This window comes from Myodes glareolus, chromosome 7 (assembly GCF_982192425.1).
Source record: "Myodes glareolus chromosome 7, mMyoGla1.1, whole genome shotgun sequence".
NCBI lineage: Eukaryota > Metazoa > Chordata > Mammalia > Rodentia > Cricetidae > Myodes > Myodes glareolus.
The window spans coordinates 5,725,936-6,014,293 of NC_142032.1; the positions used below are offsets into that span (position 1 = coordinate 5,725,936).

The 288,358-nt window shown below is 47.4% G+C and overlaps 1 protein-coding gene and 1 long non-coding RNA gene across 48 annotated transcripts; one reads left to right on the plus strand and one right to left on the minus strand.

The window, feature by feature from the left end:
* Positions 1-26,763: 26,763 nt before the first annotated feature.
* Tcf7l2 (transcription factor 7 like 2) lies at positions 26,764-217,076 on the minus strand. 47 transcript variants are annotated; one of them, XM_087907782.1, is made up of 17 exons: positions 216,888-217,076; positions 216,575-216,641; positions 216,218-216,342; positions 204,316-204,384; positions 141,332-141,433; positions 95,683-95,826; positions 51,398-51,530; positions 49,204-49,306; positions 47,218-47,304; positions 41,803-41,943; positions 41,084-41,243; positions 40,611-40,718; positions 36,281-36,329; positions 35,659-35,709; positions 34,318-34,390; positions 33,586-33,658; positions 28,807-28,945 (listed from the first exon to the last, which is right to left on the minus strand). In XM_087907782.1, exons 1-16 carry the CDS (start codon positions 217,074-217,076, stop codon positions 33,616-33,618), a joined length of 1,644 nt encoding a protein of 547 aa, XP_087763908.1. In that variant the 3' UTR covers positions 28,807-28,945; positions 33,586-33,615. The 47 variants fall into 47 exon arrangements, with proteins under 47 accessions (XP_087763881.1, XP_087763884.1, XP_087763882.1 ...); XM_087907755.1 differs by lacking the exon at positions 33,586-33,658 and having other exon boundaries at positions 26,764-28,945; positions 95,683-95,823; XM_087907758.1 differs by lacking the exon at positions 33,586-33,658 and having other exon boundaries at positions 26,764-28,945; positions 41,803-41,928; positions 49,216-49,306.
* LOC148121285 (uncharacterized) lies at positions 216,338-217,544 on the plus strand. Its single transcript, XR_015738324.1, has 2 exons — positions 216,338-216,474; positions 216,825-217,544. It is a non-coding gene; the product is annotated as an uncharacterized LOC148121285 (long non-coding RNA).
* The last annotated feature ends 70,814 nt before the right edge of the window (positions 217,545-288,358 follow it).

Here is a 288,358-nt window from a genome sequence, read left to right on the forward strand (position 1 = left end):
AATTTCCCAGTGGTATGGGTTGCTCCATCTGTCTTTTGTTGATCTACATTCATTGAACCAATGTTGGCCTTTGCCACATCTCCTGCATATACCAGATTGAGATTGTCTATTTTTGCATTCCCAGAGGAGACATTATTTCTAGGAATTTCTTGCCTATAATCCCTTTTCAGATGCCCTATTCTACCACAATTAAAACATTTGGCATTTTAGTGTCTCCTCATACCAATGGAAATAGATTCTCCTACTTAAGCCTCGGTGTTATAGTCAAATGTCTCAACAATCATTGTCTGCAGGATCCATTCATCCATTGGTGCTGATATGAACTTTAAAAGCCCAAGTATCTTTTTGCATTCTATGTTGTCATTTTCAAAAGCTAGAGATTCAATAAGTACTCATCTAGCTTCTGGATCTGTTACTCCTGTTTGTACAGCCTTAGTTAATCTTTGTAAAAAGTTAATAAAGGGTTCTCTCTGACCTTGTTTAACCCTGGTATATGATTCAATTATTTTTCCTAGTTCTTGAATCCTGTCCCAAGCATTTAAAACTGCTGTGTGGCACAGGGACAGGATGTGTTCATCATATAGAGCTTGATCTTGTAGGTCTGATTAATAGCCCTTGCCAAGAATTTGAACTTGGGAAGCCTTAAATCCTTTTTGCTTTTCCCTGTTGTTCTAAAATTTTTGCCTCTTCTCACTACTAGCACTTCCATAGCAGCTGTGGTTCATCTTTGAGAACAGCTGAAACTAATTGAAGTGAATTGTGTGGGCTAGTCTAATTACTTGAAGCCCACATTTTAACCATTTCCCAAACAAATGGTGAATACAAGCCATAAGATACTATTGCTTGCTTAATTTCCTTTAGATTGCTCATACCTATAGGTTGCCATTTACTCTCTTTGAATACTTTAGGGTATTTAGAACCAGGTGACTTTTCAGAGGAAATGACTGGACAAGCAGCTAAAACTCTGGGTAAGTCACCCCAGACTCTGGCATGTACTGACAATGCTAAATCCTGTTCTTGTACCTTCTCTCCCTGCTCATCAGTTTCAATAATTTTCTCAGTTGTTTCAAATCTTTTTTTATCACTGCCTTTTGTAAAGTCTGAATCTCCTGTTCAGCATCCATTTCCAGCACCCTCATTGATTCATTTAGCTTCTGGTCCTTATTCTGCACATATAATTCCAGGGCATGAAATTTGTCCAGTAAAGAGAACATCTCATCCTTGAACATTATTTGGATGGTGTGCATATTGCCTTCCTGGAGAGATACCCTATCCATTAACCTATCATAATTTGGTAACGGATTTCAATTGTTAAATTCAACAGTAAGAATTTTTTCAGATAATTTATCAGCACCCTTTGACATGGATTGAATTTTGTTTGTCAAATTAACGTTATCCTTTTCAATGATATTAAATTTTCAGCTGTCTGTTCATTATTAATCTGTAAAAACTGTATCATTTCTAAAAGTACCTCATTCTTGGTTCTGTTATCAAACCATTTTCTTAAGGATGAAAAACAAAGCTAATCCCCAAAATCAAATAAATGGATATATAAGAAAAATCACATAAGACTTGCAGAATAACATCTGTAGTGTAAGCAAAATGGTTATTAAATTTCTGAATGGTAATATTGTCAGTCATTACATAACTTTCAAATTTATCAGCTCACTTGCCTCCTTTAGGATTTCAGTGAATAAATGCAATAATCTTTATTGCAGCTGCGTGGCAGAGATGTACAGGAGAGAGATGAGCAGTCGCAAACAGTCCAGTTTGGTATCGTGTGTTGTTGCCTACTTACATACTGACAAATATGTTTTATTATTTAACAAATTAAGAGTAGTTATTATGGACAATTAAAGCAATTATGTACAGGGAGAAAGCTTTTTGGTGGCCAGAATAAGAAAGACACTCAAAGCTTCCCTCAGTCACCAGATGTGATGTGCAAAATGGTGGGCTGTGGTGAGGAAAGTTGGGGTCCTAGGCAGTGGCAGGAGGGCCGCAGGTGGGTGAGAAATGTACCTGGACTGGCGAACCAGGAATGTGGCGGGGGTGAGGGGTGTCCCAGTAAGCATGGACTCATTCCCACACTGGGCGGCAGATGAAGAAGAATGTGTCAGAGGGGGAGAACACGAATAAAGGAATCCCACACTAGCTCCAAATAGTATATGATAATGGGTAATTTATTAAAGGGGAACTCACAGATCACAATGGGAAAGGAAGGGAATAGGACAGAAAAGAACCCATCATCTAGGCGTGGCCAGAGGGGAGAGAGAGCATGGATGAACCCATGTGCTTTCTGGTACCCAAGGTCACGCCCAACCTGGTCCAGCCTCTCAAAGGTCATTGGCTGAAGGAGGTTCCCAATCAAAGGTAGGACAGTCCTTCAAAATTCCTGCCTCACAGAAAAGTCTGTTGGATACTCTAGGCCTGTAGGCCGAAGATAGATGCCCCAGATTTACAGAGGAACCTTGGGGAGTGTCCAGGCAGCCAGCTGTTTCTGTCATTTGTCATGGTTTTGGAAGTTGCTTGCTCTGTACTTCCTGTTTTCTCAGGCAATATTATATCCTCCTTGGGTCTTTGATGTCATTGAAGACTACATAGCTATAGTTAGAGTTTTCTTTGTTACCAAATTCAAAAAAGAAACTTACAAAAGAGGTATAAAGTGTATAAGGTTGAGAGACATAAAAGCTTAAATTGTTTATTTAAAAAATGTTTTGAGGTCTAAACGTATAGTTTTGGGTTGGTAATACAAGTTATGACAAAAATAATTTAGGTATAAAACTTTGAACTCATAGAATAGAAAATAGGGTATTTTCTCCAAAACTGCCAAATACAAATGGACTGGACATTGTAAATGTAATTATTACCTGATAAATGTTCTTACTGTATATAATTTTACTATGTTAGAGTTAAAACCATTTCCTTTTTATTTAGACAAAAAGGTGTAAATACTGTGAGATATTTGATTACTGTAAAGATATGTTACTGCGATTGATTTAGTAAAAAACTAAATGGTCGATAGCTAGGCAAGAGGTATAGGAGAGATTTTCAGACAGAGAGAGCTCTGGGAAGAAGAAAGGGGGATTTGCTAGAAAACACAGAGAGGAAACAAGAGGTGAACAATGGAAGAGAGGTAAAAAGCCATAAGGCAAAACATAGATTAATATAAATGGATTAATTTATGTAGTAAGGATTAGTAGGACAAGCCTAAACTATAGGTCAAGCTTTTATAATTAATAGTTTCTTTACGATGTTTCTTTATGAGTTGGAGTCCCAAGGAAAAATCTGTCTTCAGGAGTTCTATTGGGATCAAGCAGAATAGAAGTCCATCAGAGGGTACAATTATTAATGTGGTCAAGCTGACACAATATGGAATCTCCCAGGAGTAAAGCTTCCTGGTACACCCATGAAGGACTGTCTCCATGAAGGTTAGCCTCTAAGAATATCTGTAAGGGATTTTCTTGCTTATATTAATTGATGTTGAAGATTCATCTTAACTATGGATGGAACCATTCCATAGGATGGAGAATCTTAGGCTGCATGCAGTAGAGAAAGTCAACTGTGCATCAGTAAGCATGCATGCACTCCCCTTTCTTGACTGCTGATGCATTGTAGCCAACTCCCTCAAGCTCTTCATGTTTTGCATTGACTTTCCCACCATGATGGGGTGTCACCTGGATCTGTGAGCTGAAGTGAACCCTCTCTCCTTTACGTTGTTTGGTCAATGTATTTCATCACAGCAACAAGAAAAGAAGCCAAGACAGGTCTATTGGCTATCAGGGATGTGATATGATTTGTTCTTCTAAGTTTAGACATTATATCATGTAGAAATAGAATGGAGGGGCAAACACAAGAGCAAGAGTAGAAAGACCAGCTAGGAAGCTCGTCTGCCAGTCCAAGCAGAAGGTGATGTTGGCTTAAGATAGTGTAGATGTTGTAATGATATAGAGAAGTGAGTGGATCCACATTGGAAGGAACCCATGTTGTTTGGATTTGTTAATGTTTCAGAGCAGAACTGATAGAAAATACTCCTAAATTAGATATAGGGAGGTGTCTTACTTAGGGTTTCTATTGCTGTGAAGAGACACCATGACCATGGCAACTCCCATAAAGGAAAACATTTATTTGGAATTGACTTACAGTCCAGAGGTTCAGTCTATTATCATCATGGTGGGACATGGCAGCATACAGGCAGACATGGTGCTGGATAAGGAGCTGAGAGTTCACATATTGATCTCCAGGCAACAGGAAGTAAACTGAGTGTCACACTGAGTATAGCTTGAACAAAGGAGACCTCAAAGTCCACTCCACAGTGACACACTTCCTCCAACAAACAAGACACACCCCCTAATCATACCAATTTCTTCGGGGACCATTTTCTTTCAAACCACCACAGGAGGTATGATGGAGAAGAGAAACTGGAATGTCCTTTAACATGAAAGGGAAATGAAGAACAGAGAAATCCTAAGACAGGTGGCCATAATTTATGCCAATTTCTAGATGCCCTTCAGGTCTGTAAAGGAAATGTACTGTCAGGGTTGGCCATAAAGCTTGAGATTCTATGGGAGAGCAAGTTATAACATATGTATTTGAGGAGCAGCTATCTTGGGTAATATTAACAGTGTGGATCTAAGTCAGTTTACCAGGGTAAAGAATGTATAGATAGAATATTCTGGAGTGAATCGTCATGTCTCCCCTTCCACTCTCTGTCTCTAGATTCATATGTTGGGGCCCTGTCCCTCAGTGTGAGGGTTTAAAGAGCCTGACTGAATTGCAGTCTTATAAGAATGGAACCTCAAGAACAGGATGAACACACTCATAAAAGACACAAGAGCCTGCTTCCCCTCTCTTCCTGCTATGCCATGAAGAACACCGCCAGCTGTAAACCAAGACTGGACTCTCCCTGCACACCAAATATTGCCAGGGTTCTGATTGTGGATTTAGCCATTTCAGGCCTCCAACCTATAGCACTTTGCTACAGCACCCTAAACAGTGATATTTCACATTATGGCTCTAGCTGAGCTTAGTTGGAGAGGAAAGGCTAAGTTCCAGAAGCTGAGCAAGGGAGGGTCAAGTTACTTTCCTTTTATAATTTTGTTTCCCTGACATCTGTCTCCAGATCCTCTGAAGTCCACCCCATACCCTCTGCTGAATTGCAAAGCTCCCTTCCTGGCCCCTGGCCCCTGGCCCCAATGCCCTTTGGTGGTACCACACCCACCCAGCTAGCCAATGGCAGAGAGCAGTGCCTTTGGTCTCCTCAGAATCCTGGCACCAAATGGCTGACTAGCCCTTGCCAACGTCTTGCCCTGCTGGGTTCTCACCTCTTCCTGGAACAAATGAGGAGGCCATAGATGGCAATCTCTTGTTGACAGCTCTCCCTGTGCCAATGTGACTCCAGGCTCGGCCTCTTCCCACCCATGGCAAATGCTCCTCAACTCTGGCCTCTACATAGGTATGGCTCACAAACACAAAGATTAGTCCTTCTTCTTGCTAGGCCTTCCTGCCCCAGGGCAGTGGTGGCCTAGGACAACAACCCAGTGACCCCCAGGGGAACGCTCAGAGCAGAGCCCATAGGTGGGAGCACATCTCATGGCCTTGCAAAGTCAAGTGGAAGGAAATCCAGAGGAGTGAAGGGGATCGTACCGGCCCAGGATCACTGGTGGACTGTTAACATTATGCTATGCTTGTGGTAACAAGGCACCCTGAGAGAGATGCTTGCCCAGAAAGAGCAGTAGCATGAGACACGATTTGAGGCCTGTCCCTGCCATGTCTTGTTTCTGGCAATATACCCTGAGCTCACTTCTCATTTCTTTGTGTGTGTGCAATGAGGTTCATGTTCTTGTGGGTGCTAGAGGTCACCCCCAGGCGCTCTCCTTAGGAGCCACTGGCTTTGTTTTGGAGACAGGGCTTCTCCACAGCTTTCCTGGAGCCCAACACATGGGGTAGGCTGGCTGAGCAGAGAGCTGTGGCGTCCACCTCGCCCAACCTCTCTGGCAATAGGATTACAAACTAGCACCTGGATCTTTTTTATATGGTTTCTGGGGATTGAACTCGGAGCCTCACGCTTGCTTGGTGTGGTGGACTAAGCTGCCACTCAGTCCCACTGCCTGGTTTCTTTCGGCCTGCTGCCTGGCACCTTTGAGCCTGCCAGTCTTTATCTCCAAGCCTCTCATTTGCATGGTTTAGACACATGGCTCAATGCCTGGATTCTGATGGCTGCTGATGGCTTTGGGTCCACCCCATACTTTTCTGGCTTTGCATTCTGGATTATTTAAACCAGGCGTGTCATATCTTTGGGCCTGCTGCCAAACTACCCAAAGCTCTAGGAGCTTGGGCTGCTGCTGACTGTCAGGCTACCAGGAGCGGGAGCCCCAGGGGCTGCTGTCAGGGGAGGGCTGGATGTTCCTACATCAGGCCTCCAGGGGTGACCATTGTGACTAGGCCAAGGGTTCCTGCTTTGAAAGGATGTCTGTATGGCTTTTTTCACTAGGTGAGACCTCCAAGGCCACATCCCCCAAAGACAGACCCATTTAGCCATGTGATTTTTTTTCCACTTTCGTTTTGATAATCCAAGTTTAATAGGGAACCATGAGTAAGGCCCCTGTGCTTCTGTGCAGAAGCTTAGACCTGGCAAGCCAGGCCTGCCAGGAAGCCCGGCAGTGGGGTGGGAACAGGCCAAGAAAAACCCCCCGGGCCTCAGGCTACACAGGAGGGTTCATGCCCATGGCCCACTCACCAAAGCCTGGCCTCAGAGTTCTCTGGGACTGGCCTGGACCGTTGCCAGCAGCCACTGCTCAGTCCCTTTGCGGAGCCAAGGAGACAAAACAGAGCCTGATTTAAAACAGGAACACAAAGTGGTCTCTTCTCTGAGCTCTACCACAACTGGGACACATACAGGCTGATGGCTACACACAGACAAGGGGCCTCAGGAGACAGAATGCACAAGATTCATCACATGCAAGAGTCAGGCTGGGACAGAATAATAAATAAAGCCACTCGTGTTATTAGCAAACTCTCTCTGGAAGCCAGGAACCACGCTAAGTATTTTGCATAGACCCCATCAGCTCGCTTGGATCAGACTGGCACATTGAGAAGTCAAAGTTCACACACTTAGGAGAACAGCTCAAATTGTAGACGTGGGTGCCAACCGCTACAGAGGACCCAAAGCGACCAGAGCACCAGTGGTACTGCAAAATGGTGCAATCGCCGTAGAAAGCAAGGTGACAGTTTCGTTCTTTTCAGGGTGGTGGTGGGGATGTTCATTTCTTCCCTCCAAACCCCTCCCTCCAACCCCTCACCATACCCTTCAAATCTATATGGCCTCTTTTTTCATTCATTGTTATCGTATGCATGCTCGTATATACATATATATTCCTAAATACAACCTGTTGAGCCCACACACAGCTAACTGTGTGTCTGTTTTCAGTGCTGACTCTTGGCACTGGACAATCAATTGGTGTGCTCTCCCCTGGGAAGGACCACCTCCCCACTGCCGGCTTTGCTTAGCTGCCTCTAGTTTTCTGTGTAGGGTTGAGGCCTCGTGGGCTTTACTCCATCCATTTGGCATGTTCACTGGTGCTCATGTTGGGTAGTCACGTTGGTAAGACTACAGATGTAACTTCTGATGTCACCCCAAGACAAAATCTCACAGCAGGCTACCCCCACCCCTTCTTCAATAGGGCAGCTTCTTACGTAGATAAACATCCACTGATTGCACAACCCAGGCAGCACTCCTAGGCATTCATCCGTCGAAATGAATCATGTCCCAACACACTTTACACAGTTTGTGATTACCCCAAATTGGAAACAACCCAGCATCCCTCTACTGATCAACATATAAACAAATTGGTTCTTTAGTACCCCGGAATACAACTTAACAATAAAAAAGGAATATACTACTGACACCTGAAAAATATAGCCAAATCTCAAATGTATTATGTTAAATGGGAAGTTTTCATAATTAAAAGACCATACACCGATAGGAAGTCCTCATATCTGGGAAACCATAGGAAGAGAAAAGTTTGACGGTTGCATGGGGATTGGGTATGGACAGAACATAGGGACTATATAACTGGACTTGAAAAGGTTCTGCATATATTTTGATTGGGGGAGTGATCCCACACTGTATACATTAGTCAAATTTACAGACATAGATCCAAGGAAGGATAAATATTACAAGGTACAAATTAAGCCATAGTTATATTTAAACAGAGAGAAGGAGAAGAGGAGGAGGAGGAAGAGGAAGAAGAGAAAAAAAACAGAGATGCACAGAGACAACCAGCCAGGAAGTGGCAGAGGCAAGCCCAGCTGTTGCACCATGGAGCTAAACTGGCCCTGCTCTGGACACCATCTGGCCCAAGTCTCATTTGCCAAGAGACATGGCCTTGCCAGGACGCTAAGGGAATGGTAGATTATAGAGAGGCTCTTTTTCAAATTAACTAAAAGATCATTTTCTTTCACCTCCCTTGTTAAGGATCTGAGGTTGTCTGAAGACATTGCCGTGTCTTACCTCAGGTTATGGTATGTTTGTTACTGTTGTGGTCAAGTTAGAGTCGTAGCCCTTGTGTGTGTGGAGGGGGCACTTTTTCGCACCCCTCCGCCTGGCACCTAGAATATGCCACTCTTTCCCAGCCATGGTACCTTAACCACGGGAAGGGGGCTGCTGCATCAATCTCTATATGAAGTGAGAAGCTCACATGAGACTGCGGGGGCTAGCAAGATGGCTCAGTGGGGAAACATGCTTCTGCCAGGCACGGTGACCTGAGTACCGGCGTGGGGGGAGAAGAAAACTGACTCCCATAAATTGTCCTCTGACCTCCACATGTATGTCGTGCCATGCAAATCACACACACACACACACACACACACCACACACACAAATATTTTTTAAATGGAACCTACAGCTTTAGCTTCACTATCTAACTGCTTTCTCTAGTCTTAGAACGGGAACATAAGCCCAAAGATTGTATCAACAGCAAAGGGCAAGAATCTCAAGTATTCACCGTGAGCTGTGCCACTGAGAGAAACTTCACCTGGCTGTGGAGCTGGACATGTGGACCCCCCGGCCTGGCAGCAGGGGAGAAAGCATCTGGAAGTTGTCTACAGTACCACAACTCGAGGTCAGGGTACGGGAACTCAAGTCAGAGGGGCTGATCTCAGAACTCAGGTCCTTCTATTTATTAGCCACCTCTTCAGCCGCCTGCCGAGATTGTGCCCTGCCACTGCCCCCAGGCCAAGGGTGTGGGAGGGCAGAGGTAAGCAGCTGGAGGTCCCGGTCCCTGGGAAGGGGCGAGAGGCGAATCCAGTCTTACAGAAGGCATCAAGTCTCACCGCTCTCACTCCTCGGTCCGGCGGCTTCATTCTGGCTCATTGTTCCTCATTATCAGAGCTAACTATGTTCAGGCGAAGGGCGAACATGATCCTAAATTTATGTCTCTGTGTGTGACCACGACAATCTGTGTTTTGTGTTCTTCTCCTGAAAAACTCCTCTTGTGACACGGCGACCCAGCTTGGACTTGGTCTTTCATGTGTGTTACCCACTCCGACTGGCACCCGCTGGTAGATTTTTCTTAAAGTCTGAAATGAGGGGCTAACCTTCTCTTCTCAGCTTTTTCTTCTCTGCTACCTATAATCTTGATGTGAGTCACACAAAAGCAGCTCAGTGGGAAACCCACTCAAGAAGGCTTTGACGAGGAACAATGGACGGGCACCTCTCAGAGGCCGGCCCGCCGCGTCGAGGGAAGGAGAATGGATTAAAGTTTAAAGATGTCATGTATGTTAACCGGTCAGTATGGGTTTTATGTATTTTGTCAAAGAGACAGCAGCAGTGAGGCTGGGCCCGTAAGGGCGAAGGGGTGCAAGGAGAGAGAGGCCGCCCCCACACACTTTGGCCAAAAGGCCTCACTGGCAATAACAAGCCCAAGGAACTGGCGTGTTTGAAGCACAATCATAGCCATCGCAAAGAAGAAAGGGCTGAGAGAAGATTGTCATGGGATTGGATGTATGTCAGCTTTGTCCTCTCCACAATGGCGCAGGCCCGGGAGCCAGGCGGCCACGGGGCAGAAAAGTGCTCCTTCAGAAAACAGATGCTGCCCATTCAGCCCAGGTGCCCTTCTTCCGGGATAATGCACCAGCCCACTCCCAGAGTGAGAAGAAGCCCAGGGGATCATGGGTGAGACATGGAGACAAGAAACTGAAGGCAACTGGCTCCCCGCCCCTGCCGATCACCTCTTCTGTCCAGTCCCAGCACAGTGCCCAGGACGCAGGGTGGTCAACAGCCTGCATGGGGCTTCAGTTCTGACCTTGCTCCTTGTGGTGCAGGTTACTCACAATGCCCTGCTCTTCTGGCAAGATGCCAAAGCACAGCAAAGAATAGACACACACACACACACACACACACACACACACACATTTTCCCCAAAGGAAAGTGGAATTCCCCATTCTGGCTTCCCTGAACCTCTAAGTACTTTTCCTTTAGCAGGAAATTCCCTTTGCAAAAGTTGCTAGAATGTTCTCAAGCAGTAAATATGCTTCTTTCTGGAGCTGTCCAGACTGAGAGACGACAAACACAAACATCTTTGGAAGATGGTGGACAAGGCAAAGAATGCACGTACAAGGTCAGTCAGTGCCCAGGCACACTCTGGCAACCATGGAAGTCAAACGCTAGGGGCAGAACATACAAGGTGGAAGGCTCTAATTGGTGGGGAGAGTTCCTGGACTTGGTCCTGATAGATCTGACTCAGGGCGGATGGTTACACTTGCAGTCAACACAGGATTCAGAATCAAGCAATTCCTGGCCAAGAAACAAGAGCAAAACCATCCCATTCCCCCAATGAATTTGAAAGAAAACTGGTAACTGTCAGGGAAGCCGCTGGAGGAGAACCTAGCTGGGTCGTCAAGAATCCACTCATGATGGCCTCCCCGATGCTGCTGAGTCATGGCCGTCAGCGGACAAACAGCCCTACCAGATGGAGCTGGAAGTTCTTAACCTCTGGAGATTTGGTCATGTTTAAATTGGGAATCTGGTTTGCTTTTCATCTGCTCTGCAGGAGAGAGCGTGTTGGCTCAGTAACAAATTATGTAAAGCCTCTCGAACAAAAACAAAAATGCTATCTCACAGGCCAGTTTTAAAAATTAAATGATACAAACTTACATGTACAGAAATGCGACAAAGGTAAGAACAGCCCAGATTCACCACTTCCTCCCTCTTTACTGTCATTCTAAGGCAGCGGTTCTCAACCTCTGGGTTGTGACCCCTTTGTGGCCAAATGACCCTTCAGAGGGGTTGCTTAAGATCACCAGGAAACACAGATATTTACATTATGATTCATAATAGCAAAATTGCAGCTATGACGTAGCAACAACAATAATTTTATGGCTGGGGTCCCCAGAACATGAGGGGGTGAATTTAAGGGTGGCAGAGTTAGGAAGGTAGGGAACTGCTGTCCTAAGGTCTTGGGGTTATGCCTGCTCACTGCGTTTATATGGCAGGAATACATGATGACATGATTCTCAGTGTCTCTTCCCAGTCCACGCACAAGGACAGCTGCACACAGGCCACAGTGGAGTGGTCAGGGTCTTCTCTCAGCTCAGCTCACCGTCTAGGGAATAGTCTGGCCTGGACACTTGGTCGCCAAAACCACGGTCGATGAAAGAAGTCAGTTTCTCTCTGACAGAAGACAGATGAGGAAAGGAAGGAAATGGAATGAGAAATCATTTGGAAGAAAACCAGCCTGAGAATACAAGCGCTAACCGCTTCTGAGCATCTCGGCCCCACCCTCACTCACGCAACTTCTGTACTCTCTCTCTAAAAGAATCTGTCAGGAGGAAAGCTTCCTTCCGCTTCCAAGACCACACGGTGTGTGTGTGTGTATGTGTGTGCATGTGCCGTGTGTGTATGTGTGTGTATATGTGTGTGTGCATCTGTGCGAGTGTATGAGTGTGTGCATGTGTGTATATGCGTGTATGTGCATGCGTTATCTGTGTGCATGTGTTGTGTGTGTGCATCTGTGTGTATGTGTGTGTACATGTGTGTGCATGTGTGTATGTGTGTGTACACGTGCGTATGTGCATGTGTGCGTGTGTGTATGTGCCGTGTGTGTGTTTGTATATGTGTGCATGTATGTGTGTGTACATGTGTGTGCATATGTGTATGTGTGTGTATGTGTGTGTGCCTCTTGCGTGTGCATGCATGTGTGCATGTGTGTATGCATGTGTGTGCATGTGTTGTGTGTGTGCATCTGTGTGTATGTGTGTGCGTGTGTGTGCGTGTGTGTGTGTGTAAAGCCAAAGGCTTATACAAACTTCAGAAGTTTTTCCTTAGTACTGTTCATTTATTTTGGGGGACAGCATCTCTCATAGAACCTGGAAGTCACCAGTTGGCTAGTTGGCTAACCAAGATTACACAGAACTGTTCTGTCTTCAGGGTCCAGGTTATAGGCACATGCTGCCATGCCCGGCTTTTTATGCAGGTGATGGCAATCCTACCTCAGTGCCTCAAGCTTGAACGGCAGGCACCTCACTGGCTGAGCCACCTGCTTGGTTCCCCACTGTCTGCTTTTAATGAGAGTATCCTGAGGTCACATACTTGATTCTGAGGGCTGTCCTGGGTTCAGACGTAGACACTCAGACAGACAAAGATTGGCTCTGAGTATCTCATCCTTTTCGGCCCATTTGTGTTGTCCAGTGACCTCTCTCTGTGGACCTCTGCTGTCAGCTCTGCAAAGATGAATCTACAGAGATTAAGTCGCCTTTAAGGCCATACAACTTGATCCTCTGGGAAGGTCAGCATTGGGAGGGGCTCTGCATATCCAAATCTAGCGGCCATCTACAACCACATCTTATAGGCAACTGCTAGACCCTTCTTCAAAGGCTCCTCGCTCAGGGCTCTTCTTGTTCCTTCTTGAAAGAGTGCAAGGCAACAGACACTAGGTTAATAGCCGGCATTTTACAGACCAGGCCTTACGTGCTGACATGTGGCATAGGTGACTGACTCTCATCTGAGCCTCCTAGTGACAAGTGGTGACTTGGTCCCAGCTTCTGTTTAGAGACTTAGAGAAGACCCTGAGTGTGGCTCACACTGCTCAGTGGGGACACAGACTCATTCAGTCTACCTTTAGAGTTCTCGCTTAAGAGTGACCTCAGCTGGTTCTTAGGAGGCTGACAGGCTTGGCCTAGTGGTCCTAAAAGGCCTGCTGACTTCCTCTTAGGCCCTATGCATGGAAACAGGGAAAGAACAAAGAAGGTGGAGGGAGCTGCAGAGAGAGTGGCTAGCTGGCCTGGTGGGTGTCACTCACAGAGGGACCAGAAGATGCAGCCCAGGAGCAGAGCAATTGCTTTGAATGTGCAACCTTCCTTCTCTTCCATCCCCACCCCTGGTTCAATCCCTGGGGAAAAAAATCAACAGGCAGAAGAGAGACAGTGTGTTTAAGAAGACTGAGCCCTGTCTCTCCTGTCTGGTTTGGCATTCCTTGACTCTCAGAGTTCACAGGATGTCTGCTCTCTTTATGGTTCTCAAATTTGCTTACTCCCTGGACAAAATACCTACTTTCCATGGTTTTGGATTGTAAGGGGAGAAAAAAAAACTATATTCTGAGATTCTAGGCATGTGGTGGGCACTGGCTTTTGTTTTGATTTGTGTTTTTTGAGAAAGGGTTTTAATATGTGGCCTACACTGGTCTTGGACTTCAGATCCCCCTACCCTAGCCTCACAGTGCTGGCATCACAGATACGTGTCACCGCAGCTAGCACACAGCAGGCACTAGGAGGTGTCCCTGGGAAAATACCACGCAACAGGGCATAATAGCATCATTTATTTCCTGAGAGCAGGTCTTCCCTCTGCAAAGCACTTTCAAGCCCACTTCTCATTCACCCTTGATTGTTGTGAAGTCAGCACGTGTAATGAGGATGTCTTTCACTGGAAGGATTAACCCAAGACCCCTCTGGGACGAAGCCCACTTGCTCAGCACAGCTCAGCTCCAGGCCTGGGCCCAGGGCTCTCTTTCCAGTGCTCTTTCTAGTTCAGCATTCAGCACACCACCATGCTTTGTGAGGAGCCATGTCGTTAGCAGCAGATGAAATCAATTGAACCCTGGAAAGGTGTCAACTGCTGAGACCAGAAGACAAGCGCCAAGGGGAAGAAATACTTGAGATTCCTACTAAGGAACAATGTTGGGCTTGACCTGAATAACAGCAGAGAAACAAAAGAACGCCAGACATTACATAATCCATGGAGACATAGGTGGAAGAGGGGCTGGAGCCCAGTGGGGCAAATCTCAAAGCAGGCAGTAAGCCATGGAGAGGCAGAGGGTAGCGAGAGCCATGGATATATGCTGAGTCAACACATAAGGCAGACAGAGTCTCAGAAAACCGCCACGGCAGCAATGCTACATAGGAGCATGGCTTGTAAGCTGAAGAAGAGGAAACTGAGGCACTGAGGATGAGTCCGTAATCTCGAAGCAGAGTTCACATGTCTGTGGGGTTCTTTCTCAAGTGGGGACTGGGCAGCATAACAGGGTGTTTAAAGGAACGCAGGAAAGCTGAGGAAGTAGAGAGCCCACCCTGCAAATAAGAGGACTTGAGTTGATCCACAAAACACATGTTTAAAAAGGTTGTAAAAGCCAGCCATGATAGTGTGTGCTTGTAATCCCAGCCCTGGGCAAGCAGAGACAGATGGGTCCCTGTGGCTTGACAATCAACCTAGTCAATCAGTGACCTCCAGGCAATGAGAGATTTTTGTCTTGAAAAAGGGGGCTGGCTTCTAAGGAATGACATCTGAAGTCATCCTCTAGCTTAGACACACACAGACACAACCACACAGAAAGGAGAGAGAGAGAGAGAGAGAGAGAGAGAGAGAGAGGGAGAGAGAGAGAGAGAAGAGAGCCTAAAGATAATGCTTAAAGGATGTATCCAATGGGATGGTACACCACAACACAGGGAAAGGAACATTACTGATCCAAACTTCAGCATGGACACATCTCAAAAATATTCTCAACTACCATGATCTAATCCCCGAGGAGAGAGAAAATTCTGTCATGGAGACACCCCACCACCACCACACGCTCACACGCGCATACGCACCCCTCTACCTATCTTTAACTACTGCAATGTCTTAGACCCTCTAAAGCTCAACTCTAACCAACAAAGCTGTGGTTACTTCCTTTAACTCATATGTTTAAGGAGATGTTAAATTGAAAGTTTTTCCTTGGGAGAGGCGTGGATGGTAATTAAAGAAAGATTGAGAAACCATGCTCCTTGAAAGAAGCCCGGCCAGAGACCACACAGATATGAAGAGGTCTGAGGAGTCAGATGCACAGAGAGAGAAAGCAGATGAATGGCCGGAGGGGGGGCTGGGGTGGGAAGAGGGAGTGAGCGCGATCCCGGGGTGATGGGAATATCCTCAACTCAAACTGCGGTAACAGCTGTGCAATTTCGACATTTCCCTAAAACTCACCAAGTCTGCACTTAAATGAAGCAAGTTGTCTGGTGTCTTCTAAACTGACTCCAGTAAAGCTCTGTTTGTTTGTTTTTAAGGAAGAGAGCAGACGTGTGGATCTAAAGGCCCCAGCTCCAATTGCCTCATTTTCACGCTCCAGGTGAGTTGAGGCAGGCCTTGGTGTCAGCATTGTAGAGTGTCCCCTTTAACCACATCTTAAGGAGACTGTGAGGGTTTGTATGAGACACACTACTGCTGTATCAGAAAAGTCGTGGTTAGAAAATGGATAAGGAGATGAAGGTGACGAGGAGGATGGGGAAGATGTGGGAGGAATTTGGGAGTAGAAATAGGAGCCGGATATACTCAAGATACAGTGTGTGAAATCCTCAATGAAATAATTAAAATGTTACCTGAAAAGAAGAGGTTTATCTAGAGATGAAGGTGACTGGAAAGTCTGAACAGCAGATCGTGGGGTCTAGCGAGGGAATCCTAACTGCACCACATGAAGAAAAGGTGACGGCAACGCGCAGAAGTTCCAAGCACACGAGACAGCCTGACTTTGAACGACTAATGCGGTCCTGAAACACCTACTACTAGGAAAGTGAGCAGCAGTCTCCATTGGGGGCCGAACCCCAGTGACCTGGTGACCTATGCTCCACCAGCTCATTTCCTTCCAGGTGGAGTCAGCCTTACGGCACATGAACCCTTGGGGACACTAAGCCCTCGGCACCGGAATGTGAGGGTCTGTGGGTAATGGCCTCAGAACACTCAATCTGAGCAGACGTGATCACCTTTCATCTTCAGCCCTGAAGCAAATCTCCTCGAGGGGCTGTCTTGGACCCATGGTGGCTGTTACCCAACATCTGTATGTCTCTGTGGGCTGGCTAAAATCCTAAGTGGTCCTTGAACCGGCTTGCCATTTGTCTGTCTCCCCAGGCAGAAGGCAACCTCATCTCCTGCACTCATCTTTACTATAAGGGGACTCCCCACCGACACAAAAGAGGGACATGCAAATGATAGTTATTAATGTCACTGTTCAAACAACAAATGAATTAAAGATATGAACTGTTTGCTAGCATAAACTTTCAAATTTATGGACACTTCTTCACCTCAGAAAGGCTTCTGTGTGGGTTGCAGAAAAAGCCCCCGAACGCCGGGTCTGGCCGTGGAAATAGAATAGAGACTGCAAAAAGCTACATTAGGATTAGCAGGTAAGAGGGTCTAGCTGCCAAAGACAGACTCAAAGCCCTTCCCAACCCAGGTGTCACAAAATAAACAGAGTATGCTCGAGAATAATTCCCAGTGTGCAAAGGTGAGAGAGACAGGCCCTATGTGAATATCCTGTACAGGGTCCCGTGGCTTGTGGCCCAACATTTTTTATTCAGCTTTTCCCCCAGCTAACTAGACCATTCTCAGAAGTGTTTCCTCTCTTTAAACAAGCCGTCTCTATTCTCATTTCTAGCCACATGTCCTCCTTCCGGCCCTTGGCCTTCAGACACAAGGCCCTGAGTAGTTGGGTAGATGCCCCTGGACTCAGCCACATTCCTAATACGAACCACCACGGTCATCCACCCTCCCCCTACCTGGCCTCAAGGGCTGTTGCAGCCTGAGCTAGCAAGAGCTAGCGTGAGCTAGCCTGAACTAACCTGAGCTGTGCTGCTAACCCATGGGCCACCTTAGGTGGGCTGCGATTTAGGCTGAGGCTCCTGCCACCAAAGGCAGAGGCAGAAGTGGCTAGAATACAGAGAGACCGAGACATCGGCCCCTGTGAACAAAGAAAGCTGCAAAGAGACCAGTCCTCCTGCCCCATCGCCTATCCACCCAGAGCAAACAGAAGGAAGAAAAGTCCGGAAGAGTGGAGCTGGTCAAGTGAGAGCAGGGCATTCTGGGTAGAATGCTAAGACTGATAACAGACTGCTTCTATTGAGTTACCAGGGAGTGTATGTTGTGCGTGTATGTGCATGTATACATGCATGCTTGTGAGAGGGCAGGGGGGCAGGGGTGCTCAGTTATCCACTATGTACAAACTTAGCTCAGACATTCCTCATCTACAGCCCTCCACTCTACCAACTAAACTATGGAAGGGAGTCCGATTCACGCTTAACACAAGGTGCCAGCCTGGGACCCAGGAGAGCAGCTTCAATTCTCTGAACACAGTGGCCCCTAAAGAGTAAAATCAAGAAGGGGAGAGGCCTGGGAGTGGGCTAATTACACCTACCAAGCGACAAATCACTCGGAAAACATAAATACGTTTTCAAGGACACTCGTTCACTAACGATGCTAAAGTGTTTTTCTTTCAAACCCCAGCAAGAAAATTCAAGGGATGAAACAAACTTCGCTTATTTTAGTTTCTACTCAATTACCTGTTAATGGAAAAAACCTGGCACCGGCCATAATGAGGCCAGCATGAGCTCACTGGCGTGGCGGGGGAGGGGGTGTCAGGGAGGGCCGCAACAAACCCAGCCTTTATCAGCCTCTCTATAACCCCTTTCAAGCTGCTGTCACAGAGCCCACCCGGAGCAGGAGGGAAAGAAGGAACTTGGAACCCGCTCCAGGCCTCCAAGGCCCTCTGGGAAAAGGAAAATTGTTGTTGGCAAGTCAGCCTGGCTCCAGAAATTGATCCAGTGCCCCCCACTTGTCCATGCAGCAGCAGACAGAGCTAAGAATTTTGTTATAATTAAATAACAGGGTGCTGATTGGTTGCTGGAGGTGGTCTAGAAACCGGTGTTTAAAGAGAGAGAACAAGGGTTACTATTCATAGGAAAATCCCAGCGTCTTAAAAATCCATCTGTTTCATTCCCAAATTTAGGCCAAAAAAATGCTCACTTGCTGTCTTTAAAAATACCACCTGCTTGGCGATGTTGTATAATGTACCATTATGTAAGGGGGAAGGGAGACATAGGCTGCACGGGAGGATGCTGTATGGTTGGGCAAGGGCCCCTCCCTCCAAAAACAGACACAGCCTTGCCCAGGCCAAACTCACCAAAGGCTGAGTCCTAGGCATAGAGTCCTGCCAGTACCACGTCGGTGAACTGCAGCCGTTAGCCCCCAGAGGCCTGAGCCCGGTATCTACAGGGGTCCCCCTTACCCTCACCTGTCCTTACCTGGTCTCAACTCGCTGCTCCCAGCTATTGTAATCTGCCTTGGCCTTGGCTGTGAAATGAAGCCCCAGCTGGGCTGCCAGGTGAGAGGCTGAGGCTCCTGGAACCAAACAGGGAAGACCTCTGGGCTCTGCTCGCCTGACGGCTACACCACCCACCCATGCTAGAGATAGTAGTGGTGGAACGCAGGAACCATATGGGACAGCCCCATTTCTCCTGAGTGAACCTATGTCCTGGGTTGGCCTCACTGTGACAGTATTCCTCAGAGCTCCGAAAAACGTTGGGACTCTGTTTCATCATAGGATTCTTAGTCACAGCTGAGTGGAGACCAGTGACTCTAAACCAAATGCGGCAGGAGGTGGGAGAGAAGGAAGGTAGGTACCAGGGAGAGGGGCTCAGATGCTCAAAGTATGCTAGACAATCCATGAATGTGGCTTTCTGTAATCCTACCAAAGATTGATAATAATAACAACAAAGATAATAAGTGTCCCCAGAGACCAAAGCCTAATAATCTCAGCAAAACCACCATAAGCTTTTTAGCGACATGGAGCATGGATGGCCGAAGAGAAGGAAGGCTCTGGGCACTGGATGAAAATGGCCCCTCAGTTTCATATTAACTGCAATCTACTTACCTACTCTATGGTAGATGCACAGTCGGCTTGTATCAGCTTGGGCCATTTATGAATGATGCTGCAATGGTCATGTATTAATGTATTCCACACGCCTTTTGGACAGTCCTTTATTTGTGAATTACTGAGTCTCAAGTTTGAGGTTTTGCTTTCCTTTGAGGTAATGCACCACGTAAGTCCTTTGTGGTGTCATGCTGCAGACACCTGCTGCACTGCGGCGTGTCTTTTGTCTCTCCAAGAGACTCTGCGATAAATGCTCTTAGCAAACTAAGAGAGGAATTTTCTTAACTTGATAACACATAGCTACAAAAGCATGCAGCAGCCACCGCACGTGTGGTGAACTAGGGCTTGTTCTTCTGTGAGTTCAGAGGAAAGAGAAGGAAGCCGGCATTCTCAGCGCTGTTATTCACCCGGCCAGAACAGAACTTGGATCTCTAAGCCTCAGTTTCCATGTGCGTAGACCAGGGACAGGAACTACAGTTACCTCAGGTAACTGCTGGAAGGATTAAATAAGATGTGAAAGGTGATTGATTCCATGCTTACATGATAGCATTTGTTTGTAGTTATCCCTGCTTTATAGAATTATACTGCCGTGCCCTGTGACATTTGAACTTTGTGTTCTGTCATCCATGGGAAGTTTTGTGCCCTCGTGGTGTATGAGTGACCTTAGCTTTTGACAAAGGACTGTGGTCAGAATTAAGGATGTTACCACTTCAAACAGTCTTAAGATGAGTCATTTCTGCTGTAACTTTAGGGGATGAGTTGACTCTCCACAGCCTCGGATAAAGAGATGCATCAAGCACGAAGTCCAGTTCAGCCATCGGAGCCACAGCCCACACAGATCAAAGCAAGAAAAGCTTGTTCTAGTAGACTTCGGATCTCGGGGCTCGTGTGTTGTGTAGTGTGTTATGTGTGTTATGTAGTGTTATGTGTGTTATGTAGTGTTATGTGTGTTATGTAGTATGTTGTGTAGTGTTATGTGTGTTACGTAGTATGTTATGTAGTGTTATGTGTGTTATGTAGTGTTATGTGTATTATGTAGTAGTGTTGCAGAACTAGCTGGCAAGTACACTTGGCACATAAGTGGAGCTTGGTATACAGGCCCCATTTTACTTAAGTCTGTTTCTTCACCGGAGGATGCTATATACTACTTTAATACAAAACTACTGAAAGGTGAGGGGGCTAACACACATACACACACACACACACACACAACAAAGGTTATATATCTGAAGACACATGTCAGTGAATATGCATTCATGAAGAAGTCAACAAGCATTTTCCTCTACAAAAATCTTCTATGGTCAGTCACAGTTGGGGAATATAGGCAAAGTGAAAGAGGAGTCTAAAGCAGAGAGAGAGAGAGAGAGAGAGAGAGAGAGAGAGAGAGAGAGAGAGAGAGAGAGAGAGGCATGCGAGTCCATGTGCACTCATGTAGAGGTTAGAGCAGAATGTTAGCTATCTTTCCTTTAAAGAACCCCCCCACTACCCCTGAGACAGGATCTCCTACTGAACCTGAGGCAGGATCTCCCAGTGAACCTATAACCCACCATCTGAGCTAGGGTGGCTGACCATAGAGCTTCTGAGGCTCACTAAACTCCACAGTGCTGGGGTTACAGATGGGGGCTCAGATTTTAATGTGGGTCTTTGGGATTCAAATTCAGGTCTTCATGTGTACAGAGTGAGGGTTCTTACCCACTAAGCCATCTCCACAGCCTAGGCATAATTAGTGAACACTTTGAAGCGGCAAGAGGAAACAGAGTATGAAATGTTCCAATAGTTTGGCCAAGTAGAATCCATAGGACCAGAACCACAACCAACCCATTTGGGAGAATACTAGTATAACAAGTGAATAATATGTCCATCACCAGAAAGTGAAAAGATCTTCCATGCTCTTGGGAAGGTAGAATTAACATACTAAGAATGGCAATCTTACCAGAAGCAATCTACATATTTAATGCAATGTCCATCAAAATCCCAGCAACATTCTCCACAGACCTTGAAAGTACTCAACTTCATATGGAAAAGCAAAAAACCCAGGATAGCCAAAACAAGCCTGTACAATAAAAGAACTTCTGGAGGCATCACAATCCCTGACTTCAAACTCTACTACAGAGCTACAGTACTGAAAACAGCCTGGTATTGGCATAAGAACAGGCAGGACCAATGGAACTGAATCAAAGATCCAGATATTAATCCACATACTTTTAAACACCTGATTTTGACAAACAAGCAAAAAAATATCAAATGGAAAAAAGAAAAACATATTTACCAAATGGTGCTGGCATAACTGGATATCAACATGTAGAAGAATGAAAATAGATTCGTATCTATCTCCATGCACAAAACTCAAGTAAAATGGATCAAAGACCTCAACATAAAGCCAATCACACTGAACCTCATAGAAGAGAAAGTGGGAAGTACACTTGAACGCATTGGCACAGGAGACCACTTCCTAAATATAACCCCAGTAGCATAGACACTGAGAGAAGTAATAAATGGGACCACCTGAAACTGAAAAGCTTCTGTAAAGCAAAGGACACGGTCAACAAGACAAAACAACAGCCTATAAAATGGGAAAAGATCTTCACCAACCCCCCATCAGACAGAGGTCTGATCTCCAAAATATACAAAGAACTCAAGAAATTGATCATCAAAAGAATAAATAATCCAATAAAAATGGAGTGCACACCTAAACAGAGAACTCTCAACAGAGAAATCTAAAATGGCTGAGAGACACTTAAGAAAATGTTCAACATCCTTAGCCATCAGAGAAATGCAAATCAAAACAACTCTGAGATTCCATATTACACCTGTAAAAAACATCAATGACAACTTATGCTGGAGAGGATGTGGAGTAAGGGGAACACTCTTCCATTGCTGTTGGTACTTTCGATATCAGTAAGGCAATTTCTTAGAAAATTAGGAAACAACCTTCCTCAAGACCCAGCAATACCACTTTTGGGTATATACCCAAAGGATACTCAACTGTGCCACAAGGACATGGCTCAGCTAAGTTCATAACAGCATGGTTTGTCACAGCCAGAACCTGGAAACAACCTAAATGCCCCTTGACTGAAGAATGAATAAGGAAAATGTGGTACATTTACACAATGGAGTACTACACAGTAGAAAAAAATAATGACATCTTGAAATTTGCAGGCAAATGGGTGAAGCCAGAAAACATCATTTTGAGTAAGGTAACCTAGACCCAGAAAGTCAATTATCATATGTATTCACTCATAAGTGGTTTTTAAACATAAAACAAAAGAAAACAAGCCTACAAATCACAACCCCAGAGAACCTAGACAACAATGAGGAACCTAAGAGAGACATACATGGATTTAATCTACATGGGAAAAAGAAAAAGACAAGATCTCCTGAGTAAATTGGGAGCATGGGGACCTTGGGAGAGGGTTGAAGGGGAGGGGAGAGGCAGGGAGGGGAGCAGAGAAAAATGGAGAGCTCAATAAAAATCAATAAAAAAACCACAAAAATCTGTCCATCAATAAACTTCTCTTAACTACATTTCCTACATGTGAATATTGCATTTAATATATTAAAATTATTATCTTAATGTATTGCAGCCATTTCTATTGTTCAGACTTGGCTTTTGTTTTACTCTCACCATAGTAAGGAAGGCTTTAGATAATGTAGCAAACACGTATGACAAAGAGTCTATTTTCTTTCTCATTCAGTCTTGCTCTTTAAAATGCTAACCTTGACGCATTACATTGATCTCCTGACCTTCAATGGCTTACAGCCCATAATGTGGAAAACACTATATGGTATGAACAGACAATACTGAAAAATATACATAGTGACATACACTTGATTTTCATGCAGTCTTTCTAAGATTCTTTTCCTTCTAGTACTGCATCCAAAAACGTCTCAACCCATGCAACTGTCATCTGCCTTTATTGTCATCCTCTTCCTCCCTCCCCCTCCTCCTTCCTCTTCTTCACTCAGAAGCCAAGGATGAGGAGAGACAGTAAAAAGAAAATGTTCTTGCATATGTACTTGCATATACACAGGGCCCATCTCTGGGGGGCTCAGAAAAATCCTTTCTCAAGGGTGTGGCTCAAGTCTGCCCTGCGGCCTATCTACCCAGCTGTCTGTGCCTGTATCACAAGTGATCTCATATGGCGTTTAACTCCGAGGCTCAGGTCTAACTTCAAACTTACTGTTTCCACACAGGTCCTTTAAGGGAACCCACCAAGCCTAAACCTGGCTGTCTATCTTCATAAAATGAACACCCAGGCAGCAGCTCTGCTGTTGCAGATTAGATGAGAGAGGTGAGCCTAGATTTTAGCCCGCCCTCTTGTGTTACCCTATATCCAAAGTGTGTACTGCAAGATGACACATGAGGAAACTTAGAGAGGAAGAAGGAAGAGCAAGCTGGCTTAATTCATACACGTGCCATGGCCTGGAATCCCCCTCCCCACACCGGTGCAGATAAGTGTCCAAGAGACAGCCATTGGAGGCATGAATGAATGAACGAACGAACGAACGAACGAACAATGAACCCAATCACAGCACAGACGAAGCATACTCACAAGAAGCCAGCTCTAAAAAGTCCCAGCTGGACCTCTGCGGTGCTCCTGCCAGACACATATCATCTCGGGTCTAGTCTTTATCACTATTCTGGGTGTGGGGATGCTCACCTAGCCCTTGGGTGGGAAACGAAGAGGGTCACCTCAACTGGGAACACTACAGGAAATCCAGTTTCCTCCAAGTTCCTCAGTGATCCCAGTTCTGGTCTGAAGTGGAGTCCTCAAACTACCCAAGGGTCTTTCCAGAGGGCTTTAATTAAAACCTCATTTATACTGCAAAATGCACACCAGCTAGGGATGGAGCCTTCTAAACAGGGGTGTTACTCTTAGAGGGCCACTGAGTTCCAGGTTAAATGAATGGTACGAGTGAGCCTGTTACCCCTGGGTGACATGCATGCACCTTCCATGTCTTGATTTCTGAGGTTTTCTACCTGGGCTGGTGAAGAACTGGGCTCACAGAATCCCAAAGAGAGATAAAGAAGGCATATGAAAGACTGGCTTTGGGCTTCGGTGATCACAATACACTGGGGCTGGTCATTCCAATTAAGACTACGGAAATGAACATGACTGTCACCTCTGGACGGAAGAGACATGGACAGAGAAGGATGAGGGAATACATGACGTATATGCAGGATGCTCTGAGTTCAGATTCATTCCTCTGCCTCCTCTCTTGAGGTACCAAATTTGGAGGAAGAACCCTCTAACCTATGTACATCCGAGCCATCAGACTCAAAAGTAAACCTTCTAGCATCTGCAATAGAAAAGCGCCCACTACAGTTGTCCAAGACCACACTAACAGAGGAAGTGCATCCAGAACCAAGAGTTACCCTAGGATCAGCAAAGTGGGCTGAGTGGTGGTCTCTCCTGATACACATCATGTGGCCGGGCACTGTGGTGCACAACTCTGATCCTAATACGGGGGAGGATGAGGCAGGAGGAGTGCCGTGGGGCGTGGTGCATGGGGCACATTAGAACAAGTGCAGTCACATAGCCAAGGCCTGTATTAATCAATCCAAATGACACCAACAACACCTCCCCCACACATGCACACACACACACATAAGAACACACACACAGATGCACGCACACATGCACAAACACACGCACACATATGAAACATTTGCACACACATGAACACATGCACACACACGAACACATGCACACACTTATGCACATACACACACAAGCTAGAGCTTGTATCAGTATTACTTTTACACAGCAAATGATACAGCTAAGCATCTAAAGACAGCATATCGATATCTAAATGAACCTGAAATGAAAGCGTATGTATCCTTACAAAAGTGATGAGAAGCAACTCTGGGGACAGATACGCAATGGAAGGTGACATGATGGTGCAGAATCATGAAAATAAACTTGAGGAAGGGAGACTTCAAGTTGCTGCAGTAGGAATGGTCGAAGGCCAGGACTTAGATTCCTGATCTTACTACAGGTCAAACAGTGCAGGGCACACAAGCAAGTAGCAAGGTGACCCCCACTCTGGATTTAACAAGAGACCTTCAAGAGCACAGAGAAAAAGGCCCCATCATCACAGGATTAGGGCCATGAGAAAGTGCTGTCTGCACAGGGGCCAGAGGCTCGAGGGGGAGCCCCCAGTGAAAGCATCAATGCTTCTTTCTCTTGTGAGTTGGGTTTCCTGAGAGTGAACTCGTAGGTGAGGTAGAGGTAGGCGTAAGTCAAGCAAGGGAGATTTGTCCTATATTATCTGCCAGGGAGAAGGGACATCTCTAGCACGCGAAGGTTTAACTCGGTGTTGAGAACATGGCATGAAGCCAGGTCTCCACTGAAGTTCCTCCAATTCCCCCCTCTACCAACTGTTGCCTTGGACAAGATATATTGTATTTCTCAATTCATTGTTAGAAATAAGGCAGAGGCCAGCAGGGGAGTCTTCCACTGGTGGTGGTAGGATTAATGAGAAACGGGCAGGGACAACTCGGCACACTGCCATCAGTAGCACACAGTGTTCTTATTTCTGTTCTCAAAGGTCAGTCAGGCCCTGCATAGAGAATACAGTAGGGAAGGGTGGTCAGAAATTCCCTTACCAGACTACAAAGCAGGGCAGAAACAAAATACAGAAAATTCACACACAGATAGCTCATGCAGAGCAGGCTTTCTCAAAGTTCTTGACCCAACATCCCGGTGTTCTTAAGAGCGAGCCACATGAAGGACTTCTGGGGTAGCTGAAACTGCCACCCTCAGAAGGCACAGAGATGCTAGACACGCGAACAACAAATAACCCAGCCACTCAACAGCGAGAAGAGACACCTAGGGAACCACAGAAAGATCTTCTCTGCAACCCTCCTCAGTGATGGTGGCCAACTTGAAGTCATTCTAGGAGTTAACCCAGAACATGGGTCCCCTGAACAGGAAGACCCCTTCCGTGCAGAGCTGGGCAAATCATCTACCTCCCTCCAGCACAGCTGTGTGAGTGGGATGCCAATTTTCAAAAAAGATGTTTTGCTTAAGGATTCCTTGCCTCCCTCTGTCAGGCAGTGAAGAGCAAATCAGGCGACTCTCACACTCAGCACCCTCAGGTGGGACACACTTAGTTCCTTAAGTCCACTCTGAGGGAAGGAAAGCACCTTTTCCAGAATCGAACTTCGTTTCACACTGTGCCATGAACAGGGCATGACAAAGTGAGGGCCAAACCAGCATCTGTGCCTTTATCGTGACTCAGTGTCATACAGAAACGATACCCTAGAGTCCCTTTGTATACAGGCATCTTCACTGCAAACGGGACATACCATAAACCGGGTACACAGGGCACACCATTCACTAAAGGTGGGGTAGTCGAGACACCTTGAAGAGCATTTAGGCGCCCCGCCAGCACACCCTACACCACCTATACCATATACCACCTACACCACACACCACCTACACCACCTACACCACACACCACCTACACCACATACCACCTACACCACATACCATCTATACCAGCTCAAGCCCTAGCCTGACCTGCCGCTCCACAGGAAGTTCAGTTTCCGGAAGAGACACCGCCATCCCAAATCACAGAAGCAAGAGAAGCCTTTCTCTGCACATACTAAGTTGCTTTTATTAATCCAGAACAGCATGCTACAGATACTGTACAGCATGGACATTTATTCATTACAAAAATGGCTTCCAAACCATTCAAAATGAACTCGGAATAAGCATAAAACAGAACAATAACATCACAACTGTTAGGAAACATTCAAAGTATTCACAAAAAAATGTTATAGTTAGCATTTTAATAAACCAGAGAAAACCGGAGACAGTTTTACAATCGCTTCATGTCAACTACGATGGCACTGGAGGAACAGGTCTCAGCTTTATACAGGATTTGACAACATCAGCATGCCTAGGTTCTCCTGTGTTAAGGTCACCGCCTACTCGTATGTAATATGCGTACATAAAAGCGGCAGCTGGTTTTTTTTCTTTTTTTTCTATTTTTTTTCATTTAAGAGTAATCTAATATACAGAATTTTTGGCCCTTAAGGGTTTAGACCTCTTCATTTAAAATGCTTTCTGGACAGTCTGCTACCAAACACATTTTGTTATAGGTGACATTAAAACTACATACAAATCTATCTATGTAACATCACAGCAAAACATGGCGAACAGAAAGTACAGCATCAGAAAAGAGGGAGAAAGCTAAAGTCACTGAGAGTTTTGGCACATAAAAGTTTTGCACGCGGTCAGTCCATGTTCTAAGAGCACAGGGCAATTGACTAGGAGGTGGGGGGGAAACAGGGCGGTTCCCACGGCTGCTCAGACAGCTGCTCAGATTCTCTCACTACTGTTCAAGTCTTGGTTTACATAATGGCTTTTAAAGCAACTTTTGTTAATGCTACTGATCTTTAATGCAACTATTAATGTCCATTTGGTGGCATCTGGGTTTTATACAGAAACAAACAAAAACAAACAAACAAACAAAAGTCAAAAAAAAAAGGAAACAAAAAAATATATACACATTTTATATATAAACTTAAAAACCTTGTACAAATGAGTTGTTATATATAAGATGCTTATGCTAAGGGGGGGTGGGCTTTATACAGTTTCAAAAAAAAGTAAAACATATTTTAAAGGGACGGACGTACAGGTACAAGCAATCTCTAAAGCAATAAATACTACTGGTCCAACAGCGCTGATTCCATTCATTGTTGAGTAGCGTCCCCCTCCCCCCAAAAGAACAACACCATGGAACAAGGTATATTAACACATTTTAACCCTTTGTTTCTGTACATTTAAACAATAACAAGTAACATCACAATAAAAGTTGTTTCACACAGGAAAAAAAAAAAAGAAAGAAAGAAAAGGAAAGAAATGGCACTGCATTCATTGTGCCCTCGTGGTTTAAAAACCGAGATGTAAAGTGATTGGTTCGCAAGCTCGTATTTAATACAAATAATACAGAACCAACTCCTTCTGGAGGGTGCTTCGAAACGGCTTCTCTCTCTTTTTTTCTTCTTTTTGCTTTTTAATCAGTCTTTTCAAACTAAGCTATCCAAACTACATAACAGTTATGTATATATATATATATTTTAAACGCTACAAAGACTTTAAACAGCTGTTGATAAAAATTTTGGTAGAATCATGAGGTTTCTCTCATCTACATATTTAAAAGGAGAAATTGAAATAAGAATGGGTCAAATATTGACCAATGAACTCGATAAACATCAACTCATGTAAGCCACAGAGGCACAAAATTAAAAGTACAAAACAAAAGCTTTCCAATATGGGGAAGGGCAAACCAAGAACCAGGAGGACACACGTCAATCAAGCAGGGGACAGTGGACGAGGTGTAGCTACTCTAAAGACTTGGTCACCAGAGACAGAGGCTGGGGCTGGGTCCCAGCCAGAGAGTTGTGGGAATGTAAGGAAGATGTTGACGGCTGTGTGAGCGATGAAGAGGGGACCATGGGTGGCTGCAGGGCAGCGGGTGGCAGGTCCAGGGCTCCGTTGGGACAGAGGGTGGAGGCCTTGCCGTGGGCAGCTTCAGCCAGCAGGAGCGCAGGTGGCGGTGGCATCATGGACAGGTGGGCCAGAGGGTCAGGCTTCAGTGACAGCGAGAGTGGCTGTGTCTGCTCAGTCTGTGACTTGGCGTCTTGGGGAGGGGAGCCTAGCAGATGCGGGGATGGGGGAGGCGAGTCTAGTAAGCTTCCATCTGAAGAGGGTGGGCTGACGCAGCTGCCTTCACCTTGTATGTAGCGAACGCACTTTTTTTTTCTCCTAGAAACAGGGGAGAGAGTTACCTGTGAATGAAGGGCAAGGACGCCAAGGTCGAGAGCTAGCTAATGCTCACAAGAAGCTGATGTCACTCAAGGGACGCCCCCTACAGGTCATGCCAGGCAGCACGGAGCAATTAAAGCCGCTACTTCAAGGGGCTCAGGGGGCGGTGTGGCTCCCATGTCTACATCCGCTCTGGCAAAGGAGTTGTCCTACCCATGTTCTACCCTCACAGGACACCCAGGGCCCCACTCCTTCCAAAACATATGTGAGCAGACTAACGGAAGTCAGTGCAGAGGGGCGGCACGGATTCCTTAGGAAGGGTTTTTATCTACATGAAGACTAACACACTTTATTTCTCTTTGGGCTTAGAATTACCTTCCCTTTCCCATTACATCTTCTTGCCTGCCCTCCCGGTTCTTTCCCACCCTCCCCACCCCCAATCTCCAGTGATGCCTGAGTGTATTCAAAAGAGAAAGAAAGGTTCCTCCCCTGTGGCCTCTTATCAATATGAAACTCTCAGAATGCTGACTGCTGAGCCCACATAGCTGAAGGCAGAGCAGGCAAGGGGCTTAAAGGTTTTAACACACCACCACCGTGAGGCAGCAGGTCCCAGAGAGCTTTTGGGCTTGTCTGTTCCGAACCACACCAAATCGAGAGGTCAGAATCAGGTGAGAAGGGAGGGGAGTGGAGGGAGAACAAAACCAAAACAAAACAAACTAAAAAAACAAAACCAACCAAAAAGTAAGTAAATTAAAAAAAAAATAAAGAATAAGAAGAACCACCAAAAAACAGGTAGAAGAGGGTAAACAAAGTAAGGGAAAGGGGAGAGTAAGAAAAACAGAAAATGATTCAAAAGTACGAGAATAACTGGTTGACATGGCCTGCAGGTTGTGGATAAAATTAAGATTCATAGTTTTTTTTTTGATTTTTTTTGATTTTTTTTTTATTCTCCCCCCTTAAAGATTTGGGACTTCCCTACCCCTTCATGAGAAGGTCGCACGAAGTGAGAATGGTACGCGGGGAGCCTTGTCCTTGTCCTATGCTGAGGTCAGGAAATGGAGTACATAACACAAGCCAGTCACAGAGAAATGGCCACCAAGAAAGGCCGGGAGGGACCTTGGATCAGGGTCTGAACCAGAAAGACTATATCTGTCCTATGCCAAAACCATAGTCTCCCCTCTTCACAACCCATTTGTATAGGAAGGAGGAATGAGAATTTCAGAGCCTTTCTGACTTTATCAAAGGATAAGGTGGGGAAAACCCAATCAAGAACTCAGGCATGTGACTTCAAAGCCTGGCCCACCATTGATTGCTGGCTGATGGGAATCTACTTAGTAGGAAAAGGGACCCTGGAGATCAACCCACTATTGCTATAAAGACAATTCAGACTTGGGAAAGTGCTCATCCAAAGACTCAGAACAATGGTAGGTGGGTCCCGTTCCATCTAAAACCAAGTGTGTGAGCACTGGTCAGTCACTGGTCACTGAAGAACCTCCAAGATGCTGCCTATTTGAAGGCAACCCCCATGGGACACTGTCCCTGGCATTTACAAGGATGGGACGGGACTGTATGAGTCCTTCCTGTGGTCTAGGCCCAGAGCATGGGGCACGGGGCATGGACTCTGTAGGGTGGCAGGAGGGGAGGAAAAGAGGGAAGGGCAAAAAGGGGCATGCTTAGTTCTCCCTGTCTCCCTGAGGCTCAGGCCTTGGGGCTGGGGTTGTCTAGGCCAGAAGGAACTCTAGAGGAACAAGGAGAGTCCCCTCTTACCCTGCCTAGCAGGCTCCCTTTCTCTCTCTGGATAGGACTGGCACAGACTGTGGGTTCTGCTCCCATCCCAGAAATGAAATAAACAATTTAACCTCTCCATTTTAAACCACCTTAGCCTGCAGATCGAAGCATGCTCACAAACTAGGGTCTCCATGCATTTTAAAAACAGGAAGAAAAAAAGAAGGGGAGGGTGGGGAGGGTGTAAGCAAAACAGAGGCAGCAACGGGCAGAAAGGAGGTGGAGGAGAGAAGGGGGAGAGGGAGTGAGGAACAGTCAGAGGAGAGCATGAAGCAGCATGCCAGGCTCTGTTAGGATGGGGCAAGAAGATGGGGAAGCAACTTGGTGGGCTCAAAACAGGGTCTGGTTAAAATGTCCTCAAATGCCAAATAAAATTAGAACCTAGAGTCCTGATTGGCTAGGAGCATTCCTAAGGCTCTCCTCGCCCCTCCCACCCTCCTTTCCAGGTCATTCGAAAATGCTGTGTGGGGAGCATTTGAACAAAGGACAGGGGGACTATGGTGGTGGTGGACTGCCGCGCCCCTAGTGGGGCAGCTGGAATACGCACATCTGGATGGGTCAGAAAATGCCTCCATTCACAAGCCTCTCTCTCTCTCTCTCTCTTTCTCGTTGATTTTTGTTTTACTTGTTTACTAAATGTCTTATTGAGTTTAGCACCCAGCTCAATGTGGTTTGGCAGTGTATAATGGAACAGCTGGAAAAGGGGAATGGGTAACTCCTAGTTCAAGCTCCATACTGTGACCCACCCCATTGTAGAGGCATCTCATAAGCACCCATGTGTAGCTTTCTAAGTATGCTTCCTGGTCCTATTTTGGAAGGTCCTCCTCAAATGGACAGCAGAAGTCAGCTTGCTAACACATCTAGAGCACCCCCCCCCCCGCCGCCGCCAAAAAAAACCCTCAAACTCAGAAAAATGGCAGCTAGAACTTTCTAGGGGCCGAGGTCAGGAGGCTGGGGAGTGACAGGGGCCTGCTGGACTTCATGACCTCTGTCCAGGGATGTCTCAGTCTCTTTGACAATAGAAAAAGTGGTGCATTGTGGATAGTCAGCCCCCAATGTGTGTTTTAGAGAACCAAGGCGCTGAAGGACAAAGAGACTACAAGGGTTTAAAACTGGCAAAACAAGATAAAAACCCAATTTAAAAAGTTATTGTTGTTGGTGGTAAAAGTATCAAGAAATTTCTGGTGAGAGGATGGAACCCACCACGGATTTACGCGAAGATGGGTTGTATTTGAGGACCGGGGGAGGGGTGGGTGCTCTATCCTTGTTAACGTCAGTAACAGTTTCTAAAGATGAAGACCAGGCTAAGTTTGTAGCAACTGATCTGAAACCAAAAAAGGTTCGTAAATAAACCATTCAGGAATAAAATTATGAGGTCCAGTCTCACTGCAGGGCACAGGCAATGGTGTCTATTGGGACTTGCTATGACAGGGTATTCCGCTGTCTTACCCTGGGCATTCATAAAGTGTTAACCAACTTATTACCTGCAGAGGGTAAGCAGGTCCCTGACCTCCCTGGCTCACCCTAATTTAATACCTAACATCCCCATGCTTCTCAGGAAGTCCCTGGGGCTGCTCTGTAAGACCTGCCGTCTTTGAAGGTTGTCCACTCACAGGAAGCCGCTCTCCTGCTGGGTGCCTGTCTAGGGCCCAATTCCCTTACTCTGGAGCACAGAGAATCTGTGTAGCTGTCTGTCAGTGATGATCCCTCTCTCCCCTGGGGTCTTGTGTGGTCAGCCATCTCTCATACTGGCACCAGAGAAGACACAGCAGACTCGTGGGCATGCACGTGATGGGATGAACATCTGATCTAACGTCTAGACACGGAGCACGGCAAAAGGGGATGGAGAAGAGGGACACGTGACGCAGGAGGCACTACAAACAGGGATGTGTGTTTGGGGTGTTGAGATACCTACCATCATAATATTCCAAATTCAAAGACTGCTTGTATCAGAACAAAGAAATAACAAATTTAACCAAAGGTGGTCATTAAAAGGAAAGGAAAGGAGATGGGTACGAGAGCGCATTCCCTCCACCAAGAAGGAAGTACCTACACCTTCTCTGCCAGTGCCATGACTGGGGAAACCTGCAGGCAGATCATGGGGCTCAATTTGGACTCTTCTGGACTGATTGGATGCGTGTGGGAACCCACGCTACACCTGCACATCGTAACGCTCGACTGTGTGCTCTGCAGGCCTGGCAGCGCTGCAGGGTCTGGCTGCAGCCCTTGCTGCGCACAGGCTCTTAGCTGGTGCACGCCATTCAATGCCACGCTTCTTTTTCAGCACTGTAAAACAATGTCCGCTAACGAGCTCCTCCATACAGATACGTGTTTTAAACATAAAACAACTAAAGAGGGGCGGGGGAGAGAGAGAGTGAGAGAGAGAGAAAGAAAAAAAAGGGATTTCAAAAAAGCAGCCTGCCCCAATGCACTTCTCTCAGCGTCTTTAACAGAATGCTACCTGGGAATGCTACCATTGCCAAATTCCAGTTCTGACTCTTTAACACCTGTGAGAAGGGTGGGGGACGGCACGGTGGCTCAGAACGGGGCACCGAGTCATTCACCAGCTGGCCAGTTCCAGGACACCAGCTTTCAAAGCCAGATCCTCAGTGTCTGTCCTCATGGCTGTCAGCCCTTGCTACCAGGGACACATTCTTCGCAAGAACAGGGAGGAAAAGGGGGTGGGGAGGAAACAGTATGAAATTAGCAAGGAAAATCTGAAGAAGGAGAGTTTATTAGTCATTGATGCCAGTGGGGGAAAGGAAACGTGAATGAGGGCAAAATAAATCGACCCACTAAGTAGCGGAAGGACAGAAGGCTCTGATTGTCCCCAAGGCCTCGGAATGGTCATGTACCTGCAGGGTTTGCACCATAAAGTCTGTCGGTCAAGCCCGAACAGTGCCCGACACTTCTTTGGAGTATTTGCATCTGTTAGCATAAGGTAAACACAAAAAAACACAACACAATGGTGGGTCGTGCTTGGTTGGCTGAGTCTTCCACTAACTGCTCTCTGCACCATCTTGACTCTACCTGACAATCGGCCCTCATCAAGGGTTTGAAAGAAAGGGGCTTCTCTGAGCCAAACCAAAAAAAAAAATAAAACAAACAAAACAATAAAACACACACACACACACTACACACACACGCACAAAGGAAAACAACAACCAGAAACAAAAACAAAAATGAAAAAACAAAACAAAAAAAAAACCAACAATGAAAAATAAATAAAAAGAGAGAGAGAGAAGAGGAAGGGAGAGGGTGACGTCATTGGCTTCTACCTAGACCAGGATGAGCACATCCTGGGCTATCACAAGGAAGGGGGTTGGCAGGCAACATTCCCCAGTCGAGGGCACGCTGGAATCTGAGTCTCGGCCCTGAGGAGGCACACACACTGTTTTACAGTGGCATTTTGGCTAGCAGCAGCTGGCAGACAAGCACATCCCTGGTGGAGCCCACACACTGGCAGTGTCCCGCTCCCTGGTATTTCCTACAATCCACACACAAAGCTACAAAGCAACAGGCCAGAGGGGGAAGAACAGGAGAGACAGCGGCAAACCAGCACAGCGGATCTGGGAGACTATACACACCTGCAGGGGCCGCACCAGTTATTCTGTTGATCAAGGCCAAAGCGCGCTCGGCATTTCTTAGGAGCGCTCAGGTCTGAATGAGTTCAAGAAAGGAGCGAGCAGAGGAGGACATGGGAGGCAGGGAGAGAGGAGGAGAGAGAGAGGAGTAAGAGAGAGAGAGAAGGGAAAGGGAGGGGGGAGAGAGATACAAACAAGAAAAAAATAAAAATAAAAAGGGAATAAATCAATGACCGGGTTACTAATAGCAAAATATTGACTTTTCTTTCTTTTTTTAAAAACTTTCTTTAATTAAAAAAAATGTAAAAATCACACTTATTCAACTTGTGAAATTAGCTGTGGCAAATAAAGCTGCAGTATCCCTTATCAAGGACGGTCAGATCCGGTTCCAGCTGCCCGCAGGACGGCAGGAGCCAAGAACTTTCTCTTTCCATTATTTCTCCTCTTTTACTTTAGTTCTGTTTTTTGTTTTTTTTCTTTTTTTTAATTCTCTCAATTTTCCTTTTTCTCAAAGAAGAAAACAAAGCAAAGGAAGGAATTAGGTTTGTAACATGCTTTTTTCTTCTGAGTACCACAGTTTTGGAAAGAAAACAAACAAACAAACAAAAAAACTACAAATGAACACAGAACGAAATGAAATGAAACAGAAAGAAAAAGAAAGAAAAGGGTTGTGGGTATTGGGATATTGCAGCTTTTGGGCATTCTCTTTTTTTAAAAAAATCTATTTTCATTGTTATTAAGAGGAAAGAAAGGGTAAAGAGGCCATGAGATGAGTTGTTAGGTGTTAGATGCTCCTAACGGGCATGGAAGCAGGCATGGTCAGGAAGCACTAGCAGGTTTGCAAATGATGAAGTCAAAAAGCAAAAGGAAGAGCAAGCAAACAAACAAACAAATGAAAAAAATAAATAATAAAGCAAAGGAAAAAATAATCATACTGCGATTGCATGCTGGCGTGAGAAAACTTAGTGGGGCAACGGAAAAAGCCATTAGATTAAGGAGGTTTATTACTGAATTTTTTTCCATTTTTTTCTTTACCAGTCTCTTTTAAAGAAATACTGCATATTCAATTTGCACAGTTAGTTCAGCTCTAAGCCACTGTCATCGCTGCTTAAACAACGGTTATGGGAACAGTCAATAAATGAGACAGAAGTTAAAATAAAAAATAAATAAAACCAACAAAGCAACTGGAAAAAAATCTACTGAAACATAATGAAACCGTGTAGATGATCATTTTAAAGGATGTTCAAATGTCATACGTGTTTAATGTTAATAAAACTACAAATGGCAGGAAAAATGAAAAAACAGTTTATCAACTATTTTAATGACTCAAAAGGACATTAGCACCTGTGATCGGAGGAAGTGAAAGGCAAGGATTTAGGAAACATTCGCTGTGTTCTGAAAAAAAAGAACAAATTACACAAAGTCTTCAAAATTTTTGTTTGTCTGTAAAGCCTGGCCTTCTCCAAGGGCCCTTCATTGCCTATGCAGTATTTCTAGTTTCTGTCGCTGAATGGCAAACCTCCTTAATTTAAAATGGGCACGATTACCACTGTAAAGGCATGCATTGGAACACTCAGGAACAGCCAGTTACCCCAACACTCACACACGCCCCTCCTGGTCCCCTAGGCCCCTCCTCATCCCTTCTCAGGCACATACATAAGCAGGCTGTCCAAAGCCCGGCAGAGGCATGCCTACCGTGGACTCTCTAGTTACAGGCTTGGCAGTTACTTAAAAACACATTCCGCCAGGATTACAACGGGCTTTTCATGCAACAATGGATGTTACTAGCTTTAAAAGGGCAGTCATGAAGCAATTAATTAAAACACATAAACAAAAAAGGCTCCCTAAGATGGGTTCCCCACAATGTCCTGGCCTTGGATTCCTCCTGCCTCCCCCAGACGGAAGCTGACGTAAGAGTGGCCCCCCAACTAGTGTTTCTTCCATCACCCTGACCATTGTCACTCACCATTGGTCTCACCCGGCTGCTTGTCCCTTTTCCTCTTCTTCTTCTTCCCCTAGATGAACAGAAGAAACGCAGGAAATTAGGTCAAGGAGGGAGGTGTCTGGATTCGCATGTCAGGAGAGCCGAGAGGGACAAGCTTGCAATCTCCACTAATCTCCCAAGTCTATTCAATCTGTCAGTCATGAATTCAGCCCTTGAACTCTGCCTACCTCGGAGGACACACATTTCTTGGGGAAAAGAGAAGGCCAGAGGGTCGATGTGGAAAGACCTCATGGCCTTCTCCCTTCTTCAGCCTGATCCAGGATGTCTGACTCCATAAAGGGAGGTGAAAGGAGCAAGGGAGATTCCGGGAGGAATGGAGAGCAGGGTGGGCAGCAGGATGGACACACTCCCAAGGGGCACAGAGAAACCTTGAAGCCCATAGTGGTTCCCAGCTGCCCTACCTGCCTCACAGCCTCTCATTATGAAAGACAAACCATCCCCGCTTCCATGTCCTGGGTTGAGAGAGGAACGGCCCTAGCTTCTCTGTAGTAGCGGTTCCTTTCAGAAACGTAACGCAGTCCTTCCTCTCAAAGGAGCATAAGGAGTGGGAATGAAGAGAGGGCCAAGTGCTACCTGGGCTTCTGTCTAAATTACAGGGTGGCCATGCATAGGCAAGGGAAAGTGTTCCCCCATGCTCTTACCCCAACAAATACATCACTGGTCACAGAGACCATAACTCAAGTGCGTGTGCTATGCCCAGCTCTCAGGTCACCACAGCCTAGCCAGACCACTTCAAACACACACAGGGTAGCCTACAGGTGGGCAAAGTCATCCACCATGGAGCCTGCCTTCTCGAAAGGTGTTGAATGGCTTGTGCCAATGACTGCACACTTTCTTACACATGGAAAGTAGACCGGTTGTATGGCATGCTTCCATGACACCATGAAGTTGAGAAAGTGCAAGTCAAACCCCGGCAAACCAGGAGCCATTAGAATGGCTGGCTCCTAACCGGTATTAAAGTTTCACAGTATTAACCTGTTATAAGGTTAGCTTGTCATGACACTCACTCCTAACATTAACCATGGCCAGCATCTGCCAAGTACACATTAGGAGCCAGGCATGACTCAACTGGCAAGAGCTCTACACAGTACATGTGTCTTCACACTCCGGAGTCACGAATGAGGAAACAGGTACAAAGAGGCTGGGCAACGGCCTTGAGTTGGCACAGCTACGATGAGGAGGAGCCAGAGAGCCAACCCAAGTGGCCTGAAAGCATTGCCCTCGGCTGTGGACCATGCCTTCTACCGAGTACTGTCTGTCACCCTCCGTAGCAGCCCTTCTTTGAAACAAGGGTGAGGAGACGGCCTTAAGTCATTACCACCTGACAGCCTGACCCTCTCAAGTGAGCGAGCAAGACTCTGGGGCACCCTGCCCTATTGCTGGGCTCTAGGGAGGCTCTCTGGCCCAGGTGAGGCAGCTGCGGTCTTACAAATCAATCTGTGTGCTTCAGAATACGTAAATGTTGTCACCTTTGCTTAAAGGTTTCATGGAACAGTGACCTCGACACCAAAAAAAAAAAAAAAAAAAAGGGCAAGGATGTTATGTGTAACAGCCCCAAGGCTGTCAGGCTTGGGTGACTCCAGCTATCCCAGAGAGGGCTGCTCTATCCTCTGAGGGTACGGGGTCTGGGTCACTGGGAACATTAGCCCTCTATGCAGCTATACACCAGATCCTTTTATGTTTCTTGGCACAAAAGAAAAAACAATGAAAGCAGGTCATGTGACACTCTCAGAGTGGGCAGGATGAGCCGGAAGAAAGACTCAGGAGAAGTAGTCTAACCTGAAGGTGCCTGTGTTGCCCCCCGACACACTCTAGGGCCATCTGATGGTCCCTACAGAATCCTCTGTGTGCACTGACACCTGGAATGCAGGTCACGTCATGGCCAAGCAAGGAACCATGCAGACAGACTACTAGATCCTGGTGGACAGGGATGATGTTTAATGGGAAGAAGACATAAAGAGACAAGGGGAGACCACTTCCTCTTTAAAGGTAACAAGAAAAAGAAAAGGCATAAGACATGAGAGTGAGGGAAAAAAGTCAAGTGACAGAGACGACCTTTAATAAGAGAAGGAAGGAACGGTCTACTATGACACCAGGTCAACTAGCTGTTACTATGGTACCCAGCTAGCTTCTCCTGGGTCCCAAAGAACAGGTCAAGTCTGAGCAGCCAGACGGGTTTCCCTCCAATACACTTCCCTAAGATGGTGACATAAAGGCTCCAAGCCCCACTTGGCTAGAAAGGCAGGAAGGGATGGTTCAGAACACATCTCCCAAGAGAATCTTCTGGGCTTTGCAGCAGCCAGAGCTATCTACAGAACCTCCACTGTCAAGTTGATTAAAAAGGATTGCTAAGAAATTCCCACCAAGGTCAAACTCACAAAAGCTGCAGGTGTGAGATCCCTGGCCCCAGTGTATTCTCTGGAGTGTGGAAGGAAGGAATGAGCATGCATTTCCACACGTGTGTAAGGAAACATTGAAACAGGAACCTGAGAGCCTGTGCCCAAGAGGCTAAGTTCCTGCAGTCTGACATCCAATCCGCCCCTAAGCCAGCCCCTCACCTACTCAGTGGCTCCTTATTGGCCAAGCTACCTCCTAACGCAGAGTGGAAGTCAGGGCAAGTGGCATGCGGACCATGAAAATTCTAGAAAGTACATCACAGAATGCCTAGAACGGTGTCTAAATGACTCCCGGCAAGTCAAACATAGAATGTTTCTGACTCTGCCATCAAGTCTGCTGTGCTTTTGTGTTCCTCCTGTGCAACCCCAAAGGGCACCATCTGTCCTGTGGCCCATGGTCCACAAATTGGGCAGTTTTTATGTGAAGGCCCTGTGAAGGCAGGTGCCTAGGAGGCCTTGGGATATGGTAGCTATTGGAGAAACTGGATCCTGTCCTGGGATACCTTCTCGACGACTCCAGGATGGCAAGTGTAACAAGCCAGAGCTCCCAGGCGTCAAGGGCACAGCTGTCCTGAGGTGATGTGGTTGAATATGTACAGGAGGGTGCCTAGCCCTGGAGTGTCACCTGGGAATGGGTTGGGGACACAGAGAGCCCGTGGGAGAGCCCAGCTGCTCATCTCTTCCCTTCAGTCTCAGAAGAAAGGTGTCCTAGCTGCACACACAAAGACAAGCAGCAAAGTCTCACATAGCTAAGAGTTCATGATACTTGTCTGCTAGTGACAATGGCTGCTCTCAAGAGCGGAAGTGCTGTCTAGGCCTGAAGGGCCATGCATGGATAGGAGCATTGCTATGAAGCCCAGGCCAGGCTCTTTGTCTACCTGATGGATAGCGGGCGAGCCAGCTCCACTCTTACAGGTATGAGGCAAAAGAGTGAAGGAAATCCAAAGAGCTAGCCCTTGGAAAGATGATACTAATGGACTGGAGACATCCTCCCAGCTTCTCCACTGGCACCACCAGGAAAATACCCTCCTGGCTCCAAGAGAGAAGAGGAAAAGAAGCCTGTGCTGGCAGCAAGGCAGGTTTGATTTTGACATCAGAGTGGTTGGAAGAGACATTCCCTGAGACCAAACGTGATGCAACAAAGAGACTAAGCAAGAGACATGCTACCTATCCGGACAGGGAAGAGGCCCAGAACTCAGAGCTGCTGTGTAAAACACAGGATCAGGACTAATGGGAGAGACACCAGGGCTCCAGAACTGGAAATCTGCTGTGTGCCATCAGCGCAGGTAGTAACAACAACAGTCCTACTAAGAGGAAGTTTAAGAAGCAAGGCAGAAAATTGAGCAAATCTGGATTTGCCAATAGAACCCAGAAGCACACACATCATGTGATAGATGTGTCTTGAGACACACATCCTTCCCCACCTCTGTGGGACCCAGACTCATTTCATCTTCCCTACCAAAAGATGGCTACTTTCATGCCATTCTCCCATCATGCCGTTCTCAGGGCGAAACAGGCCCCCATGACAGCCTGGCCACAAATAGCTACCCCACCAATGGCAGGGGCTTAATTTGGAATGCAGTACTTTTGAATGTGTTTTGGAGCTCTACTTTTCCTAACAGGTGGGTGGAAAGACACAGACACCCCAAATCAGTCTCCAGGATCCTGTGTTCTGGGAACACAGGTGCCAGCTTCCTGCCTGTCTCCTGCTAATATAATAGAGTCACAATGAAAGCCAAGCTCGCTGACCGGAGGTCAGGGACAGGTCCTAGAAGTAGACAGAATGAATGGTCTGGAAGCCCGGTTCAAGCAGGCAATAACCCATCCTTCAGGTTCTTGCAGACATACAATATATATCCACAAAAACTGAATTCTCCAGAAAGTGGGCCACGTACATAGTTATCCCGCGCAGACCAGCCAGGGTACAGCTGCATGTGAAGCTGTCGTTCCTTCCGGGCCAGCTCGTAGTACTTCGCTTGCTCTTCCCTGGACAGGGCGTGCCACTGCAGAGAACACGGGGCAGGGAGAGAAAGACAGGCAGAAACATCACAAACGGAAGCACGGCGATAAACGAGACACGATGCTACCAGGGCTTGAGTCTATCCAGACGCGGTAGAGCGTGCAGATAGTGATGCTTGCTGGGGCCTCACACTAACAATGGTACCCAGAGAAACCACGTCTGTCCTCACAGGAAGATGAGGGATGTGGCTATCCTAAATGCTGCTCAAAAGCTCAATGATCTTGATCAGTGGAAGCCAGACAAGGACTCAAAGAGGCAGGGTTGGGGCCATGCTTGACAGAGCAAGGTCAAACAAAACCTGTCACTGTTTCTGGTCCACTCCGGTTCTTCCCATGGACGGCCACCTACCCTGCGCCCGAGGATCTGGTTAATAGCTGCACTTTCCTTCAGTGTGCACTCGGCCACCACCTTCGCTCTCATTTCCTTCATATACAACATGAACGCGTTGAGGGGCTTCTTTATGTGGGGCTTTTTCTTTTCTTCTTCCTTTTTGGAGTCCTGATGCTTTCTGGATAGAGACAGAAGGAGATGGGCAGACGCCATCCAGTAAGCGACTGTGCAGGCAGCGTCCCCCAAAGCAGAGCCTGTGCTCCTTTCTCTTCCCACCCAAGCCCAGCAGTTTCAAGTAAAAAAAAAAAAAAGTTCATTTCCACCCCAGAGCACGGTCCAGGAGCAGTTGGAGGAGGCCTGGCTGGTGAGAGATTCTGAGATCGCTTCCTCTCCATTTGCAAACAGACATTTTCCCAGGGAAGAGGGGGAAAGCACAGGGTGGCCAACCCCACTTCCCAGGGTTCTGTTCTGTTTGCTGAACAAAGCTCCAAATGCAATCCCCTGTCTCTTCAAACACACACCATGGAGATCTCTGTTCCGGGAAGCAGTGTGACAATCAGTGTGACCTGCTAGAGAGCATGTTCTCCTTTATAGGAAGCCAGAGGCCATAGGGACGGGGTGCTGCCGAGGGTCCAGCAGGAGATGCTGACCGTGGCCAGAAAGCCACCAAGCAGCGGCCACCATGGCAACGCATCACCCAGGCCACAGAGCGTGGAAACAGCAACTGTAACACTTACGAGCTATGAAGCGAGCCGACGTCACTCTGTGAGGATTCCTGCTTGACTGTTGGTGTGACGATGGCCGGATGGGGGATGCCGGTCGTGTGAAGAGTGTGATGGGGAGGGACCATGTGGGGAGGGAACCTAGAAGACAGAAAGCTGTGTAAATCGTCAGAATCAAATGAATGAACGAGGAGGGATGTGTACACACAATTAAAAAAAAAAAAGCGCAGTAGCATCCACATGAAAGCAACCCAAGGCATATGAAACCTGTCAGCATTAATTAGTGATAAATTAAACATAATGATTCTCATAATGTCATTAAAGTCGATCTGCCCCTTCATTATTGCTACTGACATGAGACATTATGATTTTTAACATCTTTAGCAAAAGACAAATTCTACTGATGTACTTGGGCAGGAAAGTGGGCTTGGACGGCCGGCCAGAAATTGCACGTCCACTTGGTTTCTGAGGCATGAGCTGCGGCCTCTCAGAAGGTAATTTCCTACGCCCTGCTCAGCTCCAGAAGGACAGGTGATAACGTCTGTGTGTACTGACAGCTAAATAAAATATTAACGCGGCTGAAACGGATGTACATGTCTTGACAATGCGCTGCATGCCTCGTTAGGCCTCATTCTGGTGATGGAGAGCAATCAAATTTTCATTTTCTCTTTTGTTGCTGTGCCCACTATTTGAGAGTAATAGGAGAGAGTGAGGCAGAGAGAGAGAGATTCCGAGAGTTCCTGCTCACCCTAAGTCACGGCATTTTGAATACATTTTTGAAAGAAAAATGGGGAAATACACACACACACACACACACACACACACACACACACACCAAAGCACTGAATTCTGATTTGTATGCCTTTCTCCACTAAGATTCTTATTTTTACTTAATATGTTATCTGTGCATCATCCAGAATCCTTGTAAATGACAGACACTGTAATCACAGATAAGACATTAACGGTCCTTGCTTCTGGGAAAGTCCCCAGAATACACTTCAGTTCTTCAACCGGTGTTTCCCGACATAAGAGTTTGCCAGTATAATACAAACGCTAATTTCAGCTACATAAGACAAATGGCTGCCAAATGACATGTTTTGTTTGTGCTGGTGGGAAAACACCTCCTCGACTGAAGTCACACACAGTGATTAGAGAAAGGGCAAAGGAGGAAAGAACAGACTGCTCAAATGGGGTGAAGGAGAAGTTGGACACAGGCAATGGCTGCCCTTCTGATAAGGCCAAACCAGAAGAGGACAAGTGCCACCCAGGGACCAGCGTGGGCCAGCATCCTGCTCTTGAGAAAGTGAGTTCTGGCAGAGAGGGGTCTTGCTGAGGCTACATCGTGACAATTATTTCAAAGGGGTCTTGTATTTGTTTACAGAGTTCCTTTCATAAGTGGATCGGAAAAATAAATTATAACAAATGGGATTAAAAAATAGAGAACGAACAGGCTCAGTACATCTTAACAGAGATGAAAATACCCAATGAAGGATGTTGATCTTTTCAGAGGTCCCAGAGCCATTGTAGTTACCTGGCTGAGAAACCCCGCCCTCTACTGTGACAGCCTTTGCAAACTAAGGCAATGCTGGCTTTCGGAAACAATGAGATGCTTTAACAGTAGTCAGAGTGACTGTGTGTGTGTGTGTGTGTGTGTGTATGTGCGCACGCGGGGGGGGGGAGCGGGGGACTAACAACCAGCACCATTCCTGTGCCCTTAAAAACAAAACAAAACAAAAAGGAGAGGGGAGGGAGGGAGGGAGGGAGGGAGGAAGAGGAGGAGGAGGAGGAGGGAGGGAGGGAGGGAGGGAGGGAGGGAGGGAGGAAGGAAGGAAGGAAGGAAGGAAGGAAGGAAGGAAGGAAGGAAGGAAAAGCAAACCCTTGAGTTCTCAAGTTCCTCAGGCTACCCCAGGCCACAGAGCAAAAGCAAGTTAAGATGTGTTCCTGGAAGTCCCTCAGTGCAGGGCAGGTGGGCTGGCAGTTCTTCCTATGAATGTCTCAAGCACATGTTACTTTCCTGTGACATGTGACTACGTGTACACACACACGAGGGAGAGAAAGAAAACCGGTGTGTGACTGTGGCCTCCCGGTGTGCAGGGGCACATACAAATATCAGGCAAAGGCATCAAGACGAGCACATTCTAGGGTTGGAGGATCTGGGTGGCGCTTGCGAGTTCCCTGACCTCTGCACACGTTGGTACCTGCGAAAACTGCACACCAGCAGAAAGACTGCACATGAGTAAGTGTGTGGCCCACGAGGGACACACACCTTCACCCTGTTCTGCAGACAACCGCTTTCTGAAGAAATGCAATAAACACCCTCAAAAAATTCTAAGCAGCTCATTATATACCCCCGTCTGCTTTCATGGCTCCAAGCCAGAATATAATGATGAACCTTAACTTGTTAAGGACAACTAATTTTTGTTTCTGGCTGTCTCAGGGGCCTCTCTCATACTCACTCTCGCTTTGCTTCAGTGCTGACACATTTCTGTTAGCCGCATGTCATCCGCCGGCCTTGATTTTATGCACAAGCAGTAGGATGCATTTTCCCGTGCAACAATCCCGCTTTGAGTTGCATTAGGATTGTCATTATTCTCTCATTTTCCCCCTTGCACTTGTAACATTTCATCTCTTCCTGCCTTATTTTTTGTGAGCCACGGTGCACCCACATTATGGTTTATACATGATCTCGCTCCCTTTGAAGCCGGCAGATTTCAGGGCCCGCTCTCGTCATGAGAGGAGCCTTGCCCAATTTAGCAGGCTGAGGGCCCGGAGCTCCAACATCTCAATCTAAAGGGGGTCACAGGGTGGCACAAGTGAGTGTCAGCAAGAGCTGTTTAATTGCCAATCTAGGCTTCTCCATGGTGTTTAAAGTATAATGACCCATCACTTAATTCCGAGAAGTCCTGGCCCCGCTGCTGAATAGAATAAATATCAAAGGGTGTTCTGGAACAGGGCAAGCTGCCTACATTCGCTATAACTGCCATACATATAATAGACCTATACTTCTGTCGCCCCATTACCACAATAATGCATTTAATTTGCTGTATACGCTTTTTTAACTAGCTACCTTTCATTTGGCCTACCTGGGGAATTGGCCACCTCCCCCCCGTCACGTACCGCCAGCCCCTAACCTTTCTTCTCGCCACCCCCTTCCTTTCCTCCATCCTCTGCGACCTATAAATCATCAGCTGGCCTCCTAATGATAATTCAATCAATAAGCTTAACCCCCAATCCCGATCCTGCGATTACTTTGTTGCTTTCAACCTCTGGATGCAATGAACAAACAAGCAGGAGGAAGGGTTGGGAGCAGCATGTGAACGCTGGGACCGAGTCAGGATCATAAGCAGCCCCCTCCCCTCTCCTCCCAGGAGGTTTCCCATTCGTTCCCACGCTTTACAGGGACTGGTGACGACATCATTTAATGAGTATAACCTTTCTACTTTCTCCAGCCGAGAGGATATAGAAAGTCATCTTCCTGCCTAGCTTACATGGGCATGGATTCAGAGATTGAGATGATATATCACATGTAGGGCCCAGATCTTTCGAGCTGCATGATATTTGTGGATAATTATAAAGTCTAGCCTGCCTTTCTCGGGGGGGGGGGGGTGTTTCACTCTATCCAAAACAACAGTTGCTGTCCTGCAAGCAGGAGAAGAAGGCATTCCAGGCAACCTTCAGTCCTTGGCCACAGAGCATGGAGGCAGAGGCAGGGGGACAGCAGCCTTGCCATGTACTGCATGCTAATTGAATCACGTGGCATCATCAAAATGGATTGGTTGCTTCAGCCCATCAGGAAAGTCTAAACCTCCACCGATTTAATTAACTCAACCGAAAATCAGATGAACAGAAAATAAAACTATCATTAGGGGCAATTAGTGACTACTTAAACATACTGCTGCCAACCAGTTTGTAAATAAACTAGCAGTCACTGAAAAATTAGCTGGAATTAATTAGAGAGAGGAAAATGAGTCCTGGGGATACATGTATATGCAGTATATATGTTTTAAATATGAGTCTATGGGAATGGATGCACACATAATTTCTTTCCAACTTTCAAAGATTTAGCAGCACTGGGGAGGACAATAGTATGGCCACCAGGCATGTGCCCTTAAGTTCCTCAAATGTGCCCAGTCCAACTTGATAAGTGCTATAAAGTGTAAATGCATGTAACATGTAAAAGTTAAGAAAAACAGAAAATCAGAATGGCAGCTGTGGCATGGCCGCAGTGTATAGAAACGAGAATACTGCAGTCACACTGTATGACTGATAAATATAACGTGGGGGTCGTAGTGGGCAGAGGGAAATCTTCTTAAAGTGATAGACATGAAAGGTTGAGGGGGGGATGTAAACATAATGTTAAATGCAATCTGGATCCCAAGAAATTTCTACTGGACACTGCTGCCTTAAGAGACCAGGATACAGCTTATTACAGACTCTGAACTGAAATCTGAGCTTTCTAAAGACCCATCTATTTTTTTTCTCAAATCTCTGAATAATAATCATTAAGTTCTCCTCTCCTCACTTCCTTCTTTCTTTCCAGCAGAGGACAACAGAGAACCAATGACTTAAGAAGCACCCTTTCTAGCAGCTTACCCCTGAGGCACCACTCTCTCTCTAGCCACTTTCCCCTTAAGCCCTGCCCGCCCGCTCTGGCACCTTTCCCTCTGAAGCCCCGCCCACTCTAGCCACGTTCCCCTTAAGCCCCGCCCACTATAGCACCTTTCCCTCTGAAGCCCCGCCTACTCTAGCCGCTTTCCCTTAAGCCCCGCCCTCTCTAGCACTTTTCCTTCTGAAGCCCTTCCCACTTTAGCTACTTTCCCCTTAAGCCTGTCCGCTCTAGCAGCTTTTTTCTTGAAGCACCGCCCACTCTAGCCACTTCTCCTGAAGCACCGCCCACTCTGGCTACTTCGCCCCAGAAGCACCGCCCACTCTAGCCACTTCCCCCTGAAGCCCCAGCCACTCTAGACATCCTTCCCACGCACACTTCGCTGTTGTTTTTAAGGTTTATTTATTTTTATGTGTATGAGTGTCTGCTCCTGTATCAATGAGCCTGCCTGTCTCTAGAGGAGGCCAGAAGAGGGTTCTGGATTCCCGGAACTGGGGCTATAGATGGTTGTGAACTGCCACGTGGGTGCTGGGAACTGAAGCCAGGCCTTCTTCATGAGCAGCAAGTGCTCTTAACTGCCAAGCTTCTCCCAGCCCCACAACTGCCTTTTTAATCTGTGACACTATGTTGCTCTACATCCAGATAGGCTACTAATGTCTTAGACAGGCAATCACTTACCTTGAAAGGTCAAGGCAACTTTCTGGGATTTTGTAGAGGGAAGCCAAGTGAATGTTGGTCTATATTATTATACCCACACATGTTCATGGGCCCTGGTGGCCTGGCAGCTGTCTAGAGGACCTTTCTGAATGGTCACTGCAACTCACCTAGACATAGAAGCGTTGACTGTCAGCGCTGTGGGGTAGGGGTGTCTGAACCCTCCTGTCGTGATTGGGTACACAGGCTGACCTTGCCTACAAAGAAGGGGGTACAAAAAGTGAGAGACTAGAAATAAGGCCGGGATGGGAACGAGGAAACGAAGAAGAGGGGAAGTTCTCTCTGTACAGTAAGCTTTATTCTCATTTGATCAGAACAAAAATCTTGGGGATTGTACAGGCAGGATCAAAGGGAAGAAACACAGAACAATTTGAATGCCATAAATCTGATAGGAATGGCTAATTAAATTTTATAACCTCTGCTTATGTCAATAGAGACCCTCTCCCCAAGCTGAGACTAGGTGTTTTGTTGTAATAATTAAAGGCGAAGTCTCGCTTGCTTTAATGGAGCCATCACACTAATTGAGGGCTACACATCCAAAGGAAAACAATAATGAATGTAAATTTATACCAAAATAAAGTACAGCGAATCAAAGGACTTCAGTTGCGCTTTGGGCCTCTTTCGGTATTTAGATCTCGGTGAGAAAACATTAAATTAACAGAGCTTAATTTGTAGCCTTTTGTCAAATTAACAAGTGTTGACAAGAGTTACCGGGGGGGGGGGAGAGTCCCCAAGAAGAATTGTGGGTAACCAATAGACAATCACACCTCATTACAATAATTAAAAAATACAGCAACATGCAGAATAGCATCCTCATGAAAGACACACAACTTCTCCTGACAGAGGGCTGTCTGAGTTGGCTATTCCTTTTTATCTAGCCTTCGGCATCTCCCCATCTGATGACTGGACTACTGAGGCTCGGCCTCATCCAGTGGAGAAGCCGCCGAAGAAGCAGGTCCAACCCTCATATCTACCTCAGCAAACAAAAATAAGACAAAAAAACAGAAACTGTATCCACAATTAGTACTTAGCGTAGCTATTGCCCAACACAACCTGTTGTTTTTAGATGGACAAACAGCGCAGGCTCTGCTCAACCGGAGGAGAAAGAAAAGTTGGAATGGGGATACTATTCCAAAATTGTATCGCCTTGAGGACTATAAAAGTCTGTTTTCCATAAGACCCAGATTGGACAGTTTCACCAGGATTTCTTCCCTGTGCTTTCTAAAGCTAGAAGTCACTGATAAAATGGAGAAAGAGGTGCATAAAAATATATAATCTCAAACATTACGTGCACTTCCATGCATGGCACAAAGTATGCTTAATCACGAAAGGCCTTTCTGCTCTGGTGTCTAAACCTATCATTCTTTTGAGTTGTAAGCGGCAGTCAAATTATTCGGGCACTGCCAGGACTAGAGTCAACCAGGCAGCCCAGGCCCTGAATGCCAACAGGAGGGCTCTCCTTGTCCCTCTGTAACCCCATAGTAGGCTAAAGCATTAGCCATGTCAAGAATCTCAGAGATGCTGGAGAGATGACATGAGCTCCCTCCCATTGTTGCTATCCGCCTTCAGGGTGAAGGGTTAAATGATAGCTGGGGTGCATGGGATGAAGGGGGAAAGACCTCCACTCCCTCTCCAAGATTTCCCCTAGATCTCACCCTGAGATCTTGCCATTAAGTTGCTCCTATTTCCAGCCCCTTGTTGCCACAGAAGCAACACCTAAAACAGAGCGCTCAACCCAACAACACGAGTCCAGTTTGGGTTGCTACTGCAGGGAGAGCCAAAACAAGCTTCACTAGCTTACTGCAGGACATCTTTGGGTCCCATGGGTTCAGAGTGCCAATGACCACTGACCCTTTTCAACACAGATCATTGAAATGGTGTGATTTCTGCACATCCACAGGACACCTCGACCGCATCTCCCCTGTGTTATCCCGTCAGCTAGCTGTCCGCCAACACAGACTCACCCGTGCTCAGACACACAGACATACCAGACATACACAAAGACAGACAGACACACACACATACACACAATAATAATAATAATAAGCATGCTCATGCAAGAAACAAAAACAGAAATAAAAACTGGAGCTGCTTACTGTGGTACTAACCATCCTAGCGGATGGGGGATTTGTCCTACGGTGCCGGGCGACAGCGGGTAATATGGAGAGATATCTGGAGGGTGCGGAGGCCGTGGGATTCCTGAGAAAAGAAGGAGTGGGTTTTAGGTATGCAGGAAGAGCGAAAAGCAAGAGGGACTGTGGAGGGAGGGGAGCAGGGAAGGAATAAGGAAAGGGGCTGTCTCTCCTCAAATCGCAGCTGGAGGCCAAGGCTGACTCTGGGGGAGAGGGCTGTTCCCAGCTTTCTTCTCCTACGGCGCCAGTTTGCACAGTGAGTTAGCTCATTCTGGAGGGACTGGTGTGGCTGAGTGAATGTGAGCAGGAAGATGCCACCTTGGCTATTTTTGCTCTGTGTGATTACTTCAAGTTTTTTTTAAAAAAAAAAATCTAAAAAGCATGGCACACTGCAGGTGAGCGAGTCATAATCATTAATGCCTTTTGCTTTGTTACTTGGTCCATTACCCTTTATTTTGAGTGACTTGCCTATATGAGAGTTATACTTTTGATTTGTAAAACTTAATGAATTTATTTTAGTGTTTTGAGTCAGAGCTAACTACACAGCCCATGGTGACTTTGAATGCACAACCTCTTGCCAAGTGCTGTGATTATAGACATATCTTGCAGTTCATTCTAAGTTAGTGCTCAAAGAGGTGACCCTGACTTCTTTCAAAAGACTCAGCTCCCATAGCTGGCCAATTCCTCCCTGAAGAGAAACCACCAAATGCCAGCTGGTGTCTTTGCCCCAGGAGTCAAACCTGAATGGATAGGGAGAAGGTGGGCCTGGGGTGCTCAGCTCTGGCCTGGTTCCCTGAATGGCAGATTCACCTGTGGGCACCAGGGTACTCGATGGGTCAGAGGGGCCGTGAGCCTTGTTGAGGCCCGCAGCAGTAGACGTAGAAAGTCAGCCCCACAGCTCACTTCTTCACGGCACAGGCTGCACATCTGGCCGTCCATCCTCAGGAAGTGGAGTCCTGAGAGCAATTTGGCTTGAGAAAAATGGCTCTGCCTAGCTGCCCAGTCCAAGTGGGAGGCGACATGTGCAGAATGTGCCAGAATTAACCCAGAATCGAAGGGACAGGACAGCAACGTTCATGAATTAAAAACTATCTCATTTTTCAAGAAATTCATTCAGGAAGCTTTTAATCTGTAAATTAAGTCTCCCTGGGTGATATTTTAATGCAGACATTGCTTTCTCTCTATTACAAAAAGCAAACAGATTAGCCGGGCTTGGACCCTACACCGAGCCGTTTGCACACTTGAAAGAATGTTCGCAGAGGAAAAATAAACAGTCCTTAGACGTTAATCATATGGTTTACGATAACCATTTAAAAGCTATTCCCTGGCCTACCATTATTCAAATGAGACAGACGCTGCCTGCTGCAAGTGGAGCCCTGTACTTTGTAGAGCCTGGGGCAGGCTGGTCGCCTCCTCCAGCCAATCAAACTGCCAGGCTGCATCTAGCATCCACACAGAGGGCTCAGAGGGCCCCGGCTGTGAGCAGTGGCTGCCTGCCATACAGCATCTTGCTGTAGGGGGCGCTATAAACAGCCCTGCATTTTACCATTTTCCCTTTGGGGGAAACAGAAAGAAGGGATAGATCAAGAGGTTGAGAACAGTGTGGTTGCCTCTGCTCAAGAAACTGTTGGATGAAATGAGAAAACTTTCTAGGCTTCAGTTTCTTCATCTGTAAAATGGGTTTAACAGCAACAACAAAAACATCCAAGATACTAAAATGGAAGAAAAGTGCAAAGAAATCTACAAGAAATATGAAACCCTGGGTAATGTGGCCCCTTAAGGATGCACCAACAAGTCACTCTTAAGTGACTAGGTCCCTTCAAAGCCATGATGATATTGGTTTCAGGAAGCTCAAAGTGCCCAGGAGACACCTCCAATCCATTACTACTTAGTTTCTTTGGGGGGGGGGGTGTGTGCCCAGAAATGGATTTCCCAAGCAACCCTCTCCAAAAATCTTGTTATAAATCTTATCCCTGTAAGTGGATCTCTTCAAAGAAGAGGGAGAAACTGGTCCCCAGCACACAAACTGTGCTCTGGACACCCTTCCCCCACCCAAGAGCATCCTTTTCCGCTTCCAGGCGAGGCTTTGAGATTCCCCCACTCCCATTCCTTCCACTGTCCCACTGACAGAGACCTTTATTCAAGTTCCCCCACTTACCTGTCTTGGGGTCTACATCAGCTGGTAAGTGTGGAGGTGGATTTCCCGGGGTGAAGTGTTCGTTGCTGTAGGTGATGAGAGGCGTGAGTGGGTGGACATGGTGGGGGTGCTGCACCACCGGTACTTTGTTCGACTGTGGGGGAGGGAGAACAGAGGAGGACACGGTGAGCTGGGTCACCATAGCCTACAACTTCAGAACAAGGGTGTGTGTCCCCTCCAACACCCTCCAAGCTGCCATCCCAACCCCCACCTCCCTAATCCATTTAAAGACAGGAGACAGTGTGCTCTCTGCACTGGCTTGCTTCAGGTTCACCTACGCGCACCCTCAACATCACCACTGGAACCCAAGTTTCTGCACCTTTCCCATGAGCAGGGGGGACAAAAGTTGAAGCTTTACTCTGTTAGGCTTAGGAGGGTTAAGCACACAGTGGGGTGGAATGGTCTACCCCAACCACCTCTAGGAGGCAGACTGGCTTCACAGGTAAGGCAGGGAAAAAGAAATCATTTACAAGAAACCTGGAGACCCAGCCTTGCAGCCAGCCTCCTGACTCACCCCCTAGCTGCACAGGCTCTTACGCAGGAGGCTCCCACCCTTTATGCTCAGCCTGGATGGCAGACTGAACTTTTCCAGCTCTGGCCCAGCCAGCACCTGCATATCTTATGCAGATCACTGCAGCCCTGATTCATTAGGAAGCCATCAGGGACCGCTAATAAATTAACTGGATGATGATGAATTGGGCTAATAAACAGTATGAATTTGAGAAATGGGCAGTTCCAACCAATAAAGTACAAGTGTTTGTTGTGCTGGGGCAGGGTAGGTGGTGAGGAGAGGCAGAAAACGAGGAAAATAAGAACATCTCAGACCTTCCTCACTGTCCTCTCCCCGGCCTTCCGGGGCACTCACCTCTCTCCACCCCTGGCTCTGGCCCCTCCCCCTCTATGCTGGGCTATAACTCAGCCCAGCAAGATCACAAAGGAAAAAAAAATTAAGCTGAAACAAGCGAACTACTGGGCCATTTACTGAGAGTAATCCAATTGCAAAAAACCCTATTCCCAATAGGGGATTTTCACTAAAATCCTACAACAGGGACATTTAACCAGATTAGGTACCAGAGAAGATAAAGAGGCTAGTATTAGATGATGAATGGATTAGAGTCAAGTTTCATTTCAGAATGTGTCTTCATTTCCTTTTATTACTTCTAGGAAGGGCACAAGTTGCATTAACATCAAGGAAAAGGAATTGCATTAAAAGCAAAGAAGGCAGGTTCCAGCACTGCCCACCAGCGCCTCGAGTTCAGGGACCACTGAGCAGCTAGCTCTCTTCCCATGTTCCCTCCTGGTTCCCTTTTTGGCTTTTTAAATAGATGAGGAAGGCATAAAACACAGGAAGAGCAGCTTCCTAGCACAGTTAAGGCATCGTCAAAAGGCGTAACTTTCCCATGGCATGTCAGCAAAGAAAAACACAGTCTTTCTAGAAGATCCCAAAAGAGCATCTCCAGTCACTTGGTTTACAGCTTCCTACGCAACTATAACTCTTCCAGAGAAAAACGGCTAGCCAATTGCTCAGGGGACCCGGCTACCCTTCTGTAGATGAAAATGATTAAGGTTTGAAAAGAGTGACCTCAGAATCAGCAAGCAGGGTGGTGGCCAGGCGAGGTGTATGGATGCAAAGGGTTGCTGTGCCCAAGCCTGCGGCCGGACCTCCTGGAAGTGTACTAAGAGCCCTACAAGAGGAGACTCCCAGAAAAGTCTTCTGTCAAGAATGACTGAGGAGGAGGAAGGGGTTAGTTCCCATGGCAGAAAGTAAGAAGAGTGGGGGAAAGAAAGAGACAGGCAGGGATGGGCTGGGAAATACTTGGAAGGAAGGGCATTTTCAACTTGACAGCACACGGGGAAGGTACGCACAGACCAAACACATGGTGTATTTATCAGCTGTACGCATTCACGGTCATTGTCCTGATTAGCAAAGAGTTGACAGGGGACACGGTGGGCCTGTCACCAATTCCAGACTATCTTCCAAGCAGGATTACTAGGGAGCATGGGGAACCTTCTTTCCCTCTGGGTACAGGGAGAGACGACAACGTTTGGTAACAGTAAGACGGGTGAAGAACTTGGTTCTCCAGGTAATTTTAACAAAGCCCGAGCTCAGTGACTGCTGCCAATGCTCCTGTATCATTCGAAAGCCTAGCCCAGATTACACCCCCCAGTAGAGCTATGGAGTAGGAGGTAGAGAGAGCGGGAGACAAATGGAAACTTGAGGTGCTACCTGACTTTAGCAGTAGCATGGGAGTCTACTAGGCTACAACCTTGACGATATAACCAGCAGGTCCCCAGAAACTGCATGGCCCGCTGTCTATCCAGGCTGATCTGCTCTCAGGGGAGGAAGGACACCATGGTCCAATATGCCCAAAAGCACACACAGCCTGCCAGTACCTGGATCCCTTACAACAAAGAGCTTGCTTCCTGTAGACACCTGAGTCTCTCTAGCCTCGGACCAAGGTCCTTTCTCTTCACATTACATTCTTTCCATTACAGGAGTGGAGCGCCCACCTCTCTTGGCCCACACAACACTTATCCTGAGAGACTTTGAATCCTGGCAATGTCCAGCCCGTTCTAGCAAGTAGGTACCATCTCAAAGGCCACATGAAAGCCACCAAACTGAAGCACATGTGGTAGAACACGACAGAGCCAATCAACCAGAGGACCCGGTTTCTGGAAGGGGTGGACTCCGTCAATGCTGTCCACTCAGAATCAGAGATGAGTGCCGGATGGTTGGCACACGTGGTCCAAAGCTCTTGCAGACACCATCTCAGTTACAGCGTGTCTTTAAGATGGATTTTAGGCCGGCTTCTCAGACACTGAGAATGAGAGCCGTGAATTTTAGGAGGGCTGAGATGGAGATTCTGCTTCACTGGCCTGGCCGAGTGGTGTCTCCCCTCCCTACCCTCTTCTTCCTTCCACCCCCTCAGTAGCCTTCATTTCTGCCTCCAGGGACATACTGTGCCTGTGTGCCTGTCCTGCAGGGTTATGAAGATTGAGTAAGATTGTGCGTGCACAGTGCCCCACACAAAGGCAGATACACAATAAATACAAAGGAACTTGGCAAATGCAATCTAGATAAGATACACGGCACTGGTTAACCACTAAGCTAATATCTCCCAATTCAACTCACAGAGGAAAAAATGCAGCCTCAGAACACGTCCTTTGTTGCACAGGAAAGAAATGACCACCTAGACATTGAGCACGGATGACCTGGGACCTCCCTACCCAAGTCACACATCCTTCTTAAAAATGCAGTGTTTAACACGGTGGGGCGGGGGGGGGGGGGAGAATCACTTTACTGTACCAGTGATAAGACTGCCATGGAGGATCTTACAATAAAAAAAAAAATAACAAAACATACGAAAATCCTGGAGATAAACAGGTCCTCTAGAGTCAGGATGAGAACATTTAAAATGGACTGGCAGAAGTGAAGAAGATATTCAAATCCATTCCCCTCCCATCGCCCTGAACAACTCTCATTGCTTTAAGGAGATCTTCAGCATCATGCTTACTCTAGACACTGGGAGAAAAGTAACTTCACTGGGGGGTGGGGGGGAGTCACAGTCAAGGTCCCAGAAATGCATCATGGGGGCTGAAAGGGAAGGCAACATTTCTACATCCTTTCCTCATAGACAAAAGTCCAGATTTTAAGACAGCCACCTGTAACGGAAAACCTGTTCATTGGCTTTACTGTGGCGTATCTGTAAAAGGACCTGGGTCAAAAAATCTGTGACAGCCAGCTCATGTTCAAGGTCATGGTCGTGATGGTCAGGGATGACTCAGTGAGGAGCCTACTACCAGTAACCCCTTCAGAACATCACAAAGCTCTGCATGGCTGTGCCACCAGAGAAACCAAATATCCATAAGATACTCCAATTCTCCATAGCATTTCAAAGCTAGGCTACCACAGCTCCCCACACATTCTGCTCACTACCAGGAATTCACCCATGTGGCCATTTTAAGGACCTTGTCTTGCTGGTCCCAGAACAAGAAAGGAACCAACCAATGGCTACACCAAAGCCCTGTCACCATCCTAGAGCAGCTTCTTCGCGCCCAGATGTGCACTCCTGCCCACCAGTCACATTGACTCAGTGTGGCCACGGCATGCATAATGAACAACTGGCCTCTGTTATTTGTTCCAGATACCAGTGAACACGTATTTCTTGAACACCTTGGTAAAGTGGTGTTTCCGAACCTAGCAGCGCCCCCAATTCCTCCACCATTCTAATGCCTGTAGACCAGAATGGCTGGGGGCAGGAACTGCCGTGTCGATGGAGCAAGCGAGAGGCAGCCTGTGTCAATCTTCTCCAAACACAGATGCTTCGGGACCGAGAGGAAATCAGTCACCCAATGCAAAATCAGGTTGTCTCCGGGTCCCCTGCCCCTCCCGGACCCCTGACTCCACCAGGCAAGCCCTTGCACTGGCTTCATTCAGAGGGGCTTTTCCAGCATGGGGCTGATGAGTGGAGATGGGAACAACCAGGGCTTTGAACAGGCTGCCTCAGCTCCCCAAATACAGCCAGGCCCCGGCAGAGTTTTGGTGACAAAGTGCTGCATGTGGTTAGCTCCGGGCTTACAAGAAACCAAAGAAAATAAACAAGCTATCTAAAACCCTGAACTCAGCAAAGGAGGCAAACACTGTGTGCACAAAGGGACCAGAACTCTTCATCTGAGTTTCAGTCACTGGTGCTCTGTGCTTTCTACCTGGACAGACTCCCAACCCCCAGGTGAGGCTCTCCTTGTTCCCTTCATTAAACTCCATGTGCGCCCTGAATAGTGAAGAAGAGATTCTTCAATGGCCCTCAGAATACACAAAGCCTTTCCACCCACGCGAGTATTCATCCAGCTATGGGGGGAGGGGGGGAGGAGGTGGGGGGAGTGACCCTGTGGGTGCCCTTTGACCTCTCAAGAGCCCTTAGGTTCAGTGTTCAGCAACTTGACCATTGTCAGGCACCCATTCACCCTCCAAACCCTGCTCAGAAATCGGGACCTTCTGTCCCTCCAACAACCACCCTCTGACCCCAACCCCTCAACCTCCTAGAAGCGGGAGCTCGCCATTCACCTCTGCCGCCTATTAATCAAAGACAGTGGAAACAAATGGCGCCTCCTCTTCACTCCTCCCCACTGCCCCTTCTTGTGCAGAAGAAAAATGGGGCCAGAAAGCGCCTTGAAGGAGCTCAGCACAGAAAACAAAAGAGATGGCCATGAGCATTCTTCAGCCTTCCCCACCCTCGGTGTGGATACCAGAGCTGCGCAGTGGATCCATGACCCCATCTGCCCCAGGGCACTAGGTTTCCGTGCAAACGGGGTTCACTAGTGTAGCCACCCGTTTTCCTGTCTACTATGGTTACGTTGAACCCAGTAGACTGGTTAAGCCTTCACGCTGTGGCAACAGAGAGTGCTGGTGAGGAGGGCTGGGCTTAACTGTTTCTAGTCATGGACAACTCTGGCAGTTCTGCTAATGCCGTTTTTCTCGGGCCTTGCGTTAGAAGGTGGCAGAACAGTCAGCCAGTGGAACCCTACTGCCCCAGCAACTGGCACCCCAAACACCAAGCAATACCATCTGTAAGATGTCCTTCCGTAAGGAAGGCTACTGGGAGATGCACCGGCTGCCTCATCCCAACTCGGCTGGCCAGCATCTTGCACCTTCAAACCTCATATCTGACATGGAAAGCTTGGTCTTCCTCAGACCCTTCCACACTTCCCTCAGCCAGGACGACCCAGCACTGTGGCCAGAGTGTTAGCACAAGCTGCGTGTGAGTGCTGTTTTTTTTTTTCCGGTTGAGGGGTTTTGCCCCTGGCTAAACGTGTGTCGCATTGTGTACAAGGTGACTGTGCGTGGCTATAACGCCGCTTATCGAAGGGCATAAATGAAAGGGGGAAGGAAGGTTTCTCCGAGTTTGAGTTTTACAAAGAGAAACAAGGTGAGAAAGGATCTGCCTGTGAGAGGAGGAAGAGAAATAAATGGCCACCAGCCTCGACCACGCACAGTCTGGATGTCTGACCGGTGCTACGCCAAGTACCTACCCACCAGGAGGCCAAGTTTCATCTACAACTGAGAGCCGAAGTGATGGCTGGTGTTTCTTATTCATTCCGTAAATCATCAATCTCTCTGTCTCTGTGTGTTGCGCTCTCGCTCTCTCTCTCTCTCTCTCTCTCTCTCTCTCTCTCTCTCTCTCTCTCATCCATTTAGACAGAAACCATCCAGATATCCCCCCTGCTGCCCCTGCTGTCTATAAAATTTCTGCCGACTCATCATTTCTCATGGGCTCACGGACATTAACATTCTCCTTACAAGGAGATGACGGGGCAGGAAAGGCAGAGAGTGGGCAGAGGTGCAGTCTGCTTCCGTGAAAGTCTCACACAGATGCACATACACTGTGCTGGCCCCTGTTGGAAGGAGGGGGGTGCTTCCCATAATCACCCAACTGCTCACACTCCAAACAGACAGGCAGTCTCAATGGCTGAGAGCCTAGACAGTTAAATTCAGCAGTTTCTGGTGACCCTTTTGTAATGCCTAGAAAGGAGATGGGGAGAAGTGCTGTTGGGGTGCACAAGCAAAGGAGGGCTTCAAACCTAGAAAACAGAGCCGTACTCCAGGTGTTTGGCTTTGTGCAGAACTGTAGCCCAGGTCCACTCAGCATAGCTGCGCTCTCGTAGATAGGCTCAACAATTCCTCCCAGTTCAGTTCATTAAACATAATTTATAGCCACTCATTCTCTTTATTTTCCAATAAAGAAGGAAACATCCCCATGCCTCCCCCAGCTAACCTTTAAAACATTTGCACACTTAAGTTTTGGCCCACTGGTACAGGCTAGATTTCCAGGGCTTTCCTCCTGCCTGCTTCTCTCCAGCACCTTCACTTCTTAACAGGGTCTGCGGGCTGTTCTAGTCCTTCGCAGGTCTCAAAACTAAAGGCGCAGCCACTTCACCCCTAAGTAATTTCCCAGGAATTTGCGACCTCCACCCTCCCGCCCAATATTTCTCCACTACTTGGGCATTAAATGATTAGCGTTAGCATAATCAATCTTGTTGGCCGTCTGGGTGTGTGGAGAATGTTTGGGAACTGCGTAAGAGGATACAGCTGTTTCGAGAAGAGCCAGGAATAAATCTAACCTATTCCAAGTGAAGTCCTCCAAATGTTCCAATGGCAAACAACTTTAAAATACAATAACGACTTCCAGGCCACCATCCCCCGAACACAACAGTCCCAAAACCTGGGGTCCCTAAACGCAATAGAAAGGAAATCGCCCATTTCAGCTGGAAGTCAATTTTAAGTGCATAATGGTTATTATATCCTGGGAAGTTTAAGGAAAGTAAGGAACAAAATCTGACACCACCTTCTGAGTTTACTTACAAGGGACAGCTGCCTGAAAATGCCTTTTGCCGCATACAGCTCCCTCACCAGGGACTACCTTAGGAATTTAGATCTGTGTTGGAAAAAAATCATGCTTGTTTCATAGAGCTCAATAGCAGTTATTTTCCTCAGAGAGAAGTATATTTTCTCCCTGGAAAACAGCAAGTGGGCAAGCCTAGAGAAGGAAGGCCTGCTCATATGGTCCAGCACACACAAACCCAGACTCCCAGAGACAGGAAGAGTCACACACACATGCAGAAAGAGACAAATGGAGGTGCCGGCTGCTCCATTGTGCCCTGCTAATATCCCAAACTTCAGCATCCTTTCTTTTAAAGGACATATAAGAATGAAAAAATGAACTCCTGGAAATGACCTGGAGTCACTATGGGCCAAGCAGAAGCAGACGTGGTGGCTGCCCGTGATTAGTGGCTGATACTGGGATGAGCAATGCTCAACTTTTTGAGTCCTCCAATGTGGGTAGAAGTCCACACTGGATAGCATAACAAGACTCCACCACATTCCACAGCATTACAGAAAGAATTCCAGAGCACAGCCCAGTGGAGCTCCTCACCAACTCCAAAGCACCAAGGGAGGTTTCCCCGAGAAAGCAAGGTTGCCATCTCGGCTACTTCCAGAAAATGCCGGCAGAGCAGCCTACTAAGACAGCACAAGGGTTGTCTATCATGGGAGCTGAGAATCCACCTCTGAAGAGCAAGTCCCTTCTCTCAGAATGGAAGTTTAACCCTTCCCTAAGCCAGAGGACAACAAAGTTCTAAGTCATTTGTGCAAACAAGGGACAGAGATGTCTTGGGAATCTGGCGATCTCACACAGCATCAGCCAGCACCCTGTCCCTGCAATTCCCATCAGTCTTCATGGCTAGGTTGTACTAGGAAGCAGCAGAAGGACGGTCACACGTGTTATTGCCTCGTGCTCCACATCACAGACCCATTTACCAAGTGGGCCTTTAATGTGACAATCAGTGGGGTTTTAACAGCTGTTCTCATAGTCCTCATAATGCTTCATTTCTTTCCGGGAACAAACAAACAAACAAAACAAAACAAACAAACGCATTCTTTTTTTTGATCAATCTGACCTGGTCAATCACTCAAGTATTTTTATTTGGCCATTCAACAACAGAAAAAAAAATTGTAGCAGTTATAAAGATAATGAAAGAATTGCCTGCAGATTCGAGAAAATATCCTCACTGCCTATGACAAAAGGTCCGGACCACAGCTGGAGTGGATCACAGTGTACCCCAGCACCACATTGTCAAGAGGAACTGTCCTGGGTCCCACCTTCAACCTTCCAAAACAATTTTCTTAATTAAATTTTGAAAATACAAATACCAGCAGCAATACCAGGGCCTGGGAAGGCCAACGTCTGAATCTGGAAAGCGAAAGCAAACACACCCAAGACGGACACAGAAAGTTATCAGTGAGTGTGCGATGAGACGCTCCGTGCCCAGCAGCCCCGCTCCTGCCGGGGACAAGGCTACCTCCTCTCTCTGCCGGTGGTAGTAGCCCTCTAGGGCAGCTGAAACTACAGTTCACTTGCTATGAGCTGTAAGAACTGGGATGAAAGTCAGACTCTCTCTCCTCCCCATCTTCTTTTAACCCTTTCTCCTCTCCCCCAAAAGGATGCTGCAAAATCCCATAGGGATAGGGCACAGCCTGTGCGGATCATTCATTCCTGCTTGTTTCGTCCCGCTTCCCATTGTCTGAGGTTTTTTTGTTTTGTTTTAAGTCTTTTAAAGTGGAAAAGGTAGCACTGGTCTCATGATCAAGACCATAAGTGTGGACATGGACACACACACACACACACACACACCACTACTCACCCAGCAATTCAAATTGAGGTGCCAAGCGCCCAACTGCTGCAAGAGAGAGACCCCGGGGGCCACTGCTCCTCCCTTCCCACTTAAATCCTCCATTCCCACTAACACTGAATCCCTGGGGTACATAATAGCTCTGCCTTACCCTCTCTCCACTCTAAAAAGAAAAAGAAAAAAACTTTCTCTGTACCTTCAAGATGGGACTGGAGCAGCTTTCTTCCTCCCTCCCAGCTTCTCTCACTCTCCTTCTTCCTCCCAGCCCCCCTCCCTTTACACAGCTCACTTAGAGAGCCGGAAAACCGCATCTCAAAAGCCAGAGATGGCTTCTGGACACACTCGCTTCTTCTGCATATGACGGCTTTGCGGTTCCTTCTCCCTGAACACCCTCCTTGAAGAAAAAATACTTAAAAAAAATTAAGAACGCTTAGTTATCTAATTCAGCTGGCTGTGGCGTCAATTTAATTTTGTTTTTTAATGTAAAACTCCCTCAACTTCCTAATCTTTACTACTCCAGGATCCATGAAGGCAGGCGGGGAAGGCCCATTCTCCTGGACCAGCTCAGGACACCTAAGAAAAGTCCCCCTCCCTCACCTTGGGTGGCAGGGACAAAGCTAAGAGTAGCAAAGAAATTACGGTCAGCCATGAGGGAAAAATGATCAACCAGGGCAGCAGGCAGGCACTTTACCTGCAAGATTGTCAAATCCCTCAAAACAAATTTCTTAGGGACAGGGCTACAGTGGGAGAGAGGGAGGGGGAAGAAAGAATATTTTCTTGTCACAGTGACAGGGAAGTGACACCCCATAAGGCCCTGCCTGCCACTTGCGCACATCCTCTCCTCCTTCCCGGAGTAAGAGGCTGCCTGATTTTCAGGTAACCTCCTTGAAAGCACAGGAAAGTAGACATCCAGCACCAGCGGCCTTGCAAGCCAGACCTCTGGCTGGCAGGCTGTGTTAGCTGGTGGGTACGGGAGCTTTCTCCCAGGAAGAGGGAAGAGAAAGAGAGCCAACAGAAGCAAAGGAAAAGGGCTGCCCCTAACTTACTTTTCCTGGGGCCTTCAAAGGATCCAGGTTCAGGTGCATTTATGTGAGTTTAACCTAATTTGAGTTCAGAGCCTCAGATAGAACAGGCCTAAAATGATCCCCCTTTGCATAGGGAGAAGAGGGAGATGCAGAGGTGTGTTGCCCAGGGTAGTGCTGAGTCACACAACAGAATATCTAACGGACCGAACTCCAGACTTATCTCATGCTCTTCGAAAGCAAACACACAGCTCTAGTCCGCAAGCAGGTAGGAAACCATCCTCGGTTTGTCTGGCTAAAAGCAAGACGAGTGGCCAAGATTTGGTTTCCTGAACTCAGGACACCTGACTTTAATGAAGGAGCTGGTTTCCCTTCACTGCACGGACTGCCTGACTGGTCAGCTGTTTATCTCCAAGGCCACAGAACTGTAGGTCTTTAAGTGATCTGTTAATACATGGGGCAAGTTAATCCCCCTTCCCCCCCACAAAAGGAATCAACCAAAACAAGGACTGGAAGGGTTTAAGGAAAAAAAAAAAAAAAAAAAAAAAAAAAAAAAAAAAAAAAGCAGGACTTCTTCATTTCCTATTCTCTTGTTTAAAAAAAAAAAAAACAAAAAACAAAAAACCACCACTCTGTGGGCTCTTTCTGGACTTCTCTAGCCTTCTAGCGAAAGTGTGGAGCCGCAATCTTTAAGGCCCTTAATACCAAAACAAAACCCTGCCATTTCCCTTTACAGGGCAGTAACAAAAGCAACGAGGTTCCAGTTTGACAAGTAAAAAGCCCCAACCGCAAGTCCCCTAATTGCCTTCCCTCCCTCTATTCACCAAGACCACCACACTCCCGGCAGCTGCTTCTGTGGCCCCCGCAATTTCTTAAGTAAACTGCGAGTTCTCTATCTGCTGATGGACAGGCTCGGATCACCCAGCAAGGATCACCTCAAAAGTGCTGCCGACAGCATGGTAACGCGGGCTAGGAATTTACTTCCCGGGTTTCTCAAAGGTCAAGGGAAAAGGAAATTGGGAAAGAGCCAAACCGATTCCAGTTTCTTCCCCCTTAAAGAGAGAAGGGGTCCCTCAGTTCTCTGCAAACTGAGAGCTTCTCCGAAGAAAACTCCTTCCGGGTGGTTGGCTGCCCCGGGGCACTGTCCAGAACTAATGCTCAAAGCACTTTGGCTTGTCACATACACACCCATGCTTAGACCATTCCATTAAAGAAAAAAAAAAAAAAGGTAAAACTTTCTCAAACCAAAAGCAGAGAACAGTCATTTTTAGCAGGGCATTTACGTAAAATCCTGTGGAGGAGAAAGAAGCAGGGGCCAGAGATGGTCCATCCACGTCCCGTGATCCCCATCTCCAGGCAAAGTTTGTTTTGCTGATTTAAATAAAGAAATCTGAGATGCCAGAGCAGGGAAGTTTCAAGGACAGAAAACCAACTTTAGAGGATTCGACAGACGTGTCTAGATAGGAAACATTTACCTACAGGAAAGATGTGTCTATCCATGACTCCCAGACCTGCATATCCACACAGGACAAGGTGAAAGTGCATGCACTCTATGAGGATACTTACGGCTGGGAAGGAGGGGGGCTCAGGAGGGTGGAGGCTGTCGCTAAACTCCGGTGAGTGAAGGGATGGATACCTTCTAAGTGCAGACACTTCCAAATGGAACAATAATAGGAGGAATGAAGACACCCTCCCTCCCTCCCTCCCTTCCTTCCTTCCTCCCTCTTTTCTCTTTTTAATCTTTGTTGTTATTATTTTAAACAAGACTAAAACTAAACAACTCCATCCACCTGGACCTTACCAGTCAAAGTACACCAATCTTAAAGTTACTGCTCAGTGAAAGCGGGTATGGCCTGGGCAGGGCACAGACATGCAAGGTTGGGCACTCGGGGCCCATGGCTTACCATCTAGGGGTCACCACGCTGTCCTTGCCACCACCGGCTCGCGGGCATGCTGCCGCACGGATGGCCCGGGCCCGCTGGAGGGCAGCACCCGCCCTGCAGCCGGCGCAGCACCGGCAGCTCCCAGGAGCAGCCCGCAGCAGCCTTGCCGCTCAGGATGCTCAGGCTCAGTTCCATTCACGGAGAAGCGCACAATAACCGGGATCTCCCCCGGTTCCACAACAATCCACCCCCAAAAGAGGGAGGGGGCGTTATATATATATAAAAAAAGGCAGGGCTTTTTCCCTCTTCTCTTTTTCCCCCCAACCCAGCATTCAATCAAAAGAACAAAGCCTGATATTTTGTTTGCCGACTTGGCAAGCATAAAAGCAATTTCAATAATCCAAGCGAGTTCACCTAAGTTAGGAAAGTAGCGCTCTGCAGATCTGCGGTGAAATTAAGCTTTAATGGTTATCTAATGCCATTCGGAAAAGGAAGGAGAGGAAGCTAGCTGAATTTAGATAAAGTTGGAGTACCACTTCACTCCCAAGGTCCCCCCACCTGAGAGAATCCTATAAAATTCTTGACAACATTCAGATCTTAATTATCTCACTGAATTCTACTTTTTGTGGGGGAGGGAGTACCAAAACCAAATTACATTATTAAAAACACTCCTATGTACGAGAAGTCACAAGGAAATGCTGTAGAACAGTTTTCATGACTAACTTTAAAAAAAGAAAGAAAGGAAGAAAAAAAAACACTACCAAAACTTGTGGACGCGTTTCTTTAAAGCAAATGGTCCTAACACATATTAAACCACGGCTGTGCATCTTCTAAGCATAGTAGGAAAAAATGACTATTGATCTTCAAATAGCGATAATTGAAAAGATCAAAAAGATTAAACAAAATCAAGAATGTGCTGACTTACCATGCTATGCTTTTTTTGTTGCAACTTTGTAGAAATTTCACTCAAAGAAACTGCATCAGAGGTGTCAAATTTTTTAGCGGACTGTGATCGTATTATTTCCGCAGCCCTGCCTTCCAATGCTTCAGAACTTTTCCCCCTTTCTCTTTTTTGTTTGTGGTACCTAGCTTTTCGCTATAGACTTTAAAAGCCTTCAGCTCAGCAAACCAGCACAAATTATCTTGCCACCTTGCGCAGCTCTGATGCTTTGGCCGCTAACTTTGGAAGGCCCTTTACTACTGCATCAAAATTAGCATTGTCAAAGCAGTTAATGAATATTAATACTGTATTTGTCATTGGAGCCGGTCCGTTGCTGAACTCCAAGTCACCCATCAGGGACAAGATTAAGAACACAATTATTTCTGACTGACAGGGACCAAATCTGCTAGAATTTTTTTTTAAACAATTCGGGGGGAAAAAACCCACAATATCATCATCTTAAGGTGTCTCCCAGGGGACTGGGAACCAGATTAATACGCTTTTAATGAAGTAGAGATCATTATGTATGAAGGGGAAAAAAGAGAAAAGATGTACTATTCAAGCTATTTAGTTATGGTGGAAGCTAAATTTTAAAGAAAAAAAATGCAGACTGCGTATCTTTCTCGACAGCTGTCCAGAGTTCATTCATACTGTTCTAAAGAAAAAGATGAGTTTTTCTCCCCGAAATCTTTTCCCTTTTTAAAAAAAGAACAGAGAATGAGCAGTTCGTCCCATCTGGGATCATTTTCCACGTCTTCACTTCTACTGCGGCGGCTCAGGAAAGACAGCACAGTAAATAATTCTACACAAATCTGACAAGAGACGCCTTCATCAGCGAGACTCCTTCGCCCCGTATTCCCCAGATTCCGAGCCCTGTCTCTCTCACTTTATTCAGGATGAACCATTACATTTACCAAAACTCTGAAGTTCCCTTTCACAGTGACATCCTCCTGCCGCCAACACCCAGGAAACAGCCCAAGTCGGAGACAGCCCCTGGTACCCACCGCGCATCCCGAAACACCATTAGAATCGGTTCTCTCCCTGCTCCTAGCAGCCAAGCCTGCCTGATTTGGGGTACACAAGAACAGTGGAAATGAAAGTTTGGCCAGAAACAACTAACAGCAACTTAATGAACCGCACAGCCAGCTAGCCCAACAGCAACTGGCTCAGGAGATCACAACCACACAGCACTTTCTCCACGAACAGGCAACAGACTGGCGAAAGGGAATTAAGGGAAAAACTTGTAGCTTACCTGGTATAACCAACTTATTTTAATTCACCCAAATCATTTCAACATCTATGTCTCTCTGCCACACGGACTGGCGGGGCGCATAAAGAAATCACACATATAGACGGACACACATAGAGCAATTTCTTAGCGTTTCAGGCAGAGTGTGCCTCACGGGTTTGCTCGACATAAATTGTCTTCGAGACGATATTTCCACCCCCCTTTTCTTTTTTAAATGTGGTAAAAGGGATAAAATGACAGATGTGATGGCTAATCTACCCAGTGAATCACGGGGGTCTAGGTAAAGCCACCCTGGCCACAGAGCTAATCTTCAACACCCACTGACCACCCCACCGGCCCTCTAATGCCATTATCAACCCTTAGATGAACATTCTAAATTAGAGTTTTGTTCGAAAAGGGTGTGAATCTGACCTTCGATGCTGGGAGGCCTGTGCTGAACGTCAGATGGCAAAGTTCTTATTGCACAATTTTTTTTTTTAAAAAAAAAAGGTTTTACTTTCTTATGATTCCCATCTTTGAACTCTGTCTTTACAGCCTTCCATTTCACCAAAAAAAAAAAAAAAAAAAAAAAAAAAAAAAAAAAAGAACTCTACAGCCCCTACTCCTGCAGTGGCCACTAATGTCACCTCCACCGCATACTCCACAATTGTTTACGCTTATCCCATCAAAAACAAAGAGAACTACCAAACACACATACAAACATGCCACTTTGCCCCAACTTCTCGTCTTCTCGCTTTCAATTTACCAGAGCTTTATCTACCGGTTTCTTTATGTCTGACAAGTCTTTAGAATGGATCATCAAAATGTATCACCTTCCTAGTGGGGGGAACTGAGACAAAATGTGTGTGTGTGTGGGGAGGGGGGGTGACACGGTCCGTAATGAGGCCCATAGTTCGAATGCACATGGAGTCAGGCTATAACGAAGGAACAGGACTGGAGGTCCAGACTTATTTTGAACAATTCTTCTTGGGAGGGGGTAAATTTGGTCTTGTATCAAATCATGAACATGAATCTATTGCATCCAAGAAATATTTCCAATGCTACTACAAAAACAGATAAATATTATATCATTCTTGTGATGTAAGTATACTTCAAAGTGCCTTTCAAAAACCATAAATAGATCATTCCATTCTCTTCCCCACACTGTCCCATAAAATCTATGAATTGGGCTTTATGCAATAAAATGTGAGGCCCTGAAACCCCTACTTAGAAAGGCCTGGGCGTGCACTGCTCACAATTACCAAACGGAGACCTACGCAAACAAATGCATGCGCGAATCTCACTACAGATTTTTATCAACACAGACTGGCTTTCCAAACAATCCGAGATGTCTAAATTAAGGACCCCTTGCTTTATCAATCCTCAGCTTCCCCATTTGTGACCCGAGCCTGCCTTTTCGTGGGCATGCACACGTCCTTAATCTGCATCTTGTGTGCTCTGCACCGGAGTTGCTAATAGGCAGCCTTCTCTGCCTCTCCCGGCTTCCCCAGCACGACCGCATCAGCACTAGTATCAAATTAACTCTCCGACTTTGAAACTTATTGATCTGCTATTAAGACACCAGTGAACTTGATGAAATGAGTGCTGTAGGTGCAGCCGTGACTTCAAAGTGCAGCACAGCCACATAAAGCAAGCGCCTTTGATCCTAACTCCGATCTACTGAGGGTTTAAAGCCCAATTCTCCCTAAGCTGCCCTTCACTCTCATCATGTCTGATGTCTCACCAACCAGTGACTTGATAATGTTAATAATGCAAATTTTACAAATGATTTTTACAATGGCAAAATTAATTATGTGAACTGCTGCTTTGTGCATTCGGGCTCTCCGCTCTCCTCTCTCCTGTAGCAGAACAACTGGGTGATTATGGTCACTCAGGGAGTCCCAGGTCTGGGTAATTCTGAACAACACTTCACTGCGTCCCCTCACCTTTCCTGTTTGCACAGCAGCCTAATTTACTAAAAATGTCCCTAACAATCCCGGCGACGCCTTTTCCTGTAACTCCCATCGCCTTGTCAGTCCCTGCCTCAGAGCAGAAGCAGCCTTCTGAAGGTGGTTACCACGTACCTATGATGGTGAATACAACAACAACAAAAAATCTTTTATTTTTATGTAGGACATTTTGGGGGGAAGGGGGGTCACAAATCCACAAAGTTTCAGGATTTCACACTCTTCGCTACTGTTTTCCAATTACGAATTACCTGATGTGACAGTAGCACACAGACTCTGAAACGGCACCTCCAATACCTCCTCATGTGAGCCATCTCAACGGCTTTGAATCTAAAAGTGATTTTTTTGTTGTTGCCAGGGAATATATACTTAAGCACGGCTTATTTTTACAACTTCCTAGCAAATATTTTTGAATCACAGAAAATAAAAATAGGGCCTGCACTTCAAGATGCATTAATATGAATCCTGCTTCAGTGTGGTTTATAAAACATAAAATGGGTTATTTATTATATTACAGGCTGAAAATATCCTGATATACAGCGAGAACAGAAAGCCTAAGCTTCCTGATATCTGAGCAAAGAATCAGACAACAAATCCTTTGCCAAGAGAGTAGTCTTTGTGTGCTGATTTTGGACAGAAGAACATGGGTAGTTTCTAGTAAAACATACTCTACAATCAGGAGTCCTGTGTGACCCTTTGACTAATAGCATACTCTATAGCATTTGGGTTCTGGTTGTTCTGAATCTAATAATTATAGGAAGAAAATAATGGATGCATTTTCTTCAATCAATATGGCAACATGGGCTCCCCATTCCCAACAGCAGGACTGTCCCCACCCCATGGTAAAAGATAAAGTGAGTTTAAAAGGGCCATGATCTTAATACTTGCCTTCAGTCGTGCGCGCACGCGTGCACACGCATGTTGGGGGTGTAAATCCAATTAGCTGATTTTACAATGCAACTCAAATCATGAAATGGGGGTGGTGGAGTGACTGCATTGGTGCCCCCCCATGTTGATAGCCACTTAATCTACTTGCAATTCTAAAGAAGTCAACACTTGATTGTGACAACGTTCAAAAGAATTTCCTCTGCCACTAGCACAGTAAAAAAAAAAACTTTCACCAATTAGTGCAGGAAAAAAGGAGGGAAAGCCACAGTGCCGGCGCACAAAGAGCCAGGCCTTGCGGCAAACCTGTCACGACGAGAGGACTGATCAACGGGACGGCAATTTCTAATGGCATGCTGTCATGAAAAGTCAGCCACAGGGAGCCACCTGCTTTGCCCCTCACAGACAGCCAGGAAAGGAAGGAAGAAGGAAGGGAGGAAGGAAGAAGAGGGCAGGAGGGGAGGAAGAGGGGACAGGCCTTCTGTCCTGATCTCTGCCAGTTCCCTTTTGCTAATGATTCAGGCAAAGGAGTCATGATTTTTCATTCAGAGGAAATCTGTCAGGTCTTGGGTAATACTACCAGGACTGGCAATGACAATGGTCCCAAGGCTAATGCCTTCCGTTACTTCTGCCCTCCCACCCCACCTTCACCCCCACATTCTGCAGAGAGATGGAGCATCCTTTATTGTAACCACCACCACCGTCGCCTCAACCCATTGTCAAACACTACTGCGGACGCCAGAAGACATCTACGATGGTTTGAAATCAACGAGGAGCCTCCCAACTTTATAAAAAATACTTATTTGTAAGAGTTAGGAGATGAAAAAGATACCCTGGAAGACATAGTCAGATGTCAATGAACGCTGCTCTTGGCTGCATACTTCCCACATTCCTGAAGCTAGGGCCCTGTGGGTTATGGTCTCGTCTGTAGCACCATGGGCATCCTCCAGTGACCATGTGCTCAGTTTGTTGGGCATCTTCATGGGCTGGATATAACCCGCTGTCTACAACTACCTCCACATACCCTTGGAAACAGGATGTTCTGCCTCTGAGGGGCCTCCTGGTGCCCAACTGCTTACCAACCACTCCAAAGCAAAGGACATCTCTCACTTCTCCAGACGTCCTGAGTGCTCAATGGCTCCCTAGTCATCTCAAATGCCATTGTATGTGTTACAAGGTAGTCTTCCCACTACCACCCCAAAATGTCAAACTGCTGAAGGGGTCTAGCGGGACTCATGCCAGCTTGTGACATTCACAAGACTTCTTTCTGTTGACTTGATCTTGAGGTTGCTCTGCTTGTTCTCCATGAAAGCTAATAAATAACACAAAGGCCTTCTTCGTACCCATACTATGGTCCATAATATCGCTGTGGCCTACGGTCCCTGGTAATTTTCATATTTTCAATAATCACAAATACGCTACCCCCTCAATCTACTTTGAACAAAAGAAAAAAAAAGTCAAATAAAAGTTAAAGAACTTTTAAGTTCATGAAACCAAACCCCACTTGGCATGCAAATCACGTACTGTAACCTTTTATTGGCGGAGCCTCTGGTCTCATCAGTCGATGAAATTCTCAGCCCGCGGCAACAGCTTAGCCGAGGGACACAGACCAATGAGAAAATATTCATTGTGTTAGCATTTCAAATGGCGAGAAAGGAGGAAGGAGCGCTAACTGATCACTGCCCGTGGAATTAATTGGATATTCCAAGAATAATGTCTCTCACTGAAGATCCTTGGAGGCCGAGCGCTGGTCGAGACCACATTTTGTGCGGCGCCTTCAAAAAGAGACCGCTTGGGGGTACTGGACATATTAGGGTTTTAGCGCATTTCCCTGAAGGCCAGAAGATAATCAGATGCACTGAACCAAACTCAACTAATCCAATCCATAATTATACATACAGCTCCAATAAACTTTGCCACTCTCCTAGAAAATGAAACTATTATATTGAAACCTTGATAAATAATAATAAAATTAAAACCTTAAGGGCATCATGGCCAAAATGCTCCCCACCCCAGGGCAGAGACATGTGGCTCAGAACTTTATTCTTTTTCTGCCTTCTGTTATGTTCAAGGACTGATCTTACTACCAACAGATCTTTTTATTCAGGGGAGGATTTGCGTTTGGGCTTTTCTTGCGCATAACCCGAGCATCTACAATGACCCTGACCGATATTAGTATATCCTTCCCTAAGACACATCTTAATCTAACCTTTCTAAGACTCCTTTGCTTTCAAACTCAAAACAGCATAAGAAATAAGCATTGTTGGGGGCACCAGGAGCCTGAACCGAGGGCCTGGCGTGGTCGGCAGCAACAGCCCCCTGGAAAAGCAGCTGCTGGAGAAACTACAAAACCATCAGAGACCAAAAGGTAAGAGGGGAAAAATGAGATTAGGAACTTTCCCAAATGTTCCATCTCTCCTATCGACCACTGGCCTAGCGTGAGGTGTCAATTTTGACTCCAAAGAGAGCACACGAATTCGCAGTGGTCCCATTATGCGGTCTCTGCTCTCATTGTACAGTCTGTCAACGAAGTCAATCTTATTAACTTCCGCACTGGTTCACACATGACATTTTCTTCAATTTTCTTGCTGACATCAAAAACATCAATTAGCAGCCCGAAAATAGGAAGGAACGAATGACAGAGTCTGATAACGTCGACTATTTGAAGCCAACGGGAAATCTATTCTCCAGTCCTGAATGCGTTCATTACAATTGCATTTTCAAAGAAGACCTCCAAATAGCAAAGAAAATTAAATTTATCATCTAGAAATGCCTAGAAATTGTTTTTTTAATCCTATGTCTATCTCTCCATCCCAGAGCGTAATACAAAGTATCACAATTGAGTTTTATGATAACATGCCACAACTCTAATAGAAAGTTTATAAAATATGTAGCCTGGACCACCCTTTCTATCAAATAGCAACTACAAGGCTTAGCAACAAACTTCCCTGGCAGAGTGCAATCTCTCTGGAACGGATGATCCCTTGTCTTGGTCTCTCATTATGCTTAAGGAAAATGTGTCAGGGAACACACACACACCACCCCAGATAACCAACTAGTTGAAAAGTTTTCTGAATTAAAATGGTAACTTCTGTCTATAGCCACAAATTCAAGAGAGTTTTTGTGGAATTAATTGGCAATGCATCTTCCATACAAGACTAACAAGGCCCGTCTACCTGCCTATTTCCTTAAGAAACAGATATTCAAATCGTATCTCAACTGTCCCCACTGACTCCCTCAATATGTAACAAGTTCAAACTGACCAAGGTAGAGACAAAACGTTCTTCATCCCGTACACACAATCTACCAAATGATCACCAATTTCATTCCTACTGACCTCCTCCTTCTAAGATCAAACAAATAAATGGCCACGGGTTCACCCCTGACCAGAAAACTAAAATACTATTAGTCAATCTTTTAACAAGCTGCTGGGCAGAACTAAAGACAATCAGGGAGTGGTTGGGAGTAAAAACAGTACAGCATCAAAAAAACAAAACAAAACAAAAAAACAAACAAACAAACAAACAAACTAAATCCCTAGCTTTGTAGATATAGACTTAGGAGACAATCCTATAGTTATTTTATTATTTCCGGAGAGGTGGGGGCAGGTGGTGTGCGAGCCGTCTAATGTGCCCACTTTGTGTGCCGTGTGGCATCTCCCAGGGAGGGAGCTGGCTGGACTTTGGTGGCTGCCCCGGACACCGCCTCAGACGGACTCGTGGCAGAAGAGAAAGAGCAGCTACGCCCTGGTACACAGATCACATTCCTGCCGCCCATTGATTTTTTGATCTTTTGACATTTTTTAGTTGTTCCTATCCCCTTCCTTGTTTATCCTCCAGTGTCACAAAAGACAGAAATGTCTGAACAATGGAGGCAGAGATATCAGCTGTCACGACGAGGTTTTCCCAGCGCTGACTAAGCGCATACCACAAAGAATGCCGAAAACTGGTAAGATGAAACATTATATCATTTTTTTTCCTGAAATAGGGATAATCATATTCTAATATTCTTACCCTCTCTTAACTGACAAAACATACTGAGAGAAAGGGGGAAATACATTGTATCCATTCTATAATTTGTTACATTAGCTGCATTTGTTGGGAGGAGAAAGAGGGAGAAAGGAAAGGGAGAGGGAGAGAGACGATGAACCCCTTTAAGGATGTACTAGCGTATTTTAGGCTGCAACATCCTCCTGATGTACATTCTCCTGATGGCATGTTCCCCTCAGAATCACTGCCACAATGCAAGAACTGAATTATAATTATCAAGTATCAATAATTTGTGATACTTAGGGATGAAAGATTGGAAAAGAAGGAATTGATGTCCCTCAAATTATTGGCTTCCCCTCAAGACAAGCCTTTTTCCCTGCAGAGCAGTTACATAGGATCTACAGTATGGCCAATCTCCCCTTCTGTACAAACTGAAATCTAAAAGCCATTCCATTAAGTAATGTTCTGACAGGAACACTTTAGACACTGTGTCAGAGGGGCTGTCTACGCTTCTGGTAGGACTGCATGAACCCCTGGTGCATCCAGAATTTCAGAGTTAAAAATCAAGCCACACCCATTCTGCACTCTTTCCTTTAAAATCAAATAATCAGTGATTTGGAGAACAAGAAGGGTAAGCTGAAGGAACTTTACACTTAGGTGTGAGAAGACGCACGCTTTTCTTCTACGCGGTCAGGAGCAACAGCGACCTACACAGAGTTTTGTTTGTAATAAACACATTTGGTTTAAAAATCTGTTTATTTAGACCTCTGCTTATTTGGAAACTTATTTTAGGAAATTACTTTTTACCCCTTAATAATTGGGGTGGGCACTCAAATGAATGGAGTTCACTTAGTTACCTAAAAAGAGTCGGCTCAATTTAGAGTCACTAACAGCCTCCTGAGGAACAATTGAAGGCCATCTGTTGTTGCTTCCGTTTTCCTTACACGGGTTCTCACTCGACAACCACATTTTGCGTTTACTTTTCTATCTCACTCTGAACAGGCTAAACATTTAAGATATCAAAATGCATGTGTACTCACATATGTGGTAAATATTAATTATGCATCATATTTTGATGGTGGGAAAGGGTGTCTTCGTATCCAGGGGACACAAAGCTTTGTGATGCCTTTAGCAGTTCTGTGCAGTAGCCACTGACAGGGTATTAAACAGGGAATTTTCACAGTAGCAAACACAAGAACAGATCCATGAACTCCAAAAACAGAGAAGAAAATGACACAGTAAAAATGATCATTGAATTGTCAAGATACAGAATATTGGAGAATGTAACCAACCCAATTTTTCTGCCCCTTTGCCAAAGTGATTTCTGCATTCACTTCGGCTCCCTCCAGCCACCCTTTCTTGGTGAAGCTCTCCACAGCCAAACAGACTCTGCTAAACATTTCAGTGAGGCAGACCTGGCTAATATAAACCCATTCCACAAGGGTGGAATTTCAGAAGGCAGTTGATAGCAAGGGACTAGATAAATATATCGAAGTCACTTTACTACTACTATTTGAGGTGTGTTGCTTTTTAGGTTTACGAAATAAAATGTGATATCTGAACAAACCATTCAAGTACACACACACAGACACATACAAACAAACACACACACACACACACACACACACACACACACACACACAGAGGCTCAAAACTGACCACAGGTTGCAAACTGGATGGCCGGTAGTTGCAGTTTCTAAAACCGCGCACTGTCCTTGAAACCGAGGCCGCACACAGCTCCATTAGATACACATCCAGTGTTCTTGATCTATTATTTACAAAGAAAAACCCTTCACTGCTTAAGTGCCCCCTTCTACTTCAGCCTTCCATTTCAACAGCATCAAACAACTTCGCGGGGGACACACAAGACAACAACTTGTGTTCATCCCAGCGTTCTGAGCAAGTCAAAATTCTACTTGGATGGAGAAAAATGAAGAAAAACCCGAACGGAGATGTTGAATAACTGACAAACGAGAGGTTTGTGCTGAAAATCTGATTGTCGGGTTTTAAAAAGACACACAAGTGGCTTTGTTGTTTTGTTTTCTTTTTTAATCCTCTGTAAGAAAAAATTCCTGTTTGTGAAAAACGGGGGAGATTAAAAAAAAAAAAACCTAAAGGATGAGAAAAGGAATGTTTTCAAAATGCACATTTGATGCGGAATTCTTTAATTATAGAGTCTGCTCCTTAAGTCAAACTGCATTCGATCTAATTAGTAAGCTCAGATCTCACCTTCGGACTGAACTTTAAACTCGCTGAAGCCAATTAAGAACTATTTAAATGAATATTAAAAGGATTCCTGTGATCATTTCTGACATAAGAGAAAACATGCTTTTTGGCAAAAAAAAAAAAGAAAGAAAAAAAAAAGAAAAGAAAGAAAGAAAAGGGTTTACACAGCATGCCCACATCTCAACAAAATATTTGAATTGAGCCTGTGTCCCGAGTCCTGCGGCTCTGCCTTTCGCATAGCTCCTAAGCTCCTGGACCCTTCCTCGGTCCCGTCTGCCGAGGGCACCGGTTCAGTCGCGCTCAGAGTCCTCTGCTGTGTTCAGTAACTTACTGAGATTTACTGGATGGCACCTATCTCTGCCTCCATTTTGAGAGACCACTGATTTAAGCAACTGTAGCTACAAATCCATATAACCTGGAATTAACCGGGGAAACTCTCAGCTATTCCCATCTTGATAAACTGAAGCAAACTGAGCCAGTTAAACGTGTATTCTTTTTAAATCCATGCCTTGTCATAGATTTTTTTTTTATGTTTGACAATTAATAACTTACTCTGTTTGCTTATGAAATCAAATGTTCCCATGAAAGGCTGTTACAATTAACACCACTAAACCTGTGAGGTCACACTCAAGACATTGTCACAGTTTAATCATACCAATGAGTCATTTAACTCACGTTTACTCATTCAATTTGTCTTCATTTCGAGCTGTGTGGACTGATGGATTGTCACCATTAGAAATGACAAAACTCAGTGCTGGAGGAAAACACGGACCTGCTAACACTGTGACTTCTCCCAAGACCACACACCACTGCCTTCATGAGGAGCGCCTGCACGGCACCCAGTGAGGGGCTTCCTGCTCGTCCCTGTGCAAAGGACCACAGAGGCAAGGCCTCCGATGCAAAAGGTTTCAAGTAGACAAGACGGAATCTACAAAGAAAAATTTTCTATAGAAATTACAACACTAAGGACCAGTACATGTGGGGCATTCTGTGAGATTCTCCAGATTATTTTGGAAAATATAAAACAAAATTTATGTTCTCTAAATGCGCAACTCATTGATAAGCATTTCTAATATAGATAGACAGACAGATGATAGATAGATAGATAGATAGATAGATAGATAGATAGATAGATAGATAGCAATCTCAGAACAAACACACTAACCAAAAACTTAGCTAGTCACACTGCCAACAAGTAAGATGTTAGCAGCCGCAATCCCTGACTGTTCATCAGGGGTTCCTTTGCAGAACTCAGAATTAAAGACGGCATCATCAGGATTTTAACAACCATAAGACCGTATTTGACCTAAACAACTGAGTCACACTGCACCTATGTGATAGGTTCTGAAAAGTCGAATCATCCTTGGAAACCTTAAAGGGAGTGACTGCCTATGCATCCAAATTTTAAAAAAACTGTTTACATCCGTGTCCAACTTAATGATTTAGCTACCTCCCAGTCTTTATTTAAAAAAAAATAAATAAATGTGGTCAGCTAACAGAAATCCTTGCGTTTATAGTGCCCACAATGTCATCAATCTATAATAAGGAATAAAAAGAATTATTTCTCTAAATGATGGTGGGAAAAAAGAGAAACCACGGGTTGCTCTGAGACCAGGAGAGGTGTGAGCTAAGACTAATAGGAACAAAGAATCATAATTTCTCAAGAGGCAAACGGCTGTCCTTGCAGACCCCCCTTAGAAGACCCCACCAGCCAGCTCTCCTCCTGTCCTAGGTAATAACACACCCTACTCGTGAGACACAAATCTTCACAGCCACTGTCCACTTGATGAAGTATGGGGTGGGGAAGAGTTACATAACGACAGCAAGTTGCTTGGGAGTTAGGCTTGTGGGGATTTCTGCACCAATTTGCTTGACCAGAATCATTTTTGTACGTAAGGACAGGTGATGCTTAAAACCCTACATGCCTTTAATCCCAGCACTTGGGAGGCAGAGACAGGCGGATCTCTGGGAGTTCAAGGCCAGCCTGGTCTACAAGAGCTAGTTCCAGGACAGGCACCAAAGTTACAGAGAAGCCCTGTCTCAAAAAAACCAAAACAAAACAAAACAAAAAACCTGCACGGCCATGGCATGGGGTTGGGTTTTGATTACTGACCCAAAAGATTTCTGTCATTCATGGGGCATCCAACTAAGAATTATTATAGCTATATGACAAAAATCGGAGAATTGGCCCTTTAACTCAGTGTAACTTGTCAAGGGAAGCAAGAGTCAAAACTAACAAGTTATTTGGGGGCGGGCATTATTTAAAGCCAGTAATGACAGAAACACCTGCAATGCTTTAAAATGGAAAAGATGCTTCTTCATTTTTTTTTTCAAATAAGGAGGGGAATCTAAATATGTGGTCCCTGGCCAAATTCACCTCCCTGTCGGATGCTGGAAATACACCACTGCTTATCTCTGCAGAAAGATCACAAGTCATCACAGCAGGGGCCAACGGAGAGCGGGAAGACATGATGCCATTCTGAAAGTCCCCAGTTTTCATTAAGGGACAAATGATGATTTTTGTACACTTTGAACTTTTGTGTGTCATATGAAGTTCAGGAAGGCTGCCAAAGAGTGTCCAAAGTTTTATGTCATATGAAGTCAGGAAGGCTGCCAAAGAGCATCCCCAAGATGATTGATACTTTACTTGAGGAAGCATGGGGACCCGTTCATAGCAGATGTGTTATTTGAGAAATTAGGAACACACATGCCTAAGCCCAAGCTGCCTCAGGGGAATTCTCCAGGCTGAAGGAAGGGGACTTGTGAAGGAAGGTCTTTCTGAGCCACTGGCTAACGCGGGAAGTCTCCCCAGCCCCCAAATTAGTGCTGGATAACAAGGAAGAAAGGCATGTGTATGTGCGTACAAGCACATGCGCGAACTCACCCACCATACAGTGTCAAAGCAGACAACAGATGTGACATCCTCTGCTTCCCTAAGTGTCTTGTAAACACGCCCAGAGGGTGACACCCAATGGGCACATCTAGTGAATAATAAAGTAAAATGAAATCATGGCATGTCTCCACCACAGCAACAACGCCCATTGGCTCTCCCAGGTGAAGCCCTGCCAGGGTTCCTGCCGCAGTGTGGAGTTAAGAATGCACTTACATTAGGCCCAGATGGAAGGCATGTTGCAATTGCCTGCCTGAAGCAGACTGGGAAACTGGTTTTGAACGCAACCAAGCGTCTTGGAACAGTCTGAACTGTGGGTTGTTTGTTTCAAACCCATCTTGTTTTTGCCTAGCACATCGCTTCAAGGAAGCTGAGGGGAGACTATTTCTCATACCCAAATAAAGCCACACACTACAGCAACCCTGTTTTGCAGACAAAAAAGCAAACAAGCTCAGAGAATATGGAAGAACTGATCTAATGATAGCTGGTTAGTAATTTTAACAAATGAAGAAGAGGAAAGGGAGGAGGAGAAAGAGGAGAAGGGAGAAAAACAAGAGGAGGAGAAGATGAGAAGAGAAAGAAGAGGAGGAAGAGGGGAAAGATTAGGAGGGAGAGGAGAAAGGAAACGCTCTGCTGCTGGGGAGAGCTCACAGATCTCTTGCATCCTGCCCTTAAGGGCATCGGGTCTGTCCATCCCTCCCTTAAGGGCATCGGGTCTGTCCATCCCTCCCTTAAGGGCATCGAGTCTGTCCATCCCTCCCTTAAGGGCATCTGGTCCCATCCTTCCCTTAAGGGCATCTGGTTTGTCCATCCCTCCCTTAAGGGCATCAAGTCTGTTCATCCCGCCCTTAAGGGCAGCAGGTTGTCCACACATTCAGTAAATATCACCCAGCCAGACTCCCATACTAAAGCTAAATCAGTAAATTAACTGAGGGCAAGTACTGGGCTCAGGCTGGTGAAAGTCAGCACTGGCACAATTGACTAACAGTAAACAGAACCAGAAGCCAAAGCTCGGCTCCCCTCAATTATGGTTCCCTGAAAAACATGAATGAAAAGCTTGCTTTGCCTACACGTCGTGGGGGGGGGGGGGGGACACAAGTTTTAAATAACTTTTTAAAAGTAAAGAAAAAATATCTAACTGCTACACTATGCTGTCAAATTATCTAACCATGGGTTGCCATGGAACTCAGTGTCAACAATCAGACTCCCTATGTTCTCCAAGTCTACCTTAAACCCAGAGAGCCTTTGTGTCCTCCACTCACTTGGCAAAATTAGTCTACAATGGGGACAGAAATATCAGCACGCAGGCAGTATTCATAAATATCAATATAAATTTGGACCTTGTCTCTTTCAAAAATTTATTTTAGATTTTTAAATTTTTATAAGTACAAGTGTTCTATGAGGGTGGCTGGTACCTGCAGAGGTCACAAAAACGTCAGATTCCTGGACCTGGAGTTACGAGTGGTTGTGAGTCCCATGTGGGTGCCAGGGCCTCTGGAGCCACTGAGCCATCTGTGCAGTCCCCTGGATTTTTGTCTCCTTGACCCAGGACTTAGTGTGGCCTGTGCAGCATTTGTGCATTTGGTTCCAGGCTTTATAAACTACAATTTAAATGCCGGGCATAGACACACAACATTTTTAGCTGTTTTTCCAACTCTAAATTAGGTAAAATATATAGAGGCTCAGGGGTCAAGAGCCAGCAATTAGAATCTACTTTGCCTTCACTGTAATTTTGAGGCAGCCAAGTCTGTCAGAAAAAGCACTTGTAAAGCCAATGAGGTATGTAAGTTTAAAACATGCTTCCTGCCATGCCAAGTATAAATACATAGAACCAATTAAACACTGATTAAATGCTCGATAAATGCAAAATGCAAGAATTTATACCTAAAAACATTACTACTAGAATATGGGATCTTAAAAGAAGGAAGGGAAGAGAAGGAGACATCGGAGGGGGGTGGACAACAAAAGGCGTCATCTCGGTATTGAAATTAAATTCTTTAAATACAGCTCCCAAACCCCACTTCTTTAAACGCCAACATTTCTAGAGTGACGGGCTGACGAAACAGGCATTAGAACCTGAGCAACTGAACAAGAGCAACTGAAAGGTCATGATTGTCTAAAGATGCCTAGACGCGGACACTGTAGAGATCCAGAAGAACTGACATTTCTAATAGCAGGGCTTCTCAGAGTTAGAGGAAGAAGGCAAGAATTACCATGCTTGTTAAAAACAGGGGCAAAGCAAATGTGTTTAGTGTTTCCTGACATCTCAGCATAAGCACCACAAGGCCAGCTTCTACGATGGTTTGTCAACATCTTCAAGCGAGGACCATTTGGAAAAGACCTTCTTTCCTATACATTCAGCCTGAACTATGGTTTAGTTATGTTAAAACAATCAGTGACTCAGGCAGAAGAACACAAAGAGTGGCCCTGCAATAAGTTTCTTACTCAGGAGCTGAAACAGGAGTTCCAGCTGACAGTCCTTAAGCCCTATGTGACCCTCCGCAAGGAAAGTAAAATACAGGATCACCTTTCCTAAGCACGTAGTTGAAATCTTATAGCACCCCCAGGACGTTAACCCCACTACTGTCCCTACTTTACAGAAAGCAATATCGAGGTGGCCAAGAATATACCCCCAAGCTTGTAAGGTAACCCAGTAAGTGAAGGCTTGGGGTTTGAACTCAAGGACTTCCTGGCTGCTTGCGCTCCCTAACCCTTATGTCTACCTCCCTGGGAGTCATCGCTATGTAACAGAGGGTCGCAGTGGAAAACGTCCATGTGGCAATTCTAAAGCTACACAATATTCCTGCCTCTACTGAACACACCGTGTTAGTGATGTGTGCACACGCAGGAGCTGTTGGCAGGGATTGCAGCGGTTTCCTTCACTAACCGAAGGGACAGTTGGCAGGTATGGCGCTGCAATTAATACAGATAAACCATCAATAGCCTATCCGCCTTTTGATTTTTAAATAAACAAAGGCCGAATGCTGCAATTAAGATCAGAAGTGCCTCAGAAGGCCATATGGCCAGAGGAATACCGAACGAAACTGCCGCCAGCAAGAACAGGGGAGTTTAGTTATTCCTAAGGTGGAAGAATGATTTTTAACAAACGTTTCCCCCTTGATGCCTGAAGGATAAGTGATCTCCCTGCAGAAAGGATGGCTGAGAATCAAAGAAAAAAAGAAGAAGAACCTGTGACCCAGGGTCAGGAGCAGCCTGAGAAGCCAATGAGTGTAAGAAATACCACATGCAACCTGTAGGGGGCGCAGCGCGGCATGTCCTGTCTAAGAAGACCTTGCGCAGCCTTTCTGATGGGGGGTGGAGCTAGAGGACAATTCAAATCTACAAATGCTGGGCAGTCAGCACAGTGGCTGGGCACACTGATGCCTGGGGGTCCCCAGAGTCTACTCCTTAATACGTGGAAAACAATGACATCTCTATACCCACAATGGCTTCAGTGTGAGCCCCTCCACCCACAATGGCCCCATTCAATCCCCCACCATGAGCAATTGCCCCAAGTTTAACAGGCTGTGTTAGGGGGGCACCGGGCACAAAAGGAGGTGTTTCCAGGTTCAGTGAACATTTTACATCCATTCATCAGGGAAGGGACAAAAGCGATTCCCCACTTCACCTCAGTCAGGGCATCTATCCCGCCAAAGAGCAACCTTTTCGTGATGGGGGCAGGGAACGCGCTGTTTAAGGATGGCTGTGCAAACATGCTTCTGGATTATTTTTGCCTCCAACTAAAGACATCTGCATAAAAATGGGAATCTTTTGTCCCATAAGAAGGACCAAGAGGGACCTTTTGGGGGAGAAGGGAGAAAAGGAGTAAAAGGCGCCCAAATAAAGACGGAGAAGGTCGGAGACTGGAGGCTAAATTACTCTCTGGAACCTTTTATTAGGAAAGTGGGCCACATTTTTTTTTTTACTTTACATTTTTATTGGGGTTCGCTGCGACTTTTATTACGGAATCTGGTGTTGACTTTGTATGCCGGTTTAATTACTGAGGACCCTGCCAGTCACACTTGGCCAACACAGGCTCCTAGAGGAAGCATTTCCCAGGACCTGAAAGCCCAACTCTCCTTCCTAATCGCAAACGGAATACCTTGGTGTCTTGACTCCATCAGTCAACAACAGTCAGCCTTGTACTCTTTGATTAATGAGGCCTCAACTTAGTTAGCCGGCTACTTAAGTCACTTTGGGGACAGCCGGAGTGCTACAAAGTGCTAATATTTGAAACAGCAGAAGCCATCCTCCGCTCTCAGAGCGACACCCACCCACCCCTTTAGCCTGCCGAGCTGGATGGCTCACAGGACACAGTCTGCTCCCAACCGACTCTTCAAGCTCTGGCAAGCAGGGCCCAGCTGACATTCTGGGCCCAGGGAACATTACGTAATGAGGGCTTCACTCTCTTCACGGGCCACCAGTCAAAACAAACTTTCTGAACTCAAACCAGGGCATCAGCTTGCTTCCTGGTTACACGACACGAGACTCGAACAGCAGAATGGAATTCTTAGCAAAGCTGGAAACATCGCACTTGGTCTACAGCATCACGGTTACCTTGGTGCTCTCCATCCTACTTCCTATACGTAATGCAGGGATGAAAGCTGTTTTCAGAGGGTCTCTTTTCCACATTCCTGAGCTGGTAATAAAATCCCAGAAAGCAACACCCTAGAAGAATTCCCGAGCACCAGGCCTTGGGGAAAGAAGGTTACACAAACACACAAATATACATCTCTCTGATAAATGGTTAGGATGTGGTCTGTAGCCTCAAAGTCAGAGCAATGCTCCTGCCTCAGCCTCCGGAATGCTGGTGGGAGACACTATGTGTGACTTGTCTTGCTAAGTGTTGCTAAAAGGCTTGTCACTGCTTGCAGGACTCCTAGTGTTCTTTCTGCGGAAGTTCTAGGCCCCTGCTTCCTAGCTGTCTCTCAGCAGAGACGACTGCATCCATCCCTCGTCACCACTGCGAGCCTCCTGACGAGCCCAGCAGCACCCAGGGAACGAGAAAAGTCACGATTTCAAGAGGGAAATAAGTGAACTCCTGGCGGACACTCTGGGTCCCACACACTCGTCCAAGGAGCTTCAACTTTGGCACAGGACATCAATGCTGCTGAACAGGGTACAACTCTGCCATCAGTCAGGAGGGGCAGGATGCGAAGGGAAAACCATGAGGGCCGATTTCTGTCCCGGGCTCCTTTATCGCCTGGCAATGTGGCTTTGGAGTCTTACAGCGGTCTTCTGTACCTGGGCCTCAGTTTCCAAAGTTCAGGGAGTGGCGAGACAGAGTAGGCGGGTATTGTTAATCTCCTCTGAACAATTCGGGGTTCTGCAACAGACTTCTTCTAACCCACCTACTGTGAACAAATTCAAACTACTCTGGCTGGGGTTAGCTACTCAAGAGCCTGTGCTGTGTGCTTTTGTATTTTTAGGCCACTCTGTTAAGACCATTTCCTTGTCTGAGTTATTTTATTGCCTTTCCCTAGGAGTCCAGGCCCGACAAACCTCGAAGCCCATTGGACACAAACCTAACCTGTCAGGTGACATTCAACTGACCGTCATCTCGCTGCCATCTGTGTACGCGCAGGACAGACAGGCCCATCATGTCCCTGAAGGATCTTTAGTCCTGGAGACAACGTTTTTAAGGGAATGAGGACGGCCATCACCAAACCTATGACTGAAATCTCAGGGAGCTCACCCTCATCTGAACAGGTCCTTCTTACATCACTTCGGCTTTCTAAGAGTGTCTCAGGCCCGACTGTCAGACGCCTAGGCCCGTCACCACCCAGTGGGTCTGTTTCTGACAGGCAGGTATGCACCCTGGATCAGTGTGGGCTAAGAGGGGAGGAGCAAAGGCTTGGTGCTAAAGAGGCAAGAATAGAAATGCAGCCCAAAACTGAGAGACTGAGGGGGAGGCTCAGCAAGACTTGGGCGAAAAGAGCCACAGTCGTTGCAGGAGTGTAGAGTTGGAGAAGCCGAGAAACGGGTCTCACAGCATCCAGGCTCAGTTCAGAACCACAGCTCTGACAATTCCAGAAGCTTCGAAGGTGAATATGTCCACTCATTTCAATGCAACTTTCCCTGACAGCTTCACAAGCGAGGCTGTTCACACTGAGTCTATTCACACTGAGGAGACCATTCACACAGGTAAAGGCTCTGACTGCAGATAGAGTTCAAGACTCCTAGAAGCTGATGGAGAATTTGCTCTGGTGATTACCTCTGAGAGGAACAGGCCTCAGTGTGAGCTGAGGCTCCATGGGAAACAAGGAAGAACAAACTCCTCAGCCCATGACTTTGAGCTGGAAGTAGAAAGGTCCTTTCTGCTCTCATCCCTTCTCTTCAGGATGGACCGGTACAGCACTGGAGGACCTCCCGTGACCTGGAGTCCAGTTCTCCTGGGGCTACAATCCCTGTCACATACACATGCCCGCACTGGGGAGGAGGTCCAGTCTAGGCAAGCAGGAATTGAAGATCTGTGGGTGCCCTTTGTCCCCATGTGCCCCATACCTTCCAGTGTGTCTTTACTCCTCATCTACCAAGCTCAAACAGTACTGTTCTGTGTGCCTAAGAATCTGGTCAGGGAACCAGGCCCCCAGTCAGCCGGAAGGGTAGAATAGGGTCACTCGAGGTTACAAACCATATAGCTGGATGCCTAAACTCTGGCAGCAGCCAGGAAAGAAGCCAGGTATTGCCAAGACACTCCAGACCAACTTTAATAGGGACTTTGGCATGTGTGTTTGTAAACCATCTGCAAGACCATTAGGGAGCTTTGGCCTTTGACCTACAATTGTAGGGTCAGTATGTAACACCAAGGAACACAACACCCTCTGAGGGGGGGAAATCATTCCTAATACAGTGACCTAAAAGGAAACAGTTAGAACCGAGAGGCTGGGAGATGGAGTGAATGGTGTCTAAGACCCCCCACCACTCTACCACCACACCCCTGTTTCTTGATACCCTCCCTAGTATCCAGATGAAAACTATTAAGTTCAGGCATTGCTCCACAAGGGACCTTGGCCTCTGGCTATGAGCAGAATAGCATCAAAAAATTGCTTGCCAACAAAGCATAAACTTAAACAAGTCAGGATGGCATGAGGAGGCCACCCCACAGGAGTCGTCCCAGACGGAAATCAAAGCAATGTGGCTCAGAGTGCCACAGGGGCCCAGCGCCCTCAAGTGGGATGTCCCTCCACTCCCTGCAGCAAGTCCTCCAGCCCCCAGGAGGATGAGGAAGTCAGTCATCCCTCTGCCCATGTGACCACTTAGAGGAACAGAAGGAAGTATGGGCAAAGGGTGTCCGGTGGACGGCATGTCTGGCTTGCTGCCCGTTGATGGCACATCTGACTTGGCAGAGAGACTCAGCTCAGACTGTGGCCACTGTCAGCCCTAAGAAGGGTGGGCGAATGGAGCCGTAAATTTTCCCAGACCCTGGGCTGCTTTACGAGCAACAGTGGTGACTGGCCAGGCAAGCACAACCTAAGGAACCTGCCTCAGTGATTCGGTCCATACAGTGGGACAAGGTGTGGCTGTGCCAAGACGACCTCCTCCTCCTCTTCCCTCTCCTCACGGGCCACCACCGTGAGGACTGGAGCACAGCCCGACGAGGACCACACACTGTGCAAATATGAGCTTTGCGCTCTCGATGCTCACACCCACAGAGAGGACATGCCATTAATAAGTACAGAACAATGTGGGTTTCCTCCCAGAGTCAGCTTGGGCATTAGACTCCCTTCCTTCACAAGCCATGGACCTCAACAGGTAACAAAGGACCCCCACCCCCACTCCTGGCAGTCAAGTATCCAATGCTCGCTCTCAAAAACACTTTCAGCCTTCCACCAAGTGGCCTTATTTTTTTTCCCCTTTCTCTCTTAATTTGTGGGGAGCTAAGCAATTTTTTTACTGTGGGTGGTAACAAGAGTCAAACTGTTTCTAATTATTTAAAAAACAAAACCACACACACAAAACAAAACACAACTCTATGCTGCCAATTGCTGAGAGACTCGGAACAACTTCCGGCTCAGAGACAGTTCTCCCAACCTCCTGTCCCAACCATCCTGGATGATGGTTGCATGTCTGGAGAGCATGTGTGGCTCAGCTCACAGCTTCCATGTCGCAGGGCAGAAGGGTCCTGGCAGTGGGGAGGTGGGCACCCTGTCTTGGAAAGCATCTGAAGCCCCAGGCTTTGAATCCCCAGGTCCCAATTACTCTCAGCAGAACCGGGGATGAATCATTAAAAAAAATAAAATAAAAACTGTGTTAGTTTCCTTCTTGTTAAAGTAAACAGTTGCTACTGGCTGGGAGGACTGAGTGAGAATTATACAGAAACAGACTTTAAACAAAGACTGGGATATAGAATAAGCAAGCAGTAAATGTTAGTCATTACTTTATTTATACACAAAGTTAGAAGAGAATATTCTAGTGCCCTGGGGGAGCTAGAAAGGGGAAGCAAGAACATGTGTGAATAGAGCAATGTCTACAGGGCGGCTGTTCGCAGATTTTTAAGAGGTGGGATCTTGTTATGCCCCCCGTGCTGGCTTTGAACTCTGCTAGTTCAAGCGGTCCTTCCAATCTGAACCTCCAAGTAGCTGGGACTACAGTCACATGCCACCCATCTCAAGATGGAAGATGTCCAAAGGAGAACAGGGAGTATTGATATCACACCCTACCAGGGCCTACACGGGATGGGGACCAATCGAAGGATGCAGACTTATGTCAGTTTCCACACACATCACCTAACTCAGTCCTCTTGACAAATGAAGGAAATTCCCCAGGTTCTTTAAGGTAAACTTGGTCACTCCGCTAGTTCCTGGCGAGGTCAAGGTTAACTCAGAATCATGAGCCAGGGACCAAGACCACATAAGGCTCTCTTATTAAGGGAGCTCTTTCACAAGAGCCTGCATGAATTATAACCTTACTGGAGTAGGCGAGGTGGCACACACCTGTGCTCCCAGCATACAGGCGCTGAGGCAGGGGGATCTTAAATGTGAAGCCAACCTAACCAACATAATTTGCATAAAACGTCAGGTCTTTATTATTAAATTCAAATAACATACAGTTGTTTTTAGTGGGAAGAAAATCCACTGAGAAAATATCCACCTCAGAGTCAAGAGGAAGAAAGGAAGGCGAGAAGGCAGGGCTCTCTTTCTTCGCTATGGCCGACCTGGAGCTGGGGTTCCTATTACACATTCCCCAGAAATCCAGTAGAGCCTCCACTGACCACGTCCACTTGTGGCTCACTTGTCAATCACGGCCAGAGGGTGGCAGCGGTTTCAGCTGCGGCCGGTCATTCTTGTTAACGGAATTCGAGTCCATCAGCTTGTAGCTGGTAGGATGAGAGGACCTTTGCTGTGTTTTTCTAAAGCAAATATTTAGTGATTTTATCTTTTCATGCCATGACATGTGACCTGTCATCCAAATGGAGGGGCAGGTGGCACTTCTGTGGGTGTTTATAGAAATGACATCACATTTCCAAAACCCTGACGTCAATCAGACAAATGGCAACGTCTCTCAGAGCACATCAGGTTACTTTGTGCTCCGCTTTCCACAGACAGGTGAGCACCAAGACAGAGCAGAATGCCACACCTGGTTCCTTACAGTGTCCGCATCAACCCGGGCTGCTGCGTTCGGCCCTTGCCAGGCAACCATTTGTTTTGTTTTGCGAGGTTTTTAAAAATGGTGTTCATTCTCCCTTCTGAAAGGCTCCCCACCCCCAGCAACCTGCTGCCTTTCTTTGCTCATCAGTCCCCATCCTTCGCTGTGACTAGAACTCACGGGCTTTGAGACCTTCGCACGCTCTGGGAGACCGCAGGCTGGCATGCAAAAGCCGAGTGGCATGTACGGAAGATGATTACTGCGCCTTTCCCTGCTTCTAAAGGGGTTTTTAGAGACGGGAAAGCCACAACTTGTTCTGGACTCTCTCCTTCTCCTCCCCTCCTGCTTCCTGCCTGGGTCACCGCTCACACTTCTCATTTGGCTGCGATGGCGGCTCTCCAAGTAATTACAAAGCAGGAATTAGATTGCACAAGCATGCACATGTGTGCGGCCGCTCTCTCTCACCTTCCCTAGCCAAATGCAGCGTCTTCAGTCCACTCAAGTGTGACACCCCAAGCCGATGACTTTTCAGGTCACCTCTCATCATTTCCCAAGAGGACAGACAGGGCAGGGATAAGCTCCCCTCCTTCTGCTTCTCCCTTAGAAAGCACAGCCTCGAAACAGTTGGGGAAACAACAGTTAAGTCTCCCCAGGCATGGACTGTTTTGTTGGAGAACCTGGGGCCCCCAACTCTTCCCTTCATCCAGCTAATGTGACAAGTGAGAAAGCCTGAGAGAAGCAGGTTTAGGTCAAGAGCTCCGCAGGTCATGCTTTGTCTCCATTGAAGACACCATGCCTAAATCCTGGCCATCTATCCCGGCATGGGCAAATCACAGATGATTCAACAGAAAATATCCCAAAGACCCTTTCATTTCACCCTGCTGCCTCTTGCGGATAGTGAAAACATGTCGCTGCCACTAATCCCACCATCAGCATCAGCCTGAGTTCTCTCAAGTCCATAAGGTGGCCTAAGGCACTCTAGTGTGCAGGCCAGAGCATCTCCCAGGGAAAAGCAGGAACGGCCAGTGGGGATAAGCTGATCACTAAGAATCCACAAGGCAAAGCAAGTGATCCCTCTGTGTGGCCAAGAGGGCCAAGAGGTGAGGAGGAGAAAAAACCGACATCAAGAGTTAAAAATAAATCAAGTCAGCGCCCCTTCAAAACAAAAGCATGGAGTGGGGTACAGCTCAGCAGGAAAAGCCCTGCAAGCACTAAGACCCAGGCTTGAGCCCCAGAACCTACACAGAGAAGCCAAGCATGAGGGTGTGCAGTTGTGATCCCAATGAAGGGAAGCACAGGAGAGTCCTGGGAATTGCTGGCCAGTCCCATTCAGTAGGTCCGGGCCAGAAAGTGATGATGTCTTAAAAAGAAAAGGGGGAGGAGAGTGACACCCAATATTGTCCTGTGGACTCCACATGCATGAGAACACACACACACACACACACACAAACACACACACACACACACATGGAACATCTTAACAGCAAAGCCCACATGTGCCCATAAAGAACTGTCTAAAAAGAATAAAAGGTCACTGTCTGTATTATACTGGTCATGTTCTGGGAGCAGTAATAGGAACATACGTGAGAACTCATAGCTGGAGACTGAAAGGGAGGGAGGGAAGAGGGGAGGGAGGGAAGAGGGAAGGGAGGGAAGGAGGGAGGGAGGGAGGGAGGGAGGGGGGAGGGAGGGAAGGGGGAAGGGAGGGAAGGGGGGAGGAAAAAGAAGAAAAATTTATTGTGGTATATGTAAATATATGTAATAATTTCCTAATCCTATATCTCAAAAGACACTTTGTCTTTCAACTTTAAATCAAGTGTGCACAGAGAGGGGAAACAGGAAGAAGACAGCTGCAGGAGGTCCAATCAAGTCAGTCCACAGAGAGGGAGACCCAGGTGAACCTGATTTGAGAATATTTCACAGTCCAAACAGGGCAGGACCCTAGGGGTCAGGTCCCCATTCTTCTTGGGTGCAAGCATATCCCACATCCTAAGGACCACAAGCCAACCACAGGCACTGCTCCCCTCCTTAGAGGAAGAACAGGAAATGACTCCTTTAGAGTCACCATGCTTCTTAAGTCATCCTCCCAAAGGACACCCACCTTTCCCAGGGGTCCTCAGGAAAGTGACATGAACACTGTCCAAGGGACAGTCATACAACTGGACCTCCCTACAGATGGTTACAGGCAGGGGCTTTCTCGTTTCTCTGGGGACAAGAAGACTTCTCACCTCTTACACAAAAGCCCAGCTCAACACAGGCCTTCCAGGGTCCTGGAGGACAGAAGGCAGACCGGAAACACCATGACTGGGGGCCTCCAGGAACCCCCCAACCCCGCCTGACAGAACACATGTACTGTCAAGTCGTCTCCCACCAAACCCGATTCTCTCAACACAAGACACTAGCACCAAGGACAGGGTTTCTCCGTGGGGCCTAAAGGCCAGTCAGCTGAGTGCCCGGCATGCTTGAGTAGCAAGCAGACTAGGTCAACACTTGTCCTTTGGCCATCCCAGTTCTTCCTGCTTCTCAAGTCTCATTTTTCCTGTTTCCAATGTCTTCACTTTTTACTTCCCTGCATTCCTTCTGAAAGGAATAGGCATTTTCAAGACAGAAGCTTCTGAGCACACACGCGCACACACACACAAACACAAATGCGCGAGCATGCACACACACACGCACACACAAACACGCGAGCATGACACACACGCACACACATACAAATGCGTGAGCATGCACACACATGCACACATACATACACACACACACACACACACACACACACACACACACGCATGCACACCTCCGGAGAAAGGCTTTGCTTTCCTGTGGCAGCGGCCATGAAGGGTGACAGTGATCATACACTGTATGACACCACAAACATAGGGACAGGCAGATGTATGCTCAGAAAAAACACACACCCAAGTGGGTTTGAACAGAACTATAAACTTTGGCTGTACGAGAGTCACCTCATTCCTCAGTCTCAGCCCAAGCAGAGGTGACTAGTGGTGAATCAGGACAGGACAAAACTTGACCCTGATTTCATCAAGGGTCATGTGACTTCTACCACACTGCCCCCAAACTAAAACACAGTGAAGATGTGTGGCGATGTGTGTGTGTGTGTGTGTGTGTGGCGGGGGAGTGACTCAGTCAAGTTCTTTGAGCCAAGCCTCAGGACTTGAATTCAAATCTTCAGCCTGCATAGAAAAGTCCATCGCTGGAGTATACACCTGTCACTCCAGCAGTGGGGTGGTGGGGACAGGGAATGTCCTGATGCTCACTGCCCAGAACGTCTGGACATGCAGCGAGCTCCAGGTTCAGTGAGAGACCAGCAATAACAAGGTGGCAAGCCCTGAAAAGGTACTGAAAATGGATGATGTCAGGCTTCTTTGCACACATGTACAGATATACCAGTGCACACATTCACCAACAGGTATACACGCCTCCCCATACATACATACACATGCACACACACACACACACACACACACACCTGACTTCTTTTCTAAAAGCAAACAGGCTTGAAATGGCCTTTCAGAAAGAAGGCAGAGGAAGGAAGGTTTGTGTGAAGGACAGAGAATGAGCAAACTTCTTTTATAGGTTCTTGCTAAACCAGTAGCTGAGACAATAAATGCCTTTCGAATGAGGCTCACAGGACACAGGAGGAGGGGTGTTAGGGTGTGACACTCAAGGGCTCTGGTCACACCGCAGTGACACCCTTAATATACAAGAAAGCCTCATTCCAGAGCAGGCATGGTTTCCCTCTTTGTCCAAGTCCAAATGTCTGCTTCTCTGACACCACTAAAGAGGCTGACACAGAACCAGACATACAACATGGGCGGTGGGGGAGCTGGAGGGAGAGAGGCTGGCACATGACGTTAGAGTCCAGGTACTGTTTTTATTGGGGAGAATAACAACGGGGGGTCTTGTGCTGATTTATACTTTCTTTTGACGCAATCTAGCCCATGAAAAGCCAGTCAGTCTTTCACCTCAAAGAGTTATAAAAGAGGAAGCACAATGTCACCCACAGAGGCCTGAGTCTTCTATATCAATGACCTTTGTCAGGGATGTGGAGGAAATAGCTCAAAAAGGGAAACAGAGGCAGATGCTGAGTTAAGAGTCAAAGACTGTCCTGTCAGCAGGATCAGCTGGACCCCCCCCCATGGCTTCGCAGAAGAGCCAGCCATCTTTCACAAATGAATCTCTCAGTTCACTGTCCCACACACAAGGACTTCTTACCCCATATACCAGCTCACAGGGTAGGAGACAAATGTCCAAAGCAACAGTCAAATCCATGGTGACATGGTTTATTAAGTCTAAGGAATGATAGAGGACATGGGACAGCCCTCTTCTGTGGGTAGTATTAGAGCGGGGAGAGGAACAACACCACACTCCCATACACTAGAGTGTGACCTCACTGAGGTGTGAGAAACACTTGGGTGGGACTTCAGAGTGACAGAGGACCATTTAGCCTAGAAGACCACAGTGACAAGACTATACCCTGTCAAACCAGTACAGATGGGAGGAGATGGGTGGTCCGTTTGTGTACAGAAGTTATCCTGGGCTGTATAAGGAAACCAGGGCTCACACATTGAGAAGGGTCATTATAAACCATCCCAGAATCTGCCTCTCCAGGATTTTCAACAGACACCCTCTGCTAAATGCCTACAGCAGAGAAACACAGAGCAGAACCTCGTTTCATTGGGAGCAATGGCAAGCAGTCCCCACTTCTAGCATGGACAGCCAGGAGAAAGTAAAAGTCCTCCCCACATTTAAGAGTCACAAAACACGTGGAGAACATACACAACGTGAGTCCACCTGTGATTTTTGGAGCTCAGCTTTGGAATACTGGAAGTTCACCCCAATTCAAACTTTGCCTTTAGGGGGTGCATTTGACATCGTTACTCAAGCTGCATCTAATTAGAGGGCAAACTATGCTTCTATTTTGTGGGGAAGAGTTAGCTGAATGCTTGCTAACCTGGAGTTATAACAGTTAAATCAGCACACACACATATACAAAGCATCCCCTCTAATATGTATACTCCTTTGCCATACATAGCTGAACACTGGAGAACTAGGGAAATGAAGTAATATCTTTATTAGCTTTAACTGACGAATAAGCAAAACTGAAGCCAGTCGTGCTACCGTGCTTTTCAGAAATCTGACTTATAAGAAGCCACAGACTTATAGGATGTGGTCTAATAAACCTAAGAGCAGTTTCATTTCCTCTCTCCAACTGGTCAACTCCCTGTCTCTACGCTGGCTTCGCAGACGGAGCTGAACTGTCTCTCCCCCTTCCATTGCAGGTCACGAGGCTGAAGAATAAAGAACATCCCTAATTTGGCCCTTTCTGAAAATGCAACCTAAAAATGAAGTCAAAACAGGTTCAATGCTAGTCAGGGGTAAGTCAGCCAGAAAGAATGAAAACTGGAGAGACAGAGAGAGAGGGCCGCTTACTGGTCCCCGGCCACCGACTGGGAAAAAGCTTCTTTGAACCCCCGAAGAGGAAGGAAATGGGGAATGAGAGAAGACTTCTGACAAAGAGCTATTTGAAAGTTTGTTTGCAAGCATTTCAGAGGCAGCGATTGTGACTAAGCAGTTACGGGAAAGTCCTCTTATCTGAGGGCAGTTGTGCCGGGTCACACCCTATCACTGTGGCTCCTCACAGCCCCAGCGCAGTGCGTGTGTGTGGACAGCTTTAACATGGACACGAATAGCTAACTAGAAAGAAGTGACTCACACCCGCCCAGGTGGGTATTGACTTTCTTAGTCATATTTACTCAACCGGTCTATCTACTGAATTCCCTGGAGGAAGAGACGGCAAAAGTCAGGACCTAAGTCAAACAACAAGGAAGAGGAGAGAAGGACAATGGTTATTAATCAGAGATGATGTGGAAGATCTCCTGACTGGGACATTTACTCCAATTCCCGAGAGTGCAGGGTGGCAATAGGATCAAATGCACCCTCCTTCCGGAAAATGGAGGAAATACTGGACCATGAACAACAGCACGTCGGTCATTAGCAGGGTTTTACGGCACCAGCTCTCTAGCTGTGGGATCTTAAGCAGAAGGGGTGTGGCAGCGCTGCCTCTTCAGGCTGCTGTTGGGGTCCAAAGAGTTAATACAGTAGTACAGTCCTTTACAGTAGTTGCCTGGACAGCAGGAAGTCTGTGAGATATGGCAAAGGATCTCCTCGGTACCCAGCAGAGCAAGCCTGGCCAGGATTCCACTGCCGGGCTTTTCACACATCCAAACATTGCATCAAGGAGGAGCGAGAGCCTTGCCAACAGAGGTGACAGACTCGGGACTTACTGCTTGCTGACTGCCAATCATCTAGTTCCCTAGAGCCATTTCTAGAATGCTCACACCACAGGTCAGGATTTTCACACTCCACCAAAATTCCTGAAGTAGCGGGTACTAGCAATGTTAAGCATGATTTTCCATGCAGGACGGAAAGCATGGGAGGAAAGTGTGCAGGGCACATAGCCGAGCAGACCATCAGTGACCGGTCCATCAAAATGATGCTCAGGCAGGCATGTGGGATCCGCTGTTTGTGCCTGCAATCTCACATGTACTGGCTTTTTACACTGCCTATCTATGGGAAAGAGAAACTGAGGCAGAGAGTAGTTTGGTAACTTGCTCGTTCTTGGCACCTTGGTGCCTGGCCTATTCACAATCTGTGGGTTTATCCTTCACCTGGAAACATGGTTTGTTTGGGTTTTTTTTTCTGTACTAAGGACAAACAGAAAAAATGTTCAAGGTCACTGGCGCCAGGGTTCTAATCGGCTCCTGCAAATCTTGAGCTACAAGGAAGAGAGCCAGTCTTTCTGTTTCTATTTCCTTGTATCAAAACAGGCACCTGATTCTCCTTTATCTACGTTCCGACTCTGACCAAAGGTTAATGAGCTACTTTTTGCCAGGCCCAGTGGGCTAGCCTTATCTGCCAGGCCTGGTGGGATAGCCTTATCCTTGAGAGACAGAATGAGCTGCTTTGCTTAGGAGAAGCTGACCAGGCAGGATCTGCTAAGATCACAACCACTGCAGAGTGGGGGCCTCAGCGCCCTGCCACATGGAACCAGCTGAACACACACATTCACGCACATGCACCAGGTAATCAGAGGGTGAGGACAGCCTATCACAGGCATGTCAAAGGCAAGAGAGCAGGAGAGGGTCAAAGCCCCAGAACACCTGTCTGTTCTAGCATCTCCTGGACGAAGAGTAATGGTTAGAGCACAGGAATTCCAAGGACTCAGAGGTAGGGTCTTACTAGCACATGACCCAGCAAAGGAAAACATGCCTTGCCGTGACATCAGGGGAGAGCAGAGTGCAAAACCGTGTCAGTGCGACCCCATCATCAGTGGCTAAAGAAACTCGTCAAAAAGAGACGATCGACGGGTCGTGCGGGGGTCTGGGTGACGTGCCTTCTACATGTTTCTCTACATCTCTCTGGTTCTCCTAAATGGCTGTCTACTGTTTCTTAAGAAGAACAAGGGTTTTTAACATGATTGCTTCCACTGTTTCCCTCTCTTGAGGCAAGACATATATATGCGCGTGCTCCATATCTCTCCAGGTGCCCATTCTGCCCACTAGAGAAACTTGTTTGCTCACCGGTACTGTCTAGCATATAACATTCACTCAGCACCTAGTAGGGACACAATGTTGGTTTTTAAAGGCTCCACTAATTGGCTCGTGAATATTCATGAAACCCAAAACATCATCTTCTATCTAAATCTAAGAGTTACTTTAATTTTTTTTGAAAGTCTGCATTGATGTTTGCTTTCCTGAAGATAAAAGAATGTTCTGGAAGTTCTTTATTCTTGGGACAACTAATTTGAAGAGAGCTGTCACTCTGGAGCCCGGAGTCGTGTGGGGTATTGACATCGCATTGAATTATTTAAAGGAAATTAACAATGCTTCCTGTCCTTGGAGAGCAACATCTGTGAGCAGGCATCGGGCTATGCCTGCCTCTGCTATCCAGGGACCTTGCAGGGGGGGGGGGCATTTCTCAGCACCCTGAATTTGAAAAGAAAATCTATACTATAGACAGCTAATTGCTAGTAGCAATGGCAAAGTTGAGGTGACAGTTTCCCTTCCAGCAGGAGTCATAAAGAACCCCAGGAAATGGCTTTCTAGGTTCAAGTCTGATGGAATAATGTGCATTCTTGCGTGTGACGCTGGGTCACGTGGCCTTTACGAGGCAACTGGCACCACGCATCCTCTCTAGCACCGCCTCCACCCTCTTCTTGTAAAGTGGTGATTTAGTGGCCATGACTCCTATCAGTGGTCAGCACAGCCAGGCATCATGGCACCTGAAATGAAAGGGACCCAAGGAGGATTCAGAGATGGAGGTGGATGCATGGGCCCTGCCCTCGCGGGAGGTAAACTTTGGATGGGTGGCTTCGCTTCAGGGCTGGCTCATCTCATACCGTCATTCTGCTCCGAGACCTACCTCCAGACACCAGGGCTCCCCAACCTTTTGTAAGGAGTGGCTGCTTTTCATGTCCCTGAAGACTTGCGTGCTGACAGCGAAGTCTGAGGGGGGGTAGAAGTGCTGACAGGCATGTCCCTGAGTGCAGCAAGGAAGGGGGCTCTGCTGCCAGGAAGAAAGGGGAACAGAGTGAGGCGTGGCCGGGAGAGGGCCGAGTTCCCAAGGCATACACAGCAGTCCCAGCCTGACTCGCCACCTAACCCATGTTCTCCTAGATGCCCCACAACCACATGAGCCCAGAACTTTCCATGCCTCCCTGCCATGCAGCTGGGGTCCCTGAGAGACCTCTCGAACACAGCTTCCTCATGCAGCCTTCTTGCTATGTCCTTTTTCCACCGTGCCTAGCCCTAACGCATCCATCACCTAATGTACATGGTTGCTCCTTCCTCTAAGCAACCAGCCACCTGGCTGAGCCTTCTCTCTTACCTTACCTTACTGCAGCTTCTATTTGGATACATTTTGTGGGTTTGCTGGTGTTTACACCTTGTAATCATACTATATACCTTACTGTCATACACTCTCATGTATGACTGCACTCTCCTGAGCTATTGGGGCTCCTGTCTTAACACCCCTTTGCTCCCTTAGACTACAGCCTCCTAAGAGAAGCCACAATAACACCACCTGGGACCCCTTTATGGATCAGGACCCCCATGTGTTCAGGAAGGTGTGCTGAAGCCAAGTCTACTCAGTAGGCATCCGGTCCGAAAATCTGCCTTCCCCATCCAGGCCCCTAGACAAGGTTGTGCTGACTGCTCCATTAACTCTTACAAGCAGCACACGGGCTAAGTGTGCTCTGCCTAGCTCACAGAGGAGGAAACCGACTCAGAGACGTTAAGGAGCATGCCCAAGGTCACACAGCTAGAGGCACAGTATGGACTGTGTGTAGTCTTCTCCAGCAAATGGCCACTGTGTAGATCCATAATGCTTGGTCAGAAGTTTGCTACAGCTCCATTTACAAGGTAGAAAATTTGGAGATAGAATTACGGGGTGTGAAGACGGGCTCCCTGAAAGGAACAAATGCCTTCCCAGCTGCTTCATATTTGTTGGGTGGTTGGCTAGTGCTCCTGGGGGCTGGAGCCAGGGTCTTGTATATGCTATGCATGAGCTCTGCCCTGGAGCTGTGTGCGTGGGAGGGAGGGAGGGAAGGAGGGAGGGAGGGAGGGAAGGAGGGAGGGAGGGAGGGAGGAGGGAGGGAAATTATATCTTTTTATATTCATTGCAAAAGATGGACTGAGTAAACTTGTCCAGCCCAGATGACTACAGATAATTCTGGAAGACAAATCAATAAAAATAAAGACTGGGAGCCACAACCCTGGAGCAGCTTCCGGGGCTGTCACAACGCCATCTATCCATGTGCTCTGGGCTGCTTTGGGGTATTGCAACCACTCACAGGGAAACTCAGCTCCCCAGGTGACAAAGGACAATCAACTGCTGGCAGCTGGAGACCTTTCCAGGAAGAGCAGCCAAGGGCCAGCAGCAGTGTGGCTTGCTATCACGGAGCTGTCTTGGGTCCATCTGGGAAGCAGGGCCTCCACAGCGCTCACTGATAAATGGAGGGATCACAAGATGAGTAAACCCGTCCGTGAGATCGGGCCAGCTTTAGAGTGAAGGTGATAGTACCTAGCTGTGTCTACAGCCCTGACTCACATGAGTGCTGTCTTCAAGGGCAGCACAAGGAACTCTCCAGCTGTTTCTGGAAGAAGCCCAGCAATGTGAGGGCTTAATGTTTATCTCCTTACTTCTCTGGATAACAAAGCAACGACCATGAAAAAGCAAGTCTCTCAGGGGCAAGGGGCTGGAGAAGGGAGCTCTGCAAAGAAAACACTAGAGCCATACGAAGAGCAAGGGCTGCCTTCAAGTACGTTGTCTGTCACCATCCATAGATGCTTCCTTGTCACCTATCCTCTTATAGGGTTCTCTCTCTCTCTCTCTTTCTCTCTCTCTCTCTCTCCACACACACACACACAGCACTCTATAACCATAGATATCTTTCCTTCTATGCTTAGGAGCCAGGGAATCTCAGAGTCAAACTAGGTGGTCATAACCCCTCTCTTCAGGGAGCCAACAGCTTTGAACTCGTAGGACTCAACTGTCCCCACTTTACTAATGTCTTTAAGATATCCATTCATAATATTTTCATAGAATAGAGTGAGTTATAAACTCTTTAAAAGCTTTAGAACATGGAAGTGTTCGAAAACTCTGGGTGTCCACACGAATCTAGGGAAGGGAGGGGCTTTGCAGCAGAGGCCCATGAAGTGGGGGGGGGGGGGAGAACGATGAGTCAGCAGTTGCTGGGTTTTGTGCTTCATGGCCTTTCCTGGCTTTTCCAGCAATAAAATCTTGATTTAGGAGACACTAACCTGAGTCTACGAAGCTGTTAGCTTAGGTACAGAGCATTGCTCCCCCAGCCTGAGGCGTGGGCAGGTTTACTCAATATGTGCCCACCCTGCATACTGCAATACCTTACCCCAGGTGCCGCCTCAAAACCACATCATGGACATTAAGGGGCAAAGGTAAGATCTCTCTGGACTTGAATAAGCTTCTACACAAGGAAGAAAACTCGGAGGATGGCAGAGCAAAGGCTCCTGGGAAACATTCTGAAACATGGACACCTGGACCCAGCCCCTGAGCGGTCTCCTTCCCCTGGACTTTTTGGTTATAGATCTGCATGCTCCTTTTCTCAGGCTAGCTTGCGTTGGGGATGAAGAGAGAGAAAGAGATCAAGAGATCTGGGAGGAGAGCGCTCTGGTCATCGTATCCCGAGCTCAGGAACTGTCCATCATTAAGTGGTAAGCGAGAAGAGGAAGAGGGACACTCAGTAGGGAAGGAAGCGAAGGAAGGCCTGTGATCTCCCTGCTGCCCCAGGGTTGGGGTGACACTTAAGAATCCGTCTGTCTCCACCAGCCACACACCTGGGAGAGAGGCCCTGCTCGCCTGCTGTCCTCCAGAGCCCCCATCAAAGCCACTGCAACCCTGACCAAACTGAGAATACAGAATACGGATCCGGAAGTGGGAGTCACATATCCTTGGCAGTGGCCCTGGATTCAGGAAACACTGCTTGGATGTGAGTGGATTTCTGAAAGAGAACATTTCCAAAGAAGGAAGGTGACATTAAGGGGCTGTAGCACGCTGTAGCACGGTGGCACACTAACACGGAAGTCAGGCTGGAGTTGTCTAACACCTAACAGCATGGCGCATTAGGCAGATCGATACACAGCTGCAGGAGACACCCACAGAGTCTAGTATTTGCATATTCCGATATCATACTTCCTTGTGACCTTACTGCCGGCTTCCATAAGATGCTGGTGATAGTCAAAGTCATGTGACAGAACGGAGGTCAACAAGTTAAAATATATAAACTGCCTTACTGGGAAACGCCCACATGCTCACATACACACAGGCATGCACGTATGCACCATAAATGGGAAGTACGGAAAGAGCTGGACAATAATTTAAAAGAAAACAAGACTAAACAAAATGACAAGCTCTGAAAATGTTAAAACATTCAAAATGTTTTGCATAAAATAATATCAGAGTGAAACTGGCCACCAGCTGTTCGCTCTGGAAGAAATTGAAACAGACTGGGGGTGGGGGAGGAAGGCTTAAGCTTTACTTTTGGCTCCAGAAAGTCCCAGCTCTCATAACTGAGCCAGCCAATTCCTTATATGAAGACTCTTTTTTATATGGACAACATGTACTATATGTACCTTCTATTGGTTCTGCGTCTTTAATCAATTTTACATGTTTGTTGGACTGGCCTGTGCACAGGGTGTCCAGATATTTGTTCAAACATTATTCTTGGCTTGGGATGTGGCTCAGCGGATGCCTGACATGTTCAAGGCCCTCGGTTTAGTCCCTGACACAGGAAAGAAAGAAAATGAGGGCAGTGGTGGTGCACACCTTTAATCCCGCACTCAGGAGGAAGAGGCAGGAGGATCTCTGAGTTTGAGGTCAGCCTGGCCTATGGCTGGAGTTCCAGGACAAACAGAGGTACACAGAGAAACCCTGTTGGGGAAGGGGGGAGATAAATTTTGAAAACTTTTTCTGGGGCGGGGGGTGGATTCCTCTGGCCCAGTTGCGTTTGAGCATAAAACACAACTCCTTCCTAAGTATAGAAACACCAGGCTTCAGAAGGACATCACGCTACCTCCTTTGCCAGTCCTTGGTTCTTTGACTAAACTAGACTGCAGCCCTCAGTCCTCCTGAGTGTCCAGTGTGCCGGATCTCTCAGCCTAACTCTGTGGGCCAGTCCTTGATGGCAAATCACTTTCTATGCCCCTACACAACACTCATTTGCTTTTGTCTCTGCAGAACCCTAATATAGATGGTTGAGCTTTGAGGCCATTTTTCTCCTCCACTGCAAGTGTAGAAAGACTACCCATGAGTCTGTAAGTGGGAGCAGAACTTGATCGTGGAATGAATTTTGCAATCACTCTGCAGATCCGAAAGCCTGCCAGGTCCATATGGCTGGGATGCAGAAGTGAAAAGAAAAGAACCGGAAACCTAGACTTTACAAAACTAGTTCAGCGTTCTCAAAGGAAATGCTGTATCTTCATAGGAATAAAGAATCCATTTAACAGAGTCGCCAACAAGGACCAGTTTACAAAAACAAGTAAAGTAGTGCAAGTTAACGGGAGGAATCGTCATCTCTCTGCCATATATACACACATATGTATGCGTGCATACAAACAAGGCCAACAGAAAACAGCAGCAGCATCCAAACAAACAAACCACCCACATACGCACACATAAATATCACCTTGGAGAGACGCAGGCCTCCGCGGGTCATGCTGATCTAACTTTATAAGCACCATCAACAATTCTGACCTCAGGAGATGAGGTAACTTAAATGGGAACTAATTACATTTGAACTATGTTCTAACAACTTACAGTGGAGGCAGAGCAACTGTAATTGGCCTCCAGGCAAGCTACCATTTTTATCATTAAAAACAAGCCCAGTCTGTCCCCAAACTAAGGTATTACCATTAACATGTAAGTGCTTGCAACACTGTTCCATTAGCAATGTGCTGAAAACTCGAGCTTGTGTGAGTGGGTACACACATGTGCAGGACTGCATGCCTGGTCAGCCAGGACCGGATCATGAAGCCGGAAGTCTCAGTGTCAGGACAGACAAGTGTCCAGGCCATAGACATCTCCCTCTTTAAGTGCACATGTTCCTGTCACTCAAGCATCCTACTCAGGATTGGCATTGACTGGCATGGAGTGACCATCTCTAGGGTCAAAGGATATGGGAATGACATCCACCTGGGCCTTCACGTACCTCAACACAGACAGGAGGCAAAAGTCCAAATGGAATGAGAGCACTCCCACAGAGGCGTGGGAGCAAAGCCATCTTCACATTTAATGATCCCAGCACCCTGTAACCCAACCCCTACTCCCCCGAGCTTCATACTGGCAGATAAGGACCTCCAAGGGCTCTGTGTGTCCTGCCAATGAGGTTGCTAGTTCACAAGTCCAAGAGCCCTAGGCCTCCTTCTCTCTGGTCACTGCCATTATAGAAGAAGAAGGTATCTACCTGGAGGCAGACAGCCGTATTCAATAGAAAAGGCAACACAGGATGAAGAACCACTTTGCTACACAAATGTTTTAAATGGCCAGGGAAGACACAAGAGTGTGAACCGATGACATCATCCCAAAGGTCCTTCTTAGATAAAACAAAGTTTTGACAAGTTGTTCTCCCCACCCCATCTTTGGAAAACAAATTCTTATCAAATATTGAGAAGTTGGAAATATGATATATTTTATCATATACCAGAAAAGAAATGAGGGTACCACAGAGCGGGTACCCTCTGTGTGTGTGTGTGTGTGTGTGTGTGTGTGTGTGTGTGTGTGTGTGTGTGAAGAGCTGGGATGGTTTGGAAAGGAGGGGGAGGGTCATTGGAGTCATTTTGAATCCAGGGGCGTTTTTACTCTTTCATCTGCTATCAACCCCAAATTACCTCTAACCCTAGAGGTCAAGGCCTTCATAACATAAAAGGTAACACGCTGAAGAGGGAGCCACCGCTTTGTCCATGCTTGAGAAAGCAGCCAGAGCATATGAAAATCAGTTCAAAGAGGCCCAGGCCTGGGTGAAATATCAAGTCTCACACCCAGACTCTAGTTGACCCCCTAAATTGACCTCCTGTGCGATGGTCCTCTCTGCTTTCTGTGACAGTGAGGGGCTCCACAAAAACTCAGGCAGATGAGAAGCAATGCTGTTATCACTTTCCCAGCCCCCACCTCCACATGGAACCTAGTTTCCCTTCTCTGGGCAATGTTACCTCTCGAGGTCAGCAAACAGTGCCTGTAAGACGATGCACAAGGAGGACACACTCAAGCCCAAGCTTCAGCAAGGACCCACTGCAGACAAACTTGAGACATCAGCTCGGCTTTAAAGAACTGCAGGTTGCAGGGAGCTTGGCTGGGCCAGCTGATAAAGCAAACACCATGGCACTGGCTGTGGATAGAGGGAGCTCTTTCTCCCAGGCCAGCTTTGGGGAGAAATGCCTACGTGTGGCTAAGCTTTTGACATCGCAAACGCTGTCATCCACAGGGAGAACTATGGAATCGAATTTTTAAAACTGCGGTTTAAGTAGGTTCAGGTTTGTGTTGGGCCACATCAACAGCTATTCTGGGGTGTGTATATCCATGAGAAGCAAGCTGAATACCTCCAATAGTCTTGAGAAAGCCATAGACCATGGTAGGAAGACCTGCGCAGGATCTGCTTTGTCTGCTGGGAAATCCCTTTTAAAACTAAATTGTTCCTCATAAAGAGAGAGTAATCTGCCTAAAATGGAATTTAAGAAATGGAAGACAGAGTGGACAGATTAGGAATCTCCTTTACCACAAGGACATTTAGATAGCCTCGCTAAATAAGCTAACATTGATGAATAACCCTCTTCTCCTCTATCAATAGGAATCAAATGCTTTAAAATGCAAATGACAGCCTTCTAGAAGAATCCTGGTCATATTGCTAGTCATGGGAACCCCAAATATCCCATCCCACTAACCAGCCATTAGCATTAGGGGATAATGTACTACTTTTCACTAAAGGCTTCCCGATGACACCATCCCTCGTGGATCTTTGTGGTCTAATAACTGAATGGTTGTGTGAACAAGGGGCTATTTCTGAGAAAATTATATTTAAAGACTCTAAGTGCTTATGAAAACAAAGCATGGTTGAGATACACCACAGACATTAAGTTAATTTCATAAAACACAGACCGAACTTTAGAGTTAGTTCAAGAGACTTACAAAGGAGGAGTTAAGACAGAAGACTCTGAAGATAGATATATTCAGAAGACAATGATTCTTACCAACAAAATTGATCTCAAATGACAATATCTTACACACACACACACACACACACACACACACACAAAACAAAAACAAAATGTAACAAGAACATCCAAAGAGCCTTCTGACTCCATTAGTTAACATCTCTGGCTACAAAATGAAACTTGCCACCAAAAAGTACCCTCAGGGAAAAAAATGTAGCCACTGGGGGAGGGATTACCATTATTACCCATGAGCCTATCCAGGGGGCTAGGGGTTCCAGAGTGGACTCAGGTTGGATCATGGTGATGTGTCCAAAAGCAGGTTTGTTTGCTCAGGTTAGAGCCAACCTGGTTCAACGGCTTTGTTGTATGAGATTTGAGGTTCCCAGCGGGAAAGGAGAAGTGAAAATCCTGGTACAAAAGGATCTGGAGAGCCCAAGCCTTGGCCTACCTCCTTCTGATTAAATACTTGTTTCTTTATGAGTAAAGGGGACTCTGTGTGCAGTGTGTGTGTGTGTGTGTGTGTGTGTGTGTGTGTGTGTGTAGAAGGATCAGACAATGTTTCATCCTATTTGTTTTGTTTTTTTCGAGACAGGGTTTCTCTGTGTTGCTCTGGTGCCTGTGGTGCTCCATCTTTTATTGTTCTAAGGCAGAGTCTTAAGGATCCCAGGCTCAGGTTCACTATAGCGGTGAGGAAGACTGTGCAGACTTGATCTTCCTGCCTCTACCTCCCAAATGTTGGGATTATAGGTCTACACTACCATCCTGACTTGTGTGGTGCCAGGCCTGGTACATGCTAGGCAAGCCCTCTACAACTTTTTCTGTTGTGGTTGTTTTGTTTTTGAGACAGGATCTCAGTATGTAATTCTACTTGGCCTAGAACTTTCTATATAGACCAGGCTGCTTCAAGGTCACAGAGATCTGTCTGCCTCTGCCTGTCTCTGCACCACCACATCACTGTTTTATAAAGTGAAGCCAACGTCATATGTGCAACACCAGTAGAGAAGACATTTACAGGACACGGATGCTGGTAACGTGGAGGCAGCCAGCAGAGCACATGACCCAGGCAGACTCCATCCTGAGCAAGACCCGCTTTCCTTCAGCCAATCAACCAAAGGACAGGTCCTGCCTCCAGTCACTCAGCCAAAGAGCAATGTTGGTGTGGGAGATCCTTCCATCTATGTGTTGCTTTTATTGGTTAATGAATAAAGAAACTGCTTTGGACCTATAACAGGGCAGAACTTAGCTAGGTGGGGAAAACTAAGCTGAATGCTGGGAGAAAGAAGGGCAGAGTCAAGAGAAGCCATGGAGCTGCCCGCCAGAGTCAAGAAGCCGAAACTTTGCCAGTAAGCCACTGCCACATGGCGATACAAAGATTAATAGAAATGGGTAAAATTACTATGTAAGAGATTAGCCAATAAGAAGCTAGAGCTAATGGGCCAAGCAATGATTTAATTAATATAGTTTCTGTGTGATATTTGGTCTAAGCTAGCCGAGCGGCCGAGAACCAACAAGCAGCCTTCTCTCCAACACAATGTCCACAAAGCAGACCACTTCTGCCCCCCACCCCCACTCTCAGAACACAAACACAGCCATGCCTCTCAACTCTTCAGCACCTGGAACATAACCAGGAAGGAACCCCCAGGCAGGAGAAGAGTCCCAGATTGGACACAGCGGCACCTCCTCAGACTGTTGGCTGCCAGCTGACTGATTAGCATGTCAGCAAGGATTACCATCAGAAAACACACACACAAGAGGGACGGCTCTATCAGGGCCCTGCTCCAGCCACTGGAGGTAACACCTTAACCTCAGTCAATCAACAGAAAGACTAACCGAAAATGGTTACTGTTTCACGGATTGTAAACCTTGAGACCTCAGAGACTGAATGTTGATGTCTCTTTGCTCCATCCAGCATTTGCACCTAGGTAGCCTCTGCTGAGTTGCGGACTTAATGAAAGACACAGGCTCTTCGCATGTTTGAAAATGTTTGTTCCCTAATATCCCTTAACTTTAAAAAAGAAAAAAGGTTTAGAAAATGAAACAAACATGAGGCTAGTTGGTGGTTTTTAATTTTGAAATTTATCATAAATAAAGCACGATCTATCTATAGAATGGAATATTACTCGGTCAGGTAAAGAATGAGGTACTGATACACATGGATCTTGAAAGCATGAAGCCAAGTAAAAGAAGCCAATCACAAAGGATCACAGACTGCATAATTTTCATGGGTAAGCGAAGACTTAAAAACAAGAAACTTTATAGAAAGAAAAGAGTGACTGTTGTCTAGAGACGGGAGAACGCATGGATCGGAGCGGCAGCTGACGGAGGGATTTTATGGGGAGCTTTGGTCAGGAGGAAACAGAAACAGTTTAACACCGTGGTGTCAGTTGAACAGCTCCATAAATGAATATACTAAAATCATTGCTCTGCTTAAATGGGTGAACTCCACAGCATATGTGTAAACTGATCAGTCGTTAACTCTAGGGTTTAAATTAACTTAATTGTCCATTATCTTATCTCTGCATGAATGCTTTCTATTTCGCTCTGAGCACATTTTACTGGAAACGTGTGCCCAGCTCTGAGACTTGGGCGAGACAAGAATTATATTCTTCCCATTTTACAGAAAGTACAGGTTCTCTCTCTCTCTCTCTCTCTCTCTCTCTCTCTCTCTCGCTCTCGCTCTCTCTTTCTGCGGGGGGGGGGCTTTGTTTGCTTGTTTCTTCCCTGCTTGCTGGGCTCTGGGGACATTCAGAGGAAGACTGAATTATGGGGCATGAGTCTGAATTATGGGTCATAGGTCTCACAGTCCCCCACATAAGGGAGGGAGGCATCGCCAGCTCTCTGGGTGTCTAGAGATGTGTGTGGTTGGCTCACACAGACAGTGTGGAGAAACAAAAGACGTCAAAAAATGGCAGCTGACTCGTTGGAACTCCTCTAAATATTATGAAATTCAGATTAAACAATTTAGCTTAAAAAGAAGGGGAGGGAGAGTGTCACCCCTTTAGTACATATCTTATGGGGTGAAAATGCACCCAATTAGATGTGCCCATATAATTTTCACATCAAACATTCTGGGCTCCCAAAGGTGACTAATGGCACAGCTTGCTTGGATTTTCCCAAGTTTTCAAGAGCCGTGACAGCCCTCTTCAACAGAGCCATTTAACGTAACAGAAGGTTAAGGTGGGAGCCACAAACACTTGCTTTTCTTAATTTACACCTTTCATCTACTTCCCCAGACGTGTCTTGGAAGGGCCAGGCAACTGATGATGTACTGTCCACGGCACCCTCTTAAGAAGACTTTACAAAGCAAAACATGAATCCCAGAAGATAACATAAAACTATTCTTTAATTTGATTTATCGTTTCCATTTTTCTGTGTGAGCGTGCAGGTGCATGAGTCTGTATGTGAGTGTGGGAGCCACAGGTCACCCCTTGGGAGCTTTCTACCTCATTTCTTCTCTTTAGTCTGTCACTGGGACCTGAACTCACCACTTAGGCTAGGCTGGCCAGCCAGTGTACCCCAGGGCTCCTGTCTCCATCTCCCAAGCTCTGGGGAATGGGGTACTATGTGTGCACAACCACGCCCAGTTTTTCACTTGGGTGTTGTGGATCGGTGCAGAGAGCACTTTCCCAACTGAGCCAGCTCCCAGCTCCCAGCTATACTGTTGGGTATGGGGGAAGCTTTAGTAATCTGGAAGTAGCAAGGTAATCTGGGGTTGGGTCTTTTAGTTTTAAGAAGGTAAGCAGGAAGCTAATAGAACTTTGTTCTCCCCCAACCCTGACACACACACACACACACACACACACACACACACACACACACACAAACACACTATATTCTTGCTTATACTAAAGCAAAATGCAGTTTAGAAGAAACAGATTTTTTTGTTGTTGTTTGCTTTTTGTTTTTCGAGACAGAATTTCTCTGTAGCTTTGGAGCCTATTCTGAAACTAGCTCTTATAGCCCAGGCTGGCTTCGAATTCACAGAGTTCCGCATGCCTTTGCCTCCCAAGTGCTGGGATTAAAGGCATGCACCACCACCGCCTTGCTCCTAGAAGGAACAGATTTTTACACTCAGTAAGCTAGTTGGCATGGTGGGGCACGCCTCAAACCCCAGCACTCAGGAGATAGAGGCAAAAAGATTAGGAGTTCAAAGTTATTCTCAAGTAAATAGCAACTCTGAGTCTAGCCTGGGTTATGAGAGCCTGTCTTAAAATAAAACAAATAAGCAAATGAACAAAATAAGGGCATAATATTCAGTAAACCACTAAACTGTCTTACGTGTATAAAATAGCTGCGAGTATTAAAACACACATTTACACACTTGCACGCTGATTCTGTTCAAGGTATCTCTCTATATCTTAGTTTATTCTTTAGTTGCCCAATTAACCCTTATATTAAAGAGGGGCTCCTCCACTGCCTGCCGTGCTGTTGTCCAGAGGACACTTCTCCGTGTTTGGGAGCCAAGGGTGGAGAAACAGAACTGCTTCTATCCCCTGGATGACACAGCAGCCCCTGCCCAGCTGGGACAATCCAGACTGCATCCATCTGCCGTCTGTTGAACACAACCACACAACCACCCACTGGAAAACCACTGAGTCAACAGCACGGTTCTGAAAATGTTCAGAGGCCCAGGGCTGATGCGCACACACCCTGGCCGGCAAAGACTTGAGTCACTGCGGGAGCCAGCAGCCAGCCTCCGACCTTCAAGCTCAAATCCAAAGAGTCCATGGAAATCGGGAAACCCAAATACTGCACATGCCATGGCCCACCCGCCTCTCGAGTCCCACAAGTCCAAGTGTCCCCAATACTGTAAATTACCAGGTGTGAAACCACAGGATTAGGAATAACAAGAACAGTGAGGTTGCAGATGGGAGTGGGGTGAAGTTCCAGGTATGCCCATCCATAACACACACACACACACACACACACACACACAAACCCTTTAATCCTCTCATATTCTCTCATTTCTGGAGGGAAGTGAAGCAAGGCTGATGGTTGGCAAAGGATAGTATTTTTATCTCTGGTCTTCTTAAAGGAAGAATCCAAAGTACAAAATAATAAACCCGAGCCTAAGTCTAACTCATAAACCCAGAATGTTCTGCATAAAGTCAGTCCAAGTGTCTAAAAGGTCCAAGACGCTGTGCATGCCCAGGGAAGAGGAGAGCTGGCACCGGCCACCGTGCTGACCTTTGGTGTATGAGTCAGATGCTGATCTCCTTCTCACCAAAGGGTACACACCCCTCTGTGGAGCAAAAGGCCAGCTGGAAAGGGGAGACAGAGAGAGCTGCAGCAGCGGGAGACATGGGGTGCTCAGATCCTAAATCCAGGGCACAACTCCAGAACAACCCCTCCAAAGAGAATACACATCCCGAAACAAAAAGCGCCATTCCTGGGGTGGGGCTGGCTTTCTGGACACTGTGCCAGCCACCGACGCCGGGAATGGTCCAGGCCACAAGGAAGGGCGGCAAGTGTGAGGGCCTGGCTGTCTGGCAGGGTGACTCAGGTTCAGGCTAACCTAGAACTGAAGGCAAGGTGGGAGAGGAAGCAGTTACAGTGGGAGAGTCAGGAACGGTCTCTGCTCACGCAAATGTAAACAATCATGATCACCAGAACCCAGACTTTTGGGGTGAATCAGGTTACCATGGCAACCCTTCTCTCTGGGACCCAAGGAGAAAGGAAATCTAAACTCTTCCTGTGGTCACAAGTGAGAACTAAGGATGCTTGCTTAGAGACCCAGCCAGGCAATGGCAGCGCACACCTTTAATTCTAGCACTCAGGAGACTGAGGCAGGTGGATATTTGTGAGTTTTGAGACCAACTGGGATCATAGAGTGAGTTATAGGATAGCCAAGGCTACACAGCGAAACCCTGTCAGGAAGGAAAGGAAGGGAGGAAGGGAGGGAGGGAGGAAGGGAGGGAAGGAGGGAGGGAGGGAGGGAGGGAGGAAGGAAGGAAGGAAGGAAAGCTGAGACCCACGTAGGTCTGTCCTTCAAACCCATGAACCTGGCCACCAGCAGTCCAGTTAAGGGTTGTTACTCTAACTCAGGAGCCAGGTTCATCACTAGGCACCAACACCTGAATTTATTAAACTTCACATTTTCACCTAGACACCCAAAAAGATCTCATATCCATTACCATGACTACTACGATTCCTTCATTTTCTTCCTCCCCACCCCCGCCCCGAAGTCAAGCATTCATGTGTGTGAACATGAATGTTCCAGTGTGTGCTGGTGTGCACGCACGCACATAGAGGTATGCCAGAGGCTGGCATCAACAGTCTTTCTTCATCATTCCCTACCTCACGTACCAAGGCAGGGTCTTTCATTTGAATCCTGAGCTTTCTGATTCAGCTAGCGTTGCTAGTCGGCTGCTCTAGGGACCCCTGGCTGAGTCTCCTCAGTGCTACAGCTACCAGAAGGCAACCACACCTACATGAGTACTAGGGACCCAAACTCTGGTCCTCACGCTTGGGAGGTGAGTACTTTGTCCAGTGAGCCAATCCCAGTATCTCATGCAAGTTTCTCAAACATAACCGAGGTGTGCTGGCTCCCTTTATGTACTTAGCACAAAAGCAGGTGAATAAGTAGAAAAATGGTGCCTTTAATCCCAGCACTTGGGATGCAGAGGCAGGCAGATCTCTGTGAGTTCAAGACCAGCCTGGTCTACAAGAACTAGTTCTGGGAAACCCTGTCTCAAAAAAAAGGTAGAAAAATGTATTCATAACGAGTTGCAGAGGAGCAGAATGGACATGTGCTTGGGGATTGGGCTGCAGACAGTGCAGAGACATAACTCTCCTCAAGCACCACAGCCAAGCCAGCCCTGACCTATAGGGATGGGCTCACATTAGAGAGCCACAAACGTGCCCCCTGGGACTGAGCTTGCAGCACCTGCCTCATGGAGGATGGCACCATCTCCTCTATCACAGTCCCCTGCCTGTCGGGCTAACCAGGGAAAATTTCCCGAGGACAGGCCCAAGGACTTGGTGGCAGCTAGGTCATACGAAAGCACCCAACTGTCTCCAGCGCAGCTCAGTTTCAGTTCAGGGACCAGCAGAATTTGGGTGGGGGCCCAGTTCCAACACCGCTAACACTCCCTACAGCTGTGGCCCTGGGAGGAAAAGTAGGATCCCCCTCCAGAGTGTGAGCTGGAGAAGGCAGGGGCACAGGTAAAGGCAGGAACAGGGGAGGTTTCTGCAGAGCCCCTGGGGTGGCTTCTGCACAGGCAAATCTGTGCACTCCACACTCTCCTACATCACAGAAGACAGGTGTCATGTTCCCTGCCCTGGCAGAGCCCTGAGGTAAGAGCTCCCTGTAGGTGTGAGCACCTACGGTGAACAGACATAGTGAGGGAAGAATGCACGCCACCCCAGCAGGAGCACCAGCCCGCTAACACACGCCCCACCTCGCCACCTACAGACACCCGTTGGGCTCCACAGAAAGTCACCTTGGGGGTTTTCTGTCTTCTGGGGCCAAGGAGAGGGAAGCAAAGGAACAATGGTTTCCAGAAATCCAGGACTGAGAGGCTGGCCTGGTCAGGTGTCCATCAAAACCCTCCCTTGCTAAGTGAAAGGAACAGATTTCAGGGCAGGCCGGTCCGCAGAAACAGGGTCTACTGCCGTTGTCACCCATGACTGGGGTTATTGTAGAAAACAGGAGTCTGCACTAAAGGTCCGTGGGCTTGTGGGTAAGTGGTGTGAATGTCCTACAACTGACTGGGCTCATACAAGCAACACTATTCCCGAGCACACTTGGGCCAGGGATTGTACACTCTGCGTTTGTAAACCGTATGGCAAGTGAGTTACATCTCAACAAAGCCGGCAAGAATACAACTGTGTTTAGAAAGCCACCCTGCTTTCGTTGTGGCAAACGGGGCTTCCACCTTCCCCTGTCTGAGTCACTTTTTAATACTACTCTCCTGCCGACACAGGCACTTGAGACCCAGGCGCCTCCCACAGTGATGGGGGTATCTACTCGGAGATGTCACACACACACAGAACCTGGTCTGGTGCCTGGCACACAGCAAGCAGTCCAGAGGTTGTGTCTGTTTCAAACACCCTCCCTTGGGGGTTTCCTATAGAAATGCAGATAGAAATAGACCATTCTTTCTCCCCTTCAATAATGAAACTTTGGCCAACTTCTTAAAAAAAATTCAACATTTTATATGTCTGATTATAGAATTAAAACGACTGCCTCTCATGAAAATCTGGTACAACCTGTTGTAAGCACAAATATACAAATATCCCTGGATGTTTGTCTTATATTAAATGTTTGCATCTTGTTCCACGATGTACCCACATTAATCTAAGAATAAAACCTTAGTTCACCACACACATGTGCACACACACCCAAGCCACACTACGGAAGCTGCAAAGGTGAGTCTGCAAAGTCCGGCATGTAAACCAGTCAGGAAACTCACAAAGCTTCAACAGAAGTGAAAGAAATGTAGGGGCCCTGGCAGTTCTTAGGTCATAATATGTAAGAAGAGGAGGAGGAAGCAAACACCAGTCCTTGGAGACACCAGATACAGAACCAAGAGCAAAACAAACCAATTGCTAACCAAAGAAAACTAACCGAATGCCTGCTAACTCCCTCGGCATGCACTCCCATGTGCCTGTCACAGAAGCCGCATCTTCACCCATGACCTCCCCTTCTCAGCCTCAACCTTTACTTCAGACAAAAATGGTTCAGCGCTAAGCCGAAAGAGCACCCTACCCTGGAACTTCCGCTGAGGAGCACTGAGCAGTGGCTGAGTTCTACCAACCTCCAGCTCACAAGAGAATCACCCCCACCCCACACTTCTACTCCTCAGCCCCCACCCACAGCTGCAGTCAGAGAGAGAATTCTCACCAATCAGATGTCCCCAGAAAAAATGACACTTCAGTGTTCCTAAGGGAGCCTCTATCTGCGCCATTCCCAACAGTTGCTTATCAGAGTCAATGTACTCGATGGTTTTTAAAGATGGGGCTTCACTTTGTGGCTCAGGCTGCCCAGGAGTTTGCTATGTGTTCTAGCATGACCCTCCTGTATCAGCTCTCTTTTCTGTATAGACTTTTCCGGGTTTCTGACTCAGTCTGTCACCAGTGCCACTGCATGAGTTTCCCAGGTCTTAAAGATGTGTTCAGTAGACAGGAGAGGAAACACCTGGTTTCCTCCCTAGCCGATGGCTTTGGTTGGTCCATTCTACGAGCTAATACCAACCCACAGTTCCTACTAGAACCCTCTACCCCATAACAGTACACCAGGGCACTCAGTGAGATCCTTAGTCGGCCTGAAGACTCCACAGTCTCCTCAGTACACACATGGATCCTCAGAAGAGCCAAGTGCAAACACAAAGAGCCCTCTGCCAGCAAGCCCGAGTGAGCAAGCCCAATGCCTCTAGCCATCTCTTGTGACGAAGCACCTGTGTGTCTCCTAGGCCCGCGCCCCCCGTGCACAAAGGAACAGAGCCTCTCCACGTGGAACTGTCAAGACAAGAGCAAGGACACACTCATCTCAGGATGACTCATCCGGCTTCTTCGGAACTTGAACTTGGCGCCTTGGCTGAGAACTTGGCAAACAGAGCTCTCCCACACGGGAAGCATCATCACCTGAGTCCCCCTTGTCCTGCTGCTCTGGGGAATCAGCTTTGGGGAGGGAACCTCAACAAGGTGGCTAACCCCAGTGTTAATCATCAGAAGGAAAACTGCAAAAATCAAGGCTTACGGCTAGCCAGCATTTCCACCAAAGTTCTCCCCATTCTCCCTGAAAGGGGGGCTCTTTGTAGTCTTCTGGAAGGCATCTCTGACTTAAGCAAGCAGGTGGCAAACAGCTCTATGTCACCAACACACTTGTCCCCTAAGCTATCCTAAGGTAGTCACAATACCCCCCTCACTTACTAACCCCTTCACCTCAAGGCCTCTCCCGGCCGGCTGGCATCTAGCAGCAGTTTAGTTAATATCTGTGTCTGGACACTTTGAATTCTGACGTCATTCTGAGTAGTCTCATACCATGGCAGAGGGTCCTGTCCCTGATTCTTGTGCCCCCTCATAATAACTGCCCCACACACACCCGGCTAAGAACCGTTGCTCCCCAAAGAGTCGTTCCCATTTCCAGCAGCCTGAATGACCCAAAGGGGACTTCTGGTGGGCTAACCATCACTAGTTAACTAAGTCCCTATGCGAGAGCACCCGGGTAAGTATTCACAGGAAGAAAAACAAGAGTAGACAGATCACAGTTCAGAGGCAGAAAGCCTTTTCCATGCAAAGGGGTTACACTGAGGAGATCTGCCGAGCTAGCATGCCTCCACACGAGAGGGACAGTCCCTTAGGACTGAGTGTCCTCAGCAAACTTTAACAAGGCATTTAAATTGTTTTTAGTGTTTTTTTTTCAAAATGATTTCAGGATCTAGCTGGTCTATAAAACTGTAGTACATGTCATAGAGGAAGACATGGACTCAATTAAAAGAATTCTTTAAGGATTCTCGGAGACTATGAGAAGAGAAAATCCTGGCTCTCCCTGGACTTTGAGGTTCTACCCATCACTCTGTCTTCCACTTTGTAGACAACATCTAGAAAGCCCGGCTCAAAGAAATTAAATGAGATAGATAGATAGATAGATAGATAGATAGATAGATAGATAGATAGACAGACAGACAGACAGACAGACAGACAGATAGATAAAAATCCTAGGTAGCCCTTCTTCCTTTAAAAAAAAAATGTTTTTTTTTCCCTGAGGAAAAACATGCCAAGACTTGCCCAGGGTCCTGCAGCAAGTTAGGGGCCAGGCTCCGACAGGGATTCTGGCTCCAGGGGCTGAGCCCGGCACTCTCTGCCTTCTGTCCTGGAATTTAACTTTCAACACACTGAGAAAATCTGTGAAATCCAAACATAATTTCACCAAATCCTAGCACTGCTTCTCCTGAAATTTCACAGAGAAAACACGTTGCTTCTCAGCAGCTTCCAGAGTGCCTGGGCCACAGAGAAACATGTGGGGCCTCATGTTTCAAGGTGGGGGTGGATGAGGTCACAGGGAGGTTCTTGCTAATAAAATCACTTCCAACCCCAACTGACCCACATTTAGAAACCAAGATCCAATTAATCCGACGTTAGTCAAATCGGTGCTACAGCCCAAACATTTGAAAATTCACTCTGGGTTGACTATACCCAGGAAATTCTCCTGCCAGTGAGCAGTCTGAAGCTCATTTCTTTGTATGACAGCATCCACACTCAGGACTCCAGGCCTTCTGGAGCCAGTACGGCAGGCTCTTGGCTGGTGGATTTACTTCAAGGTCCTCAAAGTATATATCATTGTCCAACCCACATAATGTGTTAATAACCAAGAGCTATTACGTTGATTTATTCTAAGTTACTCACTGCAGAAAGGCATATTCTTTGGGGCACCCTTCATCTAGATGTTCAAACCCACCATACTACTACGAAAGTTAATTAATGTGCTGGGTCCACTCTTCCCAACAGAACAGCGGTGCATCAAATGCTCTGATTTTGTCTCCCAGTGAGGACTCTGCAGTCATTGCTAACATTCACACCGCAGACCGACTCCTCCCTGTGGAGAGATGGGCAGAGCGGAGGCAGGTAGGTGGACCCGTGTCCAGTGGTGTGCCTATGGAGAAGCAGTGATCAACTGTATCATCTGTCGGTGCTGGCGATTTCTCCAAGTGGTCAGAATCATGGAAACTTGGCATGGCAGAGCCTTTGTTCATAGACTCCTGCAAAATCAATCGGGAGGCTCCTCCCAGATGCTTGACTGACCCTTAGGACTCACTCCAGCCTTGCTGTCACTCTTAATACAGCTTCAGACTGGTCCATTAGACTCCGTCACCAGCCTCACCCCATGTGGCCCAAAGCTGTTGGAACTTTGTTAATGCGCACTTCTGAAAACAGCCTGTTGATTGCAAAGTGTATCCCCAGAGGAGCATTACAGCCTCAGTTCTAACGCTGCTTCTGCGTTTTTACAATTCTACGACTGGGGTCCTAACCATACAAATTGAACACAGTGTTTCTTTTCTCCTTAAAAATGCATTACTCTGGGCAACATTTACAATTCAAGATGTATTATAATTGAGAAAACATTGTGTTGAAGAGAGTACTTCTGGGTTCCTTGAATCTGCACCGTTTTTTGCTTTTGTGCACGACACAGGTCTGTTAAGAATGACATCAGCCATTAGTGGCTGGTCAGTGGTGGCACAAGACGTTAGTCCCAGCACTTGGGAGGCAGAGGCAGGCCGATCTCTACGAGTTTGAGGCCAGTCTGGTCTACAAAGTGAGTTCCAAGACAGCCAGGTCTGTTACACAGAGAAATCTTGTCTGGGGGTCAGGGGGTGAGGGAAGAATGACGCTAGTCTGGTATTTGCACAGAAGGCCTGTCATTTGCCGAGCTCTCGTGAACAGGAACTCCTAAACACCCAGAGCAGAGATGCAAGGAAAGCGAGTCTATCTCCAGTTAAGAGCTCCTGACCCCTGTACTTTTCCATAACTGCAGCCCCTAAGGGAGGCAATTATAACTTTCCTTAGTTCACAGATAAGCCCACTGGGCAATCAGCAAGTTTCTGAGCTGACACACAGGAGACAGCTAAGTCCAGAACTCCAAAGCAAGCCCACCTCCAAAGTCAGAGCTCTTCTTACTAGACATGGTGGCCCTTCCCCTCTGGAGTCATGGCCAGCCTGTGCTTCACAGGTAAAGGAGCCAAGGTCCCATATTCAGCTTTTACTACGAAAGCCCACAGCTGTGTGAGGAGCCAAGACAATCGTGGGAGCTGTGCAAGTTCAGAGGCAAGAAAAACTTTCAAAAACCTTGGTAAAAACAGTTCTGGGCTGGGGAGGTAGCCCACTGACAAAATCCCCCTGTACCATATACAAAACTTAAGTTCCATTCCCAACCCCCTCCACCCCCAAAGTTATACCAAACAAAGACACACATCAGGTGTTTGGACAAAGCCTTCTCTATAATAGCAAATCTGTGCATTTCCTATCTCAACCCTCAGACCTGCCCAAAAGACTTCCAAACTGCCTGGTTATAATGTGTTCACACATCCAATTAGAAACTACATGCCCCACATTCAAAACAGGCTTTTCTGTTGCTTCCACAGCTGGCTGGAGGTTGCTGCCCTAGCAACTTTACTGAAAACACAGTCTCACACAGGGTTCCAGATGGAGCTGTTGAGTATCAGAGAGTTTGCAGCCATTGGAAACCAGAGCTCTGTCAGGCCTAAGAGACAGGTCAGGGAACCGGGCTGAACTAACTGAACTGAAATTTCCTCTATGTACAATGAGGTGATCTAGCCATCCTTTCCAGGAGGCTTCCCAGTCACACACGTGGACATGGGAAGGCAGACCGCTACATAGATGGGAGGCTGTTTCAAGTCACATTGAATAATGTAATAAACAAGTTTTACTGAGCGTCTGGCTAGACACTGGCACACTTGAGCTGAACAATCTATGAGTTTGCCCCAAGAACAGGAGAAATTTTGGAATGACCAAATATTTTCCCAGGCCCTAGGCCGCTTCATTAACGCTTGCCTTATTTGGGGAGAGAGAAAACCGGCTGAAGGATCGTGGTGGTTTTATGTGCCATGAACTGGCAATGTTTTGGAACAAAAAACAAGTTTTACACAAGGGTACTTACGGCATCATTATCGAATTTTCCAAGCCCAGGACGGTGCCTGCCAGGAAAGCAGGAAAGAACTGGGAACTACACCACCTTCACGACGGCTGAGTTGCAACAAGGGGGCTTTAGAATAAAGCTCAGTTCATGTGCACATTTATGGTAAACTAACCCGCATGCATTTACCTTATAAAAGTGTTACAGGTAGACATACTTATGTAATTTATTTAATGTTCTCTAACATCCATGCTTACTTAGGTTTCATACAATTTATTAAGTTTTCAGTCTGGCCTGCAGAAAGGGGGAAAATAGAAGCAGATGTGAGCCTACTACTTGCAGTTAAATGCTCACTAGCCTCCTGCAAGAAGCAGGACTGGCTGGAAAAATATCTAGGGCCACAACTCAACTGAAAGCCTGCCCTGTCATGGCCCCTCCCTCTCTCTCCCCCAAGGAGGAGGCTTGCCCCTGACAAAAGTTAGACTTCTTGCAGCCAGCCCAAGCCAAAGAACATAAATAGGTAGGTAGGTAGGTAGGTAGGTAGGTAGGTAGGTAGGTAGGTAGTTAAGTAGATAGGTAGATGGATAAATTAATGAATGAATAAAAACCTCAAGTGAAAATTTTGTTGCCTGCCTGGAAACCTACTACCTGTTCCAAAGAGCACAGTCCCTCCGCAAAACGAAAAGGGACCTTCCTAGCCAGCTGCAAGCCTGTATTGATCTTTCCAGGTAGCAATAAGCAGCCTTCCTTCCTCCCAGGAGTGCTCCAGGTTTATCTACTAGATATACCAAGGCTTTATAGGAACCTCCTCCAACCTACCTGGGTGACACAGTCTGCCAGCTCACTCAACAAAAGCCTGCCCCCTCCCACTCTCTGTCCACCTCTCTCATCTTGCCCACACTTGCCTTTCTAGCTGACAGCAAATCTTTCAGCATATTTCCCTTCTCTTAAATAAAAACTCTTTCGCTGACCGTTTCTTAGTTCTTTTTTCTTCTGTTATGTTTTCTCCTCCTGCAGGCCCCTCGGAAGAGGCTCAGAATCAGTGAGGTGAGGAGCTCTCAAGAGAAGTAAGCCAGAAAAGGGGGGGGGGGCGGTGACAGACTGGACAGCTTTGGATACCAGAGCCAAAGTCATACCTTGTCCAACATGGCGTACAGGTTTCATGCTCTCTTCCGCTTCTCTTCCTCACACCCCCAGGCCAGGGTCATTGAGATCCAGTCAACAATGCAGACGTGACTACGAAATCGTCATCACCTCATTGTTTAAGAAGCTAGGAACTGGAGTGGATCTCCAGGGCAGAAGGCTTGGCTGACGAGCATAGGTTCTGGGCTCAGTCCCAGCAGCAGGGTAAAATGGAGGAGGAGGAGGAGGAGGAGGAGGAGGAGGAGGAGGAGGAGGAGGAGGAGGAAGAGGAGGAGGAGGAGGAGATAAACATAAGCAGCAACCAGGCAGAGTTAAGCACATGAAACATAATAGAGACATCTGGAATGCTCTAGCCATTCTGGGGTCTAGGTCGCAAGGCTGGCCCTAGACAGACGGCAGCAACTGCAACCCTACAACAGAGGTCATCTTGTCTGCAAGATGTGTTAAAGCAGGTGGAAGAGCTGCTGGGGTTCAAGCTTGCAGGTCCAGCTTTTCTTCGGTGCTCTGTCTCCACTCCTGGGCAAGAAATTCAGAGTCGCCAATGGATCAACTGCAGACTATACGGACAAACACACTCTATCTGTGTGGGTGCTGATATTTCTCATGAGATATCACACCCGGTTCATCACTCAGCCATTGGCAGTAAAGAGCACAAAACGAAACCCTCCCTTACTTATTAAAGACTCCTAAGCACCCCACAGGCCACAGACCCCAAGGGGATTATAACAAAACCACAAAGCCCTGACCTCCAGGTCATGGTTCAGTTCCTTCCCTGGCTTATACAAACATCAAATGAACTCTTGATTGGGTTGAATATCACCTAGACGTCAAAAACCAAATAATCTGTCCCAGGAAGACTAAACTTTTAAAAGCTGTTATCCACTCGCTACCCTCGCCGCCCCCCCCCCAATAGGGGTGAGGATGGAGGTGATAAGGACAATCAGCAGTCCGTCCAGAAGAGAACACACCTGCCAGGAACGTGGCCAGGAAAATGGTAATTCCTGCTTCCATGGGGTCAATATGAGCCAAAGATTTTAGGGAAAGGTGTACATTAGGTTAAAAGGGGGGGGATCCTTTACTTGTACCTAATATGGACGTGGTAAGACTTAGCCAGGTTCCAAGGAAGTCCATTTGCATGGGAGGTCACCAGTTTCAACAATCTGGGAAAGTGTCAGCATGGGGGGAACAGCCCCCCCACAGTGTTCTCTGGGCTTCCCTCTTGGAAAAGCAACCACTACTATTGCATTTCTCAGTAGTGTCATTTTCATAGAACCTATTTTCTCTGCTGTCACAGAATGTCTCGCCCAAACTATTACCGCCAGGGCAACACTTTAAACTTGTACCCTCCGTGCCCTCCTCCTTCCCTGGCAAAAGTTTAGTAAGCAAACTGTCACCTTTTGTCAGCAACAAGAGACAGCTGTCCACTGTGACAGTGACTGCCTCTTTGCTTCTGAAGCTCTCTCCACTCTGCAGTCACCAAAGCGATTCTTTGAGAACTATCTCCCTGCCTCTTAAGAAGGGACTGGAAAATACGATGACTCTCGAGAGGACACACACCGTCAACTTCTAACTACTGAGCAGCTACCATGTGCGCATGCCAGCTAACAAACTGGGAATTCCCTTTGTCAAGAAAAAGATCAGACTGTAACTGTGCAGTCCCAGGGGAAGATCAATAACCGTCAGGAGGAAAAAGAGAGAGAAAGCAGGCACTTAATTCACCGCCCTTTCATCTCAATGGAAGAGCAAATTTCCAGGGTGACAAGGCCTTCTTTCTCCTCCAAAGTCTTGACCAAGGAGGGATGTGTGAAATATTTACGAGCAGCCTTTCCAGCTAATACCTACAACACGTGTTATAAATGCACTCATTAGTACCTAGACAGCAGAGGGAACCGAGCCTGAAGTTCGCTGAGTCGTGGGAGACACTCATCCACATTATTGACCGACTGCAGTGGGGACACACAAAACCAAGACATGGTCTAGCCGCTGAGCAACTCGCGGGGAAGGATGCCAGGGCATCCACACACAGGACCTCTCAGACCACCTCCCACCCCAGCTGAGAGGGAGAACAGTCCACCAGCTCAGTGAAAGGGCCATATGTGATAAGACCCCGAGCTGGGGAGATGGCTCAGTCCATAAGGACTTGCAACCCAATCATGAAGACATGATTTAAATTCCCCAGAACCCATACCAGGTTAAAAAAAAAAAGATACTGGGGAATCAGAGAGAGGCAGGTTGTTCTCTGGAACTTGCTGACTGGCCTGTCTAAACCAGTTGTCAAGTTCCAGGGTCAGTGAGAAATGTGTCAATACAGAAGGGAGGAAGCTATTGAGGAAGATGCTAGGTGTTGACCTCTGGTCTTCGTATACACACACACACACACACACACACACACACACACACACACACACACTTCAACTGCAGTCACCCTTAGGCAATTCACTGAACTGTCCTCTGAAAGAGGCCATGATCAGAGGTAGTGGGCAGACAAAGGCAAGGTGCGCAATTGAGTTCCTGCACTATAAATTGGGGGTGGGGGGAGGAAGATTTATAATAAAGCTGAACAATGGAGTCCCCAGATCTTGACCCTCTGAGGCTATCGCCATGGAATTGCCAACATGAAGACCTCAGCCTCCTAAATAACTGAGGTAGGATCTTCCCTACACGTGAACTTGGCAAGGGTACACAGCCTCCTCTTCACGCAGTGGCAGGTCACAGCTCACTCTCACAGGGTCGGAGCGGCCACCACTCTGAGCAGAGCCTTGACTATAGGACATGTTCTTCCCAGCAAAGCTCTTCCCTGTATATTTTGGGCTCTGTGATCACACAGTGTACCAATTTACACTTCCGCATCTAGAAACATGGTCTTCTGGGAAAAACATGCTCTCTTCAGTGTGGCCAGGGAGTTCTGCCATAGCTTGTAATTTTGGCGAAGGAAGTGACTTCCTGTCTGACAGGAAGCAGATGCCAAAGCTCACTTTAGCTGCCTGCAAAATTCTTGCGGAAAAGTTAAACAGAGAGAAAGCCTCAAGTTCCCCTCGAGAGAAGCCAGCCCTTTAACAGGCAGAGGCCAACTCTTCCAAGATGGCCAACCTCTCCCCTGACCCCTATTTATTAAAATGAGTTTATCTAACAAACAACCGGAGTGCACTCTGTCCTAAAGAAGTAAGTCTGGTCTCTGCTGTGGAAACAACAGCTCTTTCAAAGCTTCTGAGGACATAATTACCAGTTGAGTTTTGAACTTTGCCCAGATAAAGGCCGATACAGCGGGCTGTGCTGTTTGCTCCTCTAATCAACCAAGTTCAAGTGTGAATAGAACGCTGGCCTCCCTTTGTGCCTCCAGCTCCCTTGAAGACAAAGTTACTTTTCTCTCTTTCTGAAGCACTAAGTATATTTTTATAAGGGAAGCTCTAGTTTTGTTTCTCTAAATTCCAATCGCTTGAATTTTCTGGGGTGGGGGTGAGGGTGGGGACTAAGTCTACTGGTGCAGCTTTCAGGAAGAATAAACACTAGCAAAATTTACCAGCTGACTTGTTATCAGAAACCCTGCTTCCTTCCCTCCACTCCAGCCTCATGCCCAGGGAGCAGCTACCTACAGGCAGTGATCTCTAAAAAGCTTATGGTGCGCCAAGCTAACACAGACTTAAGAAACAATACCAGGCTATCGCAGGGCCTCCAGGGCGTGCCCAGCACAGAGGTGAATAGCACGCAGTACATAAAGCACTCTGTTGTTTTATCACTGACTGACATTTTCAATCTTTTTTTTTTAATGTTGTTTTCTGTTTTTTCCTTTTTCCTCTCTCCAAGCAGTTTCTCAGTCAGCCTCGGGCAGTAAACAGTTAATCTCCCTCTCTCCCCTGCTGCCTTGAAAAGCAGAGGAACAATTGAGACATTGTCCAGTGAACAAGACTCCCAGGGACGACATTTTTGTTTATGTCCCAGTTCTCACACCGTCAGTTTCCACTGGGCACGTTAAAGCCTGACCCGCAGTAACACGGAGCTCTGCCAGCTGAAAGAGCTCCGCTTGGCTTATTTTAAAGCTTTGGAGTCTGTTTTTGATTCAAACCCCAAACTTCTCCTCCCCAGCACCCCGCCTTTTACCCCAGAAAGTTGCCTCCTAACTCTGACACTGTTGCAATTCTTTCTTGGAATCCTTTGCCAAGAAAAGTAACAAAATATTTTTGAATACCAATGTTTGTATGGTTTGGTCAAAAAGGGGTGGGGGTAGGTGGGCGGGAGGGAGGAGAAGTCCCGACAAGTGGCCCAGGGTGTTTTTATGGACTCTCAAATGTGTACAGGAGAGTAGGTACCCAATGACCTCACATTCAAACTAGCAGGGAGAAAACGCCTCAGAATCCACAGCTGCCTCCAAAACACCCAAACTTTAGGCTCAAAGAACAACATCATCCACCCAGTCCAGGCTACGGCCTGAGGTACTCCTCAGACCACAGCCCAAAGATCCCCCACCACCATCCTTAAAGGACATGGGCAAAGGCAGGGGTGATTTCTGCAGGTTTGGCCTGCTCAGACATTCTGTCTATGAAAACCTACTTAGCTCTAAGCCTGCTTCCCGCCTGGGGAATGGACAGCACACGCTTTCACTCCTGCGCAGCTTAGGGAATGCAGGGCGGTCCCGTCACGCTGCACATAGACACTCTTTCCCACTAGCCCAGAGTCACCTAGAGGAAGGTGCACAGGAGTGTGTATACACACAGGAGCACAGAGGTGCTCTCGCACGGGCACACACGGTGGACACACACACAGGTGTATAAACACATACACAGGTGCATACACAGTTCTGCCACAAACAGTGGGCACGCGACACAGGTGCATACACAGACACACAGAGAGGTGGATATAAGCAGGCAGTCACACAAGCGCACACGGGTGTCCACACACACATGCACACATGAGGTGTGTGTGCACGCACACATATGCAGAGTTTCTCACAGGAAATAAGACTCCTCACAACCTGAAAGCCTCATGTATCCCAAGTCCCTCAATCTTCTCCTTATTCAAATCAGAGACACGGAAGCCCAAAGATGGGGCTCAGGGCACCACAGCAAAAAAGCCCATGTTGCCTCAGTGACTCTACCCAAACTGTACAAAGCCACAGTGCCCACAAGCCCTGTCACCTTTCTCCTCACCCACTCCAAGCCCAGGTCTGGCTATCTCCCCATCGTGCGCTTTGTGCCCGGATGAAGCGTTCACACCCCCTTTCATCCCTACTGGAACAGGCCTCCCCAGACCGTTTCAGCCACCCCTCCCAGCTCCTGCCATCGGGTGGTAACAGTTTTACAGCATATTTGAATGTAACAAACCATTCCCTTCCTTTTCAAAGGAGGAGGCCCCGCAAGCAGCCCTGAGTTATCATTATCCAACCCTAATCAAAATACAGACCCCTCCCCAGTCAAAGGGAAGATGGTAACAGTTACAGCCACCACCTTCCCCCAGTTCTGAGGCCCTGATGACCCAGGGAAAGGCAGGGGAGCTGGGAACTTCTTGGCAGGATGACTGGCACTACTGGTGCCCACATGCAGGGGAGCATCTGGGTCCTGCAAAGTTCAGACCCGGCTTATGAATTTGCTCCTTAGGAAAGTCCCAGGCCCAGCTTCCTCTGCCCCACTGCCCAGCTTAACTTCCCAGGAGTGTCAATCCTCACCCAATCCCAGCTGAAAGACGGCCCAGCAAACAAGACCTGGGCTCCTACCACACGAACACAGCCAAACTCTGAACCTCTAGCCCTGAAAAGGTCACCTCCTTCCCCTGGATGTCAGTTTCACCATCTGTGAGATGGGAGCAACACTAACAGCCGAGCTTCACAGTGGGGATGCTGTCTCGCACAGAGCCTGCCACACGCTGCGAATTGTCAAAATAGCATTTCTGTTTTATTGTTTATTAATTTATCCATTTGATTTATGTTATTTCTTGGGTTGCTATCTGGGTGTCTGTACCCTCCCATCTCACGCCTGCCTCCAGCAGGATGAAAAGTGTCGGGATTCTTCTGATACACTTTCAAACCCACGTGTCAGGGGGGTGTTCCATTAGGGCTGGGGGGCACGTGTCAGGGGGCACCCCACTAGTGTCGGGGGAGGAGAAGGAACAACCGTAACAATTATCTAGCTCTTCCCTTCAGACACCCAGTGTCTGCCTTCCTCCACCACCCCCTCAACGCCCAGCCTGCAGGTAGTCTTCCTCAGCGACAGAAGGGGGCAAGGGTAAAGAGGAAGGCTGACCCTGGAAGGAACAGGCTGGGGGCTTAGAGCAGAAGTCATGCCATTCCTGGTCACTGTGCCCTCAAATGTTTCCTAGATGGCAGAGCTAGGGAGACGGGGGAAACCTGGACCCCAGGAAGAAGCTCTAGCCTGCTCGCCAGGCGTTCCCCTCTTGCCTGCCCACCCGAAGAGACAAATGAATCATGTCAGACCCAAAGCCATGTGAAAAGGACACGCTGTAAAAGGCCCATACTCCAGCTCTTTCCATTTATTAATTATGCTATGGATTAGGATCAAAGTAGAAGAAATCTTGGTGTACTTGAAATAAATGGCTTTTGTGGTTACCTAAATCCTCGGAGTCCCCTGGAATGTAATTCCTTAGGCAAAAACAGCTTCCCAGACTTCTTGACTCCCCCCTCCACACGCGCGCGCACACACACACACACACCAATAATTCAGGGAGGTTGATGACTCTGCATCAGACCTGCATGATGTAATTATTTGGGTTTTTATTTAATGTTTTAGTTGCATGAAATAAGGACCTCTTCCTCTTGGACTGCCCTTCCTGCTCGGGGCTCTGAGCTTCTGTTGCTGAACCTCGGCGTCTCAAGCCCTTCCCTTCTCCATCCTGTGCTCCACCTTATCCCTCTTTTCTTTCCAATTAGATCCAAATCAAAAATAACACTGAAGGCCAGTGGTATGACTCAGCGGGAAAGGGGGCATGATGCCCGAGGCCCTGAGTTCAGTGCCTGGAATCCACTCGTGGTAGAAAAGAGGAACTGAGCCCTGCTTGTTATCCACCTCTGCACGCAGGCGCTCTCACACTAAATATATAAATAATCAAACGATGTTTTTAAGTTAATGACCTAGAACACTTGAGGTAACCTCAGCAGCACTCGGGAAGCAGAGGCAGGCAGATTTCTGCGAGTTCAAGGCCAGCCTGGTCTACAACCATGCAAGTCAGTGTTACATGACTCAAAATTTAAAAGTGAGTGATCATGACTCAAAAATTAAAAAAAATTAAGAACTTAGAAAAATGACAGGACTCTGACTCCAAGTTAATCATTGTGAAGGGGATGTGGCTGCATGCAGGACTTGTGATCAAGAGACTCTGATCTGAACCCTGGCTCTGCCCCTCACCACATAACAATCTAACCTCTTTAGATCCTGGGTTTCTTAGCTCCAAAATGGGAATATGAGCACTTACTTCAACTGGAGCTGTAGGAAAGACTGATCAAGTCAAACAGAACACTTCTGCCTCAGTGCTGGGGCTTACACCTCATCAATACATGGTAGCATTACCTACTGTCCCTGCACTGTTGAATCCCCAGACACACTTCTGCATTCCGACTGATTCCTTGGCTTAGATGCCTAAGAAAGGTGACTTTTGCAGTTATAGCTGAGGGAGCAGAGGTGCGATCGAACCTGAGTTCCTGAGGCTGAGGAGATGCCAATCCACAAAGCACAAGGACCCAAGTTCAGTTCTTGGACTCCACATTCGAAAAGCTGGATGTGTGGAAGATGCTTATAATCCTACCATTGGAGACATAGACAGGCAGACTCCAGGTAGTCGGTGGCTAGCTAGCCACCAGGGCAAGTTCAAGGCCAATGAGAAACTATGGTGTAAACATAAAGAGGGAGGAGGGCAGAAGGGCAGGGGAGAAGGAGGAGAGAGGAGAATGACAATATATAAAGTATCCTCTGTCCTCCACACACATGAACACACATGTCCATGGACACACACGCATAGGCACACATGTGGACATGCATGTAAACAACAGAGTTCGTGAAGCATTTGCCAAATCTGGAGCTACAGTCTGGAGGTATAAAATGAAAACACAGAAGATACTGATGTGTTCAGATGCACTAAAATTTAAAATTTGCTTTTTTTTTTTTTTAAAAAAGTCCATTTTACAAAGTTCAGTAACAACGTGGAATAGGGAAAAGTATTTCTATCTCTAACCATCTTGCCTCCAACTTCTATACAGGGCTTCTGTACATCAACATGGAGAATTACTGAATTCTTTTCAATAAAGAAAGGAGTAAATTGAGTGTACTAATAAATATACAATATGATACACAAGCTCAGAGGTCAAAGAAGCACAGATTAGATATCACCGCATAAGGAAAAGCAAACATTAGTAAAAGGGGGGTTGTTGCATTGGAAGCAGGGGCACTCACTGTCTTATCCTAAAGCGTCTAGCAATCCAGGTTTAAACCAAACCCCAGAAAGAAAGATGCTCTCTTTGTTCCTCTACATTGCCACAAGCCCTCAGAAAGGCCTGCTAACTGCCACACAGCTGCCCAAAGACTGTCACTGCAGCACAATTCGTAATCTTAAGAGACAGTAAGCAGGGGCTGGAGAGGTGGCTTAAGAGCCTCCCAAATCTTGGGAGTTAAGAGTACTTGATGCTCTTGCAGGACTGGGGTTCAGTTCCCAGTACTCACAAGGCAGCTCACACACTCTGTAACTCCAGTTCCATGGGATCTGATGCCCTCTTCTGGCCTCCAAGGGCACCAGTCACTAATGTGATAAAGAAACTTAAATACGGACACTTACGCACACAATTCTTTAAGACAAAATAAGCAAAAAGACTGGAAGTAGGCTAAAGAGGCACCAATACAGCTTAAGAAAACTAGGATTGTAGCCTTATGGTAGAATACGTAATAGCTGTGAAATGAAAAAAACTCAAATGTAAAGCATGAGTGAAATTCAAATATAGTAGCTATTTAAAAAAAAAGAGAGAGAATTTTGCATAACTCCTGAAATAGGAAACCGCTAACATTGATTACACTACACCATAGGTTTGACACACAAGGGCAGCTGTACAAGCACCTACACTGAACTACATAGACTCTGAAGTTTGACAAAGTGATTGTTTAGGAATGAGGACTGGACTTAGAACAACAGACATCTCTCTGGCTTTGTTCATTCTTTTTAATTGTGTGTCCGTAGTGTGTCTGCATCTAAGTGTGTGTATGTGAATGCAGGTTTTAATTATGTGTAGGTGTATATGTGTGCATGCGAGTATGTGTTTCTCAGGTGCCTGCCTGCTGAGATCAGATGTGTTGAATCTCCTGGAGCTGGAGTTACAGATGATTGTGAGCTACCTGACGTGGGTGCTGGAAATTAAACTCAGGTTCTCTGGAAGAGCAGACTTAACCACTGAACTACTTCTGCAGTCCCTGGTTTTGTTATTTTTAAAATAACAGGTTTCATACAAAGAGATGACTAGTGATTGCTACTTTATGTGGCTGTTGCTACACTATCCCTGGTCCTTTTCTGTATGCTGCTGTTAGTCTGTTTGCAGTTTTAAAGAGTTAGGGAGTAATCTATGTCACCTGTCCTAGAGAACAGAAGAAACAGAGAAACAACACCCACTCAAAACTGGGGTCCCATCTTCAGCTACCCAACTTTGATAGGAGACCAAGCAAGCATACTCTATGGAGGATTCAAGGATGGACCAGGAAGTAAACCTCTCAGTTCCACATGGTTTATAATCTGAGAAAAACACTCAACAAAAACTGCTGTCACAGATTCGCCAAATTGTCCACTTGTAACCTGCCCACAAGTCTGTAGGCTTCGGCCCACATGGTGAATAGGAGTATAATTAGGGACGAACTGAAGGCTCATAAGTTCACAAAGTCTCATTTCCTCAACACATCACAGAGGAACAATCTGCTTCCAACAGGGTTTAAGGTCCTAAAACAGAAAGACAGACACAAGTGTGAGACGGTGTCCAGAGATCTGCCCTTCCTTTGCCTACAGAGGCCATAGCTCCATAGTCCACCTGTCAGAACTCAGACTCCCGTTGTGTGGCCTTCCTGACACTGTCCTCCTAACTGAGTCTCCTGTTTCCTTATCCCCAAAACAGGAGTGGCAACAGTTAGTTCCTAAGGGCTTTATGAGGGTAAACCTGGTAAGAGAAAAGTGCCTGGGTCTGGCCAAACGTCCAGTGGACATCCAGCAAGACAGAGCCCGTGCATCTTCTCCAGGTGCCGGTTCAACTATCGAAACGCAGCCATGGACTGGAGATGGCCCAGTGTGTTAAGTGCTTGCTGCATAAGCAAGAGAACGTGAGGTTCATCCCCAGAACCCAAATAGAAAGCCAGGTGAGCTGGGCGGTGGTGGAGCATGCCTCTAATCCCAGTGCTGGGGGCCAGAAACAGGAAGATCCTCAGGGCTCACTGGCCAGCCAACCTAGCTCAATCATCAAGTGCCAAGCCAAGTGAAAGTGAGAGACCCTAGCTCAAAAAGAAAGGGGGGGCATCATAAGGAAGAACCCCCCTCACCCCTCTGCAAGGTTGGTCTCTGGTTTCTACACACATGTATACACACAAAATGTGAGCTTGCTACCAGGAGAACTATTAACATGTAAATTCTGGGATTAAGTCTAATAGTAAAAGAAAAAACAGGACCAGGAAAGAGTCTGAGAGGACATTGCTCTGTCCTGTGACTTTGTGCAGTCTTGTAGTAACTTTGGCCCTGAGATGAACATGACCAAAAGTTCGGCAAACCTCTCAATTCGTTTTCTGTTCTGAATTTTGATATACAGCCTTGGGTCTGGAAGGATCCGAACCTTGCCAACTGAAAACCTGTAGAGGAAATTTCACACAGACAGCAGAAGGCTTCGCCAAGTCCAGCCCTGCTGGCCTCTCTGCCTAGCATTAGCCACCCCACAGCCCAAGCCCATCTCTCCAGGCCAATGGCTGCCCTGCCTCTCCCTCACAAATGTCCTCTGCCACTCACTTATTCCACACGAAAGTCCAAATGCACACTCGCTCTCAGGCCAGGCTTTAAATCGTGCACTCAAACTTCGCGAACGGTTGCTGACTTGAGGCCTGAGCTAGAGCCTCACACGTGATAAACGTATATTGTGGTAAATCCATCAAACCAAGAATCATCACATCTGCACAAAACAGCAAAATGGATCCAGAAAACACTTGCATTATAGAAAGAAAAAGAAAACTACTTTCCAAACTAAATGTCCAGGCTGCATGAGAAGTCGGCACCCTCTTTAGAAATACCATATTGTGGCTTGGTTTGGTTTTATCATGGCCCATGTAACTGAAGGGTGGGAAGAACTGAGACTTGTGCCAATCGCTCCTGACTGCAGAGCCATAGCCAGCTCCTAACCCTAACTTCATTTCCTGGTGCATCTTCATCTCTGGTTCTGATGAAAACGTGTCCCCTTTCCCATCTGACCTGGATATCTTTAACTGTCAATTTGACACAGCCTAGGGTCATCTAGGAGGAGATCAGTTGAGAAATGGCCTAGATCAGATTGCCCTGTGGCTGGGTTAGGGATTGTCTTAATTGTTAATTGATGAGAGAGAGAGTATGTGTGTCTAGTCCAAAGTAGGCAGGCGGGCCTAAACTGCCTTATAAGCTAGCTTCCCAGCCAGCCAGCAGACAACATCCTCCATAGTTCCTGCAAGTCCCTGCTTTGAGTGCCTGCCTTAACTTCTCTCGGTGGTGGGCTGAGGTCTGGAAATAGGGAAGCAGAGGCAGGCGGATCTCTGAGAGTTCAAGGTCAGCCTGGTCTACACAGTGAGTGCAAGACAGCGGAGGGCTATAGAGAGAGAGCCTGTTTCAGAAACTCAAAAACGATTTGCCATGACATTTCTGTGGGCATTTACAGGTAGCGAGCTGAGTTTCTGACATTCTCCAAAAGGCACTGATACTGCACCGAACCCGATGCTATCCTTTGCTCTCCTGCTTCACCCCAGGTAGATCCAAAGCCATTCACATGCCCTAGACCTGAGAATCCTGACATCCGGGGCCTCAGAATCGCTGTGCAGTGCAGACAGATACTACCGGGCTAGCAGGGACAAACAGGGTCTGAGAACAACAGTCTGCCTGTTTTGCATCTGTATCACCCTTTGTACAACGTGATGTTTTCATGAAAAATGGACACAGTCTCCAAAAGATAGAAAAGTAGTCACAATAAGTGAAAGAGAAACAACAGAAATCCCCACTGGCCACCCATTATCTGTGATAAGAAAACAATGTTTCTAAAATATGCAAGTAAATGTCACCAAGAAACAAAAGAAAAGAATTTTCTGGCAACCATGAATATGCCAGAGAAGAAAAGTCTGAGGATCTAAAAATATAAAATCAGGAATTTCATGAAAATACCTAAAGTTCATTTTTAAAATTCCCCATGACCACAGGAACAAATCCCAGAAACTCCTCTACCCATACAAGCCTCCCTTAGGAGTTGCTCGAGGGGATGTGGGGCCCAATTTGTCTTCTTCCTACAGGGACTCTGAGACCAGCTCAAAGCACCTGTCCTTGGAGAGGCAGGTGTGCTCTGCACCTGAGGGCTTCTCTGTGCAATAGTGGAAGACCTGGTCCATGACCCAGAACTTTTACAGAGAGAAATAAAACTAAAAATTAAAAAAAAAAAGATGACATCATAGGCTTAAAGGCTTGAATACTATCAGAACCGAGTTGGCCATAAAGCAACAAAAAACCACTAGCTAAGGCGTTGGCTCCCTGGGATAATCCAGGCCAAGAGCTGGCTACGTAGAATTAAATTGTGTTGTCCGCTCATTCTCCCTGCACCCATTTTTTAGCCCTCTGCAAATGGCGGCCTTCCATTTCAGGGTCAGGGGCATGTGCACACCACGGTCACTATGTGCCTACGTGAGTACAGGCCACAGGTTTAGGCTGTCTGTATAAAAATGCACAAACCTGCATTACCTGTCTGCCCCCATCCAACCTCGAGTCCATCAGCCAGACCGGGAAGGGCAGGGCAAGGGTGGCCTACCACAGTGAGGAGGGAAGCGGCACTGTTATTAGGAAGAATGGCGATGTAGAGCCGACAGGTGACCTCAGCACCAATGCAGAGAGACAGGTGACCTCAGCACCAATGCAGAGAGACAGGTGGCCTCAGCACCAAATTCATTTTAAGGTCTCAGTGCCCAGGCTGGAAGGACAGCATAGCCCCCATGCGCTGTTCGCCAAGACTATGCAGGCCAAGCACTTTGCAGAAATAGGGTGGGAAAGGCCCAAAGGAAAGCCCTGGAAATGCACTTGCCTAGAGCATCCGCATGAAGTGGCTGCTCCCAGTCTAGTGCCCATCCTGGCCTGTGACAACATTATGCAGTTCTTCCACATCACCCCTCACTGTGCTGTGGGGAAGAGAGCTGCTACCATGTCCCAGATAAACTATTGGAGAAGGCTGAAGATGTAGCTCAGGAAGTTTGGCTACCATGCAAGAAGCCCCGGGTTCGATCCCCAGGACCACACAAACCAGAGATGGCTGAGCGCACCTGTAATCTCAGCACTTGGGATTTGCAGGCAGCAGGATCAGATGTCCAAGGTCTCCTGGGCTACACAATGAGTTTGAGGCCAAACATGAGCTGCATGAAACTCTGTCTCAAAACAAAACACTATTTTTGTTCCTGAGTTCCAACAAGGTTTCCCAGGAAACCTAGCGATGTCCTCAGTTCATTATGAGGTATGTTTGTTTATCCATGCATTTTATTTCTGTCCCTATGCCCATCAAGGCCAGCTTCTTCCTTGAGTAGCGAAAGTCTCGGAAAAAAAAAAAAAACACTCCATAGACAGCCTCTCTTAACCCTGGGCTGGGCCTAACATCAAAAGCCACAGAAAGTGAACGAGGCAGATGTAGATAAGGGAGAGAACCCACCCCATCTCTGGAGAGCTCCGATGGACCAGGCCCGAGGCTGCGCTGGGCTCTACCTTCCTTCTTCTTCCTCAGCCTGCTTACCCACTTACTGTCTTCTTTATCCTCAAACTCAGTGAATACAAACGGAAAGAGAGAGGGCAGCAGGAAGCCTGCACCTTCATTGCTCTGAGACCCACGGAGACCCCCATCTCAATCTCATTAAACAGCCTCAGTGATACACTTAATCACTGCCCAGAGCCACCCGCTCTGTGCTCTGCAGGGCTGGCTGGAAAACATATTGCGTCACGCTGTCTGGAGCTGCTTAGTGGCGACTTGAGATTGCAAGAGCCTGCAGCTGGATGGAGAAGAAGCTTCGGGGTGAGGCAGGGCTCGCGGATGCACACCATCAGGGGTGTGTGGCTCCCACTGAGGGAGCTGCAACAAGGACATTGCTCATATTGTCACACAGACCTCTTGTGCCCAGGCTGCAAAAAGCATGATGGGTGTCCGGACTTAACCGGCCTGGGGCTGTCAATTCTGAGTCCTTGATTCTCAGAACCAACCTTATAGCCACTGGCAGAGACAAGGGTCTGTTTAGAGCTGCTCTGGGCCTTTTTCCTAAGATGATATTTAGGCCAGATTTTCAGAAGTATATTATGGGGTGTATATAAGGTTTTCAAAAGCCATCATAAGTGTAGAAACAACTACTGGGATTCAAGGATGTATGGGGGAAAGTAACAAATGTGGGAGGGAAGGACAGAGCCACATCCAAGTGAGAGACGACCATTTCCCATCAATAACCAAGCCCTAGGTATCACATTTGAGCACCCATAATTAAATGACAGAAGCCCCACGCCCTGACTTTTGGAGCTTTCCTGCAGCCATGTTCACGGAAGTCCTTCCACAGCAATGGGACACGCTCGGCCGTGAACTAGAGTGTATAAGGATGGATTCTCAAGTTCCTGACCAAGCCCTGCCCCATATCACAACCCCAAAATACGTCTCTCCAAAAACATGCTACCACATCGGGTAAAGAGAGAGCAGACACATTCAGAAGCTGTGTGGTAACCGGGATACTGCGAACACTCTGGGCATGATGAAGTCACACTGGGTCCAAACCAAATTAGCTCCAGTTCTTTACCAGAAACTGGTTTTCTGCTTAATTAACAGCACCGCGGTGGGAGGGGAGGAAGCCACATGCAGAGAAATGGACCATGGGGCTCCTTGGCTTCAAGAAACTTACAGTCTGGTTGGAGAAATAAGCAGGCCCCAAGCAGAGTAATCAGCTAGGCAAGAAGCAGCAAGCAGAATGGATGGGTGCCGAAAGAATACTTTCTTATATACTGGAAAGATAAACACGGCCCAAAACACGAGCTGAGCTCTAAGACCCGTGTTAATTTAAAACAGGCTCCTGTGTTCAGTAAACAGAGCAGGTGCGGAAACCAAATCAGCTTCACAAAGAGGGTCCCCATCTTGTCCCTGTATGCTAAGTAGACGTCGGTAGAGAAGCACCCCCTCTTCTACAAAAAGGTCTGAAGCCTCCTGCAGAGCAAAGGCCCAGAGAGAGACCCAGAGCTTGCTAAACCTATTTTAAGAGAGAATCTTTTTTCCCAGTAACCTTATTAAACACTCTGAGAAACAAATGTCAGGAAACACTAGCTAGCCAGGATCTGCCAGAGACACTTCCCCAAAGCACACCAGGACCCAGTTCGGAGAGATGGCAGAGAGCCAAGCCAGGCTGCCAGCCCTCCCCCATTTACTGTGGGTATATCTTTGACACCCGAGCCAATGGCCTCTCTGAAAAGTGGGTGTGTCTGCCCAACAGTCCAATCCAGAGGTCTGACCAAGCTCACACAGGGCAAGTGAATACCCTCCACCCACTAAGATGACTCTGCCCACTGAGATGAAGCCTCTAAAAACAAGATTGCAACTAAATGCTTGTCCCAGCACACACCTGTAACCCTAGATCTCCAGAGGTGGAGAATTGAAAGTTTGAGGACAGCCTGGGCTACATAGTAACATCCTGTCTCAACAAGGGAAGGAAAAAAAATGAAAGAAATACGTACATGAAAAAACTAATTAACAGAGATTATCAGTACACTCAGGGCCTCTGAAATAGCCCTGCAAAAACTGAGCACGCTGGGGGTGGAGAGCAGAATCAGCAAATGTCCTGTGTGAACTAGCTAAGAAGACAGACTAACGTGAACTAGCTAAGAAGACTAACATGAGCTAGCTAAGAAGACGACTAACATGAACTAGCTAAGAAGACTAACGTGAACTAACTAAGAAGACTAACGTGAACTAGCTAAGACTAACTGAGACCCAGTGAAGGCACAGCACAGGCGCTGACTGTGAAGCCTGGAAAGGTGAAGCCTTATCGCTTCAGTTCTGGGGCAAGGGGAGCTAGGGGTCCAGCTTTCCAGGGAAACACAAACCTCTCCCTTTGTATTGCGCCCCCCCCCAGAAGAATTAAACCATTCTGACTATGGAAATCTGACACCGAGTCTCCGGAGCTGTGGTGGCACCTGCAGAAAGGAGACCTCTTGGGAAGATAATTCATGGCTATGTACCTCAAGAGCAATTCTTAAAACTCTGTTCCTTATCTAAATTCTTCCTCCAAATCTATCCCAAAAGGAAAGATCCAGGGGAGGACACAGACGCATGAACACCGTCGCCATAAGGGACCTAATGAAAGCAGAAACAAAACATGAAGAACAATATGACATCGATCTTATAACTCAGGGCAAAATCACACTAGGGGCTCGCATGGGTCATTAAAAGCCTTAAAGACTGTAAGGACATGGAGAAGTACTTACTGACTTTAGTAATTTTTGTTATAAATAAATACAAAGCTGGAGTCATTTAACCTGGGAGCTACAGAATGTTAAAGAGAAATATTAACATAGTCAGAAGAAAAAAACCTAAAAGAAAACAAATTATCTCTGAGAAGTGGGGCTATCGGTGGTTTTCCAACTGTCTACAATAGGCACAAAATCTATGAAAAAAGAAGCTACGTTTATTTAAAAATTCATATCATATGGCTGGAGCAATGTCTCAGCAGTTAAAAGCACAGGTTGCGCTTCCAGAGGACCTGGGTTCAACCTCCAGCACCCACACGGAAGCTCACAACTGTCTGTAACTCCAGTCCCGAGGGATCCAGTACCCTCACACAGACACGCGTGCAGGTGAAACACCAATGCACATGAAATGGGAACAAATGGCTTTATTCTCCCTTGAGGTAGAATGGTTTGTAATTAAAATACTAGCAATTTCCGTTCTTAAATAGTCGGGTTTGTCAGTCCCCAGTGATAAGAGTAAGAGATAAACAGGGAAATTCTAAGGAAGAAACGTTGTTCTTGGGGTCAGGATAACAGCATCTTCGCAACAAGGAGCCAGTGCTTCCGCGAGAGGCATTCTGGTGCACAGTGAGGACTGCACTCCCACAGGGGCCAGGCGGTCCCAAAACAAACAGCTAAACAGTCTCCTTTAGGATGCTGCCTTCCCATGCCAGATTCTCTAGGGCAAGAGCCAACTACCAAAGAGCAGTGGAGCTACAACACAGAGGCAACGGGAGGCATGAGATGGGATTCTTTGCCCCTTAAACCTTGATTCTACTCTGAAGGAAGGGGTTACCACAGAGGTTAAACAATCCTTTATGACACCAGTTCTGCCACCACGGTGGGCAGCTCCCACACCAGAACCCAAAACTCAAGAACGTTAGAGATTCATTAAGGACCTAAGGATGATTTAGCCATTTGACCTGGAACTCCACCATGACCCCAGCCCAGCATGCACTTTGGGGACTTGGCCACACCTGTTCTTCAGAGCGCTGCGACTCCATCTGTGGCTTCTTTTCCCTCCAAAAGAAAGTCTGGGAGTCTAGTTCTCTGCGCTAACTGTCCTCATAAAAATCACAAGGCAGTGTGCAGTGTTAATGGCTTGCTTAATAGACAAAACAGACATGCTCAGTACGGCCTTGTCTGTGAAAGGGGACGGTTCTGACTCAGCTGTTACCAGGAAACACAGACCGGGTGTTCTAGAAAGCCTGGCTGAGTCACGGATAAGTGGATTAAATAAATAACAACAAAGGTAGATACATACTTAGCAGAGGGGATGAAGACAGTCCACAGGAGGGTAGGGAGGCTCGGTATAGGTTCTCGCTCCTCACCTAAAAGCCACCATTCTCCACAGAAACAATTACACATATATCCTGTCCTTCATGGTGCCAAGGAGTCCTTTGCAATAGCTACACTCTCCACCACAAGAAGCCACATATCTCAGACACTGGAAACTGGCACAGAGGGAGTGGGGGCTCCCACTGGCGTGCTCACTGACAGTTTGGGAAGTAGCATGTCCAGAATGTTCTAGAACCCATCTACTCAGCTTCTCTCAGCTGTCTACTCAGGGCTAGGAAGATGGGGTGCTGGGGCCCAGGGGCATTGTTCCATCCCCTAACTCCCACCCCGAGTGAAACCGAGTCCTCCTGTGAACACAACTCCTCGGTAGAAGGCTGGAACATCTAAAATGAACTCAGAGCATCACCCAGCACAATCCTCTGGAGCATCATTGGGATTATTGATTGCCACTGGTGTCGTTTTCCTCAATGTCTGGAAGGCTTCTTCCCACACAGCGAACAAGCGCAATATATTTGCAGCAGCAGTGAAGGAATCCATGATTGAATCAACAGAAGCACGATCTCTCAACAAAAAACCCAAAGAGCTCTTCTATCCCAAACCTGCTTCACCCAGAGAATGGCATTCTCCGGCCACGTACCCCTTCCTGGTTCCTTCGGTTTCATACAACTCTGTCCCTGCCCACCATCCCCAGGCCCTGCCGTGTAACACAATCACCAAACCCTGTGTGATTCGCCTTATAGATTTGATGGCACAGTACCAAGGTCTCTACCTTAGCCAGGCTGTCTCTGTTTCTCTCTGCATCTACTCTTTCCTGTAGAAGCTACACACACTTTTCCTTCTGCCTAGCATGGTCTCCTATTCTCACCGTCTCTACAGTTTCATACACAATCTTCCATAAATCTCCCAAATCCAAGTTTTAACACTTCTAGCTTCTGTCAGCTTATAAGAAATGTACAAATATATGGCTTATTATGGGCTATTTCCACCCATGTACACTGTAGACAGCCTTAGAAGCTGGACCCTGCGAATTCATTCTCTCTTCTGTCATTCCTTTAATACACACCCACACAGACAAAGACATTTAGAATCTTCGAGACTCACCATTTTGAAACACCCAGTTAAGGTGACAATTGTCGTCATAAGCCTAGCATGCCACAGAATGCGAGAAGTCACCCCTCCTATTCCACTGGACCATTTAACCATCTTAAATGTCCAGGAGCGTAATCCCCACCAACTTCCCAGTCACAGCCGGGGTTCCCTGGTCATGCCTGCAGGGGTCCTGTAATCTTTCTAGGTACACTCCACAATGTTTTTCCAGCTTTGGCATCTTTCTACCACAGAGCCTCCTGGCATTTAGTTGATCCCCGTAAACATGGGAACATTAAAAAAAAATTAGGTTTCACACATATTTAGCTACAAAGAGAATGGTCTTGAGGTCATTTTTTAATTAACAAGGAGTAGGTCCTCCTAGATTCTGTAGAAACAAAAGCTCCCAGTTCCTTGGGCCCTGTGTCCCTTGGAAATGTCAGCGCAGAGGGCAGAGGCCCTGTGTGAAGTCCTACTGGCAATGTTGCATTTTGCAAGATTTCCATTTGCCATCAACATTTAAGCAATTAAAAAAAAAATGTGTATCACCACTGTCTGGCAGGCTTTCTTCCTGGGATTCAGCCTGCTCTCCCATCCCACTCTTGGATGCTCATTACACAACAAAACACCCAAGACAGAGAGACAGGAAGAATCCACCCCAAGGTAAAACTCCACGCTGACTTCAAAAGGAAACCCCCGAGATAAAATTGTAAAAACTTTTGAAGCCTTTTTACTGGGTTGTAAGACACATGCTAGACCAAAATACCACCATTTTGGGTCTAGAATCTTTTTTTTTTCTTTTCTGGGTACAAAGAAAGTTAAATGAAGGTCTTTGTATAGCAAAGGCACTGGGGGTGGTACCCGGGGAGCACGTCCTAACCCCACCGCTTACCAGGAGCTGGAGGCAATCTGTACAAGCCTTGCCTGAGACACTACCACCCAGCAGAGGCCTGCACTTCCTCCTTCGACTTGTGAGAGGGGAAAAAAAGAATTAGAATATAAATTTCAGAAATGCCAGAGAAAGCAAAATGGAACAAATGAGAAAATGGAATTGGAGAGAGGAGGGTCTTAGAATGGGCTTCTTGGCATTTCTGAGGTTTTACAAAGTCAGGCTTGGGTGGTGGGACAGAGTGGGTATGGGGAAGACGGAGCAAGGACTGATTCCTTGCAGGAATGATGAGTTTTCGGGCAGCCAAACAAGGAAATGATTTCTTTTCTTCTCAGAACACAGATTGGGAATCATCAGGGTATAACAAACAAGATGCTGCAAAAAATGCATGGGATATTTGTGTGTGTGGGGGGGTCAGCTTAAACATTCTTGGATAGGACTAGATTGTGGCTCAGTAACAAAATGTTTGCTTAGTCTGAGCAAAGCCTCCGGTTCTAACCCCAGTACCAGGCAATGGATGAATGAACACACATTGTTAGGTGTGGGGACACACCTGTGTCCTAACATAAACATTCATTCCACACATTAACTTTTTAAGGTTGTTTATTAATTATTATTACTACATTAGCGTGTGTGCTGTGTGAGTAATGTGTCTACATGTGCCCATCATGGCCAGAAGCTGGTATCAGACCTCCTGGAACTAGAGTTTCAGGCAACTGTGAGTCGCCTAATGTGGGTTCTGGAGGACCAGTTCTGGTCCTCTGTTAGATCAGTAAATGAAAGCTCTTAACTGCTGAGCCATCTCTCCAGCCCCCCACACATCAACTTCATTTGGCATGGAAACCTCCCACCACATGGGGGGAAAATAACTCAACCAGATTAATACATTCGGGAAAAATACTTGAAATTCCCAGGTGAGGATTCCCTTCCAGGTGGAGGCTCTGGGGAAAGCAGGTTCCTGAGCAATCTGATAGTCACGACCTCAAGGGAGTGACAAGGAGCCCCAACACTTCCCTGTTTGTACAGCGAAACATCAGAAGTCGTTTGGAAACAGCTCGGCCCACGAGTTACAATAATCCAGATTTCAGAGAAATTGGGAAACAGTCCGTAGAAGGCTATTTTGAAACGCGTCTGGTTCTGTGCTATGATATGACAACATTGTGTCTAACAGGACGGAAACCAGAGGGTGAAGAGGAAAGCTGACATTCGTGACCAAATCCAAACACAAACACAAACCCCTCCGGCCACCGTGAAGCCATACAGAAACCCAAATGATGCATGAGCCACACTGCAGAAAGCTCTCTGGGCTGACTCAGCCACTGCGCCCACTGTGGTGTGGGTGGTTTAGGCTGACACACAGCTCCGTATCCAGTGAGAAGATAATTAAGCATTTTCCAAATGTGGTCTCCTTTTGACCAAACTTAGCACTTTTCCCTTCTCCTCAGCTCCCAGGGACACCTTTTAACCTCCACCAGATGACTAATCCCCAGGTCCCTAAGGGCACAGCAGCCAGCAAACAAGGCTATGTGACCACGGCCAACCTTAAAGGTGACGTGGGTACTCCCAAGTGGTGGACATATGGTACATGTGCCTTCTAGAAAACAGTAGAGGAAAAGGAGCCTCAGTTTCCCCTCTGAGTTCCTTGCCAAGATTCACACTGGTTCTGCAAAGATGCTTCCCCACCATCTACAGACTGTCCATTTCCACACAAGGAAATAAGACTCTGATGATCCCCGCTGCAGCAGCTGTTCTTACCGGATTTAAGCAGGACAGCAAGAGGGAACAGATGTGACCACTCACACTTGGATGAGGGTCTTGCTCAGTGCTGCTATGGCCTATGATCCTTCACTACCAGAGTTGTGAGCACTCTGAACTGGGGTAGGCTTGCAGAGGCAGCTCCCTTGTCTGCAGGTAAAATGTGGGGAAACTTCTAGGGAGAGCTTCCAAGGGGAGGGAAATCAATTCCAAAGTCTGGGCAGATGCTGGGGGAATGCATCGGCTTAGGAAACCATAAACCCTACCAGCATCACATGCTTGGATCCCATAACCATGTGTGAAGTTTTGTTTCTTGTTTTTTTTTTTTAACATGGCATTTGATGTTCCAGAGAAACCTGAATCAGCACCCACACTGGCAGCTTCTTCACCCCTTACTCTTGTCAGTTGCTGATGGCCAGCCAGCTTACAGTCAACGAAAGAGCCGGCCGCGAGCCTTGCTCTCACCTCTCACAAAAGAGAATGTACCAGAAGGTCCCAAAAAGGCACAAAGAGCTGGATCCAGCCTTTGCCCGAGCTTCTACGTCTGTGTGACATTGGGCAGTTCACTTAAGGCATCTCTGGGCCTCAGTTTCCTCTCCTGACATCAGATTGGGCCTAAAGCTATCTAAGGCTATCACCTCCAGCTCTCATTGTGACATCCCAGGAACATGCAGAAGTGCCAGCATTCATTTGACTGCGGGGCTGGACGAGGGAAGACTTACAGTAAATGTCAGCCTTCTTCCCCATGCCTTATTTAGACCATGAGAAGTTAAGACATTTCCAATCAAGGTTCCAAATGCGGTTTTACAGAAATAAATTATGCTCTGATATACACACATACAACTGAGGCCTAACTCATTAAATAATATATAATCAATTAGACCAAGCTACCAAATCAGGAGGTGGCCTGAAATTTGACAAAATGCATCTTAAGGCTTTTCTACTCTAAATCATTTCGTAATATTTTAGAGAGTCTGAGTAATACAGAAGCCAAACAGACTAATGGGTAACACTTGTGATAGCGTAAATAAAAAATGCATGAATTATCTCCTGCTTTGCATAATTCTACCTGTCATGAATTCATTATAAAAATATGTCTTTCATTAATTATTTCAAATGTCTGAGGTCCAGCTCATGATATAAATATATAGAAGGAAATAGATATTCTAACAAGGCTGAGCTACCTTCTCGGGAGGCTAATTTATTGACTTTCATAGCCTACGATATGCCAGGAAAGTGCATTAAAAATATATGTTGACACACACTTGATGCTGTAGTCTGAGCAAAAACAAATGTTTTCTGTGTGAGCCCACATGCTTTCAAAGCTGTGGGTACACGGATTAAGTTTAATTTGGGCCTTTCTAAGTTCATTTCTACTCTAGGCAGCTCAGATCACTTGTCAATCTTCATGTAGAGTGTTACTCTCTAGTACGTATCAAGATAAATGGGGTGGGTGGAAAATTTCAGACCAAGGACTCCCTTTTTTCCCACATCTTTCTTGCAGCCTTGTTTCCCCTAAATTGCATTTTTTTTTCTAAACAACTGCTTCAGAACCATCTCTAGCTTCCCCCTGAACCAGGGAGGATGCATCCTCTCAACAGACTCCCACAAGTCTAGCTTCTAACCCAAAACACAGAGCAGTGTGGGGAAGGAAGACTCGGGAAATTTCCTCGTGACAATCGCTGTGGTACCATCACGGGGGAGGAATAGCTTGTCACACAGACCATACTCAAAGCTAATCTCCAGAAAAACATTTTTTTAAAGAACTGGCAAATACAAGTTTTCATCATCAAAAGAAAAAGAAAAAGAGAGAGAGAGAGAGAGAGAGCATCTATTCTTTGCCCCCAAGAAAGGGGCGCCACTGAGGGACACACTCACCACGATGTGTGCGGGCGATGGTGAGCGGGCATCCTTGAGGGCTTGTCTGCTCTGGAGGCTTCCTGCTTGGACATCGAGCAGTGGCCATTTCATCTGCAGATACTGGGGATAAAGGGAAACAATTAATTCAGGGAAGCAGAGGAGGCGAGTTGGTTACCAAGAAATACACACTGTGCATTGTTTACTTCAGAAAGTGAAAAAGAAAGAAAAGAACAATCTAAAAACATGCAAAGGAAAAGGTATGAGTTAAGTTCAAATGCAGAAAATTAATGTCACTAACAAGCACAGTCTTGTCTTTGGAATGTAAGTTACGGGGTGGCTCTTGGAAAGGGGGTTCAATAGCACAACCTTCTTCAGAGGGAAGTGATGGAGGCCTGAGAGGGGCAGTGGAGGAAAGAAGGGTACACGGGAGAAAATAAGAGGCAAAGACAGAAAGCCAAAACAGAACCTCAGCCAGAAACGTCCTAGAAGACCCCCTAGACCAAGCTGCTCTTCCGGCAGCCTTCATCTTTAAAACAGCGTCATCCTTCCCTTCCTTTACACACAGAGGGTGCCCAGTCATGACCACACACGGCAAGACATGGACAACTGAAGTACTTCATGGCAGTAGACATATACCCAGGGCGCAGTGCGATTTACACAGTCATTTCAAAAGAACAGCGCAATTCTTCCATTTGGGCAGAATTAACGTGAGAGTAAAATAAATGAATGGGTCAATATATCCTATCCCTCCCCGAAGTTCTCCGGAGCAGGAGACAGCACAAAACCAGCTACTTCTGTTGAAATCGACAGAGCGGCGGTCCGAGGATGGCGCAGAATCAACTGGCCTAAGGCCTCTTTAGTTTTACAGATGGGGAAACTGAGGTGAAGTAGTTTGTTCTGCATGGAGATGCTCCGAGTCTCTTAAGGACGTGTGACTTTGTTGGGTCATCACAGTTTCGCAGAGAAAGCTGGGCACGGTTCTTGTAAGGACATCAGTGGCAGCCGTCACAATCCTAAATCTCCTGTGCATCAGTATTGCTTAGAGGGCACATAAAGAGCAGTCTTCCTCGTTCCAGAGATTTGAAGCAAAATGACTAGTCTTAATATTCATTTTATAGAAATGAATGCATGTGGAGGGGGCATCGTGGGCCACAGGAGGGGGTCAGAGAACAACTCGCGGCAGGCAGTCCGTTCTCTCCTTCCACCACGAGAGTGCGAAGGATCAAGCTCACGCCATGGGGCTTGGTGGCGAGTACCTTTGCCTACTCAGTTCCAGGACTGTGCAGTCAATGAACACACTATGGAAAATTGCTTTGTGTCCGTTGACCCTGCTGAGAATAAGGAGGCTCGCAACATGTCTGCCCTTGGGAAGCGCACACTGGTGAGGCAGGTAGGACACATACCGCTAGCTCAAAGCAGAATGTGGGCAGCCACGCCCAGGTAATGCCAAGGAAGATGGCAGAGTTTCTGGAACATTACTGTACCAAGTAGATGTGGCTATGCCATTAGTATTTCTGTAGAAAAACCAGGCAGCAAAAGACTGTCCAGAAAGAAACTTTGCTCAGACGCCTTGTGGGAACTGAGAGGTCAAAGGTATCTGCAAACAAGCGCATGTTGCTCAGAGAAATGCCTGTTTGGCAAACTAAAACCAAACGTGGTTACGCCTAAGGCGGGGTGATGGGGCCCATCAGCTGCCGTCTGCTTTTCCTGCCTAGATCCACGCGTGGTGGGTTCATCTTCTACAGCCTGAGACTTTTATCAAAAACCCTCTCTGGTGAAGCTTTATCCTGACAAGATCTTCCACCAAAGCTGTTTCTACCGATCTCTAGCTGCCATTTATCAAAGGGGTTGCCGTATCTGTGACAGAAAAATAGATCTGCCCGAATATTGAAGGAAATTAGGATTCCAGGCATTGAATCCTAGCAAGACCCTCCCATTCATCTTTATAACCAAACCACTTCCAAACTGGAGCCAGGATAACCTTAAGTTTAAAACCACTGAAGACAGAATTCCCAAGGTATCCTCAGCCCTGACTCCGAGCCAGGAGGCTCTGGGAAGCTATTCTGCCCTTTCTCACCCTGACTTCTTCCCATTCACACTTGCCACATAACTACAGGGGCTGCCTCGGTCAAAACCACTCAATAGAGTCATTTCCTTGAGGCCAACCAAAAATGAACACTGGCCAGCACGACCTCTCCATCTCACAAGAACCCACAGAAGAAACTGCAAGGCCGAACAGACACACCCACACCTCCCGCTACGGTCCAACGGGAGGGTTTGATGAGTGGAGGCGTTTTCATGTCTGACCATCTGTAAAGGAGATCTGATTGCTTCCTGATGCCAGCTCTATTGAATTAGAACATGTAGGCTTGGTTTAAGGTGACAGGCTAGCCCTGAGGAACCCACGCAAGAACTGTCACACTCAGAATGCACTATCAACACAGAGACTTCTAATTCTTAGCACACATAAAAGCGTCATTGTGTTCCAATCTCCATAGGCTACCTTGCACCGCATATTTTTATGAGCCTACATTTCAGCGTTCTGAGCCTACAATACACATAATTTTCAATTATGTCAGGGCAGCTCAGGCCCGCTGCCTATATAACATTACTGGTTGGAGGAAATGAGAGTCACCCCTGCTGCCCAGAGAGAGTTAACCAAATCCAGATGGTGGAGGACAGCCCAAGGCCCTGCCGACTGGCAGGGACTCCTCAATGACAGCCTCAAATGCTCCTTTTGGGTGCAACTTGATACCACTGAACAGCCAGGCACCCACAAATCCATGCTCACTTCTAGAGTCTTAACCAGCATGCTGAATGGCGGGGTTCCTTTTGGGAAAGCAAACATTTATGTTGAGATTTTTATTTTAAAGGAAGACATTCACTTCCTCCCAAAGTGATGCTCCCCAGTTCCTTCGTCTGATTAATAGGGAAAATAAATACATAAAGGGAAGAAGAAGGAAATTAGGTACAATTATAGCCTAAAGGAAAATGTCTTCCTTCCTGGAGACATGAAGCCGTGAGAAATTCTATTCTGCTCTCCTAAAGGGAGACGTGCAATGGAGACTCGCAGAAGAGCTGAGCCGTCTCTCTTGCCCAAGCTCCGCCGCAGGTTTATATCCTTCAGGGGGAAAGTATCTCCACCATCCTAGAATAAAAACAACACTAGGCTCCTGCGCGCTTCCTCTCGAGCTGCTCCACATGGAAATCATGAATTGCCTACAAAAACATTAAACTTTTCAACAAACGGCAATCAAACGGGGCTGAGGGAATTCCTACATTGAGAACTGTTGAAACGGGTCTGCTCAGCTTTCATTTAGTCAAAAAAATAATAAAAATAATAATGCTAATAAGGCCATCTTGGCTTAAGCATTTCATCTTTTGTTTAATAATAATGGTCTGATTTTGCCCCATTAGGCACTCCTCCAAATCATATTTTATGCTGTGGCTCTAAGAGCTAAAGCCTAAGTTTAGGACCTGTGCGCAAAGGCTCACGGGATATATACAAGGCCAAGGGTGGACCTGTGCACAAAGGCTCACAGGATATATACAAGGCCAAGGGTGGACCTGTGCGCAAAGGCTCACGGGATATATACAAGGCCAAGGGTGGACCTGTGCACAAAGGCTCACGGGATATATACAAGGCCAAGGGTGGACCTGTGGGCAAAGGCTCATGGGATATATACGATGCCAAGGGTGGACCTGTGAGCAAAGGCTCATGGGATATATACAATGCCAAGAATCTGCAAGGAGTCAGAGCTCAAGATCCTGCTGACTCTCAACAAAAAGGAAGAGCCAGGGAGATGACTCAGTCAGTAATGCACTTGTCATTCAAGCGTGAAGACTTGAGTTCAGACCCAGGATGCACCTGTAAAATCAGTGTGGAGAGGTAGGGGAAGAAGGACACTCCTCTACCTGCACCCCAGGTCGCAGTGGCCGAACAGTCTAACCAAATGCTGGAACCGCAAGTTCGGTCTGAGATCTTGTCTCAAAATGACAGCAACAATATGGATAGTGATTGAAGGAGAAATTAAAGTTCAGTGCTAACCTACACACACACATGCACACGAGATTAGAAGCATCTCTAATTTTCTTCTTTCTTCCACTTCCTCCAATAAAAGGAAATAAACAGAAGCTAACAGAAAAGAGCTTACAAACAGACTCTTTCAGAGCGCCGGCCCCTCATGGGACCAGCCGGCCAGAGTCTGCCCCCACAGGTCACCCGCATCAACTAGGACCCCAACCGTCAGAACCTGCTACTTCATAGCTGCTGCTGAGACCCGGGTGCACGTTCCTAAGCAAACAGAAGGACTCAAAGCACAATGACAATGATGATAAAGTTGCCTGGAAAGTTCACATCCTTAATTAAACACCAGCAAGGCTTCCCAGCACTTCCTTTCATTTACCGGTCGGTCCCACAGATGGATAGGCGAGCGGAGACTGTCCCCACCCCCTTATTTATTCAGGGCGGGGCTCATCAGATAGTGAATGTCTCAGGCTCTGTGGTCCATGACCATGCACACCATTGTTACTTGAAAGCAGCTCCAGGCAAAGCATGGATGTTTTGTGTTAGGCTGTGTCATGTTGTGTTGTGTTAGTTATGTTGTGTTAGGTTATATTATGTTATGTTATGGCCCATGCACTCCAATAAACTGTATTTAAAGGACACTGGTATCTGAACTGGTATCTATCCCTGTACCTAGGGATACTATTCTTCTCACGCTTTTTTTTTTCTTTTTAGATTCATTTTATTTTTTAATTGTATGCATATGTGTGAGTCTGTGGGGGATAAGGGCACGCGAGTACGGGCACAGAGGTCAGAAGACGCCCCTCAGACGCTGGAATCTGAGCCGCACGCCGTGGATACCAGGCCCCTAGAAGACGTCTCTTGATTTCTTGAATCATTTAAAAATAATAAAACTCAAAAATAAGAAATTAATTCACTAATTAAAGCCGTGTTATTCTTCTTCACTTTCAAGCCATCTGAACACAGATGCAAGCCAATCACGAGCTACGTGGGCATTGGTCCGGACATCCAAATACCACCATGTAAGAAAGTGTGTTCCATAGCTCAAAGGCAACATTTTGGACTGAGATGTCACTGGCACACTCATGTTTTAAGGATTATAAAGGGACCTGAGCTGGATGTTGTGTGTGGCTCACACCTTGAATTGCAGGTGGACTTCGGGAATCCGAGGCCTGTCTGGTCTACACAGCAAGTTCCGGTAGAGCCAGAGATACATAGTGAGGGTCTCTGTCAGACAAAACAAAACAACAGCAAAAATCTGGCCTCTGTCCAAGGCCCGCAGTCACACACAGACCACCATTCCAAAGCCTCCTCTACGGTCAAGATGGAAGTCCTAGAAATCACTGAGCAGCTCTGACTGGGAAGCGTTCGTCACTCCCCAGAGGCAGTGTATCATGTAACATCAGATCAGATCATCCCCAAGAGAGCAACAGGTGGGCTGTCCTCAGGGCACAAGAAATGAGCTCAGAGCTTTGAGAGCAACTGTCTACTTCCTGTCTCCAGAACTTTCCCTTAAGACAAGGCTGGAATGAAGGCCCCATGGTTCCCACTCCTCTGTTCTCCACCAACAGATCCACAGATGCCAACACTCACGGGCTTGCACAAAAGACAATGTTCGAGGTAGTTAGCGGGACAGTGAAAAAATACTTTGTTCAGGGAAAACGAAGCTTGGGGTTAGGGAGGGAGGTGGCTCCATCTGGTAAAGTAGCAGCTTTGCAAACGCAAGGGTCTGGATTCGCTGCCAGGAGCTGGCATAGCAGGCACAGCACGGTGACCAGCACTTACAATCCCATGTGAGGAGCGAGGCATTGGGTCCCTGAGGTAGTGGACCAACCAGCCTGGCCTATGTAGTAAGTTCTAGGCCAGTAAGAGACCCTGACTAAAAGAAGGTGGATGGGTCCTGAGGAGCAAAATCCGAATGTGACTTCTTGCCTCCCTCCATGAGCACTGCACACACGAACACAGAAGCACACACAAGATAAGGAGAGCGAAACTGGCTCTTCCAGAAAATAAAGGTCCAGAGTCAGCAGTCAGCCCAGATAATTAGCAAAAAAAAAAACACCAAGTGACAGCCGCCTCTTTTCAACTCAAGCCGATTCTGACTAGGAAAATCTATTTCTCACGAAATCTAATTAGTTTGGATCCATCTTCACAGTGGCCCCTCAATGGATCCCCACTGACAAGATCTCCTAGTGCACTGGTGCCAGGAAGCTGTAAATGTCTTGTTTCTAATGAAATGTCAGACATGTCCCAAAGGGAGGGAAGGGTCACCCATGGTCCACCATGTCCAAAATCATGAAGTCCTCCCTTCAAAGCAGCATGGGCCAGATGCTGATTCCCCTGCCAATAGGCAACACAGGACAGAAAGAAATGTGACTACATGCCAAACCTTACTAAAGAAAACACCACCAGAAGCTACTTAGCTCAAAGAAGAAAGTACCAGAAATAAGCAAACAGGCTGTTGGAGTACCTTCTCAATAGCAATCATCTCTGGATCTCTTCAGGAGGTCAGGTTGTAAGGAAGAACATAGACACACACACACTCACTTGTACTCACGTACACACACACACACTCACACACACACTCAAACACAGGCACACATAGCTCACATACACCACAGATATACACACACACTCTCACACACAGGCACACACAACTCACACAGACACACACACACACACACACACACACACACACACACACTTCTCAAGAGTAGACCTGGCTGACCCTTTCTGATCCTTCTTCGCTTCTTGGGAACGGGAAAGAAAACAATCCAGCCCCTCCCCTAAAAAGAAGCAGGGTTTTTCCTGCTAAGCAAGACATCTCAACTTATCCATAATGGTAAAAATGCAAAAAGCTGTGATAAAATGAAGTTTGTACAATGTTCTGTCTACAACAGAAAGTTAATATCCGTCAACTATATTGACACTGAAAATACATGGAATGTTCCAGAAGGCCCTTCGGAGCCTTCTAGGCTCTCACTGTAAGGCCTGTTAGGCCAGTGCTTCCACAGCTGCAGAAGGTACAGGACAGTGGTTCTCACCCTCCTAATTCTTCCACCTTTAACACAGCTCCTCATTTGTGGAACTTGTGACTCTCAACCATAAAGTTACTTTGTTGCTACTTCATAACCAACTCTGCTACTGTTATGAATTATAATGTAACTATGTGATATGCTGAGGAGTCAAGACCCACAGATTGAGAACCAGTGGTACAGGCGCTTACAAACTCCAGAGCTGGACCTATTGCAGACAATCCACAGTGGTTCTCTCTTTAAAGGTCTTATTATCTATAAAGCATAACGCGATGCAGGCATCTGTGATTTCCGGTTTGAAATTCAGAATGATGAGCACACACTCTGGACCCAACAAGGAGAAGTCACCCCAGCCTGAAGCTGATTGTTCTCTGAAGTCAACCAAGGAATGGAGCCACGAGGGCTGGTGAGATGGTAGCATTTGGTGGCTTTGGTTTTGTTCATTATGTAATAAAACCCAACACAGCAGGAACTCAAAGACTTTCTCTTAAAAGCACCATACCACTTCTCACAGAAAATGACCAAGAGAAAAGCTACGTGCAGATGCTAGGGTCCAACAGATTAGCCTTTGTTTTCATGCGTCATTCATTTTACAGAAGGTAAATGAAATCCTGTGGCTGGTTTCCGTACAGCAGCAGAACAGTTCTCAGTAACGCTCACAGCTGAGATACCTCGGCAGTCACCGCTACATCAAGACTAACCCTATGAAAGAAAGGGGAAGCGGATGTAGAACTAACTAGCATTTGTACAAGAAGGAAACTCTGGCCAATCAGATGGGACTCAGCTTACTACAAGACACAAGGCTGGTCACATGGCAGACAGGGACACAGGGCTTCAGGCCACCATCTTTCTCTGCTCCATCCAGGCTCATCTCCTAACTTCCCTCTGCCTTCCCTGCTCTTCTACAAGGTGTCTATGCCCACCAAGCTCCAACCAGAGAAAAGAGCCACGAATGCTAAGCCAATGTTTCAAGTACCCAAATCCCTGACCCAGCTTAGAGGACATGAGCTCTCCCAGGTCATGATCTTCAGCCTCCAGACAGAGCCACAGGAGTCGTTTCCTGAGACCCCCAACTACTGATTAACTGGCCTTTTGCCTGTGAGTCCCTGCAGGAACCTCCCATGAACAGGCAGACCAGAGAAGGGTCACCTTTAGGCAGAAAACACTTACAATGTCTCATTTTAAAATCAACCAACTGCAGCCACCACAGTTTTTATTTTATAGAAAGGCCAAGAACAGTTAATTGGAATGTCTGACTTATCACCTGTGCCTCCACAACATGCCAAGAGAGACACAGGCCATCTGCAGACAGAAAAATCAACCAGAAGACACAGAGAAGTCTAGGGAGCAAACGTGGGCACTGCAGGAGCTAAGCAGTGTGCTGGCTGTCTGAGCTAAAAGGCACCACGCCTTTCAGCTTTTAGAATACTAATACCAGATAACTGCAGTGGGCATGCTCACAAAACAGAATATCATCCAATGAGAAAGTCAGCATATTGATGCAAGCTACACCCTGGGCGCTCCTGCATACCTTCTATGCAATTCTAAAGTAGGCAGACAAAAAGGCAGGGCAGAGGGGAATGGGACAACACACATGTATTCTTCTATTTACAGAAAACACGCAGGAACTGAGGAGAAAGGGGTGGGGGAATGCCAGCTAGGGAAAATGGGCATTCTTTATGAAGGATCAAATCTCCCAGAAATAGAGTACCAGTGACCCTGTAAAAATGACCCTGTAGACATTCTACAAACCAATGAATCGTGTCCTTTACTTTTTTAAGATTTATATCCCCCCCCTACCGTGTGTGTGTGTGTGCGTGTGTGTGCAGGTGTATAAAGGCATCCACAGAGTCCAGAAGAGGGCACCTGATTCTCTGGAGCCCAAGTTACAGGTGGTTGTACGCTAAGTGTCACAGGTGGTAGGAATCAAACTCTGGTCTCCCACAAGGGCAGCGATGACTCCTGTATGCTCAGCCATCTCACCAATCCTGACTGTGGGCTTTAAATAGATACATTTTAAGGTATGGGAATAATATCTCAATTTTAAAGTAATTGTTTTAAGAGAAGGTGTCTGGTGGTTTGATGCTGTGTCTCATCACCACAGTCAGGAGACACAGGGGGGAGGGAAGAACACGCACCGCCTCCAAGCCACACCATATCAGTGATGGGACAGAGAAAGGGGAAGCTGCTTTTAAATGGGACTGTGGTCTGCTGGGTCTCTGCGGGGAGAGTCACAAAGGCAAGACCCGCAGGGCTCAGTCCGCCCTGAATGAAAGGTGCTGTTGGGGAGGAATGGAGGAGCAAGGCGGAAGGGCACGCGCAGAAAGGCACACCATGCACAAGGGCACACATCAGAAGGGCACACAGCTAAATGCCTGGAGAAATGGCCAAGTCAACAGACCAAGTGTCTGTCAGACATGCACCAGCTTCCTCCCAGATACGATGGGCCGGCAAGATGGCCCTGTGGATTAAAACACTGCTACCACGCCTGACCACCTGGGTTTGACCCCAGGACCCACACAGAAAGTGAGACCTCTCTACCACAGCTGTCCCCCAGTCTCACACACTCATCATGGTAGGCATGCACACAGTCAATCAATCCATGTAAAAATTAAAAAACAAAAATAAACTTAAAAAGATAAACTATAGAAATGAAATAAAGGGGGAAAATTACACAGTGGAGACAGTTAATATTTAGAATTTTTTGTCCAACTATTCAGGGGATTTAAAACGACAGGTCTCTCAAGGAGACAAGGGACCTGAGAGGTACAGGGACGGAGTGATGGGGGCTTGCTCTTCTGAGAAGATAATTTTAAATTTTAAGTCATTCAGTTGCTGATTTTGTTTAATCAAAACTTTTATCAATTCCTTTATTTCTGTGTCTTGGGGCACTCAAGGCTCAGACTTCCCCAAGCAGAGTCTCGTTCCCCATACCGTAACTCCCCCATCCGCCATGACAGAAGACAGCCCCAAACTGGCAGTGGGAGAATGAAGTGGCTCACTTCGGCCAGCCAGCACAGGAAACAAATACAAGGCAACCGGGCTGGAATTTAGGGTTCCAGCTGAAATCGCAACCCTAAATGTATTCCCTTTGCACTTTTCCCCCTTGTCACATCTGAAAGGGGTCAGTGGCTCCAAGGAGGTCTCCCCTTCCCAACATTTATTGTCGGTTTCTAGCTGTGACAGGCTTGTAGCAAGGATGCTTCCTAACCCTACACCCAGGGAGCCGGGGGTCAGCAGCGCCTCTGGTTAATTTTGCACTGGGAAGAAAGATCCCCGGGTCCCGGGTAGAGATGTCTGACCTTCTGCAGGCCCCCGACCCCCCGCCTGCTCATCTCTGCTGCCTCAGCCAGAGCAGCCTGCCACTCAAGTATCATCTTGCTGTAACAAATTACTCCTAACCCAGGATTACTGCGCTTTCCAAATCCCTCCTAGAGAGCAAGGAAATAAACATTCTCTCCCAGGACTCTGGCCCAGTTGTTCCCCTGGTTAGTAATCCCTAGCTCTATTTGCTTCTCCTGCGAGCTTCATCTGGGAGGTCTACCAGGTCAGCTAGGCCATCCTGACCCGCTCTGCTCTCACGGGCACGCTGAATGTCTCAATTGTCCACCAGACACAGTCAAGGATGAAGGCGGGCTTTCTGTCCCCAGACACCGCTCAGGATGGTTCTCTCTGCCCACACATTTCGATCTGCCTACAGACAGACTGCCCCAATTCCAGTCACCCCAAATTCCTTCCTAGCAGTCCACAAGGATGAGCCCCCATCCAGCTGCTCTGTGCAGGCTAACACCCCGTGCCTAAGGAGCAGGGCTATGCCCCAGGGGTGACAGAGCGTCTGGGGGCGGGCGTAATGGGGTAATCGGGCAGAGGAAAGGACTGGGTTGCAGGCTGCATTCAGAAGTGCCCTTGGGGCCCTGGCCTGTGGCTTCCCTTCATAAACTAGCAGGAGATATTTCGAGCACAATAAGCTCATTGGGAAAAGGAAATACAGTTCTGCTCACTTCCAAGTCGCCTCTGAAACACTGGGAGATTCCGGGCACTTCAGACACACAGGGTTGTTGAGGATTTTTTAATTGTATACACAGCCGGGCCAGTATACGGTGAGGAGCAAAGGGCAGAACAATGGATCTTATAATCAAAGGGGGCAATAAGGAGATAAGGATCACAGGAGCTGCTCTAAGTGTGACTTTCAAAGAGGGGCAGCACATGGCTGACAGCAAGCTCCTTGACACATGATCAACAAGGAACACACATCACACGCCTGCCTCCCCAGAGAACAAACCCCAGCCGAAGACGAAGAAGAGCTGGCCCTAGGTCCAACTAGGAACTTGGAACCTGATCCAGAGTTCCAGGTTCGTGCTCATGTTTAGGCAGGGGCTGACCACTCTCTGCTCTTGGGGACACATGGTCTCTTTAGATCAACTTTTTCTCCTCCTTTAGGGTTTAGAACCCAGCTGGAGAAAGAGCAGTGACCATCAGAAGTTAACCACTTAGCTGACCACTATGTCCTCCGGACAGGCAGACTCCACTCCAGCAGCACCAAGAACGGTTCTCCCTCTCTCCTGGGGTCTTCACTATTTGCAGCAAGAGAATCTCCCAGGTTTTGGTTCATTTGTGATCCCAATCAGCCATGACTATAGAACCTGGTCCCGTGCACTTCCAGAACTCCCAGGAATCCAGCAAAGACAGAGAGGGGGACTCAGGCCAAAGAGGACTTGGCCTAAGATCTACCCTTTTAACCACACAACATGGCTCCTAGGCTTTCCTGGCCCAAACTACCACTGTCCCCTATGTGCACTGTGCACACGCACAACCTCTTCAGTGTACACACACACACACACACACACACACACACACACACACACACACCTTCTCTCTCCATCATGGAGCTGACTGACATAAGGTTCTGGAAGGATCAGGCTGAATAAAAAAAAAATCTAAGTTAAAATTTCTCTAGCATGGAGGCTACACCACAGCAGTGGTAGAAGGGCTTGCTGGGCCTGCATGAGGCCCTGAGTTCCACCTACAGCACTGAGGAATGGGGCAGGGCCAAGAGGGCGGGGTTTGCCTCCCTAATTCTGTCCTGGATGGCACAGAATGGTAGCTCATGCAGGCCCAGGGGTATCTGTCAGCTTCGGAGCCCTTGCCTGTAGCATGAGGGTAACATGAGTGGGTGGTAACCGGTAATTCAGAGTCAGGGAAGAGCAGCCGACCCACCAACTAGGCTCCATGAGGCATGAGCAAGGCTTACACATGTATGCTCATGAACACACGCTCATCGCTGGGAGGAAATATTCATCTGATATGCACACAGACTGTGCCCAGATGCCAGGCTGCCCAGGTGTGTGCCCGATTCACCAACTAGCCTTCTTGCCCACGAGCAAACGGGCAGGTCAGAAATTATTCCTTCCGTTGTTTCAAACAGATCTTACCTTCTCTCCTTCAGCTCAGAAATGAGTTTGGCCTTGAGAATTCAACACCAATTGTCTAACGTTCCCCAGTCACCCGAGTGGAGGCAGCACCACTCGGGTTATGAAGTTTAATGAAGTCCCAGCTGTAGAACAGGCAAGGACGGCCCAGTGCCTACTGGGCTACAAGTGAGCTAGCATCACCCAATCTAACGGACCTGCAGAGTGGCCTACTGCCGACATAGCACAGAGACTGTCATACTGACGCCAGTCGAGAGAAGTGCTGCCTCAGCAAATTCTCCTCAATGGCAATTTATGTGCTGCCTTAACACCTGTGTGCCCAGAACACCCCGGAGCCCAGTCCTCGTCACCACAGTGTCTCCCTGCTCCCACACCACTGAGCCATCCCCACCTTCCGCAGCTGGGTTAATTGGGCCCACTGCTAGGAACAGTACCTAAAGCTGGAGAATGAATCCAGGAGCTTGCAGGCACTCAGAGGCAGGTTCGACCCAAGTCGCCCGACTCCATCCACTCACGAGAAACACCGACTGAGTAGCTAATGCTGCCATTCGAAAGAGCTGGATTCTTTCAGAAAGGCCACTGAAGGTGACCATCCAAAGGCAGGTAAGCAGAGGTTTCCTTGTCAGTAAAATGAGAACACAAACAAGCAGCCATCTCTGGGGGATCTTGTAGAAATCAAAGGCTTGGCAAGGGGTCTGGTGCCTGGTGAGTGCTCCACAAATGCCAGCTATTATATTATTAGCTCGCTATTATATCTCAATTAATATAATCAGCATCATCCGAAAATCCCTTGAGCCACTGCAAGATGCTCAATCACCTAAGCAGTAAGTACCAGACAGATACACTGCACAGTGCCCCAAGGGGACAGAACACTTCCCTGGTTTAAAAAAAAAAAAAAAGTATCAAACACATTCTAGCTAACTAGCCTACAGCTCTCCCAGCCCCGTGCCATATCCGCTCACCCACCCAGACTTCTGATTAAGCGGGATGCTCCTCTTCGTCTGTTTGGGTTTTTCTCAGGTACCCCAAGTTCAGATGCAGGCCCAGCACTCCCGTTTTCTCACTGTCTTTCCTTCTGCAACTGTCCTGCACACTTAGAGATGTGGTACAAATGTTTGCAAAACCATCTGCGTTCTGGCTCATGTCCAGCACGCTCTGTACATGGCAAGTACGCAGGGCACAAGTAGGCACACAGGGGCACAAGCTGGCTCACAGTGCACTGGGTTCAACACAGCAGCAGCTGCTCACAGCCATGCAGAAACCATACCAACTCATCAACCCAGAGAGGTTCCGCAATGTGCAAGAAACAAAAAAGGGAAAAGGAAGGAAAACTCGCAAAGGAAACTTGTCCCTCTTCTCCCGGCCGTAGATCAAGGTTTTCTCTCCTTCATCTTTCCTCCAAGATGTCAATACGATTGAGAATCCAGGCTATTAGAAAGATTGTCTAAAGGAGGGCACACAATTAGGGAAGAAAATTTCAAAAAATCAAGGGGTACCCTGGCCTAGCTTGACACCATTAGGCATGAAAACAAGGGTCAACTATTTAGCACCCAGTGCACAACAGACTGCCAGCCCCTTTCAATCCAGAGCCTGGCATGGATTTCACCTGCATGGGCAATGGTTGCCAAGCATGGGGAATGTAAAATCCAGCCAAGGGCGACGGGGAAATGCCCAGAATGTATCCATGTGGGGATGTAGTTCGAAGTGTGGCTTACAGAGAGAAATCAGGGAAGCTCTGGTGTGACTTTCAGCCACCAGCAACTTCCTAAAAGAAGAGTTAGCCCCTGTGCCTTGATTTCCCTGCTATCACGTGGTGGATAACAGCTGCCCATCCTCTCATGGTCAGTGCTCGAGAATCAGCTCTCTCGGGTGCACTTGTCATCAACAGGCTGACATTTGCTACATTTGATGGGTTGGGTAATAAGGTCAATAAGACCTTTTAGTTCCCCTTGCCATCCAGCAGGGCAGTATGCCATCTGAAATCCATTCCCTAGGGAGCTGGGTGTGGTGGCGTGTGTCCTATAACCCTACCACACGGGAGGCTGAAGCAGAAGGGCCTGGAGTTCAGTGAGCCTGGGCTCCCATGAAGACTCCGTCAGAAGAAGCAGGAGTAGAGAGTGAAGATCCGGGTAGAAGGGGGTAGGGAAGAGAAGGGAGGGGAGGGTGGGGTTTATTTTCTAAGTGGCAGAAACCAAAAGGGAAACTGAGCGGTGGGAAAATGCAAAGCAAGGGAGCGGAAGGATTAGGACATCTGCAGTCTCGCTGTACGGGGCACCCTGGGACATCCTACCCAGTTTTCCCCCAGTGAACACTTCAGACTCAGGCAGGAGATAGCTCAAGTCGCCCAAAGTCTTGGGATTGGATGTGAGGGCCCTAAGGGCAGGTTCAGGCTCCTCTCACCGGGGCCCTGTAACAGCCTGGACTATCTCTTTAGGCCCGAGTCAACACTGAGCAAATGTGTGTCCATCCAGAGCCTGAGAGTCAGGTGGATGGCCAAGGCCGGTTCTTGCCCTACTTGCTATATGGCAGTGAGCAGAGACTCAATTTCCTTGAACTCTGCAATTATAAAATAATTTCTCCTCGGTAAGCAACAGTTATGGTAGAGCCTCGGGGTGGACTCAGTGTGGGTTCCCTTCTCTATGCTACGTGCCCTCCCCACCAGAAGAGTCTTGGTCACCACATCCATAAAACAGAGACAATGATGTCCCGCCCCCGAGGGCTGGAGGGAACACTAAAGGAGCTGAGGCCACTGAAAGCTATGTGGACCACATAAGCTCAGACTGTCACTAGTGTGGGCACACAGCTGTCCCCACAGGTAGCACTGGAATCTGCTGCCATCACCTTGGTGGCAAAACATGCTGCTTCAGGCAAAGCCAACCTGATCCTCCAGCCTGAAGCAGGGATGGCGGCAATGAGAAGGGGGACTAGGAAATGAGGTAGGGGGGAGCTGCAGGCAGACTTCCAGGAAGGAAGGTCACCACACAGCCTGAAGTAGAGTCCACACACACCCAGTGACGGACAGGGAGGCTTTCTGCAGGCTCCAAGATGGCACCCACCGAGTCCTAGCCGGCTGCCTGCCCCTTAGCACGAAGGCCAATGCTTCTGCCTCCCATTCTACCCGAGCTGTCAATCAGGAGTGTTCTTAGGTCTTAATAGCAGGTGACACGGATGCTAACGTGAATGACAAGATGACACATTTGCCCTCACTGACCTCATTATCTTCAGGCTCCAACGATTCATTAGTGAGAACAACACATTGTCCATACCAACTTCTAAAGACGGCGCTCAGGCCACAGCTCCCCCAGCACGTTCAGAGCCGGCCATCGCTCCCCACCTAGCATCCCTGCTCTTAAAGAAGGGCAAAGGTGACGGTTCCGCACAACAACAGCTCAAAGTTCTACAACAAAGAAACTTACAAGGGTTTCTGGCCCTGTTAGCAACAAAATGGAAACTGGTCTCCCCCGGGTTATCCCGTTAAAACCGGCAATGAATCAGTCTATGGTTGACTTTTCCTTAAGGAGCGGTCTCGGATCTGGCTGAAACTCACAGGCAAATGTGTTGGGCCACCCACGTGACAACGTCCACACCTGAAAATCAATATACACAAAGCACTGTTGTTCGCTACTTTAAAAAGGAAAGTGTGGCCATTTGACACTGCCCTCTGGGTGGTAGGATTACAGGAAATTCTTGCTTCTTTGGTCCTTCTAAGATATTATTTTGACAGCTAACTGTCATGGGCATGGAAGCATACCTGTAACCCCAGCACTTGGGAAGGAAGGGGTCAGGAGTTCAAGACTAGCCTTTGTCTGCTTGAGAAAGGCGTGTTGTGTATGATGTTTGATTTTCTGAAAACCATAACTTATGATAGAGGACATAAGAAGTAACAAGGGCTAACAAGAACAACGACATTTAAATTTGGCCAAAAAAAAAAAAATCCAAATGGGTCCATCACGCTACCTCAGAGGAGTCCTATGCTCAGAGAAGAGAGGTTCAGTATCCATTCAGAACTTGTACCTGCTTCCCCAAAAGGTCTGACGAACAAAGACTCATCCCTTTACTGTCATAGCACCAAGAGATAGCAGGACCAACGGGATCGACAACTGCCTCACCCTAGACCCTACCAGAACTGCAGTTCGAACCTGTTAAGAGGTCCCTGCAAAGTCAACACAAGAAGTGTTTACTTCACATTGTGTCTGTCCACAGTCTGAGGTGCAGGACATTCTTGTCACCTTCAACAAAGGTGACTTGGTAGAGGAGTCAAGTACAAGAATGCTCTACAGGGCTGCTCTACCCACGATGGTTCCGATGTCGTGACATGTCTCACCAGCCCCGGAAACCTACTGGGCTGTACCTCAGTCTTGTGCCTACTGCAGACTCTGCTCTACTTGTCCTGTCACAAACACGGTGACTGCAGTGACTTCCCAGGTCCTCCTAGAGCCACATCCTGCCCAAGTACCTTTGCCCAGCAACCCCCAGCATGCCAGCAAGCACTTGGTATACAGGAGCTATCCAAGGGACAGTCTACCCCAAAGGGGTCCTTCCACCAGAGGGCTCAGGAGAATGCCTGCAGGCCCTGCTCAGGGGTCCTCCACCCATCTTTAAACCAACAGGTTAACAGCCTGCAGACTTCACTGCTCAATCCAGCATGCTTGAAGCATAACTGTCAAAAAGAGACAACAGAAAACACCTATGAAAGGAAGCTTGGAATTTAAGAAGGCAGTCTTCACCGAACACCTTCGGTGTGGCAGACACTGGGCAAACACTGAGCAGAGCTCATATAATTTTCACAACCTCAGATGACATAAGTGTATCTGTTACCTCCACAGTTGGGATGAGACTCCGGGAGCGACTCATGTCCAGTGACCCAACACTGGGCCTGCTCTGCAATGCGCACCGCGGAACTGCGTGTTGACTGACTAAACATCACCCTGCTCAGCTCTCTGCGGCCCTCTCAAGCACACCGCTCTTCGTTTGCAAAGACGCATTCTGAAGACCGCATTTTAAGCTCTCTGGCCCTCAGTTTCAATCATCTCTAAAGTAACTATAAACAAAACTCCATTTTCACCACCTCTGTGAAAGAATATAAGATTTACTAAAAAGACCTAGTCATGAAATTCATTATTAAGAATGAGACTCATTAGTAAGCAATGTGTTTGTTAGTAAATAAAGAGTTTCTAGATTTACTGAAAAACCAGGGAAACAATGCTTGGACAGACAGACCAATAAATACATATCTTCTTAGGAGATTCTACTTACAAGGCACCTGTCCATCAGGGAGGACACTGACCATGGAGGAGAAAGTCTGCTGGCAAGAAATACCATGTCCAGGAGAACAGCCTTCCCCTTGGCTCAACTGCAATGAACCAAATCAAAGAGAACCCCCACGCTGGCCCCTGGCTGCTTCTCAGCCAGGCTCCCACCAGATGAAGCAGAATCCTTCCCCCTCAGTGACTTCAGAAGTCTCACAAAGAACACATCACGGGACAAACAGGGAACAAGAATGCCCAGCATCTACTCCACTGCTAAGCGGTTCCTGCTTCTTCCTCTAGATCATAGGGTAATGTCTGTTTCCACCCATCTCAGAGTGTCCCCTTGCCAAGCCCCCACTGCTGGCTCACACGCATTACACAGACAGCCCGGGCTCTGCCTGGACACCATTCCCCACCAGCGGGACTCATGCCTCTCCCAGTTTGGGAGCGTCTTAGGCATGAACCCCAGGGAAGTATGAGAATCGCTAGCTTGGCTTCATAGCAGACAAGCATCTGAGTGCTGCTGGTTATGTCCCATGCAGAAGGGACAAAGAACGGAAGGTCCTGGGCTGGGCACGGGGCGAGAAAGTACTGCTACATAAATCCCTCACCAGGAACTCTGCAAACTGAGCTAAAACCCTGTTCAGTCCTCAGCTTGTGAGTCTCGGGGCAGCACCAGAAGACTCTCACAGAGCTAACAGGCAGTCCAGGCTGCTGGGGTTTATGCCGGAGCTCCTGTGTAGGGGACGATGGCATTAAGGGCACAACCATCCGGTGAGCGTGGTGGCAGTGAGGGCAGGGTACAGGTGCAGGGCATTATGCTGAAAAGCAGAAGGTAAATCAACTCCTTCCTGTCTCCCCTTTCTGCAGTCAGAGTAGAAGACATAACCCTCTAGCAAATGATGGCTTTAACTCCAGTGGAAGCCCCCTTGCCATGGCCAGGGCAGATGACACACCCTCCAGCAAATGGCGGATTTAACTCCAGTGGAAGCCACCTGAGATGGACAGGAGAATGAAGTACGGATTCCCGACGGTGCCTCCTCACTCTGCCTGAGCTCCAGGGTGCTTGCCTGGGCATGCCACAATCTCACAAAGAACTGGACTATAGACCCACTCTTGAGCTCTACACAAACAGAGCAGGAACACTCCGCCCTGTCAGAGGAGAACAAGTTATCCCTGCCCTTGGGACCTGGGCACACACCTAACTCCCCAGGAAACAGATTCCTTGGGTATCATTAAGTTTATTATCAAGGAAAATAAAAGCAAATGTATAAAGCATGACGTAGCTTGGTACAGATGCTCATGAATGCACTCCCATCAGGCAAGCAGGTGTCATCAGTAAGCCCCTGCCCAAGCCCAGCCCATCGTCAACCGGTGACACCACGCTCTGTCATAAGCACATGGCACTCCCCGCTCCCAATCTCTCCCACTTTCTTGGCTTTGGGTTTTTAATAAAGAAGGCTCATCGTGCAGAAAAGACCAGCAGAGCCCAGACACAGTGCCAGGCCGAGTGCGCTCCCATTCTGGCTCAGGCTAATAATAAATAATAATACTTTGTGCTTCTGGGATGCCTTTCATCTGAGGATTTCAAAGTGCTCTGAAAACATTAGCTAATTATTGCTCGCAGAATTCTGCGAGACGGAAGAGTAAAGAATAAGGAGAAAAGGAAAAGAAAATATCTCTTGGGATTGCTACCATCCAGGGATTCCAGACTCCCCCAAGTCCAGGTCTTAAGGGCTCAGGGAGGAAGGATCACTCACTTAGGGCTGAGGGAGGAGGGACCACTCACTTAGGGCTGAGGGAGGAGGGACCACTCACTTAGGGCTGAGGGAGGAGGACCCACTCACTTAGGGTTGAGGGAGGAGGACCCACTCACTTAGGGCTGAGGGAGGAGGACCACTCACTTAGGGCTGAGGGAGGAGGACCACTCACTTAGGGCTGAGGGAGGAGGGCCCACCCACTTAGGCCTTTCTAAGCTCTGGAGCTGACACCCAATACCAAGCACAGACTTATATTCTTGAAGCACCTTTGGCCTTGAAATGAAACCTTGCAAAATTATCATCAGACAGCCTAAATCTGGTCCCAGGCAAAGAAACATTCATAATGTAATTACCATTGAAGGACGCTCTGGGGGAGGCTCCCTGGGGCTCAGTCCCTTGCCATACCCACGGCAGGGGCCTTACAGCTATGGGGTCATACAGCACTGGGAGAGGAACACACAGCAAGGACATCCCACACTTCAGGATTTCAACCAGCAGCATTTCAGTCAGAAGTCAACCAGGAAGTCAGTCACTCCCTCTCTACCAAGCTCCAACAACAGACCATGCTCCTCTGGGCCCATCCTTTTGGTACACACATCCGCTCGTACATGCAGGGAGAACTGGCTTTGGACTCCAAGTTTCAGCAAAATATGGGAACCAGAGAGAGAGAGGGACCTGAATACACAGGGAGCTTCCGCATGTACTACTTCCCACAGATTAGTTAAAAATTCATGAATAAGGTGAGCTGAAGATCAGTGTTCTATGAAAGAAAAATGTTTCAATCCTCCTCAAGTACTTTAACTAACCCCAAAATACACAAAGCAAATATTCCCTGGATAGACTCTTAACGAAGTGCAGAACCGAACGGCTGAGCTAGGCAGGTGCTTGTATGTAAATGATAGGGCTTCTGAAAGAACTGGCTACAAGTTAATGGACCCTCTGCCAGCTCGACACCCAGCAAGCCCTTTCATCATAGAGAAGAGAAATTTCAGTTTGGGTTCTGACGAAATTACCTGTAATTCCAAAGGCCTCATATCTCCTTCCTAAAATGCCTCTGCTCTCAGTTCCAGCCTTTCTTCCTTCCCCACAGCCTTCACACAAGTTCAGACCATCATCCTAGCGGCATGCTGCCGTTCCCTAACCCCCACCCCACCAGACCAGTCCCTAGCCCACTGCAGGCAATCATCAAATTCAGCTCGACAAATAAATGAAGAAAGCGCTAATACTTCCCAAATTCAGCTACGGTCTGGCTCCCATGTTTATGATGGAGCAGTCAGCCATGGTGAACATTCGAACAACCGGACCTAGCCCACTCTCTGAAAGCAGTATTTCCCAAAAGTTCCAGTCTGAAGGAGTCACTAGGAGACCCCCTAATTCCACATCTGCCTGGATGCTCTTCCCTGAACAGTCTGACTTAATGGAACAAGGTGCAACCTAGACATTAGGCCATTCTCATGGGCAGCAGAGTTTGGAGACCACTAAAAAAACTCTCATGATGAGGGTGCAATAGCTGTAATTGCAGAGAGTGTAGAAGACATACAGGTTTCTTGGGCCTGGGACAGAGCCCAGAGCTGGGGGAGCATGGGGTTTAGGCCGTACACAGAAGCAAAGACATTTGTGAGAGATACTCAGATGGCCTTCAGAACATTCTTCTGGCCTGGCCCTTCTGAGAATGCCAAGCCTTTCTTTGTCAATGCCTTTCTTCTGGCCAATCTGAAAGTTACTATTTATCTGCCAAATCCAGGTATCACACTTTTTCCGGTCTCTCAGGAACAACAATTCCCACTCTACCCTTCCAGGTCCTTGACCATCAAGCATGAGCTAAAGCTGGGTGTCCTCAGGATGGGAACTGCGGGCCTATAGGCAGGAAGACTGCATTCAAAGCCACCTCCTACTGCTGACTAAGTTGAAGACTTTGGTCCAGGTCTTAAACTCTCTTAGTTTCAGTTACATCATGTATAATCTGGCCTCCACGGGCTCCCATACTCATGCATACGTACTCACACATGCACAGACATAAATAAAAGTAATAAAAATAAAATATTTCCCCAGGGTCAGGCAAGAAGGCTCAGAAGGTGAACCATATTGTCTGAGTTTGATTCCTAGGAACCACATGGTAGAAGGAGAGAACTACCCCCATGTTATCCTTTTTTTTTTTCCTTCTGGTTTTTCGAGACAGGGCTTCTCCATAGCTTTGGAGCCTGTCCTGGAACTAGCTCTTGTAGACCAGGTTGGCCTCGAACTCACAGGCATCTGCCTGTCTCTGCCTCCCAAATGCTGGGATTAAAGGCGTGTGCTGCCACCACCCAAGTTATCCTTTGACCTCTACCTGCATGCCAAATATACGCACACATGTACATATGCACACATGCACACACATGCATAAACAAATAAACACATAAATGTGTACATACATATATACATACATGGGAGAAAACTTCTCCAGGTGATTCCAACATTCTGAAAGTTGAGGGATCCCTGGTTCTAACTCTTGGGAAGCCAGAGGCACCATGAGCTGAGGCTACTGTCACAGAGAACTACAAAGACACTGAGTTTTGCACACTTGTCCTTGAGGGTGAAGGATCTTACCTAGCTGCCCTACTCCGGCAAATGACGTCAAAGAGCAATCACAGAAGCCAGCTCCGATAGGACCAGCCAGGAAAGTTCCCAGTGCCATTTTCCAAACTCCTATGGTAGGTATCAGTCAACTAGAAAGGACAACCATGACAATGGAGTCACTGTAGCCCTTGGGTGTGATAGACAGGGATGTGGTCAGAGTCAACGGGCTGAAGAACCAGCACCCATTCCCGCGCAAACGGTAAATGGACTCAGGCCTCATCTTTTACAGTCTCCTTAATTACCTAAAAGAAGAACAGTCCGTGCCCCAGAGCGGGCTGGAAGACCCTTTCATCTCTCCCTTTGGCTCCCCCGGGGGCCGCAACAGGTTTTCTTAAATGTATGAAAGGATCTGTCCAGGAATGCTATCTTTAATTTACCATCCTCGAAGGAAAATGAACCGAGAAGCAAAACAAACTTGACAATGGCCCTTTACAGCTTTAAACACAGACAAAAAACGAAGACCCTGCCAGCAAAGTCACGTGGGCACTGGCTGGCCTCGGAGGGCAGCAATACCTCCCTCAGGGGAGCCACTTTCAGGGAGCATTTCCTCACTGGCTGGGATGTGTCCCCAGAGCTTAAGAGAATCCCTCCCTAGGGGTTGGCATCTACGATTTCCTAATGAGTTTCTCCAAGTCCTGGTCTGCTGAGAGCAGGAGAGGCCTTTCCCATGAGGTGATACATGGATATCTCAAATCAATGCAGCCGGGTCTTCAGAGCCAAAAACATCGGAGGACTTCCTTGTGATAAAGAGGTAGAAGGATATGTGGGGACCTTACAGAAAGGAACTCAACTCAGAGAAAGCATAGGCTTCCCCAGGCCGGTTTCCACACCCCATTAGAAAAGAGGGTTACCCTGGAAACACATATGTGGAATCATGGGGAAAAGCAAAGGGACAGAAGTTACTGCATCCGTAGTCAGTTTGTATCACTGTACAGAGATGTCTACACTCTGAGTAGGCCTGTGCACTCAGCGCTTCAACAGGCCAAGAGATCAGCCAGCCTCGGGGACATAGGGATCAGCACTGCAATATGAGGCACTCCAAATTATGAGTCCCCCAAAGAAGGAGGGCAAAAAAACCAGTTTCCACATATGTGGTACCACCAAGGGTTTTTCAGGTTGAATGTGCATTAGAGAAAAACAAAAACAAAAAGACAAAACAAAACAAAACAAAAAAACTCTTACTAAACCTGTGGTTTCCCAAAAGGCAAGGATTACAGAAGACAGGCTGAGCTAATGAATCAAATGTTTGGATACAACAAATGATAACAGTCCAGGTGGCATAGAGCTATGTTAAAGCTCATACAGGGGTGCTCCCAGGAAGAGAAATACTAAGGAAATCTAGAGGGAATTCTGGCCCATGGTGATGACATCAGATTGAAGATCCTGCAGGAGGTGGCAGCTATCAGATATCAGAGAGACAGTTGAGTCCAGGAGAGCAAGAGCAAAAGGCAGTGACAGGAATCTAAGGGCATTCTGGAAACAACCCAGAAAGGGATCCACAGCAGTGTAACAAGGTTGACCATCTCCAAATGGGACTCACACACCAAATAGTGTCGAGACAAAGGAAACCACTCAAACGTGGTTTTGGAGGAAAATCTAAGGCAAAGTATTAAAGAACTTTTTAAACTGAACAAACTGTAGACAAGTGTCATCAAGACTCTGCGGAGACCAGGCCACATTGCTGGAGGCTTTGCTGTCGCTGTTGCTTTCAATGTAATTCGCTTCCTAGTTCTCAGGTCCAAGGCCCAATAGTAGCCAAGCCACCTGCTCAGGCGGGCTCTGGATCCCGCCAGAATTTAGAAGCGTCCAGTTAAAAGGGAACCGATGGCAATGAATTGCAGAAATCAGAAGGACGGGCCGGCAGCAATCCTCCTCAGCATCGGGATGCAGATGCTTCAAGGGTGCGCATCATACCAGGAGCCCTCTCCTTACTACACCTATTCCACCACCACCACCACTACCCCACCCCCCGTGCACACCCTTCTCCCACGTTTCCATGTGGGAGAAGGAAAGAGGGAGAGGCAGCCTGAATCCAGCGGAGATGGAAATGAAGCCCACTTTCAATGTTAAGTGCACGTCCAGGAAGCCAAGGTGGAATGACTGTTTACTCCAGCCCTGGTGATGCTGTCGCCACGCAGCACAACCTCCAGTCAAGCTATTAACTTGAACGTTGAACTTCACAGCCTGGCTGTCTTCCTCAGCCTTCCTTTTGATGTTTCCTCCAAAGCAAAAGATCAAAGGCTTTGAGTGTGGTGAGGGGAAGTCCCAAGCTCTTAGCCTAGCAGCCTCTGATATATGTTAAAATCCTGGCCAAAAGAGGAGCAGGCAGGAGAGGGAACCAGCTCCTGAGAGGCCTGGGGTGGGCGGGCAGCTCACACAACAAGGCCAGGGAAGGAATGAGGTCACCGGTGACAGAGACATCAGGGACATATATTGCAGGTGCTTGGAACTCACAATATCCCCCCAAAAAAGAATCAGTCTTGCCAGATGTCATGCACTCTCACAACATACCCTGCAAGAGCCAAACCCTGTTCCAAAGGGCCTTGAATTCACCATGAACCTCCACCCATCTCCCAAGAAACATGAACAGACTGGGGAACTGGGTGCTTGTTGTCCCAAGCGCCAAAGGGAAAGCTTAACTGAATAATCACAGCAGGTAACACAGGGTGACAGAGATGCCAGCGCTATAGAAAAGGAATGAACGTTTAAAATCACACAACGCAGCCCCGACCTTGAGCTCCGGTTGGGGGACTATGAAGACCCTTTCACTTCCTCCTAAGGTCGTGATGCACCTTGGGTGGGAAGGAAGAGGACCAGAAAACCTGGATGAGAGCGTGCACAGGGGTTCAGCTCGGCAACAGGGAAGCAAGAGGTTGGAGGCGCTGCATAAGGACGTGTGGCCAAGGGTGGGCAGAGGCCAGCAGCCGCATAGAGTTTCCAGCCATCCAGCAAACTGGGAGCCTTATACTCTGATCTGTAGATATGCTACAAATGCTTATGCATAAAGAAACACCGCAAATTTCAGCAGATTATGCTTTGGATGAAGGCTTAAACAGATTTGAAAAAAAAAAAAACTCTGTGTTTATGGGTACCCCTGAGAAAAGGCCGGGACAGTCCTTAATCCAGACCCGTTCACGCTAGCGTAGATCCAGGACTGTGCACTCTGACGCCACCCTGATTAGCACAGCAATGCGGGAGATGGGTACTCAATCTCTAGCACTTTGTTCTGTGTCAGCTCCCACCACTGAACCATGCAGAGCGGGCTCCAGAGGACTCCAAAGAGCCCCACCCCTAGTTATGCCTGTTGACACCCGGGAGAATGGGCTGGAAATACAAAACCCAAGGTTTCAACTGAGCAAACAAAACAAGCCTATCTCTGGCCCCTTTCCACTTTTAGAAACAGAAATTTGGCTAACGGGATAAAATAGAGAAATTCTTGTGGGACAACTCTCATTATAGACAGAATGTGCTGTTTCCCAAGTTGCCTCCCCTCCTGGGTTCCATTTTATTTCTTACAATAAAAGTCTCTAAAAGGAATCAAGCCCTGAAGGCCAAATTCATCCTCATTCTCTGCAAATCCAGCCGTTTCTTCCTCCAGGACACCAGTAGAACCTGCCTCCTCCCCTGCTCTCAGGGCCCAGCCGTATCCTATGGAGCCCTCCTCTTCCTTCAGCCTCTGAGGACAGCGTGCGCCAGGCTTGGCTGTTATTCTTGGACCACTGCATTCGGTATTTAGACAATAACAGGAGGCCCAGAGGCCTGAAGGAAACAAGCTAAAATGAAGCCACCAACCATAAACAAAAGTCCTTCCAAGCTCACCTTGCACTTTCCTCTCGTCCTTTCTCTGCCTGGGCATCCCTGGGGAACATGACCAGCGCTGAGCAAACGACTTGTTCAATATTCCCCAACCCACCAGGAACTACTAGGGCAGGGCTCGCTGCTAGGGCAGGGCTCACTGCTAGGGCAGGGCTCACTGCTAGGGCAGGGCTCACTGCTAAGGCAAACCTCGCTGCTAGGGCAGGGCTCACTGCTAAGGCAAACCTCGCTGCTAGGGCAGGACCCTCTGCTAGGGCAGGGCTCACTGCTAGGGCAGGGCTCACTGCTAGGGCAGGGCTCACTGCTAGGGCAGGGCTCACTGCTAAGGCAAACCTCGCTGCTAGGGCAGGGCTCACTGCTAAGGCAAACCTCGCTGCTAGGGCAGGGCTCACTGCTAAGGCAAACCTCGCTGCTAGGGCAGAGCTCACTGCTAAGGCAAACCTCGCTGCTAGGGCAGGGCTCACTGCTAGGGCAGGGCTCACTGCTAGGGCAGGGCTCACTGCTAAGGCAAACCTCGCTGCTAGGGCAGGGCTCACTGCTAAGGCAAACCTCGCTGCTAGGGCAGGGCTCACTGCTAAGGCAAACCTCGCTGCTAGGGCAGAGCTCACTGCTAAGGCAAACCTCGCTGCTAGGGCAGGGCTCACTGCTAAGGCAAACCTCGCTGCTAGGGCAGGGCTCACTGCTAGGGCAAGCCTCGCTGCTAGGGCAGGGCTCACTGCTAGGGCAAACCTCATTGCTAGGGCAGGGCTCACTGCTAGGGCAAGCCTCGCTGCTAGGGCAGGGCTCACTGCTAGGGCAAGCCTCATTGCTAGGGCAAGCATAGCAGTTCCTGTGCAATTCCAGAGGCAGGGAGGGCATGAAGGAAAGGGCATGCCATGAAGAACACCAGCTTAAACACTTAGATCCTCGTCCACCCACCCATCCATCTGTCCACCCATCACCTGCCTACACACTCACCTATCTATCTACCCATCCACCCACCTACCCATTCATCCGTCTGCTCGCCCACACATCCACTGACACACTCATCCATCTGCCCACTCGTCCATCCATGGTTGACTCAGCAACTTCCAGGTACCAGGAAGCATGTGAGGAGAATCATCAGACACTTTACACAGAAGCCATCTCCCGAGAGCAGGAAGCAGCCTGAAGGAGCTCGACTGTGCAAAGGCCCCCTCCCGACAGTGCACTCCAAGCAGTGGGGGAAGTCCCGTGTCTATTGTCTGCAGACGTGGGAAATCACAGCTGGCAGAGGAGGCATGCCATCCCAGTTCGAGACAGAGCCGACTTGCTGGAAGAAGGCGAGCTTCTGAAAAGGGAATTCTTTCACCACAGCCAGCTGCTATCTCTGGCTGATGACCCTATTAACCTTTTGATCTGAAAAAAGAGTCAGGGACCTTAAAGCACTGCTGTCCTTTTGACTGCACATTCTGCAGGGAAAGGAGAGCAGAGAGCTGTGCACCCTGGCTTCCACACCCACCAGCAGCCCACCATGGCTTCCTGACATACAGACAGTGGTGCCCCCTTATCTGTGTTCTTCACTTTCTGAAGTTTCAGTGACCCCCAACCAGTCATGGTCCAAAAATATTAAATGAAAAATTCAAGAAATAAATTTTAAGATTTAAATAACTTTCATTATAATGATTTATTATAACCATTCTGGCTTTGCTATTGTCGTTCTTGACCTGTTGCTGTAGCTTAATTTGCAAGTTGAACTTTATCAACTGTGAATTACAGAGAACTTACACCAGTGCATTATAGGAAAGGCAGAATAGTGCATTATAGGAAACACAGAATGCATAATAGGGAATGTGCAGTAGTGCATTAGAGAGAACGTCCACTAACTAGTGCATTATAGGGAATGTGCAGTAGTGCATTATAGGGAATGTGCAGTAGTGCATTATAGGGAACACGAAATGCATAATAGGGAATGTACAATAGTGCATTATAGAGAACATACACTAGTGCATTATAGGGAAGATACAAGAGTGCATTATAGAGAACATACACTAGTGCATTATAGGGAATGTGCAGTAGTGCATTATAGGGAAGACAGAGTAGTATTATAGGGAACATAAGATAGTGCATTATAGGGAGCATACGAGAGTGCATTATAGAGAACATACACCAGTGCATTATAGGGAAGACAGGGTGGAGCTTTGTGCTTAGTACTTCAGCACTCGTACAGATTCAGGCACACAATGGAACACACACCCTGCAGAGAAGGGGACAGTCATGTGGCTACAGAGACACTTCCATCCTTCCAGAACTCCTCAGTTCCCACCTCCTGACCCAAAGCACCCTGCCAGACTCTTCCTGTTCATTTGGAGTCTCCCTTTCTCCGAGCAGAAGTTCAAGTGAGGTCTCTCCAATCAAGTGGAGCGATGCCATCTCCTCCACAAAGAACCCAACAGTATCTGACATGCCTTGGGCGGCCTACTTCCCCTTTCCCCTTTCCACGCAATCTTTTAAGTTTCCAGCATGGAAAACCCCAACAGAACCATGTCGTAGAATATTGTTTTAAGATGAGTTGCATTTGTTTAAGCTGCTGGAACATCTGTTTTAATGATACAAAGATGTGTCTCATTCATTTATGTAGGATTTGTTTAACTCTGTAAAGCTGTGTTACTTTGCCTGTCTAAAACACCTGATTGGTCTAAGAAAGAGTTGAACAACCAATAGAAAGGCAGGAGAAAGGATAGGTGGGACTGGCAGGCAGAGAGGATAAATAGAAGAAATCTGGAAGGGGAGATTACAATTATAGGAGCAAGAGAACAAGGAGAAGAGGGACCAGGGACCAGCCACCCAGCTACCCGGCAAGCCATGGAGTGAGAAGTAAAGAAAGATACACAGAAATAGAGAAAGGTAAAAGCCCAGAGGCAAAAGATAGGTGGAATAATTTAAGTTAAGAAAAGCTGGCTACAAACAAGCCAAGCTACGGCTGGGCATTCATAAGAAAGAAATAAGTCTCCCTGTGTGTGATTTATTTGGGAGCTGGGTGGAGGGTTCCCAAATAGTAAAGAGTTAAAAACCAACAAGTACAGTACCAAGGCCTTGGCTTGATCTTTTCAGCCTTGGGCCGTAGATAGTTTCCCCGCACAGAAGGAGCGGATCCATGGTCCCTGTTACCAATGACATACACCTGCAGCTTCTCCATGCCTTATGCACAGCCGTCTAAACACCTTACACAGGACGCACGGACACCTTCCTGAGTGGACAGTGTCCAATAGTACTGAGCTTCCAATCCTGGTGCTGACGCCTGACATCCAAGGGAACTTGAGCGAACTCCCTACCGGAAGCCCTGGGTTTCCCACTTGGTTGATGAGAATCCCAGCTCCCAATCTCAGCGGCACCAGAGGCCACTGCTGTACTCAGCAGCACAAACAAAGTAGGTTATCTTGACAGACGAGCCCTGCTCCCTCTGCTTATCCATGAAGCATTTGGTAAGTTACGAGAAACAAGACTAAAAACAACCAAACAAATGGTTTTGGCTGGGGAAAGGGGTCAGAGAGGGAAGAGAGAAAGAGGGGTAGGGACGATCATTATTCCTGAGCCCAAAAGCAACTCAAAAGAGTTCAAGTGCAATCACAGACGGGCATCCCCATGCTGTGCCGAGGCCCGGGGGAGAGCTCACCACCGAACAGTCACAGTTGGCACCACATAAGTGGCGAGAAACAAATGTCCTGGCAGCCAAGGGATCTCCAGGGGCAAAGAGGTGAGACCCCACAGAAAAGGACATCAAAAGACGCCCCAAATGAAGACCTGATCACGCATTGGCCACAACAAATAATGTTTGCTCAGAGGTGGAGGGGAGAGGGGGGTGGACAGAGACAGGCCCTTATTGGATGAGGCCGGCTGGCACATTCATTGTGGAAGAAAGGCATGTTCTGTGGATTGTACAATGGAGATATTGTTCACAAGTCCTTTGCCCATACATAATCAGGCCTGCCTCTGCATCGCATTACATAAGTCTCCGATGCAGTGAGACTCCCAGAATGGATTTCTTTCGACATCTATTCACAAGAAATCCACACGTCTAGTTTGAGCACACACAGGCTCACCAAGAGTACAGGGTCAGAATGAAGACTTAGAAACGAGCAAAACAGACTTACCAAATTGTTAAAAATGGCCACAGCTACCTGAAGGTGTAATGACTCTGATATCTCCTGCAATACACACCCTTCAAATAAATGAAGGAAATATGTAGTTTTTAGTGTGTGTGCGCACGTGTGTTCACATTTTTCTCTTTGTGCAAGTGTGGTGTGTCTGTGGCTATGTGTTCATGAATGTGCAAGTATGCTTGCCCACACAGGCACATGTGGAAGCCAGAGACTAACATCAGGATATCTTCCTCTGCGTGTCTCCCTATCATCATCATCATCATCATCACTATGTTGATACAGGCTGTCAACATAGCTGACTGGCTAGTGACTTCCTCAGCTCCTCCATCTATGTCCTCCCACCCAGGCCCCAGCACCGAGGCTGCAGATGCATGCTGTCATGCCCAGCTTTTCCTACTGAACGTGGGAGCTGGGAATCTTAACCACGGCCTCCACGCTTGCACAGTAAGCACGCTGCTGTCAAACCATCTCCCCAGCCCCTAGTGTTGTATTGCATTTTTCTAAGACAACTTCCTAGAAGTGCTAAATAAAGCAGATGAAATCCCTTGTCCTAAAAAATCCTAGGGGCGTTTGACAGCTTCCTGGGGCCTTTCCATGCCCATCCTTGGGTGCCATGGGAGGTGGATCCAGCAGCAGTACCCTTAACTCTGCCCACCAGGTACCAATAACACGTCCCCAAGACTGGCCATCTAAAATATCAAATGCTCCTGTAGAACAAATTACCTGCGCTAATGAAGCAACCTGGAACTAGCAACCCCCAGGAACAGCAAGGAAGCCTGTGCCCACTTCCCGCCCACACAGAGCTCCTTGGTGACCAGCTCTTCTAACTCGCAGTAGGCACTGAAGGAGGACCCAACACAGCTGGGAACAGCTGCAGCTGAGCACGGGGCGGCCACCTGAATGCTGTCAGTGGTCTCATTCGAAGCTAAATACACCAATAGCTTCTTCCGTCACAAGTTCTCTTCCTGAACACAGTAGCTGGCCCAGGGAAGCTTGGCATCCCCATGCCGCTTCACAGATGAAATGAGGCCCAGAGGTGCCAGCACCTACTTCCAGCCTCCCGAGCCCTGAGTAGAAAGTGTTCCTTTGCAGGGAAAGGATAAGCTGAGGGGAGCAGCTCAGAATCAGTCACACACCACAGAGGAAGGAATGTCTTCCTGATAATAACTGGTGTCTTCCGCTATGACCTGGTCCTCGGCTGAGGAACCCACACAACCACTTCCCACACACCCCCTCCAAGCTTCCTTCTTTGTTGCCCATGGCGATGGTGTGGGAAGGGTGGAGAAAGATGTTATGTGTAGATGTCGGCTATAAGTGTGCACAATTTCGTGTCTGTGCACTTGCACATGGGGATGCACACGCCCTGATGTACATGCGAAGGCCAGGTCAGCGCCAGGTGTTTCCTCTGTCACTCTCCACCTTGGTTTTTCAGCAGGGTCTCTCCCTGAAGCTGGAGCTTGCCATTTCAGCCGGACTGGTAAGCTGGTGAGCTCCAGAGACCCATCTGTCACTGTCTCCCCTAGCACCCAACAGCACTGGGGGGGGGGGGGTGAATCACAGGTGAAGTGTTACACGCCTGACTTCTACGTGGGTGCCAGGGATCTGAACTCAGGCCCTTGCGCCTGCACAACAAAAGACTGTCTATTGACTAAGTCATCTCTCCAGCCCTCTAAGCTTCATTTGGAAAGACTACAGGTCCTTTCCAGGAGCTGCTACCAAGTCCAGAAAAAAAGTTAAATCAGCTTCCCTTGCCACAAAAGAAGCAGCAGAGAAAATACTGAATGATTAAAACCTCTCTGATGGGGAAAGCTGTTCCCCAGCCCAGCCAGCCAGTCTCTTCTGAGCATGGTGCATCAGCTAACAGCACCAAGCTCCAAGCTGGCTGGCTGGGGTTCTACTAACCCTGCAGGCATTTTTCTTCTTTCAAAGTTTCTATTAACTCCCTACTGATGTGCCCTAAAAGAATTTTTAAGGGCTTGGAAACACATAAATAAAATAGTCTTTGTTGGACCAGCACAGCCAAATGAAAGCCTTTCACCGGTGTAGCAGTAGTGATAAAAGTTTTAGGTCCCGCTTTCACAGAAGCCATCGACGACTGAGATGAGCCTGGAGTTCCCAGGCTGTCTGAAGCAGCAGCCCTCCTGCCCTCCAGCACATGCCAAGGGCAAGGCAGGAAGGGAAAGCATCTCCTCCATATGCACAAGGCACAGGGAACATCTTGCTCCCCCTACCCCCGAGTGCCTGCACTGGAAGGTGAGTTGGCTGGGGCTCTGGAGGAACCAGAGCCATCCAAAAAACACCTGCTAGTCATGCCCACTGAAAGTCAGCTTAGAGGGAGTCAAAGACACCCGGGAACCCTCAGAGACTGCGGCACAAGAGTCCAGTAGAAGTCCGGGAGGTGGCAGATGGAGAACAGAGGTGCCTCTGGAGGAGACACAGCATTGCCAGCACATCAGATCCCCAGATGTACCCGGGGCTACATGGTAAACCTTCAGCCGTGGGCCGCATGGACAGAGCCCAGGAATCCATGCCACACGCGGTGTGTGCTGTGCCTTCTAGCAGAATGTGACTTCCAGCCTCCCCTCTGGGCCCAGACGATGGTTTGCCAGTGCTAAGACAACAGTGGCACTGCCAAGGCCATCCTAAGCAAACATAGTGGGACACACCATCCAGGAGAGCAATCATCCCCATGCCACTTGGCAGATTAAACAGTCCTGGCGACTTGCTATGAGCTACCCGTCAACTCTGGGCCGCCAGTTAACTGTGGGCTCTCAGGCATGTCGCTCTGCTCCTCTAGGTCTAAAGAGTCCTCACCTTGACAGGGAAGAGACCGGCCAGACTGTGCCAAGCCCTCCTAGTCACTCAAGGGTAGACAAGTGCTCCTTGACTTACCACGTCAAAAACGCATTTACTACAGCGGCTGACTTGGCAAGCATCGTTGCCCCTCCTAGCCTGCCTTCAGTGTGCTAGACTGCTTCTGTTAGCTTACTATTGAGCAAACTCATCTCACACAAAGCCGACTTTACAATGAAGTGCTGTATACCCGTCTGTCACTCACCAAGCACTGGACTGAATGTTTTCACACCAGTGCGGAACAGAAATCCTCATCAAACTGTCCTAAATCCAGACCACCTCTACTTCTCTTTGCCAGATGCCCCAGTCTCAATTTATGCAGGGCTTTTCCCTTCCTCTCCAGAGCTTACAGGAAATTTCCAGGCACCCAGGGGGCGAACTGGCACCCACAGGCACCATTGTCACCTAAGTGGGTAATATTCCTTGATCTAAAAAGAAAAAAGCAGGTGCCTGTGCCCTGTTTGCAAAAGGAAACAGGAAAGAAAACTGACATGAGACTCAGCCCAGGTCTGAAAGGATGCTCAGATAGCTCCATGTTTCCCAGGGTGCATCAGTCCCATAGGGCGGCCATCCGTCCTTCAAAGCTGTCCAGACTCACTTTAAGCAGCAGGACTTCCCAGAGTATTCAGGATCCTAAGGAGTACCACCCCAAAGTTGTCCCTGACCTTGTGGAGAGGATGCTCAGGGGAGCTTCCAGGGGTCACACACAGTGACTGCCTGGCCCCTCTGAAAAAAAAAAGGGAAAGCCATAGGCCAGAAGTAAGCCCCATGTCTCCTATTCCTAGCCTAGCTTCTCTCAAAGCCTGTCTATATGTCTTTCTACATTACACGTAAGAGACAAGGGCATCCACACAAAAATCAAAAGTGGCCAAAACTACCAGTGATCTGGATGGTTGTGGCTCCCCAGATCCACAGTTCATGTCCATTAGGTAGCAACACATTCTAGACCGTGAACTGCTTAGTCATAGGTGATTTCGATACATCCCCACCTATGTGCCAAATGACTAAATCTTAGGATACGGATTTCCCATCCTTACCAAGAGAACGGCTAACAACAACACAGTGACTTGTACCCAAGCCCCACAGCAAGGACTCCACCTCACAGAGAGCTTCCTCCTTTCCCTCCATAAAGCAAACAGAGACATATCCGCAGAGAGCCTGGAGCTTCCAGAAAGAAAGGCGCCAAGCGAAGCCGGCTACTATTCTATGATGACACGGCCTTGGGAGCTCGTCACAAAGACACCAGCAGCATGCAGACTTGTTCAGACCCCATGCCCAGTGTGCTAAAAGGTGCTTCCCTGCCTCCCTGCAACTCAGGCAATGGGGCTTCTGTGTGAGCCACTCAGTCTCCTAAAGGCCGCCCGCTTAACTCTATGGAACACACACAGCTAAGACATGGGACCACCGAGTGCACTGTGAAGCTTTGAACAGATGGGGGTCCCCCAGTATCGGCCTCACTGACCAGGAGGTCACATGTGGAGAAAAAGCCTAGTATCCACTTTTGGGGCATTCCCTTAGGAACAGGCAGAATGACTACAGAAAACCCAACACAGATAATGAGAATAATTAATTAGCGTCTACAGGGGACTCCTCCTGGGGCGAGCTGTAAATGCTAGCTCTGGCACTGCTGGACCCAACTTTACCTTGATGGAAATGCTACGGCGCTTAATTTTTTTTCCAGTCAGATTTCTGAAACCATTTCCAGTTACTGTGTATCATTCCTAGTCTACAAAAGGAATCCCAAGCACTGATGGGAGGAAGTGGGGGCCACTGTTTGAGCTTCTCACACACAAGCCTCAGTCCGAAGCCCCAGCCAGCCCCTCCCAGCTGTGTGACACTGGGCAAGTGGCTTGCCTTCCCTGTGACACCTCTGAAAAGCAGTGTGCTCCGTGCTACAATTGGATCATCTAATGTCCATGAGCACTTAGCCTGGTAACTGCTTGATTGACAGCTGTCCTGAAGCCTCATTACTTTGTGGGGAACTTGAGCAGAACTCTCACCAAACCTGAAGAATCAAATGAAATTCCTCTGCCCCCCACTCCTTATCCCCACAATCACGGCTAAGCAAACCACCCCCTATTCTATTCCTCAAGATAAATTCTAACAGCTCTGAGGAACCCAGAGTTTCTCTTGCAGACTGGGAGGAGAGACTCCCCCCAAAAAGCCACAGAGATGCTGACCCCTAGAACCTGGATAGTCTTGGCTCCACTTCGAAGGAATGACAACGTCACCTCCCTCAGTCACATCACCAAAATTAAGCATTGGCGCTGTGGCAGGTATGAGCGGCGGGGCCCAGATCTCCTGGGTAAGTGCCATGTCTCCGCATACCCTCTTCCTCATCTGTTCCTTCAGTCCAGAGCAACAGCACAGTAAGGACTCTGGAGCCAGAGGTCCTGCAGGAGGTGGTCTCCTTCCCAGTCTGCTTGCTGGGAGTCTCTAGAGACCCTAGTCCATCTTGGAAGGCTGCCGAAGGGATGGGAGGGTCATGAACAGAGTCCACAGCTGCGCTGGGCACAAAGTTTATGGAAAGCACTTAATCATTATTTTACGTTGAAAACAGTTAACCCAATTGAGGCGGAGGGGATGGGATAGGAAGGACAAAGAATTCTCCACTCCTAGGGGCTCCCAGCTACACCCTACACCATTGGGAATTGGGGGTATAATTCAGTAACTCATTTATTTTCAACAATGTTTCTGGAGTCGGGAGACAAGGAAGAAAAAGCCATGATAGGCATCCCCTACCTTTATGGGGCCAACATCAAGGGGAGGGGAGAGAGAGATAAAAAAAAGATGTAACGGTTCAATCAACACCCTAGGAAACCAACGGATAGAAGCAAGCCAAGGAGAGTCTGGGGAACAGGGTGTCCCCACGGAGCTCGAAGCCCGAGTGAACCAACACAGGCAGTGGTGGGCTTCGGAGACACGCTGCATCACAGAACAGCCAGATGAAAGGAATCCACCCCAGCTTCCTGGCACAGGGTGAATCCCATGGGTACCGCACAGGTGCCAGCACACGCGATGGGGTCTCTCTAACCCCAGCTCTTCCTTTCCCCTGTGCCATGGGTGCCTTAAAATTGCAAAAACTAGAGCAGCCTCCCATCTCCATAGCGGAAGCAAAAAACAGCGACAGACCACCAAATACCAGCCAGGGACAAGAATCTCATGGCTGCCTCCGTGAGCACCTAGGCTCTCCTTCTGGGGAAACAGGAAATGCAACCTCCGACTATAATAGATTGTTCTCCATCCCAGACATGTCCGGCTTTTCATAAGTTTTCCACTTCCCTGAATAAGTCCTGAATCCTCATCTACTCTTAGCCAGCATCCCAGGTTTCCATATAAGACAGTGTACCATGCCTTTCCTGATCTACACAAGGAGTGTGTGTGTGTGTGTGTGTGTGTGTGTGTGTGTGTGTGTGTGTAGGTGGGTGTGTGGGTGGGAGGGTGAGGGAAAGGGGGTCCATTCAGTTAAAACAATGGAGGAATTTCCTAATGAGCAATTTCATACTGTTTCTATCACTGTTTCTTGTCTTGCCTAACACAATTGGGGCATCACAGATTCATTCTAAAAGCCTGGCAGTTGCTGAAAAAGTTCAACACGGTTATCACATGACACGGCTATCACATGACACTGCAATTCCACTCCTAAGCATGGACACGGGATGCGAAAACACATTTGCACAGGAAAGTACGGGCACAAATGCCCACAGCAGTGCTCAGCGGACAGAAGAGCGAATAAATGGGCAAGTGAAAGAATGAACAAAACCAATGTTGTCTATAATGGACTGTGTGGCCCTTAAAAGAAACAAAAACTATTAGTGCTGCCCCACGGATGAGCCTTAACAAAAAGTGGGAGAATCGAGGCATAAAAGGCCCCACACTCACTGATTCCGAATGCTCGGAAGAAATGTCAGCAGTAGGTGAATCCCAGCTGGCATAGTGGCTTAGTGGGTAAAGGCACTTGCTTACCAAAACTGTAACCTTGGCAACCCAACTGTATCCCCCAGAATCTAGGCCAAGATTGAAGAACAAGCCTGGGCGGTGGTGGCGCACATCTTTAATCCCAGCACTCAGGAGGCAGAAGCAGGTGAAACTCTGTGAGTTTGAGGCCAGCCTGGTCTACAAAATGAGTTCCAGGACAATCAGGGACACAGGGAAACCCTGTCTTGAAAAAACAAACAAACAAACAAATAAACAAACAAAAAGATTGGAGAAAACTGACTGCCCAGCATTGTCTTCTGGTCCCCACATGCACATCACACCACACATACATGCACAAACACATCATATGCACACACACACTGATAAATAAATAATTTTTAAAACAAAAGGTAAATCCACAGTCTGTGACGGGGACTACAGGGGATAGAGAACATGTTCTGTAGTTAGATAGCTGCACAATTCTGAATCTACTAAAATTCACTTCAAATAGGGTGGCCCTTGGGTCTCTCCATATCTTCACAGAGCTGTTACAGCCACAGAACAGAAGGAAGACACAACTGTGAACTTGGCCTGTCCCTTCTCAAGTAGAGTACAAATGCTTGGTAGGACGACTTCCAGGCACCCATGAGTACAGGCGGACCTGAGGAACCTCGTCGTGGAAGCACAGAGGCCAGATTCAGGACACAGTCCACAGCCAGGACATCGCACTGCTGATCGAGCGCGTTCCCAAGCCCTGCCCCAGAGACTTGCTTCACAAAACAAGATGACCAATCTCAACGGGGAGCAGCGAGCTGAGGGACAGCACACAGAAGAGCCTCAGCAGTATAACCCTGCCCCCCAGAACCTCAGAGCTCCGCTCTGAACTCCGATCTTCTTCAGGATGCTCCAGGGACCAGAAGCCCAGCCCCTCCCGCCCTGAGTCTAGCCCGGTCTCCTCCCAGGAGCTCCGTGCTTGGCAGAGGAAATGCAACCTTAGCACCCAGCGGGACTTGATGGGCGGGCCGCACTGCTTCTGGTTCCAGAAACGTTCGCCCAGCATTCAGGCGATTGGCAGACGCCTGGAACTCGAACCCAGGAATCCCGACACCCACAGATTCTCACCTCCAGGTCCAACAAAGCTCCCTTTGTCGGGCTTGGGTGTCTCCCAGAGGGCATATTTCCCTCCCAGGGCTGGGAAGCGGAGGCGAGGGTGGTGTGTGGAATGGCATCTATGCTACTGACCTGGGTTCTCTGCTTTCCAGGTTGCCCAACCCCAATACCTGAGGGAACGGATGGGCAGAGTTTGGCATGGATGCCCTGCAGAGAGTCAGGCCCTTCACCACTCTGCCCCCTTCAGATCTCATAGCTCTGAATCCCAGGCCTGAATAACAAGCCGCCGGGAGCCTGCATCCTGTCTGGGGAAGAGGACAGGAGCAAGCAGAGCTCTTGTTCAGACAAGCCTGGGAGCCTGGGAGGGTACCCTCCAGAAAACTTCTAAGTCAGGCCCAAGCACCCCATTCCCAGGTCCCTGCGCAGGAGCATCTCAGTGATGCTCCTCTATGGTGCAGCCTGCACCAGTTTTCCTAGGACTTCCTGGGACTGAGAGCTCAAAACCATAGTCGCACAGTATGGGACATGGGACAGAGATGAACTCTTCTTCCAACGTATCTCCCCCAGAAAAGCACCAGATAGGGACCGTGGTCTGTGGTTGAACATATTGACAGAGGCCGCCACCAAGAACACAGCAGTCTGCACTACTTCTGCCCCCAGAGATAATGCTACCCTGGCTGGTGGCTGGGCCTCCCTGTCAGTCTCTGAGCCTGGCCCATTTGGTAGCAGGAAGAGATTCACCCTCTGACTCTCCCCACCCTGAGGGAGGGCTTGCACGCTCGCTGACCCTCTGAGGAGTCTACCTTAATTCTGTCACAACATGCAATGTAGTACACAACATACATACCAGCAGCATCGCTCTAATGCTCCACTAACTGGTGGAAGAAGCTGAGCCCTGAATGTGCTCAAGGAAGCCAGGAGCTCACGGTCTGAACCCTCACACCCCCCACCTGGCTAAAAGATTCCTAAGCCTCTCAGGAGAAAGCCACAGAACTCATCTCAACAGGGAAGGTTTTAGGGAGAAGTGTCGTATGGTACTATAGACAGGAGCTCTTGTCCAGGGCTCATGGAATGGCTCCAGGGCCAGTGGCTGAGCATGCACACAGTCCCGGGTTCTAGCACAAGCAATAAAAAAAAAGAAACTCATTGCCTGTTCAGGCCTATCTCTATGACGCCCACCTCCAACATCATCAAATTCTGTTGCTCATATACTCAGTACTATTGAGCAATGAAACATCCCCATTTAAAGAGTGAGAAACACGCTTGGAGATGCCAAAGACCGAAGACTCAGATCAACTCCGTGGTTAACAAAGCAGAGATTCTGCAATGGTGGGACCAGGGGTGCAGGGTGGGGAAGGAGGTGGAGAAAGAACGCTGCTACCTTGAACTGCATTGGTGAAGAGTTGCTGTAAAACATGTCCCTTGAAGGATCGGGAACAAACAAGCAAGCGGGTCTCATCTGAGTTAGCCTAGGAGTTCGTAGGACGTAATTAGTGTCCCTGTCTCCATCCCTGTGTGCCCAGTGCAATGGAGAAGGCAATCTGGTAAGCCACAGGCAGTTCTGAGAGGCAAGCCGTTGTCTTGGTACTACGAGCAGTAATGCAAATGCCCTACCAAGAATAATCACTCTGTACCGTGCCAACCCAAACTTTGGTTTCTCTGTAAGAGATGTGGGGCATCAAAGCCAAGGAATTCGTAGAAGCGCTCAGGGAAAGGAGGAGAAGAAAGCCTGGCCTTCTGCCTGCCACCCCCACTACACATCCCATCCATTAGAACACACATTTCTCAATAAATCATAAGGAAACCCAATCTGCGAAGGACCGCATCATGCTAAGAACGTCAAACCATCCCCTCCCTAAGACATCATCACAAAAGAACTGAGATCTCGATGTCCTCACCAACTCATCTACCACACCTCAGTCCAAAGAAAATGAAATGCTATCACGCTGCTGTGTTTTAAAGCAGTGTCCGAGAAGGTGGGAAAGGTTACCCGCAGCAGGCAAGGACTGCCGTCCTCGCCATAGCAACGCGCTTGTTTATAATATGGTCTACCTGCATCAAAGGCTCCAGACACTCAAGGCAAGCCTGGTGCTGCATTCAGGCCCAAAGATGAAGCTGTAAACTCTCACGAGCATGTCAATGAAAAACTTCCTGTCACAGGACATGCCATAATTATTAGTAGTATCTTCTTTTTGCCTTCCCACCCAAGCAAGAGTAAAAGGGGAAATGAACTCAGGCAGTGGCTAAGGCAGAGTGGAAGTTCAGCATGTGGCTTTCTAGAGTGGTTTGGTTGTTTCTTTTTCTGCTGGGTAAACCCCACAGGCAGAGGAGGAGAGGAGGGGTTTCAGGAAGAGCTGGGCCTGAGGCTGAGACTCAATGTTGAGCTCATGGGGTCTGGTGAGGTTCAAGGAAGGCCTCACTCCAGTCAAAGGAGAAATAAAGAATGGCCAGGCACACAGTAGGCTTTGTTTTATTCAGGGGATGGAGGACAATTTTGTTCTGGCCTCTGGGAGACACAGGAACCCACCATTAGGTGGTTTGAAAAATAAATCCAGAATTAAAAAAGGCAATCTTAACACTATTGCCAACTGCAGACTCTCCCTCGCTTCCCCAGTTTGTGCACAGCAGGACCCTAGCCTCAGACACTCTGAGGTCACATCTCAGCCACTTGCTAGTCACGTGGACCTCAACAGTCTCTGGGCTTCGGAGCTCACTTTTCTCGTGTGTGTGTGTGCGCGTGTGTGTGTATGTGTGTGTGTGTGTGTGTGTGCGCGTGTGTGTGTATGTGTGTGTGTGTGCGTGTGTGTGTGTGCGTGTGTGTGTATGTGTGTGTGTGTGTGTGTGTGTGCGTGTGTGTGTCACTTAAGCTTCTATTACTATCCTAAAACACCACGACCAAAGGCAGCCTGGGGAGGAAGGGGTTTATTTCATCTCACGAAGGGATGTCAGGCACAGAACTCTAGTTCTGATGCAGAGCCACAGAGGAGTGTTGCTTACTGGCTTGCTCTCCATGGCTTGCTCAGTCTATTTTCTTATAGCCAGGACCACCAGTCCAGGGTGGCATCACCAACAGTGAGCCAGGCCTCCCACGTCAGTCATACCCCAATAACTTGCCTATAGACCAAAAGGGGTGGCATGTCCTAATTGAGATTTCCTCTTCTCCGATAACTCTAGTGTCAAGCTGATCCAGAAAAAAAAAAAAACTGTACGATAGAGTTGATGTATAACATTATTGTGAACATCAGGTGGAAAAATATATAGGATGATTCAGAAGCTGGTCATGCTAAGCACTCAAATAAAATATCACCTTTCCTTTTTACTATTATGGTTCAACAAGCAAAACCTAAGTCCCTATATAAAGCAAGAGTCACCAAGGACTCTAGCACCAGGAAGATGGTGAAGTAGACAGAGTGAGGATTTGAATTCAAATGCCAGGAATCCATATAAAGTTCAACTGGGTGGTACACGTATATAAACCCAGTGTTCCTACCGTGAGGCAGGAGGCAGAAACAGAATGCCCACAAGTTCACGGGTCAGCTAGCCTGGTGTGCACATTACTGAGACTGTTTCAGACAAGGGGAAAGGTGAGGTGCCTACCCAAGGTTGTTCTCTGACCTCTACATACACCCCACAGCATCAGCAAACTCACACACACACACACACACACACACACACACACACGGCAGGTGTGGTGGCACACACCTTTAATCCTAGCACTTGGAAGGCAGAGGCTGGAAGATTTCTGTTAGTGTGAAATCAGTCTAGTCTACAGAGCAAATTCCAGGTCAGTCGGGGCTACACAATGAGACCCTCATCTCAAAAACAAAGAAAAACCACAAAAAGAGAGAAAAGACCTGAAAACTTTAAGGTCCTTCCTCTCTTTTAATGCACACTCCTAAGTTAATAAATACTGGGCCCATTTCCAAGCTGAAAAACATTGAGGCAAGAGTCATTGGTCAGTCATGCTCACCTTCAAAACTGGGGGACAGGGAAGGTAGGCACTCAGCTGGCCTGTTTCCAGAAGGAGCTAATGAAGGAGTCAGGTGGAGGGCATCTAGGGTATCTGGCACCTGTTGAGTTGAGGTGAGACAGACTCAACCCAAAACAGGAACTGCAGACTCCTCTTCGGCTCGGTATTTGCTTCCAACCAACTGTACATCGCCCCTAACGGGCACAGCTGACGCATAACAAGCCTGAACAAAAAACAGCCCTTTCTTTTTTCTAATTTTATTGATTTTGTGTCTGCACACCACAAGCATGCACGGTGTCAGCAGCAGACAGACGACGTCATTAAATTCCCCAGGACTGAAGTAGATGGTTGTGAGCTGCCCTATGGGTGCTAGGAATCCACAGTCAATGCTCTTAATCACTGAGCCATATCTCCAGGCTCAGTATTGCTCAATAAATATTGCTTGCTAGTGGGGGCTAAACACACACACAAACACACACACACACACCATACACACACAGAGGTGTACACATACAATACACATACAGACACATCCACTACACATACAAATGTATACAAACACACACAGTATACACAAACTACACACACAGATGTATACACACAGAGACATATACACACACCACACACAGACATACACACAGAGACACACACAGATGACCACACACAGATGTAAACACACACCACACACATACGTACACTACACACAGATGTACACAAATACACACAGATGTATACACATACTACACATAGAGATGTACACACACTGCAAACACACAAATGTATACATATACTACAAACACACAGAGATGTACACACAGAGAGATGTACACAGACATTACACATATACACAAATCTGCGTGCACGTGCACACACACACACACACACACACACAGGGCTTCTTAAAAATGTATGCCCTACATCTCCAGCAAAAGAAAATCAAGCTCTGTGCTTTCATCTCAGTGCTTGAATCCATGATAGCAGCTGAAGTCGAGAGAATGTTAGATCTTTGAGCAACACATCAAACCTGTGGCTGACCTTACCATACCCATTTTGCGTGCCTGTAGGGTTCATGAGAATCTTTCTGAATTTGTGGTGACCAGAGATTTCAGATTTTACCTCTGCAGCCTGAAACTGCAGAGGATTCTGGTACAGCTGATGGAAACCTTGGCACTGACTTCTTTGCTAGGCGCTGGGGCAGATTTCAGACATCCATGGCAGAGGCTAGGGGAGTGGCTCAAGAGGGTGGTAGGATGCTTGCCTAGCATGCGTAGGAAATGCTGGACATACGATCCTCAGCACTGCAGAAGTGGGGGTGGGGGTATGGTGGCACAAGCCTATAATTCCAGCACTCAAAGGAAGAGGCAGAAGAATCGGAAATTCAAGGTCAGCCTTAACTACATAAAGAGATCCAGGCCAGTCTGCAGCACCAAAAAAAAGGGGGGGGGGAGGAGAAAAGATGGAGGAGAAAGACAGTATTTCTGCCTACTTAATGCATGGAGAAAAGCAAGGTGTCTTAGTGGGCAACACAGTTCACCGCCCGAACTGATGACCTTAATTTGATCCCTGGGACCCAGAGAGGATAGAATGGGAGAATCAACCAAGTTGTCCTCTGAAGTCCACACAGACACTGTAGCATGCAGGCATGCACATACACAAATGCACACATATTTACATGCACACACACATAATGAATGCAACTTTAGAAAGGGTTCCGGTTTCACAAAGCTGCCCTAAGTAGTTTTATTTTATATAAAAACCAAAAAATTATAGCCTAATGTATTTCGGCAATAATCACTTGAGAGAGACCTTTTATTGCACCTGTTTTATAGAAGGAGACAAATTGGGGGGTACAAGCTCAGAGTAAGGTGTAGCCCCAAAGCTACACAGCCATGATGGACAGGCAGGTCTGGCAGCTTGAAGTCAAATTCTCAGCCACTCGCTTCCTCGGTCTCAGCATTTCTCTGCGAACATTGTGTGCACCTAGAAAGTTCTCAGCTCAGCTCATGTCTTCCTGACTGCACCACCAAAGGAAGGCATGGCTCAGTCTGTAGTTCCAAAGCTCACAAAGTCAAGATCGACCCCAGCAGAAAGCACGTCTATCTTAAGCCTTGCAAAGTACGAGAAGAATTCCTCGCTGAAGAGGCTTAGGAGAAAGAGTTTGATGAGCGTCTTTACCCGGCAATCTCTCCAAGCCCGGGAGCAAACCCAGAGACATGAAACGAGCTGGACGTGTTCACCTCCAGGTATCAAATCACATCCGACTAGAAATCTACAAACTTTGGGTTTTGCATTGCCAAAGAAAAGGAAGCACATGGGGGGTGGTTGCCTGGCCACCATCTCGGCAAAGGTCTCAAAGTAACACGTCCTCAAGTGTTCCTGGAAGGGGAGCACGGAGGCCACGAGGAAGCGGGGGTTAGAAAACACTCTAGTCACCTTAGCTGAAGCCCGAGCATTTTTTCCAAAAGTGCCGCAGCAACAGTGACTTCTAAGTGTGCGGACCGATTATAGCTTTACTTTCAAAAGAGCTTTGATTGATCTTTTTTGATAGACCTGAAATAAATTAAACTAGATTGACCCACTTGAGAATGGACTCTAATCCCTTAGTCAGATCCCGGAGAACTCAAACCAAACCAGCTGTTAATTTAGGCTTTATAAGATAAAGCATGAGAAATCCAAGTTGATGTACCCCAGAGCAAAGCTGACCTCATCCCTGTGAGCAATTGGCCTGCTGCTTTCAGGAACTAATCAGTTCTTGGGTGAGTAGGTGCCAAGGCAGTGCTCTCAGAACGAAACCAGCTCTCACAAGGGAGGAAAAGAGAGAGCGAGGCAGAACCAGCTCCCTGAAGCAAGTGCAAACGCAGCCAACACACTCCCATTTTCCTTGCTGCAAGTCATCTGCCTCCCGACCCACAAGCAACCGCGGGTTCGACCAGAGCCCAAGTACCCACATAAGCGCCAGTGAAGGAGAAGGAGCTGTTCCTTACAAAAGGATGGGGAAGCAGAATTACCCAGGGAAATATCCCCCACCGCTGTCTTAGTCCCTCATCTTTGAAGATCACACTGTCCCCTTTATCTCTGCTTCAGGATGCCTTTGATTTGAATACAGGAATTTCAAGGCTTTCAAGTGGCATCGCGGCAGCTGCCCATGGCACTAATAGAGTTAACAACACACACACACACACACATACACACACATGCGTGTGCACGCACCACACACACCATACACTCCCCACACGCGCTTCTTCCAAGCTAAACTCCAGGCAGCTTTCTCAACTTTTGCCAGCATTTTTTCTGAAGTGATTGAGACCCCAACCTTGGGTAAAGGTAAGCAGTCACCTCTTAAGGGTTCCCCACCTACAGCCTCAGCCTACAAGTCTCCAGCACTCCAAACAGCAAGGCTGGCAGTGTCTCCCTCCTAAACAATGTTTCATAGAACACTCTGTTTACTGAATATAAGGGGATCAAGAATTGAAATCCAATTTAAGGAATTATGGTGCCTTCAGACTGTTTTTCCTCAACGATGAAAAAAGACAGGCATGTTGTTCCTGGAATTAAGCCAGAAGAAGCTGATCCTTGTAGTAATACAAGAGAAAGGAGAAAGAGACCAATGTATGTGTTTATACATGTGCTGGGGGAGGGGATGGCTCCAACAAGAGTTAAATTCTTAGGAGTAAATGAATTTACTTCATTTGATGGAATGAGCCTGAAGTTATTTCAAAGCCCTATTTAGATATCCATTATTTAGGCAGAATACCATTCCCCCTTCTCATGACTTCTAAGAAGCAGAAGAAAGGCATCCAGAGAAGATGGACTGAAAAGACACAGTAAAATAAACCAAATAGTTTATCTATTTTGCTAGGAGCAATGAACCAAGTAACCAAAGCTGTCGTAGGGGCCAAGAGTACAGTATTACTCCCTTCAGACAGAAGTAACCGCTGTGGCTTGGTGCTGGCCACTGTGTCCAGGCTGTTTATACGTTGTCTCCTCTAACCCTGAGAGAAACTGCAGCAGCAGACTGCGGCTGAGCTCACATTCGGGGCAGGGACGGAACTGGCCATGGGCCGAACACAGTTGGTGGAGGGCCCTGGCATGTGGGGAGGGTGCTAGCCCAATCACCCACTCTCCTAACCCCTACAGAATGGCTTTTAAAGCCACCAGAACATTCGTTGGCCCTGCTACCGCACACATCCTACAGAGACATCTCACAGCTGAGCCAAGGTCAGCTGTCCACGGCCAGGTCGATGGAGAGGGCTTCTAGGAGAGTTCAGCTAGCTTCATGTGCCCATAATTAAGTCGTCTGCCACCATTATATACAAAATGAGGTTCTCCCAGAGGAAAAGACCTGGTCTTACCAAGTGCTACCTAGAGAAACAGGTCAGTGTGGATATTGAATGGGTATAGAGAGGATGGATATTAAATTAAATAAATTAAGATATTTCAGGTAGCAAAACACAGCTCCTGCTGAAAGGCATGCCATCTGCCAGGATACCTGGCAATACAGTGTAGAACGGAAGCCACTTCCACAGCCACTGGCAGCTGGCAAGGTGTGACTAGTGCAGAAATAAATATATTAAATAAAACAAAATTAAAATAATAAATAAATGAAACATAATTTTAAAATAAATAAATAAATTGAAATAAGGGATTGGTAAACAAGTCTAATTTTTTATTATTATTATTATTATTATTATTATTATTATTATTACCACCTTGGGGAGGTTTAGAAGGGATAATCACACTTGCCTACTGTTTTACGCTCATACATACAAGACAAGCGGAAGAGAGTATGGACAGAAAATCCAAAGAGGGGACAGCAAGAGCACTGGCCACCAAGCCTGACAAACTGAATTCAGTCTTTGTGACCCATGGTAGAAGAAAAGAACCAACTCCCTCAAGCTATCCTCTGACCTCTGAGCACACCACGCCATACATGTACTTATAAGCATGCAAACACACATGCACACACATACGTCATAAAGAAAGAAGAATTTAAATCCAATTGACTCGGACTGCCCTCCGGTTTCTCACATTTCACTCCCCTCTCTTCATAGAACCCCTGAAAATCTCCGGGAAGCAGCAGACAGCCACAGCCCCTAAGGCACTGTGTTTCAAAACCAGCCATCTGCAAACAGGGAAGTTTTAACGTCTAGAACCAGGAGATGGTAAAGAGACGATGGCTGCCTTCATGTCAATGGGGAGAATCGACATCATTTCTCCAGCCCTGGAGAAATAAATCATCCTGGGCAAACTACTTTCCGCACCAGCGTCACCCACGTCTAAGCATGAACAGAGCCAAGCTGGCTGGCCACTGATGGATTTCTCACTCAAGAGAAAACCACAGGAAGTTCCCGCAAGCTGGCCTGGGCTAAGGGCTCAAGCCCAGCTACTGAGGCAAGCAGCACTTGGACCTATAGGTGCCGGTGCCCTGGGACCCAAAGGTGAGCATCCTTGCCAAGTTTCCCAGATCTCTCATCCTTGCTAAGCAAGCAGCATGGGGTATCTTTGAGGCAAATTGGAAGAGCAGGAGGAGGAGGGAGCTGTTACATGCTCATTAAGACTCAGACAAACAAGAGGCCGACCAGAAGAGCCGGAGGAAAATGCCTCCTACAGAAACAAATGTGCTGTTAGTTCACAAGCCAGGAGCCAGAAGTCTGCCTTTCAAGAACCAGAAGGGAACGGCTTTTAAATTTATATTGTTATTGAAGACTTGAGCAAGAGAAATGTAAGCAAAGAGAAGGGACGCCACAACCAGAGGGTCACAAATTCCTGTCTTGCTGTCACTAATTTCATGCCCATCAGAAGTTGACTGATTCTGAGTCCAGTTCCCCACTCGATGCTGTTTTGTCTACGCTCCATGGGGAGGTAAATCACGGTGAATGGCCTCCGGCACCATAACACCCTTCTCTTCGGAGGGGAAACTCTACCATGCTCACTTGAGAAAGTAGTAACTCCTAGCCAGGACAGTTATGTGATGGGGGGAAGGGGCGCTGCAGATGGCCAACGCAGTGTGGCACAGGACAGTGAGCTAAGTGCCGTACCTCAGGAACAGTGAGCGGTGTACACAGTTCTCATGTGTAAGGTGACAGGCGAGAGCCTCTAACAGAATCTCCCAACAACCTCCACGACACGCCAGACCTCAAATTAGATCTAAGTTCTCTCAGACGAGAAAAGAGCAACACACAGCAATTCTGCCACCGTCCATCTTGAAATTTTCAACCATATGTCAAAACAAAAAAGTTCAGCCGTAACCAAGAACTAAATCACGTCATCTGGAGAAAAGCGGATGGAATTGGAGATTGTGCCAGGCAAAAACAAGTCTGACTCAGAGAGATAACGAAAGCATGCATTCGCTCATACACAGAACCTAGGGGGGAGCGTGTGTGCGTGTGTGCGTGTGTGCGGCAGAGAGAGACAGAGTGAGAGAGGGCAGGGGAGAGAGAGCACAGGCCTGGTGGCACATGTCTGTAACCTTAGCAGGACTGGAAGGCAAGAGGATCAGAAATTCTCCATCATCCTTGACTACACAGTAAGTTCCAGGCCAGCCTGGGCTACGTGAGACTTCTGAAGCACAGAAAGAGAGGCAGAGAGCTGGCTCAGCAGGTACATGCGCTTCCGAGTCGAGGGTGGCGAATTCCTAGAACACACACACACACACACACACACACACTGGGAGGAGGAGTTCAGTGTAGGCGGGGAGAAGGGACAGGGAACAGTGTGGCTGGACAGGAGTGACACTGTACGTACTGTGTATGAGACTCTCATCATGACATACATTGTTTTCGCACTAACCAAAAAGCAACAAAATAGGAAATGATTGGTGCTAGGGTGAAGAGAAAGGTCCCTGCTTCGTCAGAGAACGCTGAAAGGGAAACTGGTTAGTGAAGAAAACATAACCGGCCAACAAGGCAACAGGAAATCGGGAAACACACAGAACAGGAAACTCAGTGGAAAGTGGGCCTGGCTGCCACTAAAGTCCTCAGAGGTGCGACATAACAGGCACAGGGAGAGGGGCTGAAAGCCCCAGAGGGAGAAGCCTGTGACAGAAACGATGGCACTCAATGGACCTGCCAGGGACCACACCGTACCCATATTCCGCCACCATCCTGGGTAGCCTCTCAGACCAGTTCTGGTCACCCCATTTCCACAGCGTCCAGACTCTCGAGAGGTGGTGATGACTGAAAGCCACAAACCAGAAGTCAAACCAAAAGATAAAAAAATCCACCCCCGGGGTAACAGCGGAGATATGGGAGCCACGAGGCCTAGCATCAAAACCATCGCTCTTTCGCATGCGGCCTGTGGTTTTGAGTATGCACTTTTTATGCGTCAGATTCTGGGTTTTAGTCACAGTTAAGCCATTGCCATGTTCCTTTAACTGGCATGCCCCAAAAATCCCAAACCAGCCGAGTGCAGGAGGCACCCAGCAACTCCAACTTCGTTACTTAAGTTAACAGTGGGGACAGCAGAGGCCCCAGCTCCATACAGGAAGCAAGTTCCTTGATGCCCAAAGGATCCTAGGCTGACAGAAGTGGTGTCCGGAGAAACAGCACAGTAGCATTTACTTCCTGATGAAGATTGACCAGAAAATCTGACCCAGCTGAAAAGTGACCCAAACAAAACAGACTTTCCTTTTTTTCTTTTTGAACAGGGGGGTGGGAAGACAGGCTGCCCTGTAAGGAAGAACCCCCTGCCCTCACCCTCCTGTTCTCACCCCCCCCCATCCCCACAAAGCTTCATCCAGACTCAAGGACTCAAGCTGAGTAGCAGTCCTTCATAACAAATGGCTTCACAAGCCAAGCCTTTTGCTAGTGACATTTGTTGTCTGCTTTCACTCAGAGCTGTGACAGCAGTGACACATTTTAAGAAAACACAAACCAAAATAGTGTGCACAAGAACTACTGGTGTTTGGGCAGACTGGCCCTTAGCTTTGGGGCACTTTCCAGCCTTCCTTTAATTTCTCTTTGGAGGAAAAGAAACAAAACAAAACACATCTTGATACATTGAGTCTGTGACTGCGGCTCGCTGCTCTGGCTCCTGGTTTGTAGGAAGAAATAAAGGCTGCCTGGTTCCAGCATGAAAATGAAGCCATTAAAGGAGCAGGAGGAAGAACCAGGGGAGGTTTTGCTTTTCCTATGTTGAGGATAAGAATCAAGTCTAGCACTTGGTGACTCCTCGAGCAATCCTGAGCTGAGTCACACACACTTCATAAATCAATAAAGCCCTTACGTGGTCATCTCTTTACCATTTCTCTCCCAGCCCTTTTTTGTATATGTGTCTATATAATTGGGAGCTAATCAAAAGGACAAAGGTTCCTCTCTGAGTGTGGCTGCAAGATTTCAGCTTGGCTGTGGTACCAGAAAGCCGGAAGTCAGGGGTAGGGAGCACACTTCCCGATCCTAACCATTTTCCAGAGGCCTAACTCACTTCCCTGCCCGTCTCAATCTCTAGCCCACCTTGAAGAACATAAATCTGCCAACCACTTTCAAAGCGAGAGGACGGTCCACCAACTCAAGAGAGAGTAAAAGTATCCTGCTGCCTCCAGAGCAGACAGATTCTTCAAATTGGGGGGAGGGGTGTATTCAAGCACACTTCCTCCATGCTTGCTGGATTGTGTTCACCCTAGTCTGTGCTATTTGGAGACCTGCCATGGGACACAGCCAGGGGAGGGCTAAATGACTGTTCTGGGGACTTTCTGGAGGAGTAAGGAGTTTAAATTCCCCCAAGTATCCTACCTACCCTCTTCTGGTGACTAGGCTGACACAGCCACATTTTCAGAATTCAGTGCTGAGAGGTTACTCACAAGGTTCTGATTCTTTTGTTATTAAACTGTTGCTAGAAAGAAGTCTCCAGCAGATACACCTCTGGAAAAAAGATTTACCAGGAACAAGCAAAGCGTCCCCCATGCCCCATAAGGTGGTCTGTCCCCTGACAACAGGGGAAGCTTCTTTAGGGTTTAGGGGAGTAGATGGTCTCAATGGAGCATTGCCCACCACCCCCTGCCCAGGACAGTCCTCCTTCCTCTGGCAGCTTGCTAGTCCAATCTAATCCAAGGGGGAAAAAGAGAACTCCAAAACTAAAAGAAAAAGGAGAAGTAAGGGCCACTCATTACAGCAGCTTCATCCCTCCTCCCAAAATATAAAAAGGTTACAGGCTTCCAAGAACACCACTGCAAGCAACACTGACCAATAAAGAGCAAAAGCCAGGGGGATGTGCTCAATACACAATATATACTTATAGAAAAGCTGAATTAATAGGGCCGGTGGGATGACTCAGCGGGTGATGGTACCTGTCACCAAGAACTCTTCAGTTCCATCCTGCAACCCACATACTGGAAGGAGAGAATTTACACAAGCAAGCTGTCCTCTGACCTACACATACATGTTAGCATGGGTGTGCTGGCACACATATGTGCATATAGGAACACAGGTGGTTATTATTATTATTATTACTATGCTTAATTATTATTACTATTATTATTATTATTACAATTATTAAAAAACTTAAAATTGAACTTTAAAATAATATATAGTAAATCAAATCCATCCATTGTTATACAATTAAACAAACGCCCAGGAATGAAGAAGGACAAGCCAGGGGAGACCAGAGTGCAGTGAGCATAAAGGTCCTTCTTTTCTTTGTCCTTTTCTCCCCTGCTCAAGAGAGGGTTTCTCTATGTAACAGTTCTGGCTACTCTGGAACTCACTCTGTAGACCAGGCTGGCCTCGAACTCACAGAGATCCTCCTGCCTCTGCCTCTGGAGTGCTGGGATTGAAAGTGTGTGCCACCACCACCACATAAGGTCCTTATTTCTATGTCCCCATGAGGAGCTCAGGTGTCTGGTTGGGAAAGCACCTCCCTCACTTCAATGCTTTCATTTACATAATTAGTAAAGCAGCTACCATGTGCAAAGCTACATGACCCAAAAGCTGCTTGAAATAAACTCCTTTTAAATAAGCAAGACTTTTCAAACACCTTCAAATATGCATCATACATGTATCTCCAAACCCCTTTAACTTTCCAATAGAGAATGAAATACTCCAGGATATATATTTAATAAGCAAGCGCTCTCCTGATACAATCTCTCTCCCTCCCCTTTTGCTTTCTAGAATGAACTTTCCTAGGTCTCTCACCGCAAGGCTCGGAAAAGACCATAAGGGTGTGTTGGGCCGGAAACCCAGCAGAGCCTTCCAGTCCTTTCGGATTTGACTGTCAGTGGCATTCAGAAAAAGCAGATCCCCTTTCTGCTTCGCGTGTTTTCCTTATTGGTTCATTTACACAGCGCGTTCCCCTGCGGCACTGAGTACATCTTTTTGTCATTCTGGTTTCCCCGCCATTAGTGCAGGCCGACACGCAGCTGCCTCACCAAGAATGGCCACAGCCCAGCACATCCCTTTCCCCCCATGGTCACCCCTTTGACGAATGCTCACCAACACTCATATATCATCCCCAAATTGGTCCAAATGAATTAAACACAGCTCTGCTTAACATTACGAGATTTAAATGGATTTTCTCTCTACAGGTCTGCCCCATAATTGGGTTTATCCATCTTGTTGAAGTACGGTTTACACTTGCTAACATCACGCCAATTCAAGCTCCATTTTCTGCTCCAGTGACAGGAGTGGGGCAGATTTGTCATCGGATCATAACAGGTAATTCAAACAACAATTAGTTTGATGACCGCCCGTATGTCAATGTCTGCTCCCCACAGCCTGGCTCACACCCGATGCTCTCTGCTCCTCAAGATGAATTGTCCTGGCGATTCTTCAATTTCAATCATCAGCAATGCTTCCTGGATCAACTGAGAAACTATAGGCACAGGGCAGTCTCCACCAGAGACCTAGTGGGAAGACCCTCCAGGTCCCACTAGGATGGACAACCACCACAGACATCCATTTTCAAGTCTTGGAAATTGTCCAGCTTTCAACCAGGACCACTTATTCTGAGGCTTCATCTCAACCTCAGAAATTCAGGGAGGCATCGGACTTGAGAGCGGAAAGGACTGGCTCAAGTTTAAGTGGCTTAGGCACCCACATGTAACAAAGCCCTCTTTGAAGATGATTGACAGCTGTCAAAGCCTAAAAGTATGGTATGATCCCATGGACATCACTACTCATCATTTAAAAACGAACAATCAAAAGAGAGAAGGCTAAGAGAGCTTGTAACAACCAGCCAGCCCCACATTCTGGGAACCAGAAAGCAGTCACACAAATGCAAACCAGCTTAGACATGGCTACTCGCTAAAGCCACGGCACCCACAGCCATTAAGCAAGCACACATTAGCAACAAGGACAGCTGAAGTTAAACTGAAAAACCCAGGAAAGAACATCAAGTTGACAGAAAGTTTGAATGCCTGGCTCAAATCATTCAGTAGAAGATGAGAAACAAGTTATTATTGCCTTTCTATGTTATAAAGGGGCTATTATTTAAAAATCTGGAAAAGTTCTCCATTGCCTTTTGGAATACACACAGACCTACTCCAATCTCAATCACAAGTTATTTCCTTACTGCTCAGCTGGATGTGGTTTGGGTCAATGGTTGATTAATTGGTTTGTTTGTCTGTCTGTGGCAGGATCTCCTGTAGCCCATGTTAACCTTGAATTCGCTTGGCAGCTGAGGAGGACCTCTGCCTTCTGAGTGCTGGGATTACAGGCCATTGATGCATGCAGTTTATACCGTGCTGGGATTGAACCCACGTCCATACAGGCTAGGCAAGCGCGCAACCTCCTGTCCACTTACTGCATCTCCAACTACGGGGACATGGATATGAGCGAAACACAATGCCAGCCTCTAGAAAGGGCCTGCATGCTTCTCAAATGTCACGGAGTTGAGGGAGAATCCTTAAGTGACACGAGACAAATGCAAACGGCAGCTAACAGGAATCATAAATCTATGTTACCCAGTGAAGATAGCCAAGGCTATCAAATTCATCATGTGTGAGGCTCTTGACAGCAAATAAAAAATATACACTGTGTGTCAGGAGAAGCCAGACTCCAGACCTGCAGACGAGGAGCCAAGACAGGAGCTTGCATGCAGCAAGCATCCTCCTCTGCAGCACCGCCACACCCAGCCCATGCCAAACTCTTCCCATTCTGTATCTCAACAGCCTTCAGGAAACCACCTCAGGTGCCACCATTAGCCCCACTTTACAAATCAGGAGAGGGAAGCTTGGCATGCCTGAGACTCAAACCCAGGCTGTCTATGACACTCTACCCTCAACGCCCACTAATTCTTCTGTTCCCTTAAAATGCAAAGACAGTGGGGGGAGGGGAGGGAGGCTACCGCAGCATCAGTCAGTGGAAGGGCACAAACATTAAAATCTTATACCAGGCCAGTGGTTCCCACCCAAAGGTGACTTTGACCCCCAGGGAGCACCAGATCATTTCTGGGAGTACTTTTAGTGAATGATACTAAAAGCTCTGTTGAGAGCTCTGTTGAAGCCAGAGATGGTAACACAGGATAGTTCTCTGCACCAAAGAACCACCTGGATCAAAGTATCATCGGTCTTCAGGCTGAGACACTGAGCTATGCTGCCCCATCCCGTCTGCCACTCACCCCATCCCCGACCTCCAAAAGCAAACAACCAGTGCAGACAGGGCTCTTTGCAGCCCCGCCCTCAGCCTGCACGGAAACTGGTATGACCAATGCTTTTCCAAACACATGCCTCAAAGCTAAGGTTCTATGAGGATGCTTGAAAGAGCCCACACACCTCTGCTACTGCTGTTTCTTTCTCTAAGAAGATATACAGTACAGAAAGCTACTTTGAAACTTTCTTTCCAATCTGATTAAGCACTAAACTCACTGCCAAGCAATGGGTTGGGTGGGACCCTTTGGAATAAGACTGTTGCCAGCAATGGGAAGCAGAAAAAGGAGGGGAAAAGAAGCAGCAGCCACTTATCTGCTTGATTAGGACTTGACACCAGCTGTCCCAACCCAACTCCAGAAACGAAGTGTCAGGCCTGATAAAAAGCCATTTAGAAAGTTCAGTGCTCGGCTAAACAGCTCCCAAAATTGTCAAGGGCTTTATAAAAATATAAATACCATAAAGCGAAACATAGAAACTCTCTCTTATACTGAGAAAATGTAGCCAGCTGCCTGTCACAGACCAGGCCTCCATATGTGCTCACTGTGGCCCAGAAGGGGACAGCAAGACAGCTGGAAAGACACTTGTTTTCACTTTCTGGCCAAAGACGATTAGACCTGTGCCCATCCTCTCAATAAACACACACGCTGGTCTCTCGCCGTCTCACAATGGGGCAGCCTGAGCGCAGCCTCAACAGGTGCGAAGGCCATGTCACAAAGAGAGCACGCAGAAGTTGAAAACCTGGGGGAGCAGAGCACGGGGCAGCCAGGCTATTCCATCTGGCCAGCATGCGGCAGCTGACTTAGAGTCAAGACATTAACTTGTACTTAAAAAGACAGGCATAGGAGCTGGAGAGAGAAGGTTGCTCTTGGAGAGGACCCAGGTTCGGTTCCCAGCACCCACACTGTGGCTCACAACCATCCCCACTCCAGCTGTGGGAGACCCGAGGTCCTCTCTGAATGCCATCGGCACCAGGCATGCAAATAGTGCATATCATCTAACATTCAGGCAAGACGCTCATAAAAATAAAGCTCTACTAGGACTCTCAAGTTTTGCCCCCTTTTCACCTAAGTGTCGGATCCTGGGAAAAGTGAAGCCTGCCGCTTCTCCGCATCGTTCACTTTCCTGACCTATCAAAACTGACGCTTCTTCTGTTCCAACAGTAGCCTGGGAGATGATATCAGCTTTGGCTAGTCTGAAAAACACATGCCCAAGCCCAGCTTCAGACCAACAGAATCCAGACCTGTATTTCAGCAAGACCTGCCTGCCGTGGCTGCCAGTGCCTCTGCTCCGTGGCTCTACTTCCCGGCCCCTGATACCACCTCTCCCCACAGGCTCTAACCTAGGAGACAGTGCTCACCACAGGTTCCCTGTTCATGGCGCCTTCTAAAACAGACTCTTACCATCCCACAGACCCCAGCCATCTGCACAACTCTGAACGCAGACGGCCTCTTTTCTCCGTGCGGGAAGAGTCAAGTTCAAAGAAAGAAAGTAGCCTCCCTACACAGCCCCCTGAAAAAAGGTCTTGATGCAGCTCTCCTCCACCACAAAGACTGTACGTGCACAATAGCTCTGTCCTGAGAAGCCACATGCCCACAGCTGCTGTAGACTCCAGGATGGCAAGGCCAGAGAGCACCTCTGCTATACTTCACTCCAGTCACCTGGGAAACTATCACAGAGACGCTAGACAGGGCAGACACCCAGGGACACTAACCGAGGTGCCTAGGTCAGGTGTCTGAGTCCTGCTCTCAACACTTCCCTGTGATGCGCTGCCAGAGCTGGGAACCACTGCCTTGGGGCCATGGTTCTTCATCAACCCAGAGAAGGGCCCAGTTTTGCTCAATAACGTGGTTAAACTCTACACAGGTACCAATCCCAGCACTACAGAACATGAGCCTGGGACGCGATCCCAGTCTTCTTAAGCTCTCCAAGATGTTCCCAGGAGATAGCGGCTCAAATTCAGGACACACTAACCTAGTCCTACAGAACAGGAACCTCCAGCAACGAGCACCCAGGGCGTGTTTGCAGCACAGGTCCCATGGGTCATCTGCACAGTCTAGGAAGCTGGATGGCAGCCACGGCCTCCAAGACACGCCAGCCCTCGATTGAGTCTTTCTAGTGCTGGGAACCCAACCCGAGGCCTGCTCTCCACCTCTGAGGCGCATCCTTGGCCTTGAGCACGGGTTTAAGCGGACAGCTTAGCATGAACCTATGCCAGCAGCCTTGCTCTAAACACACGGGCCTGGGTTGGAATCCTGGCTGACCATGGGAAAAATAACATGTCAGGTGTCTACTTCCTCATTTGCAAAACGGGGTAGTGACAATAACAGCGGCAACTCAGTCACTCAAGCTCCCGTCCACGCACCGATGAGAAATCAGTGAACAACCCACAGACAGCATTCAACACTTGACCCAGGGCGCCAGAACTCAATAAATGAGCTATTATTATTGTCGTTGTTGTCGCCTCTGACCCCACACCAAGCACCTCATTGTCCCAGCTGCTCTTTCAGAACCAAATGCCCTCTTCACAGAGGCCTGAGGGCTCTAGCCGAAGCTGACTGAAATAGAACTGTAGTCTACCCTCACTCACAGGCGAAGACACTGTCACCTGGGAACATTAGCAGCCCTCAGTTCTGATTGGATACCTGAAAGCGTCAGAGCTTCCAATAAATAACCAATAGATCAATTTCAGAAGACTCTAAGGCTGCCCTTCCAACCTTTGGTAGTTGAAAAAAAATCTCAGTTCTGAATAGGAATGGAATATCCCCCGCCCCCACCCGCCCCCAGCATGGGCGAGGCCCTGGGTTCGATTCCCTGAACCACGAGTAAGAATGATCATGATGATGACAACCACTCTTGGGTGAACCTTGGACTAAGCAGGAAGTCTATCAGTTAGAGTAGTAGTTCTCAACTGTGAGTTGAGACCCAACGACCTTTTCACAGGGGTTGCCAAAGGCCATTGAAAAACACAGATGTTAACATTACAATTCATAGCAAAAATTATAGTTGTAAAGCAACAATGAAAATAATTTTATGGTTGGGGGTCACCACAACATGAGGAACTGTATTAAAGGGTTACAGTGTCAGGAAGGTTGAGATCACTGGGTTAGAGCAAGGGATGGTACTTAGACGCCAGTATCTGGATCTGGTAAGACGGCTCAACAAGTAAAGGTAGTTGTCACTAGCATAACATACAAGTTCCATCCCCAAGGCTACACACACACTAAAACACACACCAAATCAACATATAAAAACAGACATTTTAACAGTGTTCAAAACAGCACAGAAAGTAGCCAAGAACAACGAGGGGTTTTTGTCTGCTTTACTCACAAATAAATTCCCAGTGAAGGAAACTCCTAAAGGAGTGAGCAAGCACTCACCTGCCTCAGCCAGCCTCTCAAGTGATCTTCACAGAAGTGGAGGCAGTGCACTCTCATGTCTAACGCAGGTGCTTACACCAAGCCCCGAGCGTGGAGGCCAGGCCTGATGCAACCTCAGGAAGTTAGGTGCTCAACACAGCCATGATTAGTAGTGAATTCCAGACCAGCCTGAGCCATATGAGACACTATCTCAAGTTTAAAAATAATAATAATGGTTTGTTTTCTTTTTTAGCTCAAACGGACTGATTTTGGGGAATGTTTCCACTTAGCCCCACTCTACACATCTACATGAAATGAAAGGCCAGGAAACAGAGTAGGGAAGAGGATGGATTAAGAACACAACAGAGGCCAGGCGGTGGTGGCGCACACCTTTAATCCCAGCACTTGGGAGGCAGAGGCAGGTAGATCTCTGTGAGTTCAAGGCCAGAGCTAGTTCCAGGACAGGTCCCAAAGCTATAGAGAAACCCTATCTTGGAGGGGGGAACCACACAAAACAAACAAAAAAAAAAACACAATGGAGACCAACATCTGAACCCCAAATTAGGGGAGAACCAGGAACCCTCACACACACTCATTGCCACCTCATAAATTCTGAACAGATCTTCTAATACTAATCTCTAGCCTTCTTCATCACAGTAGCTCACGTGTCTCTGGGACAAGACACCCTTGGGGTGGACAAGCTTTTCATTCTTGCTTTGACTCCAGACAGCACCCCAAGCTCTGGAAGGAGGTCCTGGGCGCCCCAGTGCATCCCTGTTGAGGAGGTGTAGAACTGTGGGCCTTGGAAAGCTCACACAAGATCTTGCAAGGTTAACAGGAGGGAAAGCAAAAATCATGGCAAAGTCTCCACTGCTCAGCTGTGCAAACAAATAAAAAGGCCCATTTCTCCTGGATCCTCTCCTAGCTGTCTTTGGCCACACACACGAGCACGCACATGTGTGTGAGTGCGTAGGTACACACAGAAACCCCTTCGCATCCCCAAAGAGAAACAACCACGAAAGGTCGACATCGTTTGTTTTTGTTGGGTGCCGTGCTTTTTCCCCTGAATCACATCTGACTTCGTGTTAAAACATCAACCTTTGGCCAAAACACTCTTAAAAACAAAGCTTAAAAGGTTTTCAAGTAGCCCTTCAGAGAGTCCAGGGAAAGACCTCGTGTAGGTCTGTCTCCCTCCGCCTTGGTTACAGAACTTCTCTTGGAGGCTGCCATCATGATGGGAGTAGGAATGTTGGACTGGGTCCCTTGAGGAAGAGGCTGCAGAGATGCCCAGCTGTGTACAACCACCTGCAGGCCATCCCCGGGAGGCAGCTCTGGTCTGTTCATTTGTAATCAGGGTTCACCCTCCTGAGTCAGCATGAATCCCCGACACCATTTACCAGAGATGGTGAAGGAGTTTGGTCCTAAGTAGCGGGACCAGAGGCCGAACTCCCGCATGATGGGGTGACCCAGAAGAGCATTCACAAGTAAACTCTGACCTGATGAAGATCACTATGTCACCGCTCCCCTCAAAGATGCCACTCATGCTCCCCACAACCAATGACCATACATCTCAAAGATGACACTCAACAGTCCCCGGGGAGGCTTCTAGCTATAAAAGATCAATGCAAAGCTACACATGCACACCCCAACGCCATCCCTAGGTGCATTTGCTAGCAGAGGACATCAGGCACAGACACCGACTTTCCTCCAAAAGATATCCAAAGCTACTAGTCCCGAATTTGGTATAGCGTAAACCTGGAAGCAACCAAGCATCCAACAACACAGAACAATAGTTACTATACAATTCCATTAAAAAACAACAAGTTAAAGGAATCTACTGTTGGAATTGTAGCCGCAGTTTGGAGAGCGAGGAAGCCACAACACTGGGAAGGGGGAAGAACAAGGCAGACTTAAGAGTATTTCATCAGAGGGTAGCAAGCTTCAGTCCTAGGTCCAATTCCAGCCAGTGTTTGTATTTATAAATAAAACTTTATTAGACCACAGCCATACTTTTACCTCATATCTCTCTCAAGATGCTTTCAAACCAAAGTAACATTAAGTTAGCCAGACTGACTACATAGCCTCAAAAGCTTAAACTACGCACAAGCCCCCATGCGTGCACTGACATGGGTGGGGCCTCTTGGGTGTTCTCACATTTGTAAGTCCATGCTCCTCCTTACTAAACACTCGTGGGCTGTGCAGTGTGGTCCAGTGGCACATTTAAAAAGCCAATGGTCTGGATGTTGCTCAGGGAACAAGCTCACACTCAACATCCAGGAGGACCTGTGTTCTATCACCAGCGCACGCACACACACAAAAGAATTCAGTAACCATTTATTATCACTGCTAATAACAACCCTGCAGTACATATATTTGTGCCCCTTGAATTTTTAGTCCAGTTACACTGTGCTCTCGATCGTTCTCACTGCCCTTGTCATTTCAGAACCAAGGAGGGCTAGAATGGAACCAAAGGTGGGAAGCGCCCAGCACAGTGACTGACACTGGTCCATGGAATCACCGAATCACCGGGAGGCCATTCACGCCCACGGTGAGCTTGGCTGAGTGCTGAGAGGACAGAAGGGGTGGGGAGGGCGGGCGGGAGGAATGAACCTCATGTGATGCCCGGTGTCACAGTACCAGGTTATTTTAGGATGGAGCTTGGCGAAGAGCAGCAAGCTGAGCTCCTCCTGAAATACAGTATTTGTTAAGGTTCAGCCAGGTTTAAGTTTCCAAGGAAGGAACGGCTGCCCCAGCATCACGCTGGATTTAAGCTTGGGATGAGAGAAGGCCAGGTGGGTTTTTCTGTGTGCCAGGAGGGGGTCGCCCCACCCCAGGCTGTTGTTGCCCCCCTCCCAGCCAGGCTGCTGCCTCCCCACCCCAAGCTGCTGTCCCCCACACACATAGGGTGTGGTCCCCCTCCCAGGCTTCTGTCTTCCCCACCCCTGGGCTGCTGTCTCTGGCCCCCCAACCCAGACTGCTGCTGAAACACCCAGAGAATTCAGAGAACAATCTTATTCTGTCTGAGCTTTGCCTTTTTTTCCCTCTGCTTCTTTTGTTTTGTTTTTGACCATTTATCCTTTGATGATCACACTAAAACTACAGCTAGCTGCCATTTGGCTTGGCCTTGTGCTGGTCGAGCAGACACTGAGGGAGAATGGACACTTTTGAAAGCATACTGCTAGGGCTCCAGTAAAATGTCCCTCTGTTTGCCCACATGGGCATCAGGCCTTAGCAAATAGAAGCAGAAGAGAACAATACTACCTGTTCATGGAGGAACAGGGATGGTTTCAGTCCTTCAAACAATAAGCTCTGTAATTCACTCCATCTTCCTCCTGAGAAAGGGCTTCACATGGCCCGCATCGTGCCAGGTGGTTTGCAGAAAGACGAACTGCGCCTTCAAACAAGGGACACTTCAGCGCCGGGTGTAAAGAGCCAACAGCTGGGCTGGTCTCGGGCTGGTCTCCCAGTGACATGGCCCCAGCCAGCCTTTCCACACCAAGATAAAGATCACTGTCCTTTTCAGCCTCAACAATTCCCACACCCCGGGCAACAAGAATTTCCAGCCCCCCTGTGCTGGAGTCGGCCTCCCTAGGCCTGGGGACACTCTGTTTATCCACCCATTCACCCAGAGCTGGAGTTTAGACTAGCTCTCTAAGCAAGCCCTGAGTCTAAACTGTTTCCCAAAAGCAAGACTTACTGGGCCTTAAAAGGAAGCAACTTCCAACAGGAAGTGTGCCAGAAAGAATCGGAGCTTCCTGCTCATCACACACAGCACTTTTGAAAATATCTGGGTGTGGAGGGATTACAGGCGAGAGACACACTTGTCCCCTGAAGAACACGCAGACAATCAGTACCTTACCCAAGCACAGTCGCCTCAGTATTTCTAGGCACAGCTGCTGTAGCCTTGAAATAAATGCAAAAAGACTAGGAACCAACCACATTTTTGAAAGACCTGCTCACTCATGTCTCTCACTGGAAGGAAGTTCCATTAACCTGGGGCAAAAGGCTATTTCAGAGTAATATGGAGGCTGAAACAGATTTGAAATGGCAAAAGTTAAGAAGACGCAGGAGGATGGATGGGAAATAGGAGTTCCATCAGGCCACACAAGTACACACACACATACATGTACGTAAGTGTATTTATATGTACCCTCACACACCTATGTACATACACGGTACACTCAAACATGTATACCTGCACACATGTTCATACTTATCTGGACATAGGCACACATGTCCACAAGCACAAACACACTCACACCACCCTGTAAAGGCTTCGTCCCAAAGAGACAGCAGAAAGGGGACATACCAAGTCAACAGCAACCTAGGAGACCCTAAGCCAGACTTCCGCTCTCCAGACAAAGTTCGCAAAAGCCTCCTTGCTGAGGATTAACGCAGAACACTCAAGGTGTGGAGGTACGGTGAGGGACACCATGAGACATCCCTCATAGCAAGGCCAGGCCACCAGACAAAAGCGAGTTCGTTTGCCTGACTCCACCGCGGCTGTTTGCTGGCTGCTGTTCAGCCCCATGTCTATATTAGTCTGGGGTTTGTTTAGCCTTTGGATTTAGAAAATGGAAGTACTACGTGAGCAGGAAACAGGACACTCATCGGGGGCTGGGATCTGTTGCTTTTGCCTTCCAATATTTCTCATGCCGTATATCAAGAGGCCCCAAAGAAATCAACATTTCAGGATGATCAGGCCGAAAGTGGTGCTCTTGGCACCATTTGCCATGATTTTGACCCACAGGCAACAACTCTCCCTGGCTGTCACATGGCCTCCTCACCAGCTGCCTCTCTCAATTCGCCAACCTGTTTGACTCCCAACGCAAAGCCCTTCCTTCTATAAAATGCATGCAGTAACCAGAACCGACGTGGGGTCTGAGCACCCACAAGGCTTGATCCAGGCAGTCTTAGACAACATAGACTGATCACTCTTTTCATATGTTTCGATCATTTAGCAACATTTCTTCTGTTCTTCCCACCTCCCTCAATGATTCCAACCACCACCACCATCATCATAATGACATCATCATTATCACCAACATCACCATCATCATCACCATCATCATCATCTGGGTGGGGGAGGCAGAGAATAAAAAGACACAAGAGACCTACACATTGGTAATTCAAGCTTCAGAATCTCTTGCGCCTCCTACCTGAACTGCAATCTGGTGCTCAATCGTTTTGTACGCAGAGTAATGAGTGCTGCCGGATTGAAAATGGAGCTGTAGGAAGAAACCAAACCAAAGCGTTCTGCTCACATCACAGACTACAAGGAAACATCTTAAGCAGTTCATGAATAGCAGACAAACCTCCCTGGACCGAACGGCCGCCCTGCCGTTCAGTCGGGACCTGAGGGACTCACATCATTATGGAGGAGAGGATCACACTCATCTGAACAGTTGCTTTTGTTTTTAGTTTTGGTTTTTGTTGCTTTTGTTTTGTTTTAAGCACCCATTCAAAAATCAAGAGGGGGAGGAGGAGGGGCAGGAGTGAGAACCAATGACACAGAAAGCAGACTGAAGCCCATAAAGACACAGAGGAAGTCGGTGGGTGCCGAGCAGAAGGCTAAGGAAAACTTAACGGGGTGCTGCAAAAGTTGGCGACACACAGGCAAGAGTGCAGGCAGAAGGAGAGTGCTGTGAGCAGTCACTGGTCTGCAAGTGCAAGCCCCACCCCCTGTATCTCTAACAACTGAACCCTGGCTCTCAGACAGAAATCTATTTCTGGGAAAACAAATGTCTCTACGGAATTCAGGGGCCACCCAGCACCTTATGCATTCTTTCACCATGACTAAGCCGTTAGATTCTAAGGCATCTCCACAACCCGCACTCTAGTGATCTACACCTCCCCAAAAGGGAGCCAAGCATTACCCAAGAGCCCCAGGTCGGGAAGGACCACCTCTCAGTGAATCGCTGCCTTAGTCCTAGGACCACGGCTCTCAACCCAGGATTTCCTTCTACAGCCACACACATCCCCCGACTGTAGATGTGAAAATCCCTACAAAAACACCAAGACTCTTCCCCAAATCCTCCTCCTTCCAAATGATGCATGTTACCCTTAGGATGCTACCCACTGGGATAAACAGGCACCAGGGTTGAGACATTTTATAATTGACCCAATAATCACAGAGGGGGTCTCGACAGGTATCTGAAATGCATTACCATACTCAGACAGATGAGGAAGCTTCAGATGACCAAGAGAGATTCCCTGCCTACCCACTCCTGCAGCAGGCAAGTCTGGGGTACCTTCTCCAAACACTTGGATCGACATCCACACTATCATCTTTATCCCCAGAAATTATAACCATGACTGCTTCAGAACTAAGTTATCAGAACCCTTCTGTGCTTCAAGTACCATTGGGGCTGCAGCAGAGTTTTAAACTCAATTAATTTGTTACCTTGTTCCTTGGAAAGAAAGTCATTCAATAGGGTCTGTTAGCTCTCTTTTAAAAAGGAAAAAGATTCCCGCAAATTCTGAACTAAAATGTAACAACACTGTAATAATACTGTTCAAACCCACATTACTCAAAATGTGATATAATAAGTATCCATTTTTAGGATACAGAGGACTTGAAGAGGATCTCAACAGTCACCTCCCCCCCCAGCCAAAAAAAAAAAAAAAAAAAACCTACAAACTGCAGGACAGTGATGCACACCGTTAATCCCAGCACTTGGGAGGCAGAGGCAGGCAGATTTCTGAGCTCGAAGCCAGCCTGGTCTACAAGAGCAAGTTCCAGGCCAGGCTCAAGGCTACAGGGAAACCCTGTCTCGAAACAAACAAACAAGCAAACAAAAACAAATAAAAACCTAAAAATTATGCTTTTTTGTGACAAAACACAGTAATCAAATTAAAAGAAGACAAACTAAGTTGGGCAAAAATAACAATAATCTCTTTACATGCCAAAGCCGAGCAATAAATCACTCCCCTCATACAAGTTACTATGGACCGAGTAAACTAAACCTCTGTGCACACAGCCCTCCCCACCACATTCAAGGAGGCCATCCAAAGCAATTGGCTCAAAAAGAAAGGTGCGTCTGTCTGTGCCCTTTGTCCCCCAACCACCCACCCCAGTCAGGGAAGCCAGGATCTCACTCATTACTGGGACAATTTTCCACCATGTTAAAACAACTTTTGTGTGGGGGACAGGTCTCTTTGCGAGTTTGGAATTCCTTGCGAGGGAACAGCTCTTGTCTGAAAGGAGAGTCCTCTCTCCTCAGCAGCGCAGGCAACAGTAACAATTTGGTCCTTCCTTTCAAGGGTTTTATTCTGCTCTTTTCCAATTGCCCAATTCAGAGCTAATGGAAACTTGTCCAAACTTCTGTTCCCACAAACCCTGCGGAGCCCCAGGCAATCTGCACTCAGGATAACCACAGGAATCTTAGATTGTCAATTAAAACTGAACGGACACCTGATAACTTCGGATATGCCGTGGAAAATAATTTCATGTAGTCATCGTCTTATGAATAAATTAATGAAACGGTGACTCTGCCAAACGCAATTTTCACTTGTCCAGTTCCATTCTTAATCCTTGCATTCATCACCTTCCCATAAAGCACCAGTGAGCCTGGAGTGAATGCAGCAATTAAAAGAGTAAAAATACACACACACACACAGACATAGGCGAAAGCTTCTAAAGACACTAGCAGAGAAGTCTGCATCGAGAACCAATTTACCTCCAGTTCAGCGTGCCTGCACAGGAAGCCCGTGTGGGCGCACATTCGCCCCCACACCGTTTTGACACCTCCAAACAATGTAACTTCCTTAGGATATATCCAGCGGTGCAGAAATCCTCTTACCCACTGCCAGCCCAGCCAGTGCAAAAGGCTCCCTCAGTATAGAAGACTTCTCCCGGCCACCAACCACTGTGCTCTAGAGAATTCGGGACCTAGGCTACCTCCAGTCAGAGCAAAGAATACCAAATGTTTTTGTTTCTCCTTGCGGTTTCTACCCTCGCTTTTCCCAAAAATGCTCTTCTGAAACACAGGCTGTACCAGCGTTTTTTGTTTTTTTGTTTTTTTTTTTTTTGTTTCCCTATAAATCATGAAGCAGCCTTGTTTGTTTACAGCCCAGCTTCTTAAAGATATAATGCAGATGCTCCATAAGAACTTTGCATTCCAAAGCGAACCAGCTCCTGTTTTCCTACCTCTGCCTTCCACCCCCACAGTAAGAAAGGAGAAAACAAAGCATGTTTAGGCCTCTGTGTTTTGAGGGTACATGAAGACAGAGGTCCAGGGCAAGATGGCTTATGCCTCATCTGAGATTAAAAATGTTTAAGCCGTTTTGCACGGGTCACCTGGAAGGCTCCGAGTCTCTTCCCCAGCCCATCTCTGTGGCTTTCTTATGTGGGTGTGTCTGGTGCTCAGGACAAGAGCCTCACCCCTTGGACAGTCCAGGGCTGGCAGACTTGGTTCCTTTCTTCCCTCCTAGGAAGCCCCACAAAAATATCACCTTCCCTTTCTAAGTCACAACAGTCAGACACCCCTCCCTATTAGAGCATCCAGGCAGCCAGGCCCTCTCTTGTCCAGAAGAGTCAGGAAGAGTTGACAGTTTAGGCAAATGCTTGCAACACTCTCTGACTGCTTCCCTTATTACCCTATCTTGATTCCTCTAGCTTTATTTCTAATCATTACTACTGACTCTAAATTTGATACTGCAGATACTTGAGATCAGAGATACCCGGGGATAGAAGAGGAACCAGCCTTTGCCAACCACAGGAATCTCATGCTCTAAGCCACAAACAAAACAGCAGTCCTCCAATGGGGAGAAGAGGAACTACTGCACCATCCACGTGACTTAAGGGATGAGGCGGGGCACAGACTTACTTTTCAGTTTTATGAATCACCTGGCTGTCTCATATCTATCTGTATGCAAGGGTGCACACGCGCGCTTGCATGCACACACACGTGAGCACACGTGTGTGCGCGCACACACACACATGCACTCACTCATTCATTCCTTCTGCCTTTTTCTCAAGTGAACTGTTATTTCCACATCACCAGTTTTTAAATGTTTTTTAATAGTTTATCTGAAACCTTGTCTTAGGTCCTCATCCTTCTGGGGAGACCGAGGCAGAAAAAAAAAAAAAAGACTACTCGTATGTCCCACAAACACACCCCACCCCACCACAATAACTGGGGCTTTTCACTCAATGGAAAATAGCCTCTTGCCCAGGATTTGGGGTGACTTCCACCCATCCTAACATTCTGATACTGCCTGCTTAGAAAGTGCCGGAGAAGTCTCAGACTCCAGCGGGAGGTGCAGCCGGGCATGGCTAGTAGATTCCTGGGTTTACAATCCCTGCGGAGATCCAGACAGAGAATCTTTGCAACACCCTAAAACCACCGTCTAACAAAGGCAGTGCCTCCTCACTTCCTGGTATTCCACCACAGGAAAACACAGGCCACAGAACGCACGCCCTCAGACCTTAGAACGGGCTCTCCCACTGTCCCATTGATGGTTCCAGCGCATGTCTATTTACCCTCATTAATTTCTTTCTTTCTTTTCCTTCCCCACTTTTCCTCAACCTGAAACCCTGAGCTATGAGTCAGACGTGGGTCATTAACTTTTACAGCTTTCATACACACCCACCTACTCACATTTGGGGAAAGAAGTATTGACTGGCAACATTGCCTGAGACCAAAATCCTCTAAAAGGAAGCAAGGGGGAGGGGGAGGGAGAATCGCTTCAAGAAAGTTTTCTCCGAGCCTCTACCAGGGGATGCTCCCTTCATTGTTTTTCTCCTGGAGCTAGAATCCCTGGCAAAGAAAGGCAGGGTTGAGCTTGGTGCTGATAGCTGTAGGCTTTCCTGGGTTGAGGAGAGACTAGTTGGTGTGCTTTAAACATCAAAACATAATTAAAGTTCTTCATCTGGGAGGGAAGCTGAAGCCACAGTTCCAGCACACGGGCACGTGGGCTGAAGTGCTGAAGCATGTTCTTAACGCAGCAGTTTTCATTAACACTTGCTACAGAACACCCGCAGAACGATGCGCCGTCGTCCCAGAGTTAGAACTCATAATGAATTAATTGGCATTAATGTGGCTCTCCTGCGTCCTTGCATGGGTAAGCCATGGTGGTTCCCCCGCTCACTCACACTGATAGGACAGTAACACAGTGCCTCTATTTCACTTTCTAAAACAAACAAACCCACCCAAAGACCCACACAGATCCTCTCAATTTTTTCAAGCATTTTTGCTAATATATTTAGTACATCATAATTGGCCCAGTACGGGGGAATCTAGTTATCTTCTCAGTAAATATTTATAGCGTCACTCTTTACCATTCATTGTGCATTTTCTTAGAGGATCTCACTGTAGCCCTACATCTGCAATTCATTGACTTTACAATTTACCACATGTTGGGATGGGAGAGGTCTTAGCTCCATTTGAATCACTACACAAATATGCAAGTGATTTATCGGTTTTAAACTGGAGACTGCAAGAGAGGGACTCCGCTTTCCTGAGTATTACTTCTTCTGGCAGACCATGAACAATTACAGTGCGTACTAATTAAGCTCTGTAAATGTGCCGGGCCCTGCTAATGCCTACCAGGCCTCACATCTATTTTCATGATGCCAAACTTTGGCAGCCCATTGTTAACTCCTTCAGAACTGATATTACCAATAGCTATGTCTTCCCACTGCAGCATGAACTATCTAGGGTCACTTCATAACCATATATATATATATATATATATATATATATATATATATATATATATATACATATATATCACAAACTGAATTACCCACACAAAATCAGATGTGCCTAAGGAAGAAAAACCTATCCTGGGAAAAGCGGAAAAACATCATGCCTGATAACCCTTCAAAGATCCCACAGCCCAGTCCTTGTAATGAGCTGTTAAGGGATTCACAGATCCCTAAGGGCTAGTAAGTTTCTGCATTCCATTGATTAGAAAATAAAACCTTTCAGCCTGGGTCTTTAAACTTGAGTTGAATTGAAGGGAAAGTATTTGCCTAGAAATGGTTGTATCATTCAGCGGTCCCCACACTTGCTTACACACACACACACACACACACACACACACACACAGCAGCGGCGGCGGCAGCAGCAACAACAGCACTATGTGGCCCACTTCACCCAATGTTCACCAAAACAATCGACTCTTTAAAACTTAGTTAAACCTTCTCTCACAGCTGGATCTGGACCTCAGATAATTCTCCAGCCAGACTCTCCACCTCCAGATGTTCGGGGGTAACTGATAGGAAACATATTGGTGGCCAGATAGAACAGTAAGGGTAAAGACAGGATTGGAGCCTGTCTCTCACTCCAGAGCAACAGCCACATAGCCCTGCAGGGTCCTCCCCACTGTCCTCCTGTCCCACACAAGACCTATTCTGCCCACCCCCTGCTCCTCAATACTCTCAACCATTACTCTGCACCTCTGGCTGGATACAGTTTCCACAGAGCAGTGCCCGCCCCCGTTCCACCATAAACCTGTTTCTGTTTTGTTTTGTTTGCTTGTCTATTAAATTCTTTTCATAGGCTTTTCTCACTATACCTCACTTCTTTCTAAGCCTTCGTATCAACCAGAACACTATCCAATGTGTATATTTCCCCTTCTAGCCTAGTGGAACATCTTTTAAATGAAAGTACATTCTCCCATATCAGGTTTCTTTAAGTATTGTGGGAAATATGCACGATATAGTCAAAGTGGTCTCCAGGAAAAGTGAGGGGATTAAGAGAGTAAAGAGGGGGAATCCAGAAGAAAAGGAGAAAGAAGCAAACACCCCAAGCAACTTTGCTTTTGAAAAGGGCATTTAGAGTGGAGTCCCCTGAATTCCCATCCCTCAAAGTGCTCTTTATAAATGTATATAACAATAGCTTAGAGCAAAGAACAGGTCTGCTGCCAGAAGAAGGGGATGCCTGTCTCAGGCAACGAGGACTGAAGAGGTGTGGAGTGGGTGAAGGAGAGGGGAGAACAGCTTTTGCGATGCACCCCCCCATCTATTGCTTATAATTAGTGAAAGAAATCTGAGCCACTGCCAATGTCTGCAGACCTTGAATATCATAAGGGCAACGTGGCGTCAAATATCTCAACATTCATAAGTGTTATGGGCTGCAAATAAAGCCCGTGGATTTATGACTCGGGGAGCTTGCCAGCAAAGGACCGGGGCACATGTCTTTCAGCAGGGCCCTGTCGGGGCGCAAGCTCGCCTTTGGTTGTAAAATTAACCATTTCCTTCACAAATGTGCTCAATTATAAATTATAAATCCAAGCTGAAGATTTACTTACAAGGTTGCCAATTTCTATTCCCTAAAGAAACTCAGATACCCACCACACACACACACACACACACACACACACACACACACACACACAAAAACCTAGAGAATCTTGGTCAGCTCTCCTTTTCAAAACGCTGAAATGAGTCGGCAAAACTATAAATGTAGTCAAAGATATCATCAAATTCCACTCCCACCAAGACTAAAAATCTAGCTATCACCTACTTCCTTGGAAGTTTATTTATTTGGCAACTCCGAGGTTTTTTTTTTTAAGGGAGTAAATCATTCCCTGCCTCGTCTCCTCCCTGCCCCCAGCACAATGTCATCTACTTCCTGTGCAGGAGAAAGCATCTGCTAAATCCAGGTTGTCCCATACTTAACTGCCAATAAACCAACTTCCACATAACTTCCAGACAGCTGGGGGAAAGGTCCTCGGGAGTTTTTAGTCACGGTCCTAAACACGCGTCCACACAAAAATTTGCAGCTGTCCTTTCTCTACAGTGCATTGTTAACGTGATTCAGGAGCCCCCGTTGTGTGACATCTGACAAAATGCAAAATCCTCCCTCTCCTCTCCCCTCTGTGCATGGGAGAGAGCAGGGCAGCACGTCTCGGATGGTCTCTGCAGACACTTTCCCTATGCACCTGGGCACCTTGTGAGATGGGAGAAGGTGGTCAAGTCTTGAAAAGACCTCTACCCTAATCTGGAGAAGCATAGCCTCAGGTATAATCATTAACTGCCCCCCCACTTAAATGGCGTGCAGAATTGCAGCCACCCTGTGCCACTAACAGAGAATGCAGCGTTCTAGATGTCACTCCGGGAAACCTTCCTGTAACTTTTCCATAGCTTCCTACGAAACAGAAAGCTAGCCAACAAGCTAGCCAAGCAACTCCAAAGGCAATCTCTCGCAGGAAAAGGAAATTACAGGAGAACTCCAAGCAAGAAGCAGCATGGTTCTTCTCCAGATCTTTTCCACATCTAAAATAAAGGACAGCAGTCAATGCTGGTGTCCCCTAAATGGCAGCAAAGATCCCCCTCCCCCTCAAAACGACTCTCCTAGAGAAGCCTTTTAGACTCCCAAACCCCACATTTGTTTCTGGGGCTTCAGGAAGCCAAATTGCAAAGCACCAACATATTAGATTTATAATCATATGCTGACTGAGTGAACGCTGAGCCCAGACATTAAACCCTAACTTACAAGATTAGCATAGAAGACTTGCTACATTGAGATTAAAATCTAAACATGTCTGCCATAAATATTTCTGAAGGAGATGAAAACAATTAGCATAAATACGAAAGGAGGCTGAGAGCACCTGTTCTTTTTCAAGGCGATAAGCATTTTATTGTTCTCTATTTAAAATGTAATGACCTGTGTAATCACAGTAATATTACATTGTTATGGAGGGGCTTGGAATGTCACACTTTGAAAAGTGTTGTCAAAACAATCAGGGGTGAAGGTGGGGGGTGGGAAGACAACAGGGAAGGTCCAACATTAACCCCTCACACTCCAGGGTCTCAATCTTTTGTGTCAGGAAGGATTATGTTGTTTGAGAAAGTCGAAAACATCCATTTTTCGGCAAGCCGGGAGGAAAAAAATTGCCGGGCTAAATAAAACCTCCTCAATGAACAGGCTCCCTCCCGATTTCCTTGAAATGCTCTAAAATGAATTCAAGATGCTGCTACTTATCTGCCCAACCTGGTAGTAAACAGTTCTGCTGAAAAGCAAAAGCTTTGGGTAGAGGAAGCGCTGTGAGAATACCCTGAAAATGCCACCTCACGCCTACCGCAGTCCTTACCACTGCAGGACTATTTCTTGCAAACCAGGAGGAAAAACAGAAAAGTTAAACTTCCCCTACCAATGGACCTCAATCCTGTAACAGTATTCTCCAGAACACAATGGTACTCGAATCATAATATTAGTACTTCCAGCCCTTCCCGTGTACTTAAATAGACTTCTCCTTAATGTATTTTTCTATCTGAATCTATCCTCTTCATAAGCCATTTCTACTGCTGTATCAAAGATTAAATTAATGTTCTGAGGAAATCTTTGTCGTTTTAAAGTAAAATCATTACTACCAGGCTTTACGGCTTCTTTGGTAATTAAAAGATTGTTCTAGAAATGATCTATTATTCATCAAAAGCCAATCTAATGATACTCCTTAATTCATCACATTCTTAAACAGAAAAGCAGTAACCGGGGTTCCAGAGAATCTGTTTCTCAAAGGATTCAACCCTTTGGCCAGTACTTGCTCACAAGTTACAGAAAATGTACCAAAAAGCACCCTAGCCAGGAGGAAGAAGGAGAATGAATGAGCTTACCCTGAATTTGTGTTTACAACTCGTACACAAAACCAGACCCTAGGAAACCCTGAGAATTTCAGACCCAGGACCACTGGCTGGCCTGTGTGTTACACCCGGGGGCTGTATCGAATCTGGAATTGCAAGCTGGTCCAAGCATTCAAAGGCACTAGAGGCACATACAACTGCCTTGCAGCTCCTTGCCAATGCTCTGCTCAGCAGCCTAAATAAATAACTTCAATTTTGTAGCAAACAAGCTTATCCAGGTAAGGGAAAGCAAAGCAGCAGAGGCAGTGTGCACAAAGATGTCTGACGTCTGACACGCAAAGACTAACAGCCTACTGGGTTCAGAAATGCCTTCCTAGAGTCAGTCTGATGTCACAGCACAGGGCCACCCGCTATGTCCACAATTAAAATAACTAGACGCTGTCTATTCCTACAAAGCCCACAAAGGGGACGGTGGGTTGGGAGCCTTCCTTGTCTCCCCGGGAAATCATTTATTTGCCTTTAACAATTTCCCTGTTTCCTAATTACCGCACAACACAACTGTGTGGGTTTGAAGCGATGGTGTGGCCAGATCGCCAGCGGTCACGGACGTGCAGTTTGAAAAGGGTCAAGAAAGCCAACAAGCCTGCCATCAAAGCACAATATTCAGATGGCCTTTCGGGTGGCTAAGTGGATTTTAAAATAAAACCAAAGAGGTCTGCGTCCTAAGGAGGCGAGGAGGAGGGGGAGGAGGAAATTCCCAGGATTACTTTGGAATGTTGCTGGGTCTAGTTTGCTAACACTCCGATTCTTTAAGATCCCGTCGGCTACCAAGAAAAATACCAGGCGCTGCTTCCGAGGCCGCCGAACAGCCTCCGGAAAGCGCGGGCCCTGCTGGGCTAGGTCAGGCTGTACCTCTGTCCCGGCTTCCAAGGAAGGCACGGGCGCTGGTGGGGGGGCTGGGGGCGGTGATTGTTTCTCTTTCCTAAGCATTAAGAAAAGAATTACCGGTCTAGCGTGCTCTTGCTATTCTGCCAGAGCCAAAGGAAAAGGGAAAAAAAAAAGAAAAAAAAACAACAAAACAAGTTAAACTTGATAGTTAATATTTTAATGCTTAAAAACACTTGTAGATTTGGCTGACTCCAATCCCAGCTCTGCTCAATAGTGGGCACATTATTTCAGATTGCCACCTTGAATGAGCGAAAGAGGAAAAACAAAACTAGTGTGTGTAAACACGAGGTAGGGACCACGGCCAGAGGTGCAAAGTGACAACCCCGGGAGGACAGGCACAAGCCGGGCTGATGTGTCTAGAGCTCAGCAATCCAGGTTTTTCTTTTTTCTTTTCTTTCTTTTTTTTTCGGGGGGTGGGGGCAGAGGACAGTGTGAGGGCAGGGGGCAGAGACCCCGGGAGAACAGGAACAAATGTCTACGGTGGGTGCCGGAGATGTGCCGCTGAGAGCTCCCGAGGAGCGTGGCACCCCTCGCTGCCTTGGGCCCCTCAAAGTTGGGAAGCCGATTCCCCAGAAAGGAAGGTATCCCCAAGTCTCCTTCACCTCCTTGAAACTGCTCACCCTGGCCTCTGCCCCCTCCCCAGGGGCCCACAGTGAGCTAACTGATCAGGGAAAAGAAGGCCTCTACACCCCATCCGAAGACACCGAGTTTCCCTTGACACAAAAGTCCACTCAATACAGGCCATCCTGACTACACACAAACCCAGAAGCCCTCCAAACCGGCCTTCCCAGCACGCACAGCTCACAGCTAGGTAGCGTGGGGCAGCCAAGCCCTGCCCGGTCTGCAGAGAAAAGCACGCCCAGGAACCCTGGGCCTGCGAGGGGACCAAGCCTGGTAAGTGTGACCTGCCCGTGGAAGAAGGGGCCAGGAGGCCCGTGAGCCTGCAATCACCACTAGAAAGCTACAAAAACGACAGGCTGGGGACAGCGTAGGGCGCTTCCGCAGGATCAAGGCTGCGCACACAGCATAGCAGCGCCTGGAGCCAAAGGCACCGGGAATCCGCGCGGCGCGGCCCGGGACCGGCCTCGCAGCCAGCAACCAAGGGGTTAACCTGGGGAAAGCCCAAGACGCACAGAAGAGGGAAGGAAGAGAGGGAGAAGAAAGAGCCACACAGTCCTCTTCCCAGGGACAAGAAACAAACACCACTAAGCAAGGGGAGGGGGAGGGGGACTCAGAGCTTTAAAAAAAAAAGAAAGAAAAAGAAAGGAGAAGGGAAAAGAAAAGGAAAAAAAGGAGAAAGAAAAACTAAAAGTTCGGATTGGCATCCCACCACCCCAACAGAGCCCTGTCTGGGAAAGAAAAGGCTCCCCGAATCGCGAGGCAAGCACAAGGAAAGCCAGAACATGGCGAAGCGCAAACAAACCCAGTCCACAAAAGGCAGAGAAAAAGTTTGGAGAGTTCGGGCCGCGAGGGGGGGAGGGGAGGGGGGAGGGGCGGGGCGGGGGAGGGGCAGGGCATGCGGGGCCGGCGGGCGGGCGGGCGAGCAGGGCGGGTAGGGCGGGGAGCGCGGTGGCACTTACGGTTCGGGCGGTGGGCGAGAGCGATCCGTTGGGGAGGTAGGGGCTCGTCAGGTCGGGGATCATGATGAAGGGGTAGCCGGGATACGGTGGCCCCTTAAAGAGCCCTCCATCTTGCCTCTTGGCCGCTAACATGGCGGGGCGGCGGAGGGGACGGCGGCGGCCGCGCGGCGCGGGAGAGAGCGGGAGAAACTTTTTAGCAAGTGTCCCCCCGGAGGGCCCGCGCGCGTCCCCGGGGCCCGGCCGGCGCGGGAACTCGGGTAGGGTGGGTAGGGAGTGGGGCGAGGGTACCCACCAGGCCGACCCCGGGGAGGGGGGCAACGCGATCGCGCGGTTTGGGGGCGCGCGGGGCACACTCACCTTCTTCCAAACTTTCCCGGGATTTATCTCGGAAACTTTCGGAGCGAGGCGGAGGCCGTCTTTCCGCCTTCCCGGAGGGGCGAAGTGGGGAGGGCGAGGGGCAATCGCCGCGCCGAGGGGGTGCGGAGGAGGGAGGGTCGGCGGGGAAAGGGGTGCAGAAAAAACACGGTTACAAGTTTTTGCAGTCAGCAGCCCGGGCAACCGTCCGTGCTGCCCGCCGCCCGCAACCCCGACCCGCCTCGCCTTCCAGCCCCAGTCTCCGAGCCCGGGAGCCGGCAGGAACAACCCCGCCAGCCCGAGGGGCTCTTCCTACCTCGGAATCGGAGGAGCTGTTTTGATTCGTCTCTGATTCATTGACTAGCGACGACTTGACATCGGCTAAATCCCTCTCCGCCGAGGAGTTTTCCGAGTTCTTCTCCTCCTGCTCGCCCTCGTCTTTGAAGGAGATCAGTTCGTCGTTTGCGCCTAGGTCATCTCCTCCACCGCCGTTCAGCTGCGGCATTTTTTTTCACCCACCAGCAGCAATTTTGGAAGAAAAATGAAGGAAGAAGAAAAGCAAAAAAAAACAAAAACAAAAACAAAAAAAAAGTTTTGCGAGCCCCCCAAAAAAATATTGCAAGAAAAAGACGAGTCCAAGGTTAACTTTTTTTTCCTTCTTTGGGGTCTTTCTCTCCTGGGGAGGGGAAAAGAGGGAGGAGGGGAGGGGAAGGGGGAGATCTTCTGCACGCGTGAGTTTGAATTTCTTTTTTCTCTCGTTCCCAAGGATCCGATCAATGTGCAAAAAAATAATAAATAAAAAACGGGGGTTAAAAAACAACAACAACAACAAGTCAGATATAAGAGCAAAGGGGGGGGAAGCCGAAGACACCGAAGGAGCTCGTGCCGCTCGGATTTGAGTGAGTTGAAGTTAGACTGAGCTTTTCAGTTCAAAGGCGGCGCTGATTGACAGATAGAAAAAGGGGGATCGAAATCCGGAGGAACGGAGTAGTCTGGGAGCGGAGATTATTGACAGGGCGAGAGGAACACACTCGCCTTAATGAGATGCCAGGGGGCGGGGCGAGTCCGGTGACGTGTGCATAAATAAACAGCCGGGGTGGGCGGGGCGGGGGCGGCCAACAATGATCCTTTGGGCGCCGGGAGAGCGAGCGGGGCGGGCCGGGGCCGCGGGAGGCGAGCGGGGTGCGGCCTGTGCGCACTGCGCGAGCTGGGCGCCCAGACGGTGCGGGCCTCGCTCCTGGAGGGGGCGGGTTCCGAAAGACAATGCGGACCGGGAGAGGAGGGGAAGGGGGTGGCAACCGAGTCCGGAATCTGAGCCGGGGAAGGCGGAAGGAAAGCCCACTTGGGGGGCGGGGATGGGGAGAGGCCCAGAAAAAGTACTAGCCAGAAGTCTCGAGGATGAGGACTGTGGGACTTGGGGACAGGGTGCTCAATGGTTAATCCCGCAGAGAAGTCGGACGCCCTGGGGCGGGATAAGACACAACTGGTCCAAAATGCTCACTTCTCTGCTCTGAGAAAACCTAGGGAAGCTGAGGGGCTGGGCCACGAACATTCAAGGAGGCTAACCCACAAGGGCTCCCCTCCCTTTTTTCTTTAATGGCAGTGAGTCACGTCATTAAATGTAAAGACCCACTCGGTTAAATATGCCAAGAAGGCGTTTTATCCAAAAAACAAATACTTTAGGTTTGTCTGGGGTACTAAAAATATCCTTAAGGGAAATGTAAAGTTGTTGGTTTTGGGTTTTCTTTTCTTTCTTTCTTTTTTTTTTTAACTGACGTTGGAAGTAGGAAGTGATGTAGGATCCAAAGTCCGTTCTGACTTTGGAGGTGAAAAGTTTGGGCGTTAACAACGCCAGGGAAAATAAAAGTGAAAGTTCACCAAGCCCTGGGGATGACTGGGACTGCAGTTTTTCTCCAAGGGGTTCTAAGAGGAAATGCCCAGAGGCTGCAGATGTTGCCGGCCCTGGCCTGAGACAGTCACCAAAGCTGGCCTAGAAGCCCTTGGGGAGGAGGGAGGAGGCCCAGAATTCTGAGACAGGTATTTGTTGATTATTAGGCTCGGGGAGGGCGAACTGATTTGTTATGAAATGGGGAAGAAAATTATGTTAAAGGAGAAAGGCGAATTCCCAAACAGTGTTCCTGGATGGTAGAGTGAGAAGGTCCTTTTCCTTGTAAGTATACAGTGAGAAGTGAACTGGGAATTCCAAGGTGAGAGAGAAGCCCCCATCCCATCCCCCCCCAAAAGAAAGAAAGAATAGGAATTGTCAATTTACTATTAGGTGTGATGTTATTCCAGGGTCCACAAAGCATTAAATTAGCCCACCCTCCCCCTTTAAAAAGCACATCTGTTGTAGATTTCCAAAAGTAACCAATTTGCCATGTAATATTTAGAGAGTTTGGGGTTTCAACAAAACTGTTCTACAGGCTCAGGCCTCAGAAAGAAGACAACTGAAAATAATGATACTGAGATTGACAAGGCCGGCGAATTCCCTTGCACCGGAAAGAAAAAAATACCAGGCACATTAGCACACTAAAGCCGAAGATACAGGCAAAATAAGGGTGGGATGGGGGAGGCAGACAGTGAGATCACTATCCCACTAGCTCCCAACCTCCATATTCATCAGAAAGCCAGAAGTGGAGGGAGAAAGAGCCCAGGAAAAAAATAATAAAACAAGACAAATGTGTACATTTCACTGGGCGGATTGCATGGGACACAAAGTGGAGGGCTAATTAGTCTCAGCAGGTAGGACTAACCTTCAGACTTCCTAACTAAATAAGACGGCGGGCGCAGTCTAAGACAAGAGTGGAGACAGGGGAATATTCCAAGACACCAAGTACAGACACTAAGCATGAAGCGCAGCCCCATCTTGAGTCCATGTACAGATGGCTGATGCACTTCCTGGGTCTTTGCTCTGGATACCTTTAGAGTCCACATCCAGCCAACACAGCTGCATCTTTCCACACTTGCTGACTGCTACCTGTATATAGCTTGTACTGTATAGACTATGCCACGGTCTGTTTGGAGCTTGTTGACATAAATGGAACACTTCCACAGTGAGTCTGCCTTTAATGAAGACCTGTCCTTAATTTTTGTCCTGTAGGATGGGTTCTTTTTTGGATTTTAATCTAAGCCTGATCTGAATCAGGTTAAGTAGTGAGGTCTTCTGTGTTCCTTAGGGGATTGATTGTACAATAAAAGCTTATGAATATACTTGAAGTTGTTAAAGTATCATTGTTTTTTAACATACTGAATTTTTGTCATGTGTCAACACTAAGGACTTTCTCCGGTGACCAATACCATCATCTAGTTTGGCAAAGCCTTATTTTTCACACTCAAAGGGAACCTTTGAATCGTCCCTTAAATCTCCAACTTAATTAAGCAATTAAAAGTTATTCCATAACAAGTCTTGTGCCACATTTAATCTCATTGCATGGTGCTATAAAAAGACTTGGGGAAGAGAAAGCTTCAAGGTCTTGATTGACCTCCAGTTCCTGGTGCTGCTTATAGTGGTGCACGGAAAGATGGCAGTGGGGAGGGGGGAGCAGTGCAAGGCTTGCCACTGGCCGGCAGCAAGGTAAAGCAATACTCAAAAAGGAAAAACCAGGTTGGCCCATCATGTGGACCTGCAGTTTATAGATTTGACAAGAACTCTTTAGACTCCAGCTGGCTCATGTCCAAGCATTGAGGCACCATCTCTCTAAGCCCTGATGACTCTTGGTTTAAATGACCAAATTCTGACAAAATGGCAAAGATAATAAAAACGCAAGAGGGATGTCAAACTGGTTCTAATGTTCACTTGAGCCTTGCATGGCGTTTGGACATCCTGGTTCTTGCCATGTGGGCAAAAAAGATGAGGATGTTGTTCTCAGCATTTGGTGCCCCTTCCTGGGCCAGCCCAGGTCTCCAAGTGCCAGGCTGTCCCAGGGACACCCTTTGCCCTCTTTACTCCATGACTGTCTTCTTGGTTTTGCCTAGGCCTTCCTTCCAGTGGCTCTCTCTTTGTGGGTTTTTTAAAAATCTGTTTTAATCTGTATATTGCCTTAAAACCTAAGTAATGAGCTAGCCCTACATGGCTCAAGTCTGCGGACCTAGCACTCAGGAGGCAGAAGCCTGGTCTACGGAGTAAGTGACAGAAGAGCTAAGTTTGCTTATGAAGAGCCTCACATATGAAGTGTGGTGCATAAATAAATACGCCTTAAAAGACCAGATTGCCAAGGAGAGTAGGGTGTGATTTCTGACCATGGGAGTGAGATGGTGGCTGCTGTTTACAACAGTCCTCTAGGTACTGGGGAGAGGGAGGGGATGAGCAACCGGAATAATAGATTGACCTTAAGCCAAGCCACATTACCTGTGGCCCCTTTGTCCTGCATCACCTTGGGGATGAGGTATGGATATTTTCTGGTGCACTTTTTATGTTCAAAAGAGCCCATGAGTCTACCGTTTTCTCCCAGACTACAGTCATTACCAAAATTTCCTCAGCACCCCAGCAAAGACACGCCATAGTAAAAGCTGGCTTTGTGATACTGGGTTACAAAGGTGGTTGGCTTGCATCATCTAGAAACGGGGATTCCATGATGGGGGCAACCTTCAACTCCTCCAATCACTAGACATCAGCCTATGCATGCATGAGAGCGCATGTGTGTGTATGCATGTTATTTGTGTGTGTGCTTGTGCGCGCTTGTATCTGTGTGTATTTCTGTTCTTGTTCAAGTTTCTCTTGCAGATCTAGCTGTAAGATGGGTGATCTGTCACCCACTGTGTTGGGCTGTCTTGGCCGGGAGTGTGCTGACTGGGGGAAGAAAAGAAAAGCATTTAGAAGTACAAGGAAGCTCTAAAGGTACGCGGGGGAGGGGTTGTTTAGAAGCCAAAGTCCTGATTCCACTGAGAGATCTTTTTGTTTGCTTTTGTCCCATGTGGGTGATGAGCGTTCATCTGGAAGCTCAGGAAAGGAAGGCTCCTCCCTTAGCCAACACAGGAGCAGACATCTGGGCTGCGGTGTAGCTCAGTTGGTAGAGTGCATGCCTAGCGTGCAGGGAGACCTGGGTTCCACTCCCAGCACTGCATCAGCGAGGAGTGGCGACACCTGCCTGTAACCCCAACATCAAAAGTTCAAGGTCATAGTGTGAGGTCTAGGAGACCTTACCTCAGATTAGATAGATAGGCAGATACAGACATACATGCATACAGACAGACAGACCTGGATGATAGACTAGATTAGCCAAGCCTGACAACCTGAGTTCAAATCCCAGAGCCTACATGGTAGATGGAGAAAACTAACTCCCATGAGTTGCCCGTGCCATCCCTTGAGTTCTACCAACTTCCAAAGCAACTGACGTGAACTGACTTCATCAAAGTCCACGCAGGTAGTAAAGGGACAGTGGTGCCCCGTGTCCCAGAGACCAGTGGGAAGTGTATACACTTGTTAAGTACTGTGTCCCCCACACTTGTAAATCATGGTAGCTATCGGCACCTGTGACAAGAGCAGCTGCCAGAAGACACAGGTCCTCTCTAAAGAGACTCCTTTCATCCACAGGATGCTTTTAACCCTAATAGTATTAGAAGAAGGCCAATAAATGAAGCACTTACTACACAGCCTGCTTTATTTTGGGGTGCTGTATGATTTCTTTCTTGCCATTGCTAGCAGACGTTTGTTCACTAATTTGCTCCCTAGAAATCTCACTTGTTACAGTTACATGGCCGTGACGTTTCATCGCCCGGAGCCAAGTCTGCATAAGAGCTTTCTTAAGATATACTTACCCTAATGTCAGACTACAGGAGCCAGGCTGCTTTTGTACCAAATTTTTGTGCTTGCCTGGCGTACAGGGCAGAGCCTTCCTTGCAGTCATTGCCATGGGGTAGGTCTAAATGTTCCTGAGAGCGAAAAGAGAGAGGGAAAAGGGGTGAAAAAGTTCCGCGTAAGTTGATCTTGCGGACGTCTTCAGCATGAATAATCGTTTGTGTGTTTAACATGTGAAAATGCCAATGTTTTGTTTTCATTTTCTTTGTATGAGTTGGGTGTGTGTTTGTGTCAGTGTAGGGATGTGTACGTGGGGGCCAAAGGTCAACCTCAAGGGTCATTCCTCAGGCTCCATCCACCTTGGTTTTTTTTTTTTTTTTTGGTTGTTTTTGTTTTTGTTTTTGTTTTTTTGAGACAGGGTCTCTTGTTGATCTATAGCTTGCCGGCTAGGCTGGGCTGGCTTTTGAATAAACTCTAGGGATCCCCGTATCTTCTCTACTTCCCCTGCCCCGGGATAACCAGCATGCATCACCATACCCCAGTTTTTATGCAGGTGCTGGGAACCCAGACTCAGGTCCTCGTGCTTGGATGGCAAAGATTTCCAGATAAAGCCCTCATACCCATCTCCCATGAGTTTTCTTTTTCTTTCATCTTTAAAATAAGTAAGTAAATAAGTAAATAAAATGCTTAAATGATCCCATCCTGTATCAATGAGTATCTTTACCCTCCCTGACCCAGTGCCATGTTTAAAAGTGTCTTGCAAACCAAAGCAACAACCACAAAAAAAAAAAAAAGTGGGCACTTTAAATTGAGGTAGACACACCGTCAGCCAGTGTTGAGCAATCTCATAAGGTGGTTTACACGTGTTCAAGGGACAGAGCAGGTGAAATTTCAGAAGACAATGCTATTGTTTCCTTGTAATTTATCTAGGTGTGGGCTGACACACCTGCCTTTGGCCAAGAGCATCATGGGATGAAAGAGGTGCTGGATCTAAAGAGACTCCTAGACTCAGGCTAGGTCCCGGGCTTGAGCCCCCTAGGAATTCATGCACCTTCGACCCCCATAAAATCATGTTGATTTAATCGCTGGAGTGTGGATCAAAATCAACACCCTTCTCTACTGTAAAATCTCGGTTATCTCTGTTCATTCGGGGGTGTGTGTGGATCATGTTTCCTAATGAAACATCCTTCTGGCTGGGGGAGAGCAGAGAGTGAAATGAGTTCCCAGTCCGGAGTGACTTTGGATCTCAGTACAGACAGCAGCCTGCAGCACAGGGTTCAGCAATGACAGAGCTTGCAGTTGGCTGTCATCTTGAGCAAACTCGGCTTCTTCATAGCCTAAGGGCACACTGTAAATACCCTGAGCAGGAGAGAAAGCATTAATCGTTATTCCTTAAAGGTTCCCAGAGAGCGAGAGAGACTGAGTGTTTCTAATTGCACACACACACACACACACACACACACACACACGGCACATACATGACAAACTACTCAATTTTACTCTTTTAATTTAAAAATAAATGATAGGGTCAGTCATGGGGTGACATGTACCAAGGATGCATGGCTTCTGTCCCAAGCGCAACACTATGTAACAAAAGAAACAAAGTAACAAATACATAATGACTATCCCCAGGACTGGTTGCCGGAGACTACACCCAAGCTTCCCAAAGGCAAGAATGGGCTGTCCTAGAAGGGGCTTGTCCTCCCACAAGGCCAACAGAGTCAGAGAACAAACATACTCATTCCATTTTACCAGTAAGGAAACAGGCTCCAAGAGACCCAGATGTCCTGCAGCCGCTGAGTGGTCAGGCCAAGAGTTGAACTCCAGTTTCCCGGCCCTGAGCCGAACTCTTCTTTGTTACTGGAACCTGATCAAGTCAACAACAGAATCGTCCTCATGAATTTCTGATATTGGAGAGATGGCTCAATGATTAAGAGCATGGGCTGCTCTTGCTGCCGACCCAGGATTAGCATCCAGCATCCACACGATGGCTCTCACTTGCCTGTAACCTCAGTTTCCGTAGAGCTGATGCCCTCTTCTGGCCTCTGCAGGCGCCGGGCACAAGCATGGCACACAAACAAAACATTTGTTTTCAAAATGCTCATGCACAACAAATACATTGTTAAAATAAAAAATAAATAAATAATAAAGAGGATCTTAACAAAAAGAGAAATCTATTCTTTTAAAGGCATTTGCTCCTCCCTTTATCCTTTTTCCTGAGGTGCCCAGAGTTTTCTCCCCAGCAAATCCCTGTTTCACCCCATAATATCGTTGTGTACTAGACCCGGAAGTTTCTCTGCCAGCCTTGGAGACTTCGGGGATGGAAGGAGTCAGAGGGGAAAGTGGGCTGTCCTTCTCTGCCCCTGCTGAGACTGACCTGCTTGTGAAACCCCTACCACGGTGGTCAGTAGTAACTCCCTGTGGTGGTCAGGAGCCGTGCACAGCTTGGGAAGCCAATCCCTGAGTGGAGTGCTTGCCCTTATGCATGAGGTTCTGGGTTGCATTCCATTCCCAGTCCCACAGAAGCAGACCATGGGGGACACATTTTACAATCAGAAGATCAGGAGTTCGAGGACAACCTCAGCTACAGTGAAAGGTTGGGGCCAGCCTGGGCTAGAGAGATCCTCTCTCAATAAACAAACAAACAAACAAAACTCCTGCCGATGTTGGAGGTGGGATTTCCCTCTGTGGGAAACAGCTGCTCTGCCCAGAAGCTTGGGGGGGGGGGGATGTGAGCTCTTTAGCCTCTGGTTAGCTCATCTCCCCCTGCTATGCTCCCACCTTCCTTTTTACCAGTGTTCTTCCAGGCTGGAGGACTTGGCAGAGATTGCCACATGCTCTTGAGTCCCTTTTGGGGGTTCCTCTGGTATCAGGCGAGGCAGTTAGTAGACAACAGCCTGGTATATGGTTCATGTTCCAGTCAGAGGCTGAGGAAGCCCTAGCTGCCTCAGACCTACTATGTAGCAAATGCTGGCCTTGAGTCCTAATTCCCTTCCCTCTGCCTCCCAGCTGTTGGTACGGCACCCCCAACGCCGCCATAATCAACTTACTAAATTGGTTTTCTATTTGGAAGGGGCTCTCCAGCCCTCCTTTCCCACTGGTTGGGAGTGGAGGGCTGTAGCAGAATGGTCTGGGAGAATTTGGGTTTTTTGTTTGTTTGTTTGTTTGTTTGTTTTTCCTTCAACAAGACCCATCACTCATGCTGAGAACCCCTACTCAGCAGAATGGGCCTCACCAGCAGGACTGGAAACCTGTGACCTTGGGCCCGCCCATAAATCACCCGACTCCTCCCTTGTCTATAAAGCAAAGGCACGGTAACTACATGAGAGTGTTATCATGACTCAGGGAATGTGCACGTAAAATTAATAGCCTTGGTTACTGTAGACTGTGGTGTTTCCTAGGGCGGTCTCCCTTTCCCTTCCTCGTCTCTCCAGAGGGCATGGAATGCTAGGACTACCCAAGTAGTGACACCTGGGAGGCCTGGGTTCTCATCCCTGCTTATCCCCTTCCTGGTAACTTTGTCCAAATGCAGCAACTTGATAACAAGAGAACTCTAGCTCCCCGAGTGGACCTCCAAAGACAAGCAGGCCCTGGCTGCAGGAGCCTGATAGCCTCCCTTTGAAGGACTGGACTTCAGAAAGGGGGCAGTCTCTTGGAGGGTGTCTCCCTCCAGCCTCCCTTCTCAGTCCCTCCAGCTAAGTCCCTCCCACCCAGTTTGAGCAGTGGGCAACTTTCCAAAGTCCCCAAGGCTCCCTCTCAAATTGGCTAGTCATTGAAGAATGTTCAGCCTTCTGCAAAGACTACCAGCCCTAGGGAGGGAGGCCCGTGACATTCCCATCCTGTCCCAGCTCTCAAAGGGAGGCCACCAAGAAACACTGGCTCCAGCCACATGGGTGAGAAAGGAGGAAGTCTGAGTCAAAAAGGAAGAAGCCAGCCCAAGTCCCAGTGCCCCGTCCAGGTGGCTCCTGGCTTCGCTGGTCCCAAGGTCTTCAGACCCTGGTTCTTGTGATGTTGCTACTTTTAAGAAGAGAAAAAAAAATGGAAAAAAAAAATGAAACAAGATTTGATCCGTATCAAATCTCTAGATTTTTATTTAAATCTCCTGTTTTATGTTGGGTGTGGTAGCATGTACCTGCACTCAGCAGGCTGAATGGCAAGTTCAAAGCCCTGGATGATATGACAAGAGATGGTCTCTAAAACAATAAAACAGTAACAAAAGGAAACTCAACGTATGTAAGACTTACAATTCTTTAAGGCAAGTTGGGACGAGACAGGGTATCATGCAGACAGACTGAACTGACTTCACACTCACTATGTAGGCAGCGAGGATAACACTAAGCTTCTAATGCTCCTTCCTCTTCTTACCCATAAACCAGTCCACACCAGCATTTATGGGATGCTGGGGACAAACCAGAGCACGAAGTAAGCGCTCTACCAACTGGTCTATCCTCAGTCCTTTGCTATTTCTAAATGATAGCTTTTGTTAATGTTTCTCTTACACTTATTATTTTTTTAGTGCCACTGCCTGGCATCCCTTTTTTTTTAAGATTTATTTATTTATTGTGTGTACAGCATTCCTTCCATGTGTGCCCGCACACCAGAAGGGAGCGTCAGGTCTCATTACAGATGATTGTGAGCCACCATGTGGTTGCTGGGAATTGAACTCAGGACCTTTAGAAGAGCAGGCAATGCTCTTAACCACTAAGCCATCTCTCCAGCCCCCATACCTTTTTTTTAACGTAATTTTTTTATTGATTTTTTGGGAATTTCAAGTCATGCATCCCAATCCTTCTCATTCCTCAGTCCCTCCATATCTGCCCTTTAACCTTGCAGTACCCCTCCCAAGGAAAACTTTAAAAGAAATATTAAAAATAAAATGAAAATAAAAAATACAATATTAATAAAAACAAACAAAAGAGAAAAAAAAAACAAAACTAAAAACAAACAAAAACCCCACTTCCTTCCTCCACTCTCCCTGCCTTTCTATCTCCTCTTCACCCGTCTGCGTGGCCCTGGGAGCTGCTGTGTGTCGTGAAGCCTACTCCTTTGTCCAACCAGTTGTACTGCAAATGTTCATTGTGTGATGTGTTGTTGGTCAGGTTCAAGGCCTCTGGCTTCTGGTCTGCCATCAATACTGGACCCTCGCTGAAGCTCCTCTTGTGTATCTGGCTGTGGCCTAGGTCATGGAACTCCTGTGGCTATGGTACTCCAGTATGGGTCCCTTCCCTCACCCCAGCACGTTATAGATAGAAGAGATGTTGGGGAGTAGTGACTCAAAGCCCTGGATGTGTGCATGGGTGGCAGCTGAGTTGGTCACCGCCCCCCCCAGGTGAGGGGCGGAGCCAGCTTTCCCATGCCAGGATCACTGGGGTTTGTTATTCCAGGGCAGAGGAGGGACCAAGTCAGTTCTCCAGTGAGGTGAAGGAGGGCAGTTCTCCCCGGGTCAGTGAGGAGTGGGGCCAGCTCAACACAGCCCTGATACTTCAACACATGGTTCAACACATAGTTCACACAGGCCATGGACATCAGTACAGACCCCAGCTATAGCAGGACTATGATCCCAGACATGGCCATTAACAGCAGCTTGGGCCCAGATGTCATCACGGCCCCAGGTGGTGGACCAGACTCCGGGCAGTTGCTAGTAGGAGCCAAGGACAACGACATAGGTTCTGGTTGCAGTAGAACCCTGGACCCAGACATGGCCCTTGGCAGCAGTTCAGGCCCAACGACACCATGGCCCTGAGTGGCAGCACAGGCCACTGACATCAGCATGGCCCTGGCAGCAGCAAGTCCCTCAGACCCCAACATGGACAATACATCTTTTTTAATACTTTTGATTTTAATCTCTTTGTGTCTTTACTGTTGTGGGTATTCATGTTTTGTAGGCATTTATTGACAAAACTAACTTTTAAAAAAATTCAGTCTGATAGTCTCTGCCTTTTAACTTGGAGTTTTGACCACTTATATTTAATATGGGTATCAACTGGTTGGGTTTAAGTCTTTCATCTTGTTTTTTTTATTTGTCTTATGCTTCCTTTGTTCCTTTTCCCTTAGTTTTCTTCTTCCTTTCAATTATTTGAGTATTTTTATGTTTGTTGTGTCCTTTGATATTGTTTTAGAGTTAACTTTATAATCATCAAATAAAACAATCACATCTCTTTATCCATATAAGAACCTCACAGTGATGCGTTTCTATTTCTTCTTACTCAGTCTTTTGTCACTATTATGTAATTTGTAAATTTGATATAGTACCAATTTTATGAGCCTAATGCATTGTTTGTAGTTTAACATAAAATAGTCAAATATCTCTGAAATATATTTACCCAAGAAAAATCTGGTGATATAGTTCTTTTTTGGGTAGCTGTGAATTTACAACTATAAACTTTTATTTATTTTATTATATATTTACTGATATAAACTAATAAAATTTTTCTTCTGTTTTCATATTTCTTGCAGCATCAGCTTTTAAAAGTCTTTGCTTCACTTGTAAGCATGAGGCCCTGAGCTGGATCCCCAGAACCCAGGTCAAACAAAAAGTAATAGTATATTCATTCTTATAATCCCAGTGCAAGCAAATTGGAGGCAGGCAGATGCCCGTGTCTCAGTGACCAGATAACCTAGCCTACTCGGTGAGCCCCAGGACATGCAGAGACCCTGTCTTAAAAAACAAGGTGGATGATTCCCAAGCAATGGCATTCCAGGTTGTCTTCTAGCACATGAACACACATGCAAACACACACATGCAGTCCTTGGGGCTCAGTTGGTACAGTTGTCACTGGCCCCAGCATCCGTATGGAAGTGTCTGTGACCCCAACATTGGTAAAGAAGAACAGAGGGCACTTGGGGCCTGCTGGACAGCCGGAGACAAACTGATGAACTCCAAATTGAGTGAGAGACACTAGCATTGACATCTGACCACACACACACACACACACACTTTTCAAGGCAATTATCAGTTTATTTGAGTCGAGGAGCTGAGGATGTAAGCCTTTTCTATACCTCTCTCACCCTATACTCACACACCTTCTTCCACAGTGATATATTTACTACAACTGAGACGTCTGCCCAGGCAGCCTGTTTCCTCCCAAGCTTTCTCTCTATAACTTCCACAGTCAGGTCCTCCCTGGCCCACCTTACAGTCTTACTGTGTAACCTGTGCTGTCTTCTACTTCATGGTCCTCCTGCCTCAGCTTCCCAAGTGGTGGGATTCATTCTATGGCTACGGACAAATGGGTAATGACATATCTCCAACATTATAATTTCATAAACAGTAACATCACTGCTGTAAAAATCTGAGCTCCTTCTGCTTCTCCTCCCTTCTCTCCCAAGCCCTGGCAGCTGTTGGCTCTTTCACTGTCTCCGTTATCTCACCTTTTCCTGGATATCAGACAGCTGGAGTCACATAAGGCACAGCTGCCTCCACCAGCTTCTTATCAAACAGCTGCAATTGTATAACGTGTACCCTTCCCCACCGACTTCCTATCAAACAGCGGAATTGTAAAACATGTACTCTTTCCCCAATGACTTTTTATCAAACAGCGGATTTGTATAACATGTACCCTTTCTCTGTTGGCTTCTTTCACTTAGGAGTGCATACACTTAGGTTTCTTCCATGTCTTTTCGTGGCCCCATAGCTCTTTTTAAGATTTTCATCTGTTTTATGAGTATAGGTGTTTTAACTGCATGTATATCTGTGCACTGCATGTGTACCGTGTCTGCAGCGGCCAGAAGCGGGTGTCCGATCCCTTGACTGGAGCTATCATGTGGGTGCTGGGAATCAAACACAGGTGCTCTGAAAGAGCAGCCAATGAGTGATCTTCACTTCTGAGCTGTTTTCCCCACCCTGTTCTTTTCTTTCTATTCTATCTTTCATGTTCCTTTTCTATTCTATCATGTGGAGGCAGACACCATAGTTTGTTTTCCCCTTCGCCTTCTAAAGGGCATTCGATTGCTTTCAAGTTTTTCCAGTTTTTATCAAAGCTGCTACAAGCACTGAATAAGAGTCTTTTTGTTGATGTTGTTCATTTTTTTTTTATCTTTTTCTTCTTCTTCTTCTTTTTTTAAGCTTGGGTATTGTATGTAGTCCATGCTGGCCCTGAACTCAGGATCTTCCTGTCTGGGCTTCTTAAGTGCTGGGATCACAGTCATGTGCCACCACACCTGGCTCTAGAATGGTTTGGATAAAGAAGAAAATGAGATGTCTGCTCTACACAGAAAGCCCACCCAGCATGGGGATTCCTTTAGCCTGCCTGTTCCTTCATCACCTTAAAGCCGTTCACACTCCGGAGCTCCTCCTCAAAGAGGGAAATTTGAGAAGTCTCCTCTACTCTCCTTAGGGCCAGCCTTGAATAAATTGATAGCCTTCCACTAACTTCTGCCTCCCAGGAGTTGGGGAGAGCCTTGAGTAGAACAACCCTCAGATTCCAGCATTGGAGCTCCCCATTCCTGCCCTGCCTGCAGGGGAGATCCAGGAACCCGGCTCCCATTCCTTTAAGGTGTAGATTCTCTGATTTTTCAAAGTGCATACACACCGGGACACACACACATACATACATGCACATACGTCACACACACATACATGCACACAGGCATGCACAAGCACACTCACACAGTGATTGGGTCTCAGTTAAAGGAAACCCTGTGGCCCCCTACGGTTCCCTCTAGGACAGGCCTCTCCTCTTTGGTATTCTGTTTTGCAAATTCCAGCCCCCCTGGGCCTGTCCTTCTCCCCAGTATTAGGCCTCTCCTCAGGCCCGACAACCACCTTCCTTCTCCCGCTCCAGGCAGTAGTGGCAGGTGTCATGGTACTGACTGAGCTTGTTTCTCCTCTCTCCGGGATGGACAATGTTTTGTAGCCTCTGGTTATCCAGTTGTTGGGACAGAAAAATTAGTCTAATATGTCATCCCTTGTTTGTTAGTAGTGAAAGTCTATATGTTTTATGTAATAACCTTGAAACGAGATAAGGGTCATTGGGTATCCATTCCCTTCAGTAGGTTGCCAGAGTGGACCGTGACACACAAACCAAAGGTTAGAAGTCTTGCTCTGCACCTCACTCTTCTGGAGCATCCCAGCATTCCCAGGGGCAGAAGGCACAAGCCTGTGCGTCCCCCTCCCTCTGAAGGAGTCTGGGCGGATGAGCAGCTCTGGCAGGTTGCCCGGTTGTAACCCCATCTCTAGCCTTCTCGTCCTTCTGGGCTGCCCTCAGCTGCTTCTGGTGGGAAGGGCTGCAGATCCTCTGCTGGCTTTGCCCAAACTGCCTGGGGTTGTAATCTCACAGCAGACCTGCTTATTAACCTTTTGTTCCTTTCTCCAGGTCCTTCCTGGAAACACTTCCCATCCCCTCTAGACTCCGCCCTTTTCCCTTCTGTAATTAAAGCTCTCACTTCCTGAAGTGGAATGTCTGCCCACGCAGGGCCTTGGGGCCCCCCAGCAGAGCCTGTGGGCAAATCCTGGTGTGACGCCACAACAGGCTGCTGCCTCTGACTCCGCCTGAAAGCTATGTGATGGCCCAGTGCATCCCCAGCGCTCCAAGTCCGCCCAAGCTCCTTATGGCGGCTGGGCTGGGACCAATGAAAGGAAACCACCAGCGTTTGCAAGCGCTGAGGCCGGGGCATTGGCCCACAGTCTCACAGAATTTCCTTCTCCGAGTCTCTGCCGGGTTTGACACAGCCGTGCCACAAGCAGACATGGCTGTCCACACATTTCAGTGCCATGTGTTCCTGTGTGTGTGCGTGTGAGAGGTAGATGTACACAATACACATACACATATACAATATACACAGCATATACATCTACACACATACATATACACATATATAATATATACATGAATGTGCACAATATATGCATACCCATATACATATATACATTCAATATACATGTATACACATGCAAATACACATGATACACATATATATCTGATATACACGTGTGTGTGCATATGATCACACATATACATACATGAAATATACACATGCATGTGTGGTATACACATGTACAGTTGTAGCTCCTAGGCTGCAAGCCTCCTAAGTACAGTGAACCGTGTTTGGTTCTGCCCAGCACCCCCTCGGTGCCTCCTCATGGACGGACATACAGTATGTCTCATGTACTTTGTGTAGAAAAGAGAACAAGGGTGGGAGCAGGAGAGATGCCTCACTCATGAGGATCTGGGTCTGATGTATGTGTTTATATGAACAAAATATCACAGAACCGGGGCTGGAGAGATGGTTCGGCTGTCCAGAGTACTTACCGTTCTTGCAGAGGACCTGGGTTCATTCCGAGCACCTCCGTCAGGCAGCTCACATTGGCAGCGACTCACCTTGTTCTTGGGCACATAAACTCACTCAAACGCACACACATAATCTTTTCAAAAAAATCTTTAAAATAAGAAAGTAAAAGTCAGCTATAGCTATTATATATGCATGTACACATAAACATATATGCCATACATATACACATATAAAACATACACACGTAAATATATAAACACATACACAATATATGTGTATGCATAATGCAATATACACATACATATATACACACACGCACAAATACACATACACATATACAATATACACAGTATATACATCTACACACATACACATACATATACACATATATAATATACACATGAATGTGCACAATATATACATACCCATATAATATATACATTCAATATACATGTATACACATACAAATACACATGATACACATATACATATCCGATATACACGTGTGTGCATATGATCACACATATACATACATGAAATATACATATGCATGTGTGGTATACACATGTACATAAAATGTATGGATTATACACATGTATACAAATGCACATATAACATACACATGTATGTATATATGCACATGTGCATACACATGCATATGCACACATACATATACACACATACACACATACACGTATATACATGTAATGTACATATATGTGACATGTATATTATGTGCACATACACATACATATGTAATATACACATATGCGTGCAATATATACATATACAAATATACACATACATGCATATACAATATGCACATGTATACGCACACATACATATGTGCATGTACTTATACACATACACACAATATACATATATACATACACACATATAATGTGCACATGTATATACACATGTGCACATACTTATATACATACAATATACAAATATACATATATAAAATTTACCTTTGAGCACTGAGAGGTGCTGACCTGAAGGTGGAGTTGAGGGAACTCTTCACAGGTGAAATGACTCAGCTGAGAAGTGCGGAACTGGGTGAATTTCCGTCAGAGTAAGACAAAAAGAACTGTTCCGGGCAGCAGACACAGAACGTGCAAAGGGCCTGTGGCCTGAGAGAGTGGCTGTGTGGGGCAGACTGCATTTTCCAAAGACAGCTGCTTTGCTGTGAGCCTTGGCTTTTCTTACAGAAGTAACATTCTACTCATCCATTGAAAGTGGGCCATGCTTTCTTCCTTTCAAGGTGAGCAGGTCTGTGACCACAGCAGACATCATGCTAAGCACGAGGCCCTTCAATCTCGTTTTCTTGCAGCCCAGCCTCCATGCTGGATGGAAGCCTCACTGCCACATGGAAATTCTCCAGCTAATGGCAGGCCTGACAAAGAGAGCTGCTTCAGGTGGTTCCAGCCTTTCTGCCACTACAGCAGATGCCAAGAGAACGGGCCAGGTCCAAGTTGCAGATCTGCTAACAGAATAATGCCATCGTCATATTAAGCCATTAAGTCCTGGCAGGATTTGCTCCGCGGCTGCAGATAACTGCACATGGAACATGAAGGAGGCCGATGGGAAACGACACAGACACTTGGAGGATGACCCCGTGAGCTGAGGAAGGAGAGAGGGCCGGGGCTGACCCAGACCGTGCTGCAAAACCCAGCAGTGCCAGAAGGGGTCCTGCTGTAGGCTGATGTGGTGACACTCTCAGCTCTTCCCCACATCCTGCCCAGGGTGCTCAGCGGCCCTCCTAGACCACATGGCCTCAGTCTTCATTCTGGGAGCAGTGAACCTGGCAAGGAACCACAGAAGAGATGTTCACTGTGGGTTCAGAGGCCCCTAGGACCCTTCTGACTGCTGCTTCCCACAGGTTTCGGGTTCATTCCCAAGGCAGAGCACTGGCCAGAAAGTCGGACTTCTGCAATGTTTTTCTTACCAAGCTAAGGACAAATCCTGCCATACACAGGCTTAGCCCTGCAACCACCACACTGACCCAGAAGAGCCAACAGGCGAAGGCAGCTCCAGGCTTTGCCCGCCCTCCTTTCCTCTCTGCTTTCTTTCTACTTTATTATTTTTAATTGACAAATAATTTTGTGTATATAAACCTATGCAATACAATGAGGTGTTTTCAGCAGTGCTGGCTCGAACCTACTTGGCATGTTTCTGCTGAGCCCACCCCTAGCAGCCACCGTGTGGTCTCTTCATACATGTATACATTGTGAAATGATCAAATGAATCTAATCAACGTGCCAAACACATGCGGTATTTGTCATTTCCTCATGATGAGACTCTTTATAATCCTACTAGCTATTTTGAAATACATTATACAGAGGCAAGTGAGACAGACCGGTAAACGCTTGCTGCCAAGCCTGACCCTCCAAGCTCAGTTCCTGGGACTCCCAGTGAAAGGAGAAAACTGATTCCTATTGTTGTCCTCTGACGTTCACGTGTACATCATGGCAAGCACCCACACATCCCTCAACAAAATAAATAAATGAAATATAAAACTATAAAGAATCATGTGACACATCGCCTTTAATTCCAGCCACCTGGCTGCATAGCACTGCCCAGACGCTCTGCGCCAAGACGGCCACGCCCCCTGAGCTCTGTCTCCACCCACTCTGAGCTCCTCCCCCATTCTTCTTCCAGGACTTTGTCTGTTTCAGCTTCCGTGTATAGCTGAGACGGTTCAGCGTTTATCCTTCTAGCGCCTTTCGCTTCACACCGTGTTCTCTTGAACGTGGTGCTGGCGACAGCAAGGCCTTAGGCATGCAAGATGAGACACACCCCCTCAGCTCCCACATAATGAAATTCTCTAGCTGTATCCAGGTTTTTTTTCAAGTAACAGAATCTTTTCGTTTTTCTTCTCAAGGCTGAACAGTGTTCTATTACGTATATAAGCCACTTTTCGGGAATATCACTTTTCGTAGAAGAATCAGTCTGATTGTTTCTACATCTTGACTGTTGTGAATCATGCTTGCCGTTGTTACATCACCGTGCTGAGACACCCGACTAACATCAGCTTAAGGAGAGAGTGGTGTTTAGCTAACAGGCTTTGAGGGTGTGGCCCAGTGTGTTGGTGGGGGTTGGGGGTGGGTAATGGCGACAGGATGGCCAGCAGCTGGTCCCATTTGCAGTCAGGAAGCAGGGAGACGAAGCGGGTGTTTCAGGCACGTGTTCTTTGGACCCTGGCCCATCGGACTGTGGTGCCTACATTCAGGTTGGGCCTTTCTCCCTCAGTCAATTCTTTCTGGAAACGCCCTCACAGACATGCTCAGAGGTGTGTTTCCGTGGTGATTTCAGGTCCAGTCAAGTTGAGGATGAAGAGGAACCATCCCCGCGCTCTCCGTCATGGCTGTTTACTGCCAACAGAGCTGGGGATCCCCCTTTAACACTGGTCCTAATCGCCTTCTTCTTCTAGGCTCAAAAGTGGGGTTGGCGGATCCCACGAGGATCCCGCATTGAATTTTTTGAGGGACTTTCATGCTATTTTCCAAAATGGTTGTGTCTTTACCTTTTCAAGTCCTTAATCTGGTGGCTTGCTTTTGACCCAATGTCCAGGACATTTGGGGTGTAAATGTGTAATTGTTTTATCTTCTCCCCCACCCCATCCTGCCCCCATTCTCTGTCCCTGGGCTCTAAGAGAACAGATTTTGCTAGATAGACACCAGGAACACGTCCAGCCCCTGGTCTCTGGCTGGTGCCCTCCTATACAGGACCCCTGCCCGGCTCTTGGCCCTTTTGAGATCCCTTTTGCTTCCTCTTTTGCTCTTGTCTTCTCTGCCCTATGCCACCCACTGCCCCTCTTACCCTGGATTGTGTAGCCTGTGACTCGGAAGGGCTGGCGGAGGAGCTGGACCTTGGGTAGTCTCTAAACTCTGACCAGGAGGTTCCTTGAGCTCATGTTTCCCTTATTCCTTCCCGCACTTCTGCAGAGGACCTAGAAAGTCAGACAAGACAGACCATCTGTGCGTACATGCCCGCTTACACTCCCAAACAACTCCTGTTAGACCCAGGCTGCATCCCAGGAGAGCCTGAGGCACAGGATGGGGGGAACCTCTGACATCTCCTACAAGCTCCATTTCTAGGTGATTTTGATCTTAGCCATAGCTGTGAATTGCCCACCAACCCCGCCATATTGGGCATCTATGTGCGTGAATAGAGCTGACGCTTTGTGTGTAGTGAAACCTCAACTGAGAACCCAGTGGACACGGCTAAGAGTAGTCGTTAAATGCTGTTGGGACAGATGCTGGCCATCAGCAAGCTCCTCCCTTGATGACTGATTGACAAGGGTGCTATGAGTCAAGGATCATGGCCCTTCCAGAAGTTCTCAGACTCTTCAGAATGATGTCTGAAGTGATGTCTGGCTGGGATTCTGCTCCTGTGTGACCATGCTAACCTTCTGGTAACTGACCTAGTAAGTTAGTAACGTGTCATAGAGTAGTAAGCCACAGACATCCGGCCATAGAATTTCTAGCAGAAGCGGTAAAGAATTCAGACAGGCGTTTGGCCGCGTGTGGCTCTGCAGTCAGAAAGTGCAGTTGCTGGGGTGGGATTCCTGAGTGTGTCCTGAGTGTGGAGAAGTGCTGTTGGTGAGTCGGGGCTGTCTGCAGCTCATTCACGCCCTCTCTGACAATCTACAGTAAACTGGAGTGTGGGCCCACCAAGGCTTTGGGGATACCACAGCTGGGAAATGTTGGACCGAGGGGTCAGGAATCAATAAGCTTTGATTTTCAGATGTGGCTCTGTCGCTCTGGAGACAGAATAAGAGGAGACTAGGCAATCACGATTTGGTCTGAACCCCCCCCCTCCAATAAAAAGAGAGCAGAGTAAGAAATAAAGAAAAAATAGGACCTACTATCCGGTTCTTCAAATGGGGTTCCCAGAGCCTGCCTGAGGACCACCTGGGACAGCCCGAATTTACTGGTTGATTTTTTTTGGAGCGTACCCTCTCCAAAAAAGGAAGGCTGAAGTAGGCTCTCATACAGTAGCCTAAGCCAGTGTAGAACTAACTGATCAAGAGTGGTCTCAAACTTTGCGGCAATCCTCCTGCCTCTGCCTCCTACGTTCTGGATTACAGGTGTGAGCCACCATGTCAGGCTTTTGTTTTGCGGTTTGATTGTTTTTAAACAGATTCTTTAGCCCAGGCAAACCTGAAACTCAGAATCCTCTTGCTCTGGCTTCCTGAGCACTTGGATGATGTGTGGAATACCATACCAATGTGTGTGTGTTGCCTGTTTAGTCCACTTTTTAGTACAGTCTTGTTTTATCATAATGGAATCCTATTTCTTCATTTAGCGAAGAAAAGGAGGAAGAGAAAGGGGGAAGATGACAGGGAGGGGGGATCCTCCCAGTTTTGTCTCTTTTCTTTTGCGAAGCTCGTGGACAAATCCTTTCTAGCTTCCTTCCATATTCCTTTCCCTGAATGGCAGCCACAAACAGCAGCACTTAGTGTTGTCACTGAAGAGTACTGGGAGCTGAGCAAGGGATTCTTGTGTGCTCAGCAGGTGCTCCACCCCAGAACCCACTCTAGTAAGTCTCTCCACCATTGAAAGAGGGTGAACATCCCTGCCCACCTCACCTTAAGGATGAGAAAATGATGTGAAATCGTATTTGGAAACTAAAAGTATCCGTCTTTATCACAACGGTCATTTTCCAGATGCAGGATCGCGGATTCAAAATTCCCAGCTAGCTTTGTTCCCGACTAACTGCTGTGTAGGTGGTATGTTGCTGTTGTTTTGATTTTCATTCCCTGGCAGGTGCTTCTATACACAATGGGCCATTGAGACCTAAGTGTAAATAAGGCGAAGAAGCAGACAGTGGTCACGAAACTGTTTGGCACATCTGAGTTCCGTATGATTCACATCTTCAGCAACCAGGGAAGAATAAGGGAGGCAGCCCAATAGGTTCGCCGAAGTGTATTATGCCGGGTTGGCTTATGTTGGGTTACAGCCAGGAAGCTGGGCGGGCTACAGTACTTTCGGCCACCAAAGTCCACTATCTCTGACTGCTTGCCTGGGGTGCTTTTATTTTTCCCGTGTTGGGGGAGAAAAATAGCAGGCTGTAGAACAAGCTGACTTCTTGCATTTCATAACAAATCTTCCCTAATGTTTTAATCTCTCAGGCCCCAGACAAGGGCACCCAGAGATGTGAGGACTTAGTGGATATGGAAGAGGCCTTCATTTTCCACCTTTTGATAATCCACCTGCGGCTTTGGTCTGCAAGAGGAGGCCGCCTCCTTCCGAAGATGCATTCCTTGACGTTTCCAACAGATAAATGGAGCCCTGCATTCAGTGGGCCTGTATACAGCCATTCACATCTAGGTACCTGACTTACCTTCAGTGCTGTGTCTCTGGTATAATCCTGCCGGGGCCTGTTCTCCAAACCTAGGGCAGATAGTCGTGGATGCCAGACTTCTGCAGCACCCCTTCCCAGGCCCCTAGAAAGAGCAGAAAGGAGGAGCAGAAAGAGAACTGGAAGAGGGAAGGAGGAGAATGAAGTGGTGGTCTGGTTTGGACTGACAAGGACTTCACGTTCCTCCTGCTTAACTGTCATTCATTCATTCCATTCATTTGTTCAGCAACATTTCCTGGCAAGCCCAGGAGAGCCAGGCGATGCCACAGTAAGGGGAGGGACCTGCATCCTCCTAGGTGAGTCTCTTCGTCGGTGTACCTGGGTTCAGTTCTTGTGTTAAAAAGGTTCCCCCTAGCTTTGTTTGGCAGAACAAAGGAATAAGACTACAGTGGGCTAAGGCAATGGGGTAGAAATTCAGTCCCACCCGGCTCCTTCTTGAAGGGTCCCACTCCTCTGTGCAGGAGGTGGGGGCAGGCTGAGCCAGCCCCTAACCGCAGGCCTGGAAAGGAAAGCCCTGGTGTCATTTGACCCAGCTCTCTGGGATTGTTCTATCCGGAAGTAGAAGTCAGGAGGCACCTTTCAGGGCATTAACCCTTTCGCTCACAAATATAATGTGTGTGACCTTCAAGTCACTAAGAGGTCGAACTCATTGTCATTGCCTGCGCTGGAAACCATCAGTGGCTAACGTGCATGATTCACCACAGCCTCTGAACCGTGTGAGCTAGAACCATCGGTCCTGTGGAAAAGGAAGAAGAGTGTGAGCAACAGGAATCGCCTTTGATCACACAGCGAGTAGGTGGTAGAGCTGGGTCGGTGTCCGCCTCATTCATTCATTCATTCACTCATTCGTTTGTTTGGTTGGTTTTTTGAGACAGGGTTTCACTGTGTGGCCCTGGCTGTCCTGGAACTTCTCTGTAAACCAGGTGACTCTGAACTCACAAAGATTCACCTGCTTTTGTCTCCCAGTGCTGGGATTAAAGGGGTGTGTCACCATTGCCTGGCCTGTCTTCTTTCTCTCTGTTTTTGGTCCTGATTTGGTTCGTGAAATCATACAGGCTCACTTCTATTTAAAAAGACAAAAACAGCAACAACAAAAAACTTCCACGGAGTGCTGGGGAGATGGCCCAGTCAGTCACTGCTTGCTTTGTAGGCATAAGAACCTGGTTTGATCGCTATGTAGGGAAAAAAGGTGTGGGGGGGGGGGGGACAGAGGGCTTGGGGGATGGTGCAGTGGGTAACGGTGCTACTTGCTACCAAAGATTCGAGTTTGAATTCTCAGAACCCATGACAAAAAACAAGCCATGTGTTTTGTTTTTTGTTTTGTTTTGTTTTGTTTGTTTTGAAATGCTAGGTGCAGCTGTGTTTGCCTCTCACCTTCCTCTACTGCTCTTGGGTCTGAAGGGGCAGTCCCTCCCTGCCTCCGCCTCTGCTTGACTCTCAAGCGACCAGGGCCCTGCACCCTGCGCTGTGCTGTAAGACTATGTCTGCTTCTCCATCCACGTTCCTCATAAGGCTGTGTCCTCTCACACCTAGTTAGGCACCTGACTTCAACTCTACAAGCGTCTCTGCGTGAACTGACGGATGAGTGGCTCGATGGCTTATGTAGACACTCGGCAAACGCCGGTGAGTGGATTGGTGGACGGCAAACAGAAGGAGGGATGGATGAATGGCCATAGACTGAATTCATCGGGTGGGAACCAAAGCAACAAAAATGAGACTGTGACTAAAACATGTAGACTTTTTAGAAAGGGAGAATTACTTAGCACACTGTGGGCTCCGGTTAGAACGTGAATGAAGACTGATGGAAAACACAACTTATGGTGTAAATATTCATGAGACCTCCGATGTCCCTAGGGGAGCAGTCAGGTTACCCACAAATCAATGGTGACTCATGTCCTATTATGAGACAACAGTCACAACAATACTACTCTGAGTGGTTTATTTGTTTTGATACATGGTCTTATATAGCCAAGACCAGCCGTGAACTTGGTATACCGCCACGGAAGATCTTAGGCTTCTGGTCCTCCTGCCTCCACCATCCCAATTCGTGCACTCTGCTGACGAAGGAGCTGTGCCCCAGCCCCCGCCTTGTTTTCTATAATCCTTTTCCTCAAAGGGTTAAACCACCCCGCGAAGACACGCTCATCATTTTCCATTTAGAAGAACCTGCCCAAGCAGCTGATGGTTCCCCGCATCTGAAAGGAAAGAGGGCGGAGGGTAGCATAAAGAGCATCTGTGCACTGAGGTCGGAAGTGCTCTCTCCCTATTGCCCCACCGTGGTGTGGACAAAGAGAGAAAGGTTTTGAAACATGGCAGGTCTTCAAGAGCAACACGGGGCATCTCAGGAAACAAAGCAAGCAGTGACATCATAACCCGACCAGGCAGGCAGCCTAAGTACCTCGAAAGGGCACAGAAAGAGGACCACGGTGCCAGAAGGAAGCTCCTTGTGGCGGCTGTTCTTGGTCTAGGGTGTGGGTGACTTGCATCAAAGGGGAGCCTCGTGACATACTGACAGGCAAGTCTTCAAGAGCAACAAGAGGCAGACTGAGAATGTTCCAAACAGGGCTGGGGCTGCAGCTTCCTTGGCGGAGTGCTTGCCTGGTGTGCACAAAGCCACATTTGATCCCCAGCACCACGTAAATCTGGCGCAGTGGTGCTCGCCTGTAAAATCCCAGAGAGGCAGAAGCAGGATCCGAAGTTTAAGGTCATCCTTGGCTATATTTTGAGTTTTCCATCAGGGTAGACTGCAGGAGACCCTGTCTCAGAAACGAGAAAAAAGTTCCAAACCCTTTCCAGGCACACGTATGAACATACACATACACACGCACACCCCACCCTTCTGGAGTCTTCAACCCCAGCTCCATGTCCTTCCCACTTCATAGCATGGTGTCTGATGTGAGACTAAACCTATTTTGAGACCAGAGTAAAGGTCAGCAAACCAGAGCATTTTTTTTTGCCTCATTAACACCTCATTAAGACACCTTAAGGTCCTTGCTATTCATGTGACTATATTGTGGGGAACAGGTCTCCTCTCCCTCAAGGAAGCATCGCTGATATTTAAGACCAACAGTGCAAGGTGTCTATGACTGTGTGTCTATTCAGAATGATGCTTTTGCCTGAGGCCCAAAGTGGAAACCTTTCCTAGGTAGAACTGGGAGGGAGTTGGGCAGGCGGTGTGTGGAGGATGAGGGGGCTTGGGAGAGCTTTGATTATGGCCACTGAGCCACAACAGGAGACTAGGAGTTACTTTTGGGTCAACAGCAAGGTCTGGATGTCTGAATCCCGTAGCAGCATCTGGAAAACGAAGAGAGGAGGAAGTGATAGGAAGCAAGAAGACCAGAGGAAGGCCAACTGTTTCTGACAGGCGTGTGTCACACGTAAGCGGCCTCGCCTGAGTAAAGGCCGCCATTGCCACCGAATTGAGATGCTGAGCTTCCAAGAACTGCAGTACTTGGAGAATCTAGGGTTGTGGAAAGATTCCTATCCACAGAAAAATACACTCTGGAAACAAATATCCACATTTTGGCGGTCACCTCAAACTTATTCCCCATTTTGGCAATTGGAAAATTAGGAAAAGGACAATGACGGCTCCAAGCTAAGAGAATGCATCGTTCAGTCGCCATTAATTTAACCCAGTTTTATTTTTAACTAATGAGTATGTATGTGTGCACCTGTGTATGTGTGTGTGTACCTCGTGTGTGTGTGTGTGTGTGTGTGTGTGTGTGTGTGTGTGTGTGTGTGTGTGTGTATGAAGGCTAGAGATTGACACTGGATATCTCCTATCTTTCTCTTGACATTATTTCCATGATACGGGTCTCTCACTGAACCTAGAGTTCACCAGTTGCCTAGACTAACCTGACTAGCAAGTGAACTCCCAGGATCCTCTTGGACAGTGAGAGAGAGGGATGGACAGAGGGAGGAAGGGAGGAACAAAACAAAGATGGCTTCCAGATTTAAAAAAAAACAAAGCAAAACAAAACAATATGGCGGCATATTCGCAAAGGGCAGGAATGGAAGAAAGAACTGAAGCGGGCTTTATGGTGTGAGGTTAGGAGATGAAAAGGCTCCTGGGAGGCCAGAGCAAACCCTGCTCTGCCCCTGTCACTCGGCTGAGCCTCCCCATGAAGAGAGCTGGGCAAAGCAGACTCAGAAACACAGCAGAGTGACCTATGCCAGGTGCCAGCTCCCAGCCCAGGACTTTCCTTACTTCTCAAATTGCAGCGTTTAATGAGGTAAAACATCAGATTACAGCGATTCTTTTTTTTTTTTTTAATGAGAATTCAAGGAAGTTTGTGGAGTAGCACAGAAGTATGAAAGTATTTAACCTCTGCTCAGTAGCCTGACCTCTCTTAGCATCTTCCCTTCTCCGGTTGCCCACAAACTGCACTTTCTCAAGCGAGTTCACCATTTGGTGTTTGAATCTGGGTATAGCCAGACTGTGTGAATCGCCATGACAGAACACACATCTGTCTGGAGCTTGATTTAAGGACCAGAGCACACAGGCAGATGTCTGTGGGAAGGAAGAAGAAATGTCACTGCTCTCAGAGCAAGACGGTGGGTGCCAGGGAGCAGGCCCCCTTGCACAATGACCAGCTGTTTGGTGGAGACCCCTCTTCCTTCTTAGGGTTGGTGGTCCAGGATGCCCTTAAAAATGCTGCTGTATACCAGATCTTTTCCCTTTTCATTTTTTAGACAGGGTCTCATACATCCTAGGGTGGCCTCCAGCTTCCTTCTTAGTGGAGGTGACCTTGTACTTTTGGTCTCTCTGCCTTTTCCTGCAGCGCTGCGGAGATTCCAGGCCCACACCAACATGCTCAATGCTGCTGCTGCAATGCTGGGTACGGAAGTCAGAGTTCTGAGCATGTTAAACAATCACTCTGCCAACTGAGCTGGATCCGGGGCCTGAAGAAGAGTAGGAAGCAAGAACTCTGAGTTCCCAGGGTTGATCTAGATCTCAGTGGCTGTTTCTGAAACCAAGGAGATGCTGGGAACAGCCGCAGGCCGGGGGCGGGGGGGGGGGGGCAGACAGCCTCGAAGTAACTTCCAGAATCACTCAGTTCTAGTTCTTTCTTCTGATTTGCAACATCCACATGTCCCTCGAATCCCATGTAACCCCAAGGCCTTTGAGCTGCATGGAGGGTCTTAAACCCCACCTAGCTCCTTCCACACCTGGGAGGCAGGACTTGCCACCACATTAATAGTCCATTATTGGGGGAAGTGTTGTTTGTTCTTCCCAGCTGCCCAACTAGCTTAGGCCCAAAATAATCACACAGAAACTATATTATTTAAAAACCACTGTTTGATCCATTAGCTCTAGATTCTTATTGACTAACTCTTACATATTAATTTAACTCATTTCTATTAATCTGTGTATCACCACAAGCAAAGTTTTAGCACATCTATCTCCGGTGGCGGCTCCATGGTGTCTCACTGGCTCCACCCTTCTTTCTCCCAGCATTCAGTTCAGTCCTTTCTGCCTAGCTGTGTTCTGTCCTTGCCATAGGCTCAAAGCAGCTCTTTATTCATTAACCAATAAAAGCAACACACAGACAGAAGGACCTCCCACACCAGTCCATGTAGCCAGGCCTTGGAGTGCAGTGACCACTCTCTGGCTAGCTATAACTGGAATATTTTGCCATTGTCATTCGGCGTAAGAGCAAGATTCCCAACTACCCTGGAATCTCCATGAAGTAGAGTCTTGGACTGAGTTACCGAGTGGAGAAAGACAAACCTACCCAGTGGACCAAGGAGTCAGCAGAACCCAGAGTCCCCAACGATGGTTGCCAGTGTCTTCTTGCCAGCGTGTCCTTTGAGGCTCTGTTAGCACTGTGCAGGGCCCCTCCCCTTCTCCTGACTTTGCAGTTCACTGGGACCTAACTCCTGACACCGTCCTGGAAGAAACTGGCTGCCAGCAGCTACCTACTGCCCCGGTTTCTCAGTTTCTTACTTAGAAGAACCCACTGTGCTGTTGATTAGTCTTGAAGCTTTATTTCTGGTTTTCCTAACCCTGTGGTACTTTAGAGTACAGGTTTTCAGGAGGCCAAGTCTGACATCTGGTTTTGCTGTTGTCTCATGCCTTGGGGTAAGTGTGTTGTTGACCCCTCTTAGCCTCAGGTCCCTCAGCTGTGCCTCAGTTTCCTCAGTTGTGTAAGAGATCTGTCTATGCCTCCTGCCTAGGGATTCTTGTAAGAAGCAAGCAGGCACATACTAGTGGTCTGCCCTCCGGGTTGCCCTGAGGTACTGTGTGCACTGTGGACAATGTAGTCTCAGTCTGGCCCATGCTCTCTCCGTGACTGCTTCAGGGCCCCACAGAGGAACAGTGAGTTGACCACATTCCATACCCTCCAGGGAATTAGCATTCACTCGGGAAGACAGACTATTAAATCATTAGAGAAAATGATACACATAGTTTCCTGCAATTAAGCTGTGGAGTGGGAGGCTTCCAACCTACATGCTGCAGCCTGAGAGGGTCACAGGGGAGAAGGTAAAAGACAGGGTGGCACTGGGCGCTGGGAGAAGATGAAAGGGACACTTGGTTGATGAGGGGACATTAAAAATGACACTCAGCCAGTGGTCCAAGGAGAAACTCTTAGAGGAGGTCCTCACCTCCTCAAGTAGGTGTGGGTACATGGAGGTCAGAGGACGAACCTCAGAATCTTCTATCCTGTGGGTCCGAAGGATCAAACTCAGGTCCTCAGGCTTGATGGCAAACACCTTTAATCACCAAGAAATCTAGAGCATAACTAGACAGTTATGATGGTGCATACCCTTAAACAGTCAGGATGCGGAGTTAGGTGGACAGCTTGCTGTGAGTTCAAGGCCAACATGATCTACATAGAATTCTAGGCCCACTGGGGCTACTTCGTGAGATCCTGTCTTAAACAACATCCCAAGTGGTGGAGAGAAGAGATGATGTGACTCTCTGTGACCATATCTAAGGCATAGTGATGACTTTGGTCAGTTCTCTGAGATCATGGTCCTGGGTTAGATGTCATAAGAGTCCCGCCATGACTGCTTGGTGTGGCTCCCCTTTCTCAGGCAGATCCTCTGTGGCATTGAATTCACTCAGGTCACTAACCAGCATACTCTGATGCTTTCCAGATGTTTCCACAGCGATTAGGACACACCAGTATAGACCACAGTGGGTCTCCTAACCTCTATGCCATTCTCCCGTGCCCTATAGCAAGCATCCCGATGAGTTAGGCATGGGGAGTTTCTCACCGTCAATCCCATAGAGCTGACAGAAAACTAAGCTCAAAGCTGGGCATGGTAGCAAGCTCTTGTGGCTTAGCTTTTAATAATGTATGTCTATTAATTCTCGTATGAATTTCTTGCAGTGTATTTGACCCTATTTACCCCACACCCCCCTTAACTCCTCTAGAATCCACTCCCCACCCCTTCCCTCCCCTACCACCACCACTTTGTACCATGGTCTTCCTTGTCCTCCTCTTCCAATTCCTACACCGCTCCTCCTTCTTTTCCTCACTTTCCTTCTTCTATAACCTACCAAGTCCAAAGTGTGTCTCCCATACTCATGGGTGTGGGGTGTCAACTAGAGTGTGGTTGACCTATCAGGGGCTCCACCCTTAATGAAAACTAACTCTTCCTCCCCAGCCCCAAACCATCATCTGTCAATAGTTCCTCCACCAGTGATGGTGCCTCATGAGCACCCCCGCCATCCACGCCGGCTAGACCACGTGCAGGTCTCGTGCTGGCATCCACAGGTGCTGAGTTCATGTGCGCACTGGTCTGCTCATGTCCAGAGACACTCTAGTCCTCTCGTTCTCCATGACCTAGGGCTCCAGCCCCCTCTTCCTTAGTGGTCTCTGAGCCTTGTGGGGGTAGGGTTGATAGAAATGTCCCATCTGTGACTGATCACTCTACACTTCGATCAGTTATATGTTTCTGTAAGGGATAAGCACTCGTAACTCAGGAACTCAGGCTGCAGAGGTGGAAGGATCGTGGGTTTGAGACTAGCCTAGGGTGCCCAGGGATGTTTTCAGCCTCAGTGGGCTGGGAGTGGGTCAGTAGGAGTGTTGGCTGAGATGCAGAGGAGAAGCGGGGCCCACCCTAGGTCACTCAGTTGGAGTTTGAACTTTTATTCCTGACTGTAGATCAGTGCCATTTGGTACACCATCATCACCCCCTGCAGTGAACCCCTTGTGGGCGAGTCTACTTCCGGAAGGCTTCCTCCCTTGTGTTGGATTATCTACATTTTAGGCAGCGGTATGCCAACATTTGCTTAAAATAAATGGCTCTCAGGGGACTGTAGTGTTTACCAGTTTCTGTAGTGTCAACACCCCATCAAGGGTGATTTTAACTGGTCAGTGTGACAAAATGCCTAAAGTTTAATAATTGAACCTGATAAACCAGCATGAACCGGTTGGTTCACACCGTTTTCAAAGTGTCCTAAGAGTAAAACTCAGAGACAAGTTGTGAATTCAGTTGTGGTCTTGTTCCTACCTCCATCCAAGCTCACCAATTTATTCTCCATGGAAGATGAGGTTTACAGGGTGTGGTGTCTCCTGGGCCTACTCCCAGGGGTCCAGTGACACTGGTCTGAGGAGCATGGTGCTGCAGGAAGGGAGGGCAAAACGGTTGTGAGCAGCTGGGGCTGAAAGAATATGGATGGAAGAGAAAGAGAGAGAGAGACTAAGAGTAAGACAGAAAGGGAGGAAGGGAGGGAAGAAAGGAAGAAGGGAGAAGGGAGGGAGGGAGGGAGGGAAGAAGGGAAGAAGGGAGAGGGGAGGGAGGGAGGGAAGAAGGGAAGAAGAAAGGATAGAGAGAAGCAAAGGAGACAGAAGGAAAGAAGGAAGAGCAGGGAAGGGAAGGGGGCTGGTTGTAAGATGTATACTGAGTATGGTTGGCATACGCCTTTCAGCACATCATTGGGAGGCAAAGACAGACAGATCTCTGAGTTTGAGGTCAACCTGGTGCACACAGCAAATTCCAGTTTATCTAACCAAGTCTACACACAAGACTTTGTTCCATGCCACCCCTCCCCAATCCAAATAAATAAATAGAAGTTAAAAATGGGTACTGGTGGAGAGAGACTGTTCTGAGGCCACATACAGAAAGAACTCTATTTTCATATCCTGTAGGTGCTCAGGGAGAGGGAAAAGCAGTCATCAATATTGCTGACCTAAATCCAGTTATGGGGTTTTTGTTTGTTTGTTTTTAGACAGGGTCTTTCTACATAGCCCTGGCTGTCCTAGAACTCACTAAGTAGACAAGGTTAGACAGGATCTTTCTACATAGCCCCGGCTGTCCTAGAACTCACTAAGTAGACAAGGTTAGACAGGGTTTTTCTACATAGCCCTGGCTGTTCTAGAACTCATTACATGGACCAGGCTGGCCTCGAACTCACAGAGCTCTGCCTGCCTCTGCCTCCCGGAAGCTGGGATTAAAGGCGTGCGCCACTGGGCCCAGCTGAGGATATCATTTTTAATCTCTCCACAGTTCTTCGGGGCAGCACACTGGTATCTCAGCATTTTCAAGTAAACTGTTGAAACTTATATGGCTATTAAGTGAAGGAGCCAGGATCCAAGCTCTCTCTGCTCTTCTACCCGAGTAGAGGACGAGTCAGGTTTCCGAGAGACAAATACTGAGCTCATCTTCTCACCTAGGGACCTCCATTTCCCTTGTTTTCTATTGGAGTCATTTTTTTTATCGGTAATAGGGGTCCAAATAGGAGCGTAGGTCTGTGGATACAAGCATACAATGTGCATTCTCCAAGCCAGCCTGTGTACACTGAAACTTAATCATAAGATATTAGCCGTGAACCGCTACGATCATGGACTAGTGAGAGTCATAAATGCCCGCTCTGCCCAGGGAACACAGAATGGGCATGGGCACGCCCACCTTTTCCCATCGTGAGGTTTATGTAGCGCCACTGCCAAGCAACCCTGGCAGGGGGCATTTTGCTGCCCTCTTTTAGCCAACAAGAGGCCTGAAGTTTGTTGGGGATAAATAATCAACTCTACAAGTTCAGTGCCAAGGACTTGGGGGAGGTAGGTGAAGAGGTACTGCATGGACACACGGGGCTTAAGGGTTCTTCAGTGAAGAACTATCATCCCAGGATCAGCATGTCACCCCAAAGGACTGAGATATTCACCCGCCAGTCACTGACGCTCTTTGAGGAACCTCTCTCTGGTGGGCCAAATCCTTTGGTACCAGGGAGAGAATTTATGTCTTGAAGTAGAGAGAGCCCCTCAGTGCTGGACAGAGGGGAGTGTCCTCAGCTACAAAGAATTTCAGGTGAACTTGAAGGTGAACCAAGGCAATATATATGGGCATGCTTGTCCAGGTCACATTGTATGCCCAAGGTCCTGGTGAGACTAGGAGGAGCCTAAGTGGGATTCAAACACGTGCCTATTTCATGCCATTACCACTTCCTTCCTGGTGAAGACGAGCAGGGGTCAGGGGTCAGCACCAAGCCCTGTGCCTTGCCGTGATTGGGTTTGGTGGTCAACGCTCAGCCCTGCCGTCGTTCCAGGAGGAAAGCATTCCCAACCCCCATGGCCGTGGTAACTTCATGCTTGCAGGTGTAATTTAGCTGCCCAAGGCACCTCCGTTCTAGCCACATTCGTTTCTTTTTAAAAACCCAGTCTCTTTATTTTGAAGCCTAAAACCAGAAGCTAGAACAATAAGCCAGCAGAAGCAGCAAGTCCACAAAAGCCACACACGGGACGGAAATGAACTCAGAAGACAGACCTTCCCCCAGGCCACCCAAACCTCTTTTGAAGTGTGCAGAATAACAAAATACCCAAAACAAAACAAAACAAAAAAAACACATGCACAAAAACCAACAGAAGCCAGAGACTGTGTTTCTCGGGGCTCCTTAGCTAATTGTCGCCGGGCGGTTTAAATGGCACTGTTTGCTTAAGGGCTGAGCAGGTGCTCTTCTGCGTCTTTCACGGGGAACAAAGCAGAGCCCTGGCCTAGGCCACGGGGACAGCCATTAGCGAGAGAAGGAGGGAAGGAGTGTGGGCCAACCTTTCAATGTGGAAAGGGTCTTGTTTTGTTCCCCCCTTTTCTCAAAGTAATTTCTTCTTGGCAGAGCTGCTGGGTTGAAATATGACTAGTCTCCAAATCCAAATTTGGGAGGGGATGGCAGAGAGAGAAGGGGGGGTGGGAGAGAGAAAGAGAGAGAGAGAGAGAGAGAGAGAGAGAGAGAGAGAGAGAGAATTGGAATCTGGGGAAGCAATGAACAGATGTGGCAAGGCCTTTGGCCCCTTTGACCTCCTTGCCCCGATGACCCCTCTGTCATTGTCCTCCTCTACCCTCTCCTGTGGTTGCTCCTAGCTGGGGAAGCCTTCCTGGAGGAGATCTCAGAATGGGCAACACTCCCCTTGTCCTGTCTGAATGAGCAGGTGACAGGCCCACAGAGCTCACCCAGGGGACTCTACAGAGCTCTTAACCCTGAGTAGACAAAGACATGGAAGCGAAGAGCAGACCCTTGCACCCGCTTCTACCAGGCAGGGCATTTCCTCGTAGAGAACTAACATACATCTCCTTACCAATATGAGCCTCAGTTTCCCCACTGTGACCTAGGTGAGACACTATCTACCTCTTGGGTTGTGAGTGGTCCCAAAAGTCAGAATGTAGAAGCAGTCAGAATTTAATGCAGAAGTTAATTGAATGTAGAAAAGTCAGAATTTAAAAGCTTTTCATCTCAGGACCCTTTCTGCTTGTAAAAATTCTGGAGCATACCAAAGACCCCAGAAAATCCTACTAAGTATATCCCATTGGCTACCAGCTATCATATAGATCCTATGAAAAATTCTATTTTATACTTAGGGTGCAGGTAGAGGTTTGCCTGGTACGAATAACTTCACAGGTTCAATTCACAGAGAGAGGGAGGGAGGGAGGGAGGGAGGGAAGGAGAAAGGGAGAGAGGATTGGGGGGAAAAGAGACAGAGAGAATGCTCTGTAATATGAGGTACTAAGAAAATGTTTAACCCTGTAGAATACATACTCCCACCCACCCCAACCCCCGGGACTTTGGGAAACCCTGGACTTTGGGAAACCCTGCACTACGGCACAAAGAACCTTCATATGGTAGACATCAGCTCGCAGTACCAAAAGCCAGTGTTCCGTGTCCAGAGAGCTGACTTTCTTGCTTTTCTTTTTAAAGAGTTATTTTTAAATTTTTATTTTTGTGTATCTTCTTTTGTATGTGTGTGCAGATGTGTGCAGATGTGCATAGGTGCTCTCAGCGGTCAGAAAAAGATTTCGGAGCTTCTGAAACTGAAGTGAGAAGCAGTCGTGAGCCACTTAGTGTGGGTGCTGGGAACAGAACCCAGACTGGTAATCCTGGCTGTGTTGTGGGACTGATGTGTGGGAATTGCGGTCTTAAAGCTGATAGATAAATGCCAGGAAGAGAGTGCCGGTGTGGACCGTCTGGGCTACTCCAGCTGCCTAGATCCAAGAACAGACATGTTCTCCAAAATTCTCTGTGTAGAGAAAGGACAACATAAGTTCCAGAGTGACCGCGTGAATTGAGGGAGCTTCTCCTTTATGAGAACGCAACACTGGACAACGGAAAGGACACTATCAGCCAATGTGCCTTACCGAATTCAACAGGTCACGTTGGTCAGCTTTGGGAAACTTTACTGAGTGGTGCTACTGTGTCCAAGGAGGCAGGAGGGGAGGGCTTAGAGATTTCTTACTCTTTGCTTGGAGGTTCCTCCTGGTCCCCTGCACAGCCTAGCTGATGGCAGTCTAGGGAAGGGAGGAGCTGGCTTCTCTCCTCAGCATCCCTCCTCTGCAGGCAAAGGCTGGCTCTGAGAAGAGTTGTTTGTGGTGAGCTGAGGCCATGGGCCTGCCTGCCTTCAGGCCTCTTTGGTTACCACTCACACCTCTGCTTGCTTCTTTCTCAACCTCAGGTTGACATCTGTCAAGTGATTTGGTAACCACCAAAGTCAGAGCCCGCTAGTCTCCTCCTTGACAGCAAAGAGAGGGCTGTATCTGAAGTCATCACTGGGGCTTAGACTGCAGGCGGAGGCAGGGGCTGTGAGCTTCAGCATTACTAGTGGTGTCAACAGCACCCTTCCAAAGACCAAGGGTGAGAGTGAGAATGCCTATCGTGATAGGAAATGCTAAAGCCAGCCCCACCTTACGTCTTCACTGAGCTCAGAGGTCAGTAACATTGTCTGTAGTATTTATTTATTTGTTGCCCCAGAATCTCCACTGGGCAAGTCCACTTCTGGAGCAGAGATGCAGTCACACACAGTAAGTCATTTTTTTTAATTAAATTTTTTCACTTGGGTAGTGATGCAGCTCAGTCCACAGAGTTCTTGCCTGGCATGCAGGGAACCCTGGATCTGGATCCCGTGTACCACGTAAACCATGCAAGGTGGTACACATATAGAATTTAAGTGCCTTGGAGGCAGAGGCAGGAGAACCAGAAATTAACGTGGCTTCAGGTGTTAATGTTCTCTAACCAAACTTGAAGCTGTAGTTAAAAATAATAAATAAATTAATTAATTAAAGAAAAACAGGTGTCAGAAAAATGTGGCCCGGGAGCCATCATCTGCCATTACGCCCCACCCCACAGCAAGCAAACACTACTCAGGCAACGATTCCGTGAAAACAGTTTCAACTCTGTTCAGTGATGAAGCCAACTGCCTCCGACTGGGTAAGCCACTTCTGCGAGCTTACAAAGCAGATAGTGACCAAAACAGTGGAGAGCCCGTGTGGATTGAATTCTAAAATAAAGGTCGCAGGCCCCAAGGTTCGTCAGGAGTCGGAGAGCACACTTGGTGGTTCTAGGACACCCGCCAGAGCGGGTCTTCGGCACTGGGGACGAGACTTGAGGGCCCCATCTCCTTCCACCTAGGCTTCCTATCTCACCGAGGGGGAGGTGGTCAGCGCCGGGTGACAGCTCCCACGCTGCCAGAATGACTGGGCAAGAAGTAGGGTTTGCCCATCAACTTCCTGGCGCCCAGTTAAACTTTTGACTTTCCAAATTAGAGAAGTTGAAAGTTCTTCTGGGTACTTTTTTTTTTCCAAGGGAAACATGTTTTGCTGTTAATTATTTACCAGAAGTGGCTCTCCTCTCTCATGCCCCAACCAGGTTATGTTCCCTTCAGTTTCCCACCTCCCAGTCGGCTAACGCTGTGTGCAGAACTGTCAGGTCAGGGGTCTCTTCCTCTCAGACCAATAAGGGGTGGGTATGACTAGGGACAGGACTGGTGGCAAAGGCTGCGCACTACTTTTGGGAGAAAGGCAGTTGCTTTCTCCCAGCTGCCGCGAATCTGATCTATCATTTAGCCACCCAGTTCCTCCCGTTCAGTTCCTCTGTTATCTGAGGTATTTTATGGACTCTCTCACCACAGAAGCTACTTGGGTGGGGGTGGGGGTGGGGAAGACACCAATCCCATTGTCACAGAGGTTAAACATTAAGTTAAGCTGGTTTCCTCCCCGCCCCCACCCTGTCGCCTTTAAATCCCCTTTTGGGCACACCTCCCAGTCAAAGCGGGAGCTGCTAAAGGCCTGATTTACACCTGTGTAAAGCCAAGAGCCACGTTCTAGTGCTCAGGGCTGGGGAGCTGAGGCTACCACAGAGACCTCCAGCAAGCCCCAGGGCAGAGGCTTCTAACACAGCTCTAAACTAAACCCGCCAGCAGTTCTGGGCAGCAGAGAAGGAGTTAAGGCCCCTCCCCACGCAACTCTCTGGACACAGGGGCTTATAGCCTTGGATCATGTATAATTGATAACATCAGCTTCATCTACACCCGTTACGCCATGCCGCTAACGAGGGGACATCCCACCGGAGGCCAGAGCTCAGCATCCTAGGCTGGGTCATTCACTGAGCATCCCTTTCAGAACACGAGGAGACAGTGTCCACCGCAGAAACCAGTAGTAAAAGACAGGGAGCCATGACTGCTCTGGGCAGTGACAGCCAAGCTGGTTCCCAGTAGACTACTGGGGTCAGGTTTCTTTTTCAGAGTCTCTTGCTATGCTGTGTGATATTGGACAGTCACTCTACCTTCCTCAGCAAGCGCCCAGCCTCACGGTCCCCTTCACTGTGTTCGTGGGAGAGGGCTGGGACAGACCCATCTGTTGAGAGGTGGGGTGTTAGGAAGATTGTGAGCTACTACATGAAGTACAAAGGCATTTCAGCAAAATTTTTAATTAAAATATTTTCACCTGGGTAGTGATGTGGCTCAGTCCTCAGAGTTCTTGCCTGGCATGCAGAGAACCCTGGATCTGGGTCCCATGTACCACGCAAACCATGCGAGGTGGTACACATAGAATTTCAGCGCCTTGGAGGTGGAGGCAGGAGAATCAGAAATTAACGTGGCTTCAGGGGTTAAAAGCGTTCACCGCTTTTGCGGAGGACCTGGGTCCCGTTCGCAGAACCCACATGGCAGCTCACAACCACCCACAACTCCCACTTCAGGGGATCTGAAGCCCTCTTCTGACCTCTGTGGGCACCAGGCTCTCACGGGATATACATGTATACATTCGGGCAAACACTCTTCATATATGTAATGAAGCTTCAGACACGAACGGTCATCTTTGGCTTCATATCGCGTTTGAGGCCAGCCTGGGCTATGATAACTCTGTCCTAAAAATTAACTGATACACTATCTTACATATTTATGAGTACAATGTGATATTTTCATCCATATATACAATGCTTTCCACAATGTCATCTAAATATTTCTACGGGGATGCCCTAAACAGAAATAAGGATCATAAGATCTCAGGGGGAAGAGCAATAAAATTGCAAATGAAACACACACACACAGACACACACACACACACACACACACACACACACACACACGACTAACAGAGAGTCTAGAAGCCCCCACCAGTGGTGTGGCGTGGGCTAGCCCTTGGATTAAGTTCTGGATTTCTTATGCCCCTGTCCTGGTGCCACAGGCAAGTTTCCTGAGAACCGACGAGCAAGCGGGAGGACTTTGAAACTCGTAATCTCTTTATGTGAAGACTAATTCAGTTGTCAGCACCACAGGGCTAAGAGGTGCCCAGAGAGCTCTGGGTGTGTCCGAAGGTGTTTCCAGAGCAGCCTAGCGTGAGTCAGAGGATTAGGAACGACTATGGTCTTCCAACCTACTGAGGGCCAGAGGTCAGCGGCATGGAGGAAGGGCATACACAGCTGCTCCCTTCCCTGCTGTGGCGTCCCTTTTCTCCTGTGACTGAGATGGGATCTGTTGGCTCTCAGGCTTTCAAGCTTAGACCAGGAGTTACATACTTGTTCTCCGATTCTCAGGTCTTGAATGCAGACTCGATGATGTTATGTTAGGCTTCCTGGCTCTCCAGTTTGCAGATGGACAGATGGGGAGATTTTTGGGCCCCTGTAATCATATGATGCAACTCCACTTTGGTCCGTCCTATGCCCGGCTTTTTTCCTCCCTTTCCGTGTATATAACCCCTCCTCCTTCCTTTGCCCTGAGCAAACCATTACATTCTACAAATGCAAGAGGCTGGTAAGGACACCCTGGTAACATAGACTGCCCCTCATCCCCAACAAAAGTGATGATGGTGATATTCACTATAAAGCAATTTCTCCAGGTTGGAGAACCGTATCTCTTGTGATACCATTCACTCCTTCCTGAGGCCAGCACAGGTACAGGACCTGGGAACTGATTCATATCCTCATCAGATCAGAGTTACGGTCATAGGTCAGCAACACCTCTCCGTATGGCAGGGCAGACAAAACCAAGAGCAGACCTGTGGACTTACCAGAAAGGTCTGCTCTTCCTGGACTATCTAATGGCTGCTATGTCTGCTGCAGGCCTAGTGCCTTGTATCTTCTCAGTGGACAGTAATCGAATGAATGAATGCCTATTTGCTGTTACTAGCTCAGTTCCTCCAGAATTATCTGTTACCCATCCTTGCCCTGTTAAACAGCCTTTTTTTTTTCTACTACGGAAGAATCTTGTGGGTTTTTATTTGCCATTGTAAAAGTTTTTTAAAGAACACTATTTTGATACTCCTTTCTGAGCAAGTGAAGGACTGCTTTGACTCACAGGATATGACATAAATGAAGCCTCTTGACTCCACCCCCTCGCTCTCTTGTGCTTCGTTTTGGACCCCGCCCTCTGGGACCCAGCCTCCAGCTATGGGAAGGAAAGGCCCTCTAGGTGAGACTCCAGCTGTGATTCCATCGCAGGACTACCAGGACTGGAGAATGAAGTCCTGTGAGTTTTGTCTGGAAGTGACAGATGTTGTCTCTTTTTGTAGTTCGCTGGGCGGAAGCCAGTCACATGGTTACACCTGACTGCAAGGGCGTCTGGGAAGCATGGTGCAGCTGGACGCTCGGAGGATGGAGACGAGGCATGGCCGTCTGCAGTGTGTTATCAGAAGACAGAGCACGTCTTAGACCCATGCCAAGAGGCTTCTGGGAGAGTTCAGTAAAACAGTACATTCAGGGCCGGGCGGTGCTGGTCCACACTTAACCCCAGCACTCGGGAGGCAGAAGCAGGTGGATCTCTGTGAGTCTGGGGCCAGCCTGGTCTACAGAGTGAGTTCCAGGCTACAGCCAAGGCTACAGAGAAACCCTGTCTCGAAAAACCAAACCAAAAGACAGTACATTCAGCCCGTAGATCCTGCCCCAGGATCTGGGCTCCCAAACAGCTGCTCTGGTCATGTGTGTCACGATGAGTGTCATGACGATTCTCTACCTACTGTAGAGGCCAACAGAGTATGCCAGCACAGCGTGAAGGACAGTTTTTTGAGCTAGGAGCCCGCTCCCGATCCCCGCTGCCAAAAACAAAAAACAAAAAACCCCCCCCAAAAAAAAACAAAACAACAAAAACCCTCAGACATTGAGTGGGATCCCACAGGGGATGGAGACGAACAAGTGAGCCAGATAAGGTGATACATAACCCAGCCACCCAAGAGGCAGAGGCAGAGGATTGCTGAGTTTGAGGCCTGCCAGGTACATATAGTGAGACTCTGTCTCAGAAACCAAACAAAAGACTGGGGATGTAGATCAGTGGGCAGTGTGTGCTCGCCTAGGCCTGCATCAAAGCCCTAGGTCCAGTCCTCAGCTCTGGCCTAGATGTTCTAAATCGTCTATGACAAGCCTGGAATACATGAGTCTCTCAAAAGCAGAGAGAGAGAAAGGGGGGGGTGGGTGGAGAGAGAGGTCTTCGTTCACACCTAGCTGGATTTTCCCACCGGGAGTGGACTAGGTTCCAAAAGCTTCCACTGCAGGTAAAATGTGATTAGCAGCCAGAAGCAGCTTTTGCTTTAAAGACCAGAGAAGCCATTTGGACAACGTGACACCTGGCTTCACTGCGATGCTTCCAAAAGGTGAGGCCGGGAAAAGGGGAAGGGACAGCCTGAGAGGACAGGGCAGGGACAGATGGGAAGGACAAAAGGCTCCCCTGGAGCAGTGAATAAACTGGGAAACCCAACAGGAACCAGCAAGCGAGACTGTGTGCCGATGAACAAGGGTGGCTTCATTCTGTGTGAACTGGGAGCCGGCACTGGCTTAGGGACGGCGTGACTGTGGACACCGGACAAACTTCCTGACGGCTGTCATTCTATCCTCATCTCAGCCTGCAGAGCTGGGGAGACAGCCTCGGATGGCAGAAGGAAGCAGGGAACTGCTCACAGACGGCTGCCTGTCTCTGTGCCACAAACTAGATAATTCCCTCTGCAAAATTCGCCAGAAGAGTTCGGAGCTCTTTAGGGCCTCTTCAGAGTCAACTAGCTCTTCTTTAACGTGAGCTAGCATCACCAGGGGCGAGCAACACAGATGTGGTTTTTCTTTTCTTTTTTCTTTTTCTTTACGATGGAGCCGCACTCTGTAACTTGGGCTACTTTGGAGCTCCTATGTAACACAGGCTGGCTTCCAACTCATGGTAATTCTCCTGCCTCGGGAATACAGGTTCAGTGAAGGCATCTCTGTTATAGGTGGGTTGTCCTCGGGGCTGCTTATGACCTTTATGATAATTTGCAGACACGTGTGCACCCCCAAGTGCACACATACAGGAGTGTAGCATGGGCTCCTGAGTCAACCAAACAGATATGTTAATTGAGATAATGCGTCGCCGCAGCCCCAATAGCTCATGTTGGTTCCAACAGCATCCAGGAGAGCGTGAGTTCTGCCACCTGAAGCACTGAGCGACTACCGTCCTCTGGAAATCAAAAGGCAAATTGCCTTGCTTTTATTAATCCTCTCTTTCCTTACAAGATTCCACCTTTTGTTTTTCTGCACTTTACAAGGGAGAGGTGTGTTTTTAAGCCTTGTGTGGAGTTGACAGGAAAGGGAACCCTTTGATTTTTTAAGTAAGGAGGCAAGTCCTGTGTATGCAGAGGAGGCTGTAGTAGGCTGGGGACAGTACCTTTAGGTTCAAGTCTTCCCTGAGCGCTTGGATCGGAAGGATTGGACTGAAACTTTAAACATTTTGAGCAATACCTAGAATATGTATAATTTATAAGCCACACACCGTTGGCTGTCAAATCAGCGATTGATCTGACTCGGGTCTTGTTAATTATCTTCCACATACATTACTCCTTAACAGATCTTCAGTATACTGCGTATCAATATTAATAAGATTATAAAATACTATTGATAATTAGGAACAGAAAGGGCCCCAGCCTTTGATTCTGGCTGTTACAAATGCCCCCACTCTCCCCAGATTAGAAAGCAGCCACTTTCATTTAGTAATATCAGATCAGAATGTCTGTGTCCTAAAGTGGGTTATTACGAGACAGCTAGGACTTTCCCCATGCGCAAGGGGCTGCTTGAACATGGCAGAGCTCCTGATGGGGAGAGACCAGCCTCTCTTGTCCGCAGGAGGCCTAATGGGGTGGGTGAGGCTCAGGGGGGAGCTGAGCTCACTTTGATCAGCCAAATTCTTCATTTTCTTTGTCCAGACTAATCAGTGCGGTTTGGTTTTGCGGGATATTCACCAGGCTGGCATTTTATCTTGCTTCCTTCCATTGGATGAAAGGGGCCCCGTTGGGAAGCCAGAGAAAGGGGGCTGGTGAGCTTCAAGCCCATCCCATCTCGATGGCACTTTATTTTCTATTTTCCCTCTTTGCAAGAGCCTCCTCTTTTATGTTTTTGTTGGGTTCACAAACTCATTAACATCAAACAGGCAGATCTGCCACTAACTAGGAGAACGCAAGCGATTTCACATATAAATAGACCGTGCAGAAGCCTGGGTGCTAGGGCCAGGCTGTTTCCCTGAGGTCTCACCTGGCTAAGGGAGCAGAAGGGAGGCTCTGGGACCTCCTGTGACCAGATGTTCCCCTCCCCCCATGAGAGCAGAAATTAGTGGCTGGATGCGTGTGCACGGGAGGTACTTGTGGGTGAGAAGACCACAGGCTGCCCCATTTGTGCGGAGTCTTTCTACTATTAACCCAAACTGTTTAACAAGCTCGGCTCTTGTACTGAACAGTCCAGAAGATAGCCTGACTGCCAAGGGAGGAAGACACAGCCCAGGCATTGCCACCTCCCGGTCTCTCTTCTCTCATCAGATAGCTAGATGGCTGCCATGGTGCCCATCAGTGGGAAAAGCAGACGCAGCATCTCCTTGAGAAGGTTCTGAACTGGCCATCTTGCCTCTTTGGTCCTGAGTTTATTATCCACCTGTGGGTCTAGGTGGTAGCTGAGCTGGTCAGTAGGCACCCCCACTCAGTCAAGGGGTCAAGCCAGCTCCCCTAGGCCAATTCTATCAGGGTCAGCTCTCTCTTGCCATGGTGAGGGGTAGTGACATCTCTCCTGAGTGCTGGGAGGCTGGTCTCCCATGAGAGTCAGGGCCAGTTCTCTTGCTGTCGCTGACCCAGTGAGGGTCAGGACCACCATTCTAAGGGCCAGTGAAGGGCAGGGCCAGCTCAGCATGGCCCTCGGCCTCCTGAGGTGACACAGGTCACAGACATCAACATAAACTCTAGCAGCAGCAGGACCACAGACCCAGACATGATCCTCAGTGACAGCTTGTGCCAGGATGACATCCTGACTCTGGGTGGAAGCACAGGTCAGGAAGACTCCAATGGCAGCACAACCCTCAGACACCAACATGACTGCAGATAGCAGCCCTGCCCCTGGGGTTCCATGTAACCTCTGGTGGCAACACAGACCCACAGATCCAGATGTGGTTCTTGGCAGTAGCGGGGCTAGAATGTCACCATCACCCCAGGTAGCAGTGTGGGGCATTCATCATTACATCCCCTGGGGCAGCGTGGCCCTCAGACGCCAACCTGGCGCCAGATTCTGGGCATCCACGTAGTCTTCGATGGCAGCAGGAACCTTGGACATCAACACAGACCCCTACTGTGGGGTCACGGACCTAGACATGGCCTTCAACTGCACTTCTGGCCGGGACATCACCATGGCATCAGGTAACAGCACAGGACACTCAGATCTGCATGGCTCTGGCTGCAGCATGCCCCTCGGCGGCAAGGTGGGCCATGGATTTTTAACTCAGACCTGAGCTACAGACCAGACCACTGGCCCAGACACGGTCCTCGGTAGCTACCTGGTCTGGGTGTCACCATGGTCCCAGGTGTTTGTGTAGGCTACCCAGACTGGCGTGGCCCCAGTTGTGGCACGGCCCTCAGACAACAACACAGACACACATGGCAGCCCAAACCCCTCGAATCTTCATGGCCCTTGTGGTAATATGGCCCTAGGGCATCAGCCCAGACCCTGACTGTAGTCGGGCCACAGGCCTGGAGCCTGTCTTAAAGATGCAAAGGGCATCATTAAAAATGGCTCCTCCCTCCATCTATAAAAACATAAGGTATTTGGTACTTGATTATCACAGCCAACGCCCTCTGCTAATTACAGCTGGACATATTGCTTGATTGGCAGTCACAGAGAGCTAGCCTGTATTTCTGAATGTTCTGTATATTTTTGTGAATTTGTCCACTTGATAAATTTTGTTGTTTTTGTCTGAAACAGTATCTTGTTATGCTGTCCAGTTTGGCCTGGGACCCACAATGCGTCTAGCTCAGCCTCCTGCACGCTGAGACTCCGAGGGAGGACCACCACCGCTGGTTTCAAAGAGGGTGCAAGCTGATCTTTTGAAAAGCAAACCCAGCCTGGGAATGAGAAGGAACTGGAGCACAGGAACCAAAGGATGCGGTGAGATGGCAGTGTTGCTGAAAGCGCTGTGGTTACATTTGTTACCACTGAGACTCCTCGGTTGTCAAGGAGGAAGGAGGCGTGTCAAGATACACATGTACATTCTCAGGTTAATTTAGTGTACTAGGGATGGAAGCTAGGTCCTGCTGCAAGACAGGTAAGTGTTCTACCACAGAGCCGAGCCAGACTTCTTTTTACTCACTACGTTGCCCCAGTGAGCTCTGGATTAGCCATCCTCATGCTTCATTTGAAGCTAGAATTAGCAGGCAGGGCTGACAAAGTGCTTCCTACATGCGTGAAGTCCTGGGTTCCATACACACTGTGTGAACTGAGTGTGGTGTGCACACCTGTGGTCCACACTGTGTGGACTGAGTGTGGTGTGCACACCTGCGGTCTTAACATCTTGAAAGGTAAGAGCAGGAGGGTCAGAAGTTCTAGGTCACCCTTGCCTAAGTTCTAGGTCATTTTTGCCTACATAAATGAGTTCAAGGATAGCCTGGGCTATACGACAACCTGTCTCAAATGAAAAAGCAAAAGAAGAATAGAAAAGCAGAGTAAAGCTGCAGCTGCTTTCCTGGGCCAGAGATTTTTCCTGCCCGTCACCCATTTATCTGTTGCAAAAGGACGAACGGTGGCATTGCAGAGAAGAGAGCTGGCAAGCGCCACTGGCATCAAATAATCAGAGTTGACATTCCCAGTAATGACATAAATTGACATCATGTACCACTCAATCTATGCTCTGGAAAGGGCATGGCGATATTCTTTCCCGAAACATGTAACCTGAACCTAATCTTGAGGGAACATCGGACAAATTCAAGTGGAAGCTTATCCCGTGAATTGCAAACTGGCCAGTACTCCCTCTTCAAATCATCTCAAAGGAAACTAGAGATGTTGTCTAGGCCAGACTCCAGATGCCCCGTCTCTGCCTTCAAAGTTCCGGGGTCACAGATGTGTGCCAGTGTACCTGCTGGCTTAGCCGTGGGTTCTCTGGGTTAACTAAGTTTTGTCTCCATGTTAATTAATTAACTGATTACTTTAATTTTGAGACCAGGTCTCATTGTATCCCAGGCTGGTATTGAACTCTCTACAGAGCCCGGATAACCTTGAACTCCTGATCCTACTGCCCCCACCCCTCAAGTGCCAGGATTGCAGGCATGAGCTGCCACACCCAGTTTGAGTGGTGTTGGGCTCAAACCCAGAGTCTTGGGCATGCTGGCCAGCAGAATGCCCTGCATCTTCAGTGTAATGTTTCCAGTTTTGGCTGTTTTGTGATTATATAAAATGTTAGTGCTTATATTGGGGCTTATTGCGGGATATAAGAGGATTATTTTGCAACTTTTCTGTAAATGCAAATCTATTCCAAACGGAAAGTTCAGGAATATCTAAGTGGGCTAGTAATAGGTGATCCTTTGGGGTGTATTAAAGGGGGCAGCATGGAGTGTGGCTAGCTGTACTCCCAGAGTAGCAGCCTGGACTTGCGCTCCTCTGGTTAATGTTGTAGTCTGCCCTTCTGTGCAGGTAGGAGCGCCAGGACGAGCGAGAGCTAGTCATAGACACCTCCGAAGTCCAAAGCCCTCACTAAAGTCAGGGTAGATATTGGTGCTCGGAAGCCAGGGCAGACATTGGAGCTCGTGAAAGGAGAGACTGAAGGGTGTCGGCGACAAGCAGAGCTGGTGAAGAGCCATTTCTTGAAGAAGAGAGTGCCGGGGCTCCTGGAGTTACTTTAGTGGGTTGGGATCCTTTACTTACTGGAAGAGACCCCAGTTAAGGAAACCTGAACCCGACAGAACTTGTAAACGGTGGAATGTTTGTGCAGCGCCCTGCCTAGGCTTCAACACTAAGCCTACTTGCGTTCTCCTTCTTGGGCAGGGTGCACACAGGTTTGTTGTTATTTTATTAAGTTTTTTTGTGTGGGGGTTGCACATGCTATAGTACTCCTGTGGAGGTCAGAGGACAACCTGTGGGAGTCAGTTCTCTCGTTCCACCCTGTGTGTTCTGGGGATTGAGTTAGGGTCATTAGTGCGCGTTCCTTTGTCTGCTGAACCAAGAATGTGTAGGACTTGGCTCAATTGTTTAAGAAATGGGAGGGCTGAACTCAGAACCCTGTCCATTGAATCTTTTCTCCAAGGACTATGTGTCAGAGTGGTCCACCTTGCCTAAGCAGGAATGGTTCAGGTAAGCAGCTGTGAGTGCCTTAGAGAGAAAAGAGCCAAACCTTGATCTGACTAGCCACCTATGATCGAAATTTAGCTTATCCTAACCTACTCCAGTTGTTCCTTTTACAGTGAACAGAGAACCCACATAGGGAAAGGATTTGCAATGGGGGCGTGTTTTGGTGGCTAGGGGGACAATGAGTATTTGGAATCTTAGAGAATCCCAGCTCTCTGTGACGCCAGACCTTAGAGCGGCCCCTGAAGCAATCAAGGATTCATGTCTTAAAGGGGTCTTCTACCCACTTTACTGTTCTGTAGAAGCACGTTCTCCCTGTTCTTGGGCATCTGCCACTAATACTGACTTTGCCAGATCTTGGTAGCCTCCATGTTGTTAAAGACAATGGATGCCTCTGGTCCCCTTCAGCCTTTCTTAGACTGTTCTTCTCTCGCACACTGGTTGGTGTGTTTCCCTGGCTCAACAGAGAGCTCAGCTCTAGCAGGTTTAAACAACCATAGGGACCCACTGGCCTGTGCTTCAGTCAAAAGGTCAGTGGTTGATAATCTTGGGTTCTACAGTTTTCCTTCCTTGGTCTCCAGGTGGGACTGGCTCTGTCTACACTCTGGGTTCCCAAATGGGTAAAAACCTGGGAAGATGCTAGCAACAGCGCTGCTTTTTTATGTCAGATTGGGGCAGGGGTAGGGGAAGAAAGGGTCTTTTATCTTTGCTCTCCTTGAGACATCCTAAACCAACTTATTCGTTCAATTATAAACTCGTAGGCTACTAAAGTCCCCATCCTAAACCAGCTGCTGTGTTCGGAGCAACGTCACAGGCAGAATGTCTTAGGGTTGCACTCTCAGTCAATTGATATGAAAGGAAAAGATGGTTGTGACGCTACACAGATCTTTCTCTTTCCCTTTGACTTCTTATCCGTCCTTCAAATCATTTTCCAAATACCTAACCTGTGATAGAGCCTTCCACAGTGAGTGTCTGAGTTCCTCACTTCTCTGTCAAATTACTCACCATGCTTTATCAGAATATGTCAAGTGGTAGCTCTCTTCCTCCTTAGTCTAAGGTCCATGAGTACAAAGTACACGAGTTGACCATTCAGTGTGCTCTGTATCAGAAAGACTACTGTATCCAGGATTCAGTGTAAACAGCCCGGCTGTGTTGACCAATGGCCTACTAAAATGGCCGTGATTTCTTTACCAGTACTGGTAACAGCCCCCACTTGTTCATACCGTAGGAACAAATGGAGCTCCAAAGAAGTTGAAATGTTGTGAAGGACAAGCTGATGTTCGAACCTCCGATCTCACTCCAGGAAGTGTGCTTTTCTACTCTTGCCCTGTGTCCATAAAGACCGAGGCTACGACACCATCCCTGGGAGAGGCTGGTTGCAGTGATGGGAACCAGAGGTTCATGTGCATGGGGAAGGGCTTCTTTCTGTTCAGGGCAGCTCTGTCCTGACTCACATTGTTCCCCTCTTATAGCAAAAGATGACAGTCTATGGGATGTCCAAAGACAAAAGGTTTGAAGGTGAGATCAGCATTTTAGCAATGATAGCACCATGAAGCTAGCCTTGCCTTCTCTTCTCTTCTCTTCTCTTCTCTTCTCTTCTCTTCTCTTCTCTTCTCTTCTCTTCTCTTCTCTTCTCTTCTCTTCTCTTCTCTTCCCTTCCCTTCCCTTCTCTTCCCTTCCCTTCTCTCCCTTCCCCTTCCCTTTCCTTCCCTTCTCTTCTCTTCCCTTCTTTCCTTCCTTCCTTCCTCCTTCCTTCTTTTCTTTCAATCTATCTATCTTTCTTTCTTTCTTTCCTTCTTTCCTTCTTTCTTCTCTTCTTCTTCCTCCTCCTCCTCTTCCTCCTTCCTTTTTGTTTTCTGAGACAGGTTTTCTCTGTGTAGCTCTGGTTGTCCTGGACCTCTCTCTGTATTCCAGGCTGCATTCACAGAGACCTGTCTGCCTCTGCCTCCCAAGCACCAGAATTAAAGGAGCCACTACCGGCTGGCAAAGCCAAACTTTTCTATAGAAAGGTATGGTTCATTCAGTTTTCATGACAACCCAAGAGATAGCACTTTTTCCTTTTGAAGAAGGTGGGGATTAGAAAGACTAAATACTTCCTCTCGGAAAGAGGTTTTAAACATCAAAATACTGACTTGATTCTAGGTGGCCTCAACTTAGAGTCCATGGTCCGATCAAAAAGCCATAATTCAGCCAGGTGTGGCCTTGCACACCTGTGATCCCAGTACTCAGGAGGTTGAGACAGGAGGATTTGGAGTTGAAGTTCAGCTTGAGTTATAAAACATTTCAAAAACAAAAGTGAAAAAATAAGAGAAAGAGAAAGAGAAAGGGGATGGCAGCAGCCGCCACCATCACTCACCCAGGCCTGGTGACGCGCAGCTATTGGCTTAGCCTGTCAGGAGGAGCGTTTGAGGTCAGTCTGGGCAACCCAGTGAGACTTCATCTCAAGATGGAGCTAGGGATGCAGCACGGGGTTCTGACTGAGTATGGGAGAGGCCCTGAGCTCATTCCCTAGATCTTTACCAAGAAACGGGGGTGGGGGATGGTGGTACGAGTGTGTGTGTGTGTGTGTGTGTGTGTGTGTGTGTGTGTGGTATGTGTGTAGTGTGTGTGTGTAAGTGCCTGTGGAGTATGTATCCATGGTGTGTGTGAGTGTGTGCATGGTGTGAGTGTGTGTGTGTGTGAGAGAGTGTGTGTGGTGTGTATGAGTGAGTGTGTGTAGTATGTGTGTGTGGTGAGTGTGTGTTAGAACAGACTGACCATAGTCCATGGGATAAGAGCAGGAAACTAGAGAGAATCATTATCCTGTCTCTTTTTCTATCGCTCTCTGACCTTTTATCTCCTGGTAACAAGTGAAAAACCACTCTGGACTCTGGCCGGGCGGTGGTGGCACACACCTTTCATTCCAGCACTTGTGAGGCAGAGACAGGTGGATCTCTGTAAGTTTGAGGTCAGCCTGTCTACAAGAGTTAGTTTTAGGACAGCTAGGATGGCTATCTCAAAAAACAAAACAAAACAAAATAAAACAAAAAAGAAAAGAAAGAAAGAGAAAAACCACTCTGGTTTGTGTGGGTTTTATCATAAAATAAATTATTACCTTCTTAACTGGCTGATTTAAAATATTGCTCCCATCTCAGCAATCTCTATTTATGAAGCACTTGCTATAGCCTATGTAGGAGACAACATTGCTCCTGAGGGAAACACTAAGGTCAGCCCAAAGAGCTCTGTGTGGTGAGTGGAGAACGAGGTCTTGGGAGATCCCCCAAGAGCTGTGTCTTGCCTCAGCCACAGAGGAAGCCAGGAGCTCAGATCTGCCCATCATTCCTGGTCTTGTCATCTCACTCTGGCCGTCCCTCCCTCCAATGGCCTTGTGCAGGGCCTCACTCATGGGAAAACCATCCCCCGTCTCAGTCCTGATGGCCTCGAAGCAAACATCTGTCAGAGAAGCAGAAGACACGGATGCTACGGGTCACAGACACTCTTCTGAGCTAGACGGTGGTCTTTCAGGAGGGTGAGCTTGACCCTAAAAGGATGGTGGGAGGCAGGACAGTGCACAGGAGATGGCAGCAAGAAGGAAAATCAAATCCTTTACCAGAGGAAAAAGGAGTAGATTGTCTGCCCCATAAAGTGTCTGCACACCATTGCCCTGCACTGGACAAGAAAAAACACAGAGAAAAGAACATGTCACCACGAGCAGATGCTCTCCCATTCAAAGCGGCACATCTTGAAGAGATGCAAGCAGCATTTGGGGCGAAAACAGCTACTAAAGGGCCTCCTATAAGCCGTGAGACTGCTGGAGGCTTGAAGTAAACAGCAGCTAGATACTCAGAGAAGAGGGCAGACTTCCAGGTAGGGGTGGGTAAAGGCGAGGCTTGGACGAACAGAGGGACAGAGAAAGTAAAGGAATGGGAAGAACAGAAATGAGGTGCATTTGTTGGTCCTTCACAAAGGGGAAAGAGATTGGGAAATTGAGTTGCCTCCATTATGTTTTTAATTTACTAGTATTTTGTTTTTGTTTTTGTTTTTTGAAACAGGGTCTCTCTATATAGCCTTGGCTGTCCTGAAACTATGTAGGCTAGGCTGGCTTTGAACTCACAGAGATCTGTCTGTATTTGAGATTAAAGGCATGAACCACTTATTCTTATTACTTTTTAAAATTGTGTGTGTGTGTGTGTGTGTGTGTGTGTGTGTGTGTAGAGTGGTCTGTGCATGTGAGCACAGGTGCCCTTTGCCATGAGAGGTGCTTGTAGACACCCAGCATGACTGTTTGGAACCAAGCTTGGGTCCTTTGCAGGATCAGTGCCTTTAACTGCTGAGCCACCTTGCCAGCCCCTGCTTCCATCTTTGAATCTCTTTGTATAATAAAAGAAAATGAATCAGTCTAGAAAAGGCAGGATGTTATGGAATATTACTTAAAATATGTTATTTTTTAATGCTGTGGAACATTTGTTTAATGATGCAAAGATGTGCTGCATTCTTTTATGTTGCCCTTGTTTAACTCTGTGAGGCTGTGCTTCTTTGCCTGCCTAAAACACCTGATTGGTCTAATAAAGAGCTGAATAACCAATAGCAAGGCAGGAGAGGGATAGGTCAGGCTGCCAGGTAGGGAGAATAAATAGGGAGAGAAATCTAGGTTCAAGAGAAGAACTAGGAGAAGGAGTAATAAAAGGAGGAGAGAGGATGCCAGGAGCCAGCTACACAGCCACACAGCCACACAAGTACACAGGTACACAAGGTACACAGTCACACAGCCACACAGGTACACAGACACACAAGCACACAGGTACACAGACACACAACCACACAGGCACAAAGCCACACAACCACACAGCCACACAACCACACAGCCACACAGGTACACAGTCACACAGACACACATATACACAGGCACACAGTCACACAGCCACACAACCACACAGGTACAAAGCCACACAGCCACACAGCCACATAGTCACACAGGTACACAATCACACAGCCACATAAGTCACACAGCCACACAAGTCACACAGGTATACAGCCACACAATCACACAGGCACACAACCACATGGCCACACAGGTACACAGTCACACGAGTACACAGCCACACAGTCACACAGGCACACAACCACACAGCCACACAGGTACATAACCACACAGTCACACAAGTACACAGGCACACAGCCACACAGGTGCACAGGTTCACAGCCAAACAGGTACAGAGGCACACAGTCATACAGTCACACAGGTACACAGTCATATAGACGCACAAACACACAGGTACACAGGTACAGAGGCACACAGCCACACAGGTACATAGACACACAGTCACACAAGTACATAGGCACACAGCCACACAGCCACATAGGTACACAGGTTCACAGCCAAACAGGTACAGAGGCACACAGTCATACAGTCACACAGGTACACAGACATATAGACACACAACCACACAGGTACACAGGTACAGAGGCACACAGTCACACAGTCACACAGGTACACAGTCATATAGACACACAACCACACAGGTACACAGGTGTCACACAGGTACACAGCCACACAGCCACACAGGTACACAGCCACACAGGTACACAGCCACACAAGTACACAGCCACATAGCCAGCCATGGAATAGGAAGGAAGGAAAGGTATACAGAATAGAGAAAGGTAAAAGCCCAGAGACAAAAGGTAAAAGGAATAATTTAAGTTACAAATGTCAGCTAGAAACAAGCCAAGCTAAGGTTAGGCATTCCCAAGTAAAAACAAGTCTCTGTGTATTTATTTGGGAGTTGGCTGGCAGACTCCCAAAGAGTAAATAAAACAGCTACAGTGAAATAGTTGTTGGTCAAGTGTGGGTCAATGACCACTACATAGATAAACAGATGTACCGGTATTCACTCCACCCCCTCTCATGCCCCAATAAATCAATGTCAAGTGGTTACTAAAAATTCTTGACTTTTAAAAATCTATACATTTCACAAGCACTTAGCCCTTCCCACAACCCCAGGCAAACAACTGGGCCATTCTTTAGACATCTAGAGAATACATACATGACGCATACTATGTAGGCTGTATGTTGCAGTTATGGCCACATGGGGAAAGTATAGAGAATGAATGTTCTCTGTCAACTTGCAAAAGGCCTCTGAAACTGTCTCCAGAGATGACAGCAAAGGTTTGGCCTCATGGCTTTCTTGCTCTGCACCAACCCATTCCAGGCTTGTCAGTTCTCGGCCCTGGGTGAAGGTAAGGACTTAGCAGAGAACTCCTCAGGGTGGGAGACTGTAGCACGATTAATAAAAATCCAGAGACAGATATTAGTGTTCAACCTGAAGCAAAGCAGACAGCCACTGGTTCTTATTTCTACCTCAGTCTGGAATGGCGATCCTGTCTCCAGAAATCCTCAGAATGAGACTGGCTGAGAGCTCTCTCCTCCCGTCTTATAGTCCATCTCCAGGGCTTGGATTAAAAGTGTGCACCACTACCGCCTGGTTTCTATGCAAACTAGTGCGGCTACTGGGATTAAAGGTGTGTGTCACCACTGTCTGCTCTGTAAGGCTGATCAGTGGGGCTGTTTTACGCTCTGATCTTCGGGCAAGCTTTATTTATTAAAATACAAACAAATTATCACTACAGAAGACAGTGCCTCCACGGTGCTGAGATCCCTCAGGGACTACCATCCTCACATCAGCCCTGGAAAAGCACCTTGAGTTGTACCAGAGCAGAACCTGCCTGCCCAGGGCGGTGGCCCATGTAGATGGCTTTGAGTTCCCAAAGCTTGGAGAGAAACAGCCAGCTCAGGAGGCAGGACCCAGGAAAACACTACTAGGGGCTGAGGGTGGAGCTCAGCTGCTAAAGAGCTGCCTGGCTTGCAAAACCTCTGGGTGTAAATTCCTAAACAGCATGAACCAGGAGCCATGGCATGGACGAAATCCTAGCACTTGGCTAGCAGGGGCAGCGGGGTTTAGAGTTCAAGGTCTCCCTCACCAACGCATCAAGGCCAGCCTGGGCTATAGGAAGTCAGGTTTCATAGCATCTTCCAGACACGACTGAGGGGCATATGAACCGGGTTTATCAACTCTACTTGGAGGTAGCGGGCCAATATAGAACAAACTCCATTTTTTCTTTTGTTTTGTTTGCGGGGGAGGGGTTGTTTCATTTTGGTATTTCTTGTTTCACTGGTTTTTTGTTTGTTTTTATTTTAACTTTCTGAGGGCTTTACTTTTTTGAGAGAGAGAGAGAGAGAGAAAGAAAAGGAAACATAAGGTTGGTAGGGAGGAGGGGAGATCTGGAGGGAGTTGGGGAGGGGAAAGAGTATGATCAAAACATAGTTTATGAAAAAAATTTAATTAAAAAATAAAATTAAAAACAATAAAAAAGGAAATCCTTTTTCAAAAAGGAACAAAGTTCAAGGTCATTCTTGGCTGCCTCACAAGCTCACGGCCAGCCTGGGATAACGTTCCAAACTGGAGACTCTGTTTCAAACAAACATACATAGCCCCCCCAGGCGCCGTCTAGTTCCCAAACAGCAGAGTCCACTCTTGCCAACACTGAGTGTCAGAAATACAAACTGGCTGGAGTTCTCCACTAGTAGAGCCAACCTCCGGGCTGTGACATCATGACTGTAATGGACAATTCTGATGCAGTTCACTGCTGTAAGTAGAAACAGAACACCTCTATAGGAGAAGGCTTGTCTGCTCAGAATCGTCACCACCAAAACAGTGTGTACTTTGGAAGGAATTCCTCGAACCCCTTTGGTTTAAGCAAATCCAATAAGCGAAAAGCTGACTTTGTACAAAAAGGCTAATTCAGGGGAATTATCCACTTTGCAAAATAGTGCCTCACTTTGCAAAGCATTCCCCTGCGGTACCTTCCACACGACATCCTTGTTAGCATGTTTTTAACATGAGATTCTTCTATAAGAATAGTGATGGTCTCATTGCTGTTGGGGCACTCATGGTTTGGTGATGAGAAAAGCCGAAGGGCTTCTGCTACCCTCAGTATGGCTCCCTGGACAGGTTCCGGCCACTCCGGGTGTTTCTAAGGCCCAGGGAGAGGGCTGTGGGGCACGGCTGCCATCGTGGATTTCACAAGAGGAAAGCAAACCCTGGTTCTAGGAGACGGAGTGACTCACCCAAAGTCACCGGCAAGTCAGAGGGCAGACCCAGGCCCACCCTGCTCTAACAGCTGGGCCCAATGAATGGCGGGTTTTTAAAGGCCTGGAGGTTCCTCCCTTTCATTTTCTTTCTTTCTTCTTGAATGTGACTTAGTGACTTGCCCCTAACACAGCGAAAATGGAAATACAGTTACTTCCTCACAGGAGAGATCCACAAATAACACCTTAACTAAGATTAGTGTCGAGGTTCTTATCACCAGCGATGAAAACCGGTTGAGGGTTCGGGAGGTGGTGTGATTACAAAGGGCTTGCCTTGCAAGCCCCAGGATGGGAGTTTGAGCCCCAATACCCACACGAAAACAAAGGTTGGCATGGTGACTTGTGTTTGTAATCACAGTGTTTGGGAGGCAGAGACAGGCAGATCCCTGGGTCAGTTACCTTAGCCTACTCAGGGAGCTCCAGGCCAGTGAGAGATCCTGTCTCAAAGCACAAGAGGGATGTCACCTGAAGGATGACTCCTGTCTGGTTCGCTGTCTCTTGCTGTGATAAACACTTCATCCAAGAGCAACTTGGGAAAGGAAAGGATTTACCTGACTTACAGGTTACAGTCCAACCTGAGGGAAGCCAAAGCAGGAGCCTGGAAGCGGGAACCCGAGAAAGGACTGTAGAGGAAGGCTGCTTACTGGCTACTGTGTCGTGGCTTGCCCAGTTTGCTTTCTCATATAACACAGGCCCACCTGCCTAGGACTGGTACCACTCACACTGGGCTGGGCCCTCCCACACCTATCGCTAATTAAGAAGATGCCCCACAGATATGCCCACAGGCCAGTCTGGTGGAAGCAGTTCCTCAGCTGAGATTTTCTCTTCCCTGGGTGAAGTTTGTGCCACTGTGAGAAAAACTAGTCAGAGCAGAACCTGAAGATGTTCTCCAAATTCTACGTGCAGTCATACTCATAATATGATACACTACTCATAAAATGACAGATGGATACCAAGTGCCAAGAAAGTGCACAGCAGCTCCGCGGTGTCCTAGCAGCTCCCGTGCCTTAGTGGAGTTCTGAAAAATACCACAATGCACCAGCCACCACAACTGAGAGTCACTCTACAGAACACCTGGCAGCTACGCTCCAGAAGCTATTCAGGACATGAAAGACCAAAGTCACAGACTAGGGATACTGAGGATATGATATCTAAATGCCAATGGCATCCTGGAGGGGGACCTTGGAATAGCAGAGGGATATTCGGGGGTGGGGGGAACAGTGAAAAGGGAAATGTGTTTTCTGCTAATGATGATGTCTTTTTGAAAATTTCATTATAAAAAAAAAAAACCTTGGAAGTACAATAAGGATCACACACCAAAATTAACCAGATCCAAAGTTGGTAAACTTCAATGAAAAACTTCAGTGAACTTTTATAGTTAGAGCAGCAATATCTTCATTTTGACAAAAGAACCGTGGCTGTAGGTGACGGACAGATGGGAACTCTTCCTACTGTCTTCATGTTGAACTCTTCTTCTGTAAATGCTTCAGAAATATTTCCAGAAAGAAATGCTTGCTTCTGAAGCCAACACAGGTACCTCTACTCTTGTTATTTTGGGAAGCTGGGGGAGCATCATGGATGGGGGAACATTTGACCAGTCTGGGTAGCTTCTTTCATGGAAGGAACCTTCCTCGTTTCCCAGGTTCCACAAATTACACCTCTCATCTCCTTTGCTGAGATTGCTAGTTCAGCTTCTCTCTAGACCGTAAGGATGCTGCTATGCCAAGGGGGGCTCAGTAGGCAGCTGCACTGCAAATCCAGGGAGGAAGATGACCCCGGCTGTGGGGAGCTGTACACAGAGCCTGGCAAGCTCCTCAAAACTGTTCACAGAACTTTGGAAAGCTCATGATCAAAGAATATAAAGTTAATCAATAATCACCCACAAATCAGACTGTCTGATACCTGGCACATGCTATGGCCAGAAGAAGAGGAGGGAACCTAGAGAGCCTGTGTGGGAAGTGGCTGCTTTCTTGCTGACACTGATGATCTCCAGGTATGGCCACCAGCAACTTTCCCCAAGTACGGAGATGCTGCCTGGCCCATCTGTTGTCACCACGGCGTCGTTCTTGCGTTGAAAAGTGGCCAGCCTCTTGATTTGCTTTGATCTCTCCAATGTGGCAGATGGCGATGCTCTGCCAGTTCTGCATCTAGCATTTCAGAGTTCTAGCAGCTTCTTCAATCCCTCTTAAACCCAGTTTTCATAGGAATGATCCTGCTACTCCTGAGATCCGGGACGGTCGTGTTGTGAGAAAGACTGAGAGCCACAAGGAGATGTCACGGAGAGCAAGGATGAAGCTTTGCGTGTGCTCGCAGGCCCAGCTTAGCTGCTGAGTGGCTCCGCTGTTATCAAAATAACAGGGACAACCGCAGCAGCAGCAGCGTTCTGCTGACTGTGATAAACACACACCAGAAGTAGGGCTAGAGCTTTTTGTTGGTTTGTTACACTAATGGCTAGCTGAAACACTAATTGTTTATTTTTTCTGTTATTCAACTTTTATGCATATGCTTATGAATTTCAGTTCTTTAACCTTAAATCAAAATAAGAATGCAGATGTGTCTTTTTTTCTGGAAAGTAGTTATGTAACATTTCAGGTGTATATTAAATAAAAACTTGGAATTCATTCAGAATAAATGGCCTGGAACTCTACAGTGAACTCTCACCTTTTGCTTCCCTGACCTCAGTTTATGGCTCACTGACTACAGTGGACATGGGCTACTGCAGGGCCTGTGTTTCTGATACTGTCTGTGCCTGGAATGTTCTTTCTATTTTTAAAATATTTTTTTCATTCATGCACGTGTATATGTGTCTCTGTGTGTATGCCATGTGACTACAGGTGCCTGTGGAGGCCAGAAGAGGGCATTGGCTGTGTGGAGCTGTAGTTACAGGCAGCTGTGAGCCGCCTGACGTGGGCGCGGAGAAGTGCGCTCTGGTCCTCTGAAAGAGCAGCAGGTGCCCTTCCCACTGGGTCATCTCTCCAGTTTCTGAAATGTTCTTGTAGATATTTCTATGATGTTCTCATCTTTATCAGGCCTACTTTGAATACTATCTTGTTAATACACTTTCCCTGGCCCAACTTTAAATTGCTAACCTCTCCTTCCTTGACCCTCTGTGTCTGTCTTGATAGATTTTCCTTCTTCTCCCTTATTAATGCACATATGGTGTGTTATTTTTCATCTTATTTGGGTCCATTTTCTACCTATAGAAACTCACCTCCTGGGAAGCAGAGTTTTACTTTAAGAACATACTGCTGTAGATGTAGGACTTAAAATTGGTGCCGTAGATTGTCACCCTCTAACTCTGCTGGATGAAGGAATGAGGGTTCTAGGATTCAAAGCCTCATAGCTGATGGTTTCAGGCGCTGCGGGGTGAACACTCCCCTCTCCAGGCAGCGTGTGACATAGTGTACCAGCTCTGCTAGACGAAAGATCTCCGACTTCTAGACAGGAAGTCAGAACAGTACTTTAGATCATGTGAGCTGTCTGTCATAGCCACTCAGCTCTGCCAGCGTAGCACAGCGGCAGCCACCGGCAATCTGTGCACAGGCCTGACTGTGCACATAAAACTATCATTGGGCTCTGAAATGCAGATCTCATGTCACAAGTTGGCTTCTCTTTCCCATATTTTCCACCACTTACACACAGAAACCTTAGGGGCTGGAGAGACGACTTGGTGATTAAGAGCACTTGCTGCTATTGCAGAGGACCCTGGTTTAGTTCCCAGTACCCACAGCTGTCCCTAACTCCAGCACAAGAGAATGTGCTGCCCTCTTCTGACCTCTGTAGGCACTGCACACACAACACACATAGAGGAAAAACACTGTAAAATTAGATGAATTGTTTTAAAAACAAAACGAACAAGGGAACAAAAGCCACCGTGGCTGGAGAAATGGCTCAGTGGTTAAGAGTACTTGCTGCTCTTTTCCAAGGACTCAGGTTTGACTTGTGGGCCTTAGTTGGTAGAACACTGCCCTTGACAACCTTCAAGTGACTCAAAGTGTGGGAGAGGAATTCAATTTCCAGGCAAATAGCCAGAGACTATTCATTTTTCAAAGAAGTACTATTCATAATATGACTTCATGAGTATTCATGGTTGTTTCTGCATTCCAGACACTCCAACTGCATTCTAGACACAGCCAACGAGTCTCATAGTGACTGGGATGAGAAGGTGTCAGGCAGCAGCTAATGTAAAGGAAACATTGTAGTTCAAAATGCTAAGTGCAGTAACCAATCATTGCTTTCTTCCTATATGAAAGGCAATGGGTGTGGCAGGAGCAGCATCATGGCATCACAGCTGGCATGGGAGTCAGTCTGAGTAGGTGTGGTTTGGCATTGTAGCTGGAACAAAGTCAGTCTGACCAGGTGTGGCATGGCATTGCAGCTGGCACGGGAGTCAGTCTGACCAGGTGTGGCAGGAGTAGCAACATGGTATTGCAGCTGGCACAGGAGTCAATCTGACCAGGTGTGGCAGGAGATACAGCATGGCATTGCAGCTGGCATGGGAGTCAGTCTGACCAGGTGTGTCATGGCATTGCAGCTGGCACGGGAGTCAGTCTGACCAGGTGTGTCATGGCATTGCAGCTGGCACAGGAGTCAGTCTGACTAGATGTGGTATGGCATTGAGCTGGAACAGAGTCAGTCTGACCAGGTGTGTCATGGCATTGCAGCTGGCACAGGAGCCAGTCTGACCAGGTGTGGCAGGAGCAGCGGCTTCGCAGCTGGCACAGAATCAGAATGACTAAGTGCTAACACAAAATGACAGACAGGCAGACATGCTCTGGATAGGACCAGTTTAGACCTAGCACCTTACTGACCACAGAGTGGGTAAGTCTCTCTAGGAATGAAAACTTGGGACAGTGCTAACATGACGCTTGTGCCCCTCGGCGCACACACACAGCTTCTAGATACGCTGTGCGTGCCTGTGAGCTGGTACTCTCAGCTTTCTGCTTTGTTCCACTTTGTGGTGTTTGTGGCCAATGTGACTGTGGTTAAATAAGAACTCATTATTTAGAGTTCTAGAACTACTCAAAGCTTATTTTTAGAAAATTAGAGTTGGGCTAGAATAATAGCTCAGCAGCTAAGAGCACCGGCTGTGCTTGCAGAGTACCTGGGTTTGGCTTCCATCACTTACAGAGCACCTCACAGCCATCTATAATACTAGTTCCAGGCAGTGTGACATCCTCTTCTGGCCTCCAGAGTCACCCGACAGGCACAAACACACGTGTAGGCAAAACACTGTTCTACATGAAAGAAAATTATGATAAAACACACAAAAAGTGTTAAAGTAACACAAAAACCTCCTGTCTGTATTTACCCCCATTTTTCTCTTTATATCTGACTTCTTGTTAATGGTATTAAAAATATTTACTGATTTTTTAAAACTTAAAAAGACTCAATTCTCAATCTTTTATTGTGCTTATGTGTGACTGTCTGTGTGTATGTGAAAGTGAGTGCAGGGCCTGCAGAGGCCAGAAGAGGGCGTCAGACCCCAAGGTGGTGTTAGCAGGCAGTTGAGAGATGCCTGACATGGGTTTTGGGAACTCTAAGAGTATTAAGTGTTATTAACCACTGAGCCATCCCTCCAGTCCCTACATATTTACATGTGTGTGTGTGTCTGTCTGTGTGAACTGTGTGTACTGTATGCATGCAGGAGCCCACAGAGGCCAGAGAATACCACGGGATTCCTGGAAACTGGCGTTACACGCAGTTAGGACTCTGCATGTGGGTCCTGACTGTGGCCTGGGTTCTCTGCCAGAGCAATGGGCACTTAAGCCCCATGCCCAGGTAGTGAAGTTTTTAAATTACTTTCCCCTGACCTGGATCACATCCTGGGGATGAAAGAAAAAAGAACCCCAAATTCACATTCGCCATTTCCTTTCTCATTCTCTATCAGGAGAAAAGGCGCTGGGGCTGAAGGACCCCGAACCGGAAGTCGAAGAGGAGTCAGAGGACACGCCAGGCTCTCACCGCCAGGAAGAGTCGTTGTCAAACTTTTCTCACATATTTAAAAACAAAGTGTACCCCCTTGTCAGGACAACCTCTGAAATGTGGGTTCTCCTCCTGTTCCTGCATCTCAGGCACATCTTTCCAGGTTAATAAACACACACCTACATCGAAGCTCTTAATAACACTACACTGTTCATATTCGTCTGTAGACAAAGCCTTATCTTAACACCATTTTCTAGCTGATGTGTGTTGACTTTTATTTTTATCTTCGAGTTACAAGTTATAATTTTATCAAAATGAACAGTCCTTAACTAGACATATTATGTCGCTTTTGATTACTTTTCAGTGGCTAAGTTGCCACTGGTAGAATTCTCAGGGTGCTCACATACTTAAGACCTTTTCACTCATGATTCCCAGACCAATGTTTATTCATACCATAACAAAGCCAGACCAAGACTCCATGAGTTCCTATTACTCTGAAGCTTCCCAGTCCTGAGTTCAAGCAGCCACAGTCCTTGTGGGTCTGAGAGAGAGAGAAAACCACATCTTGTCATTTTCCCTTTCATTTCTTTCAGCACCAGGAAAGTTAAATATGTTTTAAATGCTGGCTGATCAACCTTGCAGATTTAGTTTTAAGCTCTGTTACAGAGGATTTCAAAAGCACTAGAGCAGGAAAAACTGTGTAGTAGCCATCCAGTCTCAATGTTTACGAAGCAATGGTTAGTCTGTTCCATTTATCTCGCCCTACGTTGTCCTCACAAACATCAATACATCAGAATATCTTAAGGCAAATCCCAGACATTCTCGCCATTACATATTTTCCATATAGATTTTATTTCAAGGCTTGGGTTGGCTTTGAATTTGTTGTGTAGCTGAATCTGGTCTCTTGATCTTCTGGCCTCAGTTTGTTGAGGTTAGCAATATAGGCATGCGCCCCCATGTCTGGTTTCAGCGTGTATTTTGAAAAAACAATCAAGAGTTTTCTTTAAAAAAGTAATTATAGTGTTATTAAATTTAAAATATAGTAGTAATTTGTTAAAATACCACAGGAATCTAGTCAGTGTTCATTTGACTCTCTCTTTCTCTCTCTCTCTCTCTCTCTCTCTCTCTCTCTCTCTCTCTCTCTCCTTTTTTGGTGTTGGGGATTAAAGCCAGGGTCCAGCCTGTGCTAATCACATGTTCTATCATGGAGCTCCACCTCTAGCCCACAGTTTTCCTTTTCCTTTTGTATAGCTGATGTACTGAATTAGAATCTGCACGAAGTCCGCACATTGGCATGTGGTTGCTTTATCTCTTTAATTTCTCTTCTTCTCTTTGGTCCCTTCCCTTTCATTTGTAATGAGGTGAAACTCACATCATTGCCATCTTCAGAGGCCCTGCTTGCTTGGGATAGGGTCCTGCTTTGTCTCCTAGGTTTGCCTGGAACTCAGGCCTCCTGCTCCCACTGGGCAGCCTCTCGATCACTGACTATACTCTCATCCCTGAGCCCACTATGTAGCTCAGGCTGGTTATGAGCTCATTATGTAGCTTAGGTTAGACCAGACGTTGTGATTCTCCGGCCTCAGACTCATGAGTGATGGGAGGACAGGTGTGCTTCAACACAGCCGACTACAATAACCATTTAAAGGGCCTGATTGGGCGAGCAGCTAATTTCTGACTCTGTGTAGTTTTCAGACTCTCTAGTCTGAAAACTGTTAGCGTTCTAGAAAGTACCTGTAGGCACTCCGTCTTCTTGATCTCTCCTACCAGCCCTGGCCACCCTTAGTCTTTTTGTCTTTAAGAATTTGCCTATTCTCTCTCTCTCTCTCTCTCTCTCTCTCTCTCTCTCTCTCTCTCTCTCTATATATATATATATATATATATATATATATATATACACACACACACACACACACATACACGTGTACACACACACACACACACACACACACACACACACCTCTTCCTCCTTTTCCTTTTATTGACTTCCCTTTGTTGAGAGAATTGAGTCAACCTCCCCAGTGGGTTCCCACATCTGAATTTTGCTGAATATCTCTCCTCAGTTCCTTGCACTTTTGGCTAATTAGTGATCAGGCTTGGCCACATGATCAGGTTCAGGTTTGATTCTTTTTTGTTTCAGGATCTTTCATATTTAGTCCTGCGTATTTGATGACTTTCCATGCGGGGACATTTATCTTTATTTGTTATGAGACCAATCAGTGACTCAGATATTATCAGCCTGGTCCATTTAGTATAAAGTCCCCCATTAGCTATGCATATGTGTGTGTGTTCATTCAGGTGCATGGACACGTCTGTGCACTTGATGCTGGGTGCTTCGGTCCCTGTGATGAAACACCATGACCAAAGCAACCTGGGAGGAAAGGGTTCATTTGGCTTACGCTTCCACACTGTTATTCATCATCAAAGAAAACCAGAGAAGGAACCCAGAGGCAGGAGCTGATGCCATGGAGAAGTGCTGCTTACTGGCTTGCTCCCATAACTTGCTTTGTGGTACCCACGACTATCTGCCCAAGGGTGGTCCCACCCACAATGGGCTGGGCCACCTCCCGCCAATCACTAATTAAGAAAATGCTCTACAGGCTTGTTTACAGTCTGACCTTATGGAGGAATTTTCTCAGTTGATGTTCCCTTCTCTCATATGAGCGTAGCCTGTGTCAAGTTGACATAAAATTAGCCAGCACAGGTACCTTCTTCTGCTGCGCTCACCTCATCTTTCTACTACATTTTAACATTTATAATGTATTTTGTGTGCATGTATGCGGGCACACAAATGCCATAGCAGGTGTGTGAAGGTCAAAGGTCAACTTTGGGAAGGGGTATTTCCTTCTATGAAGCAGGTTCTTGGGTCTAAAGTTGAGTCTCTAGGTCTACATGACCTTTCAACTCAACTTCCCAGTGGTACCTGCCCTTGTAGGGCTCCTTTACGAAGGGACTGCAGAAAGGGATTTGTGATTTGGAGATGTCAGGAAATGACGGGCACTTCTAGTGTAAGCACTCAGTAGGAGCTGCTGGACACCTTTCCCCTTTGTTATTCTGTGACAGGTTCCTAACGTTATTTTATCCCAAGGGTCATCTGCCTAGGTGCTGGACTCTTCCTGTCGCCCACGCTGATCCCTCTGTTTTCATATGATCAATTTTATATCTTAAAAATTATTTTTATTTTATGTGTATGGATAATTACCTGCATGCGTTTATGTGTATCACATACGTGCCTGGTGCCTATGGAGGCCAGAAAAGGGCATCAGATACCTGGTTCTTCTGGAGTTACAGATGTCCATGGGTGCTGGGAACTGAACTTATTCAGCAAGAACAAGTACTCAACCACTGAGCCATCTCCCTAGTCCCTGGCTTTGCCTCCCTCAATAAAACTAGTACAGGATCACATCCAGGAATCTGTCTTCATCCTCTCACGAGCAGACGGATTGACCCAGATGCTCTTCACCTGGCCCCTAAGGTCAGACTCTGAGTGCACTATACTTGCTTCACTACAAACCCCTGGGGCACCTGTCCTACCTACCTTTCTCCACAGTGCTTTGCACAGATCTCTGTAAGGACTCAGCAGATGTGGATGTGAAGTCCTCTGACTTCTTCTGTTTTAGGAAATCCTCACTAACCTTGTAAGTTCTCTTTCATCATTTAAAAAGCAAACCGAATTTGTCTTGGCAGTAGGTTTCGAAGACCTTGGGCAGAAGAAATAAGTATTGTGCCGTTTTTCTTCCTTTTAAGGTACAAGGAGAGACTCATTGATACTTGTTTATTTTTACATTTCTATTGGATAGCATAAAGTTCTCGCAGCTCAGACAAGATCTTAAAAATCACAGTAGAGAATCTCCATGTATCTAGTCTAACCATTCCAAGGGGGGCTATGACAGAGCCCTTTCCCACTGAGAACACAGAAGCACTGTTAACTCATTACTTCTGACTGCCTGCTGGCTAGAACTTAATACTCAACTCTGTATAGCTGCAAGGGAGTCCAGGGAATGAAAAGCGGAGCTTCTGTGGAAGGCGATGGAGAGGATAACATCAAGGGCAGCTCTCTGAGTCTCTTATGTACGGAAACAATTCTGTCAGGATCCGCTCTGAGTCTCTTCTTCCTCAACGGATTAATTTAAAAGCATTTAAATTCTAAAAGCGTATGCTTTCATCGCAAAAATTTAGTTTCACATAAAGAACATTATAAAAAATCTACAGCACCATCACCTGTAGGAGAACGTGAATAAATTAATGCCACACTAACTCATAATTGAGTACAATAAGGGATTTTTATTTAGATAGACTCACAGATCACAGTCCTCTTCACGAATGGGGAACAGGAACTGAATCCAGCATCCTGGCGAGGGAGGAGAGAAAGAGCATGCGCAGGCACACAAATGCACATCTTTTTGGAACCCAAGGCCACGCCCAACCTGGTTCAGCCTCTCAAAGGTCCTTGGCTTGTAGGAGATTTTCCAACAATCACCCACACTCCTTCCCAGAGATAAGGGCAAGTAGCCATTTGGTATGTTTTCCTCCAGACTTTGGAATATGTTCACATGAGTGTGTTTGAGAGCACACACATACACAAACACACATTTATATACTCCCTTGCAGATGCAAGTTTACATGTTTGTATTTTCAAATAAAGCTATAATAATAAATATTCAGTAGAAAAATTTATTATTAGAAATTGTATCTTTTCATTTACAATCTATGATAGATATTTAATATCAATATAAAGTAGTATTTCATGATATGGATAAATCTTTATTTAAACATTCTTTGTCAGCAGACTATTTAGAAAACTGCCATAGTATAAAATTTGATCTCTGTAGAGTTCATGAGCTCTCAGCTTTCATTAGATCCAGAAGAGCAAGTCCAACCATTGACATATCATGTGATCAAATTGTTACCTCTGCTTCTAGAAGGACTAGTTGAAATGTCTCAACCGCTTCAAAGGAGGATCTTGTTAATTATCAAATCTCTCACATTTGCTTAGTGCATTCCTTAAAACATCAGTACTGTTTATTTTTCCTGTATTCCTGGAAGAGAGCAGGGCAAGGTTCATCATCCCCAAACACCAGGAGAATGGGGAAGACCACAGAAAACTGCTGGCTGTTATTGAGAGATCTCAGGAAGACCCACATGCCTGGCCTCCCATTTCACGTGCATGTGGTTCCTGCTCACCCTGAGCTGCGCTCCTAAATAGCCACACTTGCTTTTAAATCCTGGGGGCAGGAACACAGACATTCTCATGAGCCACTCAGCTGTTGTTTACTGGCCTTCAACCAGATTGTCTGAGTAGAGAGTACTCAGGTTAGTGATGGTCTATCTGAAGACAAATAGACCAGGGAGAAAAGTCAATTAACCCAACTGCTTAGCAACTATGTTAAAGGCTCAGGTGGGCTTACCTGGATTTAACCCTATATGCTAGTGCCAGTGCAATGGCCATGTCTCTTGGTCTCTACTGTAGATCTTTTCTCCCTTCTTTTCTTCCTTCCTTCCTTCCTTCCTTCTTTCCTTCCTTCCTTCCCTCCTTCCTTCCTTCCTTCTTTCCTCCCTTTCTTTTCTTTTCTTTTGAGATAGGATCTACCTATATAGCTCAGGCTAGCCTGAAACTTGCTATATAGCTCAGGTTATCCTTCAGCTCAAAACCTTACTGCCTCAGCCCTCTGACTGCTGAGATTACAGGCATGTGGCACCACAGCCAACCTACTCTTAGCTTCTTTTTTCTGAAGCTCACAAATGCACTGATAGAGGGAATTACATGCTAGCAGCAACAACCCCAGGAGGCACAATGCCCAGGAGGTAATAATCCAGCAGTGCCTTGGGTAAGGCATGCAAAATGAAGCAGTACCAGAGGAAAATCATGCGTGAAACAATCCCCATGCCTTACAATGCCAATGGGCTCTTAACAATGGGTTTCTCAATACCTGGATGCACCTGCCTGCTTCCCCCTCCTCTGAGAAGTAGGTCCTGGCAGGGCTTTTGGTGCCCCTTTCCCATTGGGCTCCCTCTTAGAGCAGGTCCAGTTATCATGTTCATAGAGGCCCCAATAATCACCCGACTTACCAGGCTGCCTGAGGGCTATCATTACAGAACCCACAGTTTCTAACCCATTATCAAAACCCGAAAGTCGATCTGTTCTGGGAAGGAGAGAAAAGGTCTGTGGAACACAGCCATGCTGGGAGCGTCAGAGATATACTGGAGCAAATGTGGAGATCAGATGCTCATTGAACTTTAGAAAAGTAAGGAAAGATGCAGTTTCTTCTGCTCAGGCTACAAGTGGTGTTTCCAAATGGACTCCTAAGAGCACCAAGAAATAAATGGCCTAGGTAGTGTGTAAGAGGGTTCTGGAACAGCTTGAGGTGATGAATAGAAGAGCTGATGTTCTAATGTGTTAATCAGACTTTGATCTCCTAATTATGACTCTTTACAGAGGACTTTTTGTCAGCACAGTGCAAACTCTACCATATGTCCTATACCATTGAATTATGGTAACTGAAGTGTCAACCTATCCTTAGTCCATCCATCCATCATCTGTCCATCATCTATCCATCACCCATCATCCATCTGTCATCTGTCTATCATCTACCCATCCATATTCATCCATCATCTACCTACCCATTATATATCCATCATTCATCCATCACCTATCACCCATCATCTATCCATCATCTGTCCATCTGTCCATCCATATCCATCTATTATCCATCTATCATATATCCATCCAGCATCCATCTACCCATCATCTATCCATCCATCATTCATCTATCATCCATCACATATCCATTGATCATCCATCATCCATCCATCCATCCATCCATCCATCCATCCATCCATCATCTATCCATCCATCATCTATCCATCCATCCATCCATCCATCATCTACCTTTCATCCAACCATCCCCCATCTGTTCACTCATCTATCTAGTCCATCTCTCCATCCATCTACACATTAATCCATCCATCCATCCATACATACATGCACACATACATTCATACATACATACATAAATACATACATATATCCGAACATCCATCTATCTATTCAACTGTCTTAGTTAGGGTTTCTATTGCTCTGAAGAGACACTAGGATCATGTTAACTCTTATAAAGGAAATCATTTAATTGGGACTAGTTTACAGTTCAGAGGTTCAGCTCATTTTTGTCATGGCTGGATGCAGGTAGACATTATACTAGAGAGGTAGCTGAGAGTTTGACATCTGGATCAGTAGACAGTAGGAAGACATTGGGCTTGACTTGAGCATCTGAGACCTCAAATTCCATTCTCAGTGATATATTTTCTCCAACAAATCCATTCCTATTCCAACGAGGTCATGCCTCCTGATTGTGCCAGCCTCTATGGATCTATGGGGGCCATTTTCATTCAGGTCACCACACCTCATCCATCCATCCATCCATCCATCCATCCATCCACCCACCCACCCACCCGTCCATCTGTCTGTCCATCCATCCACCCACCCACCCACCCATTTGTCTGTCTGTCCACCCACCCACCCACCCACCCACCCGTCTGTCCATCTGTCTGTCTGTCCATCCACCCACCCACCCATCCGTCTGTCCGTCTGTCTGTCAGTCCATCCATCATCCATCCATCCATCCATCCATCCATTCACCCACCCACCCATCCATCCATCCATTCATCCGCCCACCTGCCCATCTGTCCATCTGCCCATCTGTCCATCTATCCATCCATCCATCCATCCACCTATTATTCATCCATGCATGCATTCATCTGTTCATCTACTCAACCATCTGATCAAAGACACAGATCTTCCCCCTTCACAGCACTGGAGGAGGCTCACACATAAACAAGTCTCCACTCAATGACATAACACAGTGTAAACTGATTTTTCTCAAGAATCTGTCAAAGGCCCCCAGTCCCAACCTCACCTCCCACCTTGTGAGTCAGAAATTAAAACCCATTCATTAATCTCTCCTAAAAGTCCCAAACAATTCTGTTTCAAATGGTGATAAATATTTCATGCCCAAGTGTGTGGTGTTCCTAGCTGTGTTTATTAAATAGTTTCTCATAATTTCAGTTATTCATTTTAATAGGTCAGGCCTTGGCTGTGATTTAAACAGACCGCTGAGGAAACAGCCGTGGTTAAACATTGTAACAATATGGATTATTAATTTAATTGGCCGGCTATTACTTGTTTGGACTCTGAGCTAACACATTTAGTTCGGTCTCTAGTGGCCCATAAACCGCAAAGGTCATGACTTTAACATTCAGAAGAATGGGGAAAAGGCGTTCAGCCTGAGATTGGGAGGGAAACATAAGAGCGGCGGGGAAGGCAGCGTGGGGAGGCAGCGGGCTTGCTGCAGGCAGGGCAGGGCAAAGGGGGCTCATTTGTCAGTCCCTCATTAAAGCCTCTTCAGCAGCCGCTGCCCAGGTTGGCAACCGCCAGGAGCCAGCATCTCCCTGGGATTTCTGAAAGAGCCAAATCCTCTGCTATGATGATGATCAACCCTACCCCAGTAAGGCCTTGCCCTTTCCTGGGTGCCTGAGCACTTGGCAGGCCTGTGCCTTGTAAAAAGCAAATGACTGGAGCAGGGAGTTCTCAGGGTAGCCCTGCCCACAGCTTCCCAAACCTCACTCTACCAAGCAGGGATTCCTTCCTGACCCTCTGGCCTTCCCAGACACCACCTAATGCCTATTGGATCCCCAAGATGCGGGGATCCACATGACATTAACTCAATTAAGTGCTCCATGACCTGTGAATAGTCAAAGCCCTGCCTAGAGGGTGCACGATTGTCCACATGAATCTGACCTCTCTCTGCTTGAGAGTCCTGCTTCGGCTAAACCGATTCAATAGAGATGAACTTCAAATCCTCCTGATGGGTCTGGGGGGGACGACTTGGGGGTTACAGTGCTTGCTACTTGCCACGAAGACCTGAGTTTGAATTTCCAGTGCCTACATAAGAGCTTGGCACAATGATGCCCAACTGTAATCCTAGTGCGGGGACCAGGGATGAGGAATCCACAGGGGCTTCCTGGCGGCCCAATAGACAAAACGCAGGCAGCCCCAGGCTTCATCTCAGTGTTGACCTCTGGCCCCCTCATGCATGCAGACTTCCCATACATAGTTGTACACGTGCCTACTGCCCACCATCCACCCCCCAAATCAACAACAAAGGCGACAAAACATCCCGAGGTGGCCCAAACATGCCACCCAGCCCTGTCCTCATTCACTGTGGGCATCTGAGAGCTGGGGAGACTGGATGGGAGTTTTGTGGAAAGCAGAGGCTGCACCAATGTAGTTCAAATGTCAGGAAAAGGAAGTCCACGCTCTCTCCAGGTGGCTCCCGGGCTGAGGGTATTGGGTGGCCCTGCCTTTGGGATTCCCAAGGCTAGAGTCATCTGCTGGCCTTTGCCTCTGCTCTTGGTCTTAGTCGCCTCAAACAGCTGTTCTCACTCAGGACCTCTGCGACAGTCTAAGAGTCCTGCGGAGTCTGTGGCTGAGGGAGGAAATTGCTTCCTCGCTTTTTCATTTGGTTGCCTCCACCTGAATGTCAGTGTTTCCTTCTAATGCGAGTGTAGGAAACAAACCACAGTGGTGTCAGCTGTCCCCAGGGCTTTGTCACCATGAGAGTCTGTTTTATATGAAGATCCTGAAATACCACATGTCTCTCCTGGATCTACTCAGGTCTTGCTTGTCCGGGATTGCAGCAGCATTCCTTCATCTCCATGAGACACTTTCCAGCCTGAACTTCCCAACTCTGGAGAAACTCTGGGCTGAGGAGTTCAGCTGCAAAATGGCAGTGCTACGAGTTCCTGCAATGGATGAAAATGCTAGAAAATGCTTGCGGATTCACGTGCTCCTTGTACTGCAAGCTGTGACTCTTAGAAATGCATTTTCAATAATTTATCTTTATGACTAAGACCTCTCAACCCCAGGAACCACTAAATTAAAACTAATCCATTGAGTGGTCATGTTGTGTGTGTAGCATTTTCTGAAACTGCCTAAGAACACCCTTCATATACATACCCTTACTATGGAAATTCTAGGGCAGACTGGAGCTCAGTGGGAAGAGTGCTTGCCTGGCATGCAGGAAGCCCTGGATTCCTTTCTCAGCAGCACATAAACTCAGCATGGTAGCATGTATCCTTAATCCTAGTATTTTAAGAAGTAGAAGAATGAGGTCGGGAGTTCAAGGTCATCCTCAGCTACACAGTGAATTCAAGGCCAACCTGAAATGCATAAAATTCTGTCTCAAAAATTATTGTAAAGTGAAATTTGAAATTGCAAGCTGGGCGTGGTAGTACAAGCCTAATACAGATGCTGTGGGATAATGCTCTTATGTGGGATAGTCACACTGTAAAGATTTGCCACTCATATTAGCTTAATAAAATTCTGATTGGCTAGTAGCCAGGCAGGAAACCTAGGCGACAAGACTAAGAGAATTCTGGGAAGAGGAGAGGTGGAGACACCATGTAGCCACCAAAGGAGAAAGATGCCAGAACATGACCGGTAAGCCACAGCCTAGTGGCAATACATAGATGAATAGAAATGGGTTAATTTAAGTTGTAAAAGCTAGTTAATAATAAGCCTTAGCTCATAGGCCGAACAGTTTATAATTAGTATAAGCTTTGTTGGGACCGAATGGCTGCAGGACTGGGCAGGACAGAAACTTCCTTCTATACTGCTATCCTAGCACTTGGGAGGTAATGACAGGAAGTCTGGGGCCCCAAACCCAGGAATGGTGCCACACACTGGCAGGCTGGGAATTCCAGAATCAATTAAATAAATTAAGACGATTCCTGAAAGACACAGGTTGATCTGACCTAGACAATCCCTCTCTTCTTGGATGTCACACGTCACACTGAGTTAAAACTAACCATCAGGAGCTGAAGAAAAGGCTCAGTGACTTGTTTTCCAGGGGTCTCAGGTTTGGATCCCAGCTCCCTGGTGGTGGCTCACAACTATCTGTAAGTGTAGTCTCAGGGGATCCAGCACCCTCTTCCAGCCCCTGAGGGTGCTGCACCTATGTGGGACACATGTACACACCCAGACAAAGCACTCATATACATAAAATCAAAAACAACAACCCTAATCATTACATCAAGCAACCAACTAACCAATAAACAAAGAAACTAAAGATAAATGTATCAATTTATTATGTAAATAAATTT

Bases quoted from the DNA above. Each gene is read 5' to 3' on its own strand.
- Tcf7l2 (XM_087907754.1), bottom strand. From the start codon at position 217,076: ATGCCGCAGCTGAACGGCGGTGGAGGAGATGACCTAGGCGCAAACGAC. The intron at 36,330-40,610 runs GTACGTGGCCCA...CTGTTCATCTAG, and splicing joins GGTCTGCGCGGGATAACTAT to GGGAAGAAGAAGAAGAGGAA. The intron at 35,710-36,280 runs GTGAGTGACAAT...CTTTTTTTTCAG, and splicing joins GCAGCCGGGTGAGACCAATG to AACACAGCGAATGTTTCCTA.